This window comes from Myotis myotis, unplaced genomic scaffold, assembly GCF_014108235.1.
Source record: "Myotis myotis isolate mMyoMyo1 unplaced genomic scaffold, mMyoMyo1.p scaffold_m19_p_1, whole genome shotgun sequence".
NCBI lineage: Eukaryota > Metazoa > Chordata > Mammalia > Chiroptera > Vespertilionidae > Myotis > Myotis myotis.
Window position 1 is genome coordinate 203,659,701 of NW_023416313.1, and position 286,859 is coordinate 203,946,559.

General features: G+C 45.0%; 7 protein-coding genes and 1 non-coding gene across 22 annotated transcripts; 4 read left to right on the forward strand and 4 right to left on the reverse strand.

Annotated features, from left to right (window-relative positions):
- Positions 1-18,956: 18,956 nt before the first annotated feature.
- Positions 18,957-62,560, reverse strand: AREL1 (apoptosis resistant E3 ubiquitin protein ligase 1). Of its 8 annotated transcripts, none has more exons than XM_036313015.1 (20): positions 62,422-62,560; positions 46,879-47,191; positions 41,583-41,643; positions 40,459-40,685; positions 39,321-39,558; positions 33,472-33,641; positions 33,049-33,229; positions 32,625-32,872; positions 31,103-31,180; positions 30,307-30,448; positions 30,074-30,195; positions 29,033-29,108; positions 28,403-28,512; positions 27,562-27,741; positions 27,264-27,389; positions 26,024-26,153; positions 25,878-25,936; positions 23,018-23,107; positions 21,641-21,816; positions 18,957-21,541 (listed from the first exon to the last, which is right to left on the reverse strand). In XM_036313015.1, exons 3-20 carry the CDS (start codon positions 41,596-41,598, stop codon positions 21,439-21,441), a joined length of 2,472 nt encoding a protein of 823 aa, XP_036168908.1. In that variant the 5' UTR covers positions 41,599-41,643; positions 46,879-47,191; positions 62,422-62,560; the 3' UTR covers positions 18,957-21,438. The 8 variants fall into 8 exon arrangements, with proteins under 8 accessions (XP_036168908.1, XP_036168942.1, XP_036168904.1 ...); XM_036313049.1 differs by having other exon boundaries at positions 40,489-40,685; positions 62,343-62,509; XM_036313011.1 differs by having other exon boundaries at positions 62,343-62,504.
- Positions 62,549-80,917, forward strand: FCF1 (FCF1 rRNA-processing protein). 2 transcript variants are annotated; one of them, XM_036313079.1, is made up of 8 exons: positions 62,549-62,688; positions 62,990-63,057; positions 64,466-64,537; positions 65,120-65,268; positions 69,536-69,608; positions 77,544-77,631; positions 79,803-79,897; positions 80,622-80,917. In XM_036313079.1, the coding sequence occupies exons 1-8, from the start codon at positions 62,686-62,688 to the stop codon at positions 80,668-80,670; spliced, it is 597 nt and encodes a 198-aa protein (XP_036168972.1). In that variant the 5' UTR covers positions 62,549-62,685; the 3' UTR covers positions 80,671-80,917. The 2 variants fall into 2 exon arrangements, with proteins under 2 accessions (XP_036168972.1, XP_036168984.1); XM_036313091.1 differs by lacking the exon at positions 62,549-62,688 and having other exon boundaries at positions 62,696-63,057.
- A 7,237-nt stretch (positions 80,918-88,154) lies between these two features.
- YLPM1 (YLP motif containing 1) lies at positions 88,155-153,168 on the forward strand. 5 transcript variants are annotated; one of them, XM_036313137.1, is made up of 22 exons: positions 89,040-89,178; positions 92,774-92,913; positions 100,998-101,231; positions 102,826-103,005; positions 107,380-108,374; positions 121,228-123,339; positions 125,782-125,902; positions 130,368-130,788; positions 130,902-130,994; positions 131,220-131,415; positions 131,891-132,009; positions 132,881-133,035; positions 137,137-137,199; positions 137,487-137,606; positions 137,818-137,994; positions 138,082-138,165; positions 138,614-138,697; positions 140,227-140,307; positions 143,588-143,639; positions 148,784-148,914; positions 152,335-152,516; positions 152,756-153,168. In XM_036313137.1, exons 4-21 carry the CDS (start codon positions 102,931-102,933, stop codon positions 152,479-152,481), a joined length of 5,226 nt encoding a protein of 1,741 aa, XP_036169030.1. In that variant the 5' UTR covers positions 89,040-89,178; positions 92,774-92,913; positions 100,998-101,231; positions 102,826-102,930; the 3' UTR covers positions 152,482-152,516; positions 152,756-153,168. The 5 variants fall into 5 exon arrangements, 4 of the variants coding, with proteins under 4 accessions (XP_036169006.1, XP_036168996.1, XP_036169030.1 ...); XM_036313103.1 differs by lacking the exon at positions 92,774-92,913 and having other exon boundaries at positions 88,158-89,178; XM_036313127.1 differs by lacking the exons at positions 89,040-89,178; positions 92,774-92,913 and adding an exon at positions 99,943-100,009.
- Positions 153,169-168,592: 15,424 nt separating this feature from the next.
- Positions 168,593-178,907, reverse strand: PROX2 (prospero homeobox 2). The gene is made up of 4 exons (XM_036313149.1): positions 177,565-178,907; positions 173,074-173,181; positions 171,084-171,278; positions 168,593-169,725 (listed from the first exon to the last, which is right to left on the reverse strand). Exons 1-4 carry the CDS (start codon positions 178,855-178,857, stop codon positions 169,489-169,491), a joined length of 1,833 nt encoding a protein of 610 aa, XP_036169042.1. The 5' UTR covers positions 178,858-178,907; the 3' UTR covers positions 168,593-169,488.
- On the forward strand, positions 176,334-176,440 carry LOC118661217. The gene has a single exon (XR_004969211.1). It is a non-coding gene; the product is annotated as a U6 spliceosomal RNA (small nuclear RNA).
- A 13,630-nt stretch (positions 178,908-192,537) lies between the features above and the next one.
- Positions 192,538-216,981, forward strand: DLST (dihydrolipoamide S-succinyltransferase). Its single transcript, XM_036313164.1, has 15 exons — positions 192,538-192,681; positions 193,241-193,274; positions 195,984-196,032; positions 199,104-199,159; positions 199,300-199,374; positions 199,597-199,652; positions 200,476-200,587; positions 202,649-202,804; positions 203,934-204,007; positions 204,843-204,940; positions 209,041-209,171; positions 210,917-210,990; positions 213,499-213,582; positions 214,240-214,407; positions 215,335-216,981. The coding sequence occupies exons 1-15, from the start codon at positions 192,619-192,621 to the stop codon at positions 215,467-215,469; spliced, it is 1,365 nt and encodes a 454-aa protein (XP_036169057.1). The 5' UTR covers positions 192,538-192,618; the 3' UTR covers positions 215,470-216,981.
- A 1,367-nt stretch (positions 216,982-218,348) lies between these two features.
- Positions 218,349-235,917, reverse strand: RPS6KL1 (ribosomal protein S6 kinase like 1). The gene is made up of 11 exons (XM_036313178.1): positions 235,825-235,917; positions 234,242-234,529; positions 232,914-233,038; positions 231,968-232,060; positions 224,905-224,952; positions 224,401-224,533; positions 222,568-223,176; positions 221,842-221,931; positions 221,594-221,676; positions 220,180-220,275; positions 218,349-219,868 (listed from the first exon to the last, which is right to left on the reverse strand). The coding sequence occupies exons 2-11, from the start codon at positions 234,504-234,506 to the stop codon at positions 219,758-219,760; spliced, it is 1,653 nt and encodes a 550-aa protein (XP_036169071.1). The 5' UTR covers positions 234,507-234,529; positions 235,825-235,917; the 3' UTR covers positions 218,349-219,757.
- Positions 235,918-248,216: 12,299 nt separating this feature from the next.
- Positions 248,217-263,130, reverse strand: PGF (placental growth factor). Of its 3 annotated transcripts, XM_036313190.1 has the most exons (7): positions 262,745-263,130; positions 261,502-261,544; positions 257,113-257,309; positions 256,202-256,278; positions 254,117-254,146; positions 253,948-254,010; positions 248,217-248,956 (listed from the first exon to the last, which is right to left on the reverse strand). In XM_036313190.1, the coding sequence occupies exons 1-6, from the start codon at positions 262,817-262,819 to the stop codon at positions 253,953-253,955; spliced, it is 480 nt and encodes a 159-aa protein (XP_036169083.1). In that variant the 5' UTR covers positions 262,820-263,130; the 3' UTR covers positions 248,217-248,956; positions 253,948-253,952. The 3 variants fall into 3 exon arrangements, with proteins under 3 accessions (XP_036169083.1, XP_036169093.1, XP_036169102.1); XM_036313200.1 differs by lacking the exon at positions 254,117-254,146; XM_036313209.1 differs by lacking the exon at positions 253,948-254,010.
- Between the last annotated feature and the right edge of the window lie 23,729 nt (positions 263,131-286,859).

Genomic DNA, 286,859 nt, shown 5'->3' on the forward strand with positions numbered 1-286,859 from the left:
CCCCTTTTTTAACTTTTTTTTTTTTTTTTACTGGAGTAGGGACTCATGGCTATTTATTTTATTCTATGAGTTACAGCTTAACATTATAATTATTTGATTTGTTGTTGTTAAATTTCCCCACCCAATGGGAGCTCCCACAGTTGGCTCCTGTGTCTTTTTGACATGCCCACCCTTTTCCGAGCACTTACTTATTTTCTGGTGCCACGAGATGTTCCAGTATCGTCTTGTTCCGTCAGTATTTGTGATATGACTGAACGGCAGAATAAAAAAGACCGTGCTTAGCCCCTCTGTTACTCCCCAACCAGAAGGTTTGTCCAACTCAATTGTCAGCTGTGAAGAGGAGCTGACGCCCCACAGAATTCTCATTTCCACTTCCCTCTGAGGGTCAAGGAAAGCCATGATGTGGGAAGACAAAAGAAATAGCCCCTGTGGGATTTGTAGGCTGAGAAATTGATTTTCCCTGAGAGTCCAAATCATGGACTTTTCCACATCTACCAAGCAGCATGTTGGAGGGTTTTAGAGTGTAGGTGCTGGAGCCAGGAGCCTGGGTCTGAATCACAGTTCTGTTACCTACTGTGTAACCTCCCTGTGCCTCAGTTTCCCCATCAGTAATGCAGGTGATGATAGCAGCACCTGCCGTGGAACTGAGGAATGACTACATTAGTTTAAAAGGCCTTGAACAGTTTGTGGTAAACATTTGAGGGATGAGAACAACTATGCTGCTGCCACCTCTCATGGGATTCAGGTCTCAGCCAACCAATGCATTGTATTGCCCTGGCCACAGTGATTGGTTTACGCAAGGACACACGGCCCAGTCAGCACCATCGAGGCCTTTGCCCTGGGGCTATTGGTACGAACCTGCGAGCTAAGAGCTGAGACCTGAGAGGCCTGGCCTGAGAGTAACCCTCCACCTCTGAGGGTGGAGTCAAGAGTGGAGAGGAAACGGAGTCCTGATGGCATTGCTCAAATCCCTGAGCCGGGGATGGGCCTGAAGTTTGTCCAGTTATGGACTTTTTTCAGTTACACAAGCCAATAAATTCCCTTTAACGACTCATTCTTGAGAGAGTCTGGAGCTGACTTCAATCCCTCAGAAAGCTGACATCTGAGCAGGAAGTGGGACCCTCTTCTGAGCCCCTGCTCTTGCTCTGAGCACTTCTTAGTTTCCTGTCTTGTCCCCAAGTGTAAACCATCACACACAAGCATGTCACCACTCCATCCTACTTCCCACCTCTGGCCCACCCACCCCTGCTTCCTTCCCAAGGAGAACCCTGCCCAAGGACAATAATGAGCCCCTCCCCCATTCTCCAGAGCTGGGGCCTCTCCCTCCAGCTCACCGGGCCCCCACCGACCCCCAAACTCTAATGCCCACGCCTCTCCTTCCCAGCAAGTCTGGCTGAACTCCCAGCCCTCAGTTTTGCCTTTGTTGCCCTGCTTCCCGTCTCCAGCAGGACTGAGGGGCACTCCCCAGTCCCTGATGGCCGGCAGAAGCAAGCTCATAAGTCACACTGAGGCTCACACCCTAGAAGGCCCCCCTTTTATTCCCCAATTTCCTGTCCCTGGGGTCTTTCTGTAACTCTAGGCCCGGCGATTTCAGGGCTGACCCAACAGTGTTCGAGTTCTCCTACCTCTAATGTCCTGGTAGAAACTATATCCTAAGGGGAGACCAGGGGAACCCAAAACTTCCACTCCCTTTGAGAAGATTCTCATCTCCTTTGTCATATTCTAGAGAATCTACTGTCTAAACTACTCCACCATACACCGACTTATGCCATTCCTTCTAACCTCTAACCTCTAACTCTCATACTAACTTTCATTGAGTCTAAGATTTGCCTCTGACTAACTGGTGTCTTAGCTCCGGCTGCCATAACAAAATACCAGACTGGGTGGCTTACACAATGGAAATCTATTTCTCACCGTCTGGAGGCTGGGAAGTCCAATATCAAGGGGCCAGCAGATTCAATGTCTGGTGAGAGCCCTCTTCCTGGTTTTGGGATGGCCACCTTCCTGCTGTGTCCTCTCCTGGCAGAGAGAGAGAGAGAGAACTCTGGTTTCTTCCTCTCCGTATAAGGACACTGATCCCATCCTGGCACCTTGACCTTTATGACCTTACCTAAACCCAATAACCTCTCAAATCCCACCTCCAAATGCCATCACACTGGGGATTGGGGCTCCAACATATGGATTTGTGGGGACAAAAACATTCAGGCCATAGCAACTGGACTGTAAGCCTAGCACAGTGTTCAATAAGCACTGAATGAAGAAATCAGTGGTTGAATAAATTAATTATTGAATGAGTGGTGACATGACTGAGTGAATGAATGAATAAGCGAATAGACTAATGGGGAGAGGCAGTAATAGGCCTGGGGTGGAGTAGCAGAAGGGTCCAAAAGTCCAAGGGGGAGAGGAGTGGGCGCAGGGAGGGGAGGAGCAGAGAAAGGGAACAGTTGACAGGATGGGCAGCTACATCTCAGGACGACAGGAAGGAGGCCCATGCCATCAGGTCTCTCAGCCTTGTGTTTACAGAAAAAAACAAAACTGGGGCTTGGGCCTGGGTTCTATTACAGAGCCCATTTATTAGCTTTTAAAAACCTTTTTTATATATATATACAAGTACCATTTGTCAAGGACATTGTGCAGCTTGCTTGGCCATGGCCAGTCTTAATGGCCGAAGGCTCTGTGCTGGTGTATCCCACCCCAGCTGCGGGAAGGACAAACTGGCCATGTCACCAGCACACGAGGTACAGCCTCAGGGGAAGGGCCTGGGAGGTCAGTGGACTTGGGGTGCCTCCCAACATCCCTTAGGCAAGGACTCCAAGGCCTCTCCAGGTCAGAGCCAGGGGGCCACTATCGCCCCTTCTCCACCCTCTGCCACCACCTGTCTGTCCCTGGTGCCGCACTGGCCCTGCAGGGACCTGCGGGGCCCCACACAAACCAAGAGGACCGCAGATGTCTGCATGGATTCGCAGCTACGAATGAAAAGCCACAGTTTGTTTCGAATCGACTGTGGACCTGGAGAGAAAGCCTGGGGATGCAAATCCGCCACGAGTGGGATCCAGATGGGAAGCAGATGTGGGCTGTTGGAAGTGCCTGCTCCAGCGCCTAAGGCCCACCTTGGAGAATCCCTCCCTTTCCCTGCAGAAGGCTGAAGGGCAAGGCTGCGCTCAGACTCCATGGGAGCCTCAGTTCAGGGCCCAGTCTGCTCAGCTGTCTCTCCCCTTCTCCTTTTTTCTTTCCTTCGCTTTTCTCTTTCTCTTGCATTCCTGTAGAATACGTCTGTTCTCCTGGCCTCTCCTCTGTCTCTCTCTGCTCTATCTCTCTGTCTCCCAGTGTCTCTCCGTTTCTCTCACTACATCCCTGACTTTATGGCAATGCCCGTCTTGCTCTGTCTCTTGCTCCCAGACAGTCTCTGACTCCATGTCTGTCCTTTGTCTCTGGCTCGCACTCCCGCCCTCTTCCTGGCTGCTGCCCAAGGCCAGTGCCCTACCCTCCATGCTTGGATAAGTCTGCCAATCAGCTTGAGCTCCTGGGGTGAGGAACAGGAAGAACAGGCTGAGGGCAGACAGCAGCCCCGGTTCCGTGAAGGAAGGCGATTTGAAGCCAGAGAGGCCCGGCCAGGCCAAGGCCAAGAATTTCTCACTTCGCCAAAGGGCTGGATATTTAGTCTGAGTTGGGGAGGCAGGTGGCGCCCAGCCTGGAGCTCCCGAGCCTGCAGGAGCAGCTCTGCCACAGCCCCTCCCCAGCGTGGGGTCCCCTTCAGTGTGACATCTCTCTCCCTGTGTGTCCTGGCCTGGGCCCTGCCCACTCTGGCACCAGGAAGAGGCAGCACAGTTGGGCACCACAGTCACTGTTTCTCCCAAGGACACAAGCCCAGGCAAAGGGCAGGCAGGACAGGATGGCGTGTTTTGTATCCCCCACTGCTCTCCCGAGAACTGGGAGCAGACCATCCTTTTAACCCCCGCCGGCCTCAGACAGTCTCAAAGGCAAACGTGCTCTTTGGCTGTGTACAGCTTAAATACTTTATCCGGTTGATATGGACTCCACATCCAGTGGTCTTATTTTCTTTTTAAATTTATTTTTATTGATTTTAGAGAAGAAGGAAGAGGGAGAGAGAGAAGCATCAATGATGAGGGAGAATCATTGATTGGCTGCTCCTGCACACCCCCAAACTGGGGATCGGCCCGAAACCTGGACATGTGCCCTGACAGGGAATCGAACTGTGACCTCCCGGTTCATAGGGCGATGCCATGCCTGCCGGGCCAGTGGTCTTATTTTCCTTTAGGGTCTGTCTACAACCCTCAGCTCTAGGGCTGGATCTGTGGCACATCCCAGAGGCCACTAGTGATCCCACACATTAACTTTAAGCTCATGTACAGGCTGTGAATGCTACGCGACTTTGGGGGGAACTGGAGGGACACATTGAAACACATCCCAAAATAGGCTGCTGTCGTTCCCAGGAGACTGGAATCGTTTAGAGGGCAATTTCACAGATGCGTCTGCGGATGTGAATGAGGATGCTGTCAGAGTACAGCTGGGGCCTGTCTTCCCCGGCACTCTCCAAGTCTGCTCGGGGCTGCCTTCTCCTCCCAGCATGCATTTGTTCTAGGATCCAGGGGCACCCTGTAGTCCCTGGCACTGGAGGGGGCATGACTACAGTGCCACAGCATGAGGCGTGGTCCTCGGAGATGTGGCATTTAGTGTGGTGACTGAGCCCTTGGTTCTGGAATCCTTTATGCATTGAGCACCTATTAAGTGCCAACATTGTGCCAGACAGTGGGTGTGAGTGGTAAGCAAACCAGACAGGGTGCCTTGGCTCATGAAGAAAGCAAACAGGGTGGTGAGACCTGGGGAGACAGTCAGGGAGGACCTGGGAGAGCACGTTGCTAGTGGAGCAGATCACAGCCGTTGTCTCTGAAATTCAGTTGCTTCATCCATGAAGTGGGGGCAATCACAGGGCTGTTCTGAGGATTCAATGAGATAATCAAGTAACACTGAGTGATACCAATGAATGAGGACATGCAGCTAAGCAGTTCACAGCAGCACACAGGGCATGGGTGTAGCAGATGCTGTCAGTTCTCTACCTGCCTGTCTTCGGGTTCCTGTATCATTTCAGGACACTCCAGCCAGCACCTGTCCCCAGCTGTTGGAACCTGCTTTGGTCACCTGCATCGAGGTCAGGGAAGTATATGGAGAGTTCCTACCCTCAGTCCCCACTGACAGCCCTAACCAACAGCTCTGTGTATCGGGTACAAACACCTCCATGTCCCAAGCTCCCTGCACCCTGAGCCACTCCCGTGCGACCTCTTGCTTGACATTGCATCCTTGCTTGGCCTTTTTCTCCGCCAAATCCCCTCCCCCACTCCTGGGAAGATTCCTAAGAATCATCATGTTCACATCATCTTTGTTGCAGGGCCTGTTTCTGGGGAACACAACTTAAGACACTGGGAAACGCCAAGTAAACATTCGGAAGAGTCTCCTAAACTGTCTTCCTGCCTCTGGCCAAGGCAGGTCCTCTCAAGTTCCTAAGGAATCCGTCACAGTCGCCTTCTACCTCTGAGGAAATCTGTGCTCCCTGTATTTGAACATGGCAATGGCTATTACCATGGGGAGCTAGCAGGGTAGCCCCGGGCTTGTAGCTCTCAGCCCTCAACTCAGGAAACCAAGCCACTGGCTTCAGGGACCTTCACAGAGTGCCAAAAGATGGCATAAAATTCATATTTAATTGTTACTGCCATCTTTCTCTATTCTTGGGAACCCCAAATGGTTATCCTGAAATGAATCATTTTTTGTTCCTCTTCCCACATCCCATCAGAGGAGAAATGGCAGACCTACACAGGCCGGAGACACACACAGTGGCGGGCAGGGGTGGGTCCAGATGCTGGTCTGGATTATTTTTCTGGACTTTGTGAGGGAAAGAGAGAGAGAGAGAAACATCGATGGGTTGCCTTCGATACGATCCCCCATTGGGGATCAAACCTGAAACCCAGGTATGTGCCCTGATTGAGAATTGAACCAGCAACCTTTGGGTGCACGGGATGACAGTCAACGGAGCCACTCTGGCTGGGCATTTTTGCTAGCTCTTTAAAATTCTGTGACTTGTGAGGGGTTTTCTTATTCCAAATAAATATTCTCCTTCATAGCTAATTTTGTATTCTTTTTCTTAAAGTGCGCTACCCAGATTTTAAAAGCTTCAAACACCAGAAAACCTCAATAATGCTTTGACCATCTGATGAGTGGAAGAATTTTTCACAGATCGGCTTCTGGCTCTGTACTCCTCAGCCCTTGTTTCTGCATACTTCTGGTGCCAGGTGTGATGAGGCTCTGTCCCTGCACCTGTCACCAAGTCAGGTGAGTACCCACCGTGTGTAGTGGTAATATTCCAGAAAGCCATTTCTAACTAGATCAGCTAGCAATCGATATTACATGGCATAATATATTGACTGTGTTTCCCAACAATACCAAATGAATATATTCCCAACTCAAATTCCCTCAGTCACCCCCAAAGGTCACAGAAGAGAAATTGGGTGGAGACAGTAGGCTGAACCAACTACATAAAAAATCTTACTTTAGCAAATATTATAAAATATATGGCCTTGAAAAAGTATATGATCTTGGAAGAGGCTCATGTAAAGTCAAAGGCCCTGAGTGTAAGAATCATTAGCTTCTCAGAACATCTGCCTCTCGTGGCTGAACTCACTATGAGGCTCAGACACAATATATTTTTTTTTATATATATATTTTATTGATTAAGATATTACATATGTGTCCTTGTCCCCACGTTACCCTCTACCCCCCCCTCATGCCCTCACCCGCCCCCCCCCCCCCCGTTGTCCATGTCCATTGGTTAGGCCTATATGCTTGCATGTAAGTCCTTTGGTTGATCTTTCCCCCTTACCCCCACCCTCCCCTACCTTCCCTCCAAGGCCCGACAGTCCAATCAATGCCTCTCCGTCTCTGGATCAGTCCTTGTTCATCAGTTTATGTTGTTCATTATATTCCACAAATGAGTGAGATCATGTGGTATTTATCCGCTCTCCAGTTCCATCCATGCTGTGGCAAATGGTAAGAGTTCCTTTTTCTTCTTCCTCTTCTTAAAGAATACCTTTCAGCATTTCATATAATGCTGGTTTGGTGGTGATGAACTCCTTTAGCTTTTTCTTATCCGTGAAGCTCTTTATCTGACCTTCTATTCTGAATGATAGCTTTGCTGGATAAAGTAATCTTGGTTGCAGGTTCTTGCTATTCATCACTTTGAATATTTCTTGCCACTCCCTTCTGGCCTGCATGGTTTCTGTTGAGAAATCAGCTGACAGTCATATGGGTACTCCCTTGTAGGTAACTGACTGCTCAGACACAATATTTTAAGGTCTGCGGCCTTCAGCCACACCTTAGGTGTGTGTGAGGGAGGAGGGTGGCTCACTGCTCTTCTGGGCTCTACCTTTCTTTGGTGCCTCTCAACTCCAAATCCACCAGTCAAGGCTCAGGAGGGACAGCAAGCAAGGCCTGTGGCCAGAGCTCAATGAATTTGGCCCCCGAGGTTGGACTTCCTAACAGGAGACATAAGTATTCATAAACCAAATTGCTCCCCTTCTTGAGCACTTTCTTGATTTAATGTACCCTCTTAATTTTTTAATATATTTTTTTTATTGATTTCAGGGAGGAAGGGAGAAGGAGAGACAGAAACATCAATGATAAGAGACAATCATTGATTGGCTGCCTCCTGCACGTCCCCCACTGGGGATCGAGTCCGCAACCCTGGCATGTGCCCTGACTGGGAATCGAACCATGACCTCCTGGTTCATAGGTCAACATTCAACCACTGAGCTATGCCAACCGGGCTTACCCTATTAATTTTTAAACCAAAATTTCTTCTGAAAAATTTCCAGGCTTGTCTTTACTGAATAGAAAAGGGCAAAGGGATTTAGCTACACTCAGGCCAGGCCAGTTGTAGGGATCGGATGACCGCCAGGAGTAGGCATGATGGGGCCAGCGCTTCAGCAGTGCCAGGGCCCTCCGTCCCTGCCCCCCTCTGTGAGCATCTGTAGGAGGCTCTGTGATTTACAAAACATCTTTCACACCCATTGTCTCATTTGAGCTTCACACCCTCTCTGTAGGGTACATTGTGTAGGTGTTAGAATCAATCTTTTGTAGCTGAGAGAGATTAAGCAATTTACCCAAGGGTTTTCAACTAAGAAGTGACAAGGTTGGGATTTGAACCCAGGTCCTCCAAATTCAAATCCACAACAAAGCCAAAGTAGCTACGTATGGGTTTACAATTATTACCAATAATGATAATACCTATTTTTTTTTTTAAATCTTAGTATGTGTCAGACTGTGCTTTCCATGAATTCTCTTATTTAATCCTCACATCCTCTGACATGAGCTGGTTTGAAGGACAGGGAGGCTGAGCAGACTGAGATGGGCAGCCGTCCTAGTGGTGTGCACAACATAAGCAAAGGCTCAAAGACAGGACCAGTGCGCTCATTCAACCACATTGGCCACACCTGCACAGCTGCTGTCCTGGGGCCCCTAGTCAGGTAGGCCTCATGGGGTCCCTCACCAGCACACTCTTCTCTCTTAGTGGAAAGGGACTACACCCTCCTAAAGTGGGCTTTGACATAGCGCTGGTAGCAGCAGCTGAAGAGGCCCCCCGACTGTCACTACCCATATGGTTGCTGCTCTGTAAGGCCTGCGTGTGAGCTGGTATGTCACTGGGACTCCCCACTTTCCAGCCAAGTGATGGACTTGGCTCCCAACCCTCAGCTTTGAAGTTTAATGGGGCTCCTGGCAACCGGGGCCTTAGCTAGCTCTGCCCTTTAGCTCCTCTTCCATTCCCCACCAGGCCTGGAGTCCAGGCAACTCCCTTAGTTGCCTCCCCAGCTGATTTGGGTCAGGAGGGGGAGGGGAAGGTAGATAGCAGAGGCTCTGCCCTGACAATGCAGCAGAAGCACAGAATAGTGGGCCTGGATGGAGAAGTGCCTGCCAGACTGGCTTCCTGTGATCCCAGAAGTCAGAGGCCCACGTAGTCTTTCTCTGGTTGGAGGATGAACAGAACCAATGTTCTCTGGAGTTGACTACCCTGCCCTCCACCTCTCCCTCCTTTGAGCTTGTGTGCCATAAAGTGTCAGGGCCATCGTGACACCTAGACCCAGCACTGGACGCATAATCTTGGGCAAGTTACTTTTCTGTGCCTCCATTTCCTCGTCTGTAAAATGGGAATAGTCATTGTCTTTATCTTGTAGATTGATTGGAGAGTAGATGAGTTCACACAGGCAGGACTTAGAGTAGGGCATGGCCTGGTGGTAGGTGTTGGCTATTAATATTACTGGAGTTCTGAGATTAATATTACAGGAGTTCTGAGATTATTCAGGCTCCTCAGTGTTTTCCCTTGGGAAACTCCGGTCTCTTAAAATGGAATGAGATTTCAGGGCAAGTGTTAGAGAAACTTTAAAAATTCCCCCTGGTGAGAACTTTTAAAAAATATATATATTGATTTGAGAGACAGAGGAAGATCAATTTGTTGTTCCACTTATTTTTTAAATATATTTTTATTATTTCAGAGAGGAAGGAAGAGGGAGAGAGAGATAGAAACATCAATGATGAGAGAGAATCATTGATCTGCTGCCTCCTGCACACCCCACTACTGGGGACCGAGCCTGTAACTTGGGCATGTACCTTGGCTGGGAATCGAACTGTGACCTCCAAGTTCATAGGTCGACACTCAACCACTGAGCCACGCTGGCCGGGCTGTTGTTCCACTTATGTATACACTCATTGGTTGCCTCTTCCATGTGCTCTGACCAGTATCAAACCCACAACCTTGGCATATTAGGACAGTGCTCTAACCAACTGAGCTACCCAGCCAGGGCCCAGTGAGACATTTGAGGCTGTGACTAAAGGTTAGTGCTGGCTCGTTTCTTCCCTCCTACCACTGCCAGTCTCAGGCTAGTCTCACCACTCTGGCTCAGGGTCTGTTTCAGTTTAGACACAGCTGCTAGCTGGAGAAGAGGTGTTTAATACCTCATTAGCACCTCCCCACTGCTTGTTGTGGGCACTAATCACTTTAGTTTGCTGCCTCTGGAGTGACTCTGAGCTGCCTTTGAAAAGCAGACCATGTGATGGCCAGAAGACTTCCCCAGCTGGTCCCAATTCTCTCCCTAGGTCGAGCCCTGTACCCAGAAAGTGAAACAATTTATTGGTTAGATTTTGGGAATACATGTGCACATTTTTAAAAAACAGATCAGACCCTTAATCCTTCTGTAGCACCTGAATACAATCATGAAGCAGCTTTTCCCAGGGCCTTCCTACTCCTTTTCTTCCTCATCCCACACCTGCAGACCTGCCCCCTTGCCCTTGCCACCCACGGTTTGGTGCAGGAATCAGGGAGAAGGCAAGGACCCAAATCTGAAGCAGATGTTTGGGACGATGAGTGAGTTTGGGGTGGAGACAATAGGAAGGATGTGGACCCTGCTAGAACTGCTTGTTGCTCTGACCTACTGCCAAGGCTGAGAAAAATAGAGTGACTGTTCCTGGTTAAATACCCAGCGTTTACTCGTGCCAAACTTTCCTGGGCCTCAGTCCTCAGAGTCCCTGGCTCTGTTTCCAGAGTTCTCCGTATCCTTGTGCCAACCGCTATTTTGGCCCCTTTTTCCCATCACGCCAAGCCCCTAAGCTCAGCCTGACCCCCAAAAGTCAGGACTAGAGTTTTGCTTTGCTTATTATTCTTTCATAGTTAATCCGCAATGACATTTTTGGAGCCCAAATTCAAGATAAGGTCTGACAAAAGAGTTTTGTGCTGCTTCCGAGTGTGAGAGTCTGTAAGACATAGCTTGGATGCCCAAACAATAGTCTTTTCAAGGTGTAGAGGAATCATAAGTCAGAATTGTTGAAACCAAACCATTGTGAAACAAGCAGATGTGCGGCTGCTGCACCCACACCCACATCCACATCCAGACTTTTCCAGAGCTGCTCACACGAGCCTGCCAGGATCCAACATGTCTGCCTACCCTGCTGGGGAGAGCAAGGGTCAAATCTATAGGGAAAACACCCAAGTTCAATTCTGTTGCTTTGACTTTTTGAGGAGACACAGGTTGGCACCATCATGAACAAGGTGTCAGAGAAGAGCCTGGCCGGTGTGGCTCAGTGGTTGAGCATCAACCTATGAACCAGGACGTCACAGTTGGATTCCCGGTCAGGGCATATGCCCGTATTTCAGGCTTGATCCCCAGTCAGGGGTGTGCAGGAGGCAGCCAATCAATGATTCTCTCTCATCATTGATGTTTCTATCTCGCTCTCCCTCTCCCTCTCCCTTCCTCTCTGAAATCAATATATATATATATATATATTAGTATTAAAAGGTGTCAGAGAAGAAACCCCTCTGGGAAAGGAAGCCTGAAGGTTTTCCAAAAGGCAATGGGCTGACCCAAGGCCCATCCAGCTGTGACCCAGCTCAGAAGCTTGGGGAATCGATGTTAAGATCAGCCCCAACCCCAGAGAGGAACACACAGCACACTATGCAGAGAGGACCAAGGACTCCAATTTCCTGGGTTTGATTCACATCAGGGGAAATTGGAGTGAAGCTCAGTGTTTCCACCCTCATTGGTCTCAACCAACCAACTTCGTGGCTGTTCATGAAGTTGGATTTGCCTCTTCATGCCTCTGGTTCATTGGAAATGACATTACTTCGTCTTTCCTTTGCCACCCCCTGGTCATCTGACCATAGTACAAACCCTGCTGATTGTTGTTAGAGTTGGAGATACTTCCCTCTCCCCATCCACTCAAGATTTTAATTTCATTCACTGAGCTGCAGGCCGCTGGCCAGTCCCCATTGCCAAAGTCAACACCTCAGGGCTGCTTTGTCTGGGAGAGTAGGTAAAAGGGAGAGTGGGTCCTAAGACCACAGAGTTTCCTTTCCCGGGACCTGCTCAGGTGATGGCATATTTATGGCACAATGAGGGGCTTGCTCCTTGGGTCTCTTGGTTTAAAATTCATCTTTGCAAGGGTTCTTGCTTCTCTGAAAATCAATAGGGAGAGTAATTTCCTTCCCTTTGTACATGTGTTAGGAGCTAGACAAATTTCACTTGCAGCTGTTACTCTGTACTATGGAAAGTCTCCAAATGCATAAACAGACCCCCCCCCCCCAACTCACTCCAATTAAACAGGAATGAGAAAAACTATGGGAGTGGACGGCGATGGGCTTGGGTACTCAAGCCTTGGGGGCAGAAAACCCTAAGGAAAATAGAGTGTTTATATGTCTGTCTCCCTCAGCAAGACTGTGAGCTGCTTGGGGGCAGGGATCACATTCTATGGTGTGTGTGTCTCTAAGCTCCCTGTGCAGTGCCTGATACACAGGAAATGTTTGCTGACATGCGGAGATGCAGAGAACTGAAGGGAAAAGGGAGGCCACAAACCCAGGGATAGATAAGAAACATCAAATTTTCTTTCTTATTTTTTTTGTGTGTGTAGTGGGGCTGGGAGAGGTACATTATAAGAAATGAAATGACAAGTTGGAATGGGATTAGACCTACTAGCACAAAATGATGACACACACGAAATTTCCTCTTACACAATAACACAACATCTTGTTTTCAACAAACATAAAAGCCATCAAAGGCTCTCCAGCTGGCTTGCGAGTATTCGATATCCCTGACTCTGCTAATGGGCAAGCAGAGGAATGTCTTGGCAACTCCTTTGAGTGGGAGTTCTGAGGAGAGAGGGAACATTGTTGGTCTGTAGAAAGAGGACGGGAAGATTCAGAAAGATTCCTTCATGTGCAAGTCCATAATGCAGGTAAAGCGGGGTTTGTAGAAATGGTGGCCTCATCCTAGAGAGGTATAGACCCCTCAGGCCCCTGGAGAGGCTATGCTTCTGGTTCTGATAGAGTCACAGTCTTGTCTGAGGTGTGTATGTCTCCCTTTGACTGTGGTGATCTTGAAAATGTTTGCTTCCTCAGTGAGATATCCACCAGGACTTTGGCCTTTGCCAAATGGTGCTGTTTTGTATAAGGGGAGTTTGGAGACAAAAGGTTTATTTAAATGAGAACTTTTCTACAGGCTTCGTTACCAGGGATGAATATCGGTATCATGTAGTGTGTCTGACCTCATGGTAATTATTTTATTTGCATACAACCTATGGGTTTTCCTCCAAAGAGGTGGTATTAAAATTGCAGGATTCCAAGTGCAGAGGGCCCAGCAGCATCCAGGACGCAAGAACCCAAGTCTCCCACTGGCTCCTCATTGTCTCCTCTGCTCCTGCAGGAGGCGGCAGGAGCTCGGTGGGGTACAGTGCAGAACAGTGGCAGGAGCTGGAGAAATTCTTTAAGAGCCACCTTTACCCGACCTCCAGGAATACGAGGCTGCCAGGCCCCAGGCTGAACCTTCAGGAGCACCAAGTGCAGGTTTGGTTCAAGAACTACCAGGCCAAACACAGTAGGTTGCTGGGCCTGCCCAGGCGGCCAGGCCTGGTGAGATTCTGCGCAGGGCACCCAGAATATGGTCCAGGCTGCACCAGCCCCAGATCCAGCTGAGACCCCAGTCAGGCCTCAGGGCCCCTAAGCCTTGAATTTCTTGCCAGATCCCTGATTTGTGACCCCTGATTTCCCAGAGCTGTGCTCACCCTAAGACACCTTGGAATGACCCTCCTCTTCCACTTGGGTACCAAGAAGGTGCCCATGATTAGAAGGCCTCTGGCCCCTGGATGTTACTGCCTCTATAAGGGATTGTGTCCCCACAAAGTCCTGTAGATCCTGCTGTGCCAGAGGGGAGTAGGGTGTCTTTGGCGAGAATGGTGCGCCCACTCAGGTGCGGGAAGTGGTTGCCACGGGTTACTCTTCTGCAGTGTGAACACACCTCCATTTATCCAACTGGGGGAGGTGGCATTGCTGTGTTCCCTGTGAGGCCACCGACCATCCTGCTGCTCTAATGCGACATTTCTGCGGGTTCTCAGGTCCAGGAGTGGAATTGTTGCTCGAGGTGGATGTTCTGCTTTAGTGGTGCTACCCGCAAACTTCCCAAAGGACCTAGACCAGCCTCATAGGCCATTTAATTTGAACCACGCTAAATCCATAAATGTTTCTGGTGGTAATGGACATCTTTATACACTACTGATCTGTACAAACTAAGTGTATTATTCCTTCATTTGGTTGTTTACAAAGAGTCTTAATGGAGTGTTATTTTAATCATTGAGGTTTCTGCATATTTATGTAGGTTTCTTTCTAGTACTTTTTTTATTGTCTGACATTTTGGATGGTATTTTAAAATCTGTCCTGTTTATAGGATTTGGTTGACAAATTATTTTGTTATCAGTTGATTCCATTATTTTGAGCCAGGGACCGGACTCAAGTTTTTAAAATTCTATAACTTTTCTGGACATTGTTTTGGGCTTGATAATTTGAAATTTAATAAAGTGCATGGTTATCTTGTTAAAAAATAAATAAAATTGCAGGATCCCCCCACCTCACCCCACCCCACCCCGACACCCACCTCCATTATATCCTCAGGGTGTCTTGTATACAGGATTCATTTCAACTTGGAAGTCATTTCACTCAAGTCATTAGCTAGTATTCTATGGAACTTTGTACATGCAAAGGATTTTAAAGCCACTACTAATAGCGGTATCTTAAAGTAGGGCCTTCTCATCATAAATCTGAAATCCTCAAGTGACTGACAGATAAACAAAGTGTTCATCTGTTACACGATGTCACCAAGGGATCATGAGGTAGAGTCAGTGAGCTCTGGTGGCCCAGTGCCTGGGCTGTTTTTAGTCTAAACTAATCTGCCTGAGACAGACCAGCAATGTGGACAGTTTGGGCTTTGACATGAAACAGACCCATGTTCAAACACAGCTCTGCCTATTACTAGATTGCTTACCACATGACACAGGTTTGACATGCAGTCCCCTCAAATACCTCCTCTGGCCTTTGGAGGGTCATATGAAGGAGGGAGAGGAGGTCTCTTTTGACCTGAGGACTTCTTCACAGATGTTTGGGCTAGGTGTCTTGAATACTCACTCTCTCTGGCCTGCCTGGAGGTAGCAAGATGGGAAAAGAACCACACCCCATGGCAGTCATCCACTCTAGCATGCTCTACTGCTCCCAGGTCCATACAGCCTCCCGCTATGGAAAGTACCAGGGCACTAGGCCATAGTCAATATGGTATCACACATACTATACATAGAAAACTTTTTCTAAGAGCTCCAAGTTATTAGCTGATTTTCTTATTTAATTAATAACATCAATTTGAAGGTCAGGAAACTGATATTGAAAGATCTCCCAAGGTTGGTCCATGGGAGTTAAAAATAAAATATGAATGCTCAAGTTCTCCAATCATGTCTCTCTATCCTTTGCGGATCCTATTCTGCACACTTGATGCAAAGGTGTCCAAGAATATCTTCTTTGAGAAAAGGCCAAGTGACAGGATATGCCTGTGTTGCAGGGGAGGCGGAAGGATGGGCCAGAAACATAGGATGGGCCACCTGGTCAAGAATACAATGAGGTTTATGAAAGAAATGTATCTCCTCACCTAGCTCCTTGAGTCATCCAACACTTCTTCCTAGGGTCATCCCTAAGAAATGGAGTTCTGAGACCTTGCTCATTCAGAAAACTGCTGGTTTGCCAGCTGAACCTGGCTACACAGGCATTCACAAACTACAAAGGCCATGTTAGGCCCTAGCTGGTTTGGCTCAATGGATAGAACGTCTGCCTGCGAACTGAAGGGTCCCAGGTTTGATTTCAGTCAAGGGCACGTACCTTGGTTGCAGACTCCCGGCCCTGGTAAGAGGTGCGTGTAGGAGGCAACCAATAGATGTATTTCTCTCACGTCAGTGTTTCTCTCTGTCTCTCCTCCTCCCTTCCACTCTAAAAATCAAGGGGGGTTGGGGGGGGGGGGGGGGAGACGGGTAACAAAGGCCATGTTGGCCCGCTAGTTGGGTATTCCAAAGGAAGTAGCAACCATATCTGTAGACTTCATCCTGAATAAATTATCCATCATCTTCCTGAAGGAAGGCTAACGGGCAATTAGATAGGGTCCCACACTGCTTTTTCAAGGTGACTGGATGTGAGGTTCTGTGCTGGAGTGTCTGATCCCTGCCCCCAGAGGTACCAACATTGTTACCACCTTGTGTTTAAGAAGCTGCCGCTGCTGGCTGGTATTAAGCCAGTGCTCTATTGACAACCTGAACAACTTTGTTAAACTACCTCTGATGCTATATCAAAAGCCTACAGCTATCACTCCTCTGACTTCTGGTAATAAACTGTGTCCTCCACATCTCCTTACCAGGAATTCACTGACCGACTTGAAGAGCTACACCGAGTTCACTGCAGAGAACCAGGTCCCTGCTGTGGTTACTACAAAGTGTTCTTCTATAAGCAAAATTCAAGTGAACAGAATTGGCAGGTGGTAGTGGTAGTGTTCACAGCAAGGCGTATGCCAACTCTCCGTCAAATACAAACCAAGATCATCACAAGACCCCCTAAACCCAGTCCCTTTGAACTCCAAACAGAAAAACTAAGCTGTCCAGTAACTTTGGGATGACTTTGTTAGGTGCTGCAGTTTCCATATTCGGAGTCAGAAGTTAGCCCATCCCAAGTTTTTGAGTCAACTTAGGGCTGAGTCACTTTCAATACCACTGTACTTATATGATACTCAAGAACCTGCCGCTGACCAGCAGAGAATCATGATCATGTAAGACCAGCCCACAAAACCTGTTCAGGGTACTGCCAGGGACCATCTAATGTAGAACCTCTGGGGGTAAATCTTGGCAAGAAAACTTTATAGACATTGAACATGATTCACCAGATTCGGCATCAGGAATCTGAACTAGTCTCATGGGCAACGATGGCCTCAGAAAAATTTAAAACTAATTGTGAAGTATAGCAATTACTATGGAGAAATTGACCTTGCTTAGCATCTTCAGAGGCCATCTGGGCTCTTTTCACCCTCTCCCAACTGCGGATTTTAGAACAGGCTGTTTGGAAAGGGAATAGATAAGACAGTCATCATAAAAGTCGGGACAATAGAGGGATGGGATGAGACCTGCTCTGCAGTTCTGTCCTGTTTTATTTCTTGACCCGGATGGTGATCACTTGTGCTTCATTTATAATTACTTACTAAATTGTATGTGCTTGCATACCTTTTTTTGTATATATGTAACATCTCAAAGTAAGTTTTCTATTTTAAAGTATTACAGGATACCTGGAGCTGGTCTCTTATACTTCAGGATCTAAGTGAAGCCAAAGTAGAGGTAAGAAGCCCTCTGGTCCCACCTTTACTGTAGTCCTAAGAGGAGTGTGGCTGAGAGCTCCATGTGCAGTGGCTCAGAGGCACCGGCACACGAGAAGCTGAAAGTAGTATTTATTTTTTTAAATATATTTTTATTGACTTCAGAGAGGAACGGAGAGGGAGAATCATTGATCAGTTGCTTCCTGCACACCCCACATTGGGGATCAAGCCCACAACCCAGGCATGTGCCTCGACCAGGAATCTGTGACCTCCTGGTTCATAGTTTGACGCTCAACCACTGAGCCAAGCCGGCTGAGCAGTATCTTTTGTTCTAATTCAAGAATAATCTTACTAGCCTCTTGAGCAGCCGTGGGCAAACTACGGCCTGCGGGCCGGATCCGGCCCGTTTGAAATGAGTAAAACTAAAAAAAAAAAAGACCGTACCCGTTTACTTTGAATTTATATTAGTTCACACAAACACTCCAACCATGCTTTTGTTCCGGCCCTCCGGTCCCGTTTAAGAACCCATTGTGGCCGAAACCGGTTTGGCTCAGTGGATAGAGCATCGGCCTGCAGACTGAAAGATCCCAGGTTCGATTCCGGTCAAGGGCATGTACCTGGGTTGCGGGCACATCCCAAGGGGGTGTGCAGGAGGCAGCTGATAGATGTTTCTCTCTCATTGATGTTTCTAACTCTCTAACTCTCTCCCTTCCTCTCTGTAAGATATCAATAAAATATATTTAAAAAAAAAAAAAAAAAAGAACCCATTGTGGCCCTCGAGTCAAAAAGTTTGCCCACCCCTGCTCTTGAGTCTTAGTAACAACTTCATGATGAGATGAAATCACTGAGTGTTCATAGTGACCTATTCAAGGCCACAAGAGCAGCAAGTATAAAAGATGTAGGACAGTTAACCTAAAAATGGAAAGTCAAGAGAGAATTTTGTTTCGTTTTGTGACATGGCATATCACTCAGGAGCTTGATGAAATAGGGGTAAAAGCACTATATAAGAGTTTTCCAGTTAAGATTCCAATTCATTGGGTCTGGGAGTGGGGGCAAAAATCTGAATTTTAAAAAGAATTCCAAACAGGATTTTGTTTTGATTTTCCAGATTAGGAATTACTGTACAAGACACCATGATTACTTCTCTTAGAAAGCCAGGGTCCCTAATACTTTTCTTTCTAGACATAAATCAGGCCTGGTTTTCTCTCTGCCAAGTTTATCTTTGGTTGGAAAAGAATTGGTACCACCTGCCAAATTTGAGGAGCTGTGTTTTTGTTTGCCACGCCCAGAGCACTTGTGGAAGGGTTGGGGGTGAGGGGGGCGGCGGGGTGGGGGGGAGTGTTGCAGGGGAGTTAAGGAAATAAATGTGATTATATGCAAAATCAGGATACATCAAAGTGTTTCTAGTGTTACCTCTGGATGGCAGGTGATTTATTTCCCTTGTTTTTTTCATTTCCAAATTTTCTACACTGAGTTTCTTATGTAGTAAAACTGTAACAAATTAATGTTTAAAAGATGGATGAGAACAGACACGCTCTGCTCTTGCCAAACTGCACAAGCACTTGTCCCGCCACTGGCTGTGTGAATGACAGTGCCCCGCTTGGCACCATGGACAGCAATCAGGGAAGGGTGAAAGGGCAAGAGGCCTGGGACAGGCGGGTCTCCCAGTGTACATCCTATCCTGAGCTGCCTGCTTCTGAAGGAATTCTTGGGAAAATACAAAAAAATATTTCTACTCCTTAGTCCTTTTAAACATTTATATATTTACTGTACAAAATATTTACACAATCATTGCAACTGTCTGGCCCTTTTGCCTGGCCTGAAAGTGTACAGCAGGGCTTGGTCTCCGCTGAAGTTCTAGAGACATGCCGATGTTCTCCGTGGTGTTCCCTTTGTATCTGGTCTCCTTCAAAGACACTGAAGGCCAGGAGGTTAGCTGACCCCAAAGTACCTGGGCCACAAGGACATAAATAAAAGAACTGGCCAAAATAAGAAACGTGAATAGAAAATTGCCCGAGAGGTAACACACACTACTTCTCTCAGACACACTGTACCTTTCCCCACATTGGCTAGTACCAAAGCAGGATTAGAAAAGGGAAAAAAAAAAAGGTAAAAGAAAGGCCCAAAAGAGCAAAGATACATTTCAACAGTTAGGAGAGAAGATAAACTGGAAGAATAGAAAAACCACAACAGTACCAAAGGGTTTTGTTCAACAAAGGCCCTGGGGCTCAGGACCCCCACAGGGATGCAGCTGCCCCAGCTGGGCAGTGGTGGTGCCCAGGATGCTTTGAAAAGTGCTACGACCAGAGTTTAAAATGACAGGTCTAGCCAAGAAAATCAAATCGAGCTCCAGCGTCAGTCTGTGGAGAGCTGCTGGAGGGTGAAAGCAGAATCCAGAAGAGGAATAACTGCCAAAGACAGCAGAACCAGCCCACGGGCCCCCCGCGGGAAACCCCTCTCTGGGCAGAGGGGCAGCCATTGTGTTTCCCAGGGTGATGACAAAGCTTGCCTGTACATATCCCACGGGAAATACTGAGGCAAACAGCAGCACCTTGTCCTGGTCCCTGAGGAGAGCAGTGACCATGTGGCATGCAGGACCCTGTGGTGTAGAGGCCCTGACACTGGATCCTGGACCCCAAGAATGAGTGAGGTCAGCACCCACACCAAGGACAAATGACTGCGAAGGAGTGAGGTCAGGCATTAACAGCAGCAGCTCGGAAGGGCTTATTCCTTGTGATCTCTGGGAGCAGGAGGGCTCAGACTTGCTTCCAGGAGGCCAAGGCAATGCCACAGTCCTGCCTCCTCTCTGGACTCTGTGTACTTGCTGGTTTTGGCGATAAAGATGGCTTGTAATAGTCTCAGACTTGAATGCCCCATTGGGAATAGTAGCTTGCTACAAAGCCTTCTTAAAAACAGACATGTAGGACAGTTGATGAGGTTTTGCGTCTTGCAAATGTTTTCATTCAAATTGTAATGTTGCCATCATCCAAGAGAAGACAGCAGGTTCTCCTCAATCATCACACAATAGTGAACCTAATATATCTTCCTCCCTTCTTAGTTCCCCTTGGTGGTAACTGAGGGAGTGAAGGGAAGTAACTGGGGCAGCTAGGTGTTTACTGCCTGATGTATCTCCTCTGTTCGCAGTGTCCTGACCCAAAGAACCTGTGAAAACACTTGAATTGTTGGTCCCTTTCCCTTGCCCCAGTGCTGCCAGAGAACACCAAGCAAAGAGAGAAGCAGGGATCACTGGCATGCTATTCTTACGGTCCCAGTTCCTTGCTCCAAAATTTTCTTCAGTAGAAAGCAAAAGAATCCCAGTTCTTAGCAGACTGTATAACTCGAAGGCAGGTGACCAGGCCCAGCCACACCTCAGCGTAAAGAACAAACTTAGGGACAAGCATCAGTAGTCTTCAAGCCAGCCATATGCCTAGACATGCCCCCAACCTTAAAGGAGAAGCAGATTCAGCACTGGAGGCCACAGCCCAGCTATCTTTCACATGTTTAGGTCTGCTTTTCTCACCGGCTCAAACTCAAGAAAAAGCTTAGAATTCTTTAGAGATTAATGACCATTTCCAGAAACGCCTGCAGGGAAAGCTCCTTTTCCAGTTCGGAACCACAGAAATATCCATTTGTGCTCTCCGTCCCCATTAGAGGTAGTCCAGGGCCAATGCCTATGCCTGCCATTGTGCAGAGGGACAAAACCAAAGATTGCGCTTGTGGGCCTCTTCCTCTGTGCTTCTCCTGGCTCCTGCTGAGAAGAGGCAATCACCCTGCCCACAAGGACTCACAGACCTCAGGTCAAGTAATGAGGGCCACAGAGGGACCCCGAGGAGCATAAGCAGAGGAGGATAGCAAGGCGAGGGCACCAGCTCCCCAATGAGAGCTGAGCCCTTTGTGTAATCTCCTTCAGCTAATGAGGCAGCTCCCGCCACTGAGATCTCCTAAGAACCAAGTGGAATTACAGCAGCACGGTCCTCTTCTCGTGACTCAACGAGTAGCTCAGAATACATATCATGCCAAAGTGGCCTGTGGGGAGAAGATGGACAGGAAGGGGGCGAGGGAAGGACAAGGCCTGTAGGTGACCAAATACTCCAGACACTGGGGAGCATGCAGCAGCTTCTGGTTGATGGTTATGTGTTCTGTTAGCATCAGTGGTTATGATGTCTATTGTGCGCACCCAGATGCTCCAGAAAGCACGGGAGCCAAGAGGATGGCAGGAGAGTGGTCAGAGCATGCCAAAGCCCTCACAGCCCTCGCTGATGGCCAGCTGCAGCATCCTGTGCACCTCTTCATACGAGTCATACGTAGGGAGGCACAGCTGGTTAAAACTGGAAGGGCAAGGGGAGAAGTGATTAACTCAAAACCACTGACAAAGGCTGGAAAAATAATCCCTCCCAAGAGCATGCATTGGGCAGTCAGATACCTACCATGTGTGTGCAGTTGGTAGCGTGCTGTGGGTCGGAGCAGCAATAATCTGGAACGAGGGACAGAGGGCCGCAAAGCCTCCGGGTGGCAGCTGAGAGGAGCCTGTTGTGAACTGAAGCAGCCGAGCCAACTCCTCCTGGGTCAAACTGGAAACTACAGTCCAAAACCACCTCATGACCTGGCAGGGAGAGCACAAGGTTGGGGTCACACCAGTATGCAGCCCAGGGTTTGACCTCGGGGCAAGGAAGCAACAGGACACCCAAAGTGGGAGTGTGGCTCAGTTACTGCTCTGTGAAGACACAGGTAGGAATGGTTAGAATTGACAAACTCTCTAGGTCAGGGGTCCTCAAACTTTTTAAACAGGGGGCCAGTTCACTGTCCCTCAGACCGTTGGAGGGCCTGACTATAGTTTAAAAAAAAACTATGAACAAATTCCTATGCACACTGCATATATCTTATTTTGAAGTAAAAAACAAAATGGGAACAAATACAATATTTGTATTTGCATGTGGCCCGTGGGCCGTAGTTTGAGGACCCCTGCTCTAGGTCCTAGAGCAGCCATGGGCAAACTACAGCCCGCGGGCCGGATCCAGCCCGTTTGAAATGAATAAAACTAAAAAAAAAAAAAGACCGTACCCTTTTATGTAATGATGTTTACTTTGAATTGATATTAGTTCACACAAACACTCCATCCATGCTTTTGTTCCGGCCCTCCGGTCCAGTTTAAGAACCCATTGTGGCCCTCGAGTCAAAAAGTTTGCCCACCCCTGTCCTAGAGTCTAGGAGTTTACATTGTCACACAGTCAGGAGGGAAGTCACCGAATGCTTGGTTCTATATCTTTGACTTTCTAATGCACTGTTTCTGTGGCAGTCAGCATGATAGCCAATAGAGACCAGAGGTCCCTTTTGTCTTTCCCACACATATATCATTTTTTTCCCCCAGTTGATATGTCTGCTTTTCTGCTCAACTTTTTTTTTTTTTTTTAATCCTTACTCAAGGATATGTTTAGAGCAGGGATGGGGAATGTCCAGCTCTCCAAATCACTTGGTCTGGCCCTGCCAAGGCATTGTGGGTGAGTTAAATAAATATTTTACCAAACATAGCAGGCTAATTTTTAAGTTGATAATTCTGTATGGCCCATGAATGATGTTATAAATATTCAAATGGCCCTTGGCAGAAAAAAGGCTTCCCACCCCTGGCTTATCAATGTGAGCCTCTCATATGTGCCCCAACCAGGGACTGAACCCACAATCTTTTGGTGTACGGGACAACACTCCAACCAACTGAGCCATCCAGCCAGGGCTTCAGCTTTTGTGTTCTGAAACTTTTTCTTTACAACATGGCACAAATCCAACTAAAAGAAATCTGGCCCACTTACCTTTTCTCTGAAATGCCATGAGCCACCAACGACCATTGCATGGGCTTTGAAATCAGCCACATTGATGTCCCCAGTCCCACACATCAGTAGCTGGAGAAGATAGTCAGGTGTTACTAGGACACTCAGAGGAACAAAGACTCAGCATAAGGTTGATTACCTATGTTAATATGCAAAAATGTAGAATAAAGAAAACACCAGGAAAAAGACAAAAGGTGAGGTCACAATGCCAGAATACCGCTTTAGGAAAATCAATTATAATAGGCCAAAGTTTCCTAACCAATGTGCTAACAATCACACAGCCTTTTCTAAAAAAAAAAATATGTTGTTTTTCAAATTGATTTTGTGGGAAGACAGAGAGAGAGAGAGGAAAAAAAAAAACCAACACCACTGATGTGAGAGAGGCACATTGATTGGTTACCTCCAGCATGCACCACAACCGGGGATCGAACCTGCAACTTGGGTATGTGCTCTGACCAGGAATCGAACTGGCGACCTTTCAGTGCACAGGACGATGCCCAACCAACTGGGCTACACCCGCCAGGGCAAATCACACAGCTTTTAAAAAATATATTGATGCCTATGGTCTTACCCTATCAGAATCTCTAGGAGTAGGTTACAAGCGTGTGTGTTTTGAAAAAGTTCCCCAAGCATTTCTGATGTACCCACCTAATTAAGAACTGCTGCTGTGGCCGAAACCGGTTTGGCTCAGTGGATAGAGCATCGGCTTGCGGACTGAAAGGTCCCGGGTTCGATTCCGGTCAAGGGCATGTACCTGGGTTGTGGGCACTTCCCCAGTGGGGGATGTGCAGGGGGCAGCTGATCGATGTTTCTCTCTCATCGATGTTTCTAACTCTCTATCCCTCTCCCTTCCTCTCTGTAAAAAAATCAATAAAATATATTTTAAAAAAAGAAGAAAAAAAAAAGAACTGCTGCTGTGGATTATTTTGAATGGCAACAAAGGACAAAAAGGGAACTAAGTTTACTGACAGTCTGATCTGGACGGAGCCTAGAAACACCAGCGAGAAAAGCAGGCCCTTTCCCTTTGATGAAGACCCCTAGGCACATAGATAAATCGGTCAAGTGGCTTTTCCTTTTCCCCAGAATCCATCCTTTTGTGGATTGAACTTTTACTACCTTCCTTCTCTTCAGCCCAGCCCCTACTTGATCAGATAAATTAAAAAGCATGCCAAAAAGTGAGAACATTAATGAGATCAGAGCCCTCAACATCTTGTTCATGTCCTAATCTGGTTCAGAACCCTGCGTGTTACTTCACAGACTGTGAGTCCTCATCCAATGGCTATGAAGAATGATGCATCCTAATCAAGAGACGAGAAAAGCTCACATGAAGCCTTAGGAGCCGTGGCTCCTTCAGAGAACTGGTGAAGCTAACGAGTAACCAAGAGCAGCATGGGGAACTGTAAGAGACTGTGTCCCTCCTTCCTACTCACTGTTACAAATTGTTACAAATGCTTTGCTTCAGGATACAAACAAATATACCTACCAGTAGCTATTCCTCAGTCCCCAAATAACAGCATTAGGTTTCTATCAGAAACTTTAGGCTGAGAGATGGAGAGTTCATTTTATTTAGATTCATATTTAAAGGTATAAAATGTGATGAAAATTGCACAAGACTTTGAGTGTTGTTCTCAAAAACAGTTCAGTTAATAAGAATAAAAATTGTGCAAAACTACCTAAACTTTTTTGTTTTTTCATTTTTAAAGAACTTTCTCCATACAGGCAACAGTCTGCAAAAAACACATTCCTCATAGGAGCTAATAATTGAAAGTAATAATTTGCCTTATATGTATCATCTGTGAGCAGCAGGTAAAAAACTGATTTTATGTTTTGTTCACACCTGATACAAACTCGTATTTTGCTACTTACAGAATGGCATTTACCATCATAGAGCCATATTTTGGTTATTACAGGATCTAAGATAAGAATATATTAACTGGCCGAAACCGGTTTGGCTCAGTGGATAGAGCGTCAGCCTGCGGACTGAAAGGTCCCAGGTTCAATTCCGGTCAAGGGCATGTACCTGGGTTGTGGGCACATCCCCAGTAGGAGATGTGCAGGAGGCAGCTAATCGATGTTTCTCTCTCATCGATGTTTCTAACTCTCTATCTCTCTCCCCTCCTCTCTGTAAAAAATCAATAAAATATATTAAAAAAAAAAAAAAAAGAATATATTAACTGTATAGCATTGTGGTCCCAAACGTTGAAATATGTCTTCTTCACTGTAACGTCCCATGAGGGCAGGGACTTTTTTACTTATGGCATACAGGTGGCACTCAATAAATAGTCCCTGAACAAATATGTCCTATTATTCCCTTAAGTCATCTTTAAACGTCAAAGACTGTACATGATATTAATTCTTTAGTACTCAACCAATATCAATAATATTTGAGAAATAGGTGAATATTAATTATTACTCTTCAAAAATAATTAGCTATTTACTGGTTTCTAATTTTCACATTCTAACTTTTTATTTATTTTTTAATCCTCACCCGAGGAAATTTTTCCATTGATTTTTTTAGAGGGAGTGGAAGGGAGGGGGAGAGACACAGAGAGAATATTATCAATATGAGAGAGACACATTGATTGGTTGCCTCCAGCATGAGCCTGCAACCGAGGTATGTACCCTTGACTGGAATTGAACCCAGGACCCTTCAGTCCATGGGCTGACACTCTATCCACTGAGCCAAACCAGCTAGGACACATTCTAACTTTTTAAAAGCTGACGAATGGGTCAATGCTTGGGAAGAGTGATAAAAGTGAAATCAACCTTGCATAAAGGGCTTTCCTGTGGGAAAACTAAAACACTGAGTCAAGAATGGGGGTTTGTGAATATAAGCACTTACCTCAAGCTCATTTTCATCAAAAATAGCCAAAAGGTTCTCAGGGACCAACTCGTTCAGGCCTGAAACAAAGTAGCCCAGTTAAAACCATACCCACATCATGGATACAGGTACTTCCACATCAAAGCTAAGAGCAGTCAGAATCTCACCTTTCAGGAAATGTTCCACCTCCTCTTTCACTTGACTGGCCAGCCGATATTGGGCCAGCAAATTTAAATAGAAGATTTTATTCGCATTAGTGACTGGGGTTTGAGCTCCACCTGTCATGAGTTCAACAACCTAAAATAAGATGCAGAAGACAGAGGGAGAGGCTGCGGATGAGCGTCTGTAAGATGACAGCTGCTTGGTATGCCCCACAAACACAGCGTTAATGACGTCCATCACAGTTGCAAGTTTCTGCCGTGCATTCAGCTTCTCAACACACTTGGTTCTGTACAGTTACTAAGCTTCCGGGTTCCCACCACTATTGCTGTATTCTACTAACTATTTCTGAAGTGGGGATCTGAGGGAGTCTTCTCTGACCTAGTCAAACAGGGGTGATGCAACAGGAAGAAGATACTCTGGTCCCTTGTCAGCAACATTTTAATGTCTCTATGATCTGAAATTAAACCATCACAACCTCTTCTCTTAAACCCCTAAGCCAATTGAGAATAAATAAAGCCAGATAAGTAGTGAAGAAATCTCTTTAGAAATTCTAAGAAGGGATCAGTTGTTCCCTTACATCCTTCCCTTACAGTCCCACAACAGTCACAAAGCATATGTGATTATCAGTACAATGGTATCAATCAGTGGTCACAGTTTTTTAGTCATTGCTATTTGCTTTCAATTGTATGTTACTGCAACTTTAGCTTCATGATTTTGTTTAGCACTACAATGTAAACAGAACCACATTTGCAACAGAAGTACTTTGGGCTAATAATTTTGTAATAAAGTTTTAGAAATATACAGGTAGTGTTAAAATAGGAGTCATCTACATCAACACCACTAAAGTTGAGATAGGTATGCCATCCCCTCCAAAGCTCCTTGTGCAGTGACACTGCATTATCACTAAGTTATTTTTCTACTAGAAAGTAAGTAGGTGGGATAGATGGGTTCATGTGTCTTTTACTCCACTAAAATGGGCCAGATCATAAAGTGTAGGATGCAATGACCTAAACCTACCTTGCCCAATATGGCTGCCACTAGTCTAGGTGGTTATTTACATTTAAGTTCATGAAAATAAAATAAAATGAGGAATTCAGTTGTTTGGTCACACTGGCCACATTGTGGGTGCTCAGCGGACAGCACGGACAGAGAACATGCCCATTTTGCGGGAAGTTCTATTAGGCTGCACTGCTCTGGAAGAGGGTGGGAATCAGGGGACCCACAGGCTCTGGTTCTCGTTCTCACCTTATCCAATTGACCTGATTTGTTATATTTCTCTTCTGCAAAGACCAGCTCCATCTCACTCATGTCATTGTTGAGGATAAAACAAACTTTAGATTTGTAGAATTCTGGGTCATCCGTTTCAAAGTACTGAGGAGACAGAAAGACAGAATAGAACATGACTACTCTTACCCAGAAATGAAATTTACAACTGCTAGGAACCACTTACCCCTTCAACCTTAAGAATAATTAGTTCAGAGTGGAGAGACTCCAGAGTTCATGGCCAGGGGCCTTGGTAGAAAAGACACACCTCAGACATTACCTTGTAATGCATACGTAGTCCTATGATTTGGGCCAAGAAAGAACGGGTGAAGCGAGCGCGGACCAACTGCTTGTAGGCTCCTCCTAGAGAGGACTCATAGAGACACTTGCCCACGAGCCGCCCTGCAAACTCATACATCTTCAAGCGTAGATGAGGGGGGCGGTTAGGGTTGGGGTGCACCTGTCAAAAAAAAGACATTAAAAAGCTTTGGGCCATTTTTCTTATAGCCTCGTTCCGGAAAGACCCTCTCTCCCACCTTCATTCCAAGAGAGCAATTTCAGTAATTAAATCAAAGAGCCCATCCAAATGGTATTGGCCTTTTGGTGGCCACTACTGAGTAATTCAAGTGACTGGAGGATAAAGGGCAGAGATGGCCTTACATTAGGCTGAAGCATCTTACATAAGTTTGTGGCTTCATCTGACTGAGAATGGAAGTAATCAGTGCATGATGTGATGATGCCTTTTCCCTAAACCAGAACTTCCTTCAGCCAAAGTCCACTTCTCTAATCCTGACACCTCTGCTTAGTCAAAGGTCTAGCACAGAATTCAATAGCTTCAGGCATGTTTTGGGAAAGTGGCTTAATTATTATTATAATTAATAGAATAGACATTGCATTATAATGCTCTTTAGTAAAATATTAATCTGTCTGCATTTTCTCTTATCCTAGAGATGAAATAATGAAGGCAAAGCAGAGGGAGGTTAACTGATTAATTCATATTGTAGGTAAGAACAGGGCACAAATTGTCAGATTCCCAGATTCATAATCTCAAACTCATCAGTCTACTGCATTATAACATAATCTACATTTTCCACCCACCCACGGGGAAGTCACAGACTCACTAATGCTTGGTTGTTGTCACTGAATCGGGTAAAGAGCTGATTGGTGGTATCAAATAGTGCTTTGCAGATTAGTTCAAACCATTCCCGGCGAGGCCCTCCCCAGTCCAGAGCTGAAAAATATAATAAAAATAAAAAGTAACTCTGGCCTACTATCTCCTATCATGTCTGTTCATTAATCCATTATTTTATACTCTCCGCACTCCCACCATTCCACTACCTTACTGTTTCCCCCTTCCAAACCACATTAACTGGACATTTTTTTGACATCCCATCCTTCTATAGGATTAAAGGTCACTAAGCTAATACCCTCTAGTGTGGAAACACAGGAGATAAGATATCCCAGGAAATGGACCTTTCTCTTAGTTCTACAAAGGTGAAAAGTTTGCCCTCTGGCTCAAATACACAGAGCTCTCCCTCCAAGCCCCTGTATGTCTGTGCTCTATGAGATCCACCAAGTCATCTGGCCAATAAACACCACCCTTTGTATCTTAACTCATGAATTTTTTTCCCTTGGAAAAAGAAACTGGGGTGTATTCAAGGGGGTTTTGTTTTTTTGTGGAGAAGGGGTAAGAAATAGAATAGGAATGAGAGTGGAGTTTAAAAAGATGAATATGAAATTTCAAAACTGACCTTCTTCATCCTGGAAAACCACTTCAAAGTTCTTGCTCCAATCTGAGATGGAGAAATTCCGAGTGGCTTTCAGAGACTGAAAAGTAGCGAAAGGAAGAAAGTATCAGAACATTGGCTGGCATCTCTTGGGTATTAACGACAAAAACACAAGAATAATGCTATTGTCTACTAGTTCTTGGAGGCAATCTATTATTCATAAACAAGCTTTAATCACACCATTTTATAATTAAAATACATGTATCTCCAGAAGTAATTTGAGGTTTTAAAAAATAATCTAATTTGTCTTTACACCATTACTTTGTTGAAAAGTTGACGCTTGTTTTTCTTTTTACAATCCTCATTTTATTAATGAAAAAATGCTTAAAGAACTAAAAATGGCTCAGATTAGTAAGCTGTCAGCAAGACAACCAAGGAGTCCTGGTTTTTGGTAAAGTACAGTCTATTTGCTAGACGTCTTTATCCAAAGGCTAGGTTCAGACAGGGAGCCATACCACATGGAGAATGCGGCTGAGAAAAGAGGTTTCCAATCACACCTACCAGAGCCAAACATCACAAACACATTTTGGACTTGGACCAAGCCTTCTCATTCTTGGGGAATGTAAGAACTATGCCAGCGTCTGTGCAGTGGAGACAGACACACATCAGGTGTTCCTTTTCCATCAAACCAGAGTGACAACAAAAATCATTGCCTTGTAATCCAACAAGAGCTCTTCTATTCCAGGGATTCAATAACAAGAACTTTCTTCTGTAACAACTACTTATACCTGCCCTGCACAGGAGTTCCATGAGTTTATTCAGGAGCTAGTTCAGTACAGATTCTAAAGCCAATGTGTCAACCAGTCTCTCTCCTTAATAACATACCTCCAACAAATCTGCCCCAAACTTATTATAATCAAACAGAAGAATAGTCTTTTCACAGGTATGTTTAAAGAGAAGTTTGGGTTTCATGAAAAAGATAACCCGAAGAATATAACCAAGTATCAAAGAGGCTCCTAGCTGAAAAACTCTGATAACTTTTGACAGAGATGAAACTTTACTCACCGATTCCAACAAGGCATGTCTGCTGACCTTCAGGGTGACTTTGGAATGTGGTCTTTTCATATGTACCTGCCGAAGCTCTCGCTGGAAAAAGTTCACCTTATCCTGAAAGGTCTCAGAGCCTCCTGAGGAACCGTAAGATTCATCATCATTACAGCCTTATTACAAGACATCTGTGCAGGCCACTTCTACACCCTCAGGCACCCACAGTAGCTGCGGTCACTGCCCAACTTTACCTATGTTCTTATGGAGGGAACGGATGAAAGTGGCTGCGAGGATGTTCCTCTCCTTACAGCTGAGCTCCACAGGAGGCTGAATGCCATCATCTACCACCAGTGTAAGGAGCTTATGGACAGGGTCGGGGCCAAGGTATGAAAACTAGCAAAGGCGGGGAGAAAAAAGGAATTAATTTATAAAAACCTCAACTCCAGCAAAAACCGCCCACAACCCTATGCTCTGTACCAACCAACAAAAACAAGTTAAGCCTGTTTTCTCCAAATGAGTACCTACCAGGAGTACATTTCCTTGTTTTTCACTTCAGTGCTCTACAATTCAAATTTTAAATTATTTGAGTCGCAGAGACTGCCTTTAGTAAGGATCACAGGCAACACTACAGACCTTCCAAGAAGGAATACAAGCAGGATGAAAATAGTAAGGATCCATAAAATAGCAAATAACTACGTGAAGAGGTTGGGCAAACTGGGTGGAGGAAAGAGATTTGCCCTTAGATTCCAAAAGCTCAGAAAAGTTAAAAAAAAAATTTGTAATATATGAAAATACTGATTCTAAAAGAGCTTCAATATACTGTGAGACCAAGCTGGGGGCAAAGTTATTAATACCCTCTCCATTAACTTAGGCCTAAGGAAAAAGATAACTCTCGCATTATTCTGTCTTGCTTTTAAATTCCTGTAAGACGTGTCTTACTATACTGTCTGTATTCTTCATGAGGTTTCATGAGATAACTGCGAACGGGCTGAGTTACTCCAGGGCTGAAGCCTGCTCAGCAAGAACCAGATGTAAGGATCCACTTACTTTGGTTCCTGGGCACACTCGGAAGGTATAAAGGCGCCAGGGAATGATCTTCAGGTAGAACTCCTTCACTGAGAATTGCTGATGGGCCAACAGACAAAAAACCAAGTGAATGATAAATAAAAAGGCTCTATTTGGATACTATAACTCAAATATCAGAGTTCCCATCTGTACTTCTCATGATAACCCTTTTCATCTATGGACAAAATGGATAATTTAGGTCAGCATTGAAATCAAATAAGTACTATCACCCTCTTGAAATAGGCAAATTAAAAATAATACTCTGACAGTGCAATTTCACATAGAGATATTTCATACTCTTAACATTTAAGTCTTACTACCATTTGTAAATATCTGAGGTCAGGTTTTCACTTTATGAGTAGAGAACATTATTTCACCTGGAAACAATAAAAATCTACTTCTGCTCAGCTCAGTGCTGCTCAGAGAGACTTTCTCTAAGTCAATGGACAGGGAACAGCAATGGCCCATATCTATTGCTTTATCCCTATTGAAATGGTACCAAGGATTTGCCAGGGAAAAGGGGGTGGGGATAGAAAGGTGATTGGGGTGGAGTCTCATACAAAAAGGTTCATAAAAATTCCTCATTAAGAATAAAGAAGGATCTCATGTCATAAAGAAAAAAACAATGCCATAATTTTTTTTTTAATTTAAAAAATCTGTGATGCGTAGTAGCTGATTTTTTTTCTAGATTTTAAAAAATTCTTCATTAAGAAAATTTCACACACATACTAAAGAAGAGAAAAAGAGTCTAATGAACCCATCACCAACTTCAAAAATTATCAAATCATAACCAATCCTGTTTCATCTACACACCACTAGTCCCTTATTACCATTCCCCCATGCTAAATTAAGGTTAGATTTTTAAATGACAAATGGTAACAAAGTATTCTAAAGGAGAATAGTATTAGAACTCAGTTTTGATTATGACATTAAAGGGATATAATGGGATGTTTCAAGAGTCTCATTTTTCTGAGGTTTGAATGAACAAGCAAAATACAAATATTAAAAAGAAAATCTCTAACACAAAGCACCTCTTAGCTCAGGGCCCTTGGGAAGTTCACCTCCTTGTCTCTGCCAAAATTTCTGTTCTAATCCTGTAGCCTGATGGTGACATCCACTTATTGTGGTTTCACAGATGACAGAATGAAAGATCAAATTGTTTCAAAAAGCACAAGGGGACAACAGTAATTTTTATACTATGAGGAACTTTTAAAGTGACTTTCTTTAAAGCTCTAAGAGCCATGCCTTGAAAAATCTTCCCAGAAGCACTCGAAGGGCAGAATGCCACAGGTTCCCGAGAGCTCCAAGGCAGAGACTTAAACCTAGTCCAAATCAAACATCTGCAGCAGAAGAGGTGGCATACCCTCTGCTGCTTCACTTTAAGTAACCTCTCTTAGCATGCTAGGAACCCTACAAGTCAGTGATCTTGCCTGATTCTCAGACTATTACCAATTACATGCAGGCTGGGGCTGGGAGATTGAGAGGCAAGAATGGGAGTTCTAACCTTTGGTGACACATAGCAGTACACCTTCTTCGGTTTCTTCACCTTCTCAGGGGTGTGACACTCAGAAGGTGAATCTTCATCTTCCTCCTCAGCAGCCATGGAAGGCCGGCGCTGGGAAGAGCTCATGTGCATGGGTGGGAGGTGCCACGGTGTGCTGGTGCAGTTGGCAGCATTATAAAGATAAGCCTCAAAGTAAATGCTCACTCCTGAGGTGGACACATTGCGTTCAACAATATTCTTTTCATTCTCTGAAGTAGAATAAGGAATAAAGTTTAGAGTAGGAGTCAGAGAAGAAGAAAAAATTAAACTTTTAGCCCACAGGACTCTGAGCTAAGATTGGCTCAAATAGCAGATGTTTGTGTGTGAGGTTGTCAAAAGAGCACAGACATGCAAAGAACAAATCACAGCTTTTCTTTCAACTCACCACTTAGGACAATAATGTCAAATTCGCCATTATGGATTGGCTGATTTTGGTACGAAATGCAGGCATGGAAGCAGCCACGAGAATGCAAGGTGAGTCGCAAGAAGACCTGGCAGGTCTGTCTGTTGGATGTCACTGACTTCTCAAATGAGACACCAGTGTGCTCTTCTTCTTGGGGACCGAGCTATACCAGGAAAACAAAGCATCACTAAACATATATAATTTTCCATATTTGCATGTAATTTACTCTTTACAAAGAACTTTCCTATCTATGAGCTAATCTAAGGCTCATAGTTACTAATGAGATAGGTATTATCAGATGAAGGAAGGAAGGACAGCACAGAAGTCAAGAAATGGAAATGAATTAGAAAGGGCGAGAATGATAGAGAAAGCAACAGAGAGAGAAAGAAGGGGGAGGCCGCTTACCTCATGAATGGACAAACTGTAATTGTGCTCATCTCTCAGGGACGTGGAATTGTTGGTAGGGTTGTCATACTCATCTCGGGGCACTATCTGAAGGGTGTGTGGCTGCCCACAGGTCAACACAAGAGTAGAAAAATGGCACACAATTTTGGTCTTGGAAGGAACCACCATTCCTGGAATAAAGACAGTGGAATCTAACAGTTTGCAAGGTACTTTTCAGGCACAAACAGAGCTGTGTCCCAGCCCAACTCCGAGGGATAGACAACACCATTAAGGCCCGGCCAGCGTGGCTCAGTGGTTGAGTGTCGACCTATGAACCAGGAGTTCAATTCCTGGTCAGGGCACATGCCCAGGTTGCAGGCTCGATCACCAGTGTGGGGCATGCAGGAGGCAGCCGATCAATGATTCTCTCTCATCACTGATGTTTCTATCTCCCTCTCCCTTCCCCTCTGAAATTAATAAAAATATATTAAAAAACAAACAAAAAAACACCACCATTAAGAGGCAGAGAAAAAGATAGAAAACAAAGAGGTTAATTAAAATAAACTTTAGGGACTAATTTTTACAAATTCCTAACTACTTCAAGCACTAAACAAAATGAGAGAAGAACTTGGAGAAAACAGAACTGAGTTACGGACACAATGCCTAGAGTCCTATTGGAAATCTACAAGTGAGACAGGCCTTAAAACTAAGTGCTGAACAATAGCAAAAAAACCCTAAATACTTAGATGCAAATCTGATAAAACATATACAGGCTTGTATATTAAAAACAACAAGATACTGATGAAATAAATAAAAAAGGCTTAAATAAATTGTGAGATGTACCATGTTTATGAATTGAAAGACTCAACACAGTAAAGATGTCAAATCTCCCCAAATGCTATAAAAATTTAACATAGTTCTTATCAAAATCTCAGCAAGATTTTGTAGCTTTAGACAATATTATTCTAAAATACATATGGAAAGGCAAAGGACCCAGAATAGCTAAAATAATTCTGCAACAGAAGAATGAAGTGGGAAGAATCAGTTTACTCACTTTCAAGACTTATTATATAGCTACAGTATCATGACTGTGGTATTGGTGGAGGGACAGACACATTGCTCAATGGAACAGAACAAAGAACCCAGAAATATACCCCTACACAAATGCCCAACTCATCCTTGACAAAGGTGCAAAAGCAATGTAACAGGGCAAAGAGAGCCTTTTCAACAAATGGTGCTAGAGCAACTGAACAACTATATGCAAAACAAACAAAACAAAAAAAACCTCAACCCAAGTCTCTTATATAAAAACTAGAGGCCCGGTGCACGAAATTCATGCACTCAGGTTGGGAGGGAAGGTCCCTCAGCCTGGCCTGCGCCCTCTCGCGGTCCAGGAGCCCCACTATTGTTCACCCCACAGAGGGAGGTCCCACCTACCCACCGCAGCGCCACCAGCCAGGTAACCTGGGCCTCCCTCTGTGGAGCAATCGATCGCGGAGCCCCCCAATCAATCACCCTGCAGAGGGTGGCCTGGGCCTCCCTCTGCAGGGTGATCGTGGGGCAATGGCAGGCCCCCCGACCAATAGCATCACACCCGCCTTGGCTGGCCTGGTGCCAGTGCATGTCATAGCGTGGTTGCCTGGACGGTCCTTCTGCTATTTGGCCATTCGGTCGATCTGCATATTACACTTTTATTATTATAGATGAACTGAAAACAGGTCATAACCTTGAATATAAAATGTAAAACTATGTAACTTTTAGGAAAAAAATAGGATAAAATCTTCAGGATCGAGGACTAGTCAAAGCGCTCACAGACACTAAATACCTATATATATAAAAGACTAAATGTCCGTCCAACCGGTAGCTATGACGAGCACTGACCACCAGGGGGCAGATGTTCAAGGCAGGAGCTGCCATGACGCTCACTGGCCATTTAAAAATAAACGGTACCACGGACCTGGCACCAACAAACCAACACTTGGCTTCCCCCAAGTGGGACACAGGCCCCGCCACCACCCTGGAGCAACACCCCACCAAATCACAGCCAATGCTGTCAAGACCGCATGGCGCAAAATGCAGCCCACAGCCCAGACCAGCCTGGAGACAGTTGCTGTGGACACCGGGTAATGACGTCATGTAGCAACACCTGGCTTCCTCTCCCTAGCAACTAGTGTCCTTGGAGTTTCTTCAGCCCAGTAACCTGACTGCTTTATAGCCAGGTGCAAACATTTTACACTTTTTTAAAAAAAATATGTATTTTTATTGATTTCAGAGAGGAAGGGAGAGGGAGAGAGAGAGATGGAAACATCAGTGATGACAGAATCATTATTTCAGCTGCCTCCTGCACACCCCGCACTGGGGATCGAGCCCACACCCAGCATATGCCCTGACCGGGAGTCAGCCGTGACCTCCTGGTTCATAGGTCAATGCTCAACCACTGAAGCAAAACATTTTACACTTTAACCAAATGTTAAACTGAAAAGAAGAAATGGTAGAACTTGAAAATGACTTCAGGTTTTCTCGCTGCACAAAATATAGTCAAACACTGCTGCAAATATTTTACCCTTTGTTCTCCCTGCGTGATCTACGATAATAATCTGCTTCGTGTTGATATTTACTGCTGTGTTGCTGACAATTACCTGAAAGAGAAGTTGGGGTGCTTCGCTGGGCTGGAAAAAGTTTAGCTAAATCAGAAAGCAGGTCTTATTAAGCAAGTTTATTCTATATCTATAAAAGGCTAAGTTGACTCGCGCATGTGTGATACATATAAAGCTCTAGCTGGCGCCAATCAAACACGTGTGTTTCAATCTGTCATTGTCAATCATGAATTTGCTGACACTTCTATTATAGAGAAAGGGCAAACAGCAATATTAAAATATTTCTTCTAATTAATTTCCTTTCAATGTGCACGAATCTGTGCACCAGGACAAGAGTGATCTATAAAAGGAAACACTGATAAAATTGACTTCACCAAAATGAACAACTTTTGTACTGTGAATGACCCCATTATGGGGATATAAAGAAAAGCTGAAGATTGAGAGAAAACACATTACCTAATAAAGGACTAGTATATAGAATATATAAAGAACTCTCAAAACTCAAGAGTAAAAAAAACACACCAAAAAATCCAATTAGGAAATGAGCAAAAGACATGAAAAGACATTTTACCCAAGAGGATACAGAGATGGCAAATAAGCACATGAAAAGATGTTCAACATCATTAGCCATTAGGGAAGTGCAAATTAAAACCACTACACACTTACCAGAATGGCTAAAATGAAAACTAGTGACAATATCAAATGTTGCTGAGGATGTGAAGAAACTGGACTATTCACACATTTCTGGTAGGAAGTTAAAATGCTATGGGCACTCTGGAAGAGTTTGGCAATTCCTTAAAAATACTAAGCATGAAATTACCATATGACCCAGCAATTGCATTCCTGGGCATTTATATCAATGAAATGAACTTATGTTCACACAAAAATCTGTACATGAATGTTCATAGGTTTATTCACAATAGCCAAAAACTGGAGAAAACCTAAATGCCCTTCAATTGGTGAATAAACAAACTATGGTATCTTCACAACATGGAATTACTACTCAGCAATAAAAAGGAACCAACTATTGATACACTCAACAACCTGGATGAATCTCCAAGGAATTCTAAGTGAAAAAAAGTATGTGCATGGGTGGACCTGGAGAGTATTATGCTAAGCAAATAACCAGTCAGAGAAAGATAAGTATCACATGATCTCACTCATGTGTGAAATCTAATGAATAAAATAAACTGATGAACAAAATAGATCCAGAGATATAGAAGCATGGAACTGTCGAATCTCAGAGGGAAGGCAGGGGAGAGTGGGTAGGTGGGAAGAAATCAACCAAAGAACTTATATGCATATATATACATAACCCATGGTCACTGACAACAGGGTGGTGAAGGCCTGGGGTAGGGAGTCAGGGCAGGTAGAAGAGGTCAATGGGAGAAAAAAGGGAACATATGTAATAGTTACAATAATGATTTTTTTTAAGTTATGTAAATCAAAAGGTTATATACTCTATGATCCCATGTATATAACATTCTTGAAATGAGAACATTTATAAAAATGGAGAACAGCTTAGTGACTACCAGGGGTTAAGAAAGAGGTGGGTGGGAGAGGAGGAATGTGTGTGGTTATGTAAAGGCAACATGAAGGATCCTTGTGGTGATGGAAATGTTCAGTGTCTTGACTGTATCGATATCCATAACCTGGTTGTGATATTGTACTATGTTTGTTTTAAAGAGTTGCACTTCTCTTTTTTTAAATATATATTTTTAATTGATTTTAGAGAGAGGGAGAGGGAAAGAGAGAAACATTGACCTACTAGGGATTGAACCCATAACCTGGGCATGTGCCCTGGCTGAGAATCACACAGGCAACCCTTTGGCGCAGAGGACAATGCTCAACCAACTAAACCACACCAGCCAGGGCTATACTATATTTTTAAGATGTTGCCATTGAGGGAAACTGGGTCAAAGGTATACCAGATCTCTCTATTATTTCTTACAACTGCATAAGAACCTATAATTATTTCAAAATAAAGAGTTTAATAAAAGGACTGGTATATACTTATAAGGATATGTAATGTTCTCCATTGGTGGCAAGGAGGTAGTTTGATAATAATTCATGTGGAAAGGAGTCTATGAGAGAGACACTGAAACAAAGAACGAGATATATGGAGAGAGAGATGGCTTGGGAGCCACCTTGTCAGCCTTCCTCTGTTGTAAGAGAAAGAAAATTGATGACTAGTCAAGCAAAGATACACAAATCTTAAGACCCTTCTTCTTATGGTTTGACCCCAACAGATTCCATGGTCCTATCACTGCTGCAGATATCAAAATGACACCCTCAAAAGGAAGCCATGGCAGAACACACAGGACAGACAGGAACTTGACACACTAAAGAGATATGTTGCAGACTCAGGAGTCAGAGATTATACTTTTAGGCTTCAAAGTCAGTGAGCATTTATTATCTGGCATAAAGGACATGAAGGGGGTGAAAGTAGAGATACAAGCCTCAACTCTTAGATACCAGAAGCTTGAGCAGAAACTCTTCAATGAGAAGTAAAACACACAATGGTAGCAAGAGTGGGGTTAAGTCAAGGTGGTTTTACTTGAAAAGTTTTCAAAAATCAGAAGAATTTACCTTTTGTCTATTCTGGCACCCTTACTCCTTAAGAACTTACCTGGCTGATGACCCAGCAATTCCACTCTTAAAGAAATGAAAATGTGTGTCCACACAAAAATGTACACAAATGTACACAGTGGCATTATGCATAGCAGCCAAAAGCAATGGACCCACAAATGTCCATCAACTGATGAATAGATAAATTGCAGCATTCTACACAATGGACTATTACTTGGAAATAAAAATAAAGAAGTACTAATCCATGCTAAAACATGCATGCATAAACCTTAAAAGCATTATGCTAAGTGAAACAGGCCAGTCACAAAAAGTCCACATATGTTATGACTACACTGATCTGAATGTAAACAGTAAAGTAGTAGCCACAGTAAGCAAATCCAGAAGCAGCAGATTAGTGGTGGCCTACAGCTGGGGCATTTGGGGAAAATGGGGAGTGACTACAAACAGGTACAGGATCATGGGGTGATGAAAATGCTCTAAAATTGAATGTGGTGATAGTTGCACAACTCTATGAATTTTAAAAACCATTAAATTGTATATTTTAAATGGATGAATTTATAGCATGTGAATTAAATCTCAATAAAGATATTATTCAAAAAAAGGTATAATTACAAAGAAAAAGAAAAAGGGGGAAGAAGAGGGAGGGAAGAAGAGAAAGGAAGAAGGGGGTGGGGGTTAATGTACCAGGCTGAAAAATCTTGTAGTAGGGACTGTAGGCCACATTTAATCCACCAAGCTTCACTGAGATTTCATAACGCCCAGCTCTGCGCACAGTGAAGGCCACCTTGACCACATTGGAACTGGGCTCCTGGAGGACTTCCTGGGTCACTGGAATTTCCACTGCTAGCTCAACATGAGAGATGTGAACTCTTAGTCCCACAGGCCGATGTGCAGGGAAAGGCTGCCCGTTCTTATAGAATAACTGCAATGGGAAGAAGAGGGGCACCCATTAGTGAACGGGGGTAGAAAATCGTTAGCCATCTAACTCAAAAAACTGTGGGGAGCAAGGAGGTAGCTGGTAAAACCCAATACCCACCCCCTCCTACAGTCCTGCAGACACAGGGAGAAAGAAATTCTCTTAATACTTCAAAGAAAACCATTAAATCATGAACAAAGTCTTAACTTGTTTCGAGGACAGGTTTAAGATACACCATTAAATCAGTTTCAGCTTGACATTTCCACAAATGCTGCCTCTTCTTACCAGCCCTTCTTATGTTATCACTGCTAATCCAATGTAAAGGTACGTCAGCAGGTACCACTGGCGCTGAGTGAACTAAAACAACAGGCAAGGCTAGGGGGTTCCGGCTACAAAACCAAGCATGGTACTGTAGTAAAGTCATCACAGGGGGCAGCCCACCTTTTCTAGGGCCACAGAGTAAATAATTTTGGCTTTAAGGTCATACACAGCTATTCAATTGTGGCTAACTACTCATAGGCAATACAGGAAGATGAATGGGTGTAGCTGTATTCCAATAAAACTGTATTTACAGAAGTAGGAGCTGTGCCTGATGTAAGCCTTGGGCCATAGTTTGCCAACCTCTAAATCTACAATAACCCCAACTCTATTTAGTAATATTTTTCTTATTTTGAAGAGGTAACATTAAGTTTATACCTCTTCACAGCTGAGCACCCATTAAACCAAAATGCTAGAGAAATTCGTGACTCTTCAGATACTAATAATTCCCAAGTTCCTGGGAGAGACAGAAAAACAAAGGAAAATGTTAACATTCTAGGCCAGCACCACCAACAGACTGAACTGGGCTCTGAAAAGTTAAGTGACTCAGAAACTCCAATGGGTATGGAGACAGAAACTTTCCCTTACATGCACTCGGAAGGCCATGCTGTGGCCCACCTCATAGGGGTCCTTCCAATCCCAGGAGACTTTGCAAGACCGGGGATCCAGGTAATTTCCCCGCACATAGTCATAAATAGTCCGGTCCCCTCGGCGCTCACGGTCCTCATTCTGGAGGAAGCTGACTACACGTGCGGCGAGCTCGAAGAGGAACTTAATTGTGAAGAAGAATGCAACCACAGATACTGTGATTCCACCTACGCGAAAGAGAGAACACACAGACACCTGCCAGTTACACATTACAGCTTCTCATTATGGAACAGGCGAGCCATCTCTCAGAAATTAAAGGAAGTCAGGAAGAGATAGTAAGACTTCCAAAGAAACACTGTACTGGGTGTACCTCTGTGGGTGAAGAGAGGGATTTATATACCAGGACTCAGACACAACTGTCCTCGGGCCAAATCTCACCCACTGCCTGTTTTTTAAAATAAAGTTTTACTGGAATGAAGCCCCACCCATTCACTTACATATTGTCTGGGGCTGCTTTCATCCTAAACTAAAAGAGTTTGGTAGTGTGACAGACACTATATAAGCTGGGAAGCTGAAGATATTTACATTTAGCCCTTTATAGAAAAAGTTTGTCAACCCTTGTTCTATACCATGGACCACATATCATGCCTGCCCCACCACCTTCCTAGGTGCTGGGCTCTCACAGAAGTAGTAAAAAAATGTGCATTATATTCCTGCAATTTGGAAACATTCCCCTCCCTTATCCACTTGGCAAAAGCCCTCCTCAACCCCCTCTAGAATTTGGAGTTCCCTCTTTTGGGCTCCCTCAAACACCTTACATTCACCTATTATGACTTTTCTTCCTCTTGACCATCTATCTCCTCGTTCATGGTATGAACTTTTTATATGCAGATTTTTGCCTTATCCAACTCGGCAGGAAACAGTGTCTGGCACTGACTATAATTAGGCAATAAATATTTCCCAAATGAATGAATTCCACTGCCAACTCTGTGAAGGTACTTTCCGGCATGACTGGAAATATGTCCAAGTCTATTTTCAAGGGGAAAGAGGATAGACAGGGAGGCAAAAAGGATGTAAGCATCCCCAACAAAAAGATAATAAGAAGAGCTTTTTTCATAACATACCAATAACGTAAAACATCAGGTCCCTTCAATGCCAACAGACAGCCGAGGATCACAGCTGCAGCTGCAAAAGAAAACTTGTTTAGTTTTTTCTCCAAATCTTCCTTACAGCCATTTCAGCTCGACAGGTGCCCTGTGACATATTTCAGACAAAGAGACTGCATCATTCTCTCTAAAGACTTCTAATCTACCGACCACCCTAGGAATACCACAAACAGCCATTGGCTTTATTGCTAATTACAAAATGCAATAACATGGCTTTCATCTTCTCAGATCCAAAGCCCCAAGATAGTTTCCCTCCCCAAAGCAAATTGGTGCTAATTAACACAAGCAAAGAGGATAATGGAGTCACTTTTCCCTTATATTTGCCTTCTGGAAGTAATTCACCTAAGTAGAAATAGTTATATAAAAATGTGGATTTTTAAAAGCAAGTATTATTATCATCATGTTGGCATTACCTAATTAAAATGAACTCTGGGTCATTCCAATAACAAGCAGTGGGCATGTAAGAGGAGTCATTTTTGCTGTTACCAATCAGATAAACTAATGGGCCCCGTGGAAGATGAGCTCAGCAGGAAGGCCAAGGAGAGGAACAAAAGGAGGAGACTGTACTTCTCATCCTAAGTGATGCTGCCAAGGTCATAACAATTCAAACAAGAGCTAGAGTTTGAGGGTAAACTTTCACTGTTATTAAACTTGTTTCCAGAATAAGACTTCAATTGTCATTACTCATTTGAACCACCCAAGGTACTGCCAAGAAAAATGCAATATACATTGATGTTCATATCTTATCACTGAGTTTTGACCTAGTATGTATAAATTATATATGCTCTCTATTCTACAATGCACTGAATTCACTCTTTCTTTTAGGGTCAATATATATTAAGATTGTCAATATTAATTCAACCCAGAACCTTCTATCAGCACTAGAATGTTACTTAGAGGTAAGACAATTGAAAATTTATGGGCTCAGATTTGGGAGGGATCAAAGCAACTTTTTTTTTAAAAAAAAGGGTACACTTTATGTCTAATTGTGGGAAAAACTTTTAAGAGGGAGACAAAAATGGCAGCAGTTCCTTTGATAACAATATACCGAATGGAATCCACAAAGAATAGGTAATTTGAGGAATGACTGTGTCAAGTTTCATAGAAATCTCTAGACTGAAGTCCATCCAGAAAAGAAATCACAACAATAACATTAGCATTGCCAATACACATGGATTAAGTTGCTCCCAAAAGGGTCTATTATAAAGAGACAATACACAGACCCCAAATCTTGGGGTCACAATTATTAAGTCTCCTCTTTTGCTAAAAAGTTGCTATCACCTCTCAAAAAAAGCAATGGTCTGCACCTTACAACCCTGACCAGGGCCTGGGTTGGGGAGAAGCCTGCAACTGAGATATGTGCCCTTGACTGGAATTGAACCTGGGACCCTTTGGTCCGCAGACCAACGCTCTATCTACTGAGCCAAACCGGTTAAGAAAGTTTCTTGCTTCTTGATGGAATAAGAGCAATGCCAAATTTGTGGCATACACCATAAAGGCTAGGAAAATTCCTACGTACTACCTCTGAATATAACCTTTTCGGAAAGAGGCAACCCGGAGACCAGTTCCAGGGCTTAATTATGTAATCAATCTCTCTAAGATTCACTGCTGTATAAAGAGTTGAGACTTAATAATTTCTATGGCATCATCTCCTTTAGTGCAATAGGACTTTAATATAACTCCTAATAGCCATCAAGACTCTAAAATCAAACAGTATAAAGAAGAGTATAGTACAGAGGACAAGGGCATGATTCTAGAACTAGACTACCTGGGTTCAAATCCATTGTCTGCCACTGACAATGTGACCCTGGACAAGTAATCTCTCTATAGAGTGCCAGTTTCCTTATCCATCAAAGATAATATCTGTGTGGCCTTAGCCAGTTTGGCTCAGTGGATAGAGCGTTGGCCTGAGGACAAAGGGTTCCGGGTTCGATTCCAGTCAGAATCATGTACTTCGGCTGCAGGCTCCTCCAGGGCCTGAGCCCTGGTCGGGGCATGTACCAGGTAACTAATCGAAGTGTTTCTCTCACATCAATATTTCTGTCTTTCCTCTCTCTTCCGCTCTTGCTGAAAATCAATGGAAAAATATCCTTGGGTAAGGATTAAAAAAATAAAAAGTTTAAAAAAAAAAGATAATGCTTCATAGGAGTGTTGTGAGGATTAAATAAGTAAACACACGCTAAGCAGCCTGTAATAGTGCCTGGCACACAATGAGTTCTCAGTTTTAATTATTATTATAATTATTAATAGTAGTAGCAGTATCACTGCTTCTTTGCTTCAGAGCCAATAGGAAACTAGGGGACCCTCTCTACTGGCCCACACTTTCTTCGATGGGAAATGCATCAGAAATACAAAAGGCATGGCTTCTCTTACTGCACTTAAAACCTCTGCCTACATGGGAGTTCTTTATACTATTCTAATTTTATGTCTGAAAATTCTTATAATAAAAAGTTAAAATTCATCCAAAAATGCCCTGGTATGGCTCAGTTAGTTGGGAATCATCCAGTGCACCAAAAGGTTGCCAGTTTGGTTCCTGGTCAGGGCATATGCCTGGGTTGCATATGATCCTTTCTCTTAAAAAAAAAAAAAAATCCTCAATAATCCATCCAACAAATACAGTATAGAACAGCCACAGTCTCAGGCCTCATGAAGCTGGCAGTAATGAACTTGACCTTGTTGTGTCCTTATCCATTTTTGCCCCGTTTACTTATTTCTCAACAAAATCATCACCGCTAATCTAGATTACCTAGACCTTTTCCAATAGGTCAATTATTACCTTTTCCCAAACAACTCTCTTTGAAACCTTCTTGTGAACAGGGAGTTAGCTCTGCTATTGATCTGACCTTTACAAAATAGTCTACTACTCCTCAATAGCTCTCAAAAAACTCCCCAGTAACAATTACCCATCTGCCAATTTTACCTATGGTCACATTCTGAACTTGCCTTGTGCACTTTCTCCTGTTTCTTTCTGAATAGTATGCTGTCACAAAGCCTCCCTATCTTTGTCTCTGAGTACAAGGTATCCTTTTAGGGTGACCCCTCAAATCACTTTTATTCCAGATTTACCTCTTCTGTAGGCATTTTCTGTCCTCTTACTGACCCTGTCATGCCCTCTCTCTGCCCCATCTCTGCTCCCATTGCACCTTATATTATCCTTGGCCCCATCACCCATAATATCTTCTTATTCATCCTATGATCTATCCAAATCAGATCCTTTACACTTTTACATATAAGCTCTGAAATGCCCCATCTCCATGCCATTGCAGAAGTCATTTCCTCTGCCTAGACCAGCGATGGCGAACCTTTTGAGCTCGGCGTGTCAGCATTTTGAAAAACCCTAACTTAACTCTGGTGCCGTGTCACATATAGAAATTTTTTGATATTTGCAACCATAGTAAAACAAAGACTTATTATTTTTGATATTTATTTTATATATTTAAATGCCATTTAACAAAGAAAAATCAACCAAAAAAATGAGTTCGTGTTTCACCTCTGACACATGTGTCATAGGTTCGCCATCACTGGCCTACACTATCTTCTCCCCTCAGCCTCTAGCCATGAAAAACCTCCTAATCCTAAGGTCTAGGGAAAACCCTATCTCCCCTCCCTGAAATCTTCCCTGATCTCCAATTTAAAGACTCCTTATCTCCTCTGAATTCCCACACTACCTTGTTTTTATTTACCTTATACCACTTATGTTCTCTTTTAGTCCCTTGTTTTATTTTCCATTTCAGAGTGGTAAGTAACATGAGGCAAAGATTAGTGTTAAAAATTCTCCACAGCATCCAACATGACTGCATATAGTAATTGCAATAAATATGAATATAGTATCTGCTGAATGGATAGGAGCAAATGTCTGTTCTTTTCTTTGTCCAGAATGTCTAATGATCAGGAATTTTCCAAATTGGACCTTCGTTTTGTAGTTTTTAAAACTTCTCTAATTAGCAAGATATTCACTTGAGCCAGAGATTATATGCTCTTCAGTTCTACAAGTATGTATCAAATACCCATGCTTTGTACAGTATCCATGCAGTTTTATGATCCTATCTTCCTCATCTTGAGCTTTTATGTTTCTACAAGTTTCCACAGCACCTTCCACTTTCTGCTGCTCATACCTCTCCTTCATAAAATTATTTTGGAACTCTTCCTGATTCTAATTCAAGTACAAAGAAGCAATATGTTAAGCCTCTATCATAAAATGTTATGCAATTAGCTATATGAATACTTTGTTTTTAAATTCATTTCTTTAGTGTTCTTGCCTTTATACAATTCAGCAAACTGTGATACCCTAAGCTAGCAGAATAATAGTAGCATATAATAACTTACATACTACTATTAGTTATTACATACTACTATGTACATAAGTTATTATATACAGTAGTATGTAATAACTAATAACTTACAACCCCCTTACTGATCTGCTTATAATAGGCCAAACACTGCACTAAGTGTTTTACATGTTAGCTTAAGTAATTGTCACTATAAATTATTCTCATTTTACAGATTAAAAAAAAAAAAGCTTAGAAAAGTTAACTTGCTAAACATCTCCCAGCTGGTTAAGTGACAGAGCTAAGACTTGAGCCCATGTCTAACCCTGAATCCCAATGTTCTTAACCTCGTACAACACTAAATTATAAAAAAGAATGGAGTCATAAGCACAGTGAGGCATTTAGGAAACGCTTTAAGAAAACACATACAAAAAAACAAGTATGAAAAACATCACCCAGTCTTGCGATGAAAATTTCATGACCAGGCTAAAATTAGAGAGATAAATGCTTATGGCCCCCTTTTAAATCTTTTGAAATAAAAATAAAGCATGACAGAGGAAAATGGAATGCAGTACCAATTATCTAATGCAGAAATATCACTTGCTTACTAAAAGATCCCAGGCAAGTTGCTTAATACTACAGCACTTTGGCTTACATTACCTACAAAAGCAGGGGAAGGGGGAAATACTTGAAAATATCTGTCTCAAGGGAATGTGAGAAAGCTGACTGATATACATATTTTAAAACCCTTTGGGGTTTTTTTAGTATAACAATTTATAATTACACCAAATAAATTTTAGTCCTAACATTGAAGATCAATTGTGAACAGTCATTTCCCAGAAATGGAGAATTGATTTCTTTATACTCAAAGATGTCCTGCTGGAAATACAACTGTGCACATCCATAGCTTTTCCTTGCTGAAGAGGAACTGCGTCCATGTTCTGTATCCCAGTAACAACTGAATCTTAACTAGACTACTGCCTTACCTTTAAGCGAGGGCCCATGTTCTAAGAACCAAGTGGAGCACTTCCATTCACCAAAGCAGGTAACTTGGCCCTTTCACCATGTCTTCAACTTCCACAAGAGAGAAAATAGCCGCAAGGTCAACAAAAAGTGTCTGTCCATCAGACCTTCATTGAGGGTGCGTCAAAGCAGCAATCAATGTTTCTGGAACGAACTGGGTGACTTCCAGAGTGGAGAAATATAACCCCCAAATATATCATTCCTGGGCTTCTCTCTAGTGCAAGGCGCAATCAAATGCCACAGGATGCATCTCTTCTGCTGTCTCAGGATCCTATCCTACAAAGAAAAGAGGGTTGGTGGAATAGGTTTTTATTTCTGAAAAAGAATGCCCAGAAAACAAAAAAGAGAGGTAGAACAGGCCGTGGAAACCCTGGGACACTAAAAATAGCCAAGGGCAGGTAAACCCTGACAAAATTTTCCCAATTAAAACTCCACAAGGAAAGTCAAATCTCATTGCCTTAATTGTGTCACCCCCAGAAGGAAGCTCCACCATTTCAGTTGATTCCGACCCTTCAGCAGAGTGAGCTTCACACAACCACATGCCCAGTTTCAGTTTGATGGGGCTGGAGCACAAGGTGTGGCCACAAGGTGAAGAGAAATGAGAACATGGGACATGTGGGGACAGGTTACAGAGGCCTCCCCATGTATTTCCAAGACATGGTTAAACAGTGCTGATCTTATCTTTCAAACAGTAAAATCTGTGAACTTTCAAGATAAAGTCGCTGAGTAAGAAAGTTCAGTAAATAAGTCTGTCACTCAAAGATATTCATGAACTAATATGGCAGAAAGGGGGTATGGCAAAGCATACACAAATAGCCACCATAAAACAAATGAGAAGAGCCTACGAATCACTAAGTGGAAAGAAACAGTCTCTTTCTACACGGCAGGAACTGCTCTGCTCTCAATGCTTCACGTGTATTAACTCACAATCCCAAGACAGAGATATAATTATCCCTATTTTACAGATGAGGAAACTGAGGCACTTTCTCAAGATTAAGCACATATAGTTGAGTCAAACCCAGCCAACCTGCACCCAGAATCCATGCTCTTAAGAAGTACTCTACTGCCTCTCTACCATGGGAAACTAAGAAAGAAAACACAAAGTGCTAATAAGAGCACAAGAACCGAATGAGTGAAGGCCAACAAGTTGGCAAACTTTTATAATTAAAGATAAATAAGTATACGTATTTATTTTAAAATATGGAGATAGACTTGCCAAGTACATGAGCCAAAACGTGGGACAACTAGCAACTGGAACCAGCTTAAAGGATCTGCAAACAAGAGATGAGCTACATAAACTATAAGAGATCCATTAGAATGCTATATAAGCATTTTCTTAAATGACACTTATAAAAAATAACAACACAAGGAATTGCTCACAAATAAAATGTTAAATGAAAAAGCAAGCAAAAAATTATTTACATAGCATGAGCCCATTTTTAAAAATATTATATTACATAAAAAAGACTGGAAGGAATACAAAAATGTTAACAGTGGTCATCTCTTGATGCATGGAATTATAAATAATTTTTATATTCTACCTCTACATTTAGCATTCTCCAAATTCTTTTATGAGGCAAGAACATATAAAAAGTTTCTAATTCTGGAGAATAAGTACTTGTTTTTCTAAAAAAGGGAAAGAACAGGCAAGTTGTCCCTTTTTCCAATAAGGAAACAGTTAAAAAAATTAGCTCAAAATAACAGAATGTACTAAACTTTTATTTCTGTTCATTGTGATATTAATAGGCCTCCAATGCTGTGATCAGCTATTTTTTTTAAATATATTTTATTGATTTTTTACAGAGAGGAAGGGAAAAAGGATAGAGAGTTAGACACATCGATGAGAGAGAAACATCCATCAGCTGCCTCTTGCACACCCCCTACTGGGGATGTGCCCGTAACCAAGGTATACGCCCTTGACCCGAATCGAACCTGGGACACTTGAGTCCGCAGGCCGACGCTCTACCCACTGAGCCAAACCGGTTAGGGCGTGATTAGCTATTTGATTATTAAACCAAATAACTCCTAGTTCTATCGTCTTTATTACTGATTTAATAATTTTCTTCCAGGCCCTCTATGCTACACCATGAACTATCATGTTTATCACCCCTACTCCCCCCCCACTGCCCCCAATGCTTCATTGTTTCTAATGAGCTTGAAGTTGAGTCTTGGTTAGAGGGTTGGCCTGCAGACTGAAGGGTCCTGGGTTTGATTTCAGGTCAAGGGCATCGGTTGCAAGTTCCCAAGCCCCAAAAGAGACATGTGCGGGAGGCAACCAATCGATGTGTCTCTCTGACATCGGTGTTTCTCTCTCTCTTTCCCCACCCCCACCCCACCCTTTCCACTCTCTCTAAAAAGCAATGGGAAAAATATCCTCGGGTGAGGATTAAAAAAAAAACACAAAAAACAAAAAAACTCAACTCAAGCACGACTTCCTTCCCGGTCCAACTCCCAAGCCCCTCTAAGGGCTCCTCCATGGCAGGCAGAACTAACCACTTCCTTCTTTGTGATACTCCTATGCTGAAGATACCTCTATTATAGTATTTATTAGTCTATATTATGATTATTGGTTTATACAGTAGTCTCTCCTAATGGATTGTGGGCTTTCTAAGGAAACACCCTGGGTCTTACTCATCTTTGCCTCCCAATGGCTAGTATGATGTTCAGAGTTCTGTCTCAGAGCCTGTACTTTTGCAAGTTTCACAGGTGATTCCTATGCACATTAAAATTCGAGAAGCATGGTTAGACTCTAGAGTAGTCCGCCTAAGAAGAGGCCCAGTATTCTGCATCTCTAACAGGCTCACAGGTAGTGCTGATGCTGCTGGTCTGCAGATCAAGCTTTGAGGAGCAAGGGGTCTAGTGCAGGAATTGGCAAACTACAGCCTCCAGGCCAAATCCAGACGGCTGCCTGTTTTTGTAAAAAAAAAAAAAAAAAAAGTTTGTATAAAAAGAATGAACACAGCCAAGTTCATTCGTTTACATATGGTCTATAACTGCTTTTGCGCTACAACAGCAGAGTACTTGCAGCAGAGATGTATGTATGGCCTACAAAGTTTTCCTATCTGACCCTTTACAAAAAAAGTTTACCAATCTCTGATGTAGTGGTTAAAGCTATATAATTGCCTTGTATACAAGAACTCATTGCTATAAACCAAAAAAAGCATGAAACCATTTTCTTCCAGTTCTTCTATGCCCTCTTAGGAAAAGAGCAGTATTTTGCAAATATCTCTTCTGGCTAATTTCAACTGTTATTTAAAAGTTTTATGCCTCTCACACCCCAAGTAGGAATTTTATACAATCATTTCCCAAAGTATGTGTTTCGTACAAAGTTTATGCTTGCATTTCACCAAGGCTGTAATTTCCTAAAACCAGTACCTCAGGAACCAAATACTATATATGGGCTTCTAAAATTATTACAACATATATCACCAACTCAGTCTCTATTTTTAAAGTGCTATTCTTAAAAACTGTGGGGGGGAAATGATGTGAAAGTCTACCTAGATTCTGGTGAATAAAGATGTAGTGGCAGCACATTGGAGTTCCAAGTATCACCCACAGAGTTCCACAAAACAAGACAGGGCAAAAGTAAGACACTGGCTTGGCTAGTAGTAGTCTCCAGCATTCTCTACACAGAAGCACCAACCATGAGTACAGGGAAATCAACTTAAAAAGCAAATCGTTCAATTAGCAAAAGGCCTATAGGTTAGTGGTCTAACTAAGAAGGTTCCAAGAAATAAAGTGAGCCATCAGATACATTAGATAATTAGTTTACATTTTCCCTTGCTTAATTTCATCCTTGGACTATTCTCCACCCCAAAATCCCACCATAAAAGATTGCCCTCCCCCTATTAAGTTTATACTCTTGAGATATTTATATAGTTGTGTATTCCTGCTATCTTGGTTCAGCCAAGTTATACAGTTTTCATTTATATTCTTTCCTCATCAGTCAGCCCCTCCAGTCTCTTAATCATTCCTGTGGGTCTTCTGTGAACTCTCTCCAGCTAGTCCCCAGTGATCTGGTAATGAGGTGCCTCCAACTGACTGCAGCCTTCCAGGAACAGCCGAGTTAGTCAGAACAGGATGAGCTCACCCTCCTCAGTTCCATGACATAATACTCCTGAGGAGACAATCCCCAAATCGCAGAAAACTAGAATGTGCCATATTAGACTATAACCCCATTCCATACTTCTCAGATTTGGGCACTGGAGCACGCCAGAATGTACTAGAAGCCAGAAGATAAACATGTTCCTGCAGCATGTAGTTACTTGAAAATAAGGTGGGTGAGGAGAAAGTATTTTCATGTTAAAAAAAAATTCACAGGTAATAAAATAGAATGCAAAATATGCATGAATTTCTCAAGATACAACATGGATATGTTAAAAATATTCACAGACATTTTGTACCTGAGGCAGGAAGGCTGCTTGGGGCTCTGTTCCCAGCCTCCAAGTGGTTCCACACCCACTATCCTCTACCACTAGAAGTACTATATTTGAGCTGAAAAGTTTGAAAAGCACTATACCTCCAACTCAACTTCTGGTTTATTACCCTATTACCACCCATCCCATATACTCACATCTATTTTTTTCTGCTATGCTTCCCCAATGACTACCAACATCTTCAGGTTCTTCTGTATCGTTCATTCATTTTATATTTCTTGAGCATTTGCTATATGCCAGACTGTGTGCTAAAAACTCAAGTCACAAGGATAAATAAGACAAGGTGGGAGATGGGCAATATAATGTGGCAAGTACCACAAAAGAAGAATAAACAATGTATAGAGAGAAACCAAGATGGCGGCATAGGTTAACGCCGGAGAGTGCTGCCTCGAACAACCACTTCAAAAAACAACTAAAAGACGGAACGGACATCATCCAGAACCACAGGAAGGCTGGCTGAGTGGAAATTCTACAACTAGGAGGAAAGAGAATATCATACCCAGACTCAGAGGAGGCGCAGTGCTGAAGTAAAATACTAAGGTGCGGAGTGCACGTGGAGCGGGCTGGAAGTGGAGGGCACGGTTGTTGTTTTCAATCGGGAGGGAGTTTCAGACTCTGAGCTCCAGATCCGGGCGAGTCTCTAGGGACCCAGACTCAAATGGGAGAAGCGGGACTGTCTGGCTTCGGTCGGAACTCGAAGGCAGCTTTCTCTCCGAGGTTTGCAGCGGTTGCTGGGACTCTGTGAGGCAGAGCCCCTAGGGACGGAACTAAGAGCAGCCATAACTGCTCGCTCCAGCCAGCCCTGTAGATCCTTGGGGACCCGCCCCGCCCAAGCCCTGCACAGAGCCATTTGCCGGATAGCCTCAGGCAAACGCTAGATTAGCACCGCCCTAGAGATCCAGCACAGAAGCTCTCCCACTGCAGACACAGCGGACTCTCATAGCCAGGTAGCCTGGAGGTCAAATCACCCCCGGTATTGCCGACAACAATCAAGGCTTAACTACAACAAGACTGCGCACAAAGACCACTAGGGGGTGCACCAAGAAAGCATAAAAAATGCGGAGACAAAGAAACAGGACAAAACTGTCAATGGAGGATATTGAGTTCAGAACCACACTTTTAAGGTCTCTTAAGAACTGACTAGAAGCCGCCAATAAATGTAGTGACATCCTCAAGAAATCTAATGAGACCCTCGATGTTATGATAAAGAACCAACTAGAAATTAAGCATACACGGACTGAAATAACGAATACTATACAGACTCCCAACAGCAGACCAGAGGAGCGCAAGAATCAAGGCAAAGATTTGAAATGCGAAGAAGCAAAAAACACCCAACCAGAAAAGCAAAATGAAAAAAGAATCCGAAAATACGAAGATAGTGTAAGGAGCCTCTGGGACAGCTTCAAGCGTACCAACATCAAAATTATAGGGGTGCCAGAAGATGAGAGAGAGCAAGATATTGAAAACCTATTTGAAGAAATAATGACAGAAAACTTCCCCCACCTGGTGAAAGAAATAGACTTACAGGTCCAGGAAGCGCGGAGAACCCCAAACAAAAAGAACCCAAAGAGGACCACACCAAGACACATCATAATTAAAATGCCAAGAGCAAAAGACAAAGAGAGAATCTTAAAAGCAGCAAGAGAAAGAAACTCAGTTACCTACAAGGGAATACCCATATGACTGTCAGCTGATTTCTCAACAGAAACTTTGCAGGCCAGAAGGGAATGGCAAGAAATATTCAAAGTGATGAATACCAAGAACCTACAACCAAGATTACTTTTTCCAGCAAAGCTATCGTTCAGAACTGAAGGTCAGATAAAGAGCTTCACAGATAAGGAAAAGCTAAAGGAGTTCATCACCACCAAACCAGTATTGTATGAAATGCTGAAAGGTATCCTTAAGAAGAGGAAGAGGAAGAAAAAGGTAAAGATACAAATTATGAACAACAAACATGCATCTATCAACAAGTGAATCTAAGAATCAAGTGAATAAATAATCTGGTGATCATAATAGAATCAGGGACATAGAAAGGGAATGGACTGACTATTCTTGCGGGGGAAAGGGGTGTGGGAGATGCGGGAAGAGACTGACAAATATCGTGCACCTATGGATGAGGACAGTGGGTGGGGAGTGAGGGCGGAGGGTGGGGCCGGAACTGGGAGGAGGGGAGTTATGGGGGGGGGGGAAAGAGGAACAAATGTAATAATCTGAACAATAAAGATTTAATAAAAAAAAAAAGTCAAAAAAAAATGTATAATGGGCAAAGGGAGAGAGGTAACTTTGCCTGAGCGAATAGAGAGGTCTTCAGAGGACAGACTCATTAAGTAACCGTTGTTACTTAATGAGTAAGCACTTGCAAGGCAGAAAAAAAGGAAAAGACTAGTATCCTAGGCAGAAAAAAACAACATAAACAAAAGTACTGAGTCAAGAAAGGGAGTGATGTGAAGCTCAGCATTATGGACGCACTGTGTTTAGAAAGACCACCTGGAGCCAAACTACAGTGACTGATTCTAAATACATACAATGTAGTGGCCAAGAGTATGAATCTCTCTACTGAGTGACAAGCTACTGAGCTGCTCTTAAGTTACCTCAGATATAAAATGGAGATCCACTGAGAAGAGGAAGGAATTCAGCTGCTCTTGGGAGCAAGACCTGGGGCATAAGGGAAAGGAAGACTGGTTGAGGCTGGAAACTAGATTCAGGTGTCTTGGCACTACAGGAGTGCCTCGAGAGACATGGCTCTATGTGCCACCAAGCTGCTGGGCTGCCAGGATATGATGGTGGTTTGTGCAGGGGCCCAACCCACAATAAATGAGAGAGATGGCATTGAGTGTACCTGAGGGTCTATCTGGCTTAGTCTTTAATGTGTGGCATTTTTTTCAATTGATATAGTGATTTTCAGATCCATATATGTTGTTACATGTATCAGTGGTTTCTTCCTGTTTATTGTTGTGTAGTAGTCCACTATATGGACATGTAACAATGTTTATCCATGAATCAGCTGAAGGCCATTTGGGTTTCATCAAGGTTGGGCTATTATGGATAAAGTCCCTATGAATATTCAAGTACAAGTCTTTGTGTGAACACATGTTTTCATTTCTCTTAGGTAAATAACAAAGAGTGACGCCCTAACCGCTTTGGCTCAGTGGATAGAGCATCAGCCTGCAGACTCATGGGTCCCAGGTTCGATTCGGTCAAGGGCATGTACCTTGGTTGCGGGCACATCCCCAGTAGGGGGTGTGCAGGAGGCAGCTGATTGATATTTCTCTCTCATCAATGTTTCTAACTCTCTATCCCTCTCCCTTCCTCTCTGTAAAAAATCAATAAAATATATATTTAAAAAAAAAATAACAAAGAGTGAGACTGCTGGGTGATATGGTAAGTACATGCTATTTAACTTATAAGGAACTGCCTAGCTGTTTTCCAGAGTGATAGTACCACCTTATATTTCCACCAGCAATGTATGAGCTCAAGTTACTAACAGCTGGCAATATTGTCAATCTTTTTAAAAAATATATTTTTATTGATTTCAGAGAGGAAGGGAAAGGGAGAGAGATATAAACGTCAATGATGAGAATCACTGATTGGCTGCCTCCTGCATGCCCCCCTCTCTCCCCCCCCCCCCGCCCCCCTGCACTGGGGATGGAGCCTGCAACCTGGGCATGTGCCTTGACCAGGAATTGAACCATGGCCTCCTGATTCATAGGCCAATGCTCAATCACTGAACCACACCAGCCAGGCAGTACTGTCAATCTTTTAAATTTTACCTATTCTAATAAGTGTGAAGTGGTATACCATTGTGGTTTTAACTTGCATTTATTTTTATTGATTTCAGAAAAGGATGGAAAGGGAGAGAGAGATAGAAACATCAATGATGAGAATCGATAGGCTACTTCCTGCATGCCACACAGTGGCGACTGAGCCTGCAACCCAAGCATATGTCCTGACCAGGAATGGAACCATGCTCTCCTGGTTCATAGGCCAACGCTCAACCACTGAATCATGCTGGCCAGTGAGGACTAACAATATTGAGTGTCTTTTCATATCTTTTTTGGCTATATGAGAGCCTTCTCTGGTATTTAAATCTTTTGCCATTTTTAAAAAATTGAGCTGTTTGCCGAAACCGGTTTGGCTCAGTGGATAGAGCGTTGGCCTGCGGACTGAAAGGTCCCAGGTTCAATTCCGGTCAAGGGCATGTACCTGGGTTGCGGGCACATCCCCAGTAGGAGATGTGCAGGAGGCAGCTGGATCGATGTTTCTCTCTCATCGATGTTTCTAACTCTCTATCTCTCTCCCTTCCTCTCTGTAAAAAATCAATAAAATATATTTTTAAAAAAAGGTAAAGAAAAGTCTTTAAAAAAAAAATTGAGCTGTTTATCTTCTTACTATTGAGTTGTAAGACTTCTTTATATATTCTGAACACAAGTCCTTTATTAGATACTAGAGGCCTGGTGCATGAAATTTGTGCACAGGGGGAGGGAGGGGTCCCTCAGCCTGGCCTGCACCCTCTCGCAATCCGGGACCGCTGGCTCCTAACCGCTCACCTGCCTGCCTGATCACCCCTAACCGCTCACCTGCCTACCTGATTACCCCTAACCGCCTCTGCCTCGGCCCCCACTACCATGGCTTCGTCCAGAAGGACATCCAGAATGACGTCCAGAAGGTCATTTGCCTGTCCAGTCTAATTAGCATATTACACTTTTATTATTATAGATATGTTGGGCAAATATTTCCTGTGGCTTTTTTTTTTTCATTTTCTTAACAGTGTTTTTAAAAAGAGTAAACGTTTTAGTTTACTGACATTCAACTTATCAATTTTTTTCCTTTATAGTTTGTGTTTTTTGTGTCCTATTTTTTAAAAAATCTTTGCTTAACTCAAAGTCACAAAGATTTTCTTCTGTTTTCTCTTAGAAGTTTTACCTAAAAGTTTCGCAAAAGAAAATCTCTTCTCAAAAATTTTAACAAGAGTTTTAAAACTCCTGCATTCCATTTATCTCATAATTAGTTACTCAGGTTTATTATCCCTTTGTTTCTTTCAACTTCCACATTACCAAGCACTATTTCAGACTTTGGAAAGATGTTTATCTTTTAACAGATTTCCCCCCTCTTCACCCTAATAAATGGCATTTCTAAATTTAGCCACGGTTTTAGTCCCTCAGTTCTCTTCAAAATGACATAAAACCTCTGGTCCTCTGATGCTGCTTCTTAAAACAACAACAAAATTCCAAAACCCACAGCATGCAACTTCAAGTTAAGTCAGGGACAATGAACTATCCTCCTAGTTTTAAAGAGAAGCTTTTGTAAGTTTGTTCTCACCACACTGAGTCACTCTAACCTGGTAGGAGGCTGGAGGAGTTATCACTCACCGGTTAAAAGGAAATTTAGGCTTTAAAGGTTAAGTTCACCAAGACAATAGCAGTACATTTTTAGACTCAAAATGTACATTTCAGACTCAAAATGAAACTAATAGTATACATGAAAGCACAGTTTAGGTTCAACTGCACCCCTGGAATACAGTTTGCCATTCTCAATATTTCAGAGGTCCTAGCTGGTTTGGTTGAGTGGATGGAGCATCAGCCTGCAGACTGAAGGGTCCCAGATTCAGTTCCAGTCAAGGGCACATGCCCAAGTTGCGGGCTCCATCCCCAGTAGGGGGCATGCAGGAGGCAGCCAATCAATGATTCTCTCTCATCATTGATGTTTCTGTCTCTCCCAGTCTCCCTTCCTCTCTGAAGTCAATATATACACACACACGCACACACACACACACACATATATACATTAACATGTCAGAGAAAGTAGAAAAAGGGATTTAAGCTAATTTGAGTAAAACGGGGAGAAGTGACAATTTAATCATTATTCATTTTGTAACTTTGTGAAATATCTGGAGGAAAACAAAATAGAAAACTGGCTCGTTTATGCCCGCCCCCCATCACAGTCCTTAGTCTAAATCAAGAAAATAGCAGTTTTTATTTACAACTCCCTCTTATCCTGATGTTTTTGTCTACTTACCAAACTGACACTACTGTGTCTGATCCACAGAATTAGGATGGACCCCTGTGTTCCCACACCATGAAAGCTTTTATGCTTAAGTGACCTTGGGCCACTGAGTCTTGGCTATAACAGGAAAACTTTTAAACCAATTCTCTGAATCTGACAAGTCGTCTCCCTCAATAAGTCTAGGAAGTTATTTCATTAACTGTGCATGAAGTGGCAGGCAAATGGCCAGATCTACAGCCCAGAGTGGTGGAACTGGAATTGTCACACATATATTTAAAAGCTAACAAAACCTCTACCACCATCCATTACTTTCAATTCTATTCTTTTTATTTTATTTGAATTTTTAAATATTCTTATCTTTATTAATTTCAGAGAGGAAGGGAGAGGGAGAGAGAGATAGAAACATCAATGATGAAAGAGAATCATTGATCGGCTGCCTCCTTCCTGCATGCCTCCTACTGGGGATCGAGCCTGCAACCCAGGCTTTTGCCCTTGACCGTATCGAACCCGGGATCCTTCAGTCCACAGGCCGACGCTCTATCCACTGAGTCAAACCAGCTAGGGCTCTACTCTTATTTTTAAGGAAAACAAATTATTTATATAATCAGAAGGAAGAAAAAAAAAGAGCATTCTTTAGTTAAGACTCCAGGAAGACAAACAACTCACCACAGAAATGGCAACCTAAGAAGGCTCGATTTAAAGAAGAAACTCAAGCCTGACTGGTGTGGCTCAGCAGTTAACCTATGAACCCAGAGTTCACTGTTCGATTCCCAGTCAAGGCACATGTCTGGGTTGTGGGCTCAATCTCCAGTGGGGGGAGGGGACATGCAGGAGGCAGCCAATCAATGATTCTCTCTCATCATTGATGTTTCTCTCTCTCTCTCCCTCTCCCTTCCTCTCTGAAATCAATAAAAATATATTTTAAAAAATAAAGAAAAAGAAGAAACTCAACACTTAAGGTATTCAAGACAAAACTTCTGTTGGCCTAATAATCAGTTACCAAACAAAAATTTGTTAATTTCTTCAAATGTGTATTAAGAACCACATGCCGCCCTAACCGGTTTGGCTCAGTGGATAGAGCGTCAGCCTGCAGACTGAAGGGTCCTGGGTTCAATTCCGGTCAAGGGCATGTACCTTGGTTGCGGGCAGATCCCCAGTAGGGGGTGTGCAGGAGGCAGCTGATCGATGTTTCTCTTTCATCGATGTTTCTAACTCTCTATCCCTCTCCCTTCCTCTCAGTAAAAAAATCAATAAAATGTTTTTTTTTTTAAAAAAGAACCACATGCCAAGCAATATGTTGACCATGAGGGTTCCAAAATGAGTAAGACAGTCCCTGACCTCCTAAAAACATACAGGTTAGTAAAGAAGACAGACAAGAAAACAACATGATAGGTTCATGCAGGAAAAGCTATGAGGTGAGCACACTGAGGACGCCGTGTTAGGGAAGCCCAGGAAGGGCCCTTCAATCAGGATCAGCTCTTAGTTTCTCAGATGACTTCACACCACCCTCTTGGGAGCAAAGCCAACTCTTCCACTAAGTTAATAGTGCTTTGGGAATGAAGGGGTGCAAAATACTACCTATGGGGGCGGATGTAAAGGGGGAGAGGGAGGGAGGGAGGGAGAGAGAGAGAGAGAGAGAGAGAGAGAGAGAGAGAGATCAACTTGAGAGAGACACATAAATTGGTTGCCTCCCACGTGTGCCCCTACCAGGGCTGAAGAACCTGCAACCCTTCGGTCCTAGGCCTAGGCCAGCCGTGGGCAAACTACGGCCCGCAGGCCGGATCCGGCCCATTTGAAATGAATAAAACTAAAAAAAAAAAAAAAAGACCGTGCCCTTCTATGTAATGATGTTTACTTTGAATTTATATTAGTTCACACAAACACTCCATCCCTGCTTTTGTTCCGGCCCTCCAGTCCAGTTTAAGAACCCATTGTGGCTCTCGAGTCAAAAAGTCTGCCCACCCCTGGCCTAGGCTGATGCTCTCCAGTGGTTCTCAACCTTCCTAATGCCGCGACCCTTTAATACAGTTCCTCATGTTGTGGTGACCCAACCATAAAATTATTTTCGTTGCTACTTCATAACTGTAATTTTGCTACTGTTATGAATCATAATGTAAATATCTGATATGCAGGATGTATTTTCATTGTTTGCAACCCACAGGTTGAGAACCGCTGCACTGATTCAAATCAGCCAGGGCACCATCCATAATTGTATAAAGAAATCTGTTATCAACTTAAATTAGTAAGTTAGACCAATTAGTGAAGGGGATGAAGTCCAAGCCCAATAATGAGTTTAAATTGTGGAATGAATGCCTTGAGCAATTTTTTCTCTTCAAGACTGCAGGAAAAATAAAAAATAACCTTCTTGACTGCTGAGGAGGGCTAAACTCATTTATTTTTCACAAGTATGCAATAAAAAGTAATTACTTTTGCTCCCACTAAACACAAAGCAATACCATCTCTCCCTCTCATCACCACCAAAACATCCTATATTTGAGTACTTTAATCTTACACCATAAGAATCTCAGATTGCGGCCCAGCCAGGTGTGGCTCAGCAGATGAGCGTCGACCCAGGAACTAAGAGGTCACTGGTTGGATCCCTGGTCAGGGCATATACCCGGGTTGCGGGCTCTTTTCCCAGTGGTGCGTGCAGAGGCAGCCAATCAATGATTCTTTCTCATCATTGATGTTTCTATCTCTCCCTCTCCCTTCATCTCTGAAATCAATAAAAATATATTTTTTTAAAAAAAAAGAGCAACTGGACTTAAAAGAATCTCAGATTGTGCCCACTGGTGTGGCTTAGTGATTGAGCATCTACCTATGAACCAGGAGGTCATGGTTTGATTCCCGGTCAGGGCACATGCCCAGGTTTGGGGCTCAATCCCCAGTGGGGATTGTGCAGAAGGCAGTCAATCAATGATTCTCTCTCATCATTGATGTTTCTATCACTCTCACTTCTTCTCTGAAATCAATAAAAATATTTTTTTAAAAGAATCTCAGATTGCAATCAAGTTACAATGCAACAAAAACATATTTCTCTAAGTATGTTCTCATCCCCCATGGTGTTCCTATAGTAATTTAGCTCCCTAAGTAAGTATTAACAATCAAGGAAATCAGAAAATTCTTAGAATAGATATGATAAGCTATTTGGGGTTTTTTAAAAAATGTTATTGTTCATGGATTCCAAAGTTCAGAATACATACTACGAGGAAAGTGTTTCTAATTTTTCAATGCCCGAATTTAAATGCAAATTACTATTTAATTATATGCAATTTTCCCTCTAAACCTATGTATGCGAATCAATCTCCAGATGTTTTTAAAAAAACAAACTCATCATGTTTACTAAAAAAGTGTATTGCCTAATAACCAAAAAGTTCTAACGTATCAAAAAAGTGATCACTGTCAGCTCTACCCATGAATGACAGTTTGACTGACAGACAAGCTGTTCTGAAAAGATTAGGAACTTCCAGTGATGGCAGGAGGCACGTAGAGTATCTGTAGCTACTTTAATAATAAAACTGTTTCAACATAAAAAATTCAGAGACTACAAAGTCATATATGTGAACTGCAAGCTATCTAAATGCATGCATGTTTAAAAAGAAAGAAGTAAATAAATAAATAAACAAATAATAAATAAAAAATAAAAAGAAAGAAGCAGGACAAAAACTGTCTATACTCAAATCAACATGAGGAATCATCCTTCCTTTGAGCTTTTTAAGAATTGAAAACTTAATAAGGTTCTTTAGGTTATCAACTCATTTCCAAAATAGAGCAAAAAATATATACACACATTTTGAATAATTATAAAGGCAGTATCTATTAAAATACACTTCTTTTTAAGCTATCAGCTGTTATAGTTTGTATACACTTGGGGGACATCCTGTATATTAAAATACAATTGACACAAAATAATACCACCACATAGTCTATGTTGGAAGACACAATCACAATAATAGGATTTACTTGTGATGGACACACAGTTCTAGGGACTTCACATTTTAACATATTTAGTGTTAACAACATCCCTGTAAGACAGGTAGTATTATGATTACATCCATTTATACAAATGAAGAAACTGAAGCACAGATACATGGACACCCCCAATGTCATATAGCTGGTAAGAAGCAGAGAATGGATTTTAGCCACATCAGTCAGACTCCAAAGTTCATGTTAACCAACCCACTACAGTAAGGGTCATGCAATAGTCGGCTTTTTTTTTTTTTAAACCTTTTTGAATCTCAAACACTAGGATAGCTTTGCAATAAAAAAAAAAAGTACAGGCTTTGGATTCAAACAGACTCAAATAACCCCCCCGAATAAAGTCTGAATCTCAGCTTCCTCATATGTAAAATGAGGATACTTAAGTTATCGTGGAGGTCAAAGAATATAAAGTGCCAGGTACAGTATACAAGATAGACGTAAGCTCACAGACACCTAGCGGATCCACGGCTGGACTTCGCAATCCACGTGTCTCATAAATTGAGGAACAGATACTGTACGTGTACCCATTTTTTAAGAATCGCCCCTGGCTTTCCATAACCTTTCAAGGGGTACGTGATCTCCAGAAGGTTACACAAGCCACCGGAGTACATAGCAGGTACGCAAAATATGAGTTATCTTTCCCTTCTTGTCCTCTAAAACGCCCCCTTTCCCACTAGGAATGATACACCCAGGCTTCACAAGAAATCTCCACTATTCCCCACCATTTCCCTGGCTTGGTAACTCGTTTTCTAAAGGACCCCGAACCGCTGCTTCATCCCTCCCTTCTCCGAGAGAAACAAAAGGTGTTCACTCGGGAAGACTCTTGGACTCTCGCCCACCAGCTGCAGAAAGCACCGCGCGGGCAGGAGAACCGGGCAGGAACCAGAGCTTCCGAGCGGCACCACGGAGACCTGACGCCCAGCGCCGCGGGAGGGAGGAGTGCGTTTCCCAAAACTACCGGACCACCCGAATTCCGCCCCCGGTGCCCCCTGCCCCACCCCACACACCCAGTCCTCTCTCGGACTCCGGTGCAGGCGGGTCCTCCGGCTCTGCCTCGCGCGGGAGCGGCGGGGAGAGAGACGTTACCAGAGCTGGAGGGCGCAGCGCGACGACGTCCCAGCTCCGCTGCCCCAACGGGCGGCGCCGCCCCCGGCAGAAGACCGGCCCTCGGCTCGCCCCACAAGGGATCCAAGTGCAGATCTCCACCCGGGCTGGAAACCGGCTCCGGGCTTTTCCGTTTTCCAAAGCGGCTTCCGCTTCCGGGCTAGCCTTTGCCGGAAACAGTCTATGGGTGACGTAAAAGTGTCGCGCCGGCGGTGATTCCGGAAGAAACAAGAGTGCGGCGTGAACATGGTGAGAGGGGAGGACTGAGAAGGGATGTGGTCCGACCGCGTTTGAGCGGAGATTGAGGGGGTCATCCCCCGGCCAGTGTTCATGCTCCTGCTTGTTTTCATTCTAATCTTAGCTCTTAAACTGCTCCAAGCGGGGCCTGTAATGCTCCAGCGAGCAGGGAGTGGGCCGGGTTGGGGCAGAGAGGATCAGAGGAACTGGGTTGTTTGAGGGAAGCAGGGAAGGGAATGGGCAAAAGAAAGGAAGGAACTCAAGAACATGGGATGTATTTTCCGACTCTTAACTCTAAAATTTCTGTTTCAAGGGGAAGCAAAAGAAAACAAGGAAGTATGCGACCATGAAGCGAATGCTTAGTCTCAGAGATCAGAGGCTGTGAGTGTCTGGAATCAACGGGGTTCATAGACTGCCCAAAGATGTAGAAGTCACGAGGGGATAAGTAGCTAAAACTTTTGTTGTTACTTTGCATTCACTTTTAATAAATAGCATTGTGTCTTGGATGTATGTATATAGCATGAGATAGTCTAGTGTATAACAGCCACTTAGCTGCTGAAGGAGTACGCTGGTGAATGGGGCTGGAATTAAACATCTAAGCGTTCACTTTGTGCCACCATTTTTATATATTTTACCTACCATATCACATTTAAGCCTCCTAATATTTCTGTGAAGTGGGTGGGATTATATTTATGTTCTTGTCATTAGACTACTACATTCGATAGGAAAAATAATGTTATAATTGTTGAAGGAAGGTGAGGTCAGAGGTGATCATTGTCTTGTGTCTCCAGCACCTGACACTCAAATATTTTTGAAAGAAAGAATGGGAAACACCTAGATGTCTTCACTTTATAAATTTCATAAGAATTCAGATGACTGTGGAAGAAGAAAGTGGAATGATGTTCCCTATTATAAGGAGGGTGTGAAAAGCTTCACAGCTTCAGTGAAGAATGGACAAAGTTAGTAAGGACTGGGATTGTGTTTAAGAGTCTCAATACAAATGAATGGCCATTAGAGCTTTCAGAGTTATTAAATTGTATTTTCTGCCTTCAGTGTGTGTATTATGTAATTTTTAGGAAATTTCCCATTAATAATACTTTATTTCTAGTTAAAGGTTAAATTTTGTATTTGTATGGTTACATTTTAGCCCTCTATAAAAGGTGCATGGGGATTCCTCCCTCGTTCCTACTGTTGAAGCATCTGAAGACAAACATCAGCCTTTTTACCCACTGCTAGAAAGTGGATTTTGATCTTTGATAAAAAGCTTCTGACTAAAGAAGAAATGATAGTATAACCAACATTTATTTATCCATTAAAAAATGTTATGGGTTTTTGGCGAGAGATTGTTAAATTTAATTATGTCTAATGAATTATGTAAACTTCCCACACAGTTATTTGTGCTCAAAAATATATGTATTTATATTAATGTAAAAAATGTATGCTTAGCCCTAGCCAGTTTGGCTCAGTGGATAGAGTGTCGGCCTACCGACTGAAGGGTCCCAGGTTCAAATCTGGTCAAGGGCACATACCTGCAGTCTCCATCCAACGTGCAGGAGGCAGCCGATCAATGATTCCCTCTCATCATTGATGTTTCTATCTCTCTCTTCCTCTTCCTTCTTCTCTGAAATCAATTTTTAAAAATCTATTAAAAAATGTATGCTTATACTAATGTAAAGAAGTCACAAAGTAAGATTTTCTCTGAAGACAAAAAGAAACTTTAAATTTTGAATGAGATTATAACTACTATTGGTTTTTCTTTCCTGCATTTAATTTACTTTTTTTTCCCTAGTAAAGAAAAGGATAGATTAAAACCTAAAAAGAAAGAAAAAAAAGATCCCAGTGCACTCAAAGAAAGAGAAGTGTGAGTAATCAACATTTTCACGTTTTCCTTTAAAACATTCTAAAACCATAGACCCCTTAGAAATCCAGGATTTCCCGAACTGATTTGCTCAGTCATTTCTAAGTCTAGCACAACTATGCATATGAAAGTGATATTGATAAGCATATACCAACTCCAATGGTTCAAATGTTTTTATTTCATGGAGCAGTAAAATTTTCTTTAAAATCCTGGGGATTAAATCTAATATCATTATTTGTTTTCTTTGCCAAGAATCTTTCAAAAGAAATAATGGTCATTGTTTAACACACTGGCATTTCTTAAAAGAGAGAATGTATCATCAAAAAAATAGTAAGACCATATTTTTAGAATAAAGGTTATTTCTTGTAAATAAATACATTTAATTTTTTGAAACCTCATCACATTTTGCTTATTTTCCTCATTTTGCCCTAGTATGGTGATGGATAAACCATCACAGGATTTATCTCCAAGAACAAAGAAAAAAGAGCTTAATGTAGAGCAATCTGTTCCAAGTAGAGACTCTTTTTGTTCATACCAAAGTATCAATGTAGGTATTACTTTGTGTTTTGTTTCTTTCTCTTTCAGCCCCCAACACCCCTCCTGCTTATTCTTCCAATATAACACACAGCTAGGCCCACCTTACCACATCCTTGTTGATACCAACTTTATCAACTTTTCCATTAAGGCCAAACTGGACTTAGTGCAGTCAATGATGGATTGTCTCTATGCCAAGTGTGAGTATCATACTTTTACATTTCTGTGACGTTTATACAGAATAATCATATTTATCCAAATACATGAAAAGAGGGGAATGGGGTTCTAGTTAACTTAATTGCTGGGCATTTAATGTGCTCACCATAGCAATGACCATTTTTAATAAATTGAAGTCTAATGCAAACTTGACTGGGAATAAATTCTCTCAATTCAGAAAACACTTAGTGTGCTTAGGTACTTATTATGGACAATACCTTTGAAAATACTAGGGGAATTTTCTGTTTCCTAATTCTGGATTTTAAAATTCTGGATAAATGAGTAGCCCTTGCCAGTGTGGCTCAGTTGGTTGAAGCATCATCCTGTACACCAAAAGGTGGCAGGTTCGATTCCTGGTCAGGGCACAAACCCAGGTTTCGGGTTTGATCCCTGGTCAGGATGCATATGGGGGTAGCCAGTGGATGTTTCTCTCTCACATCAGTCTCTCTCTCTCTCTCTCTCTCTCTCTCTCTCTCTCTCTATCTCTCTATCTCTCCCTCCTTCTCTCTCTCCCTCCCTTCCTCCCTCCCTCCCTCCCTCCTTTGCTCTCTCTAAAATCAATAAAAAATTAAGTAAGTAAAATTTGGGATAAATGAAAATTTATTATATTTCTCAGTATATATATTCTTATTATTTTACATTGAGGAGGAAGCCTTCATTCCACTCCAGTATAGAAAAGCGAAATAAGACTTTTTGTCATTTACAATCACAGAACCGGAAGTGATGATGGTCACTGCTTCCTACTTTGGTGTTTATTTGTACCACAAAGGATCTGGGGTAGTTTACACCTAGGTATACGGTTTACCATTAATAAATGTCCCTTGAGTATTTAGATGTCCTTTCCTTCAAATGGTCTTCCCTCACTATCGTGAATAGGGAAAAGAAAATTGAGGCCATATAAAAAGGAATAACTTACTAATAGCGAGATCTGTTGCATTTTGTGGTGAGTTTATATTCATAATATTTTCCAGTCATCTGGTTAAAGGGACAAGTGAAAAGTAGACTTATGCTTTTCCATAATGAATGAATTATTGGAATCAAAGGAAAAATTTGCACCTCCTTCAATATTTAAAAGATACTATAATGAGTAACATAGAATGATAGTAATGTAAACGTTTATTGATGTATTAAAACTAGCAAGATGGTATAAGGATATGATAGATAAAAACTAAATTCTTTAAATGTCTGAAATGAATAAATGTAAAAAGTGTGGCTCTAGCTGGTTTGGCTCAGTGGATAGAGCTCCAGCCTGCAGACTGAAGGGTCCCAGGTTTGATTCTAGTCAAGGGCACATGCCCAGGTTGTGGGCTCAGTCCCCAGTGTGGGGCGTGTAGGAGGTGCTGATCGATGATTCTATCTCATCAATGATGTTTCTATCTCTCCCTCTCCCTTCCTCTCTGAAATAAATAAAAAATATATATATTTTTTTAAAAAGTGTGCCTGAAAAAAAAAAAAAAAGTGTGCCTGGCCTCAATGGCTCAGTAGTTGAGCATCGACCTATGAATTAGGAGGTCACGGTTCGATTCCTGGTCAGGGCACATGCCCTGTTTGAAGGCTCCATTTCCAGTGTGGGGCATGCAGGAGGTATCCAGCCAATGATTCTGCCTCATCATTGATGCTTCTATCTCTCTCTCTTTCTCCCTCTCTGAAATCAATAAAAATATTTTTTGAAATCAATAAAAATATATAAATTTTTTAAGTGACTACAAAGTTTATTATGTTAATATACGAAGGTAACTACCAAGTGAGGAAAACAGCTAATAGAGTAAAATAATTACCTTTTTAAGGATCAGAATTGATGGGGTAGGGAAGTTTCAGGGGACTGCTACTTGTTCATATAGGCCTTTCTGTATTTCTTTTTAAAGCTATGTATATGTAATACTTTAAATTTTTTTAAAATCTCTTAGAAATAATAAAGATTAGTCTCAAGTTGGGGCACTAACATGACTGTAAGAGTGAACTAAGCAGTCCCTTTATGAGGAAAGACACTAAACTTGGTAGACTTCTTGTATTTCTATGGTGTTTCTTATAGTTGTCTTAGCTGCTTCTCCAGCTTCTCAGGAATGCTGTGACCTGTTTGTAAATGAGATGGATCAAGGGTACAAGCCTGGCCCTTGGAGGTGAACTGTTTCCTTAATGCTGTAGCTCCACCATTATTATCTACATGATGATTGTTTAAGAGAGCTTTAGCCCTGTTTAGGCTTTCTCTAGATATGGATGCTTTAGAGGACAGCTATAATGCCTTTTCTAAAAACAAGCTTATTAAGGAGGATACCACTTTTTGCAGTCTTTTGTGTATCATAATACCTCAAACTAAATGCTGAAGAAACATTTAAGTAAGTGCAAACTCACTTACCTAGGAGAATAATTGTTTTAAACTCTGCTTACTAATTTTTCTTCACTTGCCTTTATACTTAAAGGAAGGCCTTTATCTTCTTCTTGCCTTGAAGATGTCCCTTTGACCTTCTCATAGCTCCTGGGATATTCCATTTCCATCTGCTACTCCAACAAGAAAGAATAGTTAGTTTCCCATCTGCTTTCTTTTATGCCCATCAGTCCTCTTTCCTATTACTTTCCATTTCTTTATAGTGATTTTAACATTTCTGTACTTTGCTTTCAAAAGTATTAATGTACTTGAAAAAATATATAGCATTAAAAAAAAATGAAAGTTCCCTATAATGCCTTACCTCAGAGAGGGTCGGTTTTAAAAATTCATATACAATCTCTGTACGGTGAAGGTTGTTTTTCTTTTAATGAAAACAGATCATACATTACTTACTATGTATGTTTGTGCTTTTTTTTTAACTGCTTTGAGATATGTCATATACTATGTAATATGCCCATGTATAATAATAAAAGCATAATATGCTAATTAGACCGGACATCCTTCCAGACAAAGCCGCAGCAGCAGGGGCCGAGGCAGAGACCCCCCAGCCACCGCGGCGGACGGTGCATTGGGCTTCTAGTTTAAAGTATATAATTCAATGGATTTTAGTGTATTCATAGTCAATATTTTAAAATTTTCACTACTGCCCTGGCCAGTGTGGCTCAGTCAGTGGGCGCCGTCCCATGCACCAAAGGGTTGCTGGTTCGGGATCAGTTCCCTGTCAGGGAACCTGCCCAGGCTTTGAGCTCTATCCCAGTAGAGGGCATGTGGTGGGTGACCAATCAGTGCTTTGCTCTCACATCAAAGTTTCTCCCTCTCTCTTCCTATCTCTCTGAAAATCAATTTTTTAAAACCCACATTTTTATTTATTAAAAAAACCCACAAAACTGTGGATCCTTAGCCAACATCCCTAAACTCTTCCCTTTCCCACCATTCCTAGGCAACCACAATTTGCTTTCTGTCTTGTAGATTTGGCTATTCTGGACATTTCATTAAAATGGGATCATATACAGAGGCAGAGCTGCCTCAAACAGACTGTCAAACTGCAGCAGGAAGGCTGGGGAGGGTTGCGGGGCAGGAGGTAGGGGGGTAAGAGATCAACTAAAGGACTTGTATGCATGCATAGAAGCATAACCAGTGGACATAAGACATTGGGGGATAGGGGAGGCTAGGGGACTGTCTAGGGCGGGGGGATAAAAATGGACACATATGTAATACCCTTTGTAATACTTTAAGCAATAAAAAAAAAAAATAAAAAATAATAAAAAAAAAAATAAAAAAAATAAAAATAAAAACAAATCAACATGAAAAAAAAAAAAAAAAAATGGGATCATAAAATATTTGTCCTCTTTTATTGAGCACAACATTTTCAAAAGTCACCTATGTTAAAGCATGTACAGCATTTCTTTGTATTACCAAGTAATAGTCTATTGTATGGATAGATCACATTTATCCATTTCTCCTTGCTTTTTATATTGAAAAAATATATCATGAATGTTTTTCTGTCAGTAATTCTAGTTTTTACCCTGTTATAAACAAGGCTGTAGTGAATATGTCTGTGTTAAAGTGAAGTATTTTAGAGAGGGAGAGGGAGAGAGAAAGATATGTTGTTCCACTTATTTATGTTTTCATTGGTTGATTCTTGTATGAGCCCTGACCAGGAATCGAACCCACAACCTGTGCCTGTGCCCTGACTGGGAACTGAACCGTGACCTCCTGGTTCGTAGGTCAGTGCTCAACCACTGAGCCACATCAGCCGAGCTCATGGGTCTTCCTGAGATTCTTGGCAGGATATAATTCAGAGAGAGTAAAATCAGTTTATTCACAAGTTCTTTTATTAATATGTGGGTATTTTTTTCTGGCAGGTATCCCCTGTATAACTGACTGTGTAATGGCTGAAATTGAGAAATTGGGGCAGAAGTATCGAGTGGCTCTAAGGTAGGAAGAAGCTGGTTGGTCTAGATTTGTTCTAGGTTGGTATACTGAATATTCTTTTGACCTTTCTTCATCTGTTTGCTGTCCAAAGATTTCTTAGCTGAGTAGATTAAATAAAAGTATAAAATTAGTTAACTATGGTCAAGAACACAAACATTTGAAGGCTAGAGACATTTTAAGCTGAAGCCTTTTTTAAAAATTACATTTATTGGGAAACATTAGTTAATAACATTATATACACGTTTCAGATGTACAATTGTATAATACAACATCTGTATATCCCATTATGTGCTCATCACCCAAAGTCTAGTCTTCTTTTGTTGCCATATGTTTGACCCCTTTTACTCTCTTCACCATATTCCTCCTACCCCCTTCTCCTCTGTTAACCACCATACTGTTGTTTGTGACTTTTGTTTATTCATTGGTTGCTTTTTGTTTTATATCCCACATATGAGTGAAATCATGTGGTTCTTGTCCTTTGCTGTCTTATTTTGCTTAACATGATACTCTCAAGGTCCATTCATGTCACAAATGGCAATATTTCACGTTCTTTATGACTAGTATTCCATTGTATTTGTGTGCACAGTATCTTTATCTAGCCATCAGTCGAAAGATGCTTAGGTTGTTTCTATGTCTTGGTTATTGTGAACTGAGTTACTTAGTCATATTGATCTTGTGGGCCTCCTTTTAATTCGATTTTCAATTAGAAAGTGTCTTCCTATTAGTTTATCTAGACAGCTCCTTTGGAGTCGCACAGTTAGAGAATTCATATTCTAAGTTTTGAGTTTACTCTAGAAAGTACCCTTGAATTTAGAGTAGCAGTTCCCAAAGTATGGTCATGGACCCCTAGGAGTCTCAGAGACCTTTGCAGGGAGTTTGCAAAACCATTTTCATAATAATATGAAAACATTGCCTTTATACTGATGTGGAAATGCTGGTTTGGTGCCTTAGTACAAATCAAAGCAATGGACCAAATAATGCTATTTGTATTTTTTGTTTGTTTTTAACCCACTGGCAATTTTTTAAAAAGCCCTGGCTGGTGTGGCTCAATTGGTTGGGCTTCAACCCATACTTGTAAACTGAAAGGTTGCTGATTTGATTCCTGGTCAGGGTACATGCCCAGGTTTCTGGCTGAATCCCAGGTAGAGGGCGTGCAGGAAGCAGCTGATCAATGTTGCACTCTCACATCAATGTTTCTCTCTCTCCCTCTCCTTTCCTCTTAAAAAACCCCACAAAGAATAAATTTTAAATAGCCAGAGTCATTTAAGAATGTTCTTAATGAAACAATCGATTTTGTTAACTTTACTAACTCTCCTTTCTAGAGTACATATCAGTGTTCCTTGTGATAATGTGAAGTGCACACAAAGCACTTCTGATGCCAAAAGATGAAGGTTGCTCATTGAAAAGCATTTGTGTGCTTGTTTGAGTTGTGGGCTGAACCAGCTGCTTTTTCATGGAATATAATTTTGTTGTTGTTGTTGTTAATCCTCACCTGAGGATATTTTTTCTATTACTCTACAAAGAGAGTAAAAGGGAGGGAGGGAAAGAGGGATTAGGGGAGGAAGGAAGGGAGAAAGAGAGAGAGAGAGAGAGAGAGAGAGAGAGAGAGAGAGAGAGAGAGAGAGAGAGAAAGAAACACTGATGTGAGAGAGACACATCGACTAGTTGCCTCCCACACAAGCGAACCAGCAACCTAGGTACGTGCCCTTGACCAGGAGTTGAACCCACGAGTCTTGGTGCACAGGCTGATGCTCTTAACTACTTAGTCACACCAGCCTGGGCTGGAATGTAATTTTATGTGAAGAACTGACAGACTGATATTTTACGCTTTGCTATCTAGCAGATATCTTCTCAAAAATGCAATAAACCTGTCACTAAGGAAAACAACTTACTGTATTAGTTACCAGTGATAAAACTCGAGCTTACAAGTGAAAATTAGAATTTTGGAAAATCATGAGCTTATCACATTCCCAATACTAAAGACTTTTCTGTTGAGACCAGTGATTATAGTAATGAGTATGATTTTTTAAAATATATAATTCTTTATAAAGTTAAAAGTATTACATATGTCCCCTGTTTTCCCCCATTGACCCCCTCCCTCCTGCCCCAGGCTTTTGGCACCCTATTGTTTGTGTCCATGGGTTATGCATATATGCATACAAGGTCTTTGGTTGATTACCTCCCACTCACCCACCCTCCCCCACCTTCCTCTGAGATTCCCTCCTCTGTCTCTGGATCCACTCCGTTCATCTGTTTATTTTGTTACTTAGACTCCACATATGAGTGCGATCATGTGATACTTGTCTTTTTCTGACTGACTTATTTCACTTAGCATGATATTCTCCAGGTCCCTCCATGCTGTCTTTTTTATTGCTGCATAGTATTCCATGGTATAAATGTACCACAGCTTTTTTTTTTTTTAAATATATTTTATTGATTTTTACAGAGAGGAAGGGAGAGGGATAGAGAGTTTGAAACATCTCTGAGAGGGAAACATCTTCTATCAGCTGCCTCCTGCACACCTCCCACTGGGGATGTGCCCGCAACCCAGGTACATGCCCCTGACCGGAATCGAACCCGGGACCCTTCAGTCCGCAGGCCGACGCTCCATCCACTGAGCCAAACCGGTTTTGGCCTTTGTCTATTTTTTAATTGGATTGTTTGTCTCCTTTTGTTAAGTTGTATGAGTTCTTATATATTTTGGATATTAACCCTTTATCAAATGTATCATTGCCAAATATGTTCTCCCATACAATGGGCTCTCTTCGTTTTGTTGATGGCTTCTTTTGCTGTGCAGAAGCTTTTTATTTTAATGGAGTCCATTTGTTTATTTTCTCCTTAGTTTCCTTTGCCTTAGGAGATGTATGTGTAAACACATTGCTACAAGAGATGTCTGAGATTTTGCTGCCTATGGTTTCTTCTAGGATTTTTATGGTTTCACAACTTACATTTAAGTCTTTTATGCATTTTGAATTTATTCTTCTGTATGGTGTAAGTTGGTGATCTACTTTCATTTTTTTGCATATATCTTTCCAATTCTCCTAACACTGTTTATTGAAAAGACTCTCTTGGCTCCATTGTATGCTCTTGCCTCCTTTGTGAAATATTAATTGAGCATAATGGCTTAGGTCGATTTCCGGGTTATCTGATCTGTTCCATTGATCTTTATGCCTGTTCTTGTGCCAGTACCTAGCTGTTTTGATTACAGTAGCTTTGTAGTATAACTTGGAATCTGGTATTGTGATTTCTCCAACTTTGTTTTTCTTTCTCAAAATTTCTGCAGCTATTCAGGGTCTTTTTTGATTCCTATAAATTTATGGAGAGTTTGTTCTAGCTCTGTGAAATATGCCTTTGGTATTTTAATAGGGATTGCATTGAATCTGTAGATTGCCTTGGGTACTATGGACATTTTAATGATGTTGATTCCACCAATCCATGAACATGGTATATTCTTCCACTTGTTTATATCTTCTCTCTTTTCAACATCCTATAGTTTTCCGAGTACAGGTCTTTTGCCACCTTGGTTACATTTATCCCTAAGTATCTTAATTTTTTTGTTGCAATGGTAAATGGGATTGTTTGTTTAGTTTCTCTTTCTGAGAATTTATTATCGGTATATAAAAAAGCCATTGATTTTTGGGTATTGATTTTGTATCCTGCTACATTGCCAAATTCATTTATTAAATCTAGTAGTTTTTTTATGGAGTCTTTAGGGTATTTTGTGTACAATATCATGTCATCTGCGAATAATGAGAGTTTTGCTTCCTCCTTTCCAATTTGAATGCCTTTTACTTCTTCTTTTCTGATCACTATGGCTAGCACATCCAGTACTATGTTGAATGAGTGGTGAAAGCGCACATCCCTGTCTTATTCCTGTTCTTAGAGGAAATGCTTTTAGTTTTTGCCCATTGAGTATAATGTTGGCTGTCAGCTTGTCATATATGGCCTTTATCATGTTGAGATATGCTCCCTCTATTCTCACTTTGCAGAGAGTTTTTATCGAAAATAGGTGTTGGATTTTGTTGAATGCTTTTTCTGCATCTGGATTATTATCTCACTTCTTACACAAAAATCAATTCCAGGTAGATTAAGTGTCTAAACTTTTACAGAAAATATAGAGAATATCTTAATGATTTTGGAGTGGGCAAGGATTTCTTAAGTCCAAACCACAATGGAAAACTAATCAATTTGACTATATTGAAATCAATTACTTCTCTATAACAAAAGACACGATAAAGTGAAAAGACAAGCCACAAATATTAGTAACACATATAATCAACAAAGGGCTTATTTTTAAAACATATAAAAAACTACAAATCTATAAGATAAAGACAAAATCCTTAAATTCACAATGAAATATCATTTCATACCCAGATTGGCAAGAATTAAAGTATGCTTGACAATGTGAAGAATAGTTGAGAATGTGGAGCAATGGGAATTCTCATACTCAGTTGCTATGGATATAAATTGGACAGTCACTTTGGAGAGCAATTTGGTAATATCTGACAAAATCGAGGTTGTCCATATTCTTACAATACTGTGTCTTTCAACCTGGGAAATCACAAATCTATAGGTTGTAAAGTCTGTTTAACAACTAGTACTTTTTTAAATGAAGTATAGAATAAACTATAAAATACCAGCATGCATTGCATGTAGCACAGATTATTATATCACAGAACTTTTTTTTTTCACTTTTATACTGAGTGCTAGGTAAAATGTATTTCATACTGTGAGTCTGGTTAAAAAAAAAGCGGGGGGGTGGCTGCCTTTGAGAAGCTCATTTACATGTATTGGAGACAAGTATTGGAATTTTTCTTATATGCATAGTATAAGCAGCTATTAAGATGCATTAAGCCGAAACTGGTTTGGCTCAGTGGATAGAGTGTCGGCCTGCGGACTGAGAGGTCCCGGGTTCGATTCCGGTCAAGGGCATGTACCTGAGTTGCGGGCACATCCCCAGTGGAGGATGTGCAGGAGGCGGCTGATCGATATTTCTCTCTCATCAATGTTTCTGACTCTCTCTCTCTCTCTCTCCTTTCCTCTCTGTGGAAAATCAATAAAATATATTTTAAAAAAAAAGATCCATTAAGATAATGAATAAATTGTGGAATGCTCATGAATAAAATACACAGTAGTGAAAATGAATGTAGAGTTGCATGTTAATATGGATAAGTCTCTCAAAACAATGTAAAAAAAAAAAAAAAGCAAGCACATATGTGGAACATATTGTTTATCTGATGTTTAAAAACATGCAAACTAGGCCCTGGCCGGGGAGCTCAGTTGGTTAATGTTGTCCCAAACGCCAAGGATGTAAGTTCAATCCCCGATCACGGCACATACAAAAATCAACCAATGAATGCATAAATAAGTGGAACAAGAATTTGATTCTATCTATCTATCTATCTATCTATCTATCTCTTTTCTATCTCACTTTCTTTTTCCCTCTCTCTAAAATCAATCAATAAAAATTTTTTTAAAAACATGCAAGCTACATTGTTTACAGGTACATACATATGTAATTTTACATATACAGTAAAACTTACGTGAGACTGATAAATACCAAGTTTAAGATAATAGTTACTTGTCAGGAGGTAAAAAGATCTGTTAGGATTGGAGAGAGGGCTTTACTCATTTTTATTTGTAATGTTTCATTTCTTTAACGAGATGGTGGATACAGTTCAGCATTCTTTATACTTTTTTATATACTTGAAATATTTCAAATAAAAGTGAGAAGAGGCAATTATTTAAAAAGTAATTTAAAAAAAACAATGGGAGGAGAGAACACTGAAGCACAAATGGAGGCACCAAGTTTGGCTATGAAGAGAAGCAGAGAAATGGGTTGTTAATTAGAGGGGCTGGTATTAGTAAAAAGAAGGTTTTTATTTTTTAAGATGGATAAGGTCCTAGAGCATGTTGGTATATTTCTGGGAAAGAACAGTGGGAAGGAGGAGAACGGTGACTTCAGCAGTAAAGGGATAACAAATAAGAGCAAAGACCTAGACTGTTGCCTACCTCGTTTCTCAGCGGCCAGTCTTCCTTTCTTCTAGTGTGTCCTCTTCTCCAAAGCCCACTTAGTCTTCCTAAGACAAAGGTTTGCTTGTGTTACTCTGTCCTGGAGAAAACTTTCATGACTCCCCATCACTTGTGTCCTGGAGCTCACACTCCTCAGCCTGGCATTGGAGACTCGTCCCAGTTTGTCCTCAACTTGCCTTTCCAGTCCTCTCTCACTTTCCTCTACACGAGCACTCTTCTCACTCTGCCCTGAACACACCCAAGCCATTTTACAGATGTGTTGGCTCCCTGTTTGGAATGTGCCTGCCTTAACTTTGCTGGGAACGTTCTTTCATCTTCATTTTGTTTTTATCTCCATGTAATTTTTTCTTAAATATACCCAACCCACATTGACTTAGCTCTGAACTCTGCAATGTGGAGTATTTTTGTTGCACTTGGTACCTGTGTGCTGCCGTGTATTTTTATTCATCATCATTGTGTAATAGAAAGAGTACGGCTCTGGGGATCACAGACTTGGGTTTTTCTATTTCACATTTGTATAAAAATAATACAATTTTCTAATAGCAAACAATATAAACAAATACATATGGGGTGGGACAAAAATAGGTTTACAGTTGTGAGTACACAAAATAGTTTATTCTTATATTATTATTATATTATTTCCCATATGAATAACTGTAAACTTTTTGCCACACCCTGTACAATAAAAAGTAAAATTCCCCCTCCATATTCACACTTTGTCCATTTTCCTCCCCTGGAATTGACAACTGAGAAGGATTGGTATATAGTCAATATATATTCTCCAGGCAAATGCAAATCTAGAGAAAAGAGACTTGTCTTTTTTTAATTGAATGATAGTTCAGTGGCCTGTTTTGTTTATTAAACAGGTTATTATAGGTCCTTCCACATTGATACATACAACTCTACCTCATTTTTTTAAAAAAATAAGATATGGGGTATCAAAATGTATTTAACTTGATGGATATTCAGATTATCTCAAGGTTTTTTTTTTTAAAAAATATGCTTTTATTGATTTCAGAGGAAGGGAGAGGGAGAGAGAGTTAGAAACATCAATAATGAGAAAGAATCATTGATTGGCTGCCTCCTGCACACCCCCTAATGAGGATCGAGACCAAAACCCAGGCATGTGCCCTGACGGGAATCAACCATGACCTCCGGATTCATGGCTCAACGCTCAACCACTGAGCCCCACTGGCCGGGTGATTATCTCCAGGGATTGTTTTTGTTTTTGTATCTCCAGTTTTAAATTATGTTTATAAACTATGCTGTGGTGGCTATCCTTGTGCCTACATTCTTGTACAATGTGTAAGACAGTTTCCTAAAAGTGAATTGGTTGGGTTAAAATTGATTTGGTTTTGAATCCTGGCTTTCCCAGCTTGCTTACTTTAAACAAATTAATTCATCTCAATCTGCTACCTCATCTGCAAAAGGAAATACAATAATTCAGAGTTTTATGAAGATTACCATATATGACCTAAGACACACCAGCTGTCAGTCAGGAAATTTTAATTTCCTTTTTTCTATAAGTTCTTTCCAATTAAAAAGTAAGCTTCACCCCTAGCTGGTTTGGCTCAGTGGATAGAGCATCAGCCTGCAGACTGAAGGGTCCCAGGTTCAATTCCGGTCAAGGGCACATGCCTGGGTTGCGGGCTCGATCCCAAGTAGGGGGCGTGCAGGAGGCAGCTAATCAGTGATCCTCTCTCAGCATTAATGTTTCTCCCTTTCTCCCTCTCGCTTCCTCTCTGAAATCAAAAATATTTTTTTTAAAAAAAGGTAAGCTTCATGAGGGGAGGGATGCCTTAAGATCTACATATAGGTCATGTTACTCTTTTTACACTGAGTGAGACTCAGAAAGTTACCCACTTGCCAGAATGTTTTCCTTAATCCGCTTTTATAACCTTTTAGGATCGCCAAGGATCCAAGATTTGAACGATTACCATGCACACACAAAGGAACCTATGCAGATGACTGCTTAGTACAGAGAGTAACTCAGGTATCGTCAGTTTTTAAATGCTTACTTTGTGTGCTTAATGAAAAAAAGAGAGAAGGCAAACTATTGTCTCCTGAATGTTCATGGTCAGAAAAGTAGCTAGGAATTTAAATGGTAATGTAATACATATACATATACATATACATATACATATACATATACATATACATATACATATACATAGAGAGAGAGAATCCCTTCATAGTAATCGTAGGTGCCCTCTTTTACTTGAGGGAAGTGGATTAGAAATGTATAGGATAGCATAATGGAAAGATCATGGGTTTCAGATATTAGCACCTGCATTTATTAGGTGTGTGATTTGGGACACTTACTGATTCTTTATTCCGTAAATCTTTTCTATAAAATGATTCAAGTGAGTGAGTGTAGATAATACAGTTGACCCTTGAACAACGCCAGGGTTAGGGCTCTGACCCCTTGCGCAGTTGAAAATCTGTGTTATTGTCTAACTTTTGACTCCCAAAAACTTAAGTTGTCCCTTGGTATCCATGGGGGATTGGGTTCCAGGACCCCCTGCAGGTACTAAAATCTATAAATGCTCAAGTCTCTTATATAAAACTAGTGCCCCAATGCACGGATTCATGCACATTGAAAGGAAATTAATTAGAAGGTGGCCTGCGGGGCGGGACTGGGCAAGACATGCCCTGGAGCCAACCTCTGGTGGTCCCTCCCTAACCGGCTGCACCTGGGGCAGCACCATGGCTTGAAGTGCTTCTGCGCAGTGAGCGGGGTCCCTCTGGCAGGTGGGGTCCCTCAGCCTGGCCTGCAGGGATTGCCCGAAACTGGCTCTCTGACATCCCCGGAGGGGTCCCAGATTGAGAGAGGGCAGTTCTCGGGTGGCACATCCTGGAATCGGGCTCCCTCCTCTCTGGTTCCGGGGTGCATCACCTGAGAACTGCCACTACCAGGTCACCGCAGCTCAGCAGCTCCTGCATTGAGTGTCTGCTCCCTGGTGGTCAGTGTGTGTCATACCTACCGGATGGTCAGATGGTGGCTTAGCCTTTTAGAGATAGATAGATAGATAGATAGATAGATAGATAGATAGATAGATAGATAGATAGATAGATAGATATGATGTGGATCAATGCATGCAGTCCGTCCTTCACATCTGCAGACTCCCAACTACAGAACAAAAACAATACAGGTATTTATTGAAAAAATTCACATATAAGTGGACCCAAGCAGTTGAAACCCATGTTTTTCAAGGGTCAATTTATACCAGATTTCACCTCTCTGAATCTAAAATAAGGTTCCAGTCCACTTACTCCCCACAAAGGAATTTTGTTCCTCTCTACCGTGCCCAACCCAGAAGCATTTCTCAGTTGCATCTAAGTCTCCCAGGGTGCCATCTTACAAAGACCCTGGAATCAGTTGGTTTTTTATTTCTTGGCAGCCACCACAAGAACTTCTGCTACTGTTTACCCTTATAAGAGCCTGTGGGTAATTATCTTCATTGAATGACCACATTGTCAGCCCTTTAGCAACTCCATTCATGAGCATGTCCAGCATTTCCCTTAATTTCCCACAGCACAGCTGACATCAGGCTACAACTTGTCATAAAACTCAATGGGAGGTTTGGGTATGAGAGAAGTAAAGTACAACATAAATTACCTCGCAGATGGCAGCTACATATTGCTTTCAGAGTTGCTAGGCTAAGACCTGTCCTGGAGATCCTAGTCTGGCTTCAGGACCAAGAGGGCAGCCTACCTCCACCACTAGAAGGCCTCAGAGTAGGCCTTACAATCCTGAGAAAGGCAGAAGCTGTGCCCTCCAATCTTAGGCACTTACTCTGCCTTTGCATAGAGTCCCTTGGGGCATTTTCCCAAAATCAAGGAATTTTCTACCCCAGATGTAAAAAGTCATTTCCACATATGAGACAAAAAATGGATTACAACTCTTAGCTTTTCTGTCTTCTCCCCCTCAAGATTCTCAGAGCTACATTCAGCCCTGGACAACTTATTAATAAACATGATAACATTAATAAACATTAATAACTTTTATAAACATGAGCTCCTCAATCATAGTATCTACTCTACAAATTGTTATAACCTTTGCTATGTACTGTGAAAATGAATTAATTCTTCAGACTCGATAGTGATTGTGCCATTATAGTATCACTAAGTAGACTCAATAAACTTTATGTGTATCTCTTATAGCACAAGTGTTATATTGTGGCCACAGTTGACCGGGACCTTAAACGAAGAATCAGGAAGATCCCTGGAGTTCCCATCATGTACATTTCTAACCATAGGTGAGAACTTCCTCTTGGGGAAGTGATTAAAAGTATATAGTTGATATCAATTAAAAATGAGGTCAGATTATAGAAGAATTTAAAAGAGATTGTTGTATCAAATACTTACATAATTGTATTTGAAAACGTGAGACAAAATAACAAGAACAAGGGCAAAAGATAAGGTAGGATTTAGGAAAGAGGCAGACATTCACATTGTTGCAATATGATTAACAGAAGAAATAGAGTGACATGTTGCTTTAAATGCAAAGCAGTAATTTAATTCAAACTAATCTTTTTGGCCAGAAATTTTTATTTTAAAAGCCTAGTGCATGTGATTAGCACCCCTCTGGGAATCTGCTTATTTATAAAAAAAAAAAATGAAAAGCTGCTCTTTATCCTTCTTGGATGTTCCCATGCCAGTCCTCAGACTGTTACTGCCCAGCCTCTCAGCCTGGGGAGAGCACAATATAGAGGGAATAATATGGGCGAGGGAGTTGCGCTTACCTGGACTCAGTGCCCAGCTCCCCCCGTTGGTAACTTTCTGACTTTGAAGAATAAAGAAAAGACATTATAGTCAGCATTTTGCTTCAGATCACTCACTGTGATATCCCTTTAAAATGTTCTGACTGACAAAAAGGATTCACAGTGAGGGGGTAAGAGCATCGCTGTCAGTAAAGAATGGGTTTTTAGGTGGCTCCTGGACCCGCCTTTCTTACCAGTGTTAATTTTTTTTCCTGATTAGGTACAACATTGAGCGGATGCCAGATGATTATGGAGCCCCTCGATTCTAATACTTAAAAGACAAAGTTTCTCTGCTTTCCTTCAACCAAATTTCTCTTTCGCAGGTTTATTAAACATGCTACAACATGCATTGTTGCGCCACTCACACATTTGCTGTTATGAGCTGAGAACAGTTAAATACACTCACTTTTTGGTGGTGTTTTGAAAATGATTTTGATGTTGTTTTGAAAATGATATTTTGTATCATTTAAAATTTTGTTACATCTTTTTATAAATCAGATGATTGCTCACAACTTTCATGGTTGTTGTTTTATTTTATTTATTCAACAATACTTATTAAGGTTATACTCAGTACTTAATAAGATATGGTCCTACCATCAAGACACTCTTATTATGTTGGGAAAGGGAAACATGTAGATGAATAACTACAGTAAAATAATATGCTAGAATAAAAGTATGACAACTAGCCAAAACCGGTTTGGCTCAGTGGATAGAGCGTTGGCCTGCGGACTGAAGGGTCCCGGGTTCGATTCCGGTCAAGGGCATGTACCTGGGTTGCGGGCACATCCCCAGTGGGAGATGTGCAGGAGGCAGCTGATCGATGTTTCTCTTTCACTCTTTCATCAATGTTTCTAACTCATCTCTCTCCTTTCCTCTCTGTAAAAAATTAATAAAATATATTAAAAAAAAAAAAAAGTATGACAACTAGAAACAAAAGAGGAGAGAATGATTTCTTTCTGCTTGGTTGGGAAAGGGAGGGAGGAAAGGCTAGAGGTAGTAATGTTTGAGTTAATCTTTAAAAATAAATAGGTCCTTGCCTAGTAAATGAGGTAAAGAAAATGAGGTGCAGGAAACATAAAGGCATGGAGACAGATATTACATGGAATGAATGTGTTTCACCTGTTCAGAAGCTGCCAGGAGATTTTTATAACTAGAACGTAGGGGGAAGTTATCTGTACCCACATCTGGGACTCTAAAGGTACGAGGTGGGAGGGAGGGGGGGCCTTATGTGACTTGCTAAAGAGTTTGGACTTGATCTTGAGGTCAGTAAGGAGTTATTAAAAATTTAAATTGGATAAATAACATGATCAGAATAGATACTTTATTTTTTTAATATATTTTTATTGATTTTAGAGAGAGAAAGGAGAGAGAGAGAAACATCCATGTGAGAGAGAAAGTGATCAGTTTCCTCCAATACTCACCCCGACCAGGAATCGAATCCGCAACCTGGGCACGTGCCCTGACTGGAATCCAATCAGTGACCTTTCGGTTCATGAGATGATGCTCAACCAACTGAGCCATACCGGCCAGGGCAGAATAGATATTTTAAATGATCACAAGGTAGTGTAGGAACAGACAAATAGATCACTAAAACAATAAAAAGTCCATGAACCCCTATATATTTATGACAATTTGGTATATTGTAAAGTTTGTATTTCAAGTCTAGAAAAAGGAAATTGTATTAGAAGGCCAAATAGTGTGGAGTCATTCTACTAGGGTTAGAATCCTGATTTTACCAATTAATATCTATATTAGTTGGGCAATCTACATAAACATTAGGTGCCTTTCTTGCAACCTCTTAAAATGTTTTGAGTCCTGGCCACTGTGGCTCAGTTGGTAGAGTGTCATCTCATACACTGAGAGGTCGGAGGGTCAATTCTGGGTCGCAGCACCTGCCCAGGTTGCCAGCTTGACCCCCAATAGGGGACATGGGGGAGGCAACTGATAGATGTTTCTCATCCATGTTTTCCTCTCCCCTTCTCTCGCTCTAAAATCAATAACAACATTTTTTAAATGTTTTTTGGGGGGAAAAGTTTTGTTTAATCTACAAAACAACCCAAATAAGATAGGATTAGATTGAACAGTACCTGCCACAAGTAAGAGTTATTCAATAAATGTTAGTGATTATTGTTACAATGGCAAGTTGGCTATCCATTTGAAAAACACTTTAGATTCCTACTTTATATCCCTTTATGAGAATACATTTCAAGTGGATCAAAGATCTAAACTTTATACGTGTGAATCTTGATGCGTGTGAATATATTAAGATTATACAGTTCTATGTAAAGCAATTCCCCCAAATATTAAGACAAGTGACTGGCCAGAAGATTTTCATATATATATATATATATAAAACAAGTGAGGAAACGGGTAGTCATGGAGTGCTTATAAGAGTGCAAATAGGTATAATCATTTTAGACAGCAGTTTGGCAGGATTGATTAAAATAAAAATTGCAGATATCCTGTGAGCCTAATTCTGGTGGGGGTTTTTTTGGCTATTTATAAGTATCACATAGGTGATCTCCTATAAAATACATGATCAGTGTGTTATAAATGTGTAGAGAAATATCTACAAATGTACAAGGAACTATATAGAAGGGTGTTTAGTGTACCATTTTATATCAGAGAAAAACTGAAAAGAATGTAAATGTTCATAAAAGGATCCTAACTATGTTATGTCTAAACTATGAAATATCATGAGCATTTAAAAGAATGGGGTAGATTTAAAAATGGTCGAAGGACTTATGTAGACAGTTCTTGGAAGAAAATATGCAAATGGCCAACAAGCACATAAAAAGATGCTCAACATCACTAGTCATTAGGGAAATGCAAATCAAAACCACAATGAAATGCCACCTCACACCTATTTAGGATGGCTACTATTAAGAAATATGCCCTGGCTGGTTTGGCTCAGTGGATAGAGCATCAGCCTGTGGACTGAAGGGTCCCGGGTTTGAATCCAGTCAAGGGCACATACCTGGGGTTGTGGGCTTGATTCCCAGTAGGAGGTATGCAGGAGGCAGCCAATCAATGATTCTCATCATTGATGTTTCTGTCTCTCTTTCCCTCTCCCTTTGTCTCTGAAATCAAAATATATATCACAATACCAGATATCAAGCTATATTGCAAAGCCACAGTTCTCAAAACTATCTGGTACTGGCACAAGAATAGACATAGACCAATGGAACAGAACAGAAAACCCAGAAATAGACCCGAGCCATTATGCTCAATTAATATTTAACAAAGGAGGCAAGAGCACACAATGGAGTCAAGACAGTCTCTTCAATAAATGGTGCTGGGAAATTTAGTCAGATACATGAAAAAAATGAAACTAGATCACCAACTTACACCATACAGAAAAACAAACTCAAAATGGTTAAAGGACTTAAATGTAAGATGGGAAACCATAAAAAATCTTAGAAGACTCCATAGGCAGCAAAATATCAGACATATGTTGTAGCAATATCTTTACTGATACAGCTCCTAGAGCAATGGAAACTAAGGAGAAAATAAACAAATGGGACGACATCAAAATAAAAAGCTTCTGCACAGCAAAAGAAACCATCAACAAAACAACAAGAAAGCCCACTGCATGGGAGAACATATTTGCCAGTGCTATCTATCTACACTAATAAAAGAGAAACATGCAAATTGGTGTCACTTTGCTACGCCCACCAGCCAATCAGATGAGTATACAAATTAACCCAACAAAGATGGCGGTTAATTTACATACACAGGCGCAGAGTGAAGACTGAAGGCTCTGGCCCGAGTGAAGACTGAAGAGGCTTGGCTTCTCTGCTGCAGCCGCAATGGAGAAGCCAAGCGGCCATGGAGCTGGAGGCTTGGGTTGCCCCTGGTGATGGAGGAAGCCAGCTCCCAGCCCGCCCTGGCCTCCGCTCAAGGGAGAGAACAACAGCAGGCACAGCCAGTAGCCTGAGAGATCAACACAGAGGGGCATCTGCTCCGAGCCTCTGACGCGGCTGGGGGCAGGCCCCCAGCAGACACACACACACACACACACACACACACACACACACACGGGGCAACTGCTCTGAGCTCCCAATGCAGCTGGGGGCAGGTCCCCAACAGGGACAACACACACACACACACACACACACACACAAGGTGCCTGCTTAGAGCCTCAGACACAGCTGGGGGCGCCCCCAGTTGGGACACACACACACACACACACACACACACACACACACACGGGGCGCCTGCTCTGAGCCTCTGTAGCACAGCTGGGGGCAGCCACCAGTGGACACACACACACACACACACACACACACACACACGGTGTGCCTGCTTCGAGCCTCTGTTGCCAGACTGTGGCTTAGGCCCGCTCCCCGTAGGGAGGTTAATCAGGGGAAAAAGGAGACATGTAATACTTTAAACAATAAATAAATAAAAGAATAAATAATGTGTTGACGAGGATGTAGAGGAATTGGAACTGTTTTGGTTTTTTTTAAAGGCAAGTTACTTTATTTAAAATGTGGATTTTGCGTTACTAAATAATTTGGAACATTTTTATGACTGTAGTTGAGAATAATTACTTTCTTTTAGATTTTTTATCTAAAATAATTTTTTAAATTATTTTTATTTTCTATTATATAACTTAATAAGTGAACACCCCAATAAATCTTGCACCCACCCAACACCATGCCTAGTTATTAGAATATGTGAAGAATCCTTGACACAATGCACATTGGCATTATTTCCGAGGCCATTTATGGACTGTTGTTCCATATTTTGATTGTTGTGATGGTTACTCAAATATATTGATTTGTCCAAATGCATTGAAATGTACACAAAATGGGTGCATTTTTTAAAATATGTTTTTATTGATTTTAGACAGAGGAAGAGAGAGAAACATTGATCTGAGAGAGAAACATCAATCAGTTTCTTCCCATATGCACGCCAACTGGGGATGGAATTCACAACCTGGGTATGTGCCCTGATCTGGAATTGAACCAGCAACCTTCCGTGCACAGGATGATGCTCAACCAACTGTGCTACAATGGCCGAGGCAAAATGGGTGCATTTTATTGCATGTAAATTATACCTCAGTAAATTAAAAGATAGAAAAGACATGCAAGAGCCCTGACCTATGTAACTCAGTTGGTTGAGTGTCTTCCCATGCACCAAGAGGTTGCCGGTTCAATCCCCAGTGGTCAGGGCACAATGGGCGGTTGCACACTCAATCCCCAGTCAGGGCACATGCAGGAAGCAACCTATTGATGTTTCTCTCTCTCTCTAAAATCAATAAAGACATCCTCAGGTGAGGATTTAAAAAAAGGGGGGGGGGTAAAATACTTATGAGTTGTACACTGAAAATTGCTAAAAGACAATACAAAGAAATGAAAAGACATCCTGATAGAACAATAAATGTTGCAGAGATTTTTTTTTTTAAAAAGACATGTTGTGTTTGTAGGTTGAAAAATTCAATATTGTTAAAATGTCCATGCTACCCAAAACTATCTACAGATTCTTTGTAATTTCTATCAAAATCCCAATGACATTTGTTGGAAGACATAAAAAAAAAAATGCTAGAATGTATGTGGAATCTCGAAATACCAAATAGCCAAAACAATCTTGAAAAAGAACAAAGTTGAAGGCCTCACACTTCCTGGTTTCCAGACACTACTATAAAGCTATAGTAATCAAGACAGAGATATAGACCAATGGATCAAAATAGAGAGCCCAGAAATAAACTCTTGCATATACTGTCAAGTGATTGTCAACAAGGGAGCCAAGACTACACAATAGGCAAAGGACAGTCTCTTCAGCAAATGGTATTGGGAAAATTGGATGTCCATATAAAAAGAATGAAGTTTGAGTCACCTTATACCATATACAAAAATTAACTCAAAATAGATTTAAGACCTAAAACCATAAAACTAGAAGAAAACATAGGAGGGAGTCTTCAGGACATTGGGTTTGTCAATGATTTCTTGACTATGACACCAAAAACACAGTCAACAAACGCAAAAATAGTCAAATGTGACTGCATCAAATTTAAAAGCGCCAAAAGGAAACAACAGCAACCAATGGAATGGGAGAAAATATTTGAAAGTCATGTGTCTGATAAACTCAGGAACCCTGCTTCCCACTTGGTACTACGGGAAGGGCTGTATGCGAAGGCCTCACAGAGATTGGAATGTAGTTCAGGAACTGGATGGGTAATATTCTTTTTCATCTGGGTGCTGGTTACACAGTTGTGAATATTCACTAAGCTGTATACTTATGATGTGTAATTTTTTTTTTTTTTTGGTTAATCCTCACCTTAGGATATTTTTCCATTGATTATTTTTTAAAAATATATTTTATTGATTTTTTACAGAGAGGAAGGGAGAGAGATAGAGAGCTAGAAACATCGATGAGGGAGAAACATCGACCAGCTGCCTCCTGCACACCCCCTACTGGGGATGTGCCTGCAACCAAGGTACATGCCCTTGACCGGAATTGAACCTGGGACCTTTTAGTCCGCAGGCCGACGCTCTATCCACTGAGCCAAACCGGTTACGGCTCCATTGATTTTTCATAGAGAGTGGAAGGGAGGTGGAGCGACAGAGAGAGTGAAACATCAATGTGAGAGAGACACCCTGACCAGAATCCAATCTGCCACCCCTCAGTGCGAGGGCTCACGCTCTCTCCACTGAACCAAACCAACCAGGACATCATGTGTCATTTTATGTGTATATGTTACACTGCAGCAAAAAGTTAAAAGAAACAAATTCCATTCTGAGAATGAGCAGCTCTTTCTTCTGAGGGATATTTAGATTTCCCACTTTGCACTCATATCCACCTCCTAAGAGAGATGAAGATCTGTGTTGCTCATTAGGAAGCAAGGTCAAATCTTTAAATGGCGCACAACTGATATACGGACACATCTAATATTCTCAGAGTTAGGTAGTATTTTCAGGATTCAGTGTGTATCAGCTTTGTTTTTCAGTGATTTATTCAAGCTACAGGACTTCACGTTTAGTATTATGCTGAGAGATTTGGTTATATTGTAGGTCGGCCTCTCTAGACAATCTTTGTATCTGTTCTTTGCTATCTTTGCTTTTAGCTGAGATTCTCTAACATGAGTTCTTATGTTGAATTATTGTAAAGGATTCAATTTCTCCCCTTTTATAACTGCAGATATTATCTTTCAGATGCCTGCAGGAATTGGTGTAGTCTGATATTCTGTCTTGAAAATACGTTTCCACTCTTCACAGATTTGTTCCCAGTTGGGTTCTTTGTTATAACGGAATTAAGTCTATTCACTTAATTTGAGACGAATTTGACATCTTTACAATTTTTTCTCTTTTTATTAAGATCACAGTAAGCCTCTTCATTATTTCAAGTCTAATTTTATCCCACTCCGGTATGATTTTTGTATGGCTCTGTAGTTTTCTTCGTATAAATTGTACATACTTCTTATCGGAGTTGTTTCTATTTGTTTCATTTTGTTGTTGTTGCGATTGTCGATGGAACCTTTAAAATTTTTAATATATATTTTTCCCCCCATTCAAAAATGAACCCCATGGAGCAATAGGATCTCTACCACCCCTTTCCGCGGGGAGACTCTATGGTTCCCCGGTGCTATGACCGCATTCTACTCACACCTACAGTATCCGAACCTGAAGGAAGGTGGCAACCGAGAGTGCCCAAGAAAAGGGCCGCTCTATCTCGCCTTTGTTCTTCTCTCTGTGGCTACTGCGCAGGCGTAGTCGCCCCAGTGCCGACCCCGCCTTCCTGGTCGTGGGCCCAGCTCGGGAGCGCCGGCGCACTGGCGCGCTCCGCTTACACGCTCCGGGCCCTGTAGGCGCCGCGAGTTCCGGCTGTCGCCGCCGCCGCCGCAGCTCCTGGAGGTCGGTTGCGACGAGTAACGGTGCCGGGACGAGCCCTGCGCCTTCTTAGATATGTACCCGAGCTGGGGCCGATATGGCGGGAGCAGCCACTATCCGCCTCCGCCGGTGCCGCCGCCGCCGCCGGTGGCGCTTCCTGAGGCCTCGCCCGGGCCTGGGTACTCGAGCTCGACGACTCCCGCGGCCCCCTCGTCCTCAGGCTTCATGAGCTTCCGCGAACAGCACTTGGCTCAGCTCCAGCAGCTGCAGCAGATGCACCAGAAGCAAATGCAGTGCGTGCTTCAACCCCATCACCTTCCTCCGCCCCCCATGCCGCCCCCGCCGGTGATGCCCGGGAGCGGCTACGGAGACTGGCAGCCGCCGCCGCCACCGATGCCTCCGCCACCGGGGCCGGCCCTCGGCTATCAGAAACCGCAGCAGTACAAACACCAGATGCTGCACCACCAACGAGACGGGCCTCCTGGTTTGGTTCCCATGGAGCTGGAATCCCCCCCTGCGTCTCCCCCTGTGCCGCCAGGCTCCTATATGCCCCCATCTCAGTCTTACATGCCCCCACCTCAGCCGCCACCCTCGTACTACCCTCCGGCCTCGTCTCAGCCCCCCTACTTGCCTCCCGCCCAGCCGTCCCCTTCTCAGTCTCCACCTTCCCAGTCCTACCTGGCGCCCACTCCTTATCCTCCCTCTTCCTCCTCGCAATCCTACGTGAGCCATTCGCAGTCCTACCTGCCCCCTTCTCAGGCCTCGCCTTCCCGCCCTTCCCAGAGCCACTCTAAGTCCCCGCTCCTAGCTCCTCCGCCGCCGGCCACCGCTGCTGGGAATAAGACAACTGCCCCGCCAGAGCCTGTGAAGAGTGGTGCCAAGAGCAAGAATGCTGAGCAGCATCAGGCTGCCCCTGAGCCAGATCCTTCTAAGATGACTCCACAGGTAAGAAAGCGCGTGCCCGAGCCTCCTCTTCTCCCCTCGAGGGCCCTAAGTGAGCAGGCCTCGGGCTTTCACCGGCCCTTCGCCTAGTGCCTAATGCTAACAGGGTGACGAGCTAACGTTCACTCCAGAGCATTCCGCGGGAGTCAGGGGTCGGACTTCACCGCTTTTCAATGACCTACGTGTGGATGATCAAAACTGGAAATGTTTCTGGACACCACAGAGCAGTGGGGTGGCTCTAAAGTTACTTCTTAGATGTATTCCTTGGTTTCCTTGGACCAACTTCTGAGATGTTGTTGCTTTTGCAAAGGACTTTGCTTAAAAGTTGTATTTTAAAATGCTTTAAAACTGTATTTTAAACTAAAATTTCCATTTGAGAGGCGGCATAAAAAAGAAGCTTCTGAAAGAACTGACACTTGAGATGCATGTACACTTTATGGCCAATTAGCTTCTTCTTTAAAAGGATATTTTAGGGGCCACAGGTAAGCTGTCAGCTTCCTGAATGTAAAGGTCTCACCAATTGAAGGATTGAAATCTTGTGCTTATCCAGGAGCATCCTAATTATGTTCATAGATATATGTGCAAAACGTAGGGGAGGCTGCACATTTGACCCTTTGGGGAGTTGATTGGTCATGTAAGGAATTGACCCATACACACTTTTCTCACCACATCACTCAAAGATGTAAGACACGACCAAGTTGCTGTATGGCATTGGTGTTATCGTTCACTCCAGAATAACAGCCTTGGGATTTGGCCAAGGTAAAAAAAAAAAAAAAATGTGTGATGCCTGTTCATTCATGAGAGAGCCATTCCTCTAAACTTCTATTTGAAGTGATGCTTCCCAGACAGCGGTCAAAGACAGATAGGATAGCAGTAATACATTCTTCCCTTTAGAAAGAAGATAGAACTGAAGTGGATAAATTCTTTCTTATGATTTCCTAAAATAGACTTTTAGCACTTACTAATCTATCTTGGATTTCCTAATGAATCAAAAGATCCTTTTAATTTACATATAAAAGATTTCCAAAAGATAGGGATGAGGTATTTTAATATTATAGTGGTTTGGCATTAGAAATTAAGACCAGAAACAAGTTGTTTTAAGTAAGCAAGATGGGGTTGGCACATCATAAGGAGAAAACACTTGAGGTCCTGGGGTAGAACAGTAGAGTAAGTGATTCTGTTGGCTTACGCTAGAGTACCATCCCACCAGGTTATTTCCCCCAGATTCCTCTACTATAGAGACAGAATTTGTCTCTTTCCCCATCCCACTCTGAAATTTCCAGTGCTTTTGTTGTCAAACTGCGTTAATTCAAAATACGACATTTATATCTTCATCTCTACTGGACTGTTTTTCTGGCCTTTTAGAGAGAGAAACGAATTGTTTTATGGGATGGGGGGAGAGTGATCAAACCTGTCCTTAATATAATACCATGATCACTGCTTTTGCTTTTCTGCCTTTGTGCCCTTGTATATAGTGAACTTCTTTTAGTGCATTGAATATTCAGTGCCTCCAGTTCTTCGGTGAGAGCCATAAAGAAAGGAGTTGGAAAGAAAACTATTAGAGATGAGCAGAATGAATGGGCTATTATCAAAACAGGCATTGTAAGCCTGTTTAGGCTTTCCTACCTTTGTCTAGAATTCATCCCAACTTCCTCAGTCCTCTTTCCCCCCTATAATTGTATTGATTTCAAGGCACATCTTAAATATCAGGGTCTCTATGAAGCCACGTCTAAGCTCAGCCGTTTGGTTGGTTCTCTTCTTCAGATTGTAAGTCCCTTGCAGACAGGGACTATCTCGCTCATCTTTTTATCTCCTGTAGCACCTAGGACAGTACCTTGCAAATTATAGGCTCTCCACAAAGGTTTGTTCAGTAAGATACAAGAGTTGCATGTTCTAGACTTAGGATACTTGGGTTTATTAGATGAATAAATATTTTCTTCATGCCAGTGCCAATCTCAGATAATTAATCCTTCAGCATATTTTTCTTTGATTTATATTCTATTTTTGGAAAATGTCATTTAACATGTGAAAGATTTTAAACATACAGAAGTCCTCTCCCCCCACCCCATCCACAGTTTTGCTTCACTCCGAACATATTAAATAGAAAATTCCAGAAATGCTCAATATACTGTGCTGTTCTGAGTAGCATGATGAAATCTTGCTCCATTCTGTTCCGTCCCTCATGGAAGTGAACTATCCCTTTGTCCAGCATATCCACCCTGTATCAACTACTTGTCTGTTTGTCCATTAGTAGCCCTCTTGGTTAGTAGATTAACTGTTGCAGTATTGCCATACTTATGTTCAGGTAATCCTATTTTACTTAATGGATGCAAACACAAGAATAATATATTAGCAATTTGGAAATACCAAAGAGAAGCTGTCAAGTGCTTCTTTCAAGTGGAAAGGTGAAAGTTCTCGACTTAAGAAAAGAAAAAAAATGACATGATCAGGTTGCTGAGATCTATGGTAAGAACGAATCTTTTATTCGTGAAATTGTGAAGAAGGAAAAAATTTGTGGTAGTTTGCTGAGAGAGACCACATTTATAATAACAGTATATTGTTATAATTGTTCTATTTTATTGTTGTCAGTCTCTTAGTGTGCCTAATTTATAAATTAAACTTTATCATAGATATGTATGTATAGGAGAAAAACAGTACATATATAGTTCAGTACTATCTGCGGTTTAGGCATCCACTGGGGGTCTTGGAGCGTATCTCCTGCAGATAAAAGGGACTACTATACACAAAAGTGAAAATGGTATGATTCCTCCCCACCATATACCCAACGCTCAGATTCAGCAATTCAAGAGTTTGCCATGTTTACTTCACCGAGGCCTTTTTTTATGGTTCCTGCAAAAATATTTTAAATCAAATCTTAAATCTCATGTGATTTCATCCTTATATTCTTAGACATCTTTCCAAAAAACAGCCTTTTCTTAGATTAACACATTATAACACCTAACAAAATTAACAACTGTTTCTTTGTATCACCTAATACCTGATCCATTCAGATTTCCCTTACTGTCAGCTCATACATACTAATGGAATTAAAAATAGATCCTTGATATCATCCACGCTAAAATTCCCCAATAGATTCAATTATGTTTGGTTGGTTTGTTCAAATCAGGATCCAATATAGATATTTTGGATAATTCTTTGGGGTGGGGGACTGTCCTGTGCATTGTATGATGTTTAGCAGCATCTCTGTCTCTACCTACTAGATGCTATTAGCAGCCCCTAGTTGTGATAACCAGAAATGTTTCCAGACATTGCCAATATTCCCGGGGGGGGGTAGGGGGTGGGAGGAGAATCACCCTCAGTTGAGAACACCCGATTTAGCTCAATTTCTTCTATTCTCTTTTTCTATCCCATGCCATTGAACTTGATGAAAAATCTGTTGGTTGTCCCATAGAATGTCCCTCATTCTGGATTTGTCTGTTGTCTCATGGTGTCATTTGACTTGTTCTTTTCTTTTCCATGTTTTTTGTAATCTAGAAGTTAACTCTGAAGCTCAACTTTAGATTTAAGCTCAACTTTCTTTTGGCAAGTGTACTTTGTAACCTAGGTAATGCTGTGTACTTCATTTGCATCCCATTAGGAGACTGCCTGGTTGTCCCACTGTTGGTGGTGCCAAGATTGATCAGGGGGCGGCAGTCTGGTCCCTCCACTGTAAAGCTTCCCATCAATTTTGCATGTTCCTTCCATCTAGTGGTTCATCCATTGATGTTCTTGGCCTGAGTAAGTTATTTCTTCATTAGAGGTTACAATGTGCTGATTTTTTTTCATGCCATTTCTTCTGCATTTATTAAATGGAATTCTGTAAAGAAATACTTTCACTCATGAACCATGATTGTTTGATTGGAAATACTGTACAGTTAGTATAGGAAAGACAGGATAAATGCTTGATATTCTTCCATTTAGTTTCTGGTTTTCAGAGTGAAGCATTGGTGATTTAATGGAATGCATATTTTTTCAAGAATTACATTTTCTGTTTGTTTAATGGACTAACTAGGTAAAGTGCATATTAGCCTTTTTTCATGAATTGTGGTTTTATCTTTTTAGGCTCAAAACTTATTTGGGAAAAGCTGTTGAATTTTATTTGAGTTTTTAGTCCTTTATTTAATTTTCAAGTACTTATTGAGTAGCAACTATGTGCCAGGTACTATGCTTAGCATTGGAGATGAAGTGGTAAACACCAGGCCTCATTGACTTGTTCTGATGGGGGGAAAAGACATTTAAGTAACTAAGAGAAGAACAGGGTGTTACCACATTATAAAATACAAAATATAGGATTATAAAATATAAAATATCACTAAGTTGCTCCATAAAGAATGGGGAAAGGTGAGGTGCATGTGTTTTTTTAAACTCAGAATCCAGCACATAGTAAGTGAAAAACATATTTTTTTAAATGATTGGATATAGGAGGGAGTTCTAACCTAGTTGAAGAGGCCTCCCTTTGTAAGTGATATTTAAGTGAAACCCAAAGAATGGGTAGGAATTAACCAGATAGAGATCAAGGAATTAAGTTCAGTAAGGCATACTAAAATCTGAGGGTGATGGTTGTAGGCATAAACCAGATTAGGAAGGGCCTATCAGGACTCTATTCTAAGGAAGGTAGTGAGAGATTTTTATACAGCCAAATGTGACAGATTGGCATTTGAAAAAACTCACTGTGTGCAATAGAGAGAGTAGAATCAAAAGGAACAGGAGTCATTTATAGAGAATATTTAATAAATAATTCAGGCAAGAGATATTAATGGCTCCCATGGCTGGTTTTGCTCAGTGATTAGAGTGTGGACCCTCAGACCTAGGGGTCGTGGGTTCAGTTCTCAGTCAAGGGCACGTACCCAGTTCAATCCCCTCCCCAGAGCAGGAGGCAACCAATCTATGTGTCTCTCTCATGTCGATATTTCTCTCTCTCTCTCTCTCTCTCTCTCTCTCTCTCTCTCTCTCTCTCTCCCTCTCCCTCTCCCCGCCCTCCCTCCTTCCCTCTCCCTTTCCCCTTCCTTTCACTCTCTCTAAAAATCAATGAAAAAATATCCTCATTCCTTGGATGAGGATTAAATAAAGAGAGAGAGAGAATAGTGGCTTAGATTTGGATGGTGATCCTGGAGATGGAAAGAAGTGGAAGACTGGAGAAATGTTTAGGTGCTAGACTCCAATTGATTGAGTGGTAGTGGAGAGGAAGGCATCAGTGATGATGTCTGGCTTTCTAGAATAGGCTGCTGGGTGAATGGTGATCCCTATTATTAATAAAACTAGAGGCCCAGCGTGTGATTGAAATTGCTCGAGGAGGCATCCTGTGGGGGGCTGGGACCCGCGCCTGACCCTCGTAGCACCAGCCACCGTGTTGTGTCCGCTGGGGTTGGGGCAGGTGCTCCTGAGTGTTGCGTCTCCACTCGGCCGGCCCCCAGCCCCAGCCTCTCCGTGTGTTATGTCTCCACTCTGGCCCGCCCCCAGCCCTGGGGTGAGGGCAGCACGCAGTGCCCTCCTGCCCATCTGCGCGTACAACTCCTCCTGAGCGGTCCTGACACTCGGCTAATTAGCATATTCCCTGTTTATATAGATAGGAGAACCTGGAGAAGGAGGAAGAATAGGTCTGGGATGAGGGGGAAATGATGAGTTAAGTTTTAGATCTACTGAGTTTCAAGTTCTTGAGACATAAGAGTCCAAAGGGAGATGTCCAATTGGAAATTAGATGTAAGTGTGGAATCTATAAGGGAGATCTGGGAAACATGATATAGACTCGTGAGTCATCAGCATAAAAATGGTATTTGAAGGCACAGAAAAAGATAAGGTCTCCTGAGAAGTGTGTAGAGTATGAATAGAGGTTAATGGACATTGAGCTTAGCCGCACAGAATCTCGGTATCTCAGGGAACCAGCAGGGAAAAAGGCCACTTAGATAGATGGAAAATCAGGACAGTGTAGAGCCACAGATGTGAAGGGAAGACTGTTTCTAGGAGGAGGGAGTGGTCATCTGTGTCATGTACTGCTGAGAGGTTGAACAAGATAAAGACTTTGAGTTATATTTTGCGTTTACTGACATATAGATTATTGTTGACCTTGGCAGGAGCAGTTTCATAGTGACTGAAGCCATATTGCATTGATTTGAGGAGTGATGGAAGGTGAGGATTGGGGATGGTGAGTATAGACCACTCTTTCAAGAAGTTTGACTGAAAGAGAGAGAATGAAGGCAGGGGCTGGAGGAAGAAGTGAAGTAAAGGAGCTTTAAAAAAAAAAAAAGATGGAACTAAGATTTATTTGGTGACCTTAATTTCTTGGAGTAGAATGTAAACCTCAAAAATACAGAAAATAAGTATATTTTAAGTAAATTTTTAAAATGGAAATCTAATACATTATTTTATCAGGTTCTCCCTCCTCCCCTTCACTTTAGGATATAAAAGACATAATACATTTAGTTTTATAGACATTTACTAGAGGCCCAATGCATGAAGATTCGTGCAAGAATAGGCCTTCCTTCACCTGGCTGCCGGCACTGGCTTCCCTCCGGCACCCGGGACCTGGGCCTTTGCTCCGGGCTGGAGCCACCACCCACCCACTCACTCCGGCCAGCTCCGTGGCTGCTGCCCAGAGGCCAACCCTCGGCGGCCGGCTGGGGCTTGCGGGAGGCTTGGCTTCCTTCGTGACTGGGCGACAAAGGAAGCCAAGCATCCCACCTGAAGGAAGCCAAGAATTCTGCCCACTCCAGCTGGCTCCATGGCTCTGGCTGGCGCTGCCATCTTTGTGGCTATGGGCGCCGCCATCTTTGTCGTGGAGTGATGGTTAATTTGCATATTACCCTTTTATTAGTATAGACTAGAGGTCCGATGTACAAAAATTTGTGCAAGAGTATGCCTTCCTTCCCCCGCCTGCTGGCACCGGCTTCCCCCCGCACCCGGGATACAGGCTGTTTCCTTCCAGCCACCGGCAGGCATCTGGGACCCAGGGTGGCTTCCCTCGGGCTGCCCACAGGCACCCAGGACCTGGGTTGGCTTCCCTCCACCCCGGCTTTGTCAGGAAGGTCATCCGGAATGATGTCCGGTCTAATTAGCATATCACCCTTTTATTATTATAGATGATAATCAACCTGGATAGGCATGGCCTCCAAAATTAACTTTTAAAAGCCCTTCCTCCCTCTCTCTCTCTCTCTCTCTCTCTCTCTCTCTCTCTCTCTCTCTCTCTCTCTCTTTCTCATTCACTCTCACTCCCACTTTCTCATTCTCTTACTCTCCTTTATATTTCCCTACTTGAAAAATTGTTTAGTGCCTAGTTCATAATTGTACTGGTAGCCAACAGTCAGTACATGCTTGATGAATAAATTAGCACCTTTTTTTGGTAATGATATCTGTGAAAAATAATTCTTGCATCCTAACTTTTTAACTCCATTCAGCCTCTTTCTTTAATCAGTATATTTTTATTGATTTCAGAGAGGAAGGAAGAGGGAGAGAGAGAGAAACATCAATGATGAGAGAGAATCATTGATTGGCTGCCTTCTGTATGCCCCACACTGGGGATCAAGCCCAAAATTCAGGCATGTGCCCTCACCGGGAATTAAATTGTGACCTGGTTCATAGATGGATGCTCAACCACTTAGCCACACTGGCCGGGCCAATTTTTTTTTTTTTAATGTGACATATGCTGTGATTTGACCTGATTTATGAGCTAACATTCCATGTGAAATGGAGTTGTGTGATATGATGGGACATTTAGAAGAACCAGGTACTAGTTCAGCTTCATTAGCAAGTGTAAGCAGATTTTATTCCTTTCTAAAATAAAAGTAAATCATCCTTCTGGGGTCACTGAGGGCATTTTTTAATGATGTCATCATTATTCATTTAGAAAGCTTTAAGAATGTGTCCAAACCTAGTCCTAGGATTGAAGTAAATATGCTTCCTGCTTTTTGGGTTCATATTAAGTAGAAATTGACCTGCAGTGCCTTCTGTCAGTAAACTGGCAATTCTTGAGCTCCTAATAAGGTCCTTAACCCTAGACTAAGTCTAAGACAACGATGGGAAGCATGAAAATAAGGTGCAAATTCATAAAGAATCTTCATCTCTGTAACCATTAGTTTCTAGTTGTGACAGAGAGTTTGTATCTTTTGGTGATGTTTTCAAAGCAACTAAAAAAAGAGAAACTTTTAACTTCTATTAGAAACAGACTTATTTGCCTTTCTTAAGCTGAAAGGTAAACCTATTGCAATTTTTATAAAATAATAAAAGAAGGTTGAAAATGCTTTAATACTGTATTGTTGACTATCATGATCACTGTACTATTTTGTTTGTTTGCTTGTTTTTACGATTGAATGGTAAAAGCAATTATATCCTGGAAGCTGATGATTATGTGTATGGTAATTAAAAACAAAAAACCCCAATCATAACCTAAACTTCAAAATGGAGTTAGTGAGATGAAATGTATTCTTCCCAGTGGATTGGAGCATGTTTCAGAGCATAGAAATGAGTGGCCTAGAGAGATGTCTTCAGTTGATTAACAGCTATTTATTGACATCCTACAGTATGGTTCAACACTGTATGTTTAAGCACCAGATAAAACAACAGAGTGAAACGTTAATTTTCTAAGAAAATTATCCTGAGTGGAAAAAAAGATAACAAAACAGTATGTTAAGTGAGAAAAGAGTTTACATATATTATGTATATTTTCTGCATCTGCTTTCATATAGAAAATTGGGTAAGTATACAATAAAATATTAGCAATATAGAAAATCCTGATTATCCAAAGATAATAAATCACAGTGAATGCCAATAAAATGAATCCATTTAACATAGAGACCAAAAGTTTATTGTAAAAAATTTACTTGGGACATAATCTTGAAAAAACAGAGCTCAAAAATCATAAAGAATGGCTGAGTCTTAGAATGAACAAAAAATAAAGTATAGATTATAATTCCATATTATAATTTTTCTAACAAAATTATATGGCAACATTATAGATCATCTTTTATTTAGTTTTTAATATACTGAAAAAGTATTTTAGGAATTTATCAGTTTTACCAGGGCCAGTTTTCAACCTTTGGTAGTCAAACATTCTCTTTTGTAGTTCCTATTATAAAAGTTATTAGTGTCCTGGTGCATGAAATTCATGCACACTAAAAGGAAATTAATTAGAGGAAATATTTTAATATTGCTATTATATCCTGTCAGAGTCTGGCTGGTGCCCATGGGGACGCAGCATCAAGTCCAGCCTGCACCGCGAGAACCAGAGTCAAGTCCCCACCCACCCACGTGCACCTCGCCGTGCACGCAGCCTCCTGGTGATCGGGCATTATGGCGTGAGGGCATCACAACCACAGGCTTTTTATATATAGGATTTTTGCTTGCTAACCAGTAGGACTTTTGTTAGATCCTCAGCTCTCAGTAATGAGTTTCAAAGTTCTCCAACATCACATTTTATCAAATCCTGCATCCTAAAAAAAAACCCCAAACAAACAAACAAATCCTGCATCCTTATAATTATAGTAGAAATATATGCTGTTGTTAATTATAGACATACACAGGGCAGTATATTAGTGAATATTTTAGTGTTATGACAACTTTTTTTCCCTTATGCAACTTTTTAACCATGGAGAGTATATAGTGACTCCTGGGATAATGAAGATCCTGTAGTTATTTCTGAGTGGTAAAATTTTTTTGCTGATTTAAACAATTACTTATTGCTTTTTTACGCAGTCATTTCTCTTTATTTGAAGTATTTTGTTCTATACAGTCACTGGGAACTATAAAGTAACCGGGAACACTGAATTAATAACTACTGAACCATTGCTCCTAAGGGAAGTAAAGGGTTATGTTCCTGTGAGCCTTTGGTCACATTTTCATGAGCTAATCAAGACATAATCTTGATTTATGTGTGTTTCTGTTTAAAGACCCTTATTTAATATACATTGTTGATTCATTAAAATTGACTTCACAGCCAGCAACACTGTAACATATGTCTGAATGAATCTTTATGTAACATATTTTCTCTGTAATGCACGTCATAGCCTTCTGTCACTTAGGAACACTACTCAGCACTTCAGCACTATGCTTGGTGGCCACTTTAAACAACAAAATCACTAATGAAAACACAGAGACCAGCTGGTGTGGTTGAGTTATTAAGCATCGACCTATGAACCAGGAGGTCACAGTTTGATTACTGGTCAGGGCACATGCCTGTGTTGTGGGCTCGATCCCCAGTGTGTGGTGTGCAGAAGACAGCCGATCAATGATTCTCTCTCATCATTGATGTTTCTATCTCTTCCTCTCCCTTCCTCTGAAATAAATAAATATATATGTATTTTAAAAAGCACAGAAATGCAAACAAAAATGTGACCCTAATTAGACCATTAAAAAGGCCACTTATTTACAGTAGGAGAGCCACACAAAAAGGTGGGCATGGCCGTGTTCTGCCTGAGCTGGGATGTGCAAGTCAAGTGACTCAAATTTTTCACCATTGTACATACACATGTCCAGAAAATAACATGAAAGCTCCCAAGTATTGATTTTGAAGTTAGAAATAAAATTTAGCAAATAGGCAAATTCACAAATACAGAATCCATGAATAATGAGGGTCAGCTGTATTTTCTTAATTGTTTTCCACATTAAACTTGTGATCTTTTAAAGTGAAAACACAAAACAGGTTTCCAGAAAATGAAATTACATTATAATTTGGAAGGCAGAGTGAGACTTTTAAAATAGAAAGCATTTAAAAAACACATTCTATTCTAATTTATGCATACAGTAGTTCCCCTTTATCTGTGGTTTCCCTTTCTGCAGTTTCAGTTACCTGTGATCAACCACTGTCCGAAAATATTAAATGGAAAATCCCAGAAATAAACAATTTGTAAGTTTTAAATCGTGCGCCGTTCTGCTTTGCTTATGAAATATCACACTGCCCCACACTGTCCTGATCCATCCCATTCGGGATGTGACTCATCCCTGTGTCCGGCACATCCATGAAGTATACACTATCCATGCCATTAGTCACTCACCTGTCTCAGTTATGAGATCCCCAATATTACAGTGCTTGTGTTCAAGTAACCCTTATTTTACCTAATAATGTCTCATTCACCTCACTTCATCTCATCACATAGGCATTGTATCATCATCACAAGAAGTGTGAGTACAGTACCATAAGATATTTTGAGAGAACCACATTCATGTAACTTTCGTTACATTACTTTATTATAATTGTTCTGTTGTATTGTTATTGTTGTTAATCTTTTATTGTGCCTAATTTATAAATTAAACTATCATAGGTATGTATGTATAGGAAAAAATGTAGGGTATATAGAGTTCAGTACTATCCACTGTTTAGGCAGTCACTGGAGGTCTTGGAATGTATCTCCCTTGGATAAGGGAGGACTTCTGTATATACCTAGGAATATACAGCAGATGTTTAAAAGAATATACAACAGATGTTTAAAAGAGAGAAGGCAGTGAGAAGAGGTAGGATTATTTGATTGTGTTCATTAATTACAAAATCCACCTGGATAAGTCAGAATCAGCTAAAGACAGGTTAAAAGCAAATAGCTGTGAATACTGACAGGTTTTACTTGATCATTTATCAAAAAGACTGCTCTCACTTCCAAAAGTATGTGTTTTAAGAGTAGAGAAGTATGTTGAATTGATATGTATGGCTTGGTTTAACTTAAATGTATAAATTTGGGGAAGGAATTGAAAATCTTGCTTATTTGTCTTTCTCAGTCTAGCTTTGCCTTTTCTTGCATATAGACACATGAACGCAGACACAAATGTGGCTCTCTCTAAACACCAAGTGGCAGCTATATAGGATTGTCAAGTAAAATTCTTAAAAATGGTTTCTGTTGTAGGAACAGCAGCAGTATTGGTATCGACAGCACTTGCTAAGTTTGCAGCAGAGGACAAAAGTGCATTTGCCAGGACACAAAAAGGGTCCTGTCATAGCAAAGGATGCACCCAAGCCAGTAAAAGAAGTTACAGTACCTGCCACCAGTCAAGTACCAGAACCCCCTCCATCTGAGGAGCCCCCATTACCACCTCCTAATGAGGAGGTACCACCCCCTCTTCCACCGGAGGAATCCCAGGTAACCATAAAGTAATTATTTGGTTTTTATTAAATTGTTCAACTTTTTTCTGATTCATTTATATTTTTATCATGAATAGATATATATTTTTTATGTGTTTTTTAAGTACAGTAAAATTCCATTTATGGAATATTAGATTATGCCTTGTCAGGTTTAGAAAAGGCATTTTTTGGCATTCCCTCTCCGGAGCACGCCAGCGCCTTTCTCGTCTCTCTCTTTCCCCCAGCTACATTACCTTTCCCTCTCCTAAGTTCCAGTGGCCCTTTTGCTTCTATAACTTGTTTCCTGAGCCATTGCAGCCCAGCTGGCTCACTTCTACTACCTCTGTAACTTTCTAAATAAACTTTCTCTTATAATTTGAAAAAGAGAGAGAGAGAAAAAAGGCTTTTATTTTTTTCATGGTTTAAATGAGAGTGAAGAGTTAGACACTCTTTTTTTTTAAAAGTATATTTTATTGATTTTTTACGAGAGGAATGAAGAGGGATAGAGAGTTAGAAACATCGATCAGCTGCCTCCTGTACACTCCCTACTGGGTATGCGCCCGCAACCAAGGTACATGCCCTTGACCGGAATCGAACCTGGGACCCTTGAGTCCTCAGGCCAACACTCTATCCACTGAGCCAAACCGGTTAGGGCTAGCTAGACACTCTTGTAAATTGTGTCTCTAAGCACTAAAGGGCTGCCAGGTATTTTCATATTGGCAGCACACAGCAATAGTTAAGAGCTTCAACTTTTTGCCCTAGCCAGTTTGGCTCAGTGGATAAAGCATCGGCCTGTGGACTGGCGGGTCTCAGGTTCGATTCCGGTCAAGGGCACATGCCAGGGTTGCGGGCTCAATCCCCCGTAGCTGTGTGTGTGTGTGTGTGTGTGTGTGTGTGTGTGTGTGTGTGTGCGCGCGCGCGCACTCAAGAGGCAGCCATCAAATGATTCTCTCATCATTGATGTTTCCTCTCTCTCTCCCTCTTCCTTCCTCTCTGAAATCAATAAAAATATATATTTTTTAAAAAGAACTTTTATTGTCAAATGACCTAGGCTGCTGTCCAGGCACTGCCACTTGCTGGTGGTGACTCTGAGCAAGTTAGTTAACGATTTTGTACTTCAGTTTCCTCATCTGTAAAATAGATTGTAGCATTCAATGTCAGTTAGCATATTTACTGGCACATGGAAAGTTCTCACATTGGTCCAAAGGTCATTGTTCTCCTAAGAGTCATATGTGGAAACTTTATTGAATCATAATAATTACACTGTAGTCCATTGATGAAAAGTGACTAAGGTGCAAAAGAAAAATTTCTCAGAGTGAAAAGGACATTAAATGTAGATTGACTTTGTTGGGTAATGATTGTCCTATTTAAGAACAATGAAATGATTATTCTAGTGAAGACTATGGAATTTATAAACTCCTAGGTATTGGTATCCATTATCACAGTATAGATAGAGCTAGGTATTTATCTAAAGATAGAATAGCTTTTATCAGTCAGGCAGAGTTGTAGGGATTCTTGACTTTGTATTACAATACAATACTTTATAAAATAGGTTTCTTACTAATTTAATTGCTGTTTTATGATTTAAATAAAAATGTATCTTTTATATTTAGTCTGAGGACCCAGAAGAAGATGCCAGGTTAAAACAGTTGCAGGCTGCAGCAGCACACTGGCAGCAGCACCAGCAGCATCGAGTTGGCTTCCAGTACCAGGGAATAATGCAGAAGCACACCCAGCTACAACAGATCCTACAACAGTACCAGCAGATCATCCAGCAGCCACCACATATGCAGGCAAGTGCTTCTTCAGTTCACACATGGGAAATTGACCCAAGAAATTTAAAATATTTGTTATTCCTTAAGGAGATTTAAGTGTGAAGAAGGAAAGATATTTCCTAAGACGTGCCCAAGTAGTTACCTGTCACATTAACTTGGGGGCTTGGGAAATGTGGTATTATGCAAATACTCTCATATCAACCCAGACAGACGTTAGAGTACTCTTACTAAGTTACTAAGTACTGACTATTACTAAGAGATTTAAGAACCAGGGTTCTTATCATATAATTATAAGTTTACTTGTGTTTCACCCACAAACCACTACAGTAACAGACAAGCAAAAATCCACCAAAAAAGGTCAAAACAACCACCACAAAAAACCTAACAAATACACCATAAAAGATGAAATGACTTAGATGTTTGCTTGTCTTTTATCTTTGAGGTATAACCTTATGTCTGTATGTTTTAAGTTCTTAAAATGCTCCTGTATAATAAAAGCCTAGACCAGGGGTGGGCAGCCTTTTTGTGAGTGCGTGCCAAAACCAGCAAAATCTCTGACTCAGAATTCTTCTGCGTGCCAACCCTAATTTTTTGAGAACATGTTACGCCTACTTGATATCTCTTAAGGTGTACATATGTGAAGAATCTTGAAGAAATAATAAAATTCATTCGAGCAACAAAAACACAGTATATGATGATGAAAAATACATTTATTTTTTAATGTATACATGTACACTGATAGTGCGACAGAAAACTTTATGACTCCGTTTGATATTATCAGTGGGATTTTTGCTGCCGAGAGAAACATAGAAATTTATTCCCCTTTTGTTAGTACCGGTGGGCAAAGCGAGAGAGAAGGTTTCATTTTTATAGAGTGAAATTTTGAATAAGTAGGTAAGGCAGTTGTCTTGTCAACGAAAACCCGTTGCGTCTGAGGCTGAAACCAAAACACTGGTCAGATCTAGGAAGGCAGGGAGAGTTAAGGCAGAGGCATAGAAATTGCTCTTCTCCTCGCTCGTCAATCCATGTCTATGGTCTTTAAGATAACTTGTTATGTAAAATTATTTATTTATCTAAGATGGACCTACACTGAATTTATCTGAAAAATAAAAAAGTCGATATTAAGAAAAAAATTGTAAATGGAAGATTATAAGAGAGGGTTTTGCATGCCAGCAAAAGTTACTGGCATGCCATGTTTGGCACGCGTGCCAGGAGTTGCCCACCCCAGGCCTAGACCAAATGGCAGAACGACATGTTGCTATGATGCGCACTGATCACCAGGGGGCAGGGGCTCAACCCAGGAGCTGCCACCTCGTAGTCAGTGCACTCGCACAGGGGGAGCACTACTCAGCCAGAAGCCAGGCTAACGGCTGGCAAATGCAGTGACGGTGGCAGAAGCCTCTCCCACCTCCGTGGCAGCACTAAGGAGCAGTGAGCCGAGTGGTAAGGAGCAGTGAGCAGGCAGGTGGTAAGGAGCGAGGCATCTTGGACTGCAAGAGGGATGTCCGACTGCCGGCTTAGGCCCACTCCCTGAGGGGTCCTGGACTGCGAGAGGGCATAGGCCGGGCTGAGGTACCACCGCCCCCCCCCCCCGCCCCAACCCCCAGTGGATGAGTTTCGTGCACCTGGCCTCTAGTCCATAATAATATTAAAGACCTGAAAAATACTTATTGCTGAGGTAGGTATTTGCTTTAGTGTCTGGTTGGTTTTTCCAAGTCAGTGGTAACTTATACAGGGTGAGGCAAAAGTAGGTTTACAGTTGCAAATACACAAAACCGTTTATTCTTGTATTATTATTATTTTTTAATTAAATCTTTATTGTTCAGATTATTACAGTTGTTCTTCTTTTTCCCCCCCCATAGCTCCCCTCCACCCAGTTCCCACCACACCCTCTGCCCTTACCCCCCACCACTGTCCTCATCCATAGGTGTACAATTTTTGTCCAGTCTCTTCCTGCACCCCCCACACCCTTCCCCCTCCCCCCACAAGAATAGTCAGTCCACTCCCTTTCTATTATATTCACCAGTTTATTCTGTTCATCAGATTATTTATTCACTCGATTTTTAGATTCACTTGTTGATAGATGTGTATTTGTTGTTCATAATTTGTATCTTTACCTTTTTCTTCTTCTTCCTCTTCTTCTTAAAAGATACCTTTCAGCATTTCATATAATACTGGTTTGGTGGTGATGAACTCCTTTAGCTTTTTCTTATCTGTGAAGCTCTTTATCTGACCTTCAATTCTGAACGATAGCTTTACTGGGGAAAGTAATCTTGGTTGTAGGTTCTTGCTATTATTCATCACTTTGAATATTTCTTGCCACTCCCTTCTGGCCTGCATAGTTTCTGTTGAGAAATCAGCTGATAGTCATATGGGTACGCCCTTGTAGGTAACTGACTTTTTCTCTTGCTGCTTTTAAGATTCTCTCTTTGTTTTTTGCTCTTGGCATTTTAATTATGATGTGTCTTGGTGTGGTCCTCTTTGGATTCCTTTTGTTTGGGGTTCTCTCGGCTTCCTGGACTTGTAAGTCTATTTCTTTCACCAGGTGGGGGAAGTTTTCTGTCATTATTTCTTCAAATAGGCTTTCAATATCTTGCTCTCTCTCTTCTTCTGGCACCCCCATAATTCTGATGTTGGTGCGCTTGAAGTTGTCCCAGAGGCTTCTTACAGTATCTTCATATTTTTGGATTCTTTTTTCTTTTTGTTTTTCTGGTTGGGTGTTTTTTGCTTCTTCGTATTTCAAATCTTTGACTTGATTCTTGCGATCCTCTAGTCTGCTGTTGGAACTCTGTATAATATTCTCTATTTCAGTCAGTGTATGCTTAATTTCTAGTTGGTCCTTTTTCATATCCTCGGGGGTCTCACTAGATTTCTTGAGGGTCTCACTAAATTTATCGGCAGTTTCTAGAAAATTCTTGAAAAACCTTATATAAGTGTGGTTTTGAACTCTATATCCAGTAGTTTGCTTTCCTCCATTTCTGTCGTGACCTGTTTCTTTGTCTCCGCATTTTGGCTGCTTCCCTGTGTTGGTAGAGTGGCTTTCTGTGCTAGGTGTCCTATAGGGCCCAGTGGCTCAGTCTCCCCAATTACCCGAGGTGGACACTCTTGGTGCACCCCTTTGTGGGCTTTGTGCACAGTCTTCTTGTAGTTAAGCCTTGATTGTTGTAGGTATCACTGGGAGGAATTGACCTCCAGGCTAATTGGCTGTGAGAATCAGCTGTGTCTACGGTGGGAGAACTTCTGTGCTGGAGACACCCTTATGGGGCAAGACTTGCTTCAGTGGGGCTTTGGTGCTCACTGAGTCTGCCCCCTTATGGATCTGAGGAGTTGTAATCTGGATGGTCCCACTCTGACCACTGGGTACACTGGCTCTTGGATCTCTAAGGAGGTGCTAATTTAGCCTCTGCCTGATGCAACACAGTAGGAGCTGTGGAGAGATCTGCAGATTCCTCTTCTTTGTTTGGGGTTTGGAGATGCCCACATGAGGCCCAGCTGTGAAGCAATGCAAGCTCCTGTGGGGCCTTGGGCCTTCTTTTGGGAGTTCTGGGTCTCTCTGACCCAGCTGCAGTTTGTTAGGTAATTTTCAGATTGCAAAGGGCCAGGGCTTTCAAATGCAAAAGCCTCTGTGCACAGCTTAGGTGGGGCAGGGTCTCAGGAAATCAACAGGGCGGAGCAAACAGCTATGGCTGATCCTCAGTCCTACCCTAAGAGGCCCTGCGTCTGTGTCCTGCGGTAATCGCTGCAAGCACCTCTGAGAGAAAGCCGCCCTCGAGTTCCGACCGGTGCCAGACAGCCCAGTTTCTCCCCTTATGAGTCTGGGTCCCCAGAGACTCGCCCAGAACTGGCGTTCAGAGTAGTCGGGAGCCTGTGTCTCCCTCCGGATTGAAAAAGACAGCCGCGTCCTCAGTGGCCAGCCCTTTCCGCGTGCGACTCTGTACCTCTGCATTTTACTTCCGCACCTCCTCTGAGCCTCAGTGTGCTTTTCTCTTTGCTTCTAGTTGTAGAATTTCCACTCAGCCAGCCTTCCTGTGGTTCTGGATGATGTCTGTTTTGTCTTTTAGTTGTATTTTTGAAGTGGTTGTGCGAAGCAACAATTTCCGGTGTTTATCTATGCCGCCATCTTGGTTTCTCCTCTTGTATTATTATTTAATTATGGTATTATTTTCCATAAGAACAACTGTACACCTACTTTTGCCCCACCCTATATAATTAAGTCAAAGGAAGAAAGAAAAATGATCATCACCAAATGGATTTAACAAGCTTATCCTTATCCTCTCAAAATCTTTAGTGTCTTAATGTCCTAAGACTTCATATGTCCTTGATTCATTAATATTTATCTTGTTATTCTCTTATATGAATGTCTTGAAATAATTTTTATGCCTTTATTTGTAGACCATGTCTGTAGATATGCAACTGCGACATTATGAGATGCAACAGCAACAGTTTCAACATCTCTACCAAGAATGGGAGCGAGAGTTTCAGCTGTGGGAGGAACAGCTTCATTCCTATCCGCATAAAGATCAACTTCAGGAGTATGAGAAGCAGTGGAAAACATGGCAGGGGCATATGAAAGCCACTCAGACCTATTTGCAGGAGAAAGTCAATTCATTTCAGAATATGAAGAACCAGTATATGGGAAACATGTCAATGCCACCTCCTTTTGTTCCATATTCTCAGATGCCTCCACCTCTACCAACAATGCCTCCTCCGGTATTGCCTCCATCGTTGCCACCACCAGTAATGCCCCCTGCCCTACCTACTTCAGTGCCACCACCTGGCATGCCCCCACCTGTGATGCCACCTTCTCTACCAACCTCTCTGCCCCCACCTGTGATGCCTCCATCTCTGTCTTCAACAGGGCCACCACCAGTTCTTCCCCCACCTCCCCTCTCTTCTGTGGGGCCACCACCAGTTCTTCCCCCACCATCTCTCTCTTCAACAGCACCTCCACCTGTCATGCCCCTTCCACCATTATCTTCAGCCACACCTCCTCCAGGAATTCCTGCCCCTGGGGTTCCACAAGGGATACCTCCTCAATTAACAACAGCCCCAGTTCCATCAGTCTCTAGTTCTCAGAGTTCACAACTTCCAGAGAAACCTAGACCAGCATTACTTCCCACTCCTGTGTCTTTTGGTTCAGCCCCACCCTCAACTTACCATCCTCCGTTGCAATCAGCTGTTGGCCCTTCAGAACAAGGGAATTCTAAAACTCCTCTGAGCAAGTCTACTCTGCCATACAGTTCGTTCTCGTCTGAGCCAGGACTTGGGGAGTCTTCAATTGCTCCATCTCAGCAAATCACTGCAGTCAAGGACATGCCAGTGAGGTCAGGTGGACTGCTTCCAGATCCTCCTAGAAGCAGTTACATGGAAGGTCCAAAAGGGCCAAGGTAGGTCTGACTTGTTTGTTTGTTTGGTTGATTGGTTTGGCTGATTTGTTGATTTAGGCTGAGTAGGCCTTGATGGTATAAAAAACTTTATTTATGCAATTTTGGTACTCACTTTATCCTTTTAATCCAAACACAGTCCTGGTTTACAATTAATTATGCTAGCATTCACTTATTAGACATAATGAAATCTAGAAACGGTAACCATTTCTTGTGATGTCACTACTTTATCCTATATGTAGAGATTATGGTGTAGGATGAATGTGATGTTTCAGAGTGATGCTTATCAATTTCTTACTGACGTTTCAGCTTCAGAAGTAGTATTGATTAGACTTAATTATCTTTTTTGCTTTTTTTATTTGATAACTTAATTGATAACTTCTCTTTGTTAGCTTATAAGCTGTTGGAGATAAAGATGAATAAGCCAATATTGTAGTGAAATAAGGCAATGAAATTTAGTATAAAGGTATATAAAACTTTTGTTTTGCCCATTTGTTCAGCAAATATTTATTAAGTTCCTATTCTGTGGTTATAGCAGTGCATATAACAGAACAGACAAATGTTCCTCAATTTGGGAGATGTTTTTCTTTTGTCTAAACCACTTTTTTAAGAAAAAAATATTTTTATTGATTTCAGAGAAGAAAAGAGAAAGAGAGAGAAACATCAATGATGAAAGAGAATCATTGATCAGCTGCCTCCTGCATGCCCCCTACTGTGCCTTGACTGGGAATCAAACCGAGACCTCCTGGTTCATAGGTCGACACTCAAACACTGAGCCACTCCAACTGGGCTGAACCACATTTTTATGTAGAAAAGTACACACAAAAATTTACTAGTGGTTCCTGAGTTTTTTCTATTTACCTTTTAAAAGATGTTAAATTCATTTTTCTAAGATTGTAAAAGTATATTTTTCTCCCAGGGTTGACCTAAAGGATAATTTTCCTACAGAAAAAACATTTCAGTAAGATTTTCTTCCAATTGGAAATTATAATATACATACATCCTCCTTATACAAAATTTAGATAGGACAGAAGAGGGCTGAAAAAAGTTAAAGTCACCTAATTCCACTGTTGATTATTATTTGGAGATAATAGTTTTTAAAATAAATGTTTTAAAAATGGCATCATACTACGTATATTGTCTTATAACTTGCTTTTTCCTCTATCAGCACATTGGTTAATTTTCCATCTTAGTGTCAGTGGATCTACCTCATCATTTTTAATTTATACCTGATTTCAACAATTGACAACAAAACATATCTTTTATTTGTTCCCGAAGTTTCCAATTCTGAAAATAATACAGCACAAACTTAATCCAAAATCAAAGCTAATCAGAGACTATTAACATGAGTTCCTCTGGGTACTAGAAGCCTTGCCAGAGACTTTATATACATTGTCTTATGGAGTCTTCTCAACAACTTGTGAATTTGTATGCCCTACTTTTACCCTTTACAAATGGGCTGGGAGGATTGGGTAACTTGCTCAGGATTGAGTCACTGGGACAGTGGAGCCTGAGTTTATACCCAGAGAATCAGAGCAAAAGCACTAGTTAAGTACTGTATGTAACGCCAGGTTTCAGTGATATTCATGCTCTCGGTGACGTGCAAACTTACAAATACATTTGTAGCCTTTATTTATTTGGTATGTGTATCTTCTTGATTTGAATTCCTACTTTTCTACTGGATTGTGTATTCCTTGTAGATCTGGTTACTGATTTGCTATCAGAGAAACACATTTTTAACACCTCATGAAACGAAGATTTCCTGTTCCGTTCTTTTCCTGTCATATTAACATTTCTCTCCTTTTCCTATCAAATCTTAAGTTTGTAAATTTAAGACCTATTTTAAGTTATTTTCTTATCTCGTGGTACAATTAATAACTACGGCGCTAGGAGGATCTTAGCAATGATATAATGCAGTATCCCCTCTATAGCAACTCACAGTTGTGTTGTATTTTAGTTTGTCATCTTGTGCATATTACCTTATTCTTCTCATTGATCTCTTGAGGTAAGTAGATAAGGAAGCTGAGCTTTGGGGAGGTTATAAATAAATTGCCCCAGATGACATAGCTAGCAAATAGTTAAGATGGGATTAGAATCCAAGGCTTCTGATGCATTTACAGGTTCATTGTACTTTCTGTGACAAGCAATTGATGGACTCTGCTTAAATACTGACAGTTTTCTAGAAAGTTTATTTCTTACATTGACCCTAAATATATTACTGTAACTTCTACCTGTTGACTCTAGATCTACTTTTATGATACAACACATCATGAATTATCTTCTCTCTTTTACGGTGCGCTCCTACACTTATTTAAAGATGATCCTCTTGTCTTCTTTCCCAGCCTTCTTTACCCATTCTGCTCTGCCATCACATAAACTCAAATTCTTTTCACACTAACATTGGTTCCAGCCTCCTCCTGCTTTATTGCTCACTGTCCTTTGAGGAGCTTTTGGTTCATCAAGTCTCCTTCAGAGGCAGAGGACCATAGATCTAGTTCCCACTTTGTTATAAATAATATTCTAAATTGCCCTCTTTTGGTCAGCACTCTCAAATATGATTGTAAGTACAGCTTAGTGAATTTGTTCAAAGTAGATGCACCCATGTTATTACTACTCAGATCAAGAAATAGAAATTCTAGCCGAAACCGGTTTGGCTCAGTGGATGGAGCGTCAGCCTGCGGACTGAGGGGTCCCGGGTTCGATTCCGGTCAAGGGCATGTACCAGGGTTGCGGGCACATCCTCAGTGGGAGATGTGCAGGAGGCAGCTGATCGATGTTTCTCTCTCATCGATGTTTCTAACTCTCTATCTCTCTCCCTTCCTCTCTGTAAAAAATCAATAAAATCTATTTAAAAAAAAAAAAAAGAAAGAAATAGAAATTCTAGTGTATGAGATGTCCCCCTCATGTCCCTTCCCATTTTCTCGTTTTATACCACAGATTAGCTTTGTCTGTTTTTGAACTTTATATAAATGGAATCATACTGTATGTACTCTTTTAGGTGGCCCCTTTCACATGACATAATGGGAGATTCATCCATGTTGTGTGTAGCTGTAGTTTGTTCATTCTCATTCCTGTACAATATTTTATTGTATGAATATACCACAGTCTATCCATTCTGATATTGACGGTCATTTAAGTTTTGTTATTATTATGGAAATACTGCTATGTGTCTTTTGGTGCTCTATGTCTCACCTTAGATGCATACACATATGTGTGTGGATGTTTAATTTTGTTTAGATATATACCAAGGATTGGAATTGCTTGATCATGGGTATATGTTCTGCTTTGATAGATCTTATCAAACAGTTTTCCAGAGTGGTTGTTTTAATTTATATTCTCACCAGCAGTGATTCTGTGTTCCCGTTTTTTTGCATCCTCATCAATACTTAGTATTGTTAAACTTTTAAATTTTAGCCACCTTGGTGGATGCTTAATGGTATTGTAATATGGCTGGAGATTTTACTTATGATAAATTTCACATATTTATTAGAGCCTAGAGTGCACCTGTAGAGACATTTATCTTTTGATTCATCTAATAGTTTTGGTACAACTTTCTCTGTCACTTTGCTTTTCTTTGTCCTTATAGTCAGGAGATGAAAATTTCTTGAATTCTCAGTTGTGCTGAATAAAGCCTAAAAGCAAGGGGGTGTGACAGTTTATTTCACTGTTGCCTCATCCTTCTAGCAATTCTATCATTCTTTTGTTGTCTTTGCATTTCAATCTTCTTTGACATAGTTGTGGATAATTAATAAGTAATGATGAGTATTAATGAATTCTAAGATAAGGAAATCACAAAATGTTCTAAGATCTAGAAAAAAATAAAATTCACTTAAGATCTTACATCATAGATTTGTGAAAGGATCCAATGGACCCATATGGTAATTGCAAGATGATTTAAATTTTGTTCTGTTTTTTAAAAAATAAATTTTCTTTGTTCCCTGGAAGGCTGGTAAGAAAAAAGACAAAAACCCTGGCTGGCATGGCTCACTGGTTAGAGCATTGGCCTGCACACCAGAGAATCGTGGGTTTGATTCCCATTGAAGGACACATACCTGGGTTGTAGGTTCAATCCCTGCCCCCAATCTGAGCATGTGTGGGAGGCAACCAATCGATGTGTCTCTCTCACATCAATGTTTCTCTCCTTCTCCCTCTCCCCGCCTCTTCCCTTCCCTCACTCCCCTCCCTTCCACTCTCTCAAAAATCATTGGAAAAAATATTCTCACTCCTTAGGTGAGTATTAAAAAGAAAAGAAATCACGAAATATTAATCTCTGCAAATAGAACTGTTTTAAAAAACCCTCAAAAACTACAATTGGATCCAGTGAACTCTATGGGCTAATGGTGTCTTTTGATAAATAGAAATTCTTGATTTTAATTTCGTTGTAATTTTAATGTATTGATCTTTTCTTCCTTTATGGTTAGTGCTTTTTTGTGTCCTGTTTAAGAAATCTTTGTTTACTCCAAAGCCGTAAATACATTGTCGTATTTTATCTTCTTTCTTTTATTGTTTTACCTTTTATTTTAAAATTAATAATCCATATAGAATTGGCTTTTTTGTTAATGTATGGTATGAAATAGGGGTCAAAATTCTCATAAGTCAAGTAATGATATGTGTAGATTTGTTTCTGGACACTATTCCTTTGGTTTATTTTTATGTCCTTGCACCAAATATCACATTGTTGTAATTACTGTAGCTTTATAATAAACCTTAATATCTTTTAGTTAATTCCTCCAATTCTATTTCTAGATCAGAGGTTGGCAGACTTTTTCTGTGAAGGACCACATGGTAAATATTTTTCTAGCCCACCTGGCTGGTGTGGTCAAGTGGTTGAGAGTCAGCCCATGAACCAAGAAGTTACTGGTTTGATTCCTGGTCAGGGCACATGCCCAGGTTACAGGCTACATCCCCAGTAAGGGGGTGGTGCAGGAGAGAGCCAATTGATGATGTTTCTCTGTCATTCATGTTTCTATCTTTCTATCCTTCTCCGTCCCCCTCCCTCTAAAATCAATAAAAATATATTTAAAAAAATTTTTCTAACCCTGGCTGGTGTGATTCAGTTGATTGGGGCGTCATCCCTTGCACCAAAGGTTGCTGATTTGATTCCCAGTCAGGGCACATGCCCAGGTTTTAGGCTCGGTCCCGTTCCCCAGTAGGGAGAATGCAGGAGGCAGCTGATCGATGTTTCTTTCTGTCTCTCACCCTCTCCCTTCTTCTTCTCTCTAAAAAATCAATTTAAAAATATTTTTTAAAGTATGTTTTTCTTTCTATTTCTTTTCAACCTTTAAAAATGTAAAAAGGTCATTATTAATTGGATTTGGCCCATGAGACATAGTTGGCTGACCATTGATCTAAATTGTCTTGACTATTCTTGGTCCTTTCTATTTCCCGTATAATGCTTAGAATCAGCGTATCAGTTTTTTAAAACCTGCTGGAACTTGGGCATTGTATAGAATCTATTGACCATTTTGAGGAAGAATTGATATCTTTATAATATCAAGACTTCTGATTAGTCCCATCCACTTTTTGATTGGCTTTAATATTAGAATTGTGGACCTCTTCCATTCTGTAGCTGTCTCACTAAGATTAGCAAGGGACTACTAAAGAAGCTTTTCTTATGCTCCCATTTGACATGGTTGTTCCTCTTTATAGTGTTTACTTTTTTGGGGGTATTTTGATTTTAGGATCTTGGATATACCTATTAGAAAATTGGCATTATTTTACATGAAAACTAAAAGGGAATTTGATTTGAGAATTTAATATGTTGTAATTCCTGTGGTCTGCTGATTTGAATATGTTTATATAAGCATGGTGATAGATAATAACTTGTTTAGTGGTATTTGTAATTTTACATATTTTAAGTTTTCATACCCAATTTGGAGTATTTTTAATATCAAATTTTGAAGTCTTTATACCTCATTCTAATGGTTTCATACCTGGTTTTAGAGTTTTTATTTTTTAGAGGTTTCTGAAATACTTAACTGTACAAACAAAAGTTTTCTGAATATTTAAACCTCAAATATTTGTGTGTTTTTTTCACCTAACCAGTGTGCAATGCATGTGTTTGGTATGATTGTGTTTAGTGAATAGATACTATGTTTTTTCTTTATTTCAAATACATGCTTTTATATGTTAAAAAGTCATAGTACTTAATTGTATTTATGTAAAAGATGTTTTATTTTGTACATATTTTTAACATGAGTATCTCTTAATATATTTATTTCAAAAGCCTAAAAATTCTTTACTTTTATAAATCTAAAAGGTTTTGATAGTTTTATGATTTCATAACATCCTTGAACTTTGAAAATATGAAAGTGCACTATTGATAAATAATTGCCATTTCTATGTAGTGTTGAAGATATATTTCAATTTGTTTAACATTTTCTGATTCCCAAAATAAAAATAAAATGATGACCCTTGGCTGTTGATCAGCAATTTAATCTGAAAGCAAAGCATGCTATTTTTCATGGAAACTGCATATTATATGTGTAGGCATGAAGCTTGCAAAACTTTTCTGCCATGTTCTCTTCCTTCTTAGCTACACACATTTAGTGCTTCCGCTTCCTTTTTCCCTTTCCTTTGGTCTTTATATATGCTCTTCTCTTTGTCTGGAATCCCTTTCCTGTCACTTTTGCTTTACTAATTCCTGTTTTTCCTGACCCCTGGGAATTGAGTGCACTTCAGTAATATGTTGAGATCCTTCAGTGAGTCATACAATGGGGATACCTCAGTGAACAAGACCAAAATGTCCCAAATTTATTAAATTTTGTTCTAATTATTGATTTACTTGTCTTACTCTTCCTATAGACCCTGAACTCTCTGAGCTTTATTTCAGCACTAACACAATACCTGACAATAAGTGTTCCTTATCCCAAAATGTCTCAGTTATGGATAAAATTCTCAAGGCATTCATAATTTAGTAGGAAGGCAGTTCATTCATATTCAGAAATTGATTTTAACATAAGGTAATGTGTTGACAGGGGCTCTTTAGTGACTCTTGTACATTGTAGAGGATAGTCTTATCACTTATATGAACTAATAATTGCTGAATTGAATACAAAGAAGAGGATTTTATACAAATTTAATGATTTAAGATGTCATTCCAGGCACTTTAACAAATATAACTTAAAGAAAAGGAACCAAACCATCATAAGCTCTGAAACTGTATTCTTTTTGCTCTTTGTAAATGTGTGGTCTCCATCCTTCTTAGCATTTGGATGCATCCTTTTGACAAGTCTCTAGTCAACTCCTTTTCCCTTTGCCCAACAATAGCTGTGCCAAGCCTGCACTATTTTGGATAGACCATCTACCCTAGTGCTGCTTTCTCTGTCTTATTAAACATTTTCTTTTCTTTATAGCTTTAGTTTAGATTCCTTTCAGGCCAAGTAAAACTCAACTTCCTACCTTCATCTTTCCTTCATCTTACTATCCTCATCTTCTTTCTTACAACTCACAAGAAGACTTTCTCTTGGTTAGGGCTAATCCTGTCTCTGTGCTTGCAAAAGAATTACATTTTACATTTTATCAAAGTGATGCATACACATAGTCTGAAAGGAAAAAAAAGAAAATTAACCATCCACTATTCAAAGCCACCTAGATGTGTTTCCTAATAGCATCTTTCATCTTTTATTCTTTAGCTGTTTCTTTTGGTAGTTATTTTTATATCACTGACGAATATGCTGCTGCTTTCTTGACTTACACTTTTTAGGTATTATATATGTACTTCCTGTTCTGATAGAGGTTTATTCGTTCTTATACTACTCTCTAACCCCATCTGCTCAATATATTTATATCACTATTTTGATACATCAGTAAACAATGTTGTTTGTTGTAGAGGTAAGCAGTGTGCTGTGATTACATTTTCTTTAATGTAATAACTTTCTTCAGAATTTCCAGTTGTCTTTCTTCTTGCAAAACCTTTAAAATAATCTTTCAACTCCAGTCCCCAAAACTATTACTCTTGAGGAGATCTCTCTCCCAAATTCATGCATTCTCTTGCTTTTGCCTAGGCTGGTTGGCTGGTTGGTTGCTCTCAAGATCTGCCATATGGCTGTTGCTCTCATATTTCCCTTGACTATCCTCCTGGATTTGGATACACTGTTTATTGAATCTCATGGCTTCCTGTCTGTGGGTTAGTGCCTCCTTTTCCTTGAGTGCATGCTCAAATAATTTACTAAGAAACTGTATATTGAGGGTAAATTTTCTGATTCCTTGCATGTCTGCAAATGTCTTTATTTTAACCTCACGTGTGATAATACTTTGGATATGGAATTTGAAGTTGAACATAATTATTCCTCAAGGTTTTTAGGTCATTGTTCTATTTCCTTCTGTCACCTACTACTCTAGCTGTTGTGCTGCTGCTCCAATTCTTTTCCTTTTTAGATGACTTTTCCCTACTGCCAGAAACTTTATTTTATTTCTGGTACTCTAATTTTTTTTTAAACTCTCACCTGAGGATTTATTTTTATTGACTTTAGAGAGAGAGGAACAGAGAGGGAGAAGGAGAAACATCAGTGTGAGAAACATCAATTGGTTACCTCCCGCATGCACCCTGACTGGTGAGCAAACCCACAACCTGGATATGTGCCCTGACCAGGAATCAAACCCACAGCCTTTCAGTGTATGGGACAGGGCTCCAACCAACTGAGCCACACTGGCCAGGATTTATTCCTGGTATTCTAAAATTTTAGTGGTTTTGTTGTTGTTGTTGCATTGTTTTGTTAATTATACTGGATACTGAGTGAACTGGGCCCTTACTGTGTGGAGATTAGAAACTCTTTAACTCTGGGAAATTTCTTTGTGCTATTTCTTCTTTAATTTTTTTTTGTTTGTTTTCTGTTTTTGGAACTTGTTAGTAGGATTTTGGATCCTGCTGGATTGATAATATTTGTCTCTTTCTTTCTCTCATTTTGTTGCATTTTCTGAGATACTTTTAATCATTTTATTGCACTTTTTTATTTTGAGAATTAACACATTTTTCTACAGTTCTTCTGGTTCTGATCCCTTTTACATATAGCTATTTTTTTCTTGATTTGTAGATACTCTCTGAAGATACCAATTTAGGAGTGGGGTTTTTTGTTTGTTTTTTCCGTTCTCTTCTGTGTGTTTCTTTGTTTGTTTTTTGTTTTTTGCATTATCTCTGTTTTCTTCAGATTTGTTTACTGTTTATCTTTGGTCTCTTTCATTTTGGAGACATTCCTCAAATATCTAGTGATCATTGGTTGTCCATTTCTATTTGAGAGTGGGAGACACTGATAAGCTGATTGTGAGCTCTGGGGCAGGGGAGTTTACCAACTATTAGACTTTGCTTTAGGTGATAGGACAAAAAACTGCTAATGCTTGCAGACCCTCAAATTCAAGAATTTACAAATGTTCAGCCTAGGGAAAGGCTGGTTGATGGAACTGAATGTAGATTTTAATTTATGTGTTTTTAGGGTTGGTCAAGCAAGAAGTCTTACTTTTGCCCTCTCCAGCATCTCTGGTAACTGAGAATCCTGACCCTCTCTGGGGTTTTATAGGCAAGCCAGCCCCACCTTCTGTTACCAGCACTCTAAACTGTAGCTTTTTCCTGCTCCATATGTTACCACTCACGTGTGTGCTCTATTTCAGAATTGTAAAACAAAATTCTCATCTGCTGGTGGCCCCTTTTCTGTTTTTAGTGGGTTTATATACTTTTAAATTGTTATGACTATAAAATGTCAACTTGGCGAGGCTGAAGTACGTTTCCCGGAGTCCCCTTTCTTATATATTTCTGATTAGGAGATTTTTGCACCTAATGTGAAATATTCCCGGGCAACCAAAAACATTCTAACCGTTTTCCCAGAAAAGGATATAAAATCCTCCACCCCCTTTTCTTGTTTGTTTTTGGGCTATCTTCATTCTTCTTCTAACTGATTCATACTCCCTCTTTGATATTCTGTAACGAATAGGAAGGTAACTATTATTACTGTATCTTATTTTAGGTGATAAAGAAGAAAAATGAACCAAAAATATTTGACTAATACATATGTATATATTTAAGCATATAATATCAAATTAAGGAAGAAATACTCATATCTATCACAGTCCTTATTTTTGCAATTGGTTATGTAATCATAGTTGGTTTTTATTACTACCTTCTTTCACTACCCTTTCCATATTCCCTTTGCTCTCAGCAACTACCTCAGCTGGTCCTGGTTCCTTGCCTGGTGGGTGACCCAAATATTCATTATTTGAAGGTCTGGGCTACTTGTGTTACTGTAGTTTTTCATTGACTTTAATCACAGGACATGGAAGTACTAAGGTGCCCTAGAGGATCTGTATTCCAGACATATTCCTCCTTATCCTCATTGTATATTAGTAACCCAATTTTGCCTTGAAAGTCAGGATCAATCCTCCCCCTCCACACCCCCAGCCAGTTCATAACTCCTTTCTTTGCCTATTGACTCAGAACCCAAAGTGGCCAGGTGGCAGTCTCAACCTGAGTTGAGTAGAGTCATTGTTGTGTCATTGTGTTGATGGAAGCATTCCTCCCTTCGAAACTAAGGCTTCTAGACCAGCAAAACCATTGTCTCAGGGATAGGAAGTAAATATTTTGCTGAGACTAAATTTATTACTCTTCATTGATTTCCCAAATAAATGAAAGAAAAACCTACTTCTCATAAAAGGCATCACTATCCACTCAGTCACATAAGCCAGAAACTTTGGAATCATTCTAAATTCTTCCCTTTCTGTTATCATTTAAATCCCACCTATTAGAAAGTTCTATCTGTTTTAGGGAGCATTTGAGATCTTGCTTCCTGACAATTGTCATCAGTTGGCTCAAATAAAATCTTCTTTTAAATCTTATATGTTGTAACTTCCTTCACATCTCTCACTTGTATCTCCTCCTCTTCGTCCTCATGTCAGTCATCGCCTTAAAACAGGAAGCTTCACCTTCATTTTCCCAAATTGTAGAAACAATCTACAATAGGCTTTTCCCACCTATTCATCTGCAACTTTTCTCCTAGAGCAGTCTTTTTTTAAAAAAATCAGACCAGCCCTGGCTGGTTTGGCTCGGTGGATGGAGCGTCGGCCTGTGGACTGAGGAGTCCTAGGTTCGATTCCGGCCAAGGGCACATGCCTGGGTTGTAGGCTCAATCCCCAGTGGGGGGCGTGCAGGAGGCGGCCGATCGATGATTCTCTCTCATCACTGATGTTTCTGTCTTTCTATCCTTCCTCCTTCCTCTCTGAAATCAATAAAAATATATTTTTTAAAAATTCAGACCATATTTAGTTGCTCTAAGTGCTTATTAGGCAATTCCCAATTCTTACCAGCCAAATTAATTCATCTGTTGTAACAGAAATCCAAAGTCACATGGCTTCAACAAGTTAGAAGTTTTTTTTCTCTCTCTGGACTTAGGTAATGGCTCTACAATATCAGGAATCCAGGTTCCTTCTGGTTTGTTACTTAGACATTCCTTACTATGTTGTCCTCAACTACATGGGCCAAGATAATTTCACTACCGTGTCAGAGCTAGCATGAAAAGGGAAATGGTGAAGGAGGAGGATGTGCCCTTTAAGGGTACAACTCAGAAGGGTGTGTAAATCATTTTCATTCTCAGCCCATTGCCCAGAACATGACTATAAGTTCTAGCTGCAAGAAAGTTTGGAAAAGTGACTCTTTAGTTTGGCTGGCCTTGTGTCCAGCTAGAAGTGGAGAAGCTCAATTATTGTAGAAAAGGGGGAATGGATATTGGAGGAGCACCAGTAGTGTCTGCCATAAAAGGTAGTCAAGGTCTTCTGGACATTGACTCTTGCCTGCCTTTTTACCTTATCTCTTAGTGCAATGCTTTCCCACTTTCCCCTCTCCCCCCCGCACTCCCTGACTCTGTCTCCTCTTTGCTTCAGCCATGCTACACTGTTTGCATTTCCATACATGCTATGCTGGTATCTGTTTCTCTGCCTTTCCTCAGAATACTTCCTTAGCCTGAGATGCAATTGCCTCTCACTCCTCTCATTCCAACATACTCTGTTAGCCTGATCTGAGAGAATTTGTCTTTCAAGACTTAATTTAAGCATTTATTGAACAGCACCCCACCACTACCCAGGTAGAATTGATCATTCTTTTCTCTGCCGCCCTTATTTATATTCAGGCAGACTATAGTTATTGCACTTTTAAGCACATATTTACATTTATATTCTATTTCTCCTTGATTGCAAACCCTTTGGGGACACAGATGACATCTTATTCATATAGCCTTTGAATGTAGTGTAGTACCTGATAGGCAGGGGATTAAAAATGTGCACTAGATATTTACTGAATCAGTGAGTGGGTCCATAGCAAAAACATCTCTGTCCAGACTTTAAAATGTCAGGACACACTCTGAAAATATGACTGGCTGCTGGTTTTTTTTTAACTTTTGTCAATCAGTTAAAATGATAATGCTAGCTCCAAGAATATTTATCAAAATCCTATATTATCTTGTTGATTGTTTCATAGTTTTTAAGTGATATTTTAATTCTAAACGTACTCTTGAAGATAGCTTGGAATTTATTTTTTTCCATTACAATTAGTGGACTTTTCTGTCTACTAAGGCACAGTGTTTATAATTGTGTTGTTTTTTTTTAACGGTTCAGTACATCAGTGACTTGCTGCAGGAGTTGTATCGAAGTGAATTAGATAAAACTGATATGATTTCCAAAGCCTGTCCTAAGGCCTTCAGAGTACTGCCACTTTAGCATGCTGGTTCTAAGATACAGATATCTCAGGATTTGTTTAATGACTAAAAGAGTCATTGTTGTAAACAAATTCCAAGGCAAGATTGCCTTAAATATTCTTACATGGAGAATTTTTTTTCTGCTTTACTGTCTTGAGTAATATCTTTTGTTTTACTTGTAGATTTGATGGTCCTCGAAGATTTGAGGATTTAGGGTCAAGGTGTGAAGGACCGAGACCCAAAGGGCCTCGTTTTGAAGGAAATCGCCCCGATGGGCCAAGACCCAGATATGAAGGTCACCCAGCAGAGGGCACTAAAAGCAAATGGGGAATGATTCCCCGGGGGCCAGCATCTCAGTTTTATATTACCCCCAATACATCCCTAAGTCCTCGACAGAGTGGACCACAATGGAAAGGCCCCAAACCAGCTTTGGGACAGCAACAACAGCAGCAACCTAAGTCACAAGCAGAACCTCTTTCAGGAAACAAAGAACCATTAGCAGACACCAATAGTAACCAGCAGAAGAATTTAAACATGCAATCAGCTGCATTACCCATTGGTGCAGATGTAAAGGATGCCAAGGCGGCTCAGGCAAATGAGAATCTAAGCGACTCTCAACAAGAGCCACCTAAAAGCGAAGTCTCGGAAGTGCCCATAGAGCCTTCTAAATGGGACCAGAATTCTCAGAGTATGGAGACTCAAATGGACAAAACCCAAGCTGTTACTCAGCCTGTATCCCTTGCAAATAAACCTGTACCTACTCAATCTACTTTTCCCTCAGAAACAGGGGGGATGGAGGGAGGAGCAATAGTAGCAACATCATCATCATTAAACACAGATAATGATTTTAAACCTTTAGGTATTGGTCTGCCCCATTCAGAAAATAACCAAGATAAAGGGCTGCCTCGGCCAGATAGTAGAGATAATAGGTTAGAAAGCAATCAAGGCAGCAGCTCATCTTACAGAGGTCCTGGGCAAAGCAGAATGGAAGACACACAGGATAAAGAACTAGTAAATAGAGGTCGAGGCCAGGTAATCAGCTGTGACCCAGGGTTGGTCAAGCAAGAAGACTTTCACGATAAGGTGATGGGTAGAAGAGAAGACAGTCGAGAGAAGATGAACAGAGGAGAAGGCAGTCGGGACAGAGGGTTGGTGAGACCAGGAAGCAGTCGGGAGAAAGTGCCGGGTGGTCTGCAAGGCAGCCAGGACAAGGGTAGAGCTGGCAGCCGAGAAAGGGGACCACCTCGGAGGGCTGGAAGTCAGGAGAGAGGACCCCCTCGTACGGCTGGGAGTAGGGAGAGAGTACCACCTCGAAGAGCTGGGAGCAGAGAGAGGGGGCCCCCACCTCGAGGGCCTGGCAGTCGGGAAAGGGGACTGGGAAGACCAGATTTTGGTCGTGACAGAGGTCCATTTAGACCAGAACCAGGAGATGGTGGGGAAAAAATGTATCCATATCACCGAGATGAGCCTCCTAGGGCTCCATGGAACCATGGAGAAGAGAGAGGGCATGAAGAGTTCCCACTAGATGGTAGAAATGCTCCAATGGAACGAGAAAGACTTGATGATTGGGATAGAGAGAGATACTGGAGAGAAAGTGAACGTGACTATCGAGATGATACACTAGATCCATATAACCGAGAGGACAGGTTCTCAGCACCACCATCTCGATCGCATGATGGAGATAGACGAGGCCCTTGGTGGGATGATTGGGAGAGAGATCAGGATATGGATGAGGACTACAACAGGGAAATGGACAGGGATGTGGATCGGATTGGAAGACCCATGGATATGTATGATAGAAATTTGGATAATGAGTGGGACAGAGATTATGGGAGACCACTGGATGAACAAGAATCACAGTTCCGTGAACGGGATATTCCATCTCTTCCACCTTTACCACCCCTCCCACCTCTTCCACCTTTGGATAGATATCGGGATGATAGATGGAGAGAAGAAAGAAATCGAGACCATGGGTATGATCGAGATTTCCGTGATAGGGGTGAGTTGAGGATCCGAGAGTATCCAGAAAGAGGAGATACGTGGCGGGAAAAGCGAGATTATATTCCTGACAGAATGGACTGGGAAAGAGAACGGTTATCAGACAGATGGTACCCATCTGATGTGGATAGACATTCCCCCATTGCGGAACACATGCCCTCCTCACATCATTCTTCTGAAATGATGGGGTCGGATGCAAATTTAGACTCTGACCAAGGCCTTGGAGGGGTAATGGTTCTCAGTCAGAGGCAGCACGAAATCATTTTGAAAGCTGCACAAGAACTGAAAATGCTTCGGTAAGTTGACTACTTAAGATCATTTCTTTTAGTCAAAGCCACATTCAGACTGCTTTTTAAAAATGTGATGTATTTGAATGGAATTAATTTTACTTCAAGTTCTTATCACGTAATTATAATTATATCTCTGGTCATTCCGTGCTGTTTTAGGGTTAGGATGGGTATTTAGGAACTGTGTTAATTATAAACTTACGTTCTGAAATGTGAAAATTTGATGGCCATTCTTGGCTTTTATAGATGTGTTGCTGACATGCCATGCCTGTGCATGTTTCAAGTGTCAAACTTCAACTTTCTAGTGCTCTGGATTTCAGAGCTCATATGTAACATCCTGTTTTTCCCCAGGAGGCAGTTTGTTCTTCTGTATTAGATCTGATAGACTTCATATTCATTAATCTTTGACATAACTTTGGAAAATGCTGTAAGGACTCATATTTGTCTCTGTTGAAGCTAAGAATGGTTTACCTGGAAGCATCCTCAGATTTGTCTAACCATTGATACTTTCTTTTGGGGATGTTTTATCTTTCCTTATAATTAGAAGCTGATATCTCTACTTGAGGATGTTATTTATACATAATCAAGTATTTTCTTTGTGAGATGGAGAATAGAATTTGGATTTCTTAACTTACAGTCAACTTACTATGTATGTATAGGTATCTACATAATGCTTCCCATGTAGTAGCAAAAGCTAACATTTATTGTATGCTTATGATGTGCCAGGAACTGTGTGCTTTGTAGCTTTGTATAAATTGTTTCATCCTTAAACCAACTGTATGCTAAGATAAGAATTTAGGCGTCATTGGCAGATTGTAAGTTTTTTGAGTAGTTTCTTGGGAATTAGCTGTGTTTTGAGAAAATAAATTAATGGTTAGTTTTTGATATATTCCAATGTATTATGTTTCTTTCATTATTCAATTCTGGTCTATATTTGTGGTTTACACCAATTGAAATTATAACAAAAGCTTTCTATGAGGTTTAACTTTTCCAGATTATTAATAGTGTGGAAAGCATACCCTAGAATATTAGCTACTATACAACTCACTTTTAAATTATAGACGCCTTTAATTTAACAATCTTGTGTGCTAGTTACTCTGCTAGTAATTTAGCATATATTATCTCAATCCTCCTATCTCAAATCCTTATATCTCAATGGCCTGTAAAGAATAAGTAGTATTATTCCCACTTCATAAATGACACTGAGGCTCAGAGAGTTTAAGTCCACTTGGCTAAAAAGTGGCAGATCCAGAATTGGAGCATAGTCTGTCCAACTCTAAAATCTATTTTGTTTTTTGAAAACACCAAGCTGATTGGCGTTGCTAATCTGCCAAAGTTTCTTTCCTTTTCTTTTAAAAGTTTCCGTTTCCTTCCATTATCGCTTTGCAAAGAAACGCTGGATAAAAAGTGCTTCTTCATCATTCTTTTTTTAAAGCTCTTTCTAGGCAACAAAAACATAATTAAACGAAACATATGAAATGATGAATAAAAGTGGTCATAGTTGAATACAAATAAGCTACGTTGTGTTGGTATAAAGTCATGATTTACACAAGGCATAAAATAATATTTTTATATACTTGACCCTTATTTTGTATCCATTTGGATCACTACACTTTACAAATGCAGGGAGAATATTGTAAAAGGTGGGGAGAGGTTGCATGTGTTTAAGGTGGTCATTGTAAGGAAAAGGAAAAGGAATTTGACCAGACATTTAAAGAAAAACTTGAAGTTACATAATTACTCTTTAGGAATATAAAGTGTTGTTTTCAAAGGTGTAGACTGACCATTGTTCTCACCATATACAGCAGAGGCAATTAACTAAAATACCCACAAGAAGCTGACAGGTAACAAAAGTGAGTGAAAGTGGCAAAAGGCCTTTGTCTAAAGTGGGCAGCCACTACTCCACTCAGCTAATTGTTGGCATGTGGGGAATGTAGGCCCATTGTTACCAAATCTCTTTAACATTTGAATTTCTATATGAAATATTTTGCTTTGTAAATAAGGGCAACTAATTCAGATTTTGAAAACTGATGTGAACACCAAATTCAAAAAAACCTTCCCAGCCCATATTTGGTCCATGGGCCACCATTTTGCAACCTCTGGTCTAAATAAAGAATATTGAACAAAAAAAAAAATGGCAGAGAGCTTTTGATTGGATGAAAGAAAAACATGACAAGTAAATGAAATATTAGAATAGACTAATGAGGTGCAGGTTGTAGCACCTGTCCTTGAAGATCTTCAATAATTTATAATTATTTATAGGTCGTAGATGTCTGATCAGTTAGCTACATCAAGGCAAGAGAGTGGTGTTACCCTGGAGGTGCTCTGTGAGCACTGTAGAGGGTTTTAGAACAAGATTCTTAGGTCTCTTTGTTCTTCTATATTAATTGTAATCATTTAGGAATGGAGTAGACATGCCTTATGTACAATGGCAATTTTATTTGTTTACAGGGAGCAGAAAGAACAGCTTCAAAAGATGAAAGACTTTGGGTCTGAGCCACAGATGCCTGACCACCTACCACCCCAGGATTCGAGATTGCAGAATACACCTTCAAGACCTGGAATGTATCTGGTATGGGAAAATGTGTGCTCGGAAAATGCAGTGGTTCCTACTTTGTATGTTTGTCTGTCCTTTAATCTTTTGATATATGAAGCAAGTACAAATTTTTTCTATAGAAAATAGAAATTCTGCCCTGGCGGATTTGGCTCAGTGGATAGAGTGTCGGCCTGCGAACTGAAGGGTCCCAGGTTCGATTCCAGTCAAGGGCACATGCCCAAGTTGTGGGCTCGATCATCAGTGGGGGACTTGCAGGAGACAGCTGATCCATGATTCTCTTTGATTCTCTCTCATCATGGATGTTTCTATCTCTCTCTCCCTCTTCCTTTCTCTCTGAAATCAGTACAAATATGTTTAAAAATAAAATATGATAGTCATATCAACTGTGCTTCTAAAAAAAAGTAAAAAATAAATAAATTTTTTTTATTTATTTGTGTGGCTCAGTGGTTGAGCATCGATCTATGAATCAGGAGGTCATGGTTCGATTCCCTGTTAGGGGTTATGCCTGGTTTTCAGGCTCTATCCCCAGTAGGGGGCGTGCAGGAGGCAGCCATCAATTATTCTCTCTCATCATTGATGTCTCTCTCTCTCTCTCTCTCTCTCTCTCTCTCTCTCTCTCTCTCTCTCTCCGCCCTCTCCCCCTCCCCCTTCCTCTCCCCTTCTCCCTTCCTCTCTGAAATCAATAAAAATAATACATTTTTTTAAATGTAAATTTTTGGGAAGGTAAAAGGCTAATAGTAATTGACTTTTGAAAATCTTAAAAGTATGGTCTTTTGATGAATAAACCAAGCATACATTAATGAATGCCTTTGTATCAAGTTCTTATTTTAGATAACTTCTTAAAAGTATTTTAAACTCCCAGAGTGGAATACTTAAGTTAAAGAATAAGGACTTTTTTTTAAAAAAAAATGTTTTTATAGATTTTAGAGAGAGAGGCAGGGAGAGAGATAGAGAGATAGAAATATCAATGAACGAGAGAGACATTGATTGGCTGCCTCCTGCACACCCCCTACCGGGGGTTGAGCCCGTAATCCCAGTATGTGCCCTTACCAGTAATCAAACCGGGGACCTCTTGATTCATGGGTTGATGCTCAACCACTGAACCACACTGACTGGTCTGGAAGAAGGACATTTTTATTGTATTTTGTTGTTGTTGTTGATCTTCACCTGAAGATATTTTTTCGTTGATTTTTAGAGAGGAGTGTAAGGGAGGTGGAGGGAGAGAGAAACATCAATGTGAGAGAGAGACATCGATTGGTTGCTTCCCACATGCACCCTGACCAAGGCCAGGGATTGAGACTGCAACTGAGGTATGTGCCCTTGACCTGAATCAAACGCAGGACCCTCAGTCCATTGGCCGCCGCTCTGTCCACTGAGCCAAACTGGGTAGGGCAAGGACATTTTTAATGATTCTTGTAATAGACAGTGGCTCTCTAAAATAGCTGTATGACATCTGTACTGTACCCTTGCAAGCATCACTTATTTAATGTATTTGGTAGATATAATAGTTTTAATAAAATATTTTAATATGCATTTTGATAATTAGTGAACAAATATTTTTCCATATTTGTTCACTATATTTTTTCTTGTAAACGTTCTATTTTTGTTCTTTACCAATTCACCTGTTTGATTCTTAAGGCTTTCTTACCAATTTATATCATCCTTAATATAATATAGATATTAATCCTTTCTCATATAAATACTATAAGGGTGTTTTGTTTTCTATAAATATATCTAGTGCTTTCACTATATAGTATGAAAAAAAACACCCACTTTTTGTTTTATTTGTAGACAATGGTCCCAGGAGTTCCTAACATATTTAAAACATGTCTGGATAGCTGTACTACAGACATAATAGCTTTGTCCTACATAGGCATTTTCTTTTTCTTTTTTTTTTGTTGTTGTTAATCCTCACCCGAATATATTTTTTCATGGATTTTTAGAGAGAGGAAGGGAGAGGGAGAGACACAAAGAAACATCAATTTGAGAGAGATACATCAATCGGTTGCCTCCCACATTGGGGATTGAGCCTGCAACCAGGTACATTCCCTTGACCAGACTCGATCTTTTGTAACTGGCTTGTTAGCTAATGTTTTTAAAATTCATACATGTTGTAGCATAAATCAGTACTTCTTTTTATTACCAAGTAATAATATATAGTGTGGATATATACCATGTTGTGTTTATCCATTCACCAGTTGATGGACATTTGGGTTATTGAATAATCCTATGAATATTTGTGTGCAGGTCTTTGGGTGGACATGTTTTTCTTGGATAGATACCTAGGAATGAAATTGCTGAGTTTATGGTATATTTATGTTTAACTTTTTGAGAAGATGTTAAAACATTTCCCAAAGTGGCTGCACCCTATTACATTCCCACTAGCTATCTAAGAGGATTCTTATTTTCTACATCCTTGCCATCGTTTGTTATTATTATCTTTGTTATCAATTATAGCCATTCTACTGGGTATGAAATAGTATCTCATTGTGACTTAAATTTGCATTTCCCTAATGAATAATAATATTATCTTTTAATGTGTTTATAGGCCATTCATATATTTTCTTTGGGGAAATATCTATTTAATATTTTTCCATTTTTAAAATTATTTGTCTTACTAAGTTAGTTTTTATATTCTGAATACAAGTCCTTTATCAGATATGTGATTTTGCATGTGCAATTGACCATTGAACTGCATGGAGGTTAGGGACACCGCACACACACACACCTCCCCTCTTGCAGTTGAAAATTTGAATATAACTTTTAAATCCCCAAAAACTTAAGTTGTCTTTTGGTATCTTCGAGGGCTTGGGAGGATTGGTTCCAGGACACCACCCCCCCGCCCCGTTGATACTAAAATCTGCAGATACTCAAGTCCCCTATAATAAATGGCATGGATTAGTGCGTGCACACACACACACAACCTGTGGACTCCTAGCCAAGCAAATCAAAAACAGTGTAGAGGAAAACTGGACAGATACTTGCAAAAAAAATGAAATTAGACCACCAACTTACACCACACACAAAAACAAACTCAAAATGGATAAAGGACTTAAACATAAAAATCTTAGAAGAAGCCATAGGCAGCAAAATAGCAGACATTTGTCGTAGCAAGATCTTCACCGATACAGCTCCTAGGGCAGTGGAAACTAAAGAGAAAATAAACAAATGGGACTCAAAATAAAAAGCTTCTGCACAGCTAAAGAAACATCAACAAAACAAGAAAGCCCACTGCATGGGAGATCATATTTGCCAATGTTATCTCCAAAAAGGGGTTAATCTCCAAAATTTACACGGAACTCATACAACTTAACAAAGGAAGATAAACAATCCAATCAAAAAATGGGCAAAGGACCTAAATAGACACTTTTTGAAAGAGGACATTCAGAAAGCCAAAAGACATATAAAAACATGCTCAAAGTCACTAATCATCTGAGAGATGCAAATCAAAACAACAATGAGGTACCATCTCACACTTGTCAGAATGGCTGTCATCAACAAATCAACAAACGACAAGTGCTGGTGAGGATGCGGAGAAAAAGGAACCCTCCTTCACTGCTGGTGGGAATGCAGACTGGTGCAGCCACTATGGAAAACAGTATGGTGTTTCCTCAAAAAATTAAAAATGGAACTCCCATTTGACCCAGTAATACCACTTCTAGGAATATGTCCCAAGAAAACAGAAACACCAATCAGAAAGGATATGTGCACACCTATGTTCATAGCAGCACAATTTACAATAGCTAAGATTTGGAAACATCCTAATGTCCATCTGCATATGAATGGATTAGAAAACTGTGGTACATCTACACAATGGAATACTACGCTGCTGTAAAAAAGGAATTCTTACCATTTGCAACAGCATGGATGGAACTGGAGAGCATTATTATAAGTGAAATAAGCCAATCAGTGAAAGATAAATCATGATCTCACTCATTTATGGAATATAAAGAACATTATAAACCGTTGAACAAAAATAGAGGCAAAGAAGCATCGAACAGACTCTCAAACTACAAGGGGAAGGTAGGGGAGGGGTCGGGGGTGGGGTAAAAGATCAACCGAAGGACTTGTATGCATGCACAACCAATAGACGCAAGATACTGGGGGGAGGGGGGTGATGAGGGCAAGTGCTGGGGGTAGGGGAGGCTGGGGGAAGGTCAATGGGGGGGGGGAAAAGGAGACATGTACTATTATTTGTAATACCTTAAACAATAAATAAATAAATAAACAAACAAACAAACAGTGTAGATATTTATTGGGGGGAAAAATTTGTGCATAAGTGGATCCACACAGTTCACACCTGTGTTCCTCAAGGGCCAATTGTTTTTTCTCCCTAATGGTGTATTTTAAAGCATAAAAGTTTTGACTTTTAAATGAGTGCAGCTTATTAAATTTTTCTTTTATGGATTGAAAACCAAATTTGATGTGCAAAAACATGGTAGTATTCTCATCCACTAAAGCTATTTACTCTGTTTTCCAGCCTCCAGGATCATATAGACCACCCCCTCCTATGGGTAAACCACCAGGTTCAATTATAAGACCCTCTGCTCCACCAGTAAGATCATCTGTTCCTTTGACCAGGCCGCCTATCCCAATACCACCACCACTACCACCACCTCCTCCTCCACCACCTCCTCCTCCAGTGATAAAGCCACACACTTCAGCGGTGGAACAGGAACGCTGGGATGAAGATTCTTTCTATGGCCTCTGGGATACAAATGAGGAACAAGGACTGAATTCAGAATTTAAACCAGAAACTGTAACTATTCCATCTGCTCCATTGTTACCACCCCCACCTGTTCACCCTTCCATTCCCCCTCCTGGCCCAATGCCTATGGGTATGCCACCAATGTCCAAACCACCACCAGTACAACAGACTGTTGACTATGGCCATGGCCGAGGTGAGTGATAGTGGTTAAGTTTGTATTTGGGATTCTAAAGGAATTATTAGCTTCAGCTTTGCCTTTCTTAAGCTTCACTCATATAGTATTTTATCCCTGATTTTGTTTACCAGATATGTCCACTAACAAAGTTGAACAGATACCCTATGGAGAAAGAATAACTCTGCGCCCAGATCCATTACCGGAAAGATCAACTTTTGAGACAGGTAGGAGTCCTAGAGAGATCAGTATTTTTAAAAAACTTTTAGGACCTAATTATCACATGTTTTTTCCCTTTGGTAAGATTATTTGGGCCTCTTTTTAATATAGTTAAAAGATTTATAAGTTGAAATTAGGACAACAGTTTCTACTAGTTCTAAAGTTAGATTTGTATTTTTTTGCCTTTTAGAAAAAAGGGTATTGTTCTTATTTTGTACTGATTATTTTTGTAGAGCATGCAGGCCAACGTGATCGTTACGATAGAGACAGAGACCGTGAGCCTTATTTTGATCGTCAGAGCAATGTCATGGCAGATCATCGAGATTTCAAAAGGGAACGAGAGACACATCGAGACCGAGACCGGGATCGTGGTGTTATTGACTATGACCGGGATAGATTTGACAGAGAACGCCGACCTCGAGATGATAGGTATGCTATGAAAAATAACTTGGCCAGGTACTTACCATGTACTTGAGTTTAGTAAAAGTTAGTGTGTCTAAAGGAAATTTAGTAAATGACATATTCTTTCTTATGTATAATTTGGAGAGGAAAGAGTAGTTCTGGACCAATTTTCAGGAAACTAGATGCTTAAGTTTTGCTAGCTTAAATTCTAGAAAATGAAATGGGTGAAGGAGAAAGCCAGAAAGGGAAGGAAATAGTATTATCAATAAAGGTGTAGCCATTACTTACTTAATAGACAAACAATTTATTTTTGCAATTTCTGAGCTCTTTAGATGTGTTTATGCAGGGAGATCTAAATGGAAAAGCAAAATAAAAATATAAATATTGACTATGTGTAATAACTACTTTTAGAGAAAATTGGGCAGGTAATGGTGTTGCATTATGATACAGAGATTTCCAATTCCTTTTTACTTACCAAACCACTTCCTGTTACACCTCCTAGGACTCAGTCATATCGAGACAAAAAAGACCATTCTTCATCCAGAAGAGGGGGATTTGATAGACCATCCTATGACCGAAAGTCTGACCGACCAGCCTATGAGGGACCATCCATGTTTGGAGGTAGAGCAGTGCCTTATTAACTATATATAAAGATGTTGAGAATGCCAATAACCATTGTAGCTATGGGTTTAAATTTACAGAGTAAAATGCACTCAGGTTTCTAAGGCATGGCAGCATTATCATAAAAATAGCAATGTAATTAAAACAAATTGCTTGTTTTATATTATTAAAAGTTTGGAAAATAGAAACAAAACCCTTTATAATTCCACCACCCATCAAATCACAGCTATTATAGTTTTGTATGTTTTCCTCTCATTCTGTCTTCACATACATATTAATGAAGTTATAATCAAAATATAAATACAGTTTCTTTATTGTGCTTATTCCTATTGATCATTTTATACATTTTTTCCACATATAAATCTATTATATAATGGCTCTTGACATTCTACTGAGTGGATAAAATATAAGACTTATTGTTAGACATTTAGGTTGCTTTTAATTTTTCACTGCTATAAATTCCACTTAAACTAGAAATGTATACCTATTTATAAGAACAAACTTTTCTAAGCTGGTGACTCTTGTTCTTAAAACTGTAAAGCAGAAGTTACAGACAAACTCTAAAGTCATACTTGGGACCATCCAGTAAGAATATATTATTCTTTTATGTCCTGTTGCTTAACTTTTTTCCTAAATTTAGTACAAATAAGGATGAATTGAGTATTTCTCAAAACATTCATTTGCCTGAAATCATACCTAAATCTTTTCATTTTCTTGATTTTCATTACTTAAAAATTTTCTAATTAAGGTTAAAGGTGGCTTTGGTTCCCAGGTCACTATGAATTATATTACCTTAGGATGAGTGGAAAGAGTTAAAATTTTAAATAATTACTACACAAGTAGTAATTTTGTTCAACTGCTGAAATTCTAGGAGAACGAAGAACTTACCCAGAGGAGCGAATGCCACTGCCAGCTCCTTCACTAAGCCACCAGCCACCTCCAGCTCCACGGGTAGAGAAGAAGCCTGAATCTAAGAATGTGGATGATATTTTGAAACCCCCTGGCCGAGAGAGCAGACCTGAGAGAGTGAGTCCTATGTAGTTGACTAGTTTTCTTGCAAATCAACAGCTGACAAGAGATCTTTCAAATTTAATATCCTGAATAGAATTTCTCTACTTTTCTGTGACATACTAATAATATGAGATTCAAGGCATCTTACCATCTCCAATCTATCATATAATCTAAAAAATTACCTACCTTATATAGAATCTCAGAAGTTAGAACTTAATTGCTTGGCAAATTTTCCTAGTGAACTCCAAATGTATACATTTTAAATTTATCTTATATTGCATAATAATTACATTTCATTTTAATAAACTGGCACTGGACATTTTCATCAGATATTTTGATGTATATGTATATAAGTCATTTAAAATTTATTTCATCTATTATTAGTATATTTTGCATCTATATTTTCTGTGGTTGCTGTTTGCATGATATATCTATTTCCATCCTTATATTTTCTTTCTATTTGTGTCTTTGAATCTAAAGTATGTCTTCTACAGACAACATATAGTTGGATTGATCATGTTTATTTATGCAGTCTGACAATTTCTGCCTTTTAATTGGATTGTTTAATTTATTCACATTTAATGTTATGGATATAGTAGGCTTAATTCCATTTTTGGACTGTTCAGTTGTATAGAAATTCAGTTGATTTTTGCATATTGATCTTATATCCTGAAACATTGCTAAACTCATTTATTAGCTCTAATAGATTTTTAGTGGATTTATTAGAATATTGTATACACAAGATCATGGCATCTGCAGATAGAGGTGGTTTTACTTCTTTCTTTCTAACCTGGATACATTTTATTTCTTTTTCTTGCCTAGTTGCTCGGGCTAGTAGATGTGTGAGAGTGGATATCCTTATTTTATTCCTGACCTTAGCAAACTTTCAGTCTTTCACCATTAAGATTTCAGTAGGTGCTCATTATCAGGTTGAGAAGGTTCCCTTCCATTTATAGTTAGTTGAATGTTTTTTATTTTGAAAGGATGTTGGATTTTGTTGAACGCTTTTTCTGTGTCAAGGCTTTGTTTTTTTATTATATTACTAGTAGCCCGGTGCATGAAATTCGTGCACATTAAAAGGGAATTAATTGCCCTAACCGGTTTGGCTCAGTGGATAGAGCATTGGCCTGCGGACTCAAGGGTCCCAGGTTTGATTCTGGTCAAGGGCATGTACCTTGGTTGCGGGCACATCCCCAGTGGGGAGTGTGCAGGAGGCAGCTGATCTCTCATCAATGTTTCTAGCTCTCTATCCCTCTCCCTTCCTCTCTGTAAAAAATCAATGAAATATATTTTTTTAAAAAAGGGAATTAGCAGAGATATTTTAATATTGCTATTTGCCCTTTCTCTATAATAGAAGTGTGATAGATGAAAGGAAATTAGTAAAGTGTATATGAAAATAATATATAAATTTATTAATAAATACATAGTAACAAAAGGATATAACAACAGAGGCATGATATAAGAACGACAAAAACATGATATGAAAACAACAAAAACATGATGTAAAAACAACAGTGATGCAAACAATGACTGATAAAGTGATTAAACTTATTCTAATATCTCCCTGTACACCACATTAAGAGTGAAAACACTTTCAGAGTGCTTGACTAATTTCCCTTGTGATGAAGTACTTAGAACTTTAACTGTAACATCACATGCTCTTCAAATTCGAGAGAAAGCAACATATAACTGACCATGTGCAAAAACGGGTTCAGGTAGGAACATGCCTACTCTGTCTACAGTTTGTCCTTGTGATTTATTAATAGTCATCACAAATGCTGGCATCACGGGAAACCGTTGTCGAATCAATTTAAATGAGAGGCCAGTGTCAGATGGGGACAAATTAATTCTTGGAATCAGAACAGCCTCTCCCTCTGCAGATCCTGTTAATACTCAGCTTCGATAATGTTAGGTCGTAATATTTTGATAATAAATCTGGTACCATTACAAAGACCCCATTTACTATTGAGATTTCTCAATAGCATGATGATTGCACCCACTTTCAATTTTAATTTATGACACGGCATTCCCGAAGGAGTAATACTATTAAGAAATTCGATGGGGAAATTTTCCTTTGTTTCTTTGTTATGGGATGGTGCTACAACATTAGTAACAAAGAAACAGAATTAAAACTTTATTGTGGGGAGCCGCTACAGTGTTTTGGATAGGTTCAAGCCTTGGACTAATGAGAGGGCACAGTCCTCTCATTGCCACGTGCAAGTCCCAGCTTGGAGGGCAGGGCCCTCCCAGCACAATTATAGCCAACAGCTGTAGTTGTAAGCTTGAACCTATGGACAGAACAGGTGGCCCCACGTGCCTGAGTGATGTGGGCTTGATAGAGTTCAGGTGCTTGTAGTTGAGTAGGATTGAAATCCAGGAGGATGTTTGTAAACATCTTGGTCACGCCCTTACTTTGCCTCGTAGCATCTGCTATAAACTAAAGGCATGGCTGTGGGTGTGGTTGCCGTCTCTCAGAGAAGCAGCGTCCCACTGAGACCCGGCTTTCATTCTCTTGTCTGTCTTTTCTAAGCCTTTCAGCTGCCCCACTCAGGTTCACCCCGTGCTGGGGCACACTTTAGAAAGATCTGCCTCTACTCTCCCAGGGCAGGTTCCTGCCTCAAACTCCGCCCTTACAGGAAACAGCTCAGGGAAACAGCTGGGGGGAGGACGCAGCCGTTGCCAAGACCCCTGTAGGACTGACTTCCTTCCGCTTGGTCGCTGTTCCTCTGTATGTGACTAACACCACCCATGGTTTTTATATAAGTAGATTTTTTATTTTACTGTATTGTGTGTATTTTTGTTTTTTATTATATTTATATATATTACATTAATTGCTTTTCAGATATTAATTTACATCCCTGAGATAAATTCACTTGGTGTGTAATGCTTTTTATATGTTTTTGGATTCAGTTTGCTAGTATTATATTGAGGATTTTTGCATCTATATTCATAAAAGATATCTGTGATTTTCTTGTGATGTATTTGGTTTTGGTTTCCAGGTTATCTGCTTGATTTGAAATGGCCTCATAAAATGAGTTCAGAATTGTTCCTTCCTCTTCTATTTTTGGGAAGAGTTTGTGAAGTGTTGGTATTAATTCTTCTTTAAATGTTAGAATTCAATAATGTACTATAGTCTTCTGGGCCTGAGCTTTTCCTTGTGGATAGTTTTTTAATCCTCACCCGAGGATATGTTTTAGAGAGAGAAAGGGAGAGTGAGAGAGATAGAGGGAAACATCACTGTGAAAGAAACATCAATCAGTTGCCTCTGTACTCACCCAATTGGCGATTGAACCTGCAACCTAGGTATGTGTCCTGATTAGGAATCGAACCTCCAACTCTTTGTTGTACGGGATGACAGTCCAATCAACTTAGCCACCCAACAGGTGCTCTTTGTGGGTAGTTTTTGATACCAAATTCAATCTCTTGTCCTAGTTCTATTCTAATTATTTCTTGAGTCAGTTTCAATAGTCTGTGTCTTTCTAAAGATTTGTCCATTTCATGATCTAATTTGTTGGCCTATCATTTTTCATAGTAATCCTTTATAATCCTTTTTTTATTTCTATAAGGTTGGCAGTCATGTCTCCTCTTTCATTTCTGATTCTAATAATTTGAGTCTTCTCTCTTTTTTCTTTGTCACTCTAGCTAAAAGTGTGTCAATTTTTTTGATATTTTCAAAGAACCAGCTTTTACTGTTTTTCTGTTCTCCATTTTATTAACTTCTGCCCTAATGTTTATTATTTCATTCCATCTGGTTGCTTTAGGTTTAGTTTGTTCTTCTTTTTACAGTGTTTTAAGGTAAAAGGTTAGGTTATTATTTGAGATTTTTCTTCTTTATAAATTTCCTTATGAGCACAGCTTTAGCTACATCTCATAAGTTTTGGTATGCTGCCTTCATTTTTATTTATCTCAAAGTATTTTTTTATTTTTCTTCTTGTTCTTTGTTATTCCATTGTAGTCATAGTAGTTTATATTCTATTCTTTAAAATTTATTAACATTTGTTTCATGGCGTATCATGTGGTCTGTCATGGAGAATGATACAGATCATTGTTAACTGTAAGATTTTATTGTAAAAAAAATCTTCTCTGAGTGATTCTTTTTTTTTTATCGTGTTTCAGATTGTTGTTATAATGAGAGGATTGCCAGGCAGTGGAAAGACACATGTTGCAAAACTTATTCGAGTGAGTATGGAAAAGCCAAAGAGTCAGTTGCTTTTGTTAGCTGCTTGTCTTTTTACCAGGCAGTGTTTATCAATACAGAATTGCCCATTTGATCCATTTTTGTTGGCTCATATGGTAGAGGCTGTCCCGTATAAATTTTGATATGCTTAGACAAATATTTTTGCTTCTGTGTGATTTGAAACCACCAAAAGATTGCATATTATTTAGCCACAAGAAGGAACTTTAGTGTAAACATTCATTAATTTATTTCATAAATTCTCTAACTTTCTGAACTATCTGGTTCTTAGGATAAGGAGGTAGAATTTGGAGGACCTGCACCCAGAGTTCTAAGCCTGGATGATTACTTCATCACTGAAGTGGAAAAAGAAGAAAAAGATCCAGATTCTGGAAAGAAAGTGAAAAAGAAGGTATGGTTACATCCTAATTCATTAACAATGAAAGGAGAAATATGGCTTTTTGGGAGAAAAGAAAGAGTTCTCTGTTTTTTTAACACAAACTTTAGTACTCTGGTATGAAGTAATGACTATAAATCTATCTCTATCCAGATGCTGACCAAAGAAGAGGTGTAGAATGATTCTTTGCTTTTGCTAACTCCATATCTCTTTTGGGGGATCTTAGGTAATGGAATATGAATATGAAGCTGAGATGGAGGAGACCTATCGCACCAGCATGTTCAAAACTTTCAAAAAGACTCTTGATGATGGCTTTTTCCCTTTCATCATCCTGGATGCCATCAATGACAGAGTTAGACATTTTGACCAGTTTTGGAGTGCAGCAAAAACCAAGGGATTTGAGGTAAAGACTTAAAATAATTTTTGAGTACTTTGTGTTATAATATAAGTGCTGTATTTGTTTGCCTAACAGTTATTCATTCTTTCTTAGGTGTATTTGGCTGAAATGAGTGCCGATAACCAGACTTGTGGCAAGAGAAATATTCATGGAAGAAAGCTTAAAGAAATAAACAAGGTGATTTTTTTAAACTTCATTTAGGCTGTCTCATCTCTGATGTCTGGAATTTCTTGTTTATCCCCTTTACTTTTAAAATATCTTTTCTATCTGCTTTAGTAAATGTTTCTTATCCTTTTGAGCGATTCTCAACCTGTGGGTCGCGAACAATGAAAATACATCCTGCATATCAGATATTTACATTACAATTCATAACAGTAGCAAAATTACAGTTATGAAGTAGCAACAAAAACAATTTTATGGTTGGGGGTCACCACAACATGAGGAACTGTATTAAAGGGTCGCGGCATTAGGAAGGTTGAGAACCACTGAGTGAAAAAGATGGCCTAGCTCTGCCTGGAGCTAGCCTGTTAGACTTCACAACATTAGTTAATTTGTCTTGGATGCTCCCTTGGTCTTTCTTTGAATAGTTTACAGAGATAACTTGATCCTCTGAATCTCTCAATAGATGGCTGATCACTGGGAAACTGCACCTCGTCATATGATGCGTCTGGACATTCGTTCTTTGTTGCAAGATGCTGCTATTGAAGAGGTAAGGGTCTTTTGCCTCAAAGGCAGTGCAAAATGACCTTTTCCTTACCCTTTTTACTTTGAAAAAGATTTAAACTATAGAAAAGTTGCACAAATAATATAAGAGCACCTGTACAACTATGATTGAGATTCATCAGTTATTAATATTTGGCCACATTTTTCTCTATATAGATAATATTCTCCCTCTCCTCCTCATTATTATTACTAGTAGGGGGCCACGAGGCTGCGGTGGGCACCGGGGCAGGTCTTGGCCCATCCTCCATGCCCCTGCCCGGCCCCTCCCACTGTGGCCCCTGGTCCCCTGTCTGCCAGCAACCCCACTCCTGCTCCCACACACTGCTGGCACCAGCCCTGCTTGTACCTGCTGATGGTGTGGAGCGATTGGGGCTGGCGCCAGCAACGGGTGTGAGTTGGGCTGTCGCCAGCAGTGGGTACGAGAGGTGGCTGCCAGCCCCGATCGCCCCTCAGGAGCAGCGGGAGGTGGAGAAGCCCTGAGGGGCGATCAGGGCTGGCAGCTGTTGCTCGCACCTGCTGAAGGCACCGAGCTATCGGTGCTGGCGCCCGGTGATCGGTGCCGGCACTAGGTGCCAGCAGTGGGTGTGAGTGGCAGCTCTGACGCTGGTAGTGGGTGCAAGTGGGGCCAGCGCTGGGAGCAGGTGCAAGCGCCAAGAAGGACTGCGGCGCATGGGAGCAAAGAATTTTGAGTAACCACCAGAGGCTCGCCCCGATGACAGCCACCAGCACCGCACCTTGGTCTGGTGCCCCCACTCACCTCCACCATCCTGCCACGGCTTATGCCCGCCATGTTCTGCGCTCTCCCGCCTGCTGCCGTTGCCTGCTGTGTTCTGCGTGTGCCCCCTGGTGGTCAGCGCACGTCATAGTGACCAGTTGTTCAGTTATTCCCCCTGAAAAGGTTAATTTGCATATTAACCTTTTATTGTGGAACCATTTGAGAGTGAAGCTGCAGATCTCATAACCATTCACCCCTCAATATTTCAGTAGGTATCCCAAGAGCAAGGGCATTCTCTTACAAAACTAGAAGTCTGAGTCACCTCATATAGAGTTCATATTCAGATTTCACCCTATAAATACCTCTCTGTTTGCATTGCTACCATTCTGGACCAAGCTACTGTCATTTTACTGTTCACTATAACCTTTTTTACATTTTTAAATTTGGATCATATACATGTTTTACTTGATTAGAAAAATGCTTGCTAAAGGTTCTTAAAGGAAATTTTAGTAATTCATAGGCATTCAAATTAGATAATTATCAACGTAGGTAGGACAGATCATTATACTCCTTAGGAAATTGTAAAGATAGATATCCCAGAAAAATTAAAGGCAGGAATATTATTGCCTTTTATCAGTGTATTTTGAAGTTTAGGGTATTAAAAATTAATTAGTATGTAACAGTGAGTCTGCTGTCTCTCTCTGGGCAACTGTGTTCATTTCAGATCTCAATGAGGGAATCAACATTTTCTTAAATGTTAACTCAGTCTTTTTTTTATTATGATTATTGGGGTGGTGTAGGTAGAGATGGAAGATTTTGATGCAAATATCGAAGAACAGAAGGAAGAAAAGAAAGATGCAGAAGAAGAGGAAAACGAACTGGTAGGAGACAGACCAACCACTTTGAACAAAGTGTCTTTTTATTAAAATTCTTAGGTGTTTAAATTCAGATTAATGGTCAGATTATTACTGTTGATGTGCACCTTAGTGGTAGAAGTTTCCATAATCATCTTCAAGGAAACTTCTGGATATTTTTTTTCTCCTGCTCAAAAGAACCCTCTACTGTGTTATTACAAGAAAATTTTAAGAATACTAAGAAACTTACCTTGTATTCATTCGTCTATTTGTGGGTGGCTTTAGGGGAGTATACATTTTAAGAAAATCAATTACAGATCAAAGGGTATTCTTGCACTTCAGCAGATATCTGGTACAGACTACCCCATATGCATAATTTTCTCTTCTTTGCTATAAGATCTCCAAATTGAGTTTCTGTCAACTGAGGCAGAAAACTTATTGAAGGAGGAGGCAGAGGGTTGCCATAGACTGCTGGATTTGTTCTTCTGCATTTTATGCTGTTAAGTGATGGGGAAAATCATTTGACTGTGTAGGCAATGCATTTGCTTAGGCTGATTAGAGACTTACATAGTGTGAGTTCAAAGTTACTGTGTATCTCCTGTAAATGCTTTTGATCATACGTCTTAGAGATGTTTGCCTTACTCTGTCATCATGAATATGTGACCTATATAGTTATGTTACTTTTCTGTGTTTGGTAAATGAGGTACAGAGATTAGTGATGCCTTGGAATAGTGTTGCTTTTTAAATTCAAAGTATTATTTTGTTTACTTAATATTTCAGCCCTTGCTAAAACTGCTTCTCATATTCTTCTGAAAATATACAAAGCAAGAACCGTTATTCCTACCTCCCAGAGAATACAGGCTCTTTAAGGAGTGGTCCTATTAAACCCGTGTCTGATATAGGGGACTCTGGATAGAAACTGTGTTTATATAGAGATGGTGCCTCTACGTTTCTAGATTTCATATGTGGATTAAAAAATAAGCTTTAAAGTTAATGGCATTTGAGTCTCAGTTTTTCTCTTCTTTAAATAAATTATTTTTCTTAATTTAGTTGTATTTTGGCATATATGAGCTAAAATGTAGGCAGGAAACTCACTTAAAGGTCCACGCTGTTCTGGAATATGGCTGTTGACCTCATAGCTACTTGCAGCGTGTGTACTAGTAAGTGATTGTGTGAGAAGTCTATAATGTTAGCTTTCTGAGGGTCCATTTTTCTTTTGTGGAGATTCAGTTCAGGATTTGGTTCATAACATCTGTTTAGCTTAAGTATAGGTCAAAATGTAGAACTTTTAATTTTTAAAAATAAAACATTTATTTTACTGTAACACTACATTTTTTTATATCAGAAAGCTGGCAAGGAAGCCTTAGGACTCTACCCTGCTGGACTATCTCTTTTATTTCCAAGTGGCTTAACATTTTAAGTGAGAAGATGTTTTAAGTAAGAACAAGGTGTGGTTCCAGCAGGGAGAAATTAATATATTTGTTTTGCTTATCTTTGTTATAAAACTTCTCTTAGCCCACTCAAAAATGCAGATTTCAGATCTTCTACTATTGGGTTTTATTCCAAGAGTAAAAGATTCTAATATACTTATTTTGCTTATCTCTGTTATAAAACTTCTCTAACCCATTCAAAAAGGCAGAGTCCAGATCTTCTACTACTGGGTTTTATTCCAAGAGTAAAAGATTCTTGGTAAATTTTAACCAAAGGGTTAAGAGCAAATCTCATGTCATTCATACCATTTTATTGAAATTCTCAATAAACTTTGCATTTTGTACTATGTACTTATTGATTACTGTAGCTGGGTGAAAGCCAAACTTTTCTTGTTAAGAGAATTTGGGGGAGGGGAAGAGAGATCATTGGTTTGATATTTTGCCTTCATTAGTGCTTCAGTGAATACATTAGATGTGACTCAGAATTTATAATTATTGTAATGATGCTTAAGGTTTTCAGATGATTTTTGAGGTATAACTTGTACAAATTTCATCAATACTTAATTAACTTCTAACACCATCACTTCAGCATAGTTTTGTCTTGGTTTGTTCTTAAAATGTATTTGAAAAAGATGGTATAATTTATAAACCTGAAATACTGTCTAATGAGTTTAAATTGAATTAGTCATTTGGCTTAAAGACTAGAAATGTATAAGACCTATAGGTTTCCTGGAAGAATGATTGATGCTCTATTAAACTCTTATACAGATATTACTGTCGTGAAATGTTCAACATACTTTGCAACTTAATCTACCTGTGTGTTAGTCTATATTATGAAATTATCTGTGTGTCAGTCTATATTATGAAATTGAACATTCCCAATAGTCAAGAGATATATTGATTCTTAAATGATGCTGACACCTTTGTTGAATCTGTTCTATATTATTATAAGTCCTGGTACTTAAGTTCTATATGTTAGGGTCTAATAGAGAACAGAGTCCAAATGAAGGAAAAGGGGGATCATAGTAAATTACATGGAAAACGCATACATTTACTAGCCAGGTTATAAACTGAAAGGATTACTACATAGTTATATAGGTACATTGGGAAATTTGAAAATCTTCCGGGACTTTGTTTGAAATAAACCAACCCATCATTTATTAAATAAGACGTAAATTGCCTGTGGAAGTTTCTGGTTTTTCATGTAATAGGAAAATGTAATTTTAGAAGACATGAGAAATAATCATCAGCTTCCAGATTACAAAAAAGAAATGCTCTGAAGTCGATTCGGTAAAATTAACCTTTGTAAGATCTACTGCTAAATGGATGGAGTCATTTAAAAATTAAGTTGAACTTCATAGTTGTGTTCAGTGATACCAAGTTTTCTCTTTTCTTTTGAATATTTAAAATTATGCTGGACTATAAAGTAACTATCTTGAAAAACACTCTGGACCTCATGCCTACTATCACTTGAGAATAGCAATTGAATTGAGCAAATAACCTAGCTAGTATTAGAAATCCTCTGCTACTCTGAATGATATTAATATTAGCACAGTAACTACCATACATTCTCACCATATTTACTATACAGCTGTTGTTCAGACTACAGTTGTGTGTCCTGAACTGGAGCTGCCTCTAAGCACCTTCATGATACTATTCTGAAGTGACTACTCTGAAATCTGGGCACTGCAGATTTATGAATTTGGAAATGCAGTTTCTTCAAAGATAATGAGATTGTGTTTTCCCTAAAGATATATTTATAACTAGTGAGTGGAAGCTGAATCCATTCCCAATTTTAATGCTTTTCCAGTTCAAAAGTGATATGCATGTATGTGTCTCTTTCTAACCCTTCGAGCTTCTCTCTGTGTACAATTTAGGGTTACATTCCGAAAAGCAAATGGGAGATGGACACATCTGAGGCAAAGCTAGGTGGGTATTTCCTTTTTCCTGTTTTTATATGTAATACCTGATGGTAATGGTCATAGATCTTTCTGCATAAGAAGAACAGATTCCCCAAAAGTTCTGCTTAAACCAAGCTTTTGGCCTACCTTACATCCTCAGTCTGTTTTGCTAGCTTTCATAACTAGTTTAAATAGTTTTATCTTGTGACAGAGTGAAAGAAGAGCATTTTAAAGGAACTATCTTCAATACAACTTAAAGTTTTTAGAGTAAGTGGAGATAAGTCATAAATGTAGTAACAAAATACTGTCACTTCTGAAATTCATTCTTTAATATTAATCAGAAATGTTAGTGCCGATGAAATTTCTGCTTTTCTAAAAGAGTATTTAACTGCAGCCCAATGTTGAACCAGATTGTGAACACTTTATGTAGTAATAATAGTAAGAATAAATAGCGAAACTTAAAAATTAATTAATTAAAGGGCAGTTATTTTCCTTGTATAATAAATTAGAGTTTCTAGGTGGGGAGCGGTAGACATATAATTTAGGTCTTTGAAGAGCCTGCTTTATAAGATTCCACTTATATTTTCCTTCAACTTGCCTTTAGTGCTAGATTATAAGGTTAACTGGTTAAAATGATTATCTAAATCAAAAATTGGAGTTGCTTAGTGTGAGGTTATCTGCCAACAGAAAATCATGCATATCCACTGGATTTTCCTCCACTATTTCAAAACATTTTTTCAGAGTTCTTCGTTTTTGTTTTTACCTTACGTAAAGAGAACCATTTAACATGTGGATTAAGATATGACAATAAATAAGAAAGTGTGATAAGGACTTTTTGAGAAGATTGACCTTACCAATGTATGAAGTATGGTTGTCGGTCTTCATGTTTCTCTTCCTGGTTATCATGCTATTATTGCAGAACTATCTAAAGTAACTATCTAAAGATCATAAAATCATAGAATAAATTTGAGTCATTTAGCTGCTTCATTGTTTGGGGCACATTGTGTTTCTGACATAAGAGGGTGTCCATTTTACATACAATCTCATAGGCTATGCCTTTTATTTTGCCCAACTGATGACATTTGCAATTGATGTTGACCAGATCCTATGTCAAAAGATAATTCCATAAATTGTAGTATTACTGTATTATTGGGATAGTTACTTTGTGTAAAATCTAGAACTTTTTCCTAATGTATGTCATGTGAAAATTGTATGTGGTTACTGACTTATTCTTCCACTAGTCTTCCCTCTGTGGGAAATCTTAACAATAACCATCTATCTCCTTTTCTAAACTTTTAAAGCATTTATAAGTGTTTAAATGCTATTAAATATGTAGGAAAATAATAATAATCACAACTTTTAATAATAATAATAATGCTTTAGATCTTCTTATTTTGACATTAGATTAAGAATGTTGGAAGTTCTGTGTTTTTAGGATAACCTGTAAGACTATAAAGATCATGTCCCTCTTTTTTGGTTCTCTAAATAGTGTTTATATTTGAGGGCAAAGAGAAATCATAAAGAGACAAAAGGATTGTAAAAGTGATAAATATTTTAAATAAGCATGTAACCAGAGGCCTTAAACTTGAACCTATCTATTTTCTGTTTTCCTTCCTAATTTTTAAAGAGAAAGGAAAATGGAATTTAGTAATGATTCAAGAAAATATGCTGTTGCCCATCCATGTAGCTCCTGTGAACTGGGAGGTCAGGGTTCGATTCCGGTTCGTTTCCTGGTGAGGGCACATGCCCGTGTTGCAGGCTTGGTCCCCAGTGGGGGGGATGCAGGAGGCAGCTGATCAATTATTCACTCTCATCATTGATGTTTCTAATCCTCTCTCCCTCTCCCTTCCTCTCTGAAATCAATAAAAAGAAAAAGAAAATATGTTATTGATCTTGGTATTGATTTCTAGAAAAAATTCTGGCCTGTCTACCATTTGCTTCTCAGAAAATACATTTTATACAAATTCAGTCCATTTTAAAGACAAAATGTTACACAGTGAATTCCAGAAATGGATTTGTTAAATAAACCATTTCAATTAAAGGCACTGAAGATCTAGTAATGAATCTAGAAAATAAATTCTAACATATTTGCAGTTGAGTTTTTATTTATTTTTAATAAGAGTGACATTGATGTTTCATGTAATGACTTGCTTCTTGCACCACCTTGTTATCTTGAGACATAATCTACCTGTGGAGGAAGACCAATTGAGTGTGAGCATTCTTGAGAGTGCTTGCTTCTTTGAGATTGGCCCATGGAACCAACTGAAAAGAAGATTCTTCTCTAAAATATGAAGATCTTTGTCTGAGAATTAGCCTATTTATGTTGCCTTCCTTAACATAACAAATTCAGTAAATTTGATTACCAGGTACAATTTTTTCTTTTGAGTACTTTACCAACATTCTTATGTTACTCTTGGTAACTTGATAAAACTGAATGGAAACATTAAGCTTTAGCAGTGTCACATTGAGCCAGAAAAGTTGAATTTGTAACTGAGGAATTTTGATTCACAAATGAGTCAGCCAATGAGAAAATACTCATCTAAAATCTTTCAAGAGGTGTGTTAAATCTCATTCCAGACTCTTGATCTGTGTTCATTAAGTATAGCATACAGTTCAGCCTCTGTTTGAGTGTTGCAAATTAGAAGTGGTATAATTTTAGAAATATTCAGAACTGGCCTGCACTATATCTGGCCTGAGTATCATAAAGTTGTTGAAAACTGTGTCTCCTCTTCAGTCACACCTGACTCCTTTGCATCTGAGACCCAGACACTCTAATGCACATCAGATGCTGGAATTTAGCCTGGAAGCTACTTAAGTTCCAATGACATGATTTAGGTTTCTGCATATCAAGTCCTTTTGCTTTTCTCATCTCCGTCATTTGTCTCTGCTTATGAGTTATTATGTGTTAGCCTTCTATGTGTCAGGAAGTTTCATCTCTTCACAATTGGAGTGCAGTTATGATTTGAATAAGCACATAACCCTTGTATGGTTCACTATAAACAAATGTTGAGGAACATCATTTATTTGGAAAATACATAGGTGTATCTAAATTTTTTTTGTTGCTCTATAATAATGTATACTGTCTTGAAGATGTGGTAAAATTCTGTGACCAGTCAGGTTGGATATTTAAACCTTCATCTTCATATTAAACTTCATCTTTTGAAACTCAAACCTCTGAAAATCATAAGTAATGAGTGTATTGGACACCAGTTGTCTTCTGTAACTAACACCCCAGATTCCTCTCCCCTCGCCTTATTCCATACATGTGTGTTTGGGTTTCCAGGAAGCCATGTGGAAGAGATATGAACTTTCTTCACCCCAAGAAAGAAACTTTAAACATGTTGTGCACGATCAGATTTCAAATTAAACATGACAAACAAGGGTGTTCAGACTAGACTACATATTCTGAACTTCCATGTTGCAAATGGAGAAGGCCTGGTCTGTAACGCCTGTCATGTACATAGTGTAAGAGAAAACGTTCTTGCAGTTTTCACACTGTCCTGCATTGCTGCTTGGCCATGCTTATTCTTGGTATTGATACGTGAAACTTTCCTTTGAAGTACGTTAATGTCAAAGTTGATCTTATTAAGTTTGGAAATCCTGTGGAGTTCATTTAATAAAAAGTGTATGAGAGCTTCCTACTCTTCTGGTTATACTCTACACTGTTGAACTGAGAACAGTTTTATGGTTTGTGGGACTTTATTGGTTTTCTAATACTATGTCCCTGTACAATCGAAGGGTCACTTCTTTAAGATCCTATATAATACGGCCTGTCAAATACATGTGGATAGAGCCATTTGGTACAACATGTGATTTACAGAGGTTAAGAGACTATTTCTGTTTAACTCATCCATGTAAAAAATTTCCAAAGTAATATGAAAAAAATTTCCTGAGTTTTGTAAAGTGTTGTAGTTTGCCTTGCTGGTTTTTTAAATACTATTACTTTTATGGGGGAGACGTTTAGGAAATAAAGCTTTGCCAAGTATGCAGAATCTTACTGGTTTTTGTAGCCTGTATGGTATGGTTCAGTTAGTTGTGTGTGAAACTTTTACATTTGAAGCATAAACTCACCCTCTCTCCTGCCACTGCTTCCATTGTACTTTTCATATCAAGTTCTCTCCAACTTGACACCTAACAGCTTTCTATTATATACACTCTGCACCCTTTATGGAGTCTAATGAAGTGTAAATATTGAGTGTTCTGAAGTATTTAGGTTTTCCTTTATTGACCTGCTTAATAATAGTGTGTTTATGTAACTACAAATGATTCAAAAGTTTAGTGCTTCAAAGTAACTAAAATATATAACTCTTAATATTTCACATGTAGAAATCAAAATCAGTATTAACCAATAAAAAAGATCACACACACAAAAGACCACACATTTTCATCGTGTGTTGTTCTTGAAGACACCTAAACTTGAATCTCATAATTTCTGAATCAGCAATCCCTATCATTTAATTGATTACACTTTGGGAGCCTTGAAAAAGATTGAGGATTCAGAAAGAAAATTCAGGTCTGGTCACTTTGGCTGACTAGCCCTTTGCCTCAAAATGGTCAACAGTACTACATGGTATAACCAAAGAAAGTGGTGATTTGTGCAGTCAACTTACTCAGAAACAATAACTCATGGTGAATCTTCTCACAGAGGTCACAATCCCAAGAAACTGTTCATCTAAAACTTTTTTTAAAACATTAGCTTGGCTCATTAAGTTTTTGGTAGTACTTTTCCTATGACACAGTATCACACATGATTGCAGATCAAATGGGTGGTATTAATATTGTGTTAAAGAAAAAAAGAATGGAAGAAAAAAAATTTTTTTAATCCAACTTTGCGTTTTCCTTGAACATCAAGCTGAAGTGTTGTGTTGGGGCAGAGGGTGGGGTGGAGGACAAGGAAGCCATGAGACAAGTGCCTTTCTTGCTCTGCCTGTATTTGTTACTTAAACTAACATCATGTAATGGCTACCAGTATGAACATCAAATAAATAATGGAAATTGCACAGAACTTGATATTATCTCAGCTGAGAAGATAGTTTGGATCTTCAAGTAATGCTGCTCTCAGAAATCTGGATGTGCCCTCTGACAGTGTTCCAGCCTTCTTTTCCCTTGTTTGTGTGTCATGCGCAAACTCACACTCTTCCTTAATGCTGCGGCTCTGTGTTTGTCCCTCAGACAAGTTGGATGGCTTGAGAACTGGTACTAAAAGGAAACGTGACTGGGAGGCAATTGCCAGCAGAATGGAGGATTATCTTCAGCTCCCTGATGATTATGATACTCGTGCTTCTGAGCCTGGGAAGAAGAGGGTAAGAGACTTTGTCACTAATTGCCAACAGATGAAGGGCCCTTTTGGGCATCCGGTTTTTGAAAGTTATAAGCATGAATGCTATTTTTGTTTCAGTATATTTTTATTGATTTCAGAGAGGACGGGAGAGGAAGACAGAGATAGAAACATCAATGATGAGAGGGAACCATTGATTGACTGCCTCTTGCACGTTGGATTGAGCCAGTAACCCAGGCATGTGCCCTTGACAGGAATCGAACCTGGGATCCTTGGATCCGCAGGCTGATACTCTGTCCACTGAGCCAAACCGGCCAGGGCTGAATGCTATTTTTTTTTATAGCAGTGTAGTTTATTCTATATCATATTACATGTCAGAAAAATGAGTCAGATTTTACAAATTAGCGGCTCAAAATGTACACATAACTTAAAAATGGAGAACAGAAGTGACTAGCTTGTTGTCAACCTTAAAGGACTTTGGCGTGGCCCCTTGTGCCATTTTGTCATGGGGCAAAAAAGCCAGGTGCAGAGAAAAGTGTTAAAGAGAATAAATGGGACTTCTTAATGGATTAGCTGTAGAGAGCCCAATAGTGGATAGAATCAGGGGTGGCTCTCTGGTTCTGTCCATAAGCACTCTGTGTATGTGGTGCCATTTACTGAATTGGAGAAAAACTGGAAGAGCCATAAGTTTGAGAGTCAAAAGTCGTAAGTTCAGTGAGGGACCAATTAAGTTAGAAATGATAATAGGACTCAGGACTCCAAAATTTAGAAGTTCAGGTAGAGGTAAATGTTTCAAGAAGTAAAGAGTAGTCCATCATTAAATGATACAAAGAAGACAGGTACATTGGGAACAGAAATAGCCATTGAATTTGGCACATGAAGATCACTGATGATTGATCAATAATCAATCAAATTTTCTTTGAGACTTGAAGGACATAAGCCAATTTGGAGCACATTGAAGAAGGAATAGGAAATGAAGAAGTACAGACAGCAAATGTAGACAACTTTTTTTTTTTATATGTATATATTTTTATTGATTTCAGGGAGGAAGAGAGAAGGAGAGGGAGAGAGAGAAACATCAGTGATGAGAGAGAATCATTGCTCAGCTGCCTCCTGCATGTCCCCTTCGGGGATGGAGCCCACAATCCCGGGCAGGTGCCCTGACTGGGAATGGTTCATTGATCAACCACACCCGGCCAGGCTAGAAAACTTTTTTGAAGAAGGTTTGTTATAAAAGGGAGCAGAGAAATTAAGTTGGATAGGTCTTCCACATAGATATCAAATTCAGTAAAAGTGATATTTGTGTATATTCTTCAAAAAAAAGTAACAAAGCAAAAGGGATCATATTATATAGAGGCTCAGTACACGAATTTGTGCACAGGTGGAGGCCGGGCCGGTGGGGGGAAGTGGGAACGCAGGAGGTTGGGGGGGCTCGATTGGGACCCCAATTGGGCCCGTTGGCTGCCATAGTGCACATCATAGCGGCCAGTTGTTCTAGTAGTTCTGTTGTTTGGCTTTTATATATATAGATGATCTGCATAAGCCTTTTCCAGCGAATCTGTCCATCTTTCTCTATAAGTACCTCTTAAATGGTTTCCTTGCATGCCATTTTTGGTTGTACAGTCAGTCATTTATCCAGTCCCTTGTTGGTAGATACTTAGCTGTTTTCATATTATTGCTATTATAAATACTATGGTGAAAGTTGTGGAGTATATGTCTTGGTGTCTCTTTGAAAGTATTGCCCTAGATTTTTAGCACTAAAATTGCAAGCTCATAGAGTGAGATTTATCATTTCTGACAGAAATTGTGAGATTGTTTTCCAGAAAGGTTACATCTATTTATACACCCTCGAGTCAGTAAATGCCTATTTTTCCATACTTGTCCCTGCAGTGCTGTTATCAAACTTTTCACAATCTGATAAGTGAAAAAAGGTACCTCATTTTACATTTCTTTACATAAGAATGAGGTTGTGTATCATTTCTTTATACATCATTGCTTTTTTATGAATTTCCTCAGTACTTTACTAGTGAAAGAACACTTATTGTAAGAGAATAAAACTTCATTATGGTAGATTCCATTACAGAGAACTCCAGGTTTCGAAGCTCTTTCACATACTTCATAGTCCCTATCCCCTGCCCCAACCCACCCCCTTTGTCTACGTAGCTTGAGGAGTTGGGGAAGGGAGATCTGATTAATGGCCTTCTTTATGTGCTCGGCTCCACCCAGGAACTACTTGTATTGACACCTCTTATTCCACTTTTAAGGTTGGGGCAACAGAATAAAAATAACTCTTCTTGGGAATGATAATTTGGTGTAGTTCTGGTAACAAATAATCTCAAATGAGAAATATTTTTTTCTATTTTTCTTTAAAGTGGCTCCACTTGAACTCCACGCCTGCCTCACACCCTCATTTCAAATAGTTTAACTCCCAAACCACTCATCAAAATCAACATCAGAGCACCAGGAGATCTTACAGGTAGCAAGGAATACAGAATTCATTGTTCATTCCTTTCCTGGGCTCTCTTGATTTCTATAACTCAGCTTTTTACAAATACCAGGCAGGTCCCTAGGATTAACTTCCACTATAAGAAAAGATCATTTAGTAGAATTGACCACGTTAGGATTTTACCAAAATGGTAAGGTTTTAAAATGTAATTTATTTTTTAAAAGTTTCTCTTGCTTAATTGGGTATAAAATGGCAGCTCAAGTGGACTTTCAGTTTGTTTCTTTGATGACTGCGGAAGATGAACATATCCCTTATTTTATTTGCTGAACTCACTCATTTTAGAAATATTTTTAGTGACAGTGGATGAAATATACGTACCTCCAAATTTTCAGTGTTAACATTTTTCTGTTAATAATTAAGATAAATGGCCAAAAAATTGAGACTGTAAATCTCAATAACAGTACCTCTAGGAGGGACACTGACATTTAAGAAGCCATTTCTAGCTGAAAGTCATTATTCTATAGGCACTGCCCAGAGATGCCACAGAAGAGTAGACAGAGCTAGCTTCAGAGGAACCTGTGTGCTTGATTTTATTCTGTAGGGGAAGGATTCAAAGCAGATGAGAGTTACAACTGTGTCTTTTAAGGAGAGCACTCTAGCAGAATGGATTGAGGGAGTGAGAATGCAGGCTAGTGCTTGCTTTAGGTTAAACAAAAAACAACAACAAAGGTCAGTAAATGAGTTACAGGAGTTAGAAGGAACAGGACTGAGCTGAAAGCTGAACTGTTTGGGAGCTGCAATGGTGAGGACTTGGTGATTAACTAGAGAGTTCTTTCTGTAACATAAGAATTTGCCTTTCTCCAATTCTTCCAGTTAATTTCTAATTTTTTAAACTGGCTTCATGTTAGTTATCCTATCTCTCTAAATACCCAGAGATGGGAAAGGCCTTTTGTATATTTATTTTTCCTAAAGCCCAGCCTAATGCTGTGTTCTTTCTAGGTGAGATGGGCAGACCTGGAGGAAAAGAAGGACGCAGATAGGAAAAGGGCCATAGGTTTTGTGGTCGGACAGACTGATTGGGAGAAGATCACAGATGAAAGTGGTCACCTGGCTGAAAAAGCCCTCAATCGAACCAAATATATATGAGACTTCGTTTTCAAACGAAGTCATTGTTCCTTAAGGTAAGGATACATAGTCATACAAGTCCTGCTGTGTGGTTGATGAGGGTTTGAGATAAAGTAGACAGCATGCTTTGTTAAAAATGCTTCTATATTGAGTAAGTATATTCCAGCTACCAACATTTATAAAACATTATTCTAAAAAGAAGTATGCATTCTGTAGATTTGTGAAGGAGTGGAGCACTGAAATACTAAGGTCTACTGAATTTCCCTGGCGTGACAGCCTTTTCTTTTCCTTCCAGATGGTTCGCATTGAGGTGATCTGAAGCCAAGGCTTCCTGGAGCTTCGTTGTGTGTCACCTTGCTTCCACGGTTCAGTTTTTGTTTTGTTTCTACTGCTTTAGTTTTTTAAAGTTCGTCAGTGTCCCCAAGAGGTATTAGGATCTTGCTGTACCTAAGCAAGATGTTAATTTTTTAAATAAACTATTGGGGAGGGTGGGAGTAATAGCTTAACTGCTGGAAGCAGGTGGGGATCTGCTGGAGGATTCTGACAGAAAATATTTTCTCCACTGTACAATGTCACGGACTATCTCTATCATCGTTGCTTTGTGGCTGTTTTTGTTTTTTACTGTATGTAACTGGTAGCTGATTGTACTAGGATGAAAAACAATAAACTTTCATGATAAAGCCAATGAGATTCATGGGCTGTACAGCATGGGTCCCTTTCTCTTGTCTTCTTAATTTTATGTTTATTGCTTTTTTAAATGGTGTGTTCCAATTACATGCTAGCCAAACATCCCCAAACCTCTTCCCCATTGAATATTAAATAGCTCAGTGATTCCATGGTACATGCTGTAACACAAGGCTCAGTGATGTTCAAAACACTTACCTTTGTTGTATTTCTGGTTTCTTTATCTGAATATCGCAAAGACTAGTACAGACAATTTCAAATATTCACCTGTTCCCTGGAGTACATCTGTTCTGTCACATGATGTTTTATTATTTTAGTTTTTGATCCTCTCTTTGTCCCTCCCTCTTTCCTGCTCTCCCTCTTTTTACTTTCTCCCTTGATGCTGTTATGTTTTTATTTTCCTTGCTCTGACTTTGACACCTGGTGGCCAGAACTAATGTACTCCATGGAACTCAGGAGCCTATTGCCTTACTGCTAAACTTGAATTGTTGATTTTTTAATCAAAGTTGCAGGGAAGGAGTATGGAGATGCAGAGCCCTCTGGCAGGCAGCCTTTAAGCTTGTCAGGTTTTCAGGTTCCTGCCAGATTGCTCGTGATTGGGAAGCAGGGCCTTCAGCACAGATTCCTCTCTTGTGTATAGTACCAGGAGGAACCTAGAACACGCAGACCTAACAACCAAATAGCTTGTATAAAAATAGGAAAGAAGATCTTTTTCCTTTTTCATTCTGCAAAGAAAAAATGTCATTTTCTAGATGAGAGGAGACACAGAAGAGCCTTCTTCCTCAAACACCATTTCTGCTTTGTAATCCAACTCAGCAGGTCATAAATCTATTCACAAAAGGGCTTGAATATTTTTAAATGCTCACTTTTGGACTACAGGCAAAAACCTCTTAGTTTTATGACCTACATTAAATACTGTGTGAATCGAGATCATATTTATTAGTATTTGAATAGTATCACTTTCGGTTCAAGAACTTGAAATTAAAGTACTGAAGACTAATTCAGTGGGAACTCCAGACAACTTTCTGTACTTTTATCCTCCCTGAAATTCTGAATGTTTACATGTAAGAGGCGTTAAGTTCATTAACACGTCAATATTGAATGTACAATTTGCTACATTAAATAGCTCCCCCCCAAAAAAGTAACAAAACAAAAAAAATCCTCCCACTGTTAGTAATGTTTAACAAGCTACTTAGATTGCTTTCGGCCAACAATACATGGGTATGTACTGATCTTTCTCAGCCGCCTTTATTGTGTTGTGTGAAGGTATATCACCAGGTAACCAGTAGAATTATTGTTTGTAAAAAGACCACAAAATGTGTTCTCTAGTTCAGAAGAAAACAGAGGCATATATGTTCTTATAGAGAATGTTTTACTTTCAGTCGTCGGAACCTTTTATTATTTTGGCTGGCAGTGTTCAGAATGCCAATGAAATAAGAAGTGGTACTCACCCATGAATCGCTTTAAATTCAACATGTTTTTGCCTTGCAGCGATGGCTTCATGTCTATGATCTTATGTCAAGAGGGGCTGGGGAAGAGTGAACAGAATCAGAAATGGTCTCTGCCAGTTTTTGGAAGATATGGATTAAAATGGCCGTAGGGCCCAGCAAGCAGGGCTCAAAAATTTTATCAATTGCTTCATCTGTATTTCAGTGGTTGAATGTCAACCTATGAACCAATAGGATCAGGAATCAAACCACAGGGCACATGCCCGGGTTGCAGGCTTTATCCCCAGTGTGGGGCATGCACGAGGTAGCCGATCGATGATTCTCATCATTGATGTTTCTCTCTCCCTCTCGCTTCTTCTCTGAAAGCAGTAAAAATATATTCAAAAACAAACGAGTAAAATGGCCTTAGGGAATGAACATAAAATGTTGCCCACTTTAAGGTACTGGTATAGCAAATAATTTCAATGAAAGGAGATTAATGAAGAAATATTAGGCACCAAAAGGAATGAAACAGAGACTATCATTTAATACTTAACGTTGCTAGTCCTATATGAGACTGTTAAGAAATTCTTTAATTTGCATTATCACTAGAAGCAGAATAGAATAGTCCAAGAATAATTTGGAGAAATTTGGTGTAGGAAATGCCTTGGTAGCACAAGTATTTTAAATTTATTAAGAGGTGTTCTTGGGATACAAAGGACCAAACTTGGGGTTTATTTATTTGTGAGCATTTTACTGTCATTTTTGTTAGCATTGTTTTTCTTATCTCAGAAAACTGCTTGATGCCGTTTTTAAAATTTGTATTCTAATCCTTTTAAGTTTATTTAAAATTTTGTGGGGTTTGTGTCTTAATACAAAATTGGCTGATTTGGGGGCAAGTTCCTGATGTCTTTAATGTTTCAGATCTTCTAAACTAAATGTAAATCCTCTCACTTCAAACTCCCTGTGCAAGTAACTTGGTAGATGAGATGCGGAGATTTTTCTATTTGGGAATCATTTATTTAGGGTTAAGTTGACATGGTCAAAATATGTTGTGACTGAACACAGATCAAAAGCTATCAATAATATACAGTAGTCTGTTGATGCTTACTTGATTCACATAATTTTCTAGAAGTTTTAACTTGATTCAGATATCAATAACTAAGTCAGAAGTTCATTGACAAAGATAAAATCTTAAATTTTCTAGATGGATTTATTTCCCTAGTGAAAGAATTCTAAGAGTTGCTTGGGCAAACCAAGATAAATGCCATTTCATCTGGAGACCAAGCATGAACTCTGAATTGGATGGACTAAAAAGTTCAACCTAGCTTAACTTACTTTGGAGGCTACTCAGCTTTTTGTTAAGTATTATATCTTCCTAACTATGCAGATTTGCAGGTACAGTAGGTCCTCGGGTTACGTCGGAGACTTGTTCCTACGGCGCAACGTAACGCGATTTTCGCCGTAAGTGGGAACCCACCTACATAAGCACCTACGTCGCTCACATGGAGCACATACACAGCAGTAATGAAGCGAAACAGTAAAAAAAAAAATTAAAAGGTAGCAATTCCTGACCTTTACTTATGGTAAATAAATAATAAAAAACATAAAGCACATATGTACATATGTCGAAATGGCGGAACTTCTTTTTTTTTTAATAAATAAATTGGAGATGGCGACGTAACCACGAAACATACGTCAAGTCTGATGTAACCCAATGACTGCCTGTAGTTTGGTAATAATAGGTGTCTACTGCCTGGCATACTACTAGGATTGTAAAAAGCAACAGGTTGTCACAGTTTTTTGTTTGTTTTTTGGGTATTAACGATCATTCAAATAATATATAGAACATTACCATTCTCATTTCTTCCCTCCCCCTTCTCTTTTCCTTTCTAACCCCCTCCCCCTTTTCACTTTTCTTTCTAATTTTTCCAAAGGTACTTTCCTATTATAAGGAGTTTTACTGAAAATTTTATCAATTGCTTCATCCGTATTTCTATTCTCTTATGGCATGGGATATATATTGTGAGGCTGTGTTTCACTACAGTTTCATCACGTGTAGGTTTGTGTGTCCACCCCCATCTTCCTCCCACCCTCCACCCCCATCTCTGACTTGGCATCTAATAATATGTTCTCCATTTCTGTAATTTTATAATTTAAAGACTTATATAAATGAGATCATATAGTATTTAACACTTTGGTATTGGCTTTTTGGCTTTATTCACTTGGCGTAATTCCCTTGACATTCATTCAAGTTGTTATATGTATTAATTGTTCCTTTTTGTTGCTCATAGCATCCCATCCCATTCTCTTTTACTATAGCTGTAGAATATGTTCCTTTATGTTCTTCCCATAATTTAATATACCTGGTGTCTACTGATGGGTATTCATGTTCTCTTTTGCTCTTATAAATTGTGAACTTCATGTATTGTCATCACTCTGCAACTTCCTATACTTGTCTAATTCCTGTCAATGAAGGAACACAACTAATGGCATCCTGTACATATACTGCACGTGTACTGTATGATGTACCGTTTCCTCACCTCTCCCTGTAGCTTCCTGTTTTACTGCCTCCCTGTTATCCATCCTTTAGAAATGATAACTGTATTAAGGCCCAGCTCTCATGATACCTTCTCCCTAAAGCTGTTTCTGATTTTCCTCTCTTGCTCCCTCTTTCCAGTTCTTACAGAGCTTTGCCTGTATTTGTCCTTGATCTTAATTTGCATTCCTAGTAGAGTAACTTATATACCTGCCTAGTCTATCTTCCTCAGCCCTTCCCACTCTTAAATACAAGCTCCCAGATATCTGTTATGTACATTTGATGCTCAACAAGCTTATTTAGAATTGATGATGTGGTAAATTTAAATATAGGTTAATACATGTGTAATTTACAAAACTCCAACTCTTGTGTTTGCTTTTTCACTGCCTCTATCTTTCAGTTGGTGGCATATCCACAAGTATTATATAAACTGGACATCACAAATTCAAATGCTTGCTATGGACAGGAAGATGTAATTGGGAGAATTGGCCAATAGTTTCATAACAGCATGTAATATTCCTTCATCAGAAGCATACAAATTAGACATGTAAAATATTCTTTATTCTATGGAAAAATATCCTCTTTCCCATTTTCCTTGAAACATTTTGACAATCTGTGTATCTTTAGTTTTCCCACTTTGGGTAGAGCTAAAGTACAAGTATCAATTTTCTAATTGACACTACTACTAGTATAAGCAAAACAACAGCAGAAGCAGAATGATAATGGCAACTGACTCTCAAGCTCAGTGTTAGGGAGCAATGGGGCATGGTAGGGTTTGAGGTGATGCAGAGTGCTTGCCCTATCTCAATGAGACAGTTCTTCTCCGGGCAGAGGTTGCCATAAGCAAAGTAGACCCAGTGTTACCAACTGAGGATAAAGTGGAAATCTGGATTTTTATGTGAAATGGTCTTTTCAAAATACTATGGGGACAATATAGTAAAGGCAAAGCAAGTCACCTCTGGAGGCCACATAGTAGCTACAGGCCATCATTTTGGGGCTCTGGCATATACCATAAAGGATATACCATAACAATTCTGAAAGACAATTGTTGCAAAGATACCTATAGAAGAGGAAGCACCCAGTTATATGGATTGTAAATATTTTGACTAACACCTTTTAATTGATATTTTGGAATGAGCAATTCTGTTTTCATTGAGTGAGATGGCAAAACATATATAATATACAGATGTTGAATTTGCAGTGGGTTGTTTGGTTGGTTTTGTTAATCCTCACCCAAGGATATTTTTTCATTGATTTTTAGAGAGTGGAAGGGAGAGGGAAAGACAGAGAGAGAAACATCAATGTGACTCTCTCGCATAGGTTGGTTGCCTCCTGCACTTGCCCCTGCTCTGCCACAAGCTATGTGCCCTTGACTGGAATTGATCCTGAGATCCTTCAGTGCTGTGGCCAATTCTCTATCCACTGAGCAAAACTGGCTAGAGCTGCAGTGGGTTTATTTTTGTCCATTGCTTGCTTTTAAATGGAAGCATATACATTACTCCCTCTTTGGGTAACATCCATTTATCAAGATGCAGGTAAGCACCTAGTGTGTGCTCAAGTAAATAGTGGTCACACACGTATCCCAGAGAAAGAAGATGGCAAGAATTCCCTCCGGTAAAGTAGAGCAGCTGAACAGCCCACCTGGATGTGAATTTGACCAGAATATCCTGCTCTTGACTCTCCATTGCTTTCTACTAATTTCCACCGGGGAAAAAGGGTGTGTGTGTCAAGGTGGGTATACCTTTGCTGTGTTTGGTTTCTTAAAGTACTTCTTGGGCATTACCTTTTCTCAATTCATTTCAGCCATAAAATGTGAATTCATACTTATTATTTATGAAATGTAAATACTACAAATAATATTAACACACACCCCTCCATTGAGCAATAGACATCTTAAAATCTTGGAGGTAATTGCTATTACCGTTTTGGAATGTGGCTTTGCAAACCTTTTTTGTGCATTTATAAAACATATATATCTATGAGGATATAGTTTTATTGTTTATCATGAGTGATAGTCTTTACATGTTCTGCAGATCCACTATGTCATGTGTGTGTGTGTGTGTGTGTGTGTGTGTGTGTGTGTGTATACTCATATATGTGTATATATTCCATGATACGTACCTAACCTAGGTTATTTTTCCTTATTTTTGACAGTTTTCCAGTGTTATAATAATGTTCCATTGAACATCCTTGTAAATATCCCTTTTAGGCATGTTCTCAAGTTTTCTGGGGAAAATACAGAAAAAATTGAATTACTGGGCTATAAGGGAAGCAACTCCTTTTATGTCTTAATAATTATCCACATGTGTGTTTTAGAGAGAGTCCTAATGTCCATGGTATGAAGAATTCTTGTATTTTAAAATTCCAGTTTTATATGCTGCTCTCATTTGAATTGTGCTCTTTAAATCAACTGGAATTGATATGGATAAGCAAACTAGGTTCTAAATAGTAGCCATAGTTCAAACCTAATAAGCTTATGGGAATAGGTGCTGTGTTTCAATGATAGGGAAATTAAATTGCCAATTGAGAAAATCTCCCTTAATCATGAAGTTTTTTTCTCAAGTTTTTCTCTGATCCTTTTGGAATTATGACAGCTGGATACGCAGGTGCTATGAACATATGTTTCCACATCACACATTTTTAATACTAGTTTAAGTAGTTGTGAAAATAAAGGTTTTAATACTGTACCCTTGTTTGTCGAGAAAAAGTTTAGTGAAGTCTGGAATACCCACTTTTCTTGAGAGGATCTAGTTCATTTAATTATTAAACCTTTTAAAGAATATTCTTTACACAGATAACTTATCAGAAGTGAAAGATGGGACATCACTACAGATCCCATGGATATTAAAAGGATAACAAAGGAACAACTCTGCCCACAAATTTGATAACGTAGTTGAAATGGACCAATTTCTTGAAAGACATGTCTTCCAAACACAAGAAAAAGTAGACAACTTGAAGAAATTGAATTAATAATTACTAACCTTCCAAAAGAAAGCATCAGGCCCAGATGGGTTCTACCAGGCATTTAAGAAAGAAATTATACCAATTACCTGTGATCTCTTTCAGAAGATAGAAGCAGAGGGAATTCTTCCTAACTCAACCATGAAGCCAGCATTATCCTAATATCAAAACCAAAGACATTACAAGAAAAGAAAACTACAGACGACAGATCTCTCATGAACCAAACGCAAACATTCTCAACAAAATATTAGCAAATTGAATCCAACAATGTAGAAAAAGAATTATACACCATAACCAAGTGTATTTATCCCAGGTCTGCAAGGCTGGTTCAACATTCAAAAATCAGTTACTGCATGGATGGACCTGGAGAGTATTATGCTAAGCGAAATAAGCCAGTCAGAGAAAGAAAAGTACACATGATCTCACTCATGTGGAATCTAATGAACAACATAAACTGCTGAACAAAAATAGATCCAAAAACATAGAAGCACCGAACAGATTTTCAAACCTCAGAGGGAAAGCAGAGGAGGGTGAGCCCGTGGGAAGAGATCAACCAATGAACTTGTATGCATATATGCATAACCCAAGAACAGAAACAATAGGGTGGTGAAGGCCTGGGGTAAGGGGGCTGGGAGAGGTCAATGGGGGGAAAAGAGGACATATGTAATACTTTCAATGCAAATATGTTGTGTGTGTGTTTTTTAAAATCAGTTAATGTAATCTACCACATCAGGCTAACAAAGGAAAAGCTTAAGTACTCTGGAGGAGGTAATCACCAATCCACGTGCATGAAAGAACAGAGGAGGAAGATAATCAGCACTAACGATCACAAAATGAAAAGAACCAGAAAATAGACCATGTTATTTTTAATTAAAGACTAAGCTTTTTCTTTATGGAAATGAAATCCTTAACATTTTTAGATGTTGGAACAAAACCAGGTTTGTATCAGCATGCTTCCCTCCATATCCACCCCATCGAAAACAACCAGTGCCGGGAGCCGGTCCATCCTTGCTGTTTCAAGGGACCTGGCATATATGGCATACTGTTCTTAACATGTTTGCTCACCTTCTTGGCACTATGTGTTTTAACCAAGGTCTCCTCTCTGAGAAAGGTTGTTTCCCCAGGTAGGGATTTTCCCCTGAAGTTAGGGAGGGAATAAAACCTCTTAACTAAGTGCCAGGTGGGTAATTAATCACTTTAACTACGAACAATCAGGCTTAAGCTACATAATCTTTACTCCCTGGAATGGAGATAAGAAACGCCCTAACCTTTGGAATAGAGATTGATAGGATTGGAATCAACTGGTATAAATACAGATGCAACAAGACAGCAGAACACAGAACTCAGAACACAGAACCTAGAGACAGAAGAACTTCGCTGGAGAGAACATGGCAAAAGATCCTAGACTGAACCTGACTACAGAAATTGGCAAGAGAACCTGACTAGAACCTGGTGACTGAACCTGGCTGGAGAACCTAGCGAGGGAACATGGCTACAGAACCTGGCTGGAGAACCTGGAGAACCTAGCAAGAGAACATGGACACAGAACCTGGCTGGAGATCCTAAGCAGAACCTCTCTGGAGATCCAGACCAGAACTTGGCTGGAGATCCTGGCTAGGCTGCTGATCAACTGAACACTGTCTCCGTGTCCTTCCTTCTTCGCCGACTCCGTCTATGCCTTTGGGAACCCCTGGACCCGCTGGGGTTGGACCCCGGCAAACCAGCCTCTTGTAACAAATGGAATGACTACAAAGATGTTTTGACAAACGCAGCTTCATGTTTTAGCAAGCAACTAACAAATAGCAATATTAGTTGTGTTAAATAAACACGTCAGCATAGGACTATGATAGAGTAAATGAAGGAATGCATAGAGTTTATAGCACAAGGCATTTTTTAAAGTTGGGTGTTACCTCTCAGTAAAACACTAACATCAACTTAAAGCTAGGTTTTATGCTGTCATGTCATAGCTCTTAGTGCATGCTACTTCATGTAATATAATGAAAAGGAAATTCAGAATGTTTTATTTTTAATTGATTTTAGAGAGGAAGAGAGAGAGAAACATCAATTGGTTACCTCCCACACGTGCTAGGATGAGGTATCGAACCCACAACCTGGGTATGTGCCCTGACCAGGAATCAAACCCGCCCCCTTTTGGTATATGGGACGACGCGCCAACCCACTGAGCGATACCAGCCAAGGCCAGAATAAGTTTTATATCAGTAATGTCACACATCAGTGCCATTCTTAAGGTAATAAATTATTCATTTTCACTGTAAACAGTACAAATTCGTGGCTTTGCTAACAGTTTATGACTGCTGAGTAATAATATGGCTAATATTTACTGAACACACGCTGTACATTAGGAATATGCTGAGAATGTCACCTATATTGTTTTATCTAAACCTTAGTACTATGAGATAGGTGCTATTTTATCCCTACTTTACAGATGGGAAAGCTGAGGCCAAGAGAGTAAGCAACTTGCAGAGATCCAAGGTGCTTGAATTGAACTGTTATAGGTACCTCTCACTGACATCAGAGAGGTGTTACCAGACAGCCCAGAGTCAGTGGGAAAGGGCTGTCCTCAACCTCAATCCTTGTCTTCTCATACAAATGAATTTATACGAGAGAACTTAACTGCGTTGTGGAAAGCCAATTTATTAAAGCAATTAAAGCATGCACCTTTATTGAAAAAGCAAAGAAAGAAAGCAAACCTATACATCTGGTTTATGAAGCACAGACAAGCTCTCAGCTAATCTGAAGAGCAGGTTGGGTGGGGGTCCAAGGCGTTATATACCCTCCTGTCTGTAGGTCTCAAAATTCCTCTGCTGAATATTTGGTACAGATTAATTCTCAAGGTCCCTTTTTTCTTTGTTGTGGCCTTTCCAGAAAATCATGAGAAGTACCTGGCAACTTTATCTTGCCAAGCCTTGAGACTGCTGGCTTCTCTGCTCAGAGAGTAAAACTGCCCTTTTTTCCTTTCCCCTTTCTCCCTCCCTTTCTGTATTCTCTCATTACAGAGGTGTTTTTTTTTTAACCATTTGTTCTAGGGTCCTTGGCTGGGGGATTTTGGCTTTGTTTTAACTTTCCTATCTCAGTTTTTCTATTCCTGTGCCCTGGCATCCTGTAACACAGTGGTTCTCAACCTTCCTAATGCCACGACCCTTTAATACAGTTCTTCATGTTGTGGTGACCCCCAACCATAAAATTATTTTCGTTGCTACTTCATAACTGTAATTTTGCTACTGTTATGAATCGTAAATATCTGATGTGCAGGATGTATTTTCATTGTTACAAATTGAACATAATTAAAGCATAGTGATTAATCACAAAAACAGTATGTAATTATATATGTGTTTTCCGATGGTCTTAGGTGACCCCTGTGAAAGGGTTGTTTAACCCCCAAAGGGGTCGCGACCCACAGGTTGAGAACCGCTGCTGTAACAGAACCAGGATGAAAACATGTTCTCCAGGGTTCATGCACCTAACCACAGTAATCTACTTAGGAAAGGTGTTGATTGCAGAGAAAGTGAGGGGTGAGCGTACAGGCAGCAAATCAGATAACTGAGGCTAAAGTGGAGATGACTGAGCACAGACACACATTCTTGCCTAAGGCTACATTTCCAGGCCAGAAGCAGTGTTCGAGGAGATAGGAGTCTGAACTGCAAAAATCAGTATATATGGGGAGAGAAAGGGTTTTTTAAGGGAAGACTAGGACATGACGTTTGTTTGAGGGTTGACTCTGGTGAATTTGGAAATGACAAAACAAAAGTTTGTGAGCCTGAAGGAGAGAGATTGTGAGAAACAACATAACCCCAGGAGATTCTTGGTGAAAGAGAAGGCAGACTCCTCAGTGAGTAGATGGACATGTGAAAGGACATGTGAAACTGGGGAGGTTTGGGACAGATGTCCCTCTGCTGATTCCATTTCGGCAGACATTTCCTTCCTCTTGAGGCTAACAACCTGGGAGTTTAAGATATGACTGAGCATTCAACTCCTGGGCACTTGGTTACATTTATTTAGGTTTATATAGTCTGAAAGAGCTTCTTGATCTATAGGAATTATCTACTCCTGGAGTACATTCTTTTCATGAGTTCTCTTTTTCCACAGTTGAGCACTTAGTACATACAGTGTAGGTACCATGATCTACCTCAGAGAGATAGATTGCATTATTAATGCTGTGAAATAGGTCATCAGAGTTCATTCTTTCCAGTGTATATTGTACATACTTAATGCTGACCAAGAATATTTTTATACTCTAAGAGATATTATATTTGCCATATTGTCACAAATTTTCCCCCCTGAGCATAATTTAATCATCAGCCTGATAGAACCATAACTTATTAAAAATATATATTTATTGATTTCAGAGAGGAAGGGAAAGGGAGAAAGAGATAGTAACATCAATGATGAGAGCAAATCATTAATTGGCTGCCTCCTGCACGCTCCCTACTGGGGATCAGCCTGCAACCCATGTATGTGCCCTTGACCAGATTCGAACCCAGGACCTTTCAGTCCTCAGGCCAACGTCTATCCACTGAGTCAAACCAGCTAGGGCCCAGTGTGTGCTTTATTTCTCTATCAGCCATCATTCTGTCTCATTATCTTTTCCAATTTTCTCAGTCCTGAAAAAATGATCTTGTTCTATGTGGAATTTATGCAAATGCCTAATAGAGTTTGTGTAAAAACATAAAAGGATTTTTTAAATTTCTCTTTTTTTTTGAATGAATGATCTGCTTTATAGAGCTGAGGATCAAAACTATAGAGAAAAGCTAGAAACAAAGATTATGAAAATTTAAAACATATAGGAGCTCATCCAGGAAACTGGTTACCAAATCTTTAGCAAACTTCATAAAGATTTTTTAAAGGAAATATTTTCTAAACACACACATAAAATTATGTTATGGAGGTCTTACTTTAAATTACTTAAGTTGTTATTGAAAACAACTTTTTTTAAAAGGACCTTCATATAATGTGGGGCTGTGTTTACTGACGAGTGCTGTGTTATCTCTGCCATTTCTGCTTTGCCTTTTCTCTGATGGAAAGGAAATGGTTTCTACGTCCAGGAGGTACCTTTGGCCTCTTTGCTGTATGAATCCAATTTGGAGCTGTGTATACTGTATGAAACCATCCTATCTAATAATAGACAAACATGGTAATTAACCATACCTCCGCTACACTTCCCATTGGCTAATCAGCAGGATATGCAAATTCACTGCCAACAAAGATGGCGGCCGGCGGCCACACAGCTGAAGCGAACATGAGGTTTGCTTGCCCCAGTGATGGAGGAAGCCAGGGTTCCCCGCCTGCCGCAGCCCAGCTCTGAGCTCCGGAAGCAACAATGTTTCAATTATAGAAGCTTAACAAACCCCAGATACCTGCTTTCAGCCAGCCATAGCCTCAGAGCTTAGAGCACCAGTGATGGCAACACAGTTTCAATTATAGAAGCTAAACAAACCCAGATACCTGCTTTCAGCCAGCCAAGGCCTCAGAGCTGGAGCCGGGCCTCAGAGCTGGAGCCAGCTCTCAGCTCCAGTGACAGCTATAGAAGCTAAATAAGTTCCAAAATAAAAATAAAACAGAAAAAAAAAAGAGACTGGGAGCTTCAGTCTCCCGCCAGCCTGAAAACGGCCCTCAGCTCCTCACCCAGACTGGCCAGGCACCCCAGTGGGGACCCCCACCCAGAAGGGGGTGTGACCAGCTGCAAACAGCCATCAGCCCCCTCACCCAGGCTGGCCAGGCACCCAAGCGGGACCCCCACCCTGATCCGGGACACCCTTCAGGGCAAACCAGCCAGCCCTCACCCGTGCACCAGGCCTCTATCCTATATAGTAAAAGGGTAATATGCAAACTGACCCTAACAGCAGAACAACTGGGAATGACTGGTCACTATGACAAACACTGACCACGAGGGGGCAGATGCTCAATGCAGGAGCTGCCCTCTGGTGGTCAGTGCGCTCTCACAGGGGGGAGCTCTACTCAGCCACAAGCCAGGCTGATGGCTGCCAGTACAGCAGTGGTGGTGAGAGCCTCTCCTGCCTCCTCAGCAGCGCTAAGGATGTCTGACTGCAGCTTAGGTCTGCTACCCGCTGGCAAGTGGACATCCCCCGAGGGCTGCTGGGCTGCCAGAGGGATGTCTGATTGCCATCTTAGGCCCAATCCCCCGGGGAGCAGGCCTAAGCCAGCAAGTGGTCACCCCCGAGGGGTCCCAAACTGCGAGAGGGCACAGGCCGGGCTGAGGGACCCCCTACCCCCAAGTGCACAAATTTTTGTGCACCAGGCCTCTAGTCTATTATATAAAAGGTTAATATGCTAAGTGTCCGTCTGGGTAATGACGTCACATAGTAACGTCCGGCTTCCTGTCCTTAGCAACGACTTGCTTTATAGCCAGGTGCAAACATTTCACACTTTAACCAAATGTCTGTGAAATGTTTTCCCGGGCCTCATCTCATTTGATCCTCACAGAAGTCCTGGAGTAGGTAGATAGGAGACTTGGTGGAATCCTATCTTCTTTTCATTCGCCGGAAAACAGAGATTCAGGAAGCTTAGAAACTTGACCCGACTGAAAAGAAGTAAGAAATGGTGGACCTTGAAAATGACTTCAGGTTTTCTTACTGCGCAAAATATAGTCAAACACTGCTGCAGGTAAATATTTTACCCTTTGTTCTCCCTGCGTGATCTACAATAATAATCTGCTTCGTGTTGATATTTACTGCTGTGTTGCTGACAATTACCTGAAAAAGAAGTTGGGGTGCTTCACTGGGTTGGAAAAAGTTTAGCTAAATCAGAAAGCAGGTCTAATTAAGCAAGTTTATTCAATATCTATAAAAGGCTAAGTTGACTTGCGCATTCACAATACATATAAAGCTCTCACTGGCACCAATCACATGCCTGTGTTTCCATCTGTCATTGTCGATCATGAATTTTGTTGACGCTTCTATTATAAGAAAGGGTGAATAGCGATATTAAAATATTTCTTCTAATTAATTTCTTTTCAATGTGCACAAATTCATGCACTGGGCCACTAGTGTTTGAAATAAGGTTCTTAATAAACCTTTTCCTGCATGGAATGTCACTTAACTGCCTGCTTTTAATTAATAACTGGGCATTAACTCCTAAATAGTGCCATCATCATAAAACACAGTCCAGGCCCCACTGCTCACCGTTGAAGTATTAGACAATTATGCAGTATTCGACCAGACTCTGAATATGTCTAATTTGGGAGAGAATGATGCCCACATATATCTTAATGGAAAGAATGACCAGACCTTGGCAATGTAATGGCTGCTAAAAGAACAATAACCAGCTCAGCTTACACTCAGAATGTGTTCCCAGCAGAAAGAGATATACTTGGTAGAAACAGAAAAATATAATGAAACAGACTTCTGTTGGCACAGCATATATATTTATACATTCTTCTGTGTTTAGCTCAGTGGTTCGAAAACAGTTCCTGGAAAGACTGCAGGACACAAATGTTTTCCATTTGAGTTTGTACATTTCACCTAATTGGTCCCTGGGACAAGGTTCACGGCTCCGGAGGTGGCTTGGCTCAGTCTTTCACAAACACAGTAATGAATTTCAGGTTTGGGACAGAAAATGGCTGCTCCATATCAGACAATCATGAGAACTTGGAATTGTTTCCCACGAAAATCTTAAATAGCCATGCAAGATCACTCTGGGTAGGGGGCTCTTCTGCTGTCTCCATACACATAACTGAGTTACTTGCTCTGGGTACTCGGGGCTTGCCTACTTTTAAAACCTAGATTTGGCAGATTCCTTCACTTTTGTAAAGGGAACATTGCGGGCGAAAATAGGGCAAAGGTGATCTGAGTGCAACTGGACATATTGAAGGTCACTTCAGAATAACCTTAAAGTGAAAAGATTCGTTTGGGCGGAGCATGCTTGTTTTGTTTTTCCTCTCAGCTGTTTGAAGTAAATGAAAATGCAGATGAAAGTCATCTTTCATACATTTTCATGCTGACACATCTAGCAGTAGTTAGGGATTTTATCTCATCTGATCCAGCCCACCTGAAAAGTCAAGGAAGTGGGTAATTGAATATGAAAACTTGTTTTATGTCGATGGAAAAGAAGGCAGCTAAAGTCACAGACACCCCTTAATCAGAGCCCGAGTTGTGTGCCCTCACCCCAGCCTGCACACCTCGGGCAGAGTTTCCAAACACTTGATTCTGACTCTCTTAGAAGACAGACACAGTTATTCGACCTGGCAGATGACTTGCCTACATCCTCCGAGTGAGTCACAATTTGCATTGGACCAGCAGGAAAATAGTAAAATGAATGTTGGTTCCATGAATTCCTTTATCTGTGAAAGATGGACCATGGGCTGTAATTTCCGTATGGAGTGGGGGAATTGCCATTTCTCTGTGTGATGCTGTGTTTGTCCCAGTTGTGCCACTCATCATGTGAGGTTTGTACAGTCTGTGCCAGTCTCCTGTCTGGGCCTCCGTTTCCTCCTTCCTGATCGAAGCAGGGTGGGTGGGATGACCTCCTAGGGCCTTTCCTAGCTTTTGCATTCTGAAGTGCAGCTTCTGCACATAGGAGGTGAGGGCATCAATTGGTCAACTACAGACAACTTGGATTGTCCAGTGGATAAACCCTTCAGCAGGCAAATGTGACCAAACAGCAACACTCAAGTCCAGCAGAAAGTTTGTGTTGGGCTTCCTGGAATGATCGGAGGACATTCTGGGTGGGGAAGCACTCCTAAGTGTGGGCAGGGCTTGTCGGGCGGCAGTGCCCCCTCCGTGCGGGTGCTCCCTGGAGGTGGCCTGCTGAAGATCATGACGGGCAGCGTGAGGTGCTCAGGAGACAATCTGGCACCCGAAGGTCTTGGGTTCCTCCACACGTCTGACTATCCCTACCAACCCAAACGCCCTAGCCTTGTACGTTGGCGAGTTATGTCACTTCTAAAAAGTCTGCTTGGTTACTTTTTTAAAAAAATGAAGACAATATCTCCTTTTCGGTGTAAAAAGCTTAAGATAATGTATTTTCAAGTGTCTCGCAACTAGGTGGAGCTTGACCAATAGGTAACTAAAACCAGCAATTTGTAAAAAACAATAACAGACAAACCAACTAAGTTAACCTTATGTGAAAGCCACGGGGGAAAACACTAACGTGTAGTGAGTATTCACAGAGTATTTATTTACAGATGCAGAGATTACCTGCAAGGTCCCAGGGTCACAATACTTGGAAATAGTAGATTGGGGATTTAAGTCCTCTGATTCCAAAACACCGTTGTGTTCCTTTTACAATATGCTACCAACACACCATTACACTTGGTCTATATTATAGTTAAGTGATTCGGGAAAAGGAAAAAAATGATCAGAAATGGTAGTAGTTCTTGTTGGGGGAGGGGGCGGGAGGAGGACTGCACTTATGTCCCTTTTATATCACCACAGCGGCCATTTAAGACAAACCCAGGAAACCCTGGCCAGCTGCTCCTCGCTCTGTGGGATCTTCGTTCCGAAGCAGCTCCTGGGGATAGCTGGGAGATTTGAATATCTCTGGGATGTCACTGTCCAGCTTGGAAATAATTTTATAAATGGGTTTCTTCCAGGAAGGATCTGAGTCTTTGCCTGCGGAGACAGCCCTGAAGAACTCCTGTAGCGTCAAGCTGGCGACTTCCAAGAAGCAATCCGGGACCTGCATTCCCAACGAGACACACAAGAAAGAGAAGACCTGAGGCTGGGAAGCCCTGGAGCCCTGCAACCTCTCTGCCCGGCGCTCCTGTTCCCGGGGCGGCTGATAAGAGCACCCCTGCTCTACTGGGCCCTGATTCTTGCAGCCGTAGGAATCCCCTGCTCCCTCATCGACTACAAACCGTAAAAGGCTGTACCAATGGGACAGCCCTGGGAGAAAGCCTATTAAGGACACTCCCTTGGTAGCAGGAGCTGATTCCACTGATGGGAGACATTCTTAAAGTGGGAAACTCTGACTCTGATTGACCTGAAACCTGTGGTTCAAAAGAGGTGTTTAGCATTCTTTTCCTTAATGCACACCATGGGAAAGAGTGCCCCCAAGTTTATGACTGTCGTACCTCATCCCACCACCTTTAGAGGCTGAACCCATAGGCCTTGGAATCATTTCTGCTTCCAAAATCAACCATGAGGTTGAGGGGGCTAAAGAATCTGTTCCAGGACCGCACTCCGACTTGCACCCACCGGTCCTCCCGACCCAGCCTGGCCCGGGCTTGCCACACTGCATGCCAAGCGACCGCCCCACCTGGGGAGATGCAGCAGCACTGCCTGCCCCACACATCCTGACCCCACGCGCCTCAGGCGGTACAGTCCGTTTTACCCACAGGCCAGCTTAGTTGCAAACATGTTCGGATGGAGCACCTGACCAGCACATGCCAGCGAGTCTTCCCTTTCCCGGAGGTATCAACACACTGCTCATTGTGATCACAGTCAAGTGAGAAGTCAGAAGAGGCGAGTGAGCCGGGTGACCAGACACAGCTGGCACCTGCAGAGCTGTCGGCTGCACGCAGGGAAACGTGTGTCCGGATGCGGAGTTCTCTTAGGCCACTTGCTCTCCCTTTACTGATGCCTTACCTCTAAGGTGCTACCACAGGACTAAGAAGCTTGAATATCGTTTGTTCATTATTTCCAGAAAGGATTTGAGATGACTTGCCGTGGGAGGCCCACAGAGAAAACTGTTCAAGTGAGAATAAAGGTAAGAACCAAATGATGGACAGAAACTGTTGTAAAGAAAACTTGGGCCAAGTCTAGGTGCTGCAACTGAGCCCAGCATTTAGTCCTGGGCCTCCTCTAAGTTGATAATCACGGAGGATTAAGCCTAAAGTGGCATAACACCTGGCAGACCTCTGCTTATTCAGTTTGCAGCATCCACCTGTTGCCTAAGAGAAGCGATGGAAACTAATCTTTGCAGATGGGACAGAGGTTAGCCCGGGCTGCCCTGGCTCTCAATGATGTAGACAGACACACAGAAGGGGATCTTTTCTAAAACTCCAACCTCATGGGACCCCAGGTACATGGTCTTACCTCAAAGTCATTTCCCTTGTTATAGTGCATATTGAGAGCTCGAAAAAGCTCTGAGTCGCGGAGAATCACGAGCATTTTGGGATTTGTGACGCCATCTGAAATTGCCTGCCGGGCAGATTTCTCCATTTGGATGTAATAGAACTCTCGGAAGTTGCTGAACCACTTGATCATCTGGGAGGTGATGCAGCGGTTGAACTGCACAAGCAACAAGGTCCATCCGTCAGCCATTTACCACCAGGTGCTCGGGGGTAGAACTGTCAGCATCCAGTTCAACAGCAGATTAATCAGAATGGCTTCAGCCAACATGAGAAGGGCCTCCTTTGAAAAAGAAGTCATGGCCCTAGCCCCGTGGTCGGCAAGCTGAGGCTCACGAGCCACATGCGACTCTTTGGCCCCTTGAGTGTGGCTCTTCCACAAAATACCACAAAATACCACATGCGGGTGCGCATGTACAGTGCGATTGAAACTTCGTGGCCCACGCGCAGAAGTCGGTATTTTGTGGAAGAGCCACACTCGAGGGGCCAAAGAGCCGCATGTGGCTCGTGAGCCACAGTTTTCTGAGCCGCAGTTTGCCGACCACTGCCCTAGCCAGTTTGACTCAGTGGATAGAGCATCGGCCTGTGGCCCAAAGGGTCCCAGGTTCGATTCCAGTTAAAGGCACGTACCTTGGTTGCAGGCTCCTTGGGCCCTGGCCCTGGTTGGAGGCAACCAATCGATGTGTTTCTCTCACATCGATGTTTCTCTCTGTCCTTCCCACCCCTCTTCCACTCTCCCTAAAAATAAATAAATAAATAATAAAATAAAAAATCAATGGAAAAATTTCCTCGGGTGAGGATTAACAAAAAAAGAAGTAGCGGTAGCAGCAGCCATGGCTATTTTCTAAGCCTATTCAGTCATGTACAGAAAAAATCTGGATTAGCTGTAGTGCCCACTAGAAAAAAAATGTTTTTTGATGTCCTAGATTTATGAAGGTTTTTCACCCATGAAAAGCTTGCCATGTGACTTTGGGAATGTCCAGGGTCAAAGCCAGTTTGGTACCAGCTTCTGCTGTGCCTGGGCCAATTGCATGGCAGCCCCAGAGCCTTCTGCCAGGTAAGGGGCCAAGGGAAGGAGTGAGTGTGCAGATCAGAGAGCAGTTTATCAGCAACTTGGAGTTGCAGAATGAGTGGAAATCAGAGCTTGGTGTAGGGATCAACCAAGCAACAACATGAGGGAAAGACATGGGAAAGGCAAAGGAATTACATAGATACAAAGTATTAGCCCTAACCCAACACCCAAGGAAACGCAGGCCCTTAGAAATTCTATGGCAGTGGTTCTCAACCTTCCTAATGCCGCGGCCCTTTAATACAGTTCCTCATGTTATGGTAACCCCCAATTTCACTGTTACAAATTGAACATAATTAAAGCATAGTGATTAATCACAAAAACAATATGTAATTATATATGTGTTTTCTGATGGTCTTAGATGACCCCTGTGAAAGGGTCATTTGACCCCCAAAGGGGTCGCGACCCACAGGTTGAGAACCACTGCTCTCAGGGACCAGACAAGGTCTGGTTCCAACCATCAGAGCTTGATTTTCCTTGATGTCACACTTGATCTGAATGTACCTCACTCCCTTTGAAACGCAGCTATTTGAATGCCAGTTCAACAGTGTCCGACTCTGTATATTCCGTCTTTTTCACAGTGTCCTCGGCAAAGACAGAACATTAGGCCAAAGACCCCATTTACTAATGTTTCTCACTGCCCCCCGCTTCCTCCCCACGTGCTTCTGGGTTTATCTACAGCTCAAAAGCTCAACTTTCCTAGCTCAAAGTTATTCACGATTATTCAGCCAAGTCTCACCCCTGACCTGGAAATCACACCAGTTCGGCCAACATTAAGGGAGCTAAGGTGCGCACATGATGGCCTGGCACTTGCCTCACACCTCACACGGGGCGACCCCAATGCCACTCGGAGTTGTGGAAGCTGACATTCAGTAGGATGACTTACCTGGACGTCGGGGAAATACACCTTCAGGAGGCTGGAGCTGGGGTAGCGTGTGAAGAAAAACATTAGTTTGGCCTTCTTCAAGTGACCAGGATTTAGACCCTCCTGGATGTATCCCCGGGTCAAGGAAAATGAACACCAGTTTATCAAATAATATCAGCAAATTATCCAAACAGTGAATTAGTTGTCCTGTTCCTTATGGTTTTTATTTTTATTTTGGTTGAATCATGTATTTGCTCCATTTCTGTGTCTCTGACAAGTCTGACACAGTAAGCTGTTTCTTCCCGGGTGCTGAATACCGTATATGACAGCACAGTTGCAGAATTTAAAAACCCCCTTGACGTGTAAAAGTTCTGTGGCGTAAATAAGTTTGTTGTACTTTGCATGTGCTTTCAGAATAGGATGGGAAGAGATGGCAGCTCTTTCCCAGATAAACCATTTTAAAACCCCAAGATTTCCTTTCCCTTCTGCCTCAGTTTCCTCATCTGTAAAATGAGAAGAGTCAACTCGATGGTCCCCATTCTCACTCTCATAATTGCCTTTGCAGCGTTTAAGCCAACAAGCGTCTAACCCAGCTGTGGGCAAACTACGGCCCGCGGGCCGGATCCGGCCGTTTGAAATGAATAAAACTATTGAAAAAAAAGACCGTACCCTTTTATGTAATGATGTTTACTTTGAATTTATATTAGTTCACACAAACACTCCTTCCATGCTTTTGTTCTGGCCCCCCCGGTCCTGTTTAAGAACCCATTGTGGCCCTCGAGTCAAAAAGTTTGCCCACCCCTGGACCAGACAGTAGCAGGTCACTGTTGACTTTGCCTCAAGGAACTTGAGCTGCTGCTCTGCACCTGCTCTCGGTCCACCTGGAAGGACGTCCCTCCTCCTTCCTGTCTCAGCTCAGCCGCTTCCTCCTCGGGGAAACCTCTCCTTGTCCATTTCCTGTCCTTACCCTGGGCTACCCAGGCTCTTTGCACATTCCTCTGTTGTAGCAATGACCTTATTAGAATTTTCACTGAATGTTTGTCTCCCTGTTTAGACTGTGAGCTCCTCAGGGGGCAAGGACCTTATGTTTTCATCTTTGTATTCCACGTGCCTAGCCCAGTGCTAGGAACATAGTAGGTGCTCAATAAATGTTTGTTAGATAAAGGAATGAGTGAATGATTAAATGGTCAACCTTAATCCACGCACAACTAGGGAAACTGTCTTCCAACCCATACCTCAGTCCTTCCTCTTTAACAAGATTCCTTCCCCTTTAACAAGAGCAGGGAGCTGTGACATGACTGCCTAGAGAGGGAGGGAAACGAAGTGTTTTGCACAGGAATACTAGGCATTGCCAGGACAGTCCCAGGGCCGGGTGAGAAGCTTTACACAGAGGACCTGGGAGCTCTCGGGTCCGGGAGCTAGAGCTTTAAGACTCCTCAGTAGGATATGCAGGTGTAGCCAAAGGAAACCAACCGATTAGAGTTCTAGCTGGCCTGGCACTCAGGCTGCTTCCTGAAGCCCCTTGCTGCCTGCCTCATGGGCACTTCTTATTCTTCTCATAGGTTCACACATGCTGTGGAAAGAATCCTGGACTTGGGAGTCCAAAGACCTAGTTTCAGATACTGATTTTGCCACCAGCTAGCTGTGTGAGTTTGGGCAAGCCACTTACCTTCTCTGGGCCATTTCTAAATGTAGAATGTAGTGGTGACAGCTTGGCAGTCAGATCCTGGGTCTGAGTCCTGGCTCTGCACGTGTCTGTCTTGGGACTTTGTGGGCAAGTTCACTTTTCTGCCCCACTCTCAGATACCGGGTCTAACTGTCGTGCCCACTAGAATGCTTGGGGCCCACAACCTCTCATCTGAAACACTGGCCAGATGGAGGCCAGATTTCAGAATTCTGTTCCTTCATGCAGGTCATCTGGTCTGTGTACCATATGTTAGTTAACCCCACAGCAGAGGCTGTGGCAGCCGTCTGTAATCCAATACATTAATATTTCCACAGCAACATGGATTTCTACACTAAGTGGGATGATCTGTAAGTAACTTCCAATCAGAGCAGGCCAGGTTTGCCACCAAAAACAAAGCTCCCATCAGCCTTAGGGAAAAGAAATCATAGGGATTTTCAGAGCTTTTCGAGTTTCAGAATGTAGCTCAGTGGTAGTGGACTCGTACGTGGGAAATGCTGGCAGCAGTGCCTGCCACAGAGAAAGTGCACAGCAAATGCTACCTCGTTATTAGCTGCTAATCACACCTGCTTCACCTATTTCAGGGGGATGTCGTGAATGTGAAAGTTCTTTTAAAGGTCAGAGTTATCTTGCTCTTAAGTAGCTCTCATGACGCACAGGAGTAAATCTCTAATGCTGGAATGTGGGAATATTTGGGGGGTCAGGATGCTGCCTGGGGGCTCCAAAGCATTCCAAAGGTAGCCAAGTACCTCACCTGTGCAGCCAGGCCCAGCGCATGGGCCCTGAAGCTCTCTGAGCCCAATCCTCATTTCACAGGGCAGGGCAGGCGCACAGTAGGTGCTGGGGAAGATCAGCATGCCCCTCCCAAGGGAAGCACAGCAGAGAATCTTTGGGGACTGAGTTCTGAGTTCTTGAGTTTCTTCCACCACTGCCTGACCTTCACAGGGAGTCTTAACCAGACAGGTAGCCTTTCTCACAGGGTGATCGCCTAACAAGAAAGTCTGTCTATGCTAATACCTCTGTAGCTCCAAGATCCCCTGCTGCCTGCAAAGGCAGTGGGGGCAGGTGACGTGTTCTTAGCATTGGTTTTATTGTTGCTACTGCCTGCCTGGAAAGCACCAGGCAGCACCCAGCTTTGGGGTGTTCCCAGCATCTGTGACCAGCAGGGGGCGCGCATAGCATTCAGGACACAAGAGCCAGCCCTGGTGTGGCAATGAGCCGGTCCCACCCCATCCTGCCGCCCTTACTACAGCTTGCCAGACTGTTCACACTGCAGGCACATTGACCTCTGGACACTCGATTCAGGGCCGCCCTTGAGAAGCAGCAGCGTGAGCTCAGCTCACTTTAAAAAGGCAACCCCCCAAAATGTGTTGTCAGGAACTTCAGTCCTACAAGATACTTGTTGGTCACATGAGTGTGGGACTGCATACATTCCCCTCTTAGAGCTTCACATTGGACTTCAGCATGTTAAAGGCTCTGAGAAGTCCTGCAGCAAAGACACTAACCCAGTATTTACTGAAACTACTTTTCCCCCTAAGTCAGCAACTGTTAATATCCGAAGGGAGCTCTACTCTGGGAAACACTATTTAAGAGAGGAGTGCTCTCTTCAGCAGCACATATACTTAAATCAGAACGATACAGAGAAGATTAGCGTGGCCCCTGCACAAGGATGACACGCAAATTTGTGAAGCGTTCCATATTTAAGGAGAGGAAGAGGGAGAGGGAGAGAGAGACGGAACAAGAATGAGAGAGAGAGAGAGAGAGAGAGAGAGAGAGAGAGAGAGAGAGAGAGAGAAGAGCCTGCCTAAAGGTGGCAAAGCTGATGCAAAAGGTCCAGACCCCTGCACACCAGCCTGGCCCCTCAGCCTTCCTCAGGGGTCTCCTCTCCCTCCACATGCCCAACCCCACTTTAGTCCTCTCAGCTGCAGCTGAGACGCTCTTCCTTACACCTCCCAGTTGCCTCAGGTCTAGTCCCGGAGGAAAACGTCTCCTTCCCCATCTGGCTCTGTGTCTGGGCCCTCAGATCTTCCTCATGAATTATCTAGACCAGTGGCCACCAACCGGTGGTCTGCGGATCACTGGTGGTCCGCGAGGTCCCAAAGGTTGGTGAGCGCCAATCTAGACAGTGCAGGCCTTTTGCCTGGAGAGCCAGGAGGCCGGGGGAGCCAAACCTCAGGTGAGGTCATTCCTTTGGCCCTTTCTGCTGAGGTGTGTAGGCAGCTGACAACCAAAGTATGGAGTTCTTCCTTCCATAGGGTACTTACCATATTTTGGAAGCTCATTTGAGTTTAAAAACAAAATCCTTTCAGACCCAAAGCCATTAAGTGAGTAGTGGTAGAATCTGATGCGCCAGGGAGAATGAAGCTTCCCTCCCAGCAGGCTTAAGCCCCAGTGTGGGCACCACTTTCTCGGGAGCCGAATAGCGATGAGCCACAGGGGAGGAGGCCCAGAAGCAGCGTGCAGAAGACCATCAAGAAAGCAAAGCCGCCCTAACCGGTTTGGCTCAGCGGATAGAGCGTGGCCTGTGGACTGAAGGTCCCGGGTTTGATTCCGGTCAAGGGCATGTACCTTGGTTGCGGGCACATCCCCAGTGGGGGGTGTGCAGGAGGCAGCTGATCAATGTTTCTCTCTCATCGATGTTTCTAACTCTCTCTCCCTCCCCCTTCCTCTCTGTAAAAAATCAATAAAATATATTTAAAAAAAAAAAAAAAGCAAAGCCCCCCCCCCCCCCCCTATGCCATGCAATTCTCTGTCCCCACTTCCCTGCCTCCCAGGGTTCACTTCTCCGGGCTGTCACCGGGAGAACGTCCCCTTCTGGTAAAGGATATGTGGACTGAAGGGAACGGGAGCACCTCGGCGGCAGCCTGCAGGCCCCCCTGCTCCATCTTCATGGGGGGAAGAAAGGGCAGCTTCTCCAGACAGGTGGGAGCCAAGGGCACGGGGTGCTGCTGGCTCAACACCGAAGGTCGCAGTCTGACAGCTCCCCAAGGTCGCAGGCCAGACTCCGGGGAGGAGTGACTTTGGGAAGATGTGCCCTGGGGGAGACGGCCGCTCCAGTGACTAGGGGGTCCATGACCCAGGAGCTGACCAAGAATCTGACTTTCCTGCATGCGGGAAGGCACGGTCACGGCACAGTTTGCTGGGGGGCCTTGGCAGGGTTTGGAGGTCATTCTTGGGGAGACAGGGAATCTAGGAGAGTCTAGAGGCTTGGCCAGTGATGAGTTTCCCAGTGGGCACCCAGCCTGGGCCTGGGCCTGGGCCTGGGTCCCCCTGGGCAAGGCGGCCAGCGGGAGGGGGTTTTCACAGGCACCTCCCTCAGGTGAAGTCTCGCTTCTGCCCCCTGGCACCAGCCCCTGGGAGCTTCGGCCCAGCTGAGTCAGATGGCCTGGCGGGTCCAGCAGTACCTTTTGCAACACTGAGTCCACGGCCTGGGACACTGCCCCCGTCAGTTCCTTCCTCAGGATCTCCAGCAAAGCGCGTGTCCCAGAAGGAAGGAACCTGACTTCCTCTGGCTGGTGATCGACCTCAGCCACTCTGTGTTCTTCCACCCCAGGGAGGTCCCCACTGGAACCCTGGTGGCGGCCACTGTCCATGGCCCCGGGCCGCCCACAGCCATCCCTCCGCTGGGCACTCCCGGGGCCAGGCGCAGGGTCCCGGGGCTCGGCCTGCAGGATGTGCTCCTGCAGTCGTCTCAGCTGTTGCTTCAGCAGGCGAAGCTGTTCTCTCACGCGAGGGCCCCTTTTCCTGCTGCCCTGGCTCCCGGCAGGGCCTGGTTTCAGGGGGGGTTGCTGCATGGGAAGGTCCTGCTTCCTCTTCCGCTCCCGGGCCTTCTCTGGGCAGCTGGGGCCGTCCCTGGCTCGGGCACCGCCGAGCACCAGAGGGTTAGGGGAGAGGCACATGCCTCGGATGATGGTCTCCACGCGGGCCCTCTTTGCCTGGATGTGCTCATCCCAAAACCAGTCCGGGTCCGTGAGGCTGGGATTGGAGACCTGGTTCCAGGGAAAGGAGGCGCCTCTGCCCTGCACACGGGGCGATGGGCTTCTCCTCCCTTCCATACTGGGTTCTGCTGGCTGGGGACAGGCCCGGGATGGCGCAGGAAGCAAGCCAGCGTTCGGATCCATCCCCTGCTCCACACTCACTTGCTCGGAGGCTGTGGGCTTGGTTGAAGCTCCGTGAGGGAATCCCTTCTCCTAAGGTCCTCAGCTGGAGGTGCTTCAGCCTCTGGGATACTGGGGCTTCGGAACCTCCCGGGCTGGCTCTGAAATTAAAGACAGGAAGAACGCGGTACATGTGACGTTCAGCAGTGCTTTTCGAACTTGAATGTGTGCACAGGTCGCCTGGGGACCCTGTCAGAATGCGGATGCTGATCCCCAGGTCTGCATGGGGCGGGGACCGTGTCTCTCACCAGCCCCCAGCCGCTGTGGTGCTGCCGGTTTGGGCCCACACTTTGAGGATTCCCAAGAGTGAGTGGTCCTCCAGGGAGGAAGTTCTGCCAGGGCATAGCAATAACACAAGAATGGCAATTAAAAAAACGATGACAGCCTACGGCATAACTGACATGATGCCAAAACCTTCACATCCATCACCTGATTTAATTATCATAACTCCCTGAGGATGTGGTCATGCCTACTTTACAGGTAAGGAAACCGGCTCAGAGAGGTTACGAAGTTACTTGGTGAAGTCATACGGCTAGTGAGTGGCAGGCTGGAGTCCAGACAAGATCTGTCCGATTCAGAGTAACTTTCTTAGTGACTACCTGCAACAGAGTCATCTGGCACTTGTTAAAAACAGCAAATTCAGTAGCCAGTTCTGCTAAATCAGAGTCCCTCAGTGTTGGGTCAGGGAACCTGCCTTTGAAACAAATCAAAAATTGAGAGCCAGCTGCACCGCTCCTGGAAGAATCGGGTGCTGCGTTCATTTGCATGCGCTCGACATTGAACAGCTATTTCGTATGAAGCGCCTCCCATGCATCAGGCCTTCTCTGGGCACCTGGAGAGACAGTGGTGAGCAAGAGCCGCAGAGCTGGCTGTCTAGCAGGGGAGAGAGAATAAACAGTTTATTTTCAGGTCCTGAGACATGTTGAGAAAAAGCACAATAGGGATTGGAAATGAAGGCATGGGGGAAAGGAGGGAGCTGCTGTAGGAAAGGCTGCCTTAGGCTGTTTTAGTCCCACAAAGTTTCAAGATACACTTGCTTTAACCTGGAGGCTTCTGATAGCAGGTCTGAGGCACTTCGAGTTTATGAAACATTTGCACATGTTACCTCATTGCACCTCACACTGGACTTGAGAGCCAGTGTAATTCTCCCAGCTGAGAGTGGCTCTCAGTTCCAAATCTTTTGATTCCAAATCTTTTGCGCAATCACACTTCAGCTACCTCCCTGCAGGTGAAAGGACTTTTCTGTTTGTTAAGCAGATTCCTCCCTTCCTAGGAGAGGTAAATGATTCTCCCCCCCTCTATAAACTTCCCCTCTCCTTTGTTCCTCTTGCACAAATGCTGTCAGGAGAGTTTGCTTTTGTCTTTCCACCTTCATCCTAATGCTTCCTTGGAATTCTCCACCTCAGGCAAATCTCAGCTCTTCTGTAGCCAGTGGGTCCTCGTCGTCGTCCGTAGACATGGCCGTGGCCTCTACCTACAGCCTCCTGGCGCCTAGCAGAGACCCCAACACAAGCTCCCTGTGAGCAGTGTCACTTCGCACTCCGGGGCAGAGGGCGGGAGGGGGCATGCCGCTGGAAGGCCAGGTTCTAGGGTCAGAATTACCAGAAGGTTCTTGCTTTGAGTAAGACATTTGTAAATTACAAACATAAAAACAGATGACTTGAGCCTGGCCTGTGTGGCTTAGCTGGTTGAGTATCGTCTCATGAACCAAAAAGTTGTGGGTTCAATTCCTGGTTAGGGCACACGCCCAGGTTGCAGGTCAGGGTTCGTATGGGAGGCAATCAATAGATGTTTCTCTCTCTCCCCCCTCCCTTCCTCTCTCTCTAAATCAATAAAAATGTATTTTAAAATAATTTTTAAAAATAACTTGACAAATTAATATAACTTAAAGAAATTATTATTGCCAAGTTTAATCTAACATCTTTGGAGTCACTACCCTCAACACTCACCTATGTTTTTTTATAAATTTATTTTAAATTACAGTTGACATACAATATTATTTTAGTTTCAGGTATACAACATAGTGATTATATACATTATGAGGTGATCACCCTGATAAGTCAAGCGCCCTCTGACACCGTACATAGTTATTACAATATTGACTATATCCCCTAAGTGGTACTCTACATTCCCATGACTGATTTTATAACTGGCAATTTTTCTTAATTCCTTTCCCCTTTTTCACTCATCCCCCCAGTCCTTCTCCCATCTGGCGGCCATCAACACTCACTTACGTTGAGCTGTCCTGGGCTTTGTGTTCCCCGAGCATCCAAACTCATTCGTGCCTCATGTCTTTGCACTTACCCTTCCCTCGGCCTGGAAGGCCTTTCTGCCACTTTCCCCCTGATAAACCCCGACTCCTCTTCTAAAACGCACTGCAATGTCACCACCTCTCTAACGTGACCACATGTCTTCCCCTTTAGACTGTGAGCTCCCTCTGTCTCCAAGTAGTGCCTGGCTGCCAACTGTCGCCCAATAGATGTTTGCTGACTCCGTTGAATTAATGGTTCTGTATGTGCTTCATTTACTAGTAGACTGACTTCTCGTATTAGAGCTACTTTATTTCAGATTCATGTAGCACCTACATGGAACAAAGTCAATACAGAGAGAGAGGGAGGAAGCGAGAGAGACCAAACATGTGCAAGAGAGAGTGAGGAAGAGAGAGAGACCACACATGTGCAAGAGAGTAGACCCACACACTTTGCCAGATCTCCCTTGTGGGCATTTAAGGTATGGCTTCTGAGGTCCCATGTAGTCTGTGTGCTCCAGAAGCCAGAACTACTAGTAACAATCAGCAGGAATGTCTCGAGGCCGGAACCTGGAAATGCAGCCAGACTCCACTGCGGTCGGGCACCCAGAGGTGTCTGTGCCCGTCTTGGTAGGACTATCATGGCAACTCTGCATCTGGGCTGAGAAACAGGAAACCTCTGTGCTGGGGGAAGCGTGCTGCCCAAAGCCCTTCATCTGGGTGTGGCGTGAAGCAGCACTGCTCTCTGTTTGAAAATTAACTAGCAGCCCTCTCCCATCCACTGATAAAAGGAGCAATTGCCACAGCCCTTTAAAGATAGCTTTCCTGCTCTTCTTAGATTATGAAAGTAATATGGGATTGTTTTACTTTGCAAATACAGAAATGTATGAAGAGCAAAAGAAAGATGCCTATAATGCACCTTCCAGAAAAAAACCACAGAAAACATTTTGGTGTTCATTTTCTTCCAAACTTCTTCCTCTGTGTGCAGATAAATTTACATAATTTCTTATAACTATATGAATTGTAAAAGCCAAAAATACGGAATTATAGATACATAGTTCTATAGCTTCACTTTTTCCTCTTTCATGTCAATAAATATCAGTCTACATCATCATTGTGAAAGCTGATGAGATTGCATTGCATGGATGTACCCTAATTGATTAAATAAACTCCCTTTGATAGATTTGTTCCTGTGTTTTCACTATTATAGCAGTCGAGGCAGCATAGCATGAAGATTGAGAGTCTGGGCCTCTGACTCAGGTTGCCTAGACTTGATTCCTTAGGGCCACTTACTAGCTTTGTGGCCTCTCTGTACCTCAGCGTTCTCATCAATAAAATGGGAATAACCATAATACCTACCATATCACAGGGTTTCTGTGAGGAGCCAATGAGTTAACGGATGTTAGGTTTTTAGAATAGTTCTTGGCACCTAGTAAATGGCTGATAACTGTTAGCTGTTCTTACGAGTAAGAGTCATATTGAGAGAAACACTTCTCTATCTACCTCTGTGGGAACTTATCCTATCATTTCCTTAGGATTTCTTTCTAGAAAAGGAAATTCTGAGTCAAAGATGTTAAACATTTTGTTTGTTGCCCAAATGCCCTCCAGAAATGTACCAACTGTTTGGGAGTGAGGATGAGGGACTGATGAAGAACTTTCCATTTTTACTCTGCATATTTCTGTATTAATTGAATTTTTAGAAGAATGTTTTCATGCCCTAGCTGGTTTGGCTCAGCGGATAGAACATCGGCCCACAGACTGAAGGGTCCCGGGTTGATTCTGGACAAGGGCACATATTTTGGTTGCAGGCTCAACCCCCAGGCCTGGTTGGGGTGTGTGCAGGAGGCAACCAATTGATGTGTCTTTCTCACATCGATGTTTCTCTCTCTCTGTTTCCCCCCTCCCTTCCACTCTCTCTAAAAGTTCAATGGAAAAATATCCTCAGGTGAGGATTAGCAACAACAAAAAATGTTTTCATGCATTATTTGTATATATACTTTTAAATGGCCTATTTGTTCTCTTACCAACATATCTATAAAAGAACACATATCCCCTCATTTTCATCAACATTGGGCATTGTCAATCTTTTAAGTCTTTGCCATTATGAGTGTTATCTCATTACTTGTATTTCTTTGATTCTCAGTAGTCTTGCTCACTTTTCATGTATTTTTAGGAAATATTTATGTGGTATACATTATAAAGCAAATATCTTTATACCATTTGAGTTAATAATTCTACATCTAAGAAATAAAATCAAGAAAATAGACAATAACCACAGATTTATGTCAAAAATGATTATCCCAGTATTATAAGAGTAGAGATTGGTGGAATAAATTATAAAGTATGTATCATCTACAAGAGACTGTATTATTCAGCTATTATTTTTAAATCATGTTTGAGAAGAGCTTATAGGATATTTTATAATAAGTGGGGGGGGGGAGAAATTACATACAAAGAAATTAAATACAAATAAAAAAAGATGAGAAAGAAATACATTAAAATGTAAGCAATAGTTCTTTATGGGTGATGGAACCATAGGTAACTTCATTTCTCTACTTCTTTTTCTTTTTTTCCTTTTAACCTTTATTGTTGAAAGTATTACATAGGTCCTCCTTTCCCCATATTAACCTCTCCCAGCCCTCCCCCTTTCTCCCCCCTTCCAGGCCCTCACCACCCCATTGTCTTCTCTATTTTTTTTTTCAGTATTTTCCATATTTTCTATGGGTATATTTTTACTTTTCAAATTTTAAAAAAGGCAACCTTTGCCTTTAGTAATTAGAAACTTGCACTTGAGGGAGAAGCTGTGCACGTGTGGAGGAAATCTCTGTTCATTCTGCTCAATTTTGAAGGGAACCTAAAACTGCTCTAAAAAATTAAGTCTGTTAAACAAACAAAGCTTGCATTTTTCTCTCACTGAGTCTTTCCCAAATATATATATATTGCCGGGCACCAGACATCAAAAGCCTCACTGGAGAAGCAAATTTTGCTACAAACATGAGCACAGAACACTGGGCTCATGAGATTTCTGCAAAGAGGTTACATAGGATTTTACAGCTACAGAGTGTGGCATGAGAGTGAGGGTGAGTGTTAAGTAACAGACATAAGAAAGAAGCCGTGTGTTGTCTCCTTTCAGCTGGCGTGTTAGAAGAAATGACAGGCAGCGTCTGCAAGATAATCATCGCACAGATCACGGCTAACCTGGGAGCCCTCCTCCCTGGGGCCTCTGTGCCCCGCTGTGGGTCTCCCGGGAGACCTCCCAAGCTCTGCTCAAAGGGGTAGAGGGAGGGGTTCTCGCAGGCCAGCGGAGACCACATTTAGGGGACGGCAAACGCCTCTGACACATTTCAGCAGGGCCACCAGGGAACCAATCAATAAAGCAAGGCGGGCTATGGGGGTCCTTCGGTAAGAGGCACCAAGGGAAGCCCCCGAGGTGCTAACTCTTTCTCATCACACACTGATGCTCACTCCAGACGTGTACCAGGAGGGCTATCGTGACTTCCTGATAGAGTTCCTGCCAGGTTTTTGTGGGAACATTTCGTGTTTCTCTTCATTTCCTAGACTTAGTTGGATTCCAATTGCACCAGCCTTGTGCCTACTAGATAACCACCCACAATATTGTTAGGAAAATGCCTTCTCCTGAATCAAACTCTTCTCTGCAGAGGCGACAGGAGCTAAGGGCCCACCACGGGCCCATCATAATAGTGATCACTTAATCACACATTTATATCCAAACACACGTTTGTCTGACACACACGCACACACACACACACACACACAGTATTCCTGGGCCATCAAGTACTTCCCTCTAGTCCTTACCAGGCTCGGCAAACTTTAGCTGCCAATGTAACGCTTGTTCAGTAGCACATCTCAGGGTCAGGCAGTATTTTTATGCTTGACTCAGGTGTTTTCATAGACAACCTCATCTCTGTCTCATTCCTTCAGATGGGGCCACTGGGAGGGGTCCTGCATCACCCCCGCATGGACCATCCATCGCTGGCCCAGCCCTGAGAGCTCCCTGCCCCACTGACTGCTGGTGGAAATGGGGAGAGGAGGTCAGACTGACAGCTCAGGCCACACAGTCCTGTCCACCGACAGACATACAATCAAGTCAGAAGCCATTATGGTTGGCGTCCCTGGAGCCTATGGATTTAGCGTTTTTATTTTTATTTTTTAAATTTCTTTATTGATTAAGTTATTACATATGTGTTGTCCCGGGAGCCTATGAACTGCTGAACCATCTACCTACCGGGTGTCAGACCTATGTAGGATGCACTAGCTTTATGTGGCCTTATGAAAGTTAACTTCGCTTCTTTCCCCCCGTTTCTTCCTCTTAAAATGGGGTTGATAACAGTGCTGTCTCCTAGGGTTGTAGTGAAGATCGCATGTAATAACACATGCCCAGTGCCTGCGCTCTCCAGCCCTGATAATAGTAACTTCTGGAAGGCCCCACGGCCCCGAATGTTTGTGCTGGAAGGGACTGAGGGATGGCCTGGTACACTGAGCAGTTTCCAAACTTTTAGATTTCAACCACTGATAAAATAAAATAATGGGACCAGCTTCAGAATGGCTAACATTTTATTTGCCGATAAGAGCACAAAAAATAAGCATACAAAAGACTACAATTTACTATCATTTCTGTTTCGTAAAAGAAAAGTATCTTAACCACGATGTTTAAAAAAGAATGAAGGGCATAAATAAATAAATTTAGGTTTGTAAAAAAACCCATACCTTGTCTATTGTGAAAACCAATGAAAACATCAGGAACCAGTGTTAGGGAACCTCGATCTTCATGCCTTGACCTTGCTCTATGGATGAGGCAAACCAAGCCCAGAGAGATGAAGCGACATGCCGCAGATCACACACAGAGGCTGCGATGGCTTACCGCTCCCTAGGAAAACACCCCTGGATGTCAGAGATCCTTCCACGGGGCTGTGAGGTAAGACAGGTGCCCTGGGCTGTGAGGCAAGAGGTCTGAACTCTACCCCCAGCCATTTGCCCTCAAGCCTCTGCCTTTTCCACTTTGCTGAAATAGGCATGATAATCGCCCCCTCACTCAAGGCAGGTGTGAGCACCTAATGAAGGAAGAGTTTCAAAAGTGCTCGGGGACTTCGGAGTGCGAGGTCTCTGTGGCTGTGGTTCACTTGAAAGGATTTCAGCCAACAAAAACAGATGGAGCAAATACAGCAATAGATCAACCATTGTTAGACCTAGATGATGGGTACGTAGACACTGCCAGTCTCTCCGCTTTTCTGCATATTTAAACATTTAAACAATAAACATTCCATCATTTTTAAAAATGCTCTGGCAAGGTAAAGGGAAGGGATGGTGTTACTCACAGAGAAGATGCTTTCGGGTTGGTCTGAGTCCTGGGCTCTGTGGCCAGGTGGGGTCCGCCACCTGAGGAGATGGAGCGGTCCACCCTTCACCAGCCTTGGGCTCACGGAGCCATGGTCAGGAAGTGATTTTGGTTTCCCTGCTTCCTCCCCAGTCAGGCCTGGTGCCTGTGGCTGGGTGAGGGAAGTCTTCTGCCCCTTCTCAGTGCAAGGCTCGGTCTGACAGCCCCAGCCCCGCTACAGCCATGGGCACTGGGGACAGTGGGGGCTGCCTAGCACAGCCAACCGGTGTGGGGGGCTTATGAATATGCAGATAGAGGCCACAGCTGGTTGGCTGACCCCCTGCCATGTTCCACCCTCCACTTCAACTCATGCCCAGAAAAGTCAGCTAATAGAGGACCCTCCTGAAATGCCATCTCTTCTGTCCTTGCCTACAGACCTACCAGCCCCTTGAAAATCTGGGGATTGAATTACTCAGCGTCTTCCATTGCACTGGCCTCCAACAGGGAGCTCCTGGCTGCTGCTTCCAAATCCCCCAGGGAGGCAGCTCCAAAGTGAACTTCTTCCTCCCTGTTTCCTCCCGAAGATGCTGAAATCAGCCCAGCACCGAAATATGGCGTCTCAGCTCTGCAGGAAGGAGAGGCCCTGTGGCTTGTTCCTCCTGCAGAGGTTCAAACCCTGGTGGGGAGGCTGTTTGCTGGGCCCGTAGCCCCCATCTGTGGCAGAGCTGGGGAGAACTCACTGGCCAGATCACCTACACCTGAACATTATTTGAATCCTGCCATCTTCTCCTTCAGGTTGGGAAGGGGAGTGAGGGTTGTGAAATACAGCAATCAAACTCAATGAACTTCAGCTCAACTTAACATGGATAAAGCCTCAAAACGTAATGTTGGGTGAAAGAAGGAGGTCACAGAATGATACAGGCACTGTGACTCCATTTATGTTACATTTTAAATAGGCCAAACAATGTCTAGATCTTCACTGAGTATTCACCTATCATTATTATTTTTTTTAATATAGCTTATTGATTTTTCACAGAGAGGAAGGGAGAGGGATAGAGAGTTAGAAACATCGATGAGAGAGAAACATCGATCAGCTGCCCCCTGCACACCCTCCATTGGGGATGTGCCCGCAACCAAGGTACATGCCCTTGGCCGAAATCGAACCCAGGACCTTTCAGTCCGCAGGCCGACACTCTATCCACTGAGCCAAACTGGTTAGGGCCATTATTTTTAATTTAAAACTGAATGGAGAGATAGATAGATGGAATCTAAGTGTCATGCATCATACAAAGCTTATTATCTCTACGTATGGAGCCCAGAAATGGAAGGATAGGTTATAGCCCCATCTGCCATTGGTCAATAATATTCACAAATATATAAGCGAGACTGTGAGTTCAGACCACACATACGAATATTGCGGGATTTCAGGTAAGGGAAAAGAGTGCTGCCCTGACCAGTTTGGCTCAGTGGTAGAGCGTCGGCCTGCGGACTGAAGGGTCCCAGGTTCGATTCTGGTCAAGGGCAAGTATCTTGGTTGCAGGCACATCCCCAGTAGGGGGTGTGCATGAGGCAGCTGATCGATGTTTCTCTCTCATTGATGTTTCTAACTCTCTATCCCTCTCCCTTCCTCTCTGTAAAAAATCAATTAAAAAAATATACGTATTTTTTTTAAAAAAAGAGTGCTGTGTGTATTTTCTTTTTAAATCTTCACCTAAGGATATGATTTCCATTGAGTCTAGAGCAGTGATGGCGAATCTTTTGAGCTCGGCATGCCAGCATTTTGAAAAACCCTAACTTAACTCTGGTGCCGTGTCACATATAGAAATTTTTTGATATTTGCAACCATAGTAAAACAAAGACTTATATTTTGATATTTATTTTATATATTTAAATGCCATTTAACAAAGAAAAATCAACAAAAAAAATGAGTTCGCGGGTCACCTCTGACACGCGTGTCATAGGTTCACCATCACTGGTCTAGAGAGAGAAAGGAGAGGGAGAGAAACATTGATGTGAAGGAGAAATGTATGGGTTGCCTCCCATGTGTGCCCTGACTGAGGATCAAACCTGCAATCTGGGTATGTACCCTGACCAGGGATCAAGCCCCTGACCCTTTGGTGCACGGGACGGTGCTCTAACCACTAAGCAATTCCACCCAGGGTGCTGTACGTATTATTTAAGGCGAGCTGACACTCTGTGGTGTTTTTCATTAACTGAGCCATTATTAACCTTCCTAGAAACAAACATTTTTCTTTTATAACTTGAAAGGACACACGTCTTTTCCTCAATTGAAAAAATCGGCAAAACTGAGTATAGTTTAGGACACGTGTGTATTGAAACTACAAAGTGAGGGGGTGGTTAAAACATAATTCAGTGCAGCAGTGGTTAACTTTGGGAGGATCAGCACGGAGGGCCACACAGGGCTTTTCCATTCCTTACGATGGGTGGCGAGTGTGGATATGAATCATCCATCTTATATAAAAACTGCTGTTTGAAATTTTAGCCCTGCTATTTTTGCTCCTGTAAATGCTTGCTTGCTTAAATAATAAGGAAAATAAGACTACTTTCATTCCAGAGAAGCCATAAACCTTTCCCAGATGAAGTTATCAGTGCTGGCACCAGGCCAGGCCTTTGGTTGAGGTCTCAAAACCCCAGCACATAGGGCTCTTTAAGAACTTGCAAAGGGGACCGGAAAACCCCATATTTGGGAGACAAAGAAGGTAAAAAGATATAAATAGGGAAACTTCCTCCATGTTGGGGCCCAGAATTTGAAATACAGTTTTCTGGCCTATGTGTAATAATAATAATAATAGTAGTAATAATAATAATAATAATAAATGTAACTCCATCTCTCTAAGCATTGCTTGGTTCTTCTCTGGTCTTCTGTAAGATATTCCTTTTATTATTTTTCTTTAAACCATGCACATGTATTTATACGCTCTTTTGAATGTATACTTTACAATACATTTTAAACATTCTCTTTTGAACCCTGCCACAACTTACGTTCATAAACTCCTGTCCCCATCGATGATGCTGTGTCCTGGGAGGCTCTAAAGCAGAAGAGGGTGGAAGTCTATTGAGTTGGACCTTGGACTTCATGGAAGTTCATATGCAAATCTCAAGGAAATCAATTCAACCTTTATCCTTTGAGGGGGACTTTGCATACTACTGTATGTGCGTGCGTGTGTGTGTGTGTGTGTGTGTGTGTGTGTGTGTGCGTGCGGTGGTGGCTATGACTGTAACAGCTAAGGTTAACTGGGTGATCACTGAAATTCCAGGATAAATGCTTTGCCACTTGATCCAGGCGTGGACTTATAAACCTTAGATAAGAATCTCAAAAATTGCCCTAGGCGGTTTTGCTCAGTAGATACAGTGCTGGCCTGCGAACGGAAAGGTCCCAGGTTTGATTCCGGTCAAGGGCACATACCCGGGTTGTGGGCTCGATCCCCAGTGGGGGACTTGCAGGAGGCAGCCGATCCATGATTCTCTCTCATCATGGATGTTTCTATCTCTCTCTCCCTCTTCCTTCCTCTCTGAAATCAATAAAAATATATATTTTTTAAAAATCTCAAAAATTAATGAAAACTAAAACAATGGGGGAGGGGAAGGGGGAGGAGAATAAGGAGGAGGGGGTGAATGGGGGAAAATGGGGACATCTGTAATACTTTCAACAATAAAGATGAATACAAAATAAATAAAAAATTAAGTAGCCATCTAAAAAATAAAACAGCAACCCCTCCAAGGGATTGCCATCGTTCTAATTACTGTTCTTGGGTTCTTTAGCTGCACCCAGTATTTAGTCATTCTACTTGTATCTACTGAGTACCTAAAGAGGACCAGGCAGTATGCTCTGTGCAGAGGATAGAGGAAAATTCAGGCATACCTCAGAGATGTTTCGGGTTCAGTCCCAGACCACTGCAGTAAAGCGAGTACCGCAATAAAGCAGGTTGTAATCTTTTTGCCAGTGAAAGATCTGGTCTTCAATTTGTAAAAAATGAAACATCTGTAAATACAATAAAGTGCAATAAAATGAGGTATTGGACCATCTCTTTCCCCCTGCTACTCTGCCCAGTAGAGGAGACAGACAGGTAAATAGGACATTACAAAGCAATGTGGAGAGACAGCACAATGTTTTGCAAGCACAGAAGTTATGTTAACTCTGCCCCAAGGGATTAGGAAGGATTTTACATCGCTTTGGGGGATGATGAGGAGTCCTAGGTACATAAGAGTTGGGAACAACCCACACAAACATTTGAAGGAGAAGCACCTTGGGGCTATGCTGGGTAGTGTGGGTGGGACTCTCACAATGTAGCCAGAGGCCAGGTACTTAGTCAAGCTGAGGAGTTTGGACTTTATCCTGCCAATAGGCAGAAGCAATCAAAAGACTTTAATTAGGGGAGTGACAGGATTAGATTTGAATTTCAGAAGAATCTTTGACACAGGTGTGGAGGATAGAGAGCGTGAGTGGTGCCTGCCCAATGTGGCTCAGTGATTGTGTGGCTCAGTGGTTGTGTGGCTCAGTGATTATGTGGCTCAGTGGTTTGTGTGGCTCAGTGGTTGTGTGGCTCAGTGATTGTGTGGCTCAGTGGTTGTGTGGCTCAGTGGTTGTGTGGCTCAGTGGTTGTGTGGCTCAGTGGTTAAGCATCATCCTGTGCACCAAGAGGTCGCTGATTTGATTCCCGGTCAGGGCACATCCCTGGAGTTGCAGGCTTGGTCTCCAGCAGGAGGCAGCTAATTGATGATTTTCTCTCATCATTGATGTTTCTCTCTCTCTCCCTCTCCCTTCCTCTCTCTCTCTCTCAAATTAAAAACAACAAATATATTTTTTTAAAAAAAGAGTGGAAGCCCAGGGAAAATTAGGAAACTTAAAAAATAAATCAGATGGGGTGTGGGCTGGGTGGAGGGAGGCAAAAGGGGAAATGGGGACATCGGTAATACTGTCAACAATAAAAAAAAAGTAATAAGCCAGGTGAAGGATGCTGAGGACTTGATCAGGGGCAGTGGCAGGCAAGGATGTTCTTCCTGTTTCTCTTCAGGGCTTCTGCCAGTCCCTCCAGAGCCCCAGTGGCAGTGCTTCCAGAGCTTGGATGAGTGAAGGCACCATAAAGGTCCCGAGGACCCAGCAAGATGACTCACCTCAAGGAACCAATATGAACAGGAACCAAGCGGCTCCCTCATTCATTCGTCCTGAATCCAGTGGGAAGCTTACAGAAAACCTTTTCTATTAGGAAGGCGAGCTAGGAAACTACAGAAGAAAAAGGGGTGCTCTGTGCTTTCACTTTGAAGATAGGGGCAGAATGGTCTACCCAAAGCCCGGAGGCCCAAATTCAGCCCGAAGATATTTACTGCACACCCAGCCGATGCCAGTCTCTGTTCTAGATGCTGGGGATGCAGCATTGAACAATACACGGAGCTTATCTTCCGGGGGCAGAGTGACGGACGAAGGGCCGCCCACATGCACAGGGGGTCTGAGGATCCACTGGCCTGGCTGGAGGGGGCTGGAGCGGGCGCGGGGAAGACCAGGAGATGCTGCTGCAGACGGAAGGCCACTGGGTGCAGGTCTCGGCCCAGGGCGGTGGGAGCCTCCTGAGGTTCTTCGGAGTCTGTTTCTTTGCTCCGGGCTTAGGGAGGCAGGGAGGTGACTAGACTATTGCTTTTTAAATTACATTTGCGGAACCGGAGGCTCAGGGAGGCCTGTCACCTGCCCAAGGCCAAACAAGTGTCAGATCAGGCAGGCGAGGCGCCAAGGCCCGCGTTCAAAGTCCGCGCCCGCCTTCTGCTCTCGGCCGGTGGGTCTGGCGGAGGGAGGCGCGGCGCCCCGGGACCAGCAGAGAAGGGCGCCCCGCTCGGAGCCAGCGCCGCGGGGAGGTCGGGAGGGGCGGGACCTCGACGACCCCCCGGTCGCCGGACCGTCGCAGGCGCCCTCGGGAGGACCGGCCGGCCGGCGGGCGGCGCCGCCCCGGGCTGGGTCACCCGGCGGCACTCGGGCTGCCCCGCGCCGCGCCGCGCCCCCGGCCGCCAGTGGTTCGTTCCGCTCCCCCCTCCCCGCGCGGTGCCCCGGCCCGCCCCGCTTCCGGTGGCTGCCGGGCCCTATATCCGGTGTCCGCCCGCCCTCCGCTCCGCCGCCACTACCGCCGCCGCGATGCTGTCCCGGTCCCGTTGCGTGTCCCGGGCCTTCAGCCGCTCGCTCTCCGCCTTCCAGAAGGTACGGTCCGGCCGGGGCGGGGCGGCGGCGGCGCGAAACCCGCCGGGGGCGGCGGGCTGCCGGGGGGCAGAGGCGGGCGCGCCGGCCAGGCCGGGCACCAAGGGCACCGGGACGCAGAGGCCGCGGGCTGGGTGGCCCGGGGTCGCCCGGCAGAGCCCGGGGCCCCTCGCCTTCCCGAGGCGGCGGCGCCCCGGCCCCGGCCGTCCCCCGCCTTCCGGCCGCGCTGAGGAGGGGTCCGGCGCCGCGCCCGCCCGCCGCACCGGCCAGAGACTCCGAGTTGGGGAGGGAGGCGACGCCGCGAGTCCCCGGAAGGGTCCTGGGGCCCGTCCTTCTCTCCCGCTCCAGGCGGGGGTCCCCCCTCCCGCCGGGGAGCTGCGATGGCGGGCCGGGCCGGCGCGCTGACCGGGGCCGGGAGCCGGGGCTGTGGCATCTCCGCCCGGGAGTCCCGAGCGGCACCTGTCACCTGCGCCGGGAGAGCCTGGAGTCCGTTCTTAGGGGAACGAGCCGTTTCTCCCTCCTTCCATCTGGGTGACGCCGCCAATGTCTTCTCTCTCCACAGGGGAGCTGCCCTCTCGGGAGACGCTCCCTGCCCGGTAAGTCCTGCCCTTGCCGTCGCCTGAAACGTTCTCCTCCCGGGCAGAGGCGGCGGCGAGGAAACCGGGGTGCCTGCGTTTCTCCCCATAATGTGCAGATAGAGAGCAGGGAAGCCAGATGCCGCTTGGTAACGACAGCTGTCACTCACTCGTTTAGTCCGTGGCTACTGAGTCTCCACTGTGTCAGGCACTAGCGGGGCACCCCCTAGGGCACAGCCGGGGAACAGGCCTGCCTTCCTGGAGCTTACAGTCTGGTGGGAAAGAAAGTGGAGATTGCTAAGCAAATGAAGGTGGACAGAAGAGTCCTCTTTAAATATATTTTTAAAAACTGATTTCAGAGAGGAAGGGGGGTGGGGGAGAGAGAGATTGATTGAGAGATTGGCTGCCTCCTGCACGCCCCTTACTGGATCGAGCCTGCAGCCTGGGCATGTGCCCTTGACCCGAATCGAACCCGGGACCCTTCAGTCCGCAGGCGGACGCTCTATCCACCAAGCAGAACCGGCGAGGGCAAGAGTCCTCTTTCATAGGTGGTATTAAGGCTGTTACCCAGGGGCTGTGACAGAAACCAGCCCAGTGAAGGGTAGGAGAAGGGAAGGGAAACGCATGTACAAAGTCCCCGAGGGAGGAAAGAGCTTAGCCGTGCTTGGGAACTGGAAAAAAATACAGGTGATTTGGCCAGAGCATTCTGGTTAAGGGAGAGAGTGGCATGAGATAGAAGATGGTGTGGTGTGGAGGCTACTGGCAGGAACTTAGATTTTATGCCAGTAATTGTTTATAATCCTGGAATAAGCATTTGTTGAATGAGTCGAGCTTGTTGTGGGCTTTCTGTGTGCCAAGCAGTGTTCTGAGTGCTTTCTGTGCATCGTTCAGTTAATCATTAAGAAACAGTACGAGGAGTATTCTCTCTATTTTACACACATAGAACCCAAGGCTAAGAGGTTAAATGCTTTGACCAAGGTCACTCAGTCTACTATTGGTCAAGCCTGACTCCTCATGTACTCAACAGGTTATTTGAGTTCTTACTACTGTTCTAGGTGATGAAATACCGATGGTCTCTCCCCTCAAGGGTCTTCTGTGCTAGCTGGAGAAACAGCCTGTATACATTTATGCACACATAAGGATGTACTTACGTTGTGATTACTGTGAAAGGGAAGTGCAGGGTGTAAGGAGAGGGTGGGATGAGGTAGCCCAGCTTGGGAAGGTGGGGAGTGCTGTGGGAATGTTAGTTATATTCCAAGTAAAATGAATTGCTTGTGCAAAGGTTTTCAGGCAGGAAGAGACGACTAATCATAGAATGGAAAGGAAGCATGTCTGGCTGGAAAGAGCCTTGGACTTGGGGTTTGCCTTGTGGCTTAGGGCTTTACCTTGGGGCTAGCAGCTTCACCTTTGGAAGCCCTACTTATAAAATGGGAATAGTGGCAGATGGTGCTTCTACTTCAGGGAATGGTGAGACAGGAAAATCAAAATGAGGTCATTATGTGAAAGCTTTTTATAAACCCTACAAGTGAAACTTGCTCTAGGCTGAACTCTAAATTGGATTCAGGGTTCTAAAAATCAGCATGGACTGCTGGCTGTTCTAGCTCAAAACATGCTAGCATACTTGGGATTTGTGCTGTAGAGTCATTGGCTATGGACATAGGTGACTTACTTGACTCTGAAACCCAGGGGGTGTCTGTGCGGAGGTGAGCACAAGAGAGAGATTTCTCATTTGGTGTCTCCTGAACCCTGGTTCAGAAAGGATTCTTAATAGATTGGAAAAATGAAAGAACATATTCAGGTGAGGCAGCTATAGTACTTAGTTCAGCTGGGGAAATGCAGTGATCTGTGAGAAGGACGGTGGGGCAGAAAGGACTCCCACCTGTTGTGTGTTACCAGCCTAGAAGACCTCAGGAAGAGACAGTAAACTGAAAGGAGGGATAATTATTTGCTGAGTACTAGGACCAGCTGGAGACGCTGGGCCTAAAGTAACCCTGTCTTTGCTACTAGGGTTTACCAGTGGTTGGCAAACTGCGGCTCGCGAGCCACATGCAGCTCTTTGGCCCCTAGAGTGTGGCTCTTCCACAAAATACCAACTTCTGCGCATGGGCCACGAAGTTTCAATCGCACTGTACATGTGCGCCCGCACATGGTATTTTGTGGAAGAGCCACACTCAAGGGGCTAAAGAGCCGCATGTGGCTCGCAAGCCGCAGTTTGCCCACCACTGGTAGGCAATAGGACTTCCAGCTCAGTGCATTTTTAAGTAACCAGGGAAACAGAAACCCAGACCAAACATTCCCACTGCTTCTCAGATTAGGCTGTGTGTGGTTACAGGATAAACCATTGTGTGTCTTTTCTCAAGCTTCAGTTGTATTTGAAGACTTGGGGAGTAGAGACAGTTTATTTGGAAAACATAATAGGAATAATAAACATTTATGGATTTTAAGGTAAATAAGATAAAACTACTTCAGGCTATGCCCTTAGAGTTCTCCCCTTTCCTGCTCAGCCACATACCCACTGTCAACCCCATACACCTGCTGCTCTCTGCTATTATGGTTATTTTGGTGGAAAGTTTGAGAATCAGGACTCTGTGTGATAAAGATTATATTGTTGCCTATAGTTGATACTACTCTTTCTCAGAGTTAGAGGGTGAATGGACTTCTTTTTCATTCCCAACAGGTATCCTGTATAAGATAAGAGTTGTTGGTTAAGAGTTGTTTTGTTTCTTGCAGGGGTCTCCTTATGTCAGGGACCAGGTTACCCTGACAGGAGGACGATCGCGTAAGTATCACTGGGGAGTACAGTTATGTGGCCATAGGGCACTTAAGATATCACTTATAAATTCGACCATTTACTTTCTTCAGTGGTTTCCAGGGCTCGAATTCTAGAATTAGGTTGAGTCCCTAGACCTAACCTGGATGTTAATTTATGATGTGTGATGTACCTTGAGCTTCAGCCCCATGTCCAATGCTGGACCAGGAGTGTGCCTGTCCTAAGGTGCTTAGATTATAATGAAACTGGAGTTGGAATCCTCTTTTTATGGCTAGTAGATATAGAAGGGTGCTCCTAAATAGTATTCTGGTTGGATACAAGTGCAGCTCAAGGCCTGGAGGTTACATTTATTGTGGAGGTTGAGAGGATCCTCTTGATGTAGCATAGTTATTTATTTTAGAAACAGTAAAAGCAAAAGACTAGTCTGTTGAGTCGTGGGACTTTGACTAGTTTGGAGGGAATGTTATTGCGTAATGCAAAGTTTGGACAAAGGCCACCCATGTGTGTTTCAGGTTAACTTCTGCTTATGAATGTTGCTTAATGTTACTTTCCCTTCCAAGTATTTTCAAGGTGGTGGTAAGAGGATGCTCTCTAGTTACGTAGTAAACAGCTATCAAGCTACTTTTACTGCAGGAAAATCTTCAAAATGAAGAGTCAGCAGATTAGTTCCTTCTTCACTGTGCATCTCAATGGGATTTTTAAAAATAAAATGATGTGTTATTTTTAGAGGGCAATTTGGCATTCATAAGTCTGAACCATGTCTACCTTTTGATCTTGCAATTCCATTTCTAGGAATCTATACTAAAGAAATCCTGGTGTCCCCAGATTTCTCTCAAATGGCCAAGCAACAGAGATTGGTTAAGCATGTTCACACTATGATAAGTGAAAAAAAAAAAGCAGTTTATAAAACGATTGCATTTTCTGCTGTCTGGTATAATCCCATTGTAAATGTTCTTTTTGCTCTTTCCAAATATTCTACAGTGAACATCTAATACTTTTATAATTGAAAAAGTTAGAATCAAAATGTGCTACTCATCTGCAATTTCTTTGAAAATTGGAGCAACCACAAACCTACATGCAATAAATATAACAAATAACTGTTTGAAAGTAAATCATTTTTTAAAACCTTAAACTTTGCGGGGTTGGTTAGATTACACATTAGATAATAACTTTTGTGTTGTGTATTTAAAAAATTTATTTTTTTATTTGAGGGGGGGAGAGAGAGAGAAACATCGATAATGAGCAAGAATCGTTGATTGGCTGCCTCCTGCTGGCCCCACACTGGGGATCGAGCCCACAACCCAGGCATATGCCCCCACTGGGAATCTAATCGTGACCTTCTGATTCATAGGTTTACCCTCAACCACTAAGCCATGCTGGCCGGGCTGTGTTGTGTATTTTCTGTGTGAATAACTTTATTTTTATTTTTTAAAAATATTTTTATTGATTTCAGAGAGGAAGGGAGAGAGAGAGGGAGAGATAGATACATCAATGATGAGAGAGAATCTCCAATGGACTGCCTCCTGCACGCCCCACATCTGGGGACTGAGCCCACAACCCAGGCATATGCCCCGACCAGGAATCGAACTGTGACCTCCCGGTTCATAGGCCAATGCTCAACCATGGTCATGCCGGCTGGGCTACCCACTTTATTTTTAAAATCTTTGATTGTAAAACTATTTTTGGCTTTATATTTTTATTTAATAGGTTATAAATGTACAGGGTTCAAAAGTAAACAGTGTCTATGAGAAGACTTTATTCTTGTCCTCCAGTGCCACCAAGTTCCTCTTCCCAGAGACAGCCAGTGCTCCAGTTTCTTGATGTCCTCACAGAGCAGTCTCTGCATTACCCATTGGTTCTTGCCCATGATCATGTACTTATACATGGTTATAAACTTTATACAGAACACTTTGTGGTCTGTATTTTGTTATAACTTACATTTTCCCCCTTGGTTCAACATAGATTTTATTTTGACTTTATAAAGGTTAAAAATATCAAAAGGCAACTTGAATCTGTTTTACTTTCCTATTACAAAGGTGTTTGGTATAGAATAGTCAAACAGTCCTGAAATGCACAAAGTGAAAGTCCCCATCAGTCTGAAGCACTCTCCCAAAATGCGTATGTTTGTAACAGATAACCATAGATACCATATACATATAACTATGCCTCTCACTCTCCAGAGGTGACCACTGTTAACACTTTCTGGCATACAAGGTGGTAGTATTCTCTGGTTTACATTATTTAAAGTTAGTGCCATATCAAGAAATTCCTTGGTCTTTTGCGGTTCCTCTTTAATGAGTCCATATGAGGAGACACCATATGAGGTTTTTGGGGGGTTTTCTTGGTGCATAGGGGAATAACCTTATTTTACTTCCAAGTTAACTGTCTCAACTAGCTGCTTTATCTAATCTAAATCTGCAATCCTATGGACAGAAATTCCATTATATTTGGCACAATGGCAGTATCACAAGGGCATGCAATTGATCTTACTTGGATTTGGTTAAGGAAAAAAAAACCTGATCAGAAAGATAAGTCCTTTGGTGAGTGTGCAAAGGACCAAGATGCTTATCTTTTTCTTCAAAGAACCAAATGTAAGTCTATTTTGTAAGAGAATTTCACTGCAGCATAGGGTCCTGGACTCACAATGAGCTCACTACTTAGGGCGCTCAAGTCATCCCATCCAGGCTCTGCTCTAGACCTGCCAAGTGAGACTCTCAGGATGAGGCCTAGGCAAGTTCCCCTAGGTCCGTGGTCGGCAAACTGCGGCTCGAGAGCCACATGCGGCTCTTTGGCCTCTTGAGTGCGGCTCTTCCCTAAGCCTTAGGAGTACCCTAATTAAGTTAATAACAATGTACCTACCTATATAGTTTAAGTTTAAAAAATTTGGCGCTCAAAAGAAATTTCAATCATTGTACAGTTGATATTTGGCTCTGTTGACTAATGAGTTTGCCGACCACTACCCCAGGTGACACTGAGGCACCCTGGGTCAAGAATCATTGATTTAAAGGGAAGGTGATCCATGGTGCCTAAAATGTGAGTGGTTCACTTGCCAAAGGAGTTTACTTTTGTTTCTTTTCTAGCATTAACAATAGTAGTGTCTTCAGCGTTCGCTTCTTCAGAACTACAGCTGTGTGCAGTAAGTACCTGCCTTCAGCTCCCTGCCTTGGGAATGGAGTTTTAATGGGAAGAGAACAATTGTCTGAGTTTAATTGAAGGAAAAAAACATATGGATTATGTGTGATTTTCTTTCTTTCTTTTTTTTTCTTCTTTTCCTAGAGGATGATGTGATTACAGTAAAAACCCCAGCATTTGCAGAATCTGTCACAGAAGGGGATGTCAGGTGGGAGAAAGGTAAGATTAGTGCCCTCTCACTTAAATTGAAATACTTCCTAAAAGTCTTTTCTTATCTCCCCCACCCCCAATGATAATCAGTAGAACCTATGGCCCCACCCTTTTCTTTACATGTGGCCTACTTTATCCTGGCCCTGTAGGAAAGGGGACTTATATCTGCAAAAGGGTATTTTGTGGCTACTAGAGGCCTTCCTGACAGGTAGCCTTTGATTATTTTTTCAGCTGTTGGAGACACAGTTGCAGAAGATGAAGTGGTTTGTGAGATTGAAACTGACAAGGTAGGCTTGTCCTATATTAGTGCCAATTTGTTTAAGGTCTCTCCTTGGTTTCTTAACTTAATGAAAGAAACAGGGCTTTAACTGTTGTTTAAAGATCATCTTTAACTGGTTCTAAGCACAGTTGTAAAAATGTTGGAATAGCTCATTTAAAAAGAAAGGTTTAATTTTAGATTGTTCTAGGTCAGTGATTTTCAACCTTTTCCATTTCATAACACACATAAACTAATTACTAAAATTCTGTGGCACACCAAAAAATGTATTATATTTTTGCCACTCTGACAAAAAGATAGGTATAGTTTTATTCAGTCACACTGGATGACTGCTATTGTGTTGTCTGTTATCATTTTTTAAAATTTGAAAAATTAAGGGAAAAGAGGTCAGTGCTCCTGACCAAATAGCCAGGTATTGCATATTTTAAGAATTCTTGGGGCACACCAGTGCGCTTCAGCATAGGGGTTGAAAATTGCCGTTCTAGATGCATGTACTATGTACTTTAGTAATAGTTTTGTAGCTCTTTGTGCCTGTGTGTAAGAGCCTGCACAATTTGTTGCCACTTCTTTTTCAAGTATCACCTGGAAACTTATGGACTGAATGCTGCTTTAATGTTTCTGAGAAAGGACATAAAGAGTGAAGAGTGTATCTTCACAGTAGCATTGACTTGTCATACTCTCAATCACTTTCAGGTGTTGCGTTGGCATTTTTTTATGCGTGTTCTTGTATATTTGTGTTGCAACTCTTGTAACTCATATTTGAGATTCTGTACAATTATTTTTCTAATGCTGAGTAAAAATCTGTCCATTGTCCATTTGTCTTCCTTTTCCAGACATCCGTGCAGGTTCCATCACCAGCAAACGGTGTTATTGAAGCTCTTTTGGTACCTGATGGGGGAAAAGTAGAAGGAGGCACTCCTCTTTTCACACTCAGGAAAACTGGCGGTAAAGAAGTTCCCCTCGTTGTCCAGGCCTTCAGTGTGGCCCTGGGAATTGGGGCTGAGCATAATGTACTAATTCCTTGGTACCTCAGGCAGTTTGGCATTCCAGCTGCCCTTAGTTGAAGGAATAGAGGGGGGTGATATTTATATAATGTGAACTTTAAATGTCAAGTTTTAGAAGAAAATGGTATTAAAATAAACCTCATAGCCCCTAGCTGGTTTGGCTCAGTGGGTAGAGCATTGGCCTGCGGACTAAAGGGTCCCAGGTTCGATTCTGGCCAAGGGCACATGCCTGGGTTGCAGGCTCGATCCCCAGTAGGGGGCATGCAAGAGGCAGCTGATCGGTGATTCTCTCTCATCATTGATGTTTCTATTTCTCTATCCCTCTCCCTTCCTCTCTGAAATCAATAAAAAATATTTTTAAATAAATAAACCTCATAGTATTCTGTTCTTTCCATGTATGTTTCTTATGCTGGACCTTTTCTTAAAAATATGATAGAGCTGAAACCAGTTTGGCTCAGTGGATAGAGCGTTGGCCTGCGGACTGAAAGGTCCCAGGTTCGATTCCGGTCAAGGGCATGTACCTGGGTTTCGGGCACATCCCCGGTGGGGGATGTGCAGGAGGCGGCTGGTCGATGTTTCTCTCTCATCGATGTTTCTGACTATCTCTCTCCCTTCCTCTCTGTAAAAAATCAATAAAATATATTAAAAAAAAAAAAATGATAGAAATCAAGAAGGTTCTGAAGACGGAGTTTTTCCCCCCTCCTCAACCCTGCCATCAGAAGCACATGGATGCTTTAAAAATAATACAAATGCCTAGACTCCATGGTCTAGGGATTCTGATATATTAAATCTGGGGTTACAAGATCTTGGTTGTCTGTCATAGTTTTTCGTGTGTGTGTGTGGTTTTTAATGCTCTCCAAGTGATTCTGATACACAGCCAGAACTGAGAGCTACTGTTCTAAAGTGAGAAGTGAGAAAAAGCAATGTTTCATGGTGTCTGTTATGGAGAATTCAGTGCAATATTTTTACATCTGTTCCCATAACATTTGTAGGGAGGGTTGGTATTTCTCTTGAGAATAAATGAGAAGTAAGCAAATGAATTTGTACTGGACCTTACAGTCAGTATTAGAGAACAGAACAGAAAATAACTTTTTAAAAAATATATATATTTTATTTTTTTACAGAGAGGAAAGGAGAGGGATAGAGAATTAGAAACATTGATGAGAGAGAAACATCGATCAGCTGCCTCCTGCACACCCCCTACTGGGGATGTGCCCGCAACCGAGGTACATGCCCTTGACCAGAATCGAACCTGGGATCCTTCAGTCCATAGGCTGACACTCTATCCACTGAGCCAAACCGAATAGGGCGAAAATAACTTTTTTCCTAATTCTCAGTTAAATGCTATATACTAAAGTTTCTTTCTCATTGTTAAAATATATAGCAGAGAGATGGTAGATTGCATTATTGAGATTGGTCAGGGCAGTATAGAAGCCCAGAATGGAAAGAAAGTTCAGTAGAAGGCTAGTGAAGAAGATTGATTTTTCAGTTGAAGAATTCCTTCTTTTGATCATTTATTCCTTTGAAAAAAAATAGTTCTAATTTAAATATAAAACCAAATATAATGTCCAGATGGGTAAGATCAAAATAAAGATCTAATTTAACCTTGTGAGTTTATTACTTGACCATCTCATTGTCTTAAAAGCATCATCCAAATGAAATGCTTTGAACTCTTAAGTCTAAATGAACACTTGATTATTTAAACTTTTGTTTTTTAATAGTTAACTATATTCTCCCACATGTGATGATCAGTAGATATTTGTGAAATTAGGGAGGCAGCTGAATTCAGTAGGTCTTATGTAGGATCTGGAAGCCCTGGAGAATAGAAGAATGGTGCCTATATCATTATATGTAGCTTATAGTGCCTTGCATATATAGCGAATATCTAGTAAGCATTTGTTAATTGATTGGAGATAGAGATTTTGCTGCTAAATCCTTCTTATATCTGTGATTTGGTTGCTTTCCATTCCAGACAGTGGCATCTGTTTTTCTTGTTTTCCAGCTGCTCCTGCTAAGGCCAAGCCAGCTGAAGCCCCTGCTGCCGAAGCCCCAAAGGCAGAACCGATAGCATCGGCAGTTCCTCCTTCCCCTGCAGCATCCATACCCACTCAGATGCCACCAGTGCCCTCACCCTCACAACCCTCTGCTAGCAAACCAGGTAAGCCTTCACTCGTGTGTGTGTGTGTGTGTGTGTGTGTGTGGTGCGTGTGTGTGTGTGTGTTTAATATATATTTTTATTGACTTGAGAGAGGAAGGAAAGGGGGAGAGAAATAGAAACATCAATGTTGAAAGAGAATCATTGATTGGCTGCTTCCTGCATGCCCCCTACCAGGGATAGAGTCCGAAACCTGGGCATGTGCCTTGACTGGGCATTGAACCACAACCTCTTGATTCATAGGTCGAAGCTCATCCACTGAGCCACACTGGCAGGGCTCCCATGTGTCTTTTTTCTCACAGGGCAAAGTCTGAGACTAATCATGCCTCTGAGCAGGCTCTGTTGGCTACTCTGTAGAAAGAAAGAACTGTAGACTTTGTATCAGCACACCTGGGTTTGCATTCCAGCTTTCTGTTTACAGCTGTGTGACTTTTGGCTTCTTAACTACTCTGAGCAGATTGTTAATTTGTGAAATGGGAATGGTACCAGTGTACCTCAGAATATCTTTTGCTTTGTTTTGTTAATCTTCACCCCAGAATAGTTTTTTTTCTTTTTTGAGAGAGTGGAAGGGAGAGAGAAATAGCAATGAGAGACACAGCAATTGGTTGCCTCCTGCACGCACCCCAATCAGGGCAGGGGATCAAACCTGTAACCCAGGTAGGAGCCCTTGATTGGGAATCAAACCTGCGACCCTTTGGTGCATAGGCTGATGCTCTAACCAATTAGCAACACTGGCCAGGGCTACCCCAGAATATCCTTTTTTTTTTTTTTTTTTTTTAAGTATATTTTTATTGATTTCAGAGAGGAAGGGAGAAGGAGAGAAACATCCGTGATAGAGAATCATTGATTGGCTGCCTCCTGCACCCCCCCCCCCCCCCGCCACACACCCCGACTGGGGACTGAGCCCACAACCCGGGCATGTGCCCTTGACCAGATTTGAACCGGGACCCTTCAGTCCGCAGGCCGATGCTGTATCCACTGAGCCAAACGGGCTAGGGCTACCCCAGAATATCTTGACGATTAGCGATTAGGTGACTATACAGTATGAAAGCACTGGCACATACTCAGTAAATGTTTCATTTTCTGATGCAGCTGTCCCCACCCCCTCCCCATACCCCCACTTTCTTTTCAGTGTCTGCGGTAAAACCCACTGCTGCTCCAGTAGCTGAGCCAGGAGCTGGTAAAGGTCTGCGTACAGAACATCGGGTAAGCCCGAGGCAGAGGGCATGTTGAGATTAGTGGAGTGTGGGCATGGTAGTGCCTGCATTTGATTGGCTGGCTGCTTATTCTCTTGACCTTGACAGGGAAACTGAGTTTGGGAAGTGACTTGTTCATAGTCATGAATTGTCAAATGATAGGACTAGGACCTGAATGAACACTTGTCCAGTGGTTTTTCCTAGTATGTTGTGCTACCACTGAATTGTCTTGTGTGAGTAAATTATTTGTAGGGATGATAGCTTAGTATCGTGGGAGGGAAGAGTGCACTAACACACTTCAGAGAGGTGGTTTAGTGAGCTCTATCCCTATACTTCCGGGATACCTAACTGAGGCCTCACAGTAGCAGTAGCTATCAGGGGCAGACATAAAACCTCAAGGAAGTATGGTCAAGAGTGTGGGTTTCTCTGCCTGAGAGAATGCCTCCTAAAATACTATAGCCTCAAAAGTTATTGCTTCAGAGTTTCCATTCCACAAGTAGCTATTCTCATGCAAGTCTTTAACACTAGAAATTGCCGTATTTCTTGGCTGACTAGCCCTACACCACACCACACTCTTCCTTTCTATAAATTGGTTTTGTTTTTTAAATCAAACCATTTCCTGGGCCTCCATTTTTGGTCAAACTTTAAGTGAGTCTGAATGAGTAGTTTTTGTCTGTTTCCTTGTTCTTGCTCAGAGGAGCAAGGCCACAGGAAAGAGGAAGGCTGGCACTCTCATTGTACTTGGATATTAATAGTCCTGGCCATCTACTCCCACAGGCCAAATGGGGAGTGCTTGATCCAAAGAGACTCAGGTTGTCAATACTTGGTCCCACTTTCACTTTCAGGAGAAAATGAACAGGATGCGGCTACGCATTGCTCAGCGTCTGAAGGAGGCCCAGAATACATGTGCAATGCTGACGACTTTCAATGAGATTGACATGAGGTGAGAGCTCTGTTCCTCTTATTTCCATACCCTTGTTCTTGGAGGACACTTGAACTTGCCCCAGTCCCCACTAGTGCTAATTCCAAAACTGACTGAGCAGGGAAGAGATTCTTCCTATTTTGTGTTGCTTATTAAACAGAGTGACCCACTGGTGTCATTCTCTCATCAACTGCTAATACGGTGCCTGCCTCCTCTTGACTTAACAAACATAGCTTTTCAGCCCTAACTGGTTTGACTCAGTGGTTAGAGCATCGGCCTGTGGACTGAAGGGTTCGGTCAAGGGTACATGCCTGGGTTGCGGGTTTGGTCCCTAGTAGAGGGCATGCAGGAGGTAGCCAATCAGTGATTCTCTCTCATCATTGATGTTTCTATTTCTCTCTCCCTCTCCCTTCCTCTGTGACATCAATAAAAATATATTTTAAAAACTTAGCTTTTCAGACTTTTATACTTAAATTTTGTGATTTCTGATAAATGAGACTGAAAATAGTCTTAAACTCTGATGACTAGCGTTGAGTTGCCAAGTAAAGATAGGGCCTACCCATTGGGATGGAGAACCACTTGACAGTGCCCGGAGCCAGGGTATCCCACCCTCACAGAGACTGCACCTCACACATGTTCCTGAGAGACTCAGAACTGTGCGGGTGAAAAGGCATAGGCTTGTATTATCTTCCCTCTTTCCCACCTTTGATAGTGAAATGGAAAGCAAGTTGTGTTTTGCCCGCGCTGGTTTGGCTCAGTGGATAGAGTGTCAGCCTGTGGCCTGGAGGGTCCTGGGTTCGATTCTGGTCAAGGGCATATGCCCGGGTTGTGGGCTCCATCCCCAGTGGGGGGTGTGCAGGAGGCAGCCGATCAATCTTTCTCATCATTGGTGTTTCTATCTCCCTCTCTTTTCCTCTCTGAAATCAATAAAAATATATTTGAAAAAAATAAATAAAGCAAGTGGTGTTTTCAAAGGAAAACCTCAGAATATTAACTAAATTAAGGGACTAACTCAAATTAGCATACTGGGTCCTCAAATAAAGTTGTTTCATTCAACATAGTTTCATTATAATGTTAAAAAGGCTGTAGGAACTTAACTTTTGTTTATATTAGCCTGTGGTAAAAATGGTTTCTTTATATATCATTTTGTTTAAAGTCATAGAACCTAGCAGTGATAATACCAGTGAGGACTTACTGTACACACATTTCTGTAGTAAGCTAATAGTTAACTCGCCTATTTTCTGAAAAGACTTTGGTGTTTACAAGTACCAGCACACTAGGGAAGAGAATGTAGTTAAATCTAATATTTTTTGAGCACTTAACTGTGTATAAGATATTGCATGTATTTGAGGAGGAAACAAAGATGAGTGAAAAGAGCCCCTACCTTTCTAGAACCTACTGTCTAGTGTGGGTAAGCATAAATAAGTATCAGAAGGGTGCAAAGAGTGTGAAGTGGAAAAGAGAAAGATATCATTTGTTTTTGAGGTGGCGGAAGAGGTAGGGAGGGTAGGTCAGGAAAGGCTTCCTGGAGAAAAGAGAACAACCAGCATTTTTTAAATATATATGTTTTTATTGATATCAGAGAGGAAGGGAGAGGGGGAGAGAGACAGAGAAACATCAACGATGAGAGAGAATCACTGATCAGCTGCCTCCTGCACGCCCCCCCAAGCCGCAACCCAGGCATGCGCCCTTGACTGGAATCGAACCTGCAACCCTTCACTCCACAGGCCGACGCTCTATCCCACTAAGCCAAGCCGGCTAGGGCCATTTTTTAATTTTTTTATTTTTGTTAATCTTCACCTGAACATATTTTCTCATTTATTTTTAGAGAAAGTGGGTTGGGGGGGGGGGGGGGGGGGGGGGAGAGAAAGATAAAGATGTGAGAGAGACACTTTGATTGGTTGTCTCCTGCACATGCAACCCAGGTACATGCCCTTGACTGGGAATCAAACCCAAGACCTTCGGTGCACTGAGCCACACTGGCCAGGACACAACTAGCATTTTGACACAGGTAACATTGTGGAGAAAGATTGTTCCAGACGATGTTAACAATGTGAACTTGACAGACAGGATAGCACAAAACACATTTGAGAAATTTGCTCTGAGGAATGTGTATGAGAAGGAATGGAATAACAGGGATACGAGTTTATATTTAATTCAGGGGTAAGTCATTGAGTCTTCAGGGCATTTCTTTGTTTCTTTTGGTCCTAAGTGTTTAGTCTACTTTTCATTAGGGAAATTTGTTTTCCTTTGGAAGGGATCTGAAAAGTGTAGAGGAGGGGATGGTTTTTGACCGTGTGCATTGCTTGCAGAGGAGGGCTCTGTGGCCTATTTCACTAGATATCATCTATTCTGTTGTGAAGTTTCTTAAAAAGATCGGATGTCATTCAAGCTAGAGATTTCTCCCCTGTCTATCGGATGTGGGGAAGAACCTTGACTAATAAATCACAAAGTCTGCAGCTTAGGTTTCAATGCATTAGGGCCAAATTGTGCACAAATTGAATTGGACTTTGAAATTCTACCCAATTTCTTAAGACAAAACATGTAAATATTTGTGGCCTTGAAAGATTCAGTTGGCTCAACAGCTTTGATTGGAAGGTAGGAATAATAGTTTGGTCTCCTTTTAGCAGCTAATCGAGGTGTCACTTAACAATGGCCTGGGGTCTCGCTGCAGTCAGTAATTTGGTTTAGATCGAGTGCCCTTTGGGTCTTGTGCTGATCAGCTAACCCATAAGGGGCCTTTCTGAGAAACCTTCTCCTATCCCTGTTGTCCCAGCCTCTGCCTCCAAGGACAGAGCTCTGAAATAGAAACTACTTAATGACCAGACAATAGCATTGGGGCAGGTTTGAGAGCAGAGATGTTGATCACTTCTCTTTCCCTCTTCTGCAGCTCTTGTGTCTTGGGAACCAGTAATGTCTTTAGGGTGGTAATCCTAGCACTAAATAAGGTTAGACTCAGGAAAACAAACATTTAAACTCAATCAATCCTCCTAGGAAAACTTCCTTTTTGAAAAACAAAAGGTCTGAAAGGATGAGTTAAAGTTATATCATCTTATCTTTCATGCTAATGTTGAATTAGGCCATTATAGGGAGAACTGAGCATTTGGGCCTGAAATAAAGTTAAATTCGATTTCCATCACAGAACTTTATTTCGATAAATACTGGGGTTTCTTCAGCTAAATGATGGGAAAGCCATTTTCCACTCACTGCAGTACGCACATGGTGTGTATGCAGAAAACCCGGTCCCGAAGGCGCAAAGGCTGTTCTCGTAGAGACTTCTCAGAAGGCACTGCTGCTCACACTTGGGGAGCTCAGGTTCACACATGGCCACGTTCCTAAATACCAAGGAATCCACACCCATTAAACAGGTCCTAAGGGCAAGAGCTGTGTCTTGATTATCGTTGTGTCCAGCATTGACCCTCGCATGTAGTGGGGCACCTGTTTGAAGGAACAAGTGATGGAGCTGATTACTCTGGGAGATGAAGAATGAATCTACTGACTTTGCCATCAACTTGAAAGAACACTGGGTTATACTCTTCTGTATGACTGCTTTTGCTCACAGGGAGCCCATTTACCTGTGCAATTTTTGTTTGTTGGTTTGTTTTTGTCTTAATTAGGAGATAGGAGGCATGTCATAAGGAAGTTGTAATCAGGTTTGGTGGTTTTTAAAAAATAATTTTAATAAGAAAAAGAATACTGTTTATTTTGTGGATTTTATGCTTAAAAACATTTTCCCCCCAGGGTAGGTAGCTCATGATTTTAGTGTAGCTAGAAATCACTTTCTCATCCAGGGCAAGGATGTTGGTGTGCTGTGTGAGTTCTTGTCCATATTATCTTGTCACTGAAATCTCTGACTTATGGATTATGAAGGAGCCTGTCCAGGGCTCAGCCCACCTTAAAGAAAGCTTGGACCTGATTCCTTTGTATCCAGGTTTTTTTGGTAAAGGAACAAGGAAGGTTACTGTGTTGACCTTTAGTGGACTATTTCAAAACTTGAACTTTACGGTACAGAGTGAAGGGGAAAAGCTTACTCAATCATGTACATGGAGTTGGAAACTAGTATGAAAGTCAGAATCAAGGCTTCACTTATAGTCAGTTTGCTTTGTAATGTGTTTTTGCAGTAACATCCAGGATATGAGGGCCCGGCACAAAGATGCTTTTCTGAAGAAACATAACCTCAAACTGGGCTTCATGTCGGCATTTGTGAAGGCCTCAGCCTTTGCCTTGCAGGAACAGCCTGTTGTAAATGCAGGTGAGTTTGTGGTGGCCAGCATTGCAGAGGTCCTGGGAGGTATGTGCATGAACACAGAACTGCTCCCACAAACACAGACACAAGGGTGGGGGTCATCAGACCAAACTTTAAAAAATACATTTTTATTGATTTTAGAGAGGAAGGGAGAGGGAGAGAGGGATAGAAACATCAGTGATGAAAGAATAATTGATTGGCTGCGTCCTGCACGCCCCCTACTGGGGATCAATGCTGCAACCTATACATGTGCCCTGACCCGGAATCGAACCATGACCTCCTTGATTCATATGTCAATGCTCAACCATGGAGCCACACTGGCCAGGCAGACAAACTTTTAATTTCATACCTGTGAAAACATGAGTGTGTTTCTTAGGGATTTCTTGGCTCGCCTTCCTGAAATAGTATCATCATTACTTTGTCCCCATTAAATGGACAGAGTGACTTCTCTTTCTAGCACATAGCTCGGAAGTTCTCAGCCAGCTCAGCTCTCCAGGCCCCTCATGTCAGGGTGGAAGCTCATGTCCTGTCTGGCACTCCTCACCTTCCCCAGGGCTCTGTTGTCTTGGGGCCTGACTTCCACACTTGGCATAGGCTCCAGGGTGACCTTTGGTTTCTGGTTGATGGGCCTCATTGGAAGATTGTGCTCGTTTTCTTTGTGTTATTCGCCTACATCATTGAAATGTTGACCTATCAAGCAGTTCTTTCCCATTGAGACACTTCTCTGTTCCCTGAAAGACTGGAGAAGTGACATTGACACTTTTGCAACCCTCAGCAAGGCCAGGGTCCCTAAAGATCTAGAAATAGAAGCCCTAGTCCAGCGGTCCTCAAACTTTTTAAACAGGGGGCCAATTCACTGTCCCTCAGACGTTGGAGGGCCGGACTATAGTTTAAAAAAAAAACTATGAACAAATTCCTATGCACACTGCACATATCTTATTTTGAAGTAAAAAAACAAAACGGGAACAAATACAATATTTGTATTTGCATGTGGCCTGCGGGGCCGTAGTTTGAGGACCCCTGCCCTAGTCCCTTCCATCAAGTGATATGCCCTAGGTAGATAGGAGGGCTGTCCTTGTTTTACCCATATATTACCTCTTTATTTCTTCCATTCTTCTTATGCTTCCTGATTGGCACTCTCTGGTCGTCTGCCTGCCCATACACCTAGGCATTTCTGAGTTCTTGTGGCCTCTTTGTCATTTACATGCTTTTCCTGGTGTCTTTGTCTAACAATACAACATACACTTTCTGCGGAAAAGATTCCCAAGCCTATTTTTTCATGAGCACTAGGCCTAAATGTGCAGCTGCTGTTTGCTGTCACGATTAAAGCCAGATCACCCTGCTTCCTCCTGAACCTCCTAGAAGAGCCTTCCCTCCTGCCTTGTCCCCTTTGCGAGTTGACAGCAGACGGGCAAAACCCAGCGGTTCTCAGCTAAGGGAAGGCTTGTTCACAGGAACTAAATGCATACTTACCGTATGTGAGCCAGTGGACTGAGCCCGTGCGAGGGCTGCCAAAGAAATGGTGCCCTATGCTCAGGCAGTCGGGCTCAGTGAGGGCATTGGGAGATGTTTTGATTGGTTAGTATGGGAGTGAGAGGAGTTTGCCACTGGTAATGCAGTGCTTTTTTTCATACTGATTGGTCAGCTCACACTGTACCAGGCACTGTGGATTGTTACTCTATTAATGCAAATATTACCTCATTAGCCTAGGCCTCAGGAGTTGTATGTAACACGTGTTTTCTCTCTTGCAGTGATTGACGATACAACCAAAGAGGTGGTATATAGGGATTATATTGACATCAGTGTTGCGGTGGCCACCCCACGGGTATGTTGGGACAGGAGATGGGAGTTCTCGTCTTAGATTCTCACCTTTATTTGTGTGAAGAAGCAGACAGCTAGGCACAGATCATGTCTGTAATTCTGTCTTTTTAGAAGGGGATAATAAAAGAGTAACCTATTTTTGAACATACCACATTCTTTTAATGTTAAGCCTGCCGGGAGCCGGTCCATGCTTGCTGTTTCAAGGGACCTGGCATATATGGCATACTGTTCTTAATATGTTTGCTCACCTTCTTGGCACTATGTGTTTTAACCAAGGTCTCTGAGAAAGGTTGTTCCCCCAGGTAGGGATTTTCCCCTGAAGTTAGGGAGGGAATAAAACCTCTTAACTAAGTGCCAGGTGGGTAATTAATCACTTTAACTACGAACAATCATGCTTAAGCTACATAATCTTTACTCCCTGGAATGGAGATAAGAAACGCCCTAACCTTTGAAATAGAGATTGATGGGATTGAATCAACTGGTATAAATACAGATGTAACAAGACAGCAAGACAGAACTTAGAACACAGAACTTAGAACACAGAACTTACAGACAGAAGAACTTCGCTGGAGAGAACATGGCAAAAGATCCTGGACTGAACCTGACTACAGAAATTGGCAAGAGAACCTGACTAGAACCTGGTGACTGAACCTGGCTGGAGAACCTGAACAGAACCGGGCTGGAGATCCTAACCAGAACTTCGCTGTAGATCCAGACCAGAACTTGGCTGGAGATCCTGGCTAGGCTGCTGATGAACTGAATGATGTCTCCATGTCATTCCTTCTTAGCCGACTCCATCCACACCTTTGGGGACCCCTGGACCTGCTGGGGTTGGACCCTGGCATATGGCGCCCGAACAGGGACCCCTAGGTAAGCGCCCCACACTCGGGACGGATAGGACTCCACCGTAGGAAGAGGGTGGATAGTCTTTGCCCCACAATCGGGACGGATCAGACTCCACCATAGGAAGAGGGTGGATAGTCTTCGCCGACTCCGTCCACATCTTTGGGAATCCCTGGAACAGGATTCCCCTAGGTAAGCCCTCCCCATTGAGAACCCCACACTCGGGACGGATAGGACTCCACCAGGATACTGAAGACCCCCCCTATAGAGGATAAGTAGGGTAAGAAGGTGGATAGTACAGAACTTAGATTGAGAAGATGTGCCATACTGAGTCCAAAGAAAGAAGACTCTGTATTGATCTTTAGATTAAGAAGATGTGCCATACTGAGTCTAAAGAAAAAAGACTCTGTATTGATCTTTTAACATATACGCTTGCTAGCAGAGGAATTAAGGTTACTCCCAGTCAGACAGAACGTTTTATACAAGAAATATGTCCATGCTTTTCTGAGGAAGGAAAGGTAAATGTAATGGCATGGGAGAAGGTAGGCCCAAGGAGCCTTATCCTTAACCCCACTGCAGCCTTTCCACCCCGGGAAAGTGCAGGATTGGCAAGCTCTCCCTGGGGTGATAGATCAGGACTCAGGTAATAGCGGAAAGCGCCAATCCTACTCTTAAAATGGATACAAGAGAGCATTTCAGGTTTTTCTTTTTAATGCCCGCTTTTAAAAAATAAAAAAGGGGGAATTTGCCAGGAGCCGGTCCATGCTTGCTGTTTCAAGGGACCTGGCATATATGGCATACTGTTCTTAATATGTTTGCTCACCTTCTTGGCACTATGTGTTTTAACCAAGGTCTCTGAGAAAGGTTGTTCCCCCAGGTAGGGATTTTCCCCTGAAGTTAGGGAGGGAATAAAACCTCTTAACTAAGTGCCAGGTGGGTAATTAATCACTTTAACTACGAACAATCATGCTTAAGCTACATAATCTTTACTCCCTGGAATGGAGATAAGAAACGCCCTAACCTTTGAAATAGAGATTGATGGGATTGAATCAACTGGTATAAATACAGATGTAACAAGACAGCAAGACAGAACTTAGAACACAGAACTTAGAACACAGAACTTAGAATACAGAGCTTAGAACACAGAACCTACAGACAGAAGAACTTCGCTGGAGAGAACATGGCAAAAGATCCTGGACTGAACCTGACTACAGAAATTGGCAAGAGAACCTGACTAGAACCTGGTGACTGAACCTGGCTGGAGAACCTGGACAGAACCTGGCTGGAGAACCTAGCAAGGGAACATGGCTACAGAACCTAGCTGGAGAACCTAGCAAGAGAACATGGACACAGAACCTGGCAAGAGGTCCTAACCAGAACCTCTATGGAGATCCTGACCAGAACCTGGCTGGAGATCCTGGATGGGCTGCTGATCAACTGAACGCTGTCTCCGTGTCATTCCTTCTTCGCCGACTCCATCCACACCTTTTGGGGACCCCTGGACCCGCTGGGGTTGGACCCCAGCATAAGCCTAAATATTTTAGACTGTGTTAATCAAATTGAGTAATTAGATATTCTGGGAAGGGGAGACCATTGACTTGAATCAGGGAGTTATAACTGTACAGGGTGCTATTAATTTGCAACTGAAAACGCTTTTCACTTTCATCAGGGCCTGGTGGTTCCCGTCATCAGGAACGTGGAAACAATGAATTATGCAGATATTGAGCGAACCATCTTTGAACTGGGAGAGAAGGTAAAGTAGAACGCAGCATGTGTTTCAGCTGCAGGGCAGGGCAGGGAAGCAGCCCGGGGAAGGCAGGGCTTGCCAGTGAGCAATTCTCGGAGAGCTGGAGCCTCACGTTGTTCCGTAAGAGTGCATAGCCTCTCACCCACTAGAGCTGAAGTGCAGACATTGGGCAGAGCTTAGCATGCTCTCATGACTGAAGATCTCGTCAAGTGAACCTGCTGGAACAGAAAAGGACCTGAAGGCCTTGTGTCTGTCCTTTGGTGGAGCATCTCAGCTGGAAAATTTCCTTTTAAAAAAAATATATATTTTTTTATTGATTTCAGAGAGAGGGAGAGGGAGAGGGAGGGAGAGAGAGAGAGAGAGAGAGACGGAGACGGAGACGGAGACAGAGACGGACTCATTGATCAGCTGCCTCCTGTATGCCCCACACTGGGGATAGAGCCTGCAACTGGGCATATGCCCTAACCAGGAATCGAACCATGACTTCCTGGTTCATAGGTCTACGCTCAACTGCTGAGCCACACTGGCTGGGCTCAGTTGAACAACTTTCATGTTACAGCTGGGTCTTGCCATGTTGACCTCAGATATGAGCTTTCTGGACTTCCTTTAGGTGAAGAAAGCTCATCTGACCTTAAATTGCAATGATGTAATTTCTGTTTTTAGGCCCGGAAGAATGAACTCGCCATTGAAGATATGGATGGTGGTACTTTCACCATTAGCAATGGAGGTGTTTTCGGCTCCCTCTTTGGAACACCCATTATCAACCCCCCTCAGTCTGCCATCCTAGGCATGCACGCCATCTTTGATAGGCCAGTGGCTGTGGGAGGCAAGGTAAGAACCATCACTGTTCATGTCCTAGGAGTTAGGTGATGAGAGGGAAATCTTACTAAGTGCTAATTGTGAGATTCACTGTAATTTTAGGCTTAAGTTTCATCTCTTAGTTTCTAATTAAAGCTAAGGCACTGATTCTCATTGTGGTGTGTGGATCAGCATCATCTGGGAACTTACCAGAAATGCACAATCTTGGAGCCCCTTTTGGACTTGTTGAAGCAGAAACTGCAGATGATTCTGGTGCAGTCAAGTTTGAGGACAGTTGAGCTAGGAAAGCTTGCTCCTTCATCTAGGACAGTCAGCCGGCTTCATTCTCAAAGGTGCTGTAGATAGTGGGGATACAGTTGGGGACCTGGTCCTTGCCTGGGAAAAGGATAATGCAGAGCAGTCCGCGAGCTTCCAAGTGTAGGGTAAGGCTTAGAGGTTCTCTGGGAATTCAGGGAAGGAAGTCCCAGGGTCGAGCTGGCCCCAAAAGACATGTCAGGAGGAAAACATTTTCTGGGACTGCGTTTCAAACTTTCTTGGGTCACTAACTCCTTTGTGAGTCTGAAATCATAGATCTTCCCGCGCCCCCCCCCCCCGCCACTCCCCCCGAAAATGCTCACACACCCTACTTTACATACAATTTCAGAGAATTTGTGGACCCCAGGTTTAAATTTATAACCCTAAAGCCAGACTGAAAGGGGAACTTTAGGAAACGAATGAAGAGTAAAGTGTGTTTAAAAAGGCAGTTGTGCGGAGACTCCTATTCTTCGTCTCAGAGTGGGGCAAGCAGGGGGGCTGTGCACTAAGGATAAGGCTTGGTCTTCGAAAATATTGTATCTAGAGCAACACCAATAGGAAAGGAACAGAACTTTTCTCATTTCCCCACTTCCATGGGGCTTTTCTGCTACTGCAGACAAATCTATACCCCTCCTCTCCCTGTAGGTGGAGGTGCGGCCCATGATGTTCGTGGCACTGACCTATGATCACCGGCTAATCGACGGCAGAGAGGCTGTGACTTTCCTCCGAAAAATCAAGGCAGCGGTAGAGGATCCCAGAATCCTCCTAATGGACCTTTAGGAGGAAGTCACACACCCAACACATTGACCACGCAGGAACTGAAAACCAGTCTTCTCTCTGCCCCACGTGGGTCCCGGGTTCGCCTGGCGACAGACAGGCACATGCTGTTGGCCTCAAGCAAGGAAGCCAGGGCACTATATAACCAGCAGTCGCAGGTCTTTCTTGGTGTTCCTACCAGCGCGCGCGTTCTCTCTCTCTCTCTCTCTCTCTCTCTCTCTCTCTCTCTCTCTCTCTCTCTCTCTCTCCCTCTCCTCTCTCCTCTCCCTCTCTCTCCCTCTCTCCCCCCTCTCAGCACTCGAATATCTTATTTCCTTAGGCTTGAGGGAGAGAAAGAGAGAGCCTTCACAGATGCTCATTAATATCCCTGCCTTTCTTCATTAACCCTCTGCCGAGATAATTTTGCTTCTCCCCCGTGCCAGTACACGATAGGGAAACCACTGGGGACCATGGTATTAAGTTTCAGTCTTTTGAAAGTGTTCTCCAGAGCTGCCTGGGAGGGTTGTGCCTCCCACACTCGGAGCAGCCTGTCTGCCCTGGCTGTGCACATTCTCACTTGATTCCACCTGTGTGGAGGTATTGACCACAGGCCAAGGTGCTGCTTTGCTGCTAAATGCACCTTCCTTCTCAGCTGTCATTGACTTCAGGATGCTTCTACTACCTCTTTCAGGAAGCACAGGCCGGGGGACCTGGGTAGGAGAGGTGTTGGCAGTGTGGAGGGGGAGAGGGCAGATTCCCCCTGAGGTCATAGCTATAAACAAGAGAACAGAAGCCAGGCCTGCCCTCACATTCTCTGTCATAGCCTCACACCAGGAAAACCCATTTTGGCACAGCTATGGTTGTGCCAACCTTTCTAGGTTGCTAGGAACCGTTCTAGCACATTGTTCTCATCTGGAGCCGATTCTAGTACATCAAGGCAGTGGAGGATGGACTGGAGCCTGGTAGAGATTGGGGCGGGGGAGGCTTCCTGTGGACAGGCTCGGATTGACTTGAGCTTTTAAATTCCATTGGTATGAGCATGTGACTGAAGAGGCAGTTCTGTTCTTTCCTGATCACGGCCCTTGGGAAGTGGGGCCTTGGCTCTTCTGCAGAGCACAGGTCTAGGGCAGGGTGGACTGGTGGGAACCAGCCCCAAGATGCCAGTACACGGGGGAAGTGACTGATGTCGCCTCTGAGGTACTGCCTGATGGGTCTGGACACAGTCATTGGAATTCCTTGGAACATGGTTAAATGTACACGTCTTGTCATGAAAGCTACCAGGCTTCATTGCTTTAAATCCAACTGCATTCAGGCCTGAGGCTGCTGACACCTGACATGGGAGCCACTTACTTAGTGCAGAGTGCCCACTTGTATCTCGAAGAAGTAAGGCCTGGGGGACGGGTGGGGGGAAGGGATGGGAGCCAATACTGAGTGCCTGCAGCATCTGCTATGTCTTCACTATTCAGAACTCGTAACTGAAATATTTAAAGAAACCGATTTTAAATGCAAATTAAAGGGCAAAAGTTCTCAAACAGAGTTCCCGTCTCTTCTGTGTTCATTTTGGTTACTGAGGTTAAGTCTCCAACACTGGTTATTGGCACTGAAAGCCACCTAAGGTCCCTTTGGTTACCCTGTGATACCTGAGTTTTAAAGTAAGTTAACACTGCACTGATTTGACAAAAAATGGAACTGGGCTGTCTGCAGGCAGGGAAGCGCCCTCCCTCCTTCCATTGACCCCTCAAAGCCTGGCAAGCCGGGCTCTTGGGCAGAGACTGGTTCCCACCTTTGAGGCTCCTGCAAACACCAACACACTTGCATTATTTCTGGGATGGATACCAAGGTCAGTAAGAACCATGAGGGTCGATTACCTCCTGGGAGCGGTGGTCTGCGAGGGAGAGGGACAGTTAACCTAGACTGACTCCAGGTGACTGGCATGATGGTCTCCAGGCTTAAATATACCCGGTCTTTCCACACAGTCGGTGCCTGCTGATCTTGCTTACAGTGGTGCCATCTCTGTATGAAGGTCTGCCCCAGGAACAGAGTGGCTCCCTGAGGGTAGAATTTGGGTTCAATGAAAGGAATTTTAGAATTTTCTGTTAGGCCCAGGACCTGGTGCTAGCTTTCATTTCTCTAGTAAATTTACAAGGAGGTAGATTGTAAGCCCCATAAGGTCTGGGACTACAGGACTCTGGCTTAGAGCCTGGCACAGTGCCACATGTGCATTGTTTATTGCACAGATGGGGCCCAGGGGTTCCAGAAGCAAACTGGACTTGCAGCAGTGGTTGGAGGTGGTTTGGCCTGACTTAGGGAGTGTAGCAAAGGAAGACTGAACAAGCTCCACTAGGCTCCCATCAGACCTTGTCATTAACCTCGTGTGTGTGTGTGTGTGTGTCAGAGAGGAAAGGAGAGAGAAACATCAGTGACGATGAGAATCATTGCTGGGCTGCCTCCTGCACACCCCCTACTGGGGATCAAGCCTGCAACCCAGGCATGTGCCCTTGACAAATTGAACCCAGGAACCTTCAGTCTGCAGGCCGACACTCTATCCACTGCACCAAACCAGCTAGGGCGTCATTAACCCGAGTAGGAGCCACTGCCTGTCTCAAGGGGTCACTGAAGATTAAACTATTCCCCCCCCAGGCATCATGACCCTCTTCTAAGGCTTGTCTTTTATTTCCCATGGAGCCCAGTGCCCCTCTATGCCAGCACTTCCCCTTGGGCTCAGTGCTGCTCTGCAGAGCACAGGCTGGCATGCGGGTGGGTCTACAACCAGCCCTGCTTCCTACTTCCTAGTGGACTCCAAGTTCACTGTTGACTGTCATGGAGCTTCATTGGGGGAGCCTTCCAGTCTTCCTGTCCCGACAGGGTGGCTCTCGTTGCATTAATGAGGCAAGAACACCACAGGCAACATCAGGCTTTTATTGGGGCCAAGATGGTATGGACACGCCCCAGAGAAACCAGGACCATACCAGGCTGTGCTTCCCTATGTCCTCTGCCCAAGTCACTCCAGCCTCCCTCACAACCCAGTTCCCCCCCCTTCACAATCAGAATGGAGATGAGTGTCAAGGCCGCCACCTGGTGGTATAGCAGACACAAGGCAAGGGGTTGGGGGCAGAGGTCTGGTGAAAGTTTTAGTTGCCACACCCCAGTGACAGGGTGAGCCCTGAGAGGAAAAAGCCCCCAAACCCGAGGACGGGATTGTATTTGGGGTAACTACTTATCCCAGTTTCAGAGACCAAACATCTTGCTTCTGGCTAGAAGCCTGGGCAATCATTCTCTGTGTTATTCATTTCAAAAGGGGATGAAGTCACAGTAGGCAATGAATTGAGTGGACCCTCAAGACTAAAATGCAAATTGGTAAACAGGACCAATGCCTGAGAAGGGAATCCTAGTGGGTCCAGCTTGTCTTAGCAGCTTCCGCCTGGAGGCTGAACTGAGGTCTCTCAGACCTATGGGGCAGGCTCCCCTTTCCACCCCAGTGGGCTAGCTAGGGAGGGGAGGTCTTATTCTGCTTCTAAAATTGCTCTAATTGGCAAAGGTGCCCTCTCCTCTCCTCCTAATCCCTGTTTCCTCCCCCATGCCCCTCTTCCTTTTGCTCTTCAGAGTCTGAAATTGCAAGACAGGGGCATGGTCAGGAGGGGGAGTGGATCACCCTGTTCCCCACCTCACTGCATGCTCACTACAGACATCTTCCCTGCGTCCCCGGCCTCCCCACCCCACGCAGGAGGAGTCTGATAGAAGAGGCCACTATTGACACGGCTAAGGTATCAGCCAGGGCAGCCCTAATTTGAGTCCACGAAGCCAGTGGACCAGTATCCTGAGATAAGTCTCCAGAGATGTCCCGAGTAGGGCACAACATGGCAGGTAGCGAATCACAAAACCTCAAGGTTGGCTCAGCAGGTGGTCAGTACTTCGGAGCGAATGTGACAGAAGGCACCCTTTAACGGGGTAGGTCTGTGTTCAAGGCTCAGGGTGTGCGCTCAACAGGTCTCTGTTGACTGATGGGTGGATGGAGGGCCCCAAGCCACCTAGCAGGGTGAGCTCTGTCCTGTCCCTTCCCATCAGCAGTGACCAGAAAGGGTTCCTCCAAGAGCTGGCGGGGAGACCCCCTAGGGACAGCGGCGATGATGGCTTCTGAGCCCACAGGAGGGAGCAGAGCCCAGCAGGAAAGGCGGCTGACCCACATTCTTTGCAGAGGCCGCTGGTTAAAGTGACAGGATGAGGGTCAGCTCAGAGTGACAGGATGACAGGCGAAGAGAAGAGAGGGGACTCAGACCAGTCCGGCTGCTTCCATCGCCCGCTCCACCCTCTCTTACCCCACCAGCTTGCTCCACTGGATGGTACTGAAAAAGGGGTGGGACTTGAGTCTGTTGACACCGCCCGCTCCAGCTCCCAGGCGCCTGCTGGCATCGAACTGCAGTAGCTGTGGAGAAAGGCCCGTTCAGCGCCTGGCAGGCCTTCCCAGCCCCATGGCTGAGGTGTGGGCGGACTTCCGGGGACTTGTCGCCCTGGCCCCGGGGGCTCACTCCCTGCCAGCCCAGCCCACAGAACCCCCAGTTTTACCCTGGGGAACACACTGGTGGTGTTTGGCCACCAACATATAGAGAACTTTGTAACCTCCTGCACCCACATCAGCCACCCAGGAGCAGCATGCTTGTTCACACACAGGGTTCTGCCCTCCCAGCGCCCACCCTCAAGCCAAGGAGCCGCCTCTGCTGGGCCGGCTGACCTCACCTCCGTCAGCAGGGAGGCTGCTGGGGGACTGAGCCATTCAGGCAGCTGGAGCTGGGTGTGGGGCTGGATTCCTGAGGGGTGGCTCTGGGATAGGGCCTGGGAAGACACAGGGAGGGGCCTCAGGAGGCAACCCCTGGAAAGTCTGCACACCCCAGCGGCAGCCAGGGTTTTATTTTTCCCCGGGTCACATTCCATGGGATGATGATAATGCAGACCATTGGATCTGCTTTGGATCTACTGTATGCCAGGCGGCGCTAGATGCCTGACAGCCATTCTTCACACTCCCACAGCCCCTCTCAGAGGACATACAAGTATCGCATTGGAGAGACAAAAGCAGGCTGAGAGGTGAAGGGACTGATGCTGAGGGTAGGGTTTGAACCCAGGTCCGTCTGGCTCTAAGCTCGCTCGATGCATTGCTCTTGGGCTGCAATCAGGACCGGCACTTCAGGATGAGTATTGGAACTTGTCTTCACACAGAAAAACAACAACACAACCCTCTACGGGCCACCCATTTGGCAGCAGGCCACGGCGTGCTCCAGCCGCGCCAAGGCAGGGCTGTGGTGAGGGAAGGCAGGGCCTCTAATCCAGCAGGGTGCAGCTGTGGAGAGCAAGGAGGTCTGTCTGGAGGTCAGGATGAGCTGCAAGAAGCGACCAGGAGGAAGGCCAGAAGCTCAGGCTAGAGAGGTGGCGGGAGGCTGAGAGGGGAGAGCAGCTGTTTGCAGCCAGGCCTCTCAGAGGCCCTGGGCTACAGGACAAAAGCAGGAGGCAGCCACGGTGAACTGGTCCGACCTGGGCTTCAGGTCACACTGCATCCTCTCTGGCTATTTCCTGCTGAAAGGCGCTTCGGCCTTTCCCTTGCTGTCTGACCTCACCAGCCCCAGGTGCAGAGCTGAGCTCATCGGGTGGACAGAGGGCAGAAGCCGCCATCCTGAGCAAGGGCGTTTGCCGGGGAAACCTGGAGCTCTTGGCTGACCCAGGCTGGATGGACAGCGGCTGGCCTGCATCCAGGAGGCCCTCTCTCCTGTTCTTCAGCCAAAGTCTGGGGGTGACAGCCCAGGAGGCCATCGGGGGTGGGAAGTGAGCAGGGGGAAGCGGCTGAGGGGGTGAGCCAGGCGCCTTACGGGGAAGAAGAGCTGTCCAATCCCACCCTTCCTCCAAAACCCACCCTGACCACCCAACTCAGCTCTCACCCTCTGACATTGGCAGTCCCACCAGCTACAGCATGGGGGAGGGGGGTACCAAGTGTGCCCACGGGCTGGGTGGCAGTGGCTCCCTGCGTCTCTCGTGGCCTGTGGGGGTGAGCTGGGGAGGAGCACCAGGCAGCCTGAGCCCGACGTGGGCTGGTTGTATCAAGCCCAGGCCACCCTGTCCCCAGTGACCCCCACAAGGCCCCACACCCTGCCCCGCCACTCACCGTTCCAGTCAGCAGTTCATACAGCAGGGACCCAAAGCTCCACCAGTCACAGGCTTCCGTCAGCTCAGAAATCCCACCCACCTCTGCGGGAGCAAGAACACAAATGTCCTCACCTTCCCCGAGAAGGTGGGTCTCCCTTCTATTCATCCCACCCAGACCCGGCCCATCCCCTGTCCCCCTCACCCACCACCCCCCCAGGTTCACCAACACAAAGGCACGGGGTCCAGGGCCCTGCCCCCCCTCCTTGCCTGGGGCACTGTAGAGGTTGTCCACAGCCTCCCGGCAGCACTGGGGCTCCACCTCTGACCACTGGCCAAAGTACGTGAGCCGGACATGACCTTCCCGTCAGTGCACAGGGGATGGAAGGGGGACAAGAAAACCTTCAGTCATTGCTGAGCAGCGGGCCTGGGGGAGGGGCCTCCAGGACGTCCCCCAACACAAGGCAGGAGCCACTGGCCTCACTAAGCACAGCCTCCCTAGGGGCATGCAGCCCTGAGGCCCGGAAGCTGGGTATAGGAGCTGCTGCCCTGGACTCCTGGGCCCGAAGGGGCTTGTTTCCAGACTCATCCTTGGAGACTTCGCAGAGTCTTGTGTGAAAAGACTTGGCGGGGAGAAGGGGGGTGGGAGGCTGGCTGGTGTGGCTCAGTGGTTGAGCGTCCACCTTTGAACCAGGAGGTCACTGTTTAATTCCCGGTCAGGGCACATGCCTGGATTGTGGGCTCGATCCCCTGTATGGGGCCTACAGGAGGCAGCCAATCAATGATTCCCTCTCATCATTGATGTTTCTCTCTCTCTCTCTCTCTCCCCCCCTCTCTGAAATCAAGACAAATATATTAACAACAACAAAAAAAGGCTGGGGAAGCAGATAACCTCCGCCATTCCCTCGAATTCGTGGCACTCTCCTCCGTCTTGAGGCTTTGCCCGCGCCCCCCCCCCCCCCCCCGTACTCCCCTCCCCCAGGCCTGGGCACCTACCTGCTTGGTCCAGGAGCAGGTTCCGGGGATTGAGGTCCCGGCACAGCACGCCCTGCTCATGCAGCGCCTCCAGGGCCACCAGCGTCTCAGCCGCCCACTGCTTGACCTGCTCTTCCCTCATGCTCCAGGCGCCCCCGCCAGACCCCCGGCTGGCCTTGTCCACTGAGGGGCAGCTCTGACCTCTGCTGCGGCCACAGCCCCCCAGCACCCGGCCTGCCCCCTCGCGAACCCAAGAGAGCCCCCAAGGGGTCCCAGTGTCTGAGGTCTGGCCAGGTTCTCTCCGGGACTGGAGGTGCAGACGGCCACCGGGAGCCTTCGGGGGGTCCGAGGAGCAGGAAGTGCTGGTCCTGGCTGAGGGTGCACCTTCGGCCTCTCTCTGGGGTCTGACGGGTGGGACCTCCCTGGCTGGGGCAAGGCTCCGGCAAGTCCAAGGAGACTCCAGCGGCACTCTGTCCTGCAGGCGGGTGTGGCCAGGGGGCAGCAGCGTTGGGGTCCGGAGGCTGAGGCGGGAGTTGAGCTGAGCCTTCATCCTCTCCAGGCTGGAGCCAGACCTGAGGCCAGACTGCTGGGGGCGTGCCTGGGAGAGCAGGTGGGACCAGAGCGTGCCTCCTGGGCCAGGCGGAGGGAGCGGCCAGCATGGGGATGGGAGAAGAAGAGCATGGACACCGGGTCCGGCCCCACCCTGCGGATCCTCTGCCCTCCGGTCCGGTCCTCGCCTCTGCTCCTCCCTCCCAGGGCCTGAACCTGACCTCTCCTTCCTGTCACTCACCTAGAGAGGACCCAGCCTCCCCATCTGGCACGAAATAGGTGCTTAACCCCTAAGGAAATGTGAATTATTGTTAATGTCCTTGGTTTTGGTGTTGGTTTACCAGTGTTCAATATATTTTATACATATAGACATTTAAAAATTCCTAGGGACAATAGTACAATGAAATGTAAGTTAGTAAAATAAAAGAAGGCCGGGCATGGACCTGTGATGACTCTATGTCAGGGGTCCTCAAACTTTTTAAACAGGGGGCCAGTTCACTGTCCCTAGGACCGTTGGAGGGCCAGACTATAGTTTTAAAAAAAACTATGAACAAATTCCTATGCACACTGCACATACCTTATTTTGAAGTAAAAAAACAAAACGGGAACAAATGCAATATTTGTATTTGCATGTGGCCCGCAGGCCGTAGTTTGAGGACCCCTGCTCTATGTTATGAACTAGAATGTGCACCTCATTAAAAAAATCTCATCACCTGCCCTAGCCGGTTTTGCTCAGTGGATAGAACGTCGGCCTGTGGACTGAAGGGTCCGGGTTTGATTCGTGCCCGGGTTGTGGGCTCGATCCCCAGTAGGGGGTATGCAGGAGGCAGCCAACCAATGATTGTCTCTCATCATCGATGTTTCTATCTCTCTCTCCCTTCCTCTCTGAAATCAATTAATAAATATATATATATATATATATATTTTTTTAAATCTCATCACCCTAACAGGAGATCAATAAATATCTGCTACATGACCAGCTCCTGTCCTTAAAGCTTCAGAACCACCACCCCACGGGGCACTTCGAGGGATGGGCGCAGACTAGAAAAATGAAGAGCCAGGACTGGAGGACATGGTGACAAAGGGGACACCTGCATACGTGTCCTCTCGCCAGCCCTACGTGAACATCTTCCCCAGGATGTCCCTGCCCCTCAGCACCCCTGGGGCCCACACAGCCTGACCCGGCCGTCACCCTCCAGCAAGGCCGGGCCCTGGTCTGTGCTGCACACCTGGTGCGAGTTACCCACTCCCTCGGTTTTGGCATTTTAAGGGCATGAAAGGGGACACCTCCCCAAGGCCCCTCACCTTGCACGTGCTCCAGGTGCAGGAAGATGGAGTCCTCGCTGACAAAGTACCGCAGCAGCTTGGTCATGTAGGGGACCCCGTGCGGGATGATGGTCAGCCGCTCCCGGCTCGCCGTGTGACACCTGGACAGGCTCTGGGGAGGGGGCAGGCCAGAGGCTGCTCTGCTAGGGGACGTCAGAGCCCCAGCTTCAGTGGCCACCGGATGAGGGAGGGGAGCCAACCTGAGGAGCAACTGCCTCCCCCACTTCCTGCCCTGGCCCTCACCCCTGTCTTCCCTATGCCATCCAGGTCCCCCACCTCCTGGGCCAGGAGGAGGCAGTGAAGTGTGTGTGCCTGGAGGGCTGGGGCACACTCAGGGCAGGACAAGTGGCTTTCGGATTTGGAGGGAGCATGGACTTCATATAGAGGTTCTGGGTAGGGGGTTCCCTAGAGGGTAGCGGGGTCTAAGAGCTCTGAGAAAGTCCCACGGGGAATGCAGAATGGAGGGGGCTCGGTGGCACCTGCCTTCACCACGAAGGTCCCTCCAGTCGCTGGGTCCTGGACCAGCTGCACCTGCCAAGGTCAGGAGGCATTGGTCAAGGCACATGCTAGTTCCCGGGGCTCCACGGCCCTAATCCCAGCCCCCAGGTTCCTCCACTGAGGCGGACTCACTCCAGAGGCAGGGCAGAGAAGGCAGGCCCCAAAACGGACATCAATCCTGTCCTGCTCATCCACCCTCCTTAGACCCGCAGGTCTTAGCTCATGTGCCGCCGCCTCCAGGAAGCCTTCCTAGCCCTCAGGTGCTCTCCAAGCTCACCCGTAGGGGAACCTTATCACACGGTGTCTAATTTCCTGTCTCCCCACTGCACTGTGAGCCCCAGGAGGACAGGAACCCCACTGTCCAGCTGTTTCCAGAGCACACATCCATGGGGAGTGGCCCAGCCTGCAGGGTCCGAAGGTGTCATGGATGGAAACGACCTCAGAACCAGTTACGTGATTGATCTTTCATTTTACAGGTGAAAGGCTGAGGCTCCGAGAGTGTGGCCCAGGCCACCAATGGGCCAAGCCGTGCCCACGTGCCTGGGCTGGGAGTGCTCTCTCAGGCCTCTCCCCCTGACGCCCACCCTTCTTTTAAGTAATTCTCTCTGGAGGCTGTCTTCGGAGAGCAGCCCACTCCTTCGCCCGTTGGTTTTGTTCAGAGGCAGGGCCTTGTATCAAGGTGGGAACTTGCCTCTTCTCGTGGTGGGCAGGGTGGACCCCAGGCACGGGAGAGGGCATGCCGGGCATGTCGGGGGCAGAAAATGGCCCAGATTAGGGGCCTGCAGGGGCAAGACCACTGGGTGAGGTTGTGACTCCTTGCAGACACTCCCCGTGGTGGTGGATGGAGCCCGGCCCTTAGGCCAGACCACTGGGCAGTGAATCCTGCAGCCTCAGGTTGGAACTGGGCTTAGATCTTGGACAAGTGAATTGGTTTCCTCATCTACCAAAGAGTGATTGCAAATGCCCCCTTCCTTCATCACCGGTTTGGTTGATGCCATCTTGGATGTAAAGGCCGTGAGCATGCCAGTTGTCACACTTGCTAAGACACATCACCTCTCTGAACCTTGTTTTCTTAACTGCAAGTTGGGGTCATAGCAGTACCCCATCTGGAGGTCATTAGGATTCTATAAAGCAGACAACTCAAGCAGAGCAGCAACCTGTGCCTGCCACAAACACGCCCTCAATAATCTTTAGTGATTATTATTATTATTACTACTAGGGGCCGGTGCACGAAATTCGTGCACTGGGTGGGGGGGGGGGAGTGTCCCTCAGCCCAGCCTGCCCCCTCTTACATACTGGGAGCCCTCAGGCGTTGACCCCCATCACCCTCCAATCGCAGGCCTGGGCAGGGGACCCTTATTTCCCTGGTTCTGCCCCCAGCCCAGGCCTGATGCCTCTGGCCCAGGATTCAGGCCTGGGCAGGGGACCCCCCTCTCCCCCCCATCACCGGCTCCGCCCTTGCCTAGGCCTGATGCCTCGGCCAGAGGCGTCAACCCCCATCACCCTCCCATCGCCTGATTGGCCCCTTGCCCAGGCCTGACGCCTCCACCAGAGGTGTCAGGCTTGGACAGGGGACCCCCATCTCCCCCCGATCACTGGCTCTGACCCCCGCCCAGGCCTGATGCCTCTGGCCCAGGAATCATGCCTGGGCAGGGGACCCCCATCTCGCTGATCGCTTGCTCCACTCCCCCACCCAAGCCTGACGCCTCTGACCCAGGCTTCAGGCCTGGGCAAGGGGACCATCATATCCACCCAACCCCTGGCTCCGCCCCCCACCCAGGTCTGATGCCTCCGGCCCAGGCATCAGGCCTGGGCAGGGGACCCCCAACCCCCTCCGATTGCTGGCTCCGCCCCCCGCCCAGGCCTGATGCCTTGGCCAGAGGAGTTGACCCTCATCACCCTCCGATCGCCCGATCACCGGATCGGCCCCTTGCCCAGGCCTGAGGCCTCTGTCTGAGGCGTTAGGCCTGGGCAGGGCACCCCCAGCTCCCCGCGGTTGCAGGCTCCGCCCCTGCAGCGGCCCCGCAATCCCGGGCTCCGCTTTAGGCCAGGCAAGGGACCCCTAGCTCCCGGGACTGCCAGCTCCCATCACTGGCTCCACCCCTACTTCCTGCTATCACTGGCCAGGGCGGCAAAGGCGCCCGGTTCTCCGATCATGGCTGGGGGCCGCCTTTGCCCTGCCCCCCGGCTCTTAGCTCCCCCCTGGGTTTCCGATCACTGTCAGTGGCAGGGGGCTTCTTCCTGCTTTCCCTTTCGCCTCCCTGCATTGTGCCTACATATGCAAATTAACCACCATCTTTGTTGGCGGTTAACCGCCATCTTAGTTGGCAGTTAATTTGCATATATCACCCTGATTAGCCAATGAAAAGGGTAGCGGTCATATGCCAATTACCATGTTTCTCTTTTATTAGTGTAGATTTTTATTATTATTATTAAGAAACCCCACTGGGTAGGGAGCACATACTCTGTGCTAAATGCTTTATATGATTTAGTTTCACAGCCCTACTTGGTGAGTGTTATTGGTGATCCATTTTATTGATGAAGAAATTGAGGTTCAGCCAGGCCTGTGTTGCTCAGTGACTGAGCATTGACTTATGAACCAGGAGGTCATGGTTCGATTCCCAATCAGGGCACATGCCTGGGTTGTGGGCTCCATCCCCAATAGGGTCGCGCAGGAGGCAGCCGATCAATGATTCTCTCTCATCACTGATGTTTCTATCGTTCCCTTTTCCTTCCTCTCTGAAATCAATAAAAAGATATTTTTTCAAAAAAAGAAATTAAGGTTCAGAGAGGTCATGTTGCCCACGATCCCGCTCCTGAAAAGTGGTAGAGCCAGGCCTTGGATCCAGTCAGGCTGACCCCGGGCCCTGGAGAATAACTGCACTTGGGGGCACAACCAGCTCACTCTGGCATGTGCCCTCCCCTCTGGGCCCCAGTGTCCCCATCACCAGTGAAATGAAGGCGGTGGACTTGGTGCAGCAGGAGTGAGGGGGTTCCTCCTCCAAGAGCCAGAGACGGAACCCAGCCTGGCCCCAGCTCCTTTGCCAAGTCTGTACAATGTTTGAAAAAGAAATCTGGGGTCATTTAGGAGAACAGAGTTTCCCACAAGCACTGACACCCAGATAATTCCCCACTGTCCCTTGCCAAGTGGGGCTTCCTACTACCTCGTCCGGGACATGGCCCTATCATTCACAGAGCCCAGAAACCAGCGGGGAAGGTTGGGGCAGTGAGAAATAAAACGCAATCAGGACATTGAAACAGTGGGTTAAACTCTATATGTATTTTATACCTACCGATCTGGAAAGAGTTCGACCAGAACATTAGCAGTAATTATCTTGGAGTGAGGTAGGGTGGTGGGGAATTGTTTGTTTCTGTTTTAAATGTCTTCCTCTTTCGTGTTATCTCAAAAGGGTAGCAGACAGGGCATCTTCCCATTAAACCCAGCAAACAAACACACCACCTTCCTCTTTTGCTTCTTGCTACAGGAGACACAGCACCTGCTAGTCACGTGGCCTCTGTGGCCTCAGTTTCACGCTCTGTAAGACAGTTACTAACAGTCAGCTCTACCCAGAGGAGCTTGTGGCCGTGAAGGAAAACCCCACGGCACCGTCCCGTGTGGGAGCCATTAGCCACGTGTGGCTACCAAGCCCTTGAAATGTGGCTGGTGCAGCTGCTGCAGCTTCTTTGGTGAAACACATGAGCACTTTCTGTAAAAATGCCCAACGTATCAAAATCCCAGAAGGAATCTCTCATGGAGCTAACAAGCCCAAAAGCTGCAAACAGGTTTGCAAAATCCAAGGTCCACGGGGGCTGGGCATGTGAGCCCAGTGAGCGGGGCAGGGACGGGAGCAAAGCAGAGGCCGGTGTCCCCTCAAGCGGGCAGCCCTTCCTCCACTCCCTGCTGCTTCAGGGACCCCGAGCCAGCCTTTCCAGATCTCTGGATTTTGAGGAGAAGCAGGATATCTGGATGTTTATATGAAACCTGCCAACTTTTAAATGTTGGTAACTAATACATTTTTTAAAAAACACCCCGGTGTTTGAGCCAGAAAAACAAGAAGTGACTCGAACGACCTTTTTCTTCCCCATCCTTGACTCAGAGCCTGGATCCTGGACGCGGCTAGCAGGCCTCCAGGCTCCCCGAGGGCAGACGCCTGGGTATTCTGGCCGACTGCCTACCTAGTCCTTGACCAACCCACCTCTGTTCCCTGCCATCCTCTATGCCTGCCAGTACCTCTTCAGCCCTAGAGACCCCCTCCCGACAACCGGGCACCTCAGGGGATGCGCCGGCTTCCCCAGCCAGCCCTTTGCCCTCCCGGGCTCTGTGCTGGGGCCCAGCGCTGCTCTCCTGTCCGGATCTGCCCGGGCAGAGCTGTGGAATGGGACACTGTGAGGCACATCAGACCTGGCCCGAGGCTGCCGAACACCTCTCCTAATTTGGGGAAATTGGTGCTCCTGGCTTGGGAACGGCGCAGGAACAGGAAGCAGGATCTCTGGAGGGAGGTGGAGCAGGTGAGGTGAATGCCCAAGAAAGGGTGAAAAGGAAGGCAGGGCGATCTCAGGACAGGAAGGCTGCTGTCCACATGCAGGACTCAGAACACTGGGTTCCGAAAACGCTTTGCCCAGGGGTGACCAGGGCTTAAGCAAATGAGGGGGATCCTGTCACAGACCTCGCTCTTGGCAACTCAAGGTGCCCATTTGCATCCTACAACTCCTGTAATTTAAAAAACAGCCCTAGCCGGTTTGGCTCAGTGGATAGAGCGTCGGCCTGCGGAATGAAGGGTCCCGGGTTCGATTCCGGTCAGGGGCATGCACCTTGGTTGCGGGCACATCCCCAGTAGGAAGTGTGCAGGAGGCAGCTGATGGATGTTTCTCTCTCATCGATGTTTCTAAATCTCTATCCCTCTCCCTTCCTCTCTGTAAAAAATCATAAAAAAAAAAAAAAAAAAAGATGCAGACGCTAAAAGCTAACACTACTTTTCTCAGGTCTTTAAAAAATAAATAAATAAATAAATAATAAAAAACAAAGTAGTGTAACGTGAACTCACTATTTGCCAAACTTCTTTCACCCGGAACTCCACTCTCCCCAGCACCCCTGGCTCAGTGGGATCCCATGTGGGGCAACGGGGTGGCAGTCACCTCCCAGCCTGTGCAAGCCACATGGACTATTTGGCGGGAGGGCAGGACTGCACAGATGGAGCCTGGCTGGGCCTTGCTGACATACTGGGGTCCATTCCAGGGACCTGGGAGTAGCAGCTGGAGCAAGGCTGGGGGACGGGAAGCCACATGCCTCCGGACTGGCGTTGGTCACCCACATCTAGAGCCATCAAACGTGCATCACGTGTTTTAGCATGTGCCAGGCCTTTCCCCTAAATGAGCTCATTTTAGTTCCCACATCACCCCGTGGGGGGAGGGGCCTCACCCACTGACCGGCCAGCGCTGAGAGGTGAAGGACCTGCCCTTGGCCGCCTGTGTGCTGCCCACACAGACTCCATCCTCGGGCGTGTGCGGAAGCACACACTGGCCTCCTCCGCTCTGTGGCTCCCGACCCATCGAATCCCCCATGAGTGTTGGAATTGCAGATACCCGGCTCGACCCCAGAGATTCTGACTCAAAGGGCCTGCGGTGGGGCCCCGGCGTCTGTATTTTGGGGGAGCTCCCCAGGCGATTCTGACAAACAGCCAGAATGAGAAGAACTTCTTCCGTGACTCCTCAGGCAGCCCTTGGTGGGGGCAGAGGGCAATCCAACACTGGCTCTGTGGGTGAAAAGGGGGCCACAGACGAAACCTGACAAGCTCAGGGGAGGCCTGCCTGACGGGCCTTATAAGCTCAGGGACCGGAAGTAACCACACAGGGTGGTCTGAGCATAAAGCTTCCTAACCACAGGAGAGTCGTAGGGGGTCGTCACGTCCTAGGCCTATAGCTTCCTTGACAAACCTCAATCTGTACCTTAGGTGAGCCTGTCATTTTGCATCTAAGATAACATACCTTTGAAATGTCAGCGTTATCTCCTTTGCAGACACCCCCCACCCCCCACCCCAGGGAACAACCTCCCACCGATCAGGAGACCACAGAACCCCTCATGGTATGTCCCCGGAATCCCCTCTCCATGTGCTGTAAATGTTACTCAGTACCCGCCCGGTGCCCTCCCAGGTAAAAGAAGTATGGCTCTACCCGTTTTACTTCCTACCCAACCCCAGAGATTTCCCCGAGTTGCTCTCCCGCCTCCCTCATCTACCGCCAATGAATTTTAAGTAACCGCCCCCCTTGGTCTCCCCTTTAATTTTAATGTATAAAATAAGTGGTAAAACTGACATTTTTTCTGGAACATTTTCTCAATTCATTGAGATTTTGCTTCCCCACAATTGTCATCAGTTGGGCTCAAATAAACTCAAAAAATTCGTACAGGTTTGGACGTTTCTTACGCCGACAGCTCCAATCTCATTTGACCCAACTGTCCTTCTGACTTCACTCTGAGCGTCCCAGGTGCGGGTTGGGATGTCAGCTCCTATCTTCCTGTCTGCCTAGCGTTAAGGGGAAGGGTCCCAGATGGGGTGAGGAGGAGGGTGGGGCCCGGAGAGAAAGGGCAGAGCTGCCAGGCCCTGGATGATTGGGACACTCGGAGGGCAGGTTTCTGGAGATAAGCACCTTCCCGCCACGGGACCTTCTTGGCTGTGCTTGGTGGGAGGCTCGGCTGCAGCCCTGGGTGCAGAGGGAATGCAGGGTGGGGGCCGGTGGGAAGTGGGAGTGAGCCAGAGTGGGTGGCAGGATGCCCTGGGCACATCTTCTCCTGAGGCTTCTGTCTTGACTCCCGGAGGGAGCAGTTTTCTGCGTGTGAGCTGGAGGGCTGTGGAAAGGCGCTGCCTGCCTCTTGGGTTCCCAGCTTCCTTCCTAGGACCTGACTGGTGTGTGCTGGGGCAGGGAGGGATGGGGGGCCGCTGCCCCCTCTCCAGTCTCCTCTGAAGGACTGGGCGTGGCTGCTCTCTCTGCCCACCTGTCACCCCAATCGCACACACCACCTCCTCCCACACCAAGGGCCCTGCTTACTCACCTTCTCGATGACCCCAACCACCCTGCAGCCCCTCAGCTGCTCCAGGGCAGAGCTCAGTGTGCGGATGGGCCGGAGCCTCAGGCTGCTGAAACCCTGCGAGGGGAGACAGGCTCAGGCCCCAGCCCTCCTCAGCCAGGCAGTGGGCAGGGCCTCCAGCTGCTGGGGGAGCACAGGGAGTGGGCAAGAATGGGGTACGGTCCAGCCTCACCTCACAGGGACAGGCTAGCAGAGAAGCTGGTCCTGACTTGGGCGGGGGGGCCCACACTGCCCTCTTCACCCAGCGCCCCCCCCCCCCCCCCCCACACCTCCCCGCAGCCCTTCTCCAAGGCTCAGGGAGTCCTTAAGGCTTCAGAAGCCTCCCTATCTCCAGGAGGCAGATGCTCCTGGGGGTGGGGAAATAACCTGGGAACGTGTGGATCCCAGGGAACACGCCTCGAAGACCAAGGCATGTGGCCCAGGCACGTGATCTGGGGAAAAGTGGGCCCAGGAGGGGTGCGTGTGCATGTCTGTGCACACCTGTGGGCATGAGAGGTGTGCGTGCATTTTCAAACCCTCTGCGTGTGCACTGGGTTAGGAAAAGCCATATGGGGAGAGCAGCCGTGCACACCTATGTACGCATGTATGTGTATGTGCACACGGCGGTATTCGTGTCTGCTCCACATACTGAGGCCCATTCAAACACAAACAGCCCTGGGAGCCTTGAAGTGCGTGCACATGCGGGCATGTGTATGGGCCGTGGGCGAGGGTGGGGAGATGTGTGTGTGCTCTGTGAGGGCGCGAGACTGGACTGGGGATGATTCACTCAGTGATGGAAAATGAATGAACTGCAGAGGGTGTGGGAGAGAGAGGAAGCCAAAGGAGGGGGGGGAGGAGGGGCAGCCCTGGCACACCACTGGCCGCCCAGCCCTGCAGCCCGCTGGCCCACGGGTGGGGGGCGGCTCCTCACCGTGCCAGGGCTGGCTCCGCTGCCCAGGGTCCTCTGCAGGTGGCAGTTGAAGATCTCCTCTGCCCGCCGCAGGTACTTGGTGATTTTCAGCTTTACAGCCTCGCATCGCTCCTTGTTGGGGTCCACTGTGGGGGGGAGGGGGTTACCAGGACCCGCCCTGCTCCCCTCCCTGGCCCTGGAGGGCTGTGGTTCTAACTCCCATGGCCTGCCCTCTGCCCTCCATAGGACAGGGTGCCTAACTCTGAGGCTGGTCAGCGGACCCTGCCCCACATCTGTTCCTGAGCTCCTCCTCTGGGAGGGAGACTGGCGGGGGAGGAGGAAGGAAGATGGCAGGAGGGGTTGGGAGCTGCGGTCACCCTCTGCTTACAGCACTTTGCAGCTGGCACCCACCACCTCGCTGGCCGCCGTCACACCCTGGGCAGGGACCGAGTGGGATTTCCATGTCCATTTTCACAGGAGACAGAAGCTCCCAGAGAACATGGCTTCCTTCCTCTCTGGTGCCCAGTGTAAAAAAGGCCAGAGAGGGATCAGGATTGGAAGACAAAGTAATTTGCTGGACAGGCCTGCAGCCCAGGCACTGAGGGGTCTGGCCAGCAGGAGGGTAGGAAGCACGAATCAGGGCCTGACTCTACCCGAGCCTGGCCACCAAGGCCCCCGGGTCCCACACTGGCCTCAGGGGCAGCCTCTCCCCCAGCTTGGAAATGCCTTACTTTGCCCTGAACAGGCCCTTCTCCTCCCTCCTCCCCTCCCCTCCCCTCCCCCTCCCCTGCCCTCCCCTCCCCTCCCCTCCCACTTTGCTGTTCTCTCTCAGGAGCTCTGCCCGACCTTTCAGCTGGACAGTGCACCTGCCATTCTTCAGTGCTCCGACTAGAGTTTGGACTTCTAGAAACATCCCCTAGGCCGGCCGCGCCTGGACTCAGTTTCCCTCCCTTCACTTCCTCCTCATTGCCCTTCACACGAGACTGTAATTGTCCATCGTCAACTCATCAGCCTACCCCCATGACACACGAGCTATGCCGCTGCCCTGTGCCTCCGTTTCCTCACTCGGGAAATAGGAATAAAATAGTTCCTATGCACTCGGAGCTCCATGCAACGACATACTTAGTATCTTCTGTTACCGTGAGGTTCAGGTGAGTTAACACAGGCAAAGCCCTTGGGCCGGCGCCTGGCATGCAGGAACTGCTGGATAAACACTCGCTATTATCAGTGTCTGTCGGAGAGGCCCGCGGGCCCTGTTCGCCCGGCACGGATGGACAGATGAGGGACGAGCTCCACCTCGGCCCTCCCTCACCAGCCCCTGTCCCCGCGCGGCCCCGCCCAGCCCTCACCGTGCACGCCTCGCAGCAGGACGTCCACGCTGTTCTGGTAGTGGTTGAAGGCTGCCTCGTAGTCCTCGCTGACATCGCGCTCCAGGGCCAGCCGGATCTGCGTGGCTGCATCCACCAGGTAGTCGCGCTTGGTCACGTCAGGTGGCCCCGGAGCCACCCGGTTGCGAATCTGCTCCAGGTACATGCGGGCCTGGGATGGTGCTCGCGAGCAGGGCTCAGGCTCCTGCCCGGGGCCAGGGGGGCACTCACAGGCCACCAGGCTCATGGCTGCTGCCCTGCAGGTGCGACCTGGGAGTGAGCAGGTGCATGAGGGAGGACCCCGCTGGGAACAACACCCCGTTTGCGCCCGGGTTTCCTCCCCTGAATATTCAGAGACTAACACCTGGGTGGAGGGGGGCGGGCTGCAGGGTCAGAGCTAATGTGGGTAAAGTCCTTAAAGGAGCCAGGTCTTTCCTAAGCAGAGGTAACAGAATAAGAACACGCTTGGGGCTCCTCCCTTCAATTCAAATTCAGTTCAACAAGCATTTCTTGAGCACTTACGAGGTGCTGAGCACTGGCGAGAGCTGAAGGTATCTGTGACCCAGAGCTGCCTTCACGTGGCACAGAGCGAACCCATGTCTGTCACACAGTAAACGTAACGGAGGCCGCACTCTGAGGCCGAGGCAGGGCCGTTCCTCACACTGTTCCCTCCATCCTGCCTGTTCTCCCCTTCCCGCTCCTCCCACGGGAATCTCACTTTTCCTCCCCATTCAGCTCCAGACAGAATGGCCGGCCCCTGCTTTGTTTCCCTTAGTGCCGAGGTCAGAGTGGTCAGGGGCGAGGGCCTCCCACACCGCCCAGCAGAGAGCTGGGCACAGAGCCAGGCCTTCAAGCCTGTGGGCAAGTGCAATGACCCAGTGGCAGATGGATGGAGTTGGAGGAAGGAGGGCAGGGCCTACCCAGCCCTGGGGAGGGGATGGCTCTGTTCTCCTGGCTCCGTCTCTGAAGCCAGGAGCCCACGTGGCCAGAGACGGGGCAGCAGCTCCTTTCTGAGCGTGTGGGACACACGTGGCCAAAGGGACAGAGAAGTGGCTGCGGCCAAGGAAAGGGCTCGGAGAGAGGCCAGCAGAGCTGCCCCTGCCCTCTCTGCAGGGCGCCCCTGCTCTCAGGCCCCAGTGGGAAGGAGCCGGGCCTGAACTCCCAATCCCAGGCACGCCCGCCTCTGTAGAGAAAGGGAGGAGAGAACAGGATGGGGAGTGGGGCGGGAAGGGAAACCCACACCCCGGGGCCAGCGGGGAGCTGCACCCTGGCCAGCCTGAGGCCAGGAGGTGGAGGGAGGGACTCGCCCAACCACCCGACCCGGGACAGGACATGCAGCTCTGAGGCCTGTGTTGAGGCCTGAGGCCGGTCCTGCGGGCAGAGCTGGGGGGGCAGAGCCGCAGGACGAGGCCTGGACAGAGAAAGCGGCGCGTCCAGCCCGTGAGTTCCAGGCACGCGGGGGCACCGCCCCGCTGGGGTCAGGCCGAGGAAGGTGAGCTGGGAGTGAGAAGAGGGGGCATCCTCGCCTGGGAGGAGGGATGGTGAGGAGCCGGGCAAACACTTACCTGCCCGAGCCAGGAGCTCGGTCCGCGCGGCCACGGCGCCACCACCGCCCCTTCCCGTCCGCGGGGGATCCTGCACCGGGACCCCGGCTGTGCGCCCTCCAGCCGGGTGCAGGCTTCTTGCCGGGTGCAGGCAGCCATTGGCTGCAGATGAGCTCAGCCTCTGGCTGTTAGAATAAACCACCAATCAGCGCCCAGCTCGGCTTCTGCCGGCCCCTAAAGTCGCAGCGTAGGCGGGGCGGAGCGCTAGCGGGTGGGGGCAGGATTGGGGAGAGGGTGGGTTCAAGGACCTCCGCCGGCTTTGTTCGCTGGTGTCCCCCAAGTGCCTAGAACAGCATCTGGCACACAGTATTGCTAAGTAAGTATTTGCTGAATGAATGAATGAATGAATGAATGAATGAATGAATGAGCTTTGAAGTGTTTGAAGAGGGCGGTGGAGGAGAAAGTTCTGGGCGAAAAATATGTATAAATGCCTCAAGAAATCAAGGGAGAAAAATAACATCTGCACATCAAACAGAGGATGTAAAATCTTTTGATAAAATTTAACACTCATGCATGATAGAGACAATCTCTTTACTGAACAAAATCCAAACAAACTCATGGACTTAATCCTTAACTTGATAAAGGGTGATCTACTAGGAACTTGGAGCGTATGGGATGTAACTTACATCACAGGCGTGGGGGGCATGAGACCCATTCCCACGGCCCTTCTGGCATATGGCAGGGTCACACTTCCCTCCCCCGGTGGAAGTTAGGCTTGGCCATGGAACTTGCTTTGAAATGCCAGTGGGCAGAACATGAGTTACTTTACAGTAAAAGCTCTAAGAGCCAGCCCATGATTCACTTGCCCCTTCCACCATGGTTATCGGAGAAGCACATGTCCATGGAGGCATGGAACGTCCATCCGCCTGAGTCTCTGGGAAACAACACTAAGGAACTCCTCCCTGCTCCATGGCTTGTATTGGACGTGGGGTGTAAGCAAGAAATGCATTTTTTTTTTAAATGTGTTTTTATTGATTTCAGAGAGGAATGGAGAGGGAGAGAGAGATAGGAACATCACTGATGAGAGAATCATCGATTGGCTGCCTCCTGCACGCTCTCCCCCGGCTAGGGATCAAGCAGCAACCCAGGCATGTGCCCCTGACTGGAATTGAACCGGGACCCTTCAGTCTGCAGGTCAGCACTCTATCCACTGAGCCAAACAAGCCAGGACCTGAGAAATGCATTTTTATTGTGTTAAACTACTAGATTTGGGGATTGTTTGTTACTGCAGCATACCTTGACCTATCTTGAATGCTATACCAATGCAGTCAGAAATGAATCAAAATACTCTTCAACAATACACTGGAAGTTACAGTTAATGCAATAAGAAATTAAAGCAAATATGAGGTTTAAAAATTGAAGGGAAGAGACCAAATTGCCATTATTTGTGATGTGATTGTTCACCTGGAAAACCCAAAGCAATAATTGGTGAGTGCAGCAAAATGTCTGGATACTAGACCAATATTTTTAAAAATATGTTTTTATGTATTTTAGAGAGGAGAGAGAGAAACATTGATGTGAGAAACATAATGTGCTACCTCCTGCACACCCCTTACTGGGAATTGAGCCTACAACACCAGGTGACCCTTTGGTGCAGGGCACTAGATCAATATTTACACATCAAGAACTTTCCTATATATCAGCAATAATAATTTGAAAATTCCTATATAATAAAAGTCTAATATGCTAAGTGTCCAGTCATCTGTTCAACCAAAGTGTAATATGCTAATGATATGCTAAGGCTGCTTGCTATGACGTGCACTGATCACCAGGGGGCAGATAGTCAATGGGCCGACCAGTTGCTTTGACGTGCCCGGGGACAGATGCTCCGACTGCTAGGGTAGCTTGCTGCTGGGGTCTGGCCGATCTGGACTGAGCGAGATGCCCGGACATGCCCTGGAGCCCTCCCACTGTCCCTCCCCAGCTGGCCAACCTCCTGCATCTCTCCCCAGCCCCGATCATGCACCAGTGGGGTCCCTCAGCCTGGCCTATGCCCTCTCACAATCTGGAGCCCCTAAGGAGATGTCAGAGAGCCAGTTTCTGCCTGATCCCACAGGCCAAGCTGAGGGACCCCACTTGTGCACAAATTCATGCACTGGGCCTCTAGCCCTATATAATAAAGTGGTAATATGCAAATTGACCATCACGCCCTCACACAAAGATGGCTGCCCCCATGTGGTCACAAGATGGCAGGCAGAGGAGGGAAGTTGTGGGTGATCAGGCTGGCAGGGGAGGGCAGTTGTGGGTGATCAGGCTGGCAGGGGAGGGCAGTTGGGGGCAATCAGGCTGGCAGGGGAGTGGTTAGGGGGCAATCAGGCAGGCAGGCAGGCAGGCAAGCAGTTGGGAGCCAGCAGTCCTGGATTGTGAGAGGGATGTCCAACAGTCAGGCTGGCAGTTGGACATCCCTTGAGGGGTCCCAGATTAGAGAGGGTGCAGGCTGGGCTGAGGGACACGAGCCCCCCCCCCAGTGCACAAATTTTGTGCACCTGGCCTCTAGTGTAATAATAATTTTAAAATCCCATTCACATAGTAACAAAAACTATAACATATTTAGGAATAAATTAATTAGAAATAGCCCTGGCCAGTGTGACTCAGTTGGTTGGAGCATTGTTCCATACACCACAAAGTGGCAGGTTTGATTCCCAGTCAGGGCACATACCAAGGTTGCAGGTTTGATTCCCCAGGCAGGGTGCATGCAGGAGGTGGCTGATCAGTGTTTCTCTCTCACATCCATCTCTCTCTCTCTCATTCCCTCTGTCCTTTCCTCACTCTAAGATAAATTTTAAAAAATTTACAAACTTAAAAAAACAAACAAAATACCATTTAAAATAATAATAATTAGGAATATATGACCTTTATGGAGAAAACAATAAAATTCTACTGAAAGGCACAAAAAAGACTCAAATATATGGGGAGTTGTACAAGGGTATTGTGTTCAACAATGGGATGACTACCACTGTAAAGATGTCAATTCTCTCCAAATTAATTTAAAAATTCAATGCAATTCCAATAAAAATACCAAAGGAACTCTTCATAGAACTTAGAACAGGATGATTCTAAACTTCATGTTTATTCATTCACTTAACAAAACTTTTGGAGGGCCTACAATGGGCCTGACCCTTTTCTAGTTATCCTTGTGATTAACACAAACAAAAAAAAGCTTTCATGGAGCTGTCATTCTAATGGAAAAAACAGTAATAAATACATAGGCATATCCAATATAATAAAAGCATAGTATGCAAATTGTCCCCTCGACCAGGAGTTGTCCAGGAGTTCGACCAGGGGGCGGGGCCAGCAGGGGGAAGGGAGGGAGTACCCAGCCGGCAGCTGCTAGGGACCCTATCAGTGCACGAATTTTGTGCACTAGGCCTCTACAAGATACGTAATATCTGATGTGATTTTAATAGTGTATGTAAATGTGCAGCAATAGCTGTTTGAAAAAGAACAATAGTGGTGGTTAGAAGCTTGCCTTACCAAATCAAAAGACAGTCTAAAGCTGCAATTTTTAAAACAGGTGGCACTGATGCACATAAATAGATGATAAGAATAGACTAGAGTCCAGAAACTAAGTCGGGGGATTTGACTTAGGATAAAGAAGACATTTCAAGGCAGTGGGTGAATTCTTCATGAGAGGTGTTGGGAAACTTAACTTATGGAAAAAAATTAATCCCTACTTCATACCATATACAAAAATAAATCCAAGTTTAAAATTAAAAATTAAAAAGAGAACAACCACAAATGTTTAGAAGAAAGTGTACAAGAATATCATCATGATGTTCAGGTAAGATAGAAACTAAAGTGCTTTTAAATATTCCTGGTGGGGAACCATTTAAAGTGAAAATACACATAATCTATGATCTATCAATAATTCTAGATATTTAATCTAGAAAAACATTTTTGTTTATTACTGCAGCATACCTTGGGTATATATATATATGTGTATATATATATATATATATATATATATATATTCATTGCAATTTTACCTGAAATATCAAAAAATTGGAAAAAGATTCCAAATTCAATCTTATGGAATAGCAATATGAAAATGAATTAATAAAAATGTGGTATAATCATATAGTGAATTATTATTATCCAGCATTTTAAAAGAATAAATCAGAACTAAACCTACATATATAAACATGCAAGATCTCAGAAACATATTATTGAGTAAAAACAGTCAGTTCCCAAATGCTACTTATATATACGATTTATGTTGCTTAAATACACAAAACAATACTATATATTATCTATATGTTATAGTGTATTAGTCAGGATTCTCCAGAGAAACAGAACCAATAGTATGGATGGCTAGACAGATAGATTTCTTACGAGAAGACATAGGCTCATGAAATTATGGAGGCCCAGAAGACCCATGACCTGCCCTCTGCAAGCTGAAAAAAAAGCTTTTCCGCTGCCTAGGAAAGCCTCAGCATAACTCCTATGTAACATCTTATGTAAATCTTAAAACTACTAGTTACTATTACTGATCCTTACTTATACATGCTAACATCAAGGCAGAGAGGGGTTAAGAGGTTAAGCTTATACAGTTAGGAAGTAGGAGCACTAAGAATCAAACCTTGACAGTTTGGCTCCAAAAACCCAGCTCTGGAGCACTGTGCTGGCCACACACACGGCTCCTAAAAGCGGTCTTATCCAGGGAGTGGAGGCAGGACCTGGACCTGGGGAGGGAGCAGGCAGTGGTCAAATGAAGCTCCACAATTCCCTTTAATGTTCGATGGTTTTAGGGAACAGAGTAAACTGGTATATATCTGTGCTGTTAAAATTAACTTTTAAAAATTATATGTTAAATTCTATACATGTGCTGAGAAAGTCATTTTTTCAGAATAGAGTGAATAGTGCCGTAAGGAAGTAGACCGTGTTTCCTAAGCTTCCCATGGTGCACGAGACCCGGTGGGATGGGGAGGGGTGGGGATTCTTTCCTGAGGAAGTGCCTTTGAGCTGAGTTATGGGTGATGCAAGTTTGTTAGTCAGCAAGGTTGAGAGGTTGGGTGTGGGAGGTGGGGAGAGGTTTCCTGGCAGAGGAAACAGCATGAGCAAAGGGCCTGAGGGGACACCACAAATTTCAGGAACCAAGAAAAGACAAGTGTGTCAGACCTTAGAGAAATATGCATGAGATGAGGTTGGAGAGGTGGGAAGAGGTCAGACCTCATGGAGGCCTCCAGGTTGAAGAAAGGACTGGGAGTTTAAGATCAACAAAATGTTGACTGGTACCATGGAAATCTCTGGAATCCCTTTGGCACAGCTGTAGGAATGGAATTGCCAAGAAAGAGACAAAAAGTGTAGACAACTCTCAAACGCCCAAGAGCCGCATAGGGAGGCATTGGAGGGGGCATGTGCAATCGAGGGATTGGTTTGATTTTTGCTGCTGTTGTTATTTTTATGATGGGAGCGACTTCTATACACAAAGACATATCTACAAGGATGTTCCTCATATAGCATTGTTTATTATAACAGCAACAAAAAAGAGAACCTAAATATTCAACAATAGATCAATTAACCAAATGATGGAATAGCCAAATGATGCAATGCAATTCAGTACTTTAAAAAATCCTATTGCAGAAGGAGATCTAGTGTCATGGGGGGGAAAGGGCGGGAATGTCTACAATATATTAAGTTTAAAAGGCAAGTTATAAAATAACGAGTATATTATAATCTCGTTTTGGTGTCAGAAGGGAAGTGTAGTGGCAGCAGTATCCTTCAGCTCTTCCATGCTCCCTGTCTTCGTGCCTGGGGGTCGGAGGAGGGAGTCTTTTGACATAATGCAACATCATAAAAGCTATGCCAAGGGAAATGATTTGCTTTATCAAAAGAGAGGTTTATTTGTCTCGTGGATGCTTTCCTGGGATCCAGGATGGAGCTGATATGTTAGGGGAGGACAGAGGAATAGCAAGGAAGGGCTTCTGGCTTCTGTCTCCAGTGTAGGTCAACTTTATACCAACACTGAAAAAAAGGATATTGCTCCTTCTCTGGATTTTGGAAGAATCTGTGACAGATTATAAGAAAGATTTGGGGGCGGGAGTAATAAAGGAAGATGTAACCACTCCATATCTGAGACAAGAGGCTGAGTTTACTGCTTGCTTAAGCAAGGGGGAGCTGAACTTGCAGGGACAGTCTCCCAGCAAGGCAGGAAGCGGGCAGTTCAGGATGAGCCACTGCAGAGCATGTGGGAGTCGGTTGACCTGGAAGCATGGTCAGCTGAGTGAGGCCGTTGCTGACTGTTGATTTTCAGGAGGCAAATAGTTCCTGATGGAGCACATGGTTTCAGGAGCCGGGTCCCTGAAACACGTGGTCCTGTAAACCAGGGTTATAGCTGGTTCCAAGAGTCATTGGTGTTATGGCCACATGACAATGAGTCTGTTCCTGAGAGGATGGGAGCGCTTTACTCTCAGGGAGAGGGGAGGGGGTGGTGGGAAGTTCATGCACAACCAGGTTCTCGGTGCAGCAGCCGCGTGGAGCCTCGCGTGGAGCCTCGGCTGCTGGGCCAGGGCTGATTTCGAACGTAGGATCTGAGGACGCCCGGCGGCTCCTGGATCTGGACTCGGGACTCGGCTGTGAGAAGAGTCCTACTCCCTTCAGCCTCCCTATGTCTGGTGAGAAGTTGTATTTCCAGCTGATGGGGGGCATCTCCAGGATGGCCCCAGGTTCCGACTGGGCCTTCCCTCTGGCACGATGACCTCTGTGACCCCACACGGCAGGCCCTGGGTCTGCAAGTGAATCAGAGCCTGGGGAGCCTCCGCTTCTGCCTGGCTGTGCGGCAGCCGGGCCCAGCTGTCAGCCCCTGACCCAGAGGGGCTGAAATTCCTCGGGGAGGTTTCTCGCCCTCTTAGTGCTTTCTTCCAGCTGGTCTGGCAAGCGAGAAGGCGTCAGGAGCTTCAAAAGGGGACCGTGGCACAGCCCGCTCTGAAGGGGATAAAGAGCTCAGGGAGAAAGCTATCAAAAGCTATCACCGTTACAGTGTAAACAGGCAGCACTGGGGGCCTGGGCCGGGGGGGCAAGAGGCTCCCGTTACGTGCTGCCCGCACGGCAGTTCACGGGTGGTCCCGCCGCCTGCTGGTGCCTGTGGGGGCAGGGGCCTTAGAGGAGAGACACGGAACAGGGGAAGATTGGAGCATGGAAGAGGGGTCCCCCCTACTCTGAGTCCAACCAGGACAGGGGCCAAGTCTCCAGAGCGTGTCTGTGGGAGGTCAGTGTGGCAGCAGGACCGTCCGGCTGTCACCCAGGTGACGCCTCCTCAGTGTGAGAGGAACAGGGAGCCGGCCCAGCGCCGTGAGGAAGCCCGCAGCCTCCTCCGACGGTCCTGCCTGGTGTTCATGGTGCTGAAGTCATCTGGGGGCTGGACACACACCATGCTTTTGGCTTGGAGCCCCGTGGCCTCTGAGGTGGGGCCCACAGACAGCTAGTGGGAGCCAGGCCTTCCTGGGCCTCCGTCACAGCCAATGTCAGGGGCAGGGGAGCTCTCCCGGCTTCCCTCAGGACAGGGACGGGTCCGCTTTCTCTAGGAAAATAGCTGCTGGGCTCCGGTGCTGACAGACAGCCACCTTTTCACACCAAGGCTCTGTCACCGCCCTGTCTGGAGCCTTGAGTTCCCACCAGAGTTTGTGGAGGGGCCGCTTCTGTCCACCCACCTCGCAGACGTCTGGCCTGCTTCTAGGGCTTGGAGCCAACAGGGTCCTCCCTCCTCCCCTGCTCTGCTCTGCTCTTCATCTGGGGGGCGGGGGTGGGGGTGGGGTGGGCGGGGAGCGGGGGGGGGGGGGGGCGGAATGTGGTGAGGGGCAGATTTGGAGGCAAATCTGGGTTCAATTCCATTTCAGCCACTTACTGGTAAATTTTAAAATTCTGCCTCACTTAACGTTCAGGCTTTGGGTGCGCCGGGGCCTCAGCTTCTTCACTTGTAAAATAAGGAGGTGGAAATAGCTTATTTGTAAATCTGCTCTCAGCCTTAAATCCCAAGATCATGTCACTCTCCTGCTTAAAACATTTTCCTGCTTAAAAAAATGTCAGTGCCTCCCACTGCCTAGCAAAGCCCTAACAACCTAGGGTGGCACCCAGGGCCCGGCCTCCCTCCCAGCCTGCCTAGCACTCATCTGCTTCACTCACCTTAAGCATCAAAACAGAACCGTTCGAAAATCTCCGTACAGCTATGGGTTTTCCACCTCTGGGTCTTTGTTCATGTGGTGCCTGCGCCTAGAACGCCTTCTCCATCTATCTCCCCACACTCGATCTTGCCTAATTCCTGGAGTCACAGTTCAAATGCTGCAGACTTTGTGAAGCCAGCCTTGATTTTCCTGATTCCCCCATGTGTAAGTCACCTCAGGTATCTTAGATTTCTTTAGTGGCACTTCATCTGCTTAAGCCATGTGGCCTTCTTTCCTTCTTTTATAATCATCTGTGCTTATCAGGATCCTTCGACCAGCTTTGGAAGATCAGAGAAAATGTCTTCTTGTGTCTCCCTGGCTCATCCAGGTGTTCCACTGGGCTGGGTCTCTGCCTTATTGAGTGAGCATCTCTCAAGAACGTCAGGAACTTCATCATGAGGGAAGGGTAGCAGCACTTTCACAAACCCTTCCCTCTCTCCTCAAATTGCCTTAAATCACCAGAAGCTTTTAAATCAACAAAACCCAAGCTCTTTCTCTAGACCAAGCTGTGAGGTCTTTTCTTTCCCTTTTCCATCTTGCCTTGTCTCTGTGTGTTCTTAGGTAGATCAACGTAAGATGATCTACCTTCAGCTAAGCCTTCTCTCCTGTTCTCCTTATTTCTTGCAGAATGAGATTTTCCTTACTAAGTGGGAAATTGGGGACACTTTCATATGCTGATATATTTTGCCCCCTCACTCATGCATCTACTACAATTTGTTTGCTTCTAATAGACTCAAAAAATGCTCAAGAATGAATGAATGATCAGGGTAACCAGGCCACATGGCCCATTAAGAACAAACTCTCTCTCTCTCTCCATCTCCATTACTTCTTCCTAAACCAAGCCATTCTAATTGGTTGCCTGGATCTGCTACAGCCTTGTAAGTGGTATTGGTTCCTCTAGTCTTGTGCCCCTAAGATCCATTCTCCACACAGAAGGCAGAGTGATCTTCCAAAAATATGTGTGCTGTCACTTCACTCCCCTGCTTGAAACCCTCCAGTGGTTTCCTTCCACATGATAACAAAGTTCAAACTCCTAACCTGGCAAACCCCTGCATGATCTGGCCCTTACCCACCTCAAACATCAGCCACATCTCATGTCCCTTCCTCCCTTGCCCAGCCATACTGGGATCCCTTCTAAGGCTTTTGCATCAGTGGTGTCTTCTGTTTGGAGTGAACTCCTTCCTATCTTTCAAATTTCACCATAAACATCACCTCCACAGAGAGCTCTTCCCTGACCTCCTGGTCCAGCGTACCTCCCCCCAAACACTATCTGGTCACCTTTCCTTATTTTCCACTCAGCTCCTGTTGCTGCATAACAATTTGTTATTAGATCTCATGATTCTACAGGTTAGGAAATCAAACAGGGCACAGCTTGTCCTGTTCCAGGAGACCTGGGACTTCTGCTGAGATGACTGTAAAGGCTGGGAGCCTGGGACAACTGGAGGCCAGCTGAGCATCTCTCTCTCTCTCTCTCTCTCTCTCTCTCCCCACACACCGCTCTACAACTAGCTTGGGCTTCCTTCCAACATGGTGACTTCATGATAGTTGAACTTCTTACGTGGCAGCTCAGGGTTCCAAGAGACCAAGGCAGAAGCTTCCAGTTCTCTTGAAAGGATTTGGAGCTCTCATAGGGTCTCTTCTGCCATACAATATGATCAATGCAGACCCAGGTCAACTCAGATTCAAAGAGAGGGAACAGACCTTCCCTCTCAGGGGAGAAATGTCAAAGAAGTCAAGGTCATATCTAATGTGCCAGAACCATTTTGGCAATGAAGTATTAGTTTCTTTGTTTACATGTGTAACTTGCTTATTGAGCAAACGGTGAAAGCACAAACAACCCAGTTGTTCTCTCTCTCTCTCTCTCTCTCTCTCTCTCTCTCTCTCTCTCTCTCTCTCTCTCATTATTGCTTCTAGATGAATTATGTTGGTTCTCCTTTTCTTGTCTCTTAATAGCATTTTGGGCAGATCTTCTAATGTTCCTGTCATTTAATTTATTAAAGGCCCAGCCCCATCTAGGCTGGTCTACCCAATGTAAGTATAACACCTTTCTTTCCCTAAGACAGGGTCTGGATTTGGCTCAAGGTAGCTGGGCAGGGCATGGTCTGTCCCTGTACGCCTCCCCATTCCCCTCTCTTTCTTTCACATGGGCCAGGAAGGAGAAATTGGGGTAAAGTCCCCCTTAGCTGGGGCCATTTCTTCTCTGGCTATGACTACGCCTCCCATGACAGGTGCCAACTGTCTTGTTGGTGCAGCACAGGGATACCCTGGAGCACTGTTCCCTGAGGTGTTTCTTTTCCAGCTCTATATCTGATACGTCCCATTCAGCAATTGCCCCAACCCTATACCCACAGCCTGCAGGGTCTCCTCACCTGCAGGTCTCCCTCTTGGGAGAACATGGGCAAGGATGCCCCTGGCCATTCACTTTCACCATGTCCCCCTGACCTGTGGGAAATTCCTGCTGGATGCCCCAAGGTGTCCCCTCTCTCTGTCCCCTGTCACTCTTCAGTTCTCCATTCCCCCCAGTTCCTATCCAGATAGGAACCTGGGCAAATCCAGCTCCAGGGAGAGGAGGAGGAGGGACCAGCAACCCAGGTCTCCAGCGACCTCACAGCCCTCTCCTTTCCTGGTCTTCTGCTTATGGAGAAGGGGGTGCTCAAGGAGGTGCTGGGTGATGTTTGGGCCTAGCAGAACTACTTCAGCCACCTCTTAATAAATCCTGTAGGCAGGTGTGTCCAGCCCCAAATTGTTTCCTCTTTGTTTTAGAGTGTGGGGGATCAAGGCTCCTTTTTCCTTAGTTCTAGGGCCAGCCACCAGTTTGAGCAACAATAAAGTCCACCCAATATCCCGTAACACACGATTATGGTCGGTCTCTCCACTCAAATACAGGAGAGCAGATCCTTGTGTGCCTTATTCCCCACTGAGTCCGTGGTGCCTGGGACAGTGGCAGGTGCACAGGTGGTGCTCCACAAATATATAATGAACAAATGAAAAGGGCCCTTCAGGACCTAACTGATCAGAAAGGACTGCCCAGATGGCCAAATGGGCCAGTCAGTTCCTTTCCTACTCATCCCCACTGCTCTTGGCCGTGAGGGCGGATTTTTGCTTCTGGCCTCAAAGAGCTCCCCCTGTCTCTGTCTAGTTCTCTACAGGGATCTATGGCCTGTGTCGGAAGACTGACCTCCATGTGGGTGGTTTGGGAAGCTGAGAGCCTTGGAGATGCTACTGGGGTCCTCGGGGCCAATCCAAGGCCTGGCCGAGGGGAAGGGGTGCTACTCTCAGCTCTTAGTCCATCAAAGGCAATGGCTCAGCATGGCCTCAGCCCAAGGGGAGAGAAGCAGGAGAGAAAGTGCAGTTCTTCTGCAAAGCATTTGCCCTGGGGCTGGCCCACACCCCTTCTGTGATCACCAGCCAGAGCACATTCTGACCAGAGTGTCCTCCAAGGGGCCCAGCCTCGGCGAACAGACTGCCAAGGCCAGCTGCCTCAGCAGGGCCAACCCACCCCACCCACTGGACTGTCCAGGGCTTCCCTCCAAAGCCCCAGGCGAGCCTGCCCCTGGGCCCCTGCGGGTTTGTCCTGAGCAGCCTGCAGTGAGCGGGGAACTCCCCTTCCCACAGTACAGGCAACAATAAAACCACATCCCTTTCGGACCAGAGGTAGATGGGGGTCTGACAGTGTGTGGTTTGGACTGAAAAAAATTTAAAAAGCACTTTTAGTCCTTTCATGCCAAGGCCTTCAGGAGGAAGGCAGAGGAAGATGGGAGGTGAAGGGAGTGGAAATCGGACAGCATCTGCAGACCCCTGCACTCGGTAGCCTGAGCAGGCTGGAGATGGGGGGCCAGGACCTGAGGAACCCCCATTCACTCAGGGTCCGGGGGGCCAGGCACTGGGCCTGGTATGGGGTGGCCCTGGGGGAGGGAGAGGAGGAGGGGACTGTGCTCTTGCATTAGAGGGTGTTCATGGGATACTGGGGCCACGTTCCCTCAACTTTGGGGCCAGGACTAAATATTGGGAATCCCTCTTTATAGGAAGAACGGACCTCAGGGTTCCCGCTGCAAGCAGTTGGGGAGATGGCACCCCAGGAAGCTGCAGGAGGCTGATGCCAACCAGGGGCAGCCGTGGGCCCACGATCCTTTTTCTGTCCTGCTTCCACTTTCTGCTGCTCGCTGCTCCGGCAGACACTCCCTGGAGCAGAGGTTTCCAGACTAGAATAACTTTATTCAAGAGAATCTGGCTCGGCAGCCAGACAGCCATGCAGGCAGCGTGCTCCATGCCCAGCCTGGGCCCCCTCGTTGCCTGTGTCCCTGAGAGGGGCAGGATGGCGAAGCCTTCCTTGGCCACAAAGAACCATGTCCCAGTACAAGCTGTGGCGAGATGTGAGGAGAAACCGTAGGGGACGAGGAGTGGCCAAGGCCCCGGGCGACCGATGTTCTCCAGAGCTGAGTGTTCCGCTCTCCAGGGTCAGCCGCTGCCAGGGGGAGGAGGAAGCCACAGGGCCCCTCACCCCCTGCCTGCCTTCCCACGCAGCCTGGGTCATGGCCTGCTTGTCCGTGTAGAGCCCAAGTCCCAGGGACAGGCGGTGGGTTTTTCCTCTTCTTCCTTCTCCAGCCCCTTGGGGGCCCCTCAGGCCTCTGGAGCCCGGCTTGCCCCTCACAAAGTCACGTCTTGCTTCTTCCCAAGCTGAAGCACACACGGGCCATGGCTGTCTTCTTTCTCTCACGTTCTGCTTAAGGCACTGAATTCCTGAGGGTCCTGTCCCTCCAGGCCCCTCATCTTGGAGGGAGGAGTCATTCAGCAGGGATGCAATTGGCTAATAAATAGAGGGCAGGTGCCAGCAAGGAGGTAACTGAGAGTGTGACGATAATAAATACAGGAGCCGGGTGTGCGTCTCTCTCCTCCGAGGGGCTGGTTATCTTGGGGGAGAAGGATCAGCTCACCTGTCAGAGACCAAACACAGAAAGCAGGGTCAGCACGCTGTGGAGGGTGCGGTCACTGCTACGGGGAGCGGGGACAAAGCCAGAGGGGAAGCAGGGCAGGGAGCACAGGGAGATTGCAGCATGCCTGGATCTCTGCTTGCACCAAAGAGAAGCCGGGAGCTACCCTTCACCAAGCACATCCCCAGGTGCCCAGCCAGCCCTGCGCTAAGCACCTTCTCATCTACCCTTCACGGTATCTCATGGGGAAGGCACTGTTATTATCATCCTTTTGCAGATGAGAAAACGGAGGCTCAGAGAGGTTAGGAAACTTGCCCAAGGTCACACAGCTAGTCAGTGACATGAACCCAGTCTGGCTCCATACACTAATACTTCTGATTACTCTAGGGCAGCAGTCTTCAGACGAGGGTGCAGGTGTCCCGAGAGGTACATGAAAATTGTCCAAGACCTATATGAGTGTTGATGGCTTTAAAAGAATCTATTTTCAGTTCTCCACCTGAAAAGTGCCCGCCTGAGAGGTCTGCTTCCCCATCATCCTGAGAATTCGCCACAATTACCTTCCTACCTGGCAGCATCCTGCCCATTCCAAAGCCCTGACAATACTGTGGCCCAAGGCAACAGTATCCAGGAGACACTGAACAAAGAACTCAAGGTGTAGGTGCTGAGGAAGGAAACATGGCAAACAACTGGGTAACCCAGCCTTTTGCCAGTCAGGTGGTTTCCAAGTCTTTGCTTTCAACAAATTAAAGAACAACTCAACCGAATGGTCAGTGTACATGTCATGAGAAGTCATTTTTGTTCGCAGATCACCTTGATGTTTTTGGGAAAGAGTTTGTGGATGACAAGGGGGTCACATACGAAGTCTGACAAGCTCAGGGGAGGTCAGCTCGGGGGCCCTAGGAACTCAGAGGCTAACAGTAACCACACAGGGTAGTCCGAACATAAAACTTCCTAACTGAAAGCGAGTTATGGCAGGAAGTCATGTCCTAGGCCTGTAGCTCCTTTGGCAAAGTTCAACCATTTCCTCAATGAGCCTAAAGTCTTTCTGCGTCTAAGATAACATACCTTTGAAATGTCAGAGTAATCTTTTTTTCCAGGCCCCTCGGGGAGCAACTTCCCACCGGATCAGGAGACCACAGAAGCCCTCATGGTATCTTGTTGCCGGAATCCCTTCTCCATGTGCTGTAAATGTTACTCATTTCCTATCCGGTGCCCTCCCACGCAAAAGAAGTATGTGCCTATCCATTTTACTTTCTACCCAATCCCAGAGATTTTCCCGCTTTGCTTTCGCCTGCCCCCCTCATCTACGGAGCACCAGTGAATTTCATGTGACCCTTCTTTTGTCTCCTTTGATTCTGATGTATAAAAATACGCTGCAGAGCATTTTCTCGATCCATTAAAATTTTGCTTCCTGGCAATTGTCAGTTTGATTCAATTAAACTTTTAAAATTTCTCTACAGGTTTGGATGGTTCTTATGGCGACAAGTTCAAGTAATTAAGTGACATTGAGTCCCATCTACTTGTTTATGTGAGCATGGTTTCTCACCCTTTTCATCTACAAAACTGGTGATCAGGAATGGAATTAATGCCGAATCCTGTCTCAGTCTGCAGGAGGTAACGTTCATTAACGAGTTAATTAATCCATCTCATTGAGATGCACCCTTAATGAGATTGATGGTATTTTTTTAAAAAAGATTTTTTAAAATTGATTTTGAGAGAAAGAGGAAGAGAGAGGGAGAAAGCGAGAAACGTTGATGTGAGAGTGAAGCATCCATCGGTTACCTCCTGCTCACCCCTTATGGGGATCGAGCCTGCAACCTAGGCATGTGTCCTGACCAGGAATGGAACCAGCAACCTTTCGGTGCACAGGACGATGCCCAACCAAGCCATATGGGCCTGATTGTACTTTTATATTGAACACTTATTAAAATATAATGTATTTGTGCTGTTTTGATCAATTGGTACTACAGATAATTATTGTGATAATCCATTCCAGGAGAAAATTTAATTTAGAGTTTATGTTTACAGGAAAATAAAATAATTCAAACTTATATGCCATTGTTGTAGCAGATACACATGGCAAGGTGATATATAAAAGACTTCAGCATTAAAACAATTACATTAGGCTGAAATTTTGTGGGGGAAATGAAATGGAAACAGAAGTTCAAGGAAAAAAGAAGCAATGCAAATATGCAACCACTGTTAGAGGAGAATGTTCACATTTATATTTTTTGTTGCTATTATTCATTTCTTTTTAAAATAGACACCTTTCAAAAGAGGACATTCAGAAAGCCAAGAGACATATGAAAACATGCTCAAAGTCACTAATCATCCGAGAGATGCAAATCAAAACAACAATGAGGTACCATCTCACACCTGTCAGACTGGCTATCATCAACAACTCAACAAGCGACCAGTGCTGGAGAGGATGTGAGGAAAAAGGAACACTTGTGCACTGCTGGTGGGAATGCAGACTGGTGCAGCCACTGTGGAAGACAGTATGGAGTTTTCTCAAAAAACTGAAAATGGAACTCCCATTTGACCCTGTGATCCCACTTCTAGGAATATATCCCAAGAAACCAGAAACACCAATCAGAAAGGATATATGCACCCCTATGTTCATAGCAGCACAATTCACCATAGCTAAGATCTGGAAACAGCCTAAGTGCCCATCTGTAGATGAATGGATTAGAAAACTATGGTACATCTACACGATGGAATACTACGCTGCTGTAAAAAAGAAGGAACTCTTACCATTTGCAATGGCATGGATGGAACTGGAGAGCATTATGCTAAGTGAAATAAGCCAGTCAATGAAGGAAAAATACCACATGATCTCACTCATTCATGGATAATAGAGACCATTTAAACTTTTGAACAATAATAGATACAGAGGCAGAGCTGCCTCAAACAGATTGTCAAACTGCAGCGGGAAAGCCGGGGAGGGTTGGGGGGCAGGAGGGAGGGGGGAAAGAGATCAACCAAAGGACTTGTATGCATGCATATAAGCATAACCAATGGACATAAGACACTGGGGGGTGGGGGAGGCCAGGGGACTGTCAAGGGCGGGGGGGCGGGGGGGGGGCGGGAAGGACACATATGTAATACCCTTTGTAATACTTTAAGCAATAAAACAATAAATTATAAAAAATAAATAAATAAAGTGGATGATGGTGTTAAATTAAAATGCCCTGCCGGGCCAGCGTGCTCAGTGATTGAGCTTCGACCTATGAACCAGGAGGTCGCAGTTCGATTCCAGGTCAAGGCACATGCCTGGGTTGCAGGCTCCATCCCCAGTGTAGGGTGTGCAGGAGGCAGCCAATCAATGATTCTCTCTCATCATTGATGTTTCTATCTCGCCCTCTCCCTTCCTCTCTGAAATCAATAAAAATATATTTTTTAAAAATTAAGCCAAAGCCGGTTTGGCTCAGCGGATAGAGCATCGGCCTGAAGGGTCCCAGGTTCGATTCCGGTCAAGGGCATGTACCTGGGTTGCGGGCACTTCCCCATTGGGGGATGTGCAGGAGGCAACTGATCGATGTTTCTCTCTCATCTCTCATCGATGTTTCTAACTCTCTATCTCTCTCCCTTCCTTTCTGTAAAAAGTCAATAAAATATATTTAAAATAAAATAAAAAAAAAATTAAAATGCCCTATCCCATAGGCATTCCATCTGAAGAGTTAACTAGTGGCTTTATATTAAAACATTAATATTTATAACATGCCGGAAATGATATCTTTGCAACTATTTACAACGTTGATGGAAAAGTTCAGTGTTAACTTAAACGTGAGCAAGAGAGCACGTGGTTTTGAATTTCCGTCAGGAGATTCCCTGGGAGACGTCTGAAGACCGCTGCCCTGGTCGGTGGAGCCATAGGGCCTGCTGGGCCTGCCTGGCTGTGGGGAGCCCTGCATTGCCTGCACTGCCAACTCCTTCCCTGAGCGGCTGCCTGGGCCCAGGGAGAAAGGAGGGCCCCACGCCTGGGGAGACCGGCTTCCCTAGAACCCCTGCCTTCACGGAGTGGGGCAGAAGCCTCCGGGGTCAGCTCCAGGCCCACAGCCCAAAATGATTTCCTGGAGTCTTGGCGCCGAAAGGACCTGTCAGGTGACTAAGTTACTGTAGAGGTGAAATATTTTGTTTTTACTATTTACTCACATATTTGGGTTTTCCCTTCTCTGATCCTTCTCTGGCCTGGACTACACTCAGGCCTGGACTCCACCCTGGGCCTCCAGGTGTGAAGCCAAGAGGGACAGGTAACATTGGGAGGGAAATAGAAGCGAGTGGCCCGCGGAGCCCCCTGGAGGGGGGATAGAAATACAGGGTGTGAGAGCCAGTGAGCGGTTGCTCCTCCCCAAGGCCTCTAGGAAATAGCCCCGACCGTTTTCAGCTATTGGACTTTTCATCACTGGAAGGCAAGAATCTTGTTGGCTTGTTTGCTGGTATACCCAGCAGACAGTCAAGTATTTAAAAAGTATTTCTAGAATGGCTAAATGCTAGGTGGGCCCTGACTCCTCATTTTACACAGAAAGAAACACTAGGCCAGTGGTCGGCAAACTGCGGCTGGCAAGCCACATGCGGCTCTTTGGCCCCTTTGTGTGGCTCTTCCACAAAATACCACGTGCGGGCGCGCACGGACAGTGCGATTGAAACTTCGTGGCCCATGCGCAGAAGTCGGTATTTTGTGGAAGAGCCACACTCGAGGGGCCAAAGAGCCGCATGTGGCTCACGAGCCGCAGTTTGCCGACCACTGCACTAGGCTCAGAGAGCTGACATGACTTGCTCAAGCCATACAGAGACTCGTGCTAAGCCAGGACAAGATCCAAGGCCCCTGCGGCTTCCCGGGCCCTAGCATCTCTAAAAATGCATCTCCCTGGTCTGGCCCCTAAGGCTGCTCTGGTCCTTGCTTTCCCCTTCCCCCAGCATTAACCCCTGCTGGTGGGGGCTCCCCTCTGGCTCAGCCTCCTTGTCATCCCTGGGCCCCCCAGCACACTCACAGGCGTCAGTCTGTGGGTCTCTGCTTCTCTTTCTTCCTCTTCCCACTGCCCTTGGGTCTCCTCCTGCAATAAGCCAAAAGCATCAGGACAGAGTGGCTGGGAGCTTAGCATGCTGGGACAGGGGCTGGCAGGCCCAAGAACAGCCTGGAGCCCCAGCCAGGCCACTTACCTTTCTGGCTTCGTTATCTGCGACACCGGCCTGGGGAAACAGAGGCCAGGGGAGAATCAGGAGAGTGGGAAGTGTGGGCTGCCTGCCACCCACTCACCTCCCCTCGGACATTCGGATCCTGGTCCTGCAGTTGGCACTGGAACCACCAGGGGGTAGCATGGAGCTACTGAGGAAGAGATGGCTAGACTCCGGTGACCCCTCCAAGAGAGAGATGAATTTCCCCTCGGGGGCCCCTTTCCATAACCTTCTGCACTTCTCAGCCTCTTGGCATCAAATCTGGGGATTTGTAAGCCTGTCCCTTCCTGCTTTCTCTGTTTATTTTTCCTCTTGTTCCTGCTCTTCATTCCAGGGTGCACCCGGTTTCCTCAAGGAGAGTGAGTGAGGCCAGGGAGAGGGGGTGGCAGCTGCCAGCTAAGGCTGCCTGTCAGGGCCCAGCTGCCACCTCTGCTCCAGGGATGTGATGCTGCAGGCAAGGGCAGGAGGAGCGGGTGAGGGGCGGAGGCAGGGAAGGTGGGCACAGCCCCACGGTCACCAGGCAGGTCCGGGCTCTGCCTCCGGGGCTGTGGCTGTTGGCCCAGAAGTGAGAAGAAAGGTGTCCCTGTTGGTCAGCCTGTTGGAAGGGGACAGGGCCTCCCTCGGTCTTCCCTGGGAACGGGTGGGGGTGTAGGGCAGCGTGGCCAGGGAATGTTGCCCTCGGCTGGCTGTCTCCCTAGGGAGCCAGGGCAGGGGACCAGGGCCTCTTGGACTGCCTGGTCATGTTTGTGCCACCCTGGGCACGTCAGAGACGCTCGCGGAGCCTCCGTTCCTCGCCTGCCTGCCCCAACAGAGTGGCTGTGAGGGCAAAGGTGGTGTGGAACATGAAAGGTCACCGGTCAGCACTGTGCCTGGGAGGAGTCACTGCTGAACTATCGTTGTGTGGCTAAGCCTGGCTGGGAGGAATGGGAGGAAATGGCTGAGGCAGGGCCCCTGACGGCAGTATAGTGACGGGGGCCTAGAGCCTGGGCTCAGGTCCAGAATGGCGGCCAGAGCCCTGGACACTGAGCAGAGCCAAGGCCAGGGCAGTGTGGGGTCTCCTGGAGAATGGCCAGGAGAGGTAGCATGAAAAGGGGAGGCTTAAGTGTTGGACAGGCTGGGGTTCACTCAGACGCTGCGGCAAATCATGGAACCACCAAGCCTCAGTTTCCTCATCCGTAAAATGGAGCCGACGATAGTACCGACCTCCCAGCAGTAAGAACAGGGACCTTGTCTGTTTTGCTCACCACTCCATCTCCAGCCTGCAGGACAGAGCCTGGCATACAGTAGGTGCTCAATTAATTCTCATTTGAATGAGAATGAGAACATCTGAACACTGAATGAGAAAACACATTCAAGTGCCTAGTGTGGGGCTAGGCGCACAGAAGGGCACCATAAATGATGGTGGTCCCTTTGTTCCCACCCCAGAATAGGTCTCAGGACCTCTGGTCTGGAGCCTCCACCCATAGCCCAGGGCCACCAGGACCGCACCTCAGTGGCTTCTCTCTTCCCTAGGCCGGTTGGCAGTGCTGGGCCTGCTTCTCCTGGAAACGAATGCTCAGATGCCCTGGGAACGGGCTGGTCAGAGGCTCTGCTGGGTGGGGGTGCGATTGTACAGAAACCCCAATGCCTTCTTCCTTCTGCCCCTTTCCTCCTGCCATAGCTTGTCCTTCCCTGTGCTCCTCTGCCCAACTGTCCCCTTCCACAGGCACCAGCCTGGCCCAGAACTAAGCCCAGGCTTGAAATGTCCTTGCCTCAGTGTCTCTTCCAGGGCTGTGGCAACTGCCTCCCAACTCAGGGAGGGGATGGTGGGCCCTGAGCCCCTGAAAGTCTGGGAGGGACTCAGGCTTCCTTCCCCCTTGTGCCTTCTTGGCGGCTGTGCTCCAACTCCTGGGACCACCTCCTCGGGCAAACACTGGCTGATGCGGGGACAAAACACAGCTGCCTCTGGTCCCTGCTTCCCCTGGCCGGCCTCCCTCGGCCAGGAAGAGTGGCCTGCAGCAGGGATGGCGGCCGTTCGGCTCAGGCTGCCCCGCGCACGGGACCTGTCCCTGCCCCTCCCTGAGCACCTACCTGCACGTGCAGTGTGTGTGCTGGGAGAATGTCATCTCCACGTAGGAGGACCGATGCTCGGAGCTGATCCTCAGGATCTGCGGGAGAGAAAGGTTGGTGCCTGGGCTGGGGGGTGGCCGTGGGTTTCCAACATTTCCCACACCCTCCTTGGGGGGAGGACCAGACTCCATGTCCCCCCCCCCCACCCCACCCTTTGGACGACATGCCCTCATTCTGCTTTGAGGAGTGGGGCACACAGCTCTCCCATCAGCATGTGGATCTGAGGGAGGCCCTTCCACGGCCACCAGCATAGCAACAGCGTAGCAGGGGGGCCCATGCTCTGGAGTCAGAGACACAGGTTGGAAGCGTGGCTCTTCTCCCTGCTGAGCAAGGGAAGTAACATCCCCGAACCTCACGTTTCTCATCTGTGAAATGGGAGTGAGACTTGCCTTGAAGGCTGAATGGTGAGGTAGTGAAGTGCCTAGCACAGGGCTTGGCATTACTCAGTAAGTGTGATACGAACCATTGTGTTGTGTGTGCGTGCACGTGTGTGTGTGTGTGTGTGTGTGTGTGTGTGTGTGTGTGTGTGTAAGGTTCAGGGCACCAAGTACTCCTGGTATAAACAGGGATTTCTTGAGTCTGAGCAGATTCAAATCTTTTCCATCCCCTACCAGGTATCCTCGGACCTGGAGTGGGGCTAAGCTGGAGCCTGGGAGAGCTGGTAAGGGAGGGAAAAGTGGGCCCAAAGTCGGGATGCAGGCTCCAAAAGGCGGGGCAGTGTGCTGGGTGGAAAGGGCCTGAGAGTCAGTTGCAGTCCTGTGACCTCGGGCTGCCCTCCTTCCCTCTCCAGGTCCTTCTGGTAGTCGGTGCTGAGAACCTCTGAGCAGGGTGTGGACAAGGGGGCAGGCCGGACGTGAGGAGGCCCTCCCTACCTGCATGGTGATGTTGGTCGTCTCCACCGGCACACAGTGCAGGGCCTCATCCCCACAGCAGCCCGTGCAGCGCAGCAAGGGGACACAGGAGGGGCTGAACATGTACTGCGTCTCCTGGGGGTACTCCGACAAGACATCCACCAGCTTCTCCATTGCCCGGCAGTAGCTGCGGCCCCACACTACCTGGAAGGGCATCACTGCAAGAGGGCACAGTCAGCTGGTCAGGTCAGGTCAGGAGAGGCTGCTCCTGGATGCCCCCCGTCCTGGCTCCTTAGCCTGGCAGAGCCTCCTCCTCCAGGAAGCCCTCAGCCTATCTGAGCCTCCTCTGCTCTGAACTGATGCCACCCCTCTGGGAAGACTGCTGGACCTTTAGCTGGCCTGGCAGAATTTCCCAGTGTCCCGAGCTCTCCCCTGTGTTCTCAGTGCGGCACCCACACCTGGCTTGGGGTCCCTGGAGCTCCAAGGAGCGTGCCCGGCTGCCCCCAGGCCCGCTGGGTCTTTCTCAGGCCTGCGCTGGCGCCTCCTCGGTCCTCGGGACGTTGCAGAAAACATTTCTGCGCATTCTGTGAGACTGGCTTGCAGAGTGCGCCCTCGTCTTTATTTCCTGCCCCACGCTGGGCCGGCTCCTTAGCCAGGCAGCCAAGCCTGCAGCCAGCGCCGTGCTCATCCCCACTCATTTTACCTGGACCAGCCCTGGAACCAAACTGGGCCACGTCACCGTCATTCCCACCTTTGGGCTACGTTCCTCCCCCACTTCTCATTTCTAACCAAATGCAGCTCGCCACCCATTTCTCCAGGCCCACCTCCCCGCCTCTCCAAAGCTTTCTCCAGCTTTTCTAGTACGAACAGATGCTCCTCCTTTGAGTATAACTAGGCCCCAAGGGCTGGCCTTATCTCGATCACTGGGGCTCTTATCTCCTTTACAAGCAAGTCGAGGCTCTGTGAGGACAGGGACCCAAGCACCCAGTAAACACAGGCTAAATAATGACTTATTGATCAGATGACTGTTCACTGAAGAATATCGGGGACATCGCCCATCCCCAGCCCTGGCCCCTGACCCCCACGATGTCCTGTGGTCATGAGCAAGAGCTTTTGGGGGCTGATCTGGAATCTCTCAAAATATGCTACTCCTTCAGGGGAAGGCCTGGGGCCTGGTCCCAAAGAGAGGCTCACAGGACGTGAGTAACCAGAAGCAGGAAACCTCGCTTCCAGTCCCGGCCCTCCACTGACTGTGTGACCTTGGGGAGGTCACTTAACCTTTCTGGGATATCAGTTTCCTCAGCTGGGGAAAGAGAAGCAGGTTGGGAATAGATGGTTGCTAAGGGCTCTCCCAGCTCTGACAGACAGTCTGTGATTCTGGGCACACAACCCAGTCCAGCCTTGAGACCGTGGGCAGATACACATCTCCAGCCCTGGGTCATCTTGCCCTACACATGATGGTTGTCCTCAGCTGGTGGCAGAGGGCACAGGATCTGGGTCAGCCAGCAGCCATCATGGTTCTCCCAGCAGCCCCCTCACCTCCTTTCTAGGAGGCAGAAGGGGCCAAAGTCCATCCCATGGAGCCTATGAGGATGGGAGTCTCAGGGTAATCTCAGAGGAAAAATAAACTTCAGCCTCGCAGAGGCCCTGGGGAAAGGCTACAAGCTGGTGGAAAACACCCAAGAGGCGGCGTGTCCACGTGGAGCCGGCCGAGGAGGCCAGAGGCAATAAAAACCATGCTTATCTGGGCGTCTGCTGCTCCACTCTGCTTTGTGTGCTTAGGGGGCACTGGGGCTGGGCCCGGGCATGGGAGGAGGACCGGTGCCTCCCCTGATCCTGCCTCCCAGGCCACTGGGACACTCTCCCTGCACCCCCAAGTGGGAAACAAGCCCCTCTTCCCACAAGCAGCCCGAAGCCCCAGGGAAGCCAGCCTCTGCAGTGCAAGGTCAGAGGGGCACCTCCCCATCACAGCTCCGTGAACGCCTGTTTAGTCTAAACTCTCCATGAGGCTATGTAACTCTGGACGTTTAATCTCTACCGTGGAAAACATAAATAAAAGCAGAGAACAGCCAGCTGACAGTGCCGTGGAGGCTCAGGATCCTCCCCTGGGAGCAGCCACTCGGGAGGGGACAGCAGCAGAGAAGGGGTATCCCAGCCCCCTACCAGTCTGCAAACAGATTCCCATCCAGCTGGGCTGTTGGGGCCACAGCCAGGTTAAGCAGAGCCAGCTGAGCCCTGGCGGCAAAAGAAGGGATTTCCTTTCCTCACCCCCACACCCCCCCACACAGACTGCATCGACGGGGCCCAGGCTCCAGGGCCCTGAAACCCGCCACTTTCTGGACCACGTGGCAAGGCTGAGGGGGGTGAGCCGGGCCTGCTGTACCTGGCAGCCACCAGGAAAGAGGGCAATCCGTTCCCGGAGGCCGCTGCACGGGTGTGTGGGGGAAACAAAGGCGCCGGCTGGGTAAGGGCCAGTTGAGAAAGGCCTGACCACTCCCAGCTGTGGGCTGAGGCCCTCAGGAAGGAGGTCTGCTCAGCTGCTCCTGAGAGCACTGCCTCAGGGGTCGGGTGGGAGGAGTGGGAGGCTGTAGCCCAGTGAAGTGCCGGGCCAGGGCGAGGCCATGCAGCAAAGGCTGCTCCCAGGGCCACGAGTGGGTTCTCGACAGCCCTGTGGGTGAGCCTCCTATGTGGTTCCAGCTGCCTACCCCCCGGGACGGAGGAGACTCAAGAAGGGACGTGCCTGATCCCGACAGCAAGCTCCTGGGGAGCCCCCGGGAGGCCACAGGGCTGGGCAGAGCTGCTGGCCACAGCCCAGGCCCGGCAGGTGTCCTCTCCATAGTCACGGGTGGGGTGCACAGCCAGCCTGCTGCGAGGGACACGCTGCTCATGCCTGCTCAGCCGTGAGCCGTGGATACCGAGGCGTGTCCACGGCTTAAGGCAACTCCAAGGGCCTCTGTGAGCCTCAGAGTCTCCGTCCATAAAACCGGGAGAATACAAGTGCCTTCCTAGTTCACAGCCCGTGCTCCGCACAGAAGTATAGTAAATGCCCGACACTGTTACACGACAGTGGCAGTGAAAACCAGCATCCACAGCTGCAAAGTACAGGCCATGCTGTCTCTTGTCTGGGCTTAGCAGGAGGGGATGGCATTGGCAGATTTTGATAACTGGGGTCCAAAGCTCATGGGACGGCCCATGGCCACAATACAGGCTCCCTGACTGGTGAGAATGGCAGGTTAGCTGCCCTCCTAGATAGACACTTCCAAGCCTCCTCACCCTCGTCCCTGGAAAATATATACTCCTGTGTCCCCACCATGGAGTCAGCGAATCCTACAAACTTAGGAAAAACCTTAGCTAGTATGTAGTCTACTGCTCCCATTTACGGATGAGGGAACTGAGGCCCAGGCTTCTTCAGTAGCTGTTGCCTGAAATACGCTAAAAGCATCAAAGAGGATATGGGGTGGAGATGGTGATGGGTCCCTCCCCGAATCTAAGAGAGCATTATATTGTGCTAGCCTCAGAGGGCACAGCAAGGGGAGAGGGAGGATCAATGAAGTCAAGAGCTGCTGCCTCCCCCACCTTCTCAGGACCTGGGATTCAGGCATGAGAGCGTGGCCAGGCCCAGGAGAAGATGACTACCAGGCAGGCAGGCCAGCAGAGAGAGGGTGTTCCCAGCCCCAATTGGCCATCATGCATGTGTGTGTGCACGTCCCGGCACACTCCCACTTCCACTGAGCCGTGGGAAGCCTCAGGAACGGTGTGTGGCCTGACTGCACGTCTTGGAGAGGCAGGCAGGGAGGAGCAAGGCAGGGGGCCTGGCATGAGCGTCCTGCCTTCTGCACGTATGTCTCTTTGGCAACCATCTAGCCCTTTGAAGATTCCCTCTTGATGCAACCCTGGGTGGAGAGTGGAGGGGCCAGGGAGGGCGCGACTCATGTTCTGTCTGTTTGTAATCAATGAAAAGGCCTGGCTGCTGGGAAGGGCTGGCTGCTGGGAAGGTCCCTTCTCCCCTCCTGATTCTCTTGATGGTTTGCCCACTGTACCCAGCTCCCAGACCACCAGTCTAGCCCCTGGCACACTCACTGCCCACACTGCCCTCCAAGACCTCATCTGCCCCCCGACATCATGCTGGGAAGGGACTCTGAACCAACTAGACCAACCCTGGGTTACTGGCCCCAGCTATGCTCTCTGGGTGACCCCGGCCCAGGAATACACCTCTCTAGACCTCTGGGTCATAATGGGGGGTTTCTCAAACTCTGCCAACTTTGTCAGCCAGGGCATCAGCCAGCTTGCCGACTTTCCCCAACTTAATATCATCCTGCACCCACCTTTCAGGCCAGTCCCTTCCCACCCTCTGCAGAGGCGTGAACGGAGAGGGCTTGGTGAGCGCACACGCCAGCCCAGCTTGCTTACCTTTCGTCTGTGACGAGTTGTTCCCAGCAGACAGAGCCGGCGGCTGCGGACAGAAAAGTGCAGAAGTGAGGGGGACCATCACGGGCCGTGTGCTCTGAGGCCGAGTGTATTGGCAAGAGCATAGCGGGCCATCCGAGCTGCTTCCCACCCACTGCACACTCTCTGCCCTGACTCCGAGCTGTCTCTTTCCATGTCCAACTAAAACCTCACTGGACCCGGGGTGGGTCCCAGCCCTCACTCTGGCCTCAGTTTCCTCATTTGGAAAGGGTGGGAGTCTGGAGGCTTTTGGAGTACTTTGCTTTCTGTGTCTGGAAGATCTTGCAATCCTTCGGGGTCTTCCTCCTCCCCAGCCCCCTGGCCACCCTGCTGGGCCCTATGCAGCCTGCGTTGGCTGGGTGCCAGAGCCTAGGAGAGGTGATCAGCTGGTGGGAGTGGAGGGGCTGGAGCGGGTGGCGCCAGGAGCTGGTGTGCGGGTAACGTTACACCTCTGGCCAGCCCTGCAGCAGCGGGTGGCTGCTGGTGGGGCTTTTCTGCCCCAGGGTCTGCCTAGCCCACCCACTCCTGGGCTGGGGCTGAAGACGCCCAGGGCAGTGGGATAGCGCAGTGGGAAGGCAGCCCATTGGCTTTGTCAGGATTTCACTGCCCAAGCTGGCTCCTGGCCAGACTCCCCCGGCTCCTGGGAAAAGGGCCCTGCTCACTTCCCCAGGCCCTGCACGTGGGACCTCCGGCTGCCCACCCGGGAGAGCCGGTACAGCAGGACCTCTTGTCTGGCCCCGGGCCCTCCCTGGAGCCCTGCGCTCAGCCCCGGGGCAGGCTCCAGCCTCCCCACCCATGGCTTCTTCTGCTGGCTTCCCCCTCCACCAGACCAGGTCAGAGGTCCTAGGGGCGCCTGCCTGGTCACAGGCCTCGACCCTGACCACAAGGTCAGGGACCAGCCTGGGATTAGTGGAGAGATGCTTTTAGCAAAGCCACGGTGGCTCCAGGGGCCAGACAGGAAACCTCCCTCCCGTGCCTGTGGCTTCCCTGCCCCCACCACGACAGACCCCAGAGCCGAAGTCTGGGTCAGCCCGGCCTGAGGTCTCCTCCCAGACAACGTGGTCCAGCCCGACTCCTGGGAAATGTGGGGACATCCTTGGAGGTGCCGCTCTAGGGAGTGCGTCTGTGGTTTCGGGGCCCCCGGGGTTTGAATGCTGGGGTGGAGGAGATGAGGGGAGCCAGGCTGGGATGAGGGGGTGGGTCTTACCTGGGGAGACACCGCAGGCAGCGCCAGCCCTGCCACGAGCTGCAGGAAGCAAGTGAGCAGCCTCATGGTAGGCATCTTCTCAGACGTCCCGAGGCAGGGGGCTCCGAAGGGAAATCACCATGCTCACCCCGCCGGGGGCGCCCCTGGGACGGGAGCGGCGGAGCTGAGTCGGGGGCTGGATGCCCTCCTCGCGACTGCCCCGAGGTCCCCGCTAGCGGGCTAGCGGCCCGAGCATCCTCTGGGGGCCCGCAGGTAAGTCGTGGCTGGGGGACCTGATTCGAAGCGCCCGGCGGGGTGGGCAGGCGGCCGCCGGGGAAGGCTCGTCGGGCGCTCCGCGCGACCCCAGGCTCCCCGCGGGCCCGTGAAGATGCGGCTTCCTGCTCAGACAGCAGCTCTTAAGGGACTGGAGCTGGTCGGCGACGGGGTTTCGGGAGCTGTGAACGGGGCGGGGCTCCAGGCCGCCCCGCCCACCGCGGACGAGGCTCTCTGGGAGCGGCCGAGCCCCGAGCCCCGAGCCCCGCCGGACCAGCGGCGGGGCGGCGCGGGGCTGAGCGCGCTCGCTCGTCCCGCAGCGCAGTGCGTGGAAGGGGCTCCGCACGCGGACCCTCGCGCTCCCCCGGAGCCCAGCCCGCAGTTTACCCCGGGGCCGGCGGAGCCTGGTGCCCGCGGCGCCAGGACCCCGTGCTGCCAGCGGAACGCCCGCGCTTCTAGGCTGGCTGCTTTGCGTCGGGGCATCGAGCCTGTGGTCGGAGCCCCGCGTTTGCAGCGTCTTACCTCTAGGAAGGCGGCAACTTGGTCTGGCCCTTTATTTCCAGGGCCACCCTATGCCGTCGCCACAATCCTCAGGCGTGAAAGAGTGTCCCTGCGTGTATATATGGTGCATACATATGCGCTCGAGGAGTGGGCGTGTGTGTCACTGACAGACAAACCCCAAGCCAGCTGACTCCAGAGCTGCCTCTCTGCCCCGTGCAGCCGGTTCCCCTGTGGGAAGCAGTGTTCTCAGGCCCTCCCTGCGGGCCCACCACAGGCAGAGTGGAGTGTGGCCCAGCGTGGCCTTTCCTCCTGGTCCCAGGAGGAGGAAATGCTTCCACTGGCAGGGGTCTGCCCACAGGGGTCTAGTGGGTTTGTGTGTGCACGTGTCTGTGCATGTGTGTGGGGGCATGTAAGTGTGACTGTGAGGACCCACCTGTGCTATGAGTCTCTGTGTGGTCTGCGTGTGTCTGCTGTATGTACAACTGTCACTTATGTGTGGATCTGGTCCCTTGGTAGCTCTGTGATTGTGTGTGTGTATGTGTCCGCTGTGTCCCTAGGTGTGTGTGGGAGGGTGTCTGTGCATTTCAGTGGGATTGTGAATTTGCATGCCTTCCTTTGTCTTCGTGTGTCTTGCTCCGTGTGTGAATGTTTGCACCGCCTTCTGTGTGTGATTGTGCATCTCTGTGCATCTGAGTGTGCCCTTGCATGGTCCTCACTTGTTCATCACCACCACCCTCCGTGCACAGCTCCCTGGCTGCAAGCACCTGGCAGAATTTGGGGTCATGGGTTGGCCCAGGCCTGGAGCTTGTGGATGGCTGTGGGAAAGGAGGGAAGCCAGGGAGGCGGCCCCTACATTCCAGCCAGAAGCAAAAAGGCCAGGGCAGCCCCAGCTTTCACCCCAGTGACCTCTGCGTCCGCTGCCTGCCCACCCACGAGAGGCTGTTAGAGATGCTGTCTCCTTGCTTAGCCAACCCCAAGCCCGAAGGTCCAGAAGCCAGGGGCCAGTTACCTATCAGCTAAGCGGGGGCTGTAAGGAACTTTCTGACAAGTTCCAACACGCTAGAGCTCATGGAGCAGACAGACTCCTTTCTTGGCCTGGGGTCATGGTGGAGGGTGTCTGAGAATCACTGTATATGTGAATGGAGATGAGTAGATATGTATTTGTGCATATTTGGACCATATGTGTATGCCCATAATATTTGTGCATACAGATGCATGTGTTCACATGTGTCTTTATTTTCAATTTGAATTTGGGTATTGAAGTATCTATTGTACATGTTTGTGTATAACTGAGTGTTTTGGGCATTTGTTTATAGGGCATATTTGCCTATAACTGTGTATGTATAGGGCTGTGTATATTTGTATATTTGTGTGTTTGTACTGATTCATTCATTTTTTCAATTGACAGCTATTGCTTCAGCCCTAGTATGCTCCAGGCACCGTTCCAGGTGCTGGGCATGTAGTATGGAGGTTCCCTGGAAGTTTACGTTCATGAGAGGTGGCGGGTACCGGTGTCTGGGAAGGCCACAGCTCTCTTTTACACTCTGGAGTGTCTGGGCAATGTCTGCATTTCCCCCAAGTGTGTGTCAGTGTTTTTTGTCACTAAACTGAGAACCATACCCTTCTAAACATGGCTTCTTGGGCTTGAGATGCCTTCGGTAGGGTAGGTGGTAGAACCCAAAAGACCCCCAAGTGTCCATGGGTTCAACAGAAGTTTCCTCTTGCTCACATCCAGTCCGGGGCCCGTATGCAGGTGGTTCCAGTCCTTGCCAGCCCTGTAACCTCAAGGAACTTCCTTTCCTTCTCAGAGCCCCGCTGTCTCCGTCTAAAGCGGGAATAATAATAGTACTTACCTCATAGGTGAGGGCCGCTAAAGCACCTGGGGCGCAGGAAATGGTCGTGTTAGGCATGATTTCTAATAAACTTTTGATGCTAATTAGAGATCCAAAAACACGATAGTTACAGAGCAGAGTCGTCATCATGGAATGAAACAGAAAATAACCTCATGCTTCTGCCAACTGCAGAGGAGCAAAAGGCTGGGGGATTTGCAGGTGCGTGCACACACACTCGCACACACAAATTCTCACCATCACCATCCAGGCGATCAGTCCTCAGCCGTCACCAAAGCTTTTGAGTAGATTCAGGTGCTGAGTAGATCTACTGGCCAAATCTGTTCAGAACTCAGCATTTAACTATTTATCATCATAATCATTTGTTTTATATTTTATATAAATAAATAACGAATATTTATTGAGCACTTATTATGTGGTAAACAGTGTGCCTGGTGCTGTAAACACCTCAAGTCAATGAGTTCTCCCAACAAACATATGAAGTAGGTTTTAATTATTCCCATTTTGACGATGGGGAAAATGGAGGCACAGGAAGTGTAAGTAATTTGCCCATAGTCGCTTAACTAGAGAAGGGAAGGGAAGGGAAGGGAAGAGGAAGGGGGGAGAGGAGAGAATACAGAGAGAAATATCTACGTAAGAGAGAAACATTGATTGGCTGCTTCCCGTGTGTGCCCCAACCAGGGTTTGAACTTGCAACCTAGGTATATGCCCTGACTGGGAATTGAACTTGCAACATTTTGGTGTATGAGACATGCTGTAACCAACTAAGCTACCCAGCCAAGGCCTTCTAAACTATTTTCCAACTATGACTTTGCCTTCTCTCTTGACAACGATTTGGCATCTCGTGCTAGAGCAGTGCCTAAGGTGACCCTGTCCCTGAATATGTCAATAGGTGGGTGGGAAGTAGAGTATCCAAGGGCTAGACTCTCCCCCTTCCTGGCTGCCAGGGAGAGCAGCAGTGGGCAGCAGGGGCTGACAGCCTTTCCACTTCATAGGCTAGACGCGCTATAGCCACCTGCTACCCAAAGTCACTGGCAAGAAGATGCTTGGCTGGCCTCCACTGTCTTCTCCACCTGCCTCCTGGGCCCCGCCCAACCTCAACCCTGAGCCCCTCTCCATCTCTTCATGTACTCCATCCAGGCCGGCTCCAGGGGCCACCACCACGGGGTGAGATGTCCCTCATCCAGGTTCTCACAGCACCTTGAATTGCCTTCATCATGACCTGGCCCCCAGTCTCATCACTACCCAGCTGCTTGTCTAGCTTCCTGCAGACTGTAAGATCTGAGAGGGCAGACACTTGTTTACCTTTGCATCCCCACTACCTTGTGTAGTCCTGGCACACAGTAGGGGCTTACTTAGTGTTTGTGAAGCTGGGCCAGTCCTCAGAGCACTTTCTCCTCTCCACACAGGAAAAATGTCCCAAGTCTGCCTAATCCTCCCCCAAATGTCCTTCCACCTCCAGAAGTAGCCTTCCTAGACCCCATACTCAAGACAACCTGGGTGGTCCTCTCTGGTGGGGCAAGAGCATGGGAGGACAACCTTGTGTTACTGTGTAATCATGCCCTGGGCTGGTCACCACAGCCCCACCAGCCCCCAGGGGACAAGGCTCATGCCCTGGCCCAGAGACCAGACGCCATGGGAGGCCCAGGGTGGGGCCCAGTTGGAAGGGAGATAGAGCAGAAGCCACGGGGCGACCAAGTGGTTCCCAGGGGCTGGAAACGAGATGGCACCCGCCACGAGGGCTGTGAACAAGGAAAACCAGGCGAGGTGCCGCAGCCTCGTTCCAGGCATTTGGGAACTTGGCAGCCAGGACTGGGTTTTTCGTGTTTTCTGTAATTATTTCCCTTTTGTTCTCCCTTAGTATTTAGTAAAGCCCTTTGTGAAAATGCCAGCTGGTCTCAGCTGTGCTACGAGGAACGACAAAGGGGTGCTCTGTACGTTCTTGTCCCTGGGCTTTAACGGAGGGATCTAACTTAGCGGTGGCAGCAAAGTCAAGGACCATCGGGGGCCAAGGGGGCCCTGGGGCCATAGCCAGCACCTCGTGCCCAGCAGCGTCCCTGACACCGAGCTTCCTTCCAGGCTCTTCCAGGCTCTGGCCTGGGCGGTATTGAAACCAGAGGGGCTGGAAGGCCAGCCTGTCGTGGCTGTTTTGAGGGAGGGCATTTGTTCAGATTCCAGCGGTACCCAAAGCCCCCGAGAAATCCAGAGGCCGGGCACCTGCTGAGCTCCTGCTACTGGTCCTCCCCACTGGGGGCTACTTGGCAAGCTGCTGTCAGGTAATCAGGCTCGTGAGCTGGGGCCATCCTGCCTTTCCTGCCTGCCCCCACAGCTCAGGACCCTTGGTTCCCGGCCTGCTGGCTGCCCGCGGGGAGTGGACACTCAGCTGGTCCTTCCCACCTGCGGGGACCCTCCACATCCTCGTTTCCTGCCATTGTGCCCCCTCCTCCTCCCAGACCCTCCTCTCGATTGCGTCTCTCCGGGCTGCCCTGGTGGGAGGGGCCAGGGAGACCTCCCTCCTCGGGAACAATCGCCCCTTTCTCTCTGCTGCGTAAGTGATACAGGAGGAGAGGAAGCTATTTGTAACTAATCGGCTGTGATGTGGAACGGAGCCCTCTGAGAACTGGAGAGTCTGCTGACAGCCCGACAGCCCGGGGCTGTCCCGCCTCTGTGACAGCTGGGTGGTTGGGGATGGCAGGTCACCCTCCCCCGCCCCCCACTGCTGGGGAGGCCTGAGGGGTGATGGCGGGTGGTAGCTCCTGCCATGTTTCACCTCCTGTGTGCCAGGCTCTGTGTTGACACACTCGATACGCGGGAACCTTCTAACCTCCTTCCATGGAAGTGCGGCTGCCTCATGTCCCAGGTGAGGAAACCGGCGGGAAGTCGCTCGTGCAGGCTCCCTTGGCCAGCAAGCAGCAGAGTGAGAGGGGCGGACAAGGACAGGCTGAGGCTGCGCAAGGAGGCAATGCCGGGCCGGTTATGAGCTGCCTTTTATAGCTGCGTGACCTTGGACAAGTCTTCTCAGCGTTGTAACCCCAGCTCTGAGGCTGGTGGTTTAAATGAGAAAGTGGAAGTTGATCACATGGCACAGTGCCTGCTGTGCTGTGACATGCTTAGTAACTCCAACTATTCTGATCATTTCCTGGGGAAAGGGGAGAGAGGTGGGCCAGCTCACTCCCACCAAACTCCAAGCAGATCCTGTTATGGTCACCGGGACAATGGTCACCATGGTCACCATGGTGGCAGGAAAGCCATCCCAGAGGAGGCCAGGCATCCAGGTGTATTTCTCTGCCCTCCAAGGGCTGGAGCCAACCTTGGAAGCCTCCTTGTCCATGGAGTGGGACTAAGGGGAGAGGATGGGAGAGAAGAGGGCACCCACATCCATGGGGCCCCTTCTCTGTGCCAGTCGCATCACAAGGCCGTTATGCTCCAGTTCATAGATGATTACAGATCATTATGAATTAACATATGAAGAATCACAGTCATGGTGCAAAGAACTATGGAAACATAAACGGTGGGGAAGATGCTGAAATGTGTGTGTGTGTGTGTGTGTGTGTGTGTGTGTGTGTGTGTGTGCGCGCGCCTGACCATCACTTCCCCCAGGGGAGGCACCCACCCCAAAGTGTGAGGATTCTGTGAAAGGGGAAGGATATGGGCCCTAGAACCAGGGCCTGAGGCTTCTCGGAGAAGGAGTTCTTCATGCCCCAGCCATGTTTCATGGTGTCAGTGTGACAAACGTCTTCTCTAGCTGCTCCCCCCACAGGAACAAAAAGTAATGCCTGCTTTGTGGACAGTAAGGGAAGGACTTCCCTGAGCACTTGCAGAGGGACTTGTGGGAAGCAGAGGCAAAGAGTAACCAAAAGGCCCGACCGGTGTGGCTCAGTGGTTGTCAACCTCTGAATCAGGAGGTCACAGTTCGATTCCCAGTCAGGGGACATGCCTGGGTTGAGGCTCGATCTCCAGTCGAGGGCGTGCAGGAGGCAGCTGATCAATGATTCTCTCTCATCATTGATGTTTCAACCTCTCGCTTCCTCTTCCTTCATCTCTGAAATCAATAAAAAAATTATATTAAAAAAAATAACCAGAAGATCCATCCCCGCCCCTCACCCTCGGGACACCATGTGCAGAAGCTGCAGAGTCTGGGGAAGCAGCCAGTCTGGCCCCAGGGCCTGCATTCGGGGCTGCAGAGCTGGCAGTGGGGTGAAGGGCCTGGGGCTCTGTTTGGCGCTCACCCTGACTGCCCGAACCAGGGGTGCGAGGGGCTTCTGCTCTGGTCAGGGATGACGCTGTCTCTGCCGGGGGTCGAAAGGTCAGTGGAGACAGCATAGACTAAACATCTCATAATTGGAACAGCGTGGATCTGGGTGAGGATCCCTGCGGGGCCTGTATCTGTTCCGTTTTAATGTCACCCCTTGGAGTGTTAGCTCCTGGTCAAGTTGTCATTCTGTACTTCAGAGGGAGGAGGCCAGCCCTGATGAATCAGCAGGACTCAGAGCTCAGGACAGGAGAGAGCCGCATCTTCCGTGGGTCCCTCACCCAGTGCCAGCCCCAGGGCTCAGGGCGGGGGCCACCAAGAGGATAACAACCCTGGGGAAGCTGCCAGTCCAGTGGGAAAGGCTTAATGTTATCTTAAATAACACCCAGTCTGTGCAAAACAAAGCCCTTCGGAGCCTTCGCTGCAGACTCCTGACTGCGGCCAGGTGAGTGGCTCCAAACCTTACATGTCTCCTCTATCTCTCTCTCTCTCTCTCTCTCTCTCTCTCTCTCTCTCTCTCTCTCTCTCTCATTCCCAGGACTTCCTAGGAGGTCCACAGAAGGGGCAAGAAAGGCTTCCCATGGAGATGGTAAGGCTTGTGCAGCATCTCACAGGATGAATCGGGGGTTTTCAGGAATAGAAGGGCAGAAAGAGCATTGTAGTCGCGGGGAGTCGCTTGGTGAAGTATGCACTATTTGAGGGACATGGAGGAACCTGGAGGGGCTGGACTGTCTGCAGGGTGGAGGAGGGGCTGTGTCTGGAGATGAGGCTGGAAGGGGAGGCCGGGGTCAGCGTGTAAAGTGCTTTGAAGACCATGCTGAGAGTTCATAGTTTATTCCAAGGGCTCCAGAGAGCCTTTGCAGGTTCTTGAGCAAGGGAGTTACATGGCCAGATGTGCATTTTGGAGAAACAACTCAGGGCAGTGGAGGATTTGGCCTGGTGTCAGGAAGACCAGATCTGTTTTTTTTTTTTTTTTTTGTTTTGTTTTCTGATTCTTTTTTTTTTTTAATTAAATCTTTATTGTTCAGATTATTACATTTGTTCCTCTTTTTCCCCCCCATAACTCCCCTCCTCCCAGTTCCCGCCCCACCCTCCACCCTCACTCCCCACCCACTGTCCTCATCCATAGGTGCACGATTTTTGTCCAGTCTCTTCCCGCATCTCCCACACCCCTTTCCCCCCCAAGAATAGTCAGTCCATTCCCTTTCTATGTCCCTAATTCTATCATAATCAACAGTTCATTCTGTTCATCAGATTATTTATTCACTTGATTCTTAGATTCACCTGTTGACAGATGCATGTTTGTTGTTCATAATTTGTATCTTTACCTTTTTCTTCCTCTTCCTCTTCTTAAAGGATACCTTTCAGCATTTCATATAATCCTGGTTTGGTGGTGATGAACTCCTTTAGCTTTTCCTTATCTGTGAAGCTCTTTATCTGACCTTCAATTCTGAATGATAGCTTTGCTGGATAAAGTAATCTTGGTTGTAGGTTCTTGGTATTCATCACTTTGAATATTTCTTGCCACTCCCTTCTGGCCTGCAAAGTTTCTGTTGAGAAATCAGCTGACAGTCGTATGGGTATTCCCTTGTAGGTAACTGAGTTTCTTTCTCTTGCTGTTTTTAAGATTCTCTCTTTATCTTTTGCTCTTGGCATTTTAATTATGATGTGTCTTGGTGTGGTCCTCTTTGGATTCCTTTTGTTTGGGGTTCTCCGCGCTTCTTGGACCTGTAAGTCCATTTCTTTCACCAGGTGGGGGAAGTTTTCTGTCATTATTTCTTCAAATAGGTTTTCAATATCTTGCTCTCTCTCATCTTCTGGCACCCCTATAATTCTGATGTTGGCACGCTTGAAGCTGTCCCAGAGGCTCCTTACACTATGCTCGCATTTTTGGATTCTTTTTTCATTTTGCTTTTCCGGTTGGGTGTTTTTTGCTTCCTCGCATTTCAAATCATTGACTTGATTCTTGCGCTCCTCTGGTCTGCTGTCGGGAGTCTGTATAATGTTCGTTATTTCAGTCCGTGTATGCTTAATTTCTAGTTGGTTCCCCAATATAGCATCGAGGGTCTCATTAGTTTTCTTGTAGATCTCATTAAGTTTATCGGTGGCTTCTAAACAGTTCTTGAGAGACCTTAAAAGTGTGGTTCTGAACTCTATATCTTCCATTGACAATTTTGTCCTGTTTCTTTGTCTCCGCATTTTGTTATGCTTCCTTGGTGCACCCCCTAGTGGTCTTTGTTCGCAGTCTTATAGTTAAACCTTGTTGTAGCTAATACCAGGGAGGGTTTGACCTCCAGGCCAGGTGGCTATGAGAATCAGCTGTGTCAGCAGTGAGAGAACTTCTGTCCTCTAGGGAGGTGCTAATCTAGCCTTTGCCTGAGGCTACCCGGCAAATGCCTGTGTGCAGGGCTTGGGCGGGGCGGGTCGCACAGGATCAACAGGGTGGGCCGGAGAGAGCAGTTATGGCGGCTCTCAGTCCTGTCCCCAGGGGCTCTGCCTCTCTGAGTCCCAGCAACCGCTGCAAAGCTCGGAGAGAAAGCTGCACTCGCTCTGACCGAAGCCAGACAGTCCCGCTTCTCCCGTTTGAGTCTGGGTCCCTAAAGACTCGCCTGTATCTGGAGCTCAGAGTCTGCGACTCCCTCCCGATTGAAAACGCCAACCGCGCCCTCCGCCGCCAGCCCGCTCCGCGCACTCCGCACCTCAGAATTTGACTTCAGCACTGCGCCTCCTCTGAGTGTCCGTATGCGTTTCTCTTTCCTCCTAGTTGTAGGACTTCCACTCAGCCAGCGTTCCTGTGGTTCTGGGTGATGTCCCTTCCGTCTTTTAGTTTCACTTTTTTTTTTTTTTTAAATATATTTTATTGATTTTTTACAGAGAGGAAGGGAGAGAGATAGAGAGTTAGAAACATCGATGAGAGAGAAACATCGATCAGCTGCCTCCTGCACACCTCCCACTGGGGATGCGCCCGCAACCCAGGTACATGCCCTTGACCGGAATCAAACCTGGGACCCCTCAGTCCGCAAGCCGACGCTCCATCCACTGAGCCAAACAGGTCTCGGCTAGTTTCACTTTTGAAGTAGTTGTTCAAAGCAGCAAACTCCGGCGTTAACCTATGCCGCCATCTTGGTTCCTCCTCCCAGATCTGTTGTTATTGTAGAACTGAGAGTGCCTGGAATCAGAACAGTGGCTGTAGGAGGAGATGGGATGGGACCCAATGCCACCCAGATAAAAGAGTTCATTTCCAGACCTAGCTACTTTGGTTCAGAGGATAGAGTGTCAGCCTGCAGAAGGAAGGGTCCCAGGTTCGATTCTGGTCAAGGGCACATACCTCGGTTGCAGGCTCGATCCCTGACCCTGGTTGGGGTGTGTGCAGGAGGCAACCAATTTATGTGTCTCTTTCACATCGATATTTCTCTCTCTCTCTTTCTCTCTCCCTTTTTCCCACTCTCTCTAAAAAAATCAATGCACCCAGCTGGTATGGCTCAGTGGTTGAGTGCTGACCTATGAATCAGGAGGTCATGGTTTGATTCCTGGTCAGGGCACGTGCCAGGGTTGCGGGCTCAATCCCTGGTATGGGGCGTGCAAGAGGCAGCCAATCAATGATTCTCATCATTGATGTTTCTGATGTTTCTATCTCTCCCTCCCTCTCCCTTCCTCTCTAAGATCAATAAAAGTATAGAGACTTTTAAAAATATATGGAAAGATATCCTTGGGTGAGGATTAAAGAAAAAAAAGTTTCATTTCCCGCTTTATTTGAGCTGGCTAAGGCCTATGACTAAATTCTGGCCAATCCCTGCCCCTTAGGGATTTTTAGGGTTCTGGGTACAGATGGAAGTGGTGGGTTTGACCTCTGAAAATATCTCCATAAAGGGAGGAGCATGTGACTTCTCTGTCTGCCAAGCTTTTGCCTGAAATTCAAACATGATGGTAGGAGCGCTTACAGTCATCTTGGACCATGAGGAAGAGCTGCAAGGAAACAGATCCCTGAAAACTTTACAGGATTGCCACACCAGCCCTGGCCTATTTTCACCCCAAATTATTTGATGTGTGGGGGATATCAATTTCTATCTTGTTTAAGTCACTGATATTTTGGAGTTTTCTGTTAATGTATGTTGTTGTAATGTACCCCACGAATCACAGAAGGATGCCTCAAGAAGTCGAATTAAGGAGTCACATTTATTGCAAATCCGGGACTACGAGGGGGCCATGCACTCCAAATCTCGCAGTGCCATCCCCAGCCCCACCACCAGATTTATAGGCAAAGATCACAAAGGTATTGATTACATCCCAGGGTTTGGAATGAGGAACCTGGTTCGCAAAAAAAAAAAAGCAGTTTACAGAAGCAGAATTAAGCATGTTAATGACAGAAACATTTTCTGGGACCGCTGAGTTGACAGGAACACATTATCAAGCCATCAAGGCAATTTAGAGTAATTGTGCTGTCCTGGTCTTGGGACCACTGAGTCAACCGGAACGCATTATCTGTGGCCACTGAGACAATTTAGGATAATTGTGCTGACCTGTTTCCCAGGTACAGAAGAATGTGCTTCGATAACCAGTAAGATCACAATCAGTGGGATATTCACAGTACAATCAATAAGGTATTCAATCGAATGGGATGATTTATACAATTCAGAAAATCAAAATAACGTTTCTATTGCTAAACAAAGCAAATAAGTACAGAAGCCAAACAGCAGGGTTAAAGTTGAACTATAGTTTCTACCTGAGATGATTGCTACCAGACCTCAATGTGCTGTTCCACATTTTACCTTACAAAGGTGAGAAAGCTAGCTCCACAGTTCTGTAAGAGTTTATTAAAAACAAAACAAAAAAGGCTGCACTCTTCCATGGCTTATCCTGGGGAGTGAGTCATGTTATGTTTCCTGGGAAGAACTGGGGCTCTCCCGTTCCCTCTCAGTTCCAGGCTGCACTGAAGAGGCCACTGTTAAGGATGCAGATGTTGTGGCCCAGCTGGGCTGGACCTGCCTCCCCAGCCGCATCCCTCCCTTCCCAGCTCCTCTCTTCCCCCAGAGAGCACAGGAAGGAAACTGTGTTGGGGGCGAGGGGTGCAGAGGGGAGCCAGATTAGTTTCTCTGACGGTTGGATTCCCAGGGGTGGAGGAGACAGAAAGTCTAGCGGAGCTTTAGCAGACAGACAGCGGACCTCCAGCTGGCCCCTCGGGCCTCGGGCTCTCCTATGAGTCAAAGAACACTTGGCTGCTTCTCCAAAGATCCTCCTCTGCCTCCAGCTCCCCTCCTCTGGAGAACAGCGGCCTCAAGTCTGTAGCCCAGGGGACCCTCCGGGGCAGGATTGGTTCCTGCCTTGGGTATAATGGGGTGAGGTGGGAGGGCCTGGGGTGGGATTGGAGGTGCAGTCAGGTCTGGAAGCTGACATCTGCAATTTCACTCTCTCACCTTCCAGCTCTAGTTTTTGTTTTGTGTTGTTTTTTTTTTTAAATCAGGGAAGCTTTGGGAAGTCCAATTTTCCCAAATTATGAATCAGATACTCCAGATGACATCATGGCTCCTGAATCACGTCCATATCTTTCTTGTAGGGACCTATGATCTCCCCAGAGCCTGCATTTACTGCCCGTAAGATCCCCAGGGAACTTTCCTCTCTATTGTGGCTGAGAAAGCTCACGTAGAGAAGGTCGCAAGGCCTACCCACGGTCACTCAGCTGGTTACCCCACAATGCACTGAGCAGATGCTTAATGGTGCTCTAGAGCCACCCTCAGGTGGGAGAATGCAGATCCACGTGGTACAGGAAACCTGTCCTCCATCCAAGCAAACCCAGGCCCTTGGAGGCTGGTCCTGGAGGAAGAGGTACTGGAGGAGCCACCTTGGGGTCCGGTCTCTGCCCTTGAGACCCGATTCACCCTCCATCGGGGGTCCCTCTCTTCCTCATTCCCTTGCTCCCACCCCGCTGGTCTCAGTGGGGACTCTGGGGAAGGAAGGACAAAGGAGACACAAAACCAAGGGAATGGGAGTGGGTCCCTGTCCAGCGCCTGAGATGCCTGCCCTCCAGGAACAAGAGCTCAGTTTCTGGCCTGCACCTGCCTCCCCGTGGACAGCTCAGGTGCTAGCCCACTACCTGGCGGCTCCTTTGACGTTTTGCAGCCTCTTCACGGCCCAGGTCCACGGAACACTGCTCCCAGGCCCCGGCCTGGCCAGGCCTTTCAGCTCGGGGTTGGCGCTTTCGCCAAGGGACACCCTTTTCAGAACTGGTCTCAGCAATGGTCTCCCTCCAGTGAGACCCACCTCTGACATGGGGGGTACGGCCCAGCAGTATAAACCCAGCCACTTTGTTTTAATTAAGCAACATACACCTGTTGTAGAAAGTACAAATTAGCATTAAAAAATAAGATAAAAGTCACCCAATTTCTGTAGTGACAACACAGTCACAGGGAAGTAAAATGCAGCATAGGGAATAGGGTCAATAATATTGTAATAACTACTGGAAATATTGGGGGGACACTTTGTAAAGTATGTGATTGTCTAAACACTATGCTGTACACCCGAAACCAATGCAAAATAATATTGATTGTAAACTGTAATTGAAAAATTAAAATTAAAAATAGCACCTTTTATTTATCCGGAAAAAAACCCTGTTAATACTTTGTTGTCCATCCTTTTAATTTCTTTCTATGCTTGCATATCTTTTTCCATTAAAAATGTCATCCTATTGCTTTATTTTTTTAAAACATATTTTATTGATTTTGAGTCAAAATCAATAAAGGGAGAGGAATAGAGAGAGATAGAGAGCTAGAAACAGCGATGAGAGAGAAACAGTGATCAGCTGCCTCCTGCACACTCCCCACTGGGGTTGTGCCCGCAACCAAGGTACATGCCCTTGACCAGAATCGAACCTGGGACCCTTGAGTCCTCAGGCTGACGCTCTATTCCCTGAGCCAAACCGGTTAGGGCAGCACCCTATTGCTTTTAGCATGCTTTTCTTCATGCTATCATATTTTGGTCATGCCTTTTCATACGAATCGTGGAAATTCGACAGCCTTGCTGCTGTAAGTGTGGGCCCGGGACCAGCAGCATCAACCTCCCCTGGAAGCTTGTTGGACATTCAACGTTTTAGGCCTCACCAGACCTGTTGAGTCAAAATCTTCATTTTAACAAGACCCCACCTACCCACCCACCCACCCTTGGCCCCCAGGTCCTGGTGATTCTTATGCACCTTCAAGTTTGAGAGTGCTGGTATTTGGCGCCAGTTTTCATGGTTGTACTTCTAGGGAATACTTACCTAAATCTGACTAAATTTAGTGACTAAATTTTTCTTTTCAAATCCTCCTATCATTGGGCATTTAGGTTGTATCTAATGTTTTCTCCATTATTAACGAGACTGCAATGAGCACCTTCATACACATTTGTTGCTGTTGTCCCTTAAGTTCCTAGAAGTACAGTTTCTGGGTCAGAGGCCTTTGATGCTCATTGTCAAGTTGCCCTCCAGAAAGGCTGCTCCGCTTTCCACTCCGCCCTGCACTGTCCAGGTGCCGGGCCCGCCGCCCCCAGTCCTTGGTTAGGGTGCCTTTACATCTTTGCTGTTCGAGCTATGACAGTCATGTCTCAGGAGGCGCTGGGTATGTTTCCTTAGCTCCTAGACAATCGAGTGCACATTTCTCCATATTCCTACTGGGCGTTTGCACTTCTTCTGGCTGTGCATCTGCTGGGGTCTTTCTACCTCGAGCCCACAGAGATAGTGAGAGATGCTGCCAGTGAGGGCTGCAGAGTGGTGGCCCGAGCCCAGTCCTGATGCCAGAGCCCAGCATCCTCCACATTCATGCTGCTGCCTGCCTGAGGGCGCAGTGGGCTGGAGTCCAACTCAGACTCGGCCTGTCTTTCTTGTGGCCCCAACCTCCTGCTGTGTCCAGGCCCTGGAGCAAGTGCCCAGCCAAGCCCTTGCCTCCTGGCCTGGTGAGGGCTGGGTGCTGACGGCCACCCAGGATGGTGCTCTCAGGCCTCGCTAGACACCCTGCCGATCTCCAGGCAGGCCGGCCGGCCAGGTGTGCTGGGGGAGCTGGCACGAGGACAATGCAGGGAAGTGACCCTGCCCAGGCGCAGAGCTCCAGCCAACAAGCATTGTGAGCTACCCACTGGCCACTGTTGCCGAGGCTGCTGGCGGTGGTGGCAGGAAGCGGGGCTTACTCAGTCCGGCTGCACGTGGCTGTGTTTGCTGCCTCCCTCCTCCCAGCCTTCCTCCCAGGCAGGGCCCGTCCTGCCAGCAGCTGGGGGAAGCAGTGCCTGGGGAGGAAACAGCGGGACCACCCCCACATCCCCTGCGAGGCTGCACCTGTGCTTTGCCGGCTCTGCCACCTGTTGCCTGACTGGGCACGAGGCCTGCCCGGAGGCCTTGGCAGCAGAGTGAGGTGTGGGGCTGGGACTCGGGCTGGGTCCTGGCCCCTGGGGCAGGCAAACGTGGTGTGGGACGCTGCTTTGACATCTCCTGAATGCACTGCTCACTCCCACAGCCATTGGGATGTATATGTCATTATCTCCCGCAAACAAACAAGGAAATCAAAGCTCAAAATAAGAGTACTTTCAGCCTAACCCAGTGATTTTGAGTTTTCAAAACTCTGTCGAACACTCTGCAAATGTTAACATATATATATATATTTGTATATATATGTATTTCAGAGAGGAAGGGAGAGGGAGAGAGAGATAGAAACATCAATGACGAGAGAGAATCATTGACTGGCTGGCTCCTGCACGCCCCACACTGGGGATCAAGCCCGCAACCTGGGCATGTACCCCTGACCGGAATCGAACCTAGGACCCTTCAGTCCACAGGCTGACGCTCTATCCACTGAGCCAAACCAGCTAGGGCGTAATGTTAACTTATTTAAATCCCAAGAGTAGTGGGCACAGCAGTAGATCCATTTTCAGAGGAAACTGAGTCACAGAGAGGTGAGAGACACATGCTCTAGCTCACACAGCCTGTGAGGGGCAGACCTAAGTGTCTGGCTTCGAGGCTCACATCTTTCACTCCCACACCCCACCGCCCACCAGGTGGCCCTTCCAGAGCCCAGGCCTGGCTGAGAGTAACAGTGGGGGAAGTAGAAGAGCCAGCTCACTGCCCTCATCGGATTGTCTCCTCTCTGTGCTGGCCTGTCCCACAGGAGCCCCTGAGCTGTCCCTTATGTGGCCCTGCTCAGTGGGAGTCACCTGACCTCAGGCCTCTGTCTTGCCATTCTCTTCTGTGTCTCCTGCCCCCCCCCCAGGTGTCCTTGGGGACAGTGTCCGATGCTGTGTCCTCGGGCTGTCTAGCCTGCTGCTCTCTGATGCCCTGACTCCGGGTTTCTTTGGCTCTTCTCGCTGGTAGGCTGAGAGAGAATCGGCATGAAAGGTGGCAAACAAATTGGGCACCCAGTCACCATGGGCAGCAGAACAATGTCTCCTGGCTGGGAGCTGAATGAGTAGAGGACACAGCAGGGGGCAAAGGAGGGAAGAGCTTGTCCGGGGGGGGGGGGGGGGGGGGGTCAGTGGGGCCGGTGTCTGGAGGATGAGAGCTGCCCGTTCCCCAGAACAAGGGGGGTACAGCAGCCCTGAGCCCCACGCTCAGCCTCCTTTCATCTTCCACAGGGGCCGTGGTGGCCCCAGGCTGCCCCAGGGCTGAGCAGCTGTTGCTGCTGATGCAAGCTGCTGGCTTCGGGGAGCCGGGAGGGCCGGGAGGAAGGAGGGAGCTGTTCGCAGAGTGAGGGTCTGTGTGTAAGCCTGTTGAGGAGCTTTCAAGTCTACAAGGGGTGACCCCGGGTTCTTAACCAGCTTAATTTCTGTCCCAAGTGAGGCTCATGGCCAGACCTCGAGGCTTTTGGTAATCAGGGTGGAGTCCCTCTACCAGCTGTGATGGCAACCGGTCCTCTCCAGGACCCGCTGAAAGGCTTAGAGCCCAGGGTGGCAGGGGCTCAGAAGTGCGTGGCACTCCGCAAGCCTATGGGTGTTCCAAGGGGAACCCTACGGGGTAGGGCCCAGAAGGGGGCCTGACTTGGGCCCAGTCACTTCCTTCTAGTCCTTGCCTCTTCCCGGCAGTGTCTCCTGGGTCTGGCCTAACTAAGTTGGGCTTCAGCCAAGCTGGCTGGCCTCCAGGTGGATTTGGGACAGGCAGCTGGGATGTGGTGTTTCCCGCTCTAAAGAGATGGAGGCTGAGATGGGGCCAAGGTGGGGCTGGAGCCTGGAGTGCTGAGCCCCTCGGCTGTGGACCTCAGCGGGATAGTGGGGTCACAGGTGGGTGGAGGCTGGCTGGAAAGCTTCGGTCAGGTTTCCCAGGGAGGGGATGTATCGAAGGATCAGGGCCTGGTGGTCCCCGTTTTCATCCCGGTGCCCCTGAGACCTGAGCGAATCCCTCTGGAAGGTCAGCTGGCTGGCCCTGACCCCCCTCTGTGCCCTCACCCAGGGCTCTCACTCATTCAGGAGAGCAGTTCCTCTCCTTTCCGGGGTCAGGTCAGCCTGCTTCTGGGAGCTTCAGGCACTGCTCACTTGCCATTTTCTGCATATCCCAGAGGACTTGGTCATAGCTGCCCAGACTCCTGCTTCCGGCGTAAACACTGTGTTCAGCTCCTCAAGACAACCTGTGCTTGGCGCACACATGAAAATAACACAGCCCTTCCCCCCCCTCCCTCCCCCCCACCCCCCAGTTGCCAGGTCCTTCTTCCTGTCCTTTCTTGTCTGGACAACTCCTGTCCATCCTTTGAGGCCCATGTCCGAGTGAAGATGTCCCAGGCAGACTCACTCATTTCCCGCCCTGTGCTCCCTTAGCACAGAGCACTGAGGTTATGAATAAAGCCTCCCTGAGCCGTTCTGAGCTCATTCTCCTGCTCAGACGTGTTCCATGGCTCCCCATCCCAAAAAAGCCGTTGGCACTTTTCAGCTTCATCATTCATCTTTTAGGCTGTGCCAGAGAACCCTCCCCTCAAATCAAGTGGTCCCCTAGCTTTCCCCCAAACTTGGCCTGGCCCGTCCCTCTCTACTGCCCTGCTCAGGCCACCTCCTCTTCCTGGAAAGTACTGCCACTACCCTCACCTGCAGGCCTGGGTCTCCTGTCCCCTTGGAAGGCTGGTGCTCCTGAAAGACATGAGAGAATCTCCCTTGGGGGCCCAGGCTTCCTCCTCCACCCCTCCTCTGCCGTCCAGAGCCAGTGGCTGGTGAACAACGCCCATCACATATTCCATTATTTAAACCAGGCAGCAGCTGACAGCTTCCCGTTCACGTCCCATGAGAGTGCACACGAAGTGTGTCACGGGGTGCGGGTGAATATACATGTGTTCATAGGAAGATACAACCAAGCCTGTGCATGGGAGTATGTGTGTGTTGGACCTGTGTGGGAATGTGTGAAAGTGGGTGAGTGCACGTGTGTGGATGAGCCTGTGCAGGTGAACGTGTGCCATGTGCCAAAGCGTGTGCGCACTGTGAACGTGTAGGAGTGTTTGGTGTGCTGAAGGTGTGCGCTCGTATATGCAGGTGGATGTGTCTGAGCAGGTGGGTGGACCTGTCCTCGTGTGCCTCCTTCTGCCCAGCCAGGGGCAAGGGGAGGCCAAGGCCAGCCTGCCTGCCATGACCCCCAACCTCCAGAGGAGGGAGGAGGGGCTGCACTCTGCACCCTGACTTTTGACAGAGATAAATGAAGCATTCCTGTGAGGTGGCCAGGCAGTGAGTGGCAGGTCATGGTGACCTGACCCCTGGGCTCCAGCCTTCAGCACCCCCTGGGCTCCATTGAGCTGGCAACCAGGACAGGGAGGGTCCAGGAGGGGTCCAGCAAGAGATAATGGCCCTTTCTTGGGCCCCAGGCAACCGCAGTCATCCCTGGGCCTGTGAGGAGCTGCATACAGTATATTGGGTCTTGACAGTGGGGATGGTGACGGGGCCAGGGTATGCAGGGAATGCCAGGGCTGTGTCTTCTTCCCTCTGGGGCAGTGGTTCTCAACCTTCTGGCCCTTTAAATACAGTTCCTCATGTTGTGACCCAACCATAAAATTATTTTCATTGCTACTTCATAACTGTCATGTTGCTACTGTTATGAATCGTAATGTAAATATCTGATATGCAGGATGGTCTTAGGCGACCCCTGTGAAGGGTCGTTCGACTGCCAAAGGGGTTGCGACCCACAGGTTGAGAACCGCTGCTCTAGGGCGTGAACTTTGAAGGAACAAAGTGACACTGAGGGAGGGTCCGTTTCCGTGAACCCACTTTAGCTGGAATAAGGCCATACGGGTAAAGTACAGAAGGACGTTTAGGCTAGACTTAAGGAAGGAGCGTCTTTCATTGACAAAGGCCACAAAATCTCCATCGTATAGATCCCAAGGACAGGATCCATATGCACCCACAGGGCTGGTGGAGGGTCGGCAGCAGGAGACCGGCCTGGGTGACCGTGAGAAGCCCCCGCCACTGCCCTGGCTCTGTGCTCTGCAGCCCTGGCAGGGCCCAGAGGGCGTCCAGGGAGGGGATTAGTCAGGCGCACGTCTGTGCACCAACCCAGGATCCTGCCCGCCACACCTCCCCCTGGAAGCCTCTTATCCTCTGTTTCCTGCTGCCCTCCTCTCACCTCCAAGCTGCTGCCCCAGCCTTGCCCCCAGAGTGGCTTCCTCCCTCCCTCCCTGCGGCTCCAAAATTCAGGAAAAAGGCCACAAATCTCCCAGAAGACCAGCCCCGCAGGCCCAGCCCAGCCCCGCCCAGTCCCTGGAGTGCAGCCCTGGCCTCCCACCCACAGGAGAGGTGCGAGAGGCCCAGTCAGGAGTGGCGCCTGGCGAGGTGGGGAACTTAGGTTCAGTGGCCTGATCCCTCACCAGGGTGGTCCTTGGGGAGCTGAGGGTCACCTGACGTGAGGGTGGGCCCTGCCAGGGGGTCAGTGCTGGGCTGCCCCTTAATGAGGGACTTTGGGACCCTGCCTTGTCTTTCCCGGTGGTTTCCTCTTGCTCCCTAGTGAGTGGCCATGGGAAGGGACATGCAGAGGTATTTGGGGTGAATCTGCAGAGAGGGTGGGTGCCCCTCCACTCCACGGATTCCCCCCTCCTCCTCCCACAGCTCCTGTGCCTTCCCTGGGAGGTCTGACCCAGGCGAACCCAGGGACGAGAGGAGGTCATTAATCACCGTTATTTATTATTTCTTATGTAACGGGTGTTATGAAACATGGGACCTTGTACCAGGCACGACTGGGAATATGTGGAAGATGACCCCTACCAGTGAGAGCTCCCCATGGGAGGACCTGCAGACCAACCTGGGAAGAGGGGCGCAGGCCAGACTGGGCTCCGGCTGGGGGCGGGTTGGTCTGACTGTAGCTGCCCCCTTCTACCTCTGGAAGCCCCCCGGTCGGAAGTGAGACGGGTTTGGGGGCCCCTGCACCACAACAGACCCAGATCAGCTCTGGCTCCAGGGTGGCCTGGGTCACAGCTGGAGTTGTCACAATATTGACCCAGGAGGAGATAACACCCAAAGGGCTTGCAGTCCCAGTCGGACAAGGATGGGGATGTCATCGGAAAAGATCCCTGGCCCCCAGGGGGATCAGACTAAATGGGACTTTAATAGGTCTCTTCCAGCTCAGATTTCACGGGTAATTGGAAGCAGGTCTTGAGCTGAGCGGAGTGGGCCGGCCCTGCAGGCGTGCCAGGGGCGGGGGCGGGCGGGGGCAGGGGTGGGGGGAGGGCGGGGGGGGGGTGCCGCCTCCATGCCATCCCACACATCCCACCGGGGACTGCTGGACTCCCTTCCTCTGCTGTGGAGGTGCTGCTGTTTTAACCCCTTCAGGGAAAGAAGGTGGATGAACGAGGAGAGAAAACTCGAGTCAGAGTTCGCTTACAGGGGAAATGAGAAGCAAGTGTGAGCCAGGCATGCACTAGGCATTCATTCGTTCGATCATTCATTCATTCATTCATTCAACAAGTCTATATTAACATGTGAAGCTGGCAACAACCCTGTAAGAGAGGACCCTTACATTTTTAATTACAAGAAGAGGTGCATTCTTATTGAAGTAAAATTCAAGCAATATTAAGTAAAAAGTGAAATTATCTTTTTCCGCCCTCATTACTCTGTTCCTCCCTCACCACTCCCATACCCCAGGGGTAACACCTGTCTAACATCGATGGGCTCTCCTTCCAGGCCGTCCTCAATGCATTCTGTACTGCATCTACAGTTTTCATTCAACAATACTTCTTTAATATCCCCCCAAGGCGGTAAGTAGAGTGGATATTCCTCACTTCCATTTTAAACATGACGATAACTGAGGTTCAGAACGGTTTAATGGCTGTCCCAGGCCTCATTCCCGTCCTGACACGGTTTCCAGCCTCTTTCCTGGGAGGGTGGGTATGATGGTGCAGGGAAGTTGGAAAAACCCTGAGGGAGCGTTGAGATGGGAGAGAGGGGTGGCGAATAAGCAGGAAGCAGCAGGCTGGGGAGGGAGGGCAGGGTCTGCTTGGGGCGCAGGATTCCCCTCCTCCAGTGTCCCCCGGAGCCCACACTGTATTTATTCATGCTCAGGGGCCTAGGGTCCTGGAGGCCTGGGCTGCACGGGGCTGGGCAGCTGGCAGTGGAGGGGTTTTCAAACCAAACCTGGAGAGAGGGAGGAAAGGGTTGCATTTCAACCCCCATCGTACCTGGGGCACATACATTCCTGCCTTGGTTGTCCTCTCCCTAAGCCTCAAGGGACATTTCTTGCTTAGCGTTGGTGGGTGCTGGCCACTACCCCTGCCTGCTAACGCTGACCAGATGGGCCTGTGTTCGCTCTCTAGGGCATCATCCTACATTCCCCGCAGCCCCCAGCTACCTGACCTGCAGCACGTCCACCAGCTGAAAGGGACGCCCTTATGCAGTCAAAGCTCTGAGTAGCCAGGACCAGATCAGATCCTACTCCCAGAGGGTTTGGGGCACCCCCCCCCCCCCGTCAAGGAGGTGACTGGGGGGTCAGGCAGGTGGGGGGCCAGCCCAGCCTGTGCCCCAGCCTGCAGTGTAAACAAGACAGGCTCTGAAAAGGTCATGACCCAGGGGCCTCCACACTAGACACCCATCCTTCCTCCTCCCTGCCTGGGACCGCCAAGGGAGGGAACCCGGGCAACGGGAAGCGCACAGAGGATGGGCAGGGAAGAAATAGCCCATGCTCCTTCGGAGCGGGCACACACATGCACACGCGCACACTCGTGCACAAGTGCTAATGCAGAAAGGGAGAGCGCGGCCACGTATAGCACTGCTGCCCGTCAGACATGGCTTACGGGATGCCACCCGTCCACACCGGGGCATGGACAGGGGCGGAGGGGGGAGGGGCTTTGGAGAGCTGTCCATTCTCGAGACTGTTTGGAAAATCGCTCCCACTAGGACCACCCAGGCCTTGAAGGGGATCACAGAGATTCTCCCACAAGGCACTCGGCCCAATTGGGGAAGAGAAGAATGATCTTTGCCAACTTCCTTTGTGCCAGGCACCGTGCTGGGCTCGACTTGTACCAACACCATTGGGCATGTGGGAAAGAGGGTCCCTACCACCAACAGATGGGCCAGTCCCTCCACCTGGGGTTGGCTGAGCAGTCCCCTGAGGGGCAGCAAAATGGTCTTCGGCCAAGCTGAGGCCATACCTAGCCTAGAGACCCTCGCTCACCACAGCTAGTGCCCCGCTGACAAGGGGCCTGGAAAGGCCTGGGTCTCCTCCCTGCCCCCAAAGCACCCTCACCGTTCTAGCCTTGGCTGGGGCCCCAGAGAGGAAATCGCTAAGGATGACTGAGTGTCAAATCACAAACTAATCCGATCAGCGCAAGCAGCTACAGCACATGGGGCTCCCCGGCGGCCCCCTCCCCTGCTCTGCAGACCCTGGTGGCTGCGGTTGGCAGGCTGGGCCCCTGCCTGGCTGTGAGGCCAATTACAGCGCCTAAAACACCACGGCGGCGGCGACAAATGTCTGCCCATCAGGCTCCGTCCTGGGGAGTCCGGGAGGGAATGACCCCGACGGCTCTCCTCCGAGAAGCAGGAGCGTGAAACTGGATCCCAGCAACACGCTGGTGGCCGCCGGCCAGGGTAACGCCTGGCTCCTCTTGCTGCCTGCGGGCCTCTGGAGTGCTCACCCCTGCTCCTCCTGCCTGGGCTGAGGGCCCACAAGGCAGGCCTGGGGACGGTGCATCCCCTGAGCGCTGGACCATCTCTCCCTCCCGCCCTCGTTGCTGCCTACACAGCTGAGCCTGGGGAGGCGGTGCTCCCTGGCAGCCAGAATAAATTAGGTGCCCGGACATTGAGGTCTGCTAGGCATTTCCTGTGTTGGCTTTGGCTGGTGAGGCCAGGCCAGTGGGCCGCCCTCTTGACCCCAGCAGAGCCAAACAGGCACGTCCCAGACTCTGGAGCCCACTGACTTCTGCTCTGTGCCCCACAGGGAATCCTGTTCCGGAAAAAAGATCGCCCCTCCCTGCCTGGGTTCCCACTGAGCGGCCTTCCTTTGCCTTGTAGGGTGCTCGGACTGCCCGAGGCCTGGCCAGCCCCCCCAGCCTGGCTCCTCAATGCCTGTTTCTCCGGCTCCAGGATGGAGCCCATGGGATCTGCAGATCTCTGAGCCTCAGTACCTCCCGGATGCGCAGGCCCCTCAGCATGCAGGCCCTGCAGCTGGGGGTTAGCAGCGGAGCTCTGACCACCTCTCATCTCCTGCTTCCATGTGTCTGCGGAATAAACTCTCCAGCCCAAGGCCTGTCCTTTTGCCTGGACCCCACGGAGGCTGCTCTGGGTGTCAGGGCCGGGTTTCAGCCTGGGAACCCACAGGAGCTCCGGTGCCCGACCCTGGAAGGCCGGCTTCACCTGCAGGCCGCAGCATTGCTGGCTCTGGTTCTGCAGCCCGTTTTCTTTGGCTTTGGGTCCCTGGGACACCAGATTGTCCAAAACGAAATGACTTTGTGACCCTTATTTTCCCAAAGAGCAGAGGCTGAAGCATGGTAGCAGCCATGCTTGGGTAAAAATTGCTGTTTAATATTTTAACCCTGCTGATTTGTAATTATTGGCTTGCTAAAATAATAGAAAAGGTTATTTTGATTTTTTTGAACTTATATAAGTTATCCCACTCGATGGAATACTCCATTGATTGTGGTTTGGTTACCCCCATTGATAGGGATCTTACTGGTCTTTCGAAACACATTCCTCTGCCCCTGGAGACCAGGACAGCACAATCACTCAGTGGCTCCAGATAATGTGTTTCCGTTGACTCAGTGGTCCCAAGAACTGAAACTATATTTAATCTTTGTAAGATAACTAACTTGCTCAATCTAAGCTTCTGTAACAAACTGCTTTTTGCAAACCAGGTTCC

Excerpts from the sequence above, each read along its gene's own strand:
- PROX2 (XM_036313149.1), bottom strand. The coding sequence starts at position 178,857 with ATGGATCCGAACGCTGGCTTGCTTCCTGCGCCATCCCGGGCCTGTCCC. Across the intron at positions 173,182-177,564 it reads TCCCGTTCCCTTCAGTCCAC|ATCCAGGAGGGTCTAAATCC; the intron begins ATATCCTTTACC and ends ACCCGGGGATAC. Across the intron at positions 171,279-173,073 it reads TGTATTTCCCCGACGTCCAG|TTCAACCGCTGCATCACCTC; the intron begins GTAAGTCATCCT and ends TTGCTTGTGCAG.
- PGF (XM_036313190.1), bottom strand. The coding sequence starts at position 262,819 with ATGCCTACCATGAGGCTGCTCACTTGCTTCCTGCAGCTCGTGGCAGGG. Across the intron at positions 254,147-256,201 it reads CACACACACTGCACGTGCAG|GCCGGTGTCGCAGATAACGA; the intron begins GTAGGTGCTCAG and ends CTGTTTCCCCAG. Across the intron at positions 254,011-254,116 it reads CAGATAACGAAGCCAGAAAG|GAGGAGACCCAAGGGCAGTG; the intron begins GTAAGTGGCCTG and ends GGCTTATTGCAG.
- FCF1 (XM_036313079.1), top strand. Across the intron at positions 64,538-65,119 it reads GCACTCAAAGAAAGAGAAGT|CCCCCAACACCCCTCCTGCT; the intron begins GTGAGTAATCAA and ends TTTCTCTTTCAG. Across the intron at positions 77,632-79,802 it reads TAGTACAGAGAGTAACTCAG|CACAAGTGTTATATTGTGGC; the intron begins GTATCGTCAGTT and ends TATCTCTTATAG.
- YLPM1 (XM_036313103.1), top strand. The coding sequence starts at position 88,309 with ATGTACCCGAGCTGGGGCCGATATGGCGGGAGCAGCCACTATCCGCCT. Across the intron at positions 101,232-102,825 it reads TTCCACCGGAGGAATCCCAG|TCTGAGGACCCAGAAGAAGA; the intron begins GTAACCATAAAG and ends TTTTATATTTAG. Across the intron at positions 125,903-130,367 it reads CAAGACCTGGAATGTATCTG|CCTCCAGGATCATATAGACC; the intron begins GTATGGGAAAAT and ends TCTGTTTTCCAG.
- RPS6KL1 (XM_036313178.1), bottom strand. The coding sequence starts at position 234,506 with ATGAGCCTGGTGGCCTGTGAGTGCCCCCCTGGCCCCGGGCAGGAGCCT. Across the intron at positions 224,953-231,967 it reads TGGTTGGGGTCATCGAGAAG|GTGCAGCTGGTCCAGGACCC; the intron begins GTGAGTAAGCAG and ends TGACCTTGGCAG. Across the intron at positions 221,677-221,841 it reads CAACCTCTACAGTGCCCCAG|AGGTGGGTGGGATTTCTGAG; the intron begins GCAAGGAGGGGG and ends TTGCTCCCGCAG.
- DLST (XM_036313164.1), top strand. The coding sequence starts at position 192,619 with ATGCTGTCCCGGTCCCGTTGCGTGTCCCGGGCCTTCAGCCGCTCGCTC. Across the intron at positions 204,008-204,842 it reads GTCTGCGTACAGAACATCGG|GAGAAAATGAACAGGATGCG; the intron begins GTAAGCCCGAGG and ends TTTCACTTTCAG. Across the intron at positions 209,172-210,916 it reads ACAGCCTGTTGTAAATGCAG|TGATTGACGATACAACCAAA; the intron begins GTGAGTTTGTGG and ends TCTCTCTTGCAG.
- AREL1 (XM_036313015.1), bottom strand. Across the intron at positions 30,196-30,306 it reads TTCCCTCCATAAGAACATAG|GAGGCTCTGAGACCTTTCAG; the intron begins GTAAAGTTGGGC and ends ACGGTTCCTCAG. Across the intron at positions 28,513-29,032 it reads GGTTTTCCAGGATGAAGAAG|CTCTGGACTGGGGAGGGCCT; the intron begins GTCAGTTTTGAA and ends TATATTTTTCAG.